The sequence below is a fragment of the Leopardus geoffroyi genome, chromosome B1, assembly GCF_018350155.1.
Source record: "Leopardus geoffroyi isolate Oge1 chromosome B1, O.geoffroyi_Oge1_pat1.0, whole genome shotgun sequence".
Lineage (NCBI taxonomy): Eukaryota > Metazoa > Chordata > Mammalia > Carnivora > Felidae > Leopardus > Leopardus geoffroyi.
In genome coordinates, this window is record NC_059327.1 from 99015953 (window position 1) to 99304310 (window position 288358).

Sequence of the window (288358 nt, forward strand, 5' to 3'; positions counted from 1 at the left end):
GATTCAGAAATGTCCATGAGATAATTTTAACAAGTTAAGTGTGAGCAGAAATGAATTACCCTACCTAATCCACAATATTTCTGCTCCAAATTTAATTACTTTTTGAAATAGCTCATTATGATTTTATTTTATTTATTTTTTGCTAAGAAAAAACATTCTTTTCTTAGGATAAATTGAAATCTCACCTCCTTCTAGCAGAATCTTTCTCCCACACAGGCAGATTCTTATTACCTTTTCTGCCACCTTGGAATCAGTACTTTTTCCTCTGTGCTCCAATCACATTTTAATAGCATTATTTTCTCTTTCCTTGTTGTAAGTAGGAGAATAAATCTCCTCACTCATTATTATTCTAGACCACTTGGGCTGCTGTAACAAAATACCACAGACTGGCTGGCTTATAAACAACTGAAATTTATTTTTCGCAGTTGTGAAAGTTGGAAATCCAAGATCAGTATGGTCAGGTGAGGGCCCCAGCCTGTATCCTCACATTGCAGATGAGGTTAAGAAACTCTTTGGAGTCTTTTTTATAAGAGCACTTATCCCATTCACAAGGGTAAGCCTCCCAAAGTCCCCACCTCCTAAAGCATTGCCTTTAGGGGTTAGGATTTCAACATAAAATTTGGGGGAACACAAGCATTCAGATAATAACAAATGTATTAACATTTTGATATCAAGGAACTAAATTACTAGCACTCAACCCAACGTTAGATGCAAAGAAAATATTTTAAACTTGTTGAATAGAAGATAAATGCACTAATTAGCTACAGTGTTTATTTAAATTCCTTAGAATCTAGTAAGTTAAATTTTAAAAGCCAACTTTCAGATGCTATATTTTATATCTTTTTTTTTCCAAAATAAGTAAAAACCTTTTAAGGAATATCTTGGTAGTTTTTTTTTTTTTTTTCTATAAAATGAGTTTTAAAATAAATGTGTACATTAATGTTTTGGGTAGAAACAAGTGAAAGAGATTTAAAAAAACATACTGAGAAATTTACTTGAAAATAAATTCTTTTCAATTGTCTCCCTCTAAAAAAAAATTCACCAAAGCTGCCAAACATTAAAAATTATACCAAGCAAGTTAATAGATCATTGTATTTGAAGTTATATTATTATTTCAGTTTTGCTGCTATCAGTTTTAGGATTTATTTAATTAAGATTTTAACACTTAACTGTTACCAAAGAGTATTTCCATCTTATTATCACAACTTCTGGCTGAATAAACTTCATTTACTCAGAGCTAGTTAGATCTTTCTTTTTATATACTTGGAGAAGGTTAGTGTAGTTTTAGATTAAAAAAAAAAAAAAGACAGAAAGAAACCTGAAGCTTGAAGTAAATTATTTATTTTATATTTATCACCAAATAATATTCACCCATGGATGTGTAGTAAAGCTTTTATAAAACTTTAAAAAAGCATGTGCACTTAAAGTTTTTATAAGAGCAAACATACACTAATTCAAAATGTTGTTTCTACCTTAAATCCATGCATAAATAGCCACACATAAATGTTTGGAGAAAACTGGGAGTGTTAAGATAATAAGTTCAAATGAGAGACATAATTTGTTTAGTTTCTTTAGTACTTTATGATACTTTACTATTTCACTATCTCTTGGAATGTGGACATAGATTGTCTTTATTTTGCGGGGAAGCAGACTGCTAGAGTCTCAGACCTTTCCATTTGAACAGGAACCCTGTATCATTTCAAGTCAACACTTGGGACCAACTCAAGGAAGGATGTTGTCAGCACTGTGAACTTGAAGTTGGATGAAGGAAAAGTCTCAAAAAACTCTTTTCAATTATTTCTTTCAAAGTTTTAAAACTTTCTTTACATTTCAACATATTTATATTTAGAGAAAACAATGTTACACTCTGACCTGTAAAGGATAAAAAGTCCTCTTTTGACCACCAACAAAGCAATATGTTTTATGTTTGTTTGTTTGTTTGCTTTTTAAACAGATACTATTAAAAGAATTATGTGGCATTCTCAAAGATGAAGTGTATGTGAACATATACCTAATATTTTCTCACTGTGATGTGTAAAATGCTTAGGCTCATGAAGTGATTAAATAGTAATATGCTGAAAAGTAGAGTTGACAATTTTATACTTTGGACACTGTCTCTGTCTCTCTTTCTCTCAAAAATAAACATTAAACTAACAAAAAAAAATCCAAATTAACCTCATATATGCTGAAATTTGAAAACTATTAGATTATGCTTCCCCATCCCCTCTATACTTGAGCAGGATGAGTTGGGCAAATAAGAAGAAAGGAGCTTTAAAAGGAAGCATACTTTATTCTTTGTAAATAAGACTAACAGACAGACATTGAACGATTGCTTGATAAAAAAAAAAAAAAAAAAAAAAAAAAAAAGTTGATGCTTTATTTATATGCTTAAGTTTGTGGAGCAAATCTATGCAGTTCATATCCATTTATTATCAAGCATGTCTTCTCACTGCTCCACAGAGTTGCCATTTAAAGCACTATTTAATCTTGTTTGCAGTGAGAGGTTATATATCTATATATCTATATATCTATATATCTATATGTTTATAGATATATAACTTCTTATGAAAGCCTAGATCAGCACTTTACTTGTGTACAGGGCTGAAGAATGTAAACTCACTTCCCTAAACACACTTCCCATAGAGCATATTTTCCCTTCTTTTCTTTTTCCTCATGAAGTTTTAATATGTTCTTAATGTGTAATTTTACTCTTCATATTTTTATACATTATTTGTACACATATACATTTATTTCTTTGGGAGTAAAGCAGTAACATTTCTCCTATTGGTTGTAAGATACAATATAATATACAATATATAAAATTATATATATACACAATATATAAAAATAAATAAATTATATAAGTAGATAAATATATCTCCAAATGCAATAGATTCAGTCCAATACTTTCCCAAGTGGTTCTACAGTTTACAACCCCACTGGTAATAATGACAAAATTTGGTTACAACAGTCTTCTTTAAGAATTCTTTTTTTTTTTTTTTTTTCAACGTTTATTTATTTTTGGGACAGAGAGAGACAGAGCATGAACGGGGGAGGGGCAGAGAGAGGGAGACACAGAATCGGAAACAGGCTCCAGGCTCTGAGCCATCAGCCCAGAGCCCGACGCGGGGCTCGAACTCACGGACCGCGAGATCGTGACCTGGCTGAAGTCGGACGCTTAACCGACTGCGCCACCCAGGCGCCCCCAGTCTTCTTAATTGTAGCTACTCTTCTAGGTATGTAATAGTATCCCCTTTGATTCTAAGTGGCATTTCCCTAATTATTAATGGAGTCAAACATCTTATTCCTATATTAATTGTTCAGGTGGACAAATGTGGTGAAAGTCTATTCAAATCCCATGCCCATTTTGTAGTGAAATTTTTCACTTTTTTTCTCATTGCTTTGCAGATTATAGGAGATTTTTTTGGTAATATATTGTTATATGTGTTGCAATTTTACATTTGTATTCTCTTAATGCTTTTGATATACAGGATTCTTTTTATCTTTACTGTTGTCCGTTTTTTCAATCTTTTATTTAACAGTGCATTTTGTATATAGTTTAATAAATCTTTCCTTACTCAGAGTTGATAAAAATATTCTCCTTTATTAATTATTAGAGGCAATTGTTATGCCATCTGTATTTATATCTATAGTCTAACACAAATTATTTTGAATACAGTATGAAGGATGTTATCAAATATTATTTTTCTTGTCTATATCCATTATTCTGGGAATTAATGAAAAGACTCTTTCCTATAGGGTTTTCAATACCACTTTTGTGGTATATAAATATGAATCGTTCTATTTCTAGACTCTTTATTCTGACCCATTAGTCTATTAATCTCTCATCATGCCAATGCTTCAATATCATAATTCATGTAGCTTATAAAAAGGTGTGACACTCACTGATGTTTTTTTTTTTGCATTTTGCAGGTCTTAAAAATAGTCTTCTCTAATTTTAACTCTAAATTTTTGCATGCAATTTAGAATTAGTTTGTGAATTCATTCATGAACTTGTAGAGATTTTAAGGAGATTGCATAGATTCCACACAAAAATTTCTGAAATGCTGATAATTTTATAAGAGTAAGTCATCTTGTTCCATGAATATGATATATTTCCCTTTATTTTGTTGTTTTAAAGTACTTTCAATAATGTTTAATTAATTTTTGTGTAGATATCATGTACAAATTTCATTATATTTATTTCTAGTTATTTTGTTTACTATATTCCTATATAGAGTGGCATTTTTAAAATTTCACTTTCAACTACTTATTAGGATATGAAAATACATGTTTTTATATATTTGTCTTCTGTCCAGAAATAGTGTTAAGCACATTTATTTATATTATTTGTAGACTGTTTAGTTTCTAATGTTCCCAATCATATCTATAAGTAATGGCAATTTTATTTCTTCTTTAACTAGACTCTAAACTTTCATTTCTTAGTTGTATATTTTGCACTAACTAGCAATCTGGCATGCTGTTGAATAACAGAGATATAGAGTGTATTCTTGCCTCATTCCCATTCTTCATTCAGACAGATTTCAGTATGTTATCACTAAATATGATTTTTATGTACTTTTTCTTTATAATATTAGGAAAGTTCCTTCTTATTTCTATTTTATCAAAAGCTTTCTTTCTCTATTTAGTTAATAATGAAGGAGTGTTGAATTGGATCAATGCTTTCTCAGCAGCTACTGAAAAAGCCCCATGATTTTTTTCTCTTTTGTTAATGCAGTGATATACCCAAACTTCTGTATGTATTTCACTTAAGTATGTTTGCATGATATGATAGATTTTCTAGTCATATTTGGTGGAAAACTTAGTATGGAAAACTTAGTCTGGTCCATAAGTGTCAGAAGTAGAATTTCTACATTATACAAATATTTAAAATTTTTATATTATTGTTTTGTGCCTATATCTGAAAATGCCCCATCAAGAAATTTACTATAGATGAAAAACACTGACTAAATTTTAATGTTATCCCCCTAACCAATGAAAGAATGAATTAATAGTTGAAAATAATTATAAAAACAAGAATTAAGTGTTCCATAATTTTAAGATAAAATTACATGCTGTTGATCTGTTGATGTCTGGCTTATTTTTAGAACTTAGTAGTCATCTAATTTTTTTTTTTTTTTGATAACAGACTGACTCGTTTTCAGAACCAATGTTTGTTTGTTTCAATTCCCTCCTCTTCAGGGTTACAAATTTCTAAGTAGGTATTTAAATTCATGTTTTTGAGTAATAATTTCACAAATATGCACATTCCCTTTACTGATATGCACTGGTAAGATGGCCATATGGCTGATATGCACCATTTATGTATGTATGGTGGCAAGACAAAAAGTAAAAATGAGTGAAATCTGACACATACTGGGTATTCAGTAGCTTCAGTATAATATATTGTGAGAAACGTGCATTTCCTCATACAATTTTAAATAATGTTAAGAATATTTCCATTCAATTGCAGATAGATAAGAAGAAACAATCCTCAGAGAATGCAAACCTATGCTGGACCTAATAATACCTAATTTCAGGTGAAAATCCTTCAATGAGTATTATTATGACTGTCTTTTCTGACTACATGAGTTTGATTACCATTGCTATTTCACATTCCACTCATGTATTTATGTTAGCAATAATGAAAAAATATTCTAAATTATGCCCTTATAAAGGAAACAGAAGGAGAGTGAAAAAGTACTCTTTCTGGAATTATAATTCAATCTAATTTTCTACAAATATTTAAATACAATTGTTATATATCAGCTCTAAAGGAATTGATAAATTCCCAAGACATTCCAGGATATAAACATTTTTCCTGTCCACATTTACTCCTAACTCACTTTTTTTTCTTGGTTATATTATATTGTGTTGAAACTATATGAGACAAGAAAAAGGTAGTCTTGTCTCATATAGATCAAAAATAGTTATGTCTTGTGTAGTATTTTAATACTAATTGCATTCCATTACAACTCTGTACTCAAATGCTGGGTGTATTTTGGTTATTATCTAGAAATACTATTCCTTATTACTCTTGGTGGTGCCATTTCTTCTGTCTTTCTCTGTTTTCTCAACCCATCAGAGTGTTGCATACAGACTCAATATCTTCTTACTGGAAGGACAGTTTCCTGATCAAACCAGACCTTAAAAGGAAGAATCATTGCTCCTTCAATGATACTCAAGAATTTCTTTTCTGCTGATGAAAATAATGAAGCTTGTGGACAACTACTTGAATAACAATTTAGGAGGCAAGAGGACCATGCAATTAACTCAAGGCTGGAATTATATATCATGTACTTGATCTCAACTGATACAAAAAAAAAAAAAAAGGATATTGCCATGACATTCTATAATTATTTTTTTAATGTGGCTTGAGTAGAAAGATAATACATTCATATGTAGATCACTTCTATCATCTGGTCAGAGCAAAAGAATAATATGCATACAGTTGTTGCTTTGGAAACATCTCAATTTTAACATCTTGCTAGAACTGTATAGAACTGTGGAATAATGCCCAGAACCTCAAGAAAACAAAACAAAACAAAACAAAACAAAACAAAACAAAACAAAAACAACACGGACGCGTGCACACACACACACACATACACACACACACACACAACAAGCAACAAGCAACAAAAAACTAACTTCACTTTGAAGATAATTGTTAAATATTGACATTATAACAGGGTTCAATAGTAGTTTGATCAATGATCTAAATTTTTTTTTTGAAAAAAAATCAAGGTGCTTAAAATTTTTAAATATAAAATGAACACAAGGTATTTATTTGTCTCCTAAGCAAATTGTTAGGGTTTAGTATTTTTAATCATAAGTTGATAAAACTTTACCTAGTTAGAAGCTTCAGTTGAAAAATTGTCAAGTTTTGTTCAACTTTAAAATACACGTGTTCTTTATTGTATACTGAGAGATAATACAGTATGAAACAGTTATTCCCCACAGTATAATGTTGAATCAGCAGGCCTTGATTACTTACTCAGTAGGATGCCTTTGAATTGGTTAAATCAAATAACTGTCATGTTGGACAATTCATAGAGGACTAATGAAGTGGATAGAAATTGGAAAAAAGCCAAAATAGACTTTTGAAAAGGAAAAATGATGACCATGAAAATTATATATCATTCAGTTTAGGTGTAAACATCCATCTGTTTCCATTATGTTATAATAGTTTATTATTCAAATGCAGACTTTAAAGGAAGACTCTCAACTGATAAGCAATTGGTTTAGAATCTAATAAACACCAAAGAAAAGAAGATAAACATTTAGTCTTGCACAAACCATCTGTGTTTGACTAAACTGAAAAATTGGAGTGAAGAGACTTCTAAGAATAAGCTTCTGTTAAAATTTTCCATTTGTAATAAAGAGTCACCAGTATCCCAAACAAAAGAGTATTTTACATTTAATTATTTGATACTAGCAATAAACATTAATTAAATGTAAAATTTAAAAATATTTTGGACATTATAAAACTTTTACATGCACATAATATTGAGGGATGCAAATTTATAGGAAATATTTGTGCTAGTCAAAAAGGAGAATAATTTATTTATGACCAGAAAATCCATTTCTGGATGAAATTAGTGAACTCAATAATTCAATTTAGTTTTAAAATCAAATTAATGGCTTCAATTCAGCTGACTATTCCATTTAATATTAATTATGCTATTTTTATGATTTTATTTTAGTTTTTACTTTTAAAGTTTACATTGAAGTTTAGTGAAATTTTCTGAATGTTCAATGGAGTTTTTGTTGTTAGGCTTTTGATTGTATGCTTTTAATTAAAAAGACATTAATCGTTCTAAGCACTTTTAGTTAAAAAGGACTCAAATTTCAGTAAAGGCGAAAGTTAACGATGCTTAATGTTTTAAGCTCAGTTACTGAAATTTAAGAAATAAAATAACTTAGATCTTGAATTATTGTCAATTCTTCTTTTAAAATAATTTTCAATTTTTCACTTTTAAACATATTCATTATCACTAGCTCGATGTCATTTCACTAAGTACTTGGGCAGTTGCTATAAATTCTTAATAAGCTCTCTATTCCTTCAGTGTCCTTCTTTTCCAATACAAATTATTAAATCCTAGGAGGATAAACCTTTAAAAATTTTTGATAGCTATTACCTAGCAGATCAGGGCCAAAGCTTTTAGTCTCATGTTAAAACTATTTCTCAGCTGAGTCTCCATCTACATTACTAAATTTATTTTGAATTTGTTTTCTGAGAAAACTCTCCATTAGACTTTCTTCAACACCCATATGTAAGTTTCACAGTGTTAAGCTTCTTGTTATCTGTGGCCAATTTTTTCCTGAAGTATTGTAGCAAGTAACATTCCCACCAGCAGTGGAAATGTTTCTGTACATCATTGCCAAAGCTACATAATTTTGTGTGTTTTCAGTAATACCATCTTCTAATTATATATTTGCATTATAGTTGTCCTCAGAAACTGCTTAGTTCGCAAGACTGTTAATAGTAGTAAAATTAAATCATTAAGAATAGATGTAAGATAATATTTGTATAATTTAATGATGCAAGTTCATATTACACAAACGCTATACTAGTTTCTGAATAGTAATACATTGAATATGCTCAACAATTCTGTTTTATTACTCAAATAAGATAACTAAACTTTAAGAATGTAAGTAATATGTCCAAATTCACCAAACTAGAGGGAGATGTAGGTGCACCTCAACCTTATGCTTTACATAGCATATGACATTGTTGAGAATATAAAATGGTATGATGTAAGTACTGAAATAGCCTCATTCATAGTATGCATGAAATGTTCACAAAATAATATCTTATAAATACAAATTCTGAACTGCTTGTGTGCAGAAGCATAACTAATTCATTTTCATACCTGTCACCTCCAAGCAAAAAACTTGGAACATGTAAGTATCCAATAAATATTGGCTTACTTGTTGTAGAACATATACTCTTAAATTTCTCACTTCTCTTTCCCAAACTGAAAGACAGGACATTTATTTTAATAAGAGATATGATTATGTCAACAGTTGTTAAGATCTATTCTATGAAGTTGGACCCATTATCATTAACATGTTATTTAATAAATATTTGTTGAACATCTATTATATTCCAGACATTGTTCTAGATGCTGGAGACAGTAGTTAATAAAACAAACAAAAAAGAAATCTTAGCCTGATGGAGTTTAGATTCTAATAGAAGACAGACAATAAATGACACGAATAAGCAAAATACATACTGAATAAAGTACTGATAGTGATAAATGCTAACAAGAAAAGGAAAATGTGTGTGTGTGTGTATATGTGTATGTAGGTATGGAGGTGTAGGAATATGGAGTTTTAGATTGGGTTGCCAAGGAAGACTTCATGGATATTCTTCTGAGTAAGGATCTGAAGGGTATGAAAGATCCAGTCATGTGGATTTCTTTGGACAGAATATTTCAAGCAAAGGAAAAGAAATATGGAGGACTAAGGTGGTGTTTAGAACATTCAAGAAACTTTACAAAGAGGCCTGAGCAGTGAAAGTGAGGGAAAGAGGAGTCCAGGTACAGGAGATGAGCAGCTCATGTGGACTCTGGAGTCCATCAGCAGGGCTTTGGCTTGCATTTCCAGTGAGGTGGAAGCTGATGTAAGATTTTGAGGAAAGGACTGAAAACATCTGATGTCTCTACACAGGTTCTCCCTCAATTTGCCCATTCTATTGAGAAAATATTTAAGGGGGAAGAATGGTAGATGGGAGACTCATTAATATTTTATTTATAACACTAATGTAGGCAAAAACAGAATGCAGATCAGACTCAGAAAGTAGCAGAAGAATTGCATGGAAGGGAATGTTTTCAAGGTAGATTATGTGAGTCACCAGTGTGATACAAGGTATAGGAGAAAAAGAGCAATTAAGGATGATTTCAAGATATTTGAACTAAACAATTGGAAGAATGGAGTCCTCATTTCCTGAGGTGGGAAAGATCAATAAAGGCATATTTAGGAGGGAGGGGTCAGTGGGAGACATATGAGGAGTTAGGTTTGGGCCTTTAGGTTTATAGCAGAAAATCTATTGGAAAACAGCTACTTCCCATGCCCTTCTCCAGTAATATGTTAGCTCAGGCCAACATCACCTCTCCATGGATTATTGAAATAATTCCTGATTAATGTTTTCTTTTCTTTCTTTTTCTTTTTTTTTTTTTTTTTTCCATTCTTGCCTCCTACAATGAAGTCTCTCAGCTCTCAGTGGCAGTTAGTGTGAAAATTGTATGAAGTGAGTCAGATCATGTCAGTCCTACTGCTCAAGACCCTCCCATGGCCTCTAAACTCATTCACCATGAAAGGTTTTACCCTGGTCTCTTTTGTTTGGCCAACAAAAAACTCTCTGATTTCTCTCCACCCTCTCCACTCATCCCATTCCCCACTCTAAACCCTTCCTGTTCTTCCAACCCTTCAACCACATGTCCGAGGCCTTTGTGTTTGCTATTTCCACTGCTCTCTATGTTCTTCACCAAGCGCCTCAAGGCTCGCTTCCTTAATTTTTTGTCAGGTCTTTGCTCACATGGAACCTTAACAGAGTCAGTTTCCCTGATAGTTTTTTTCTCCATCCTTAATTAACCGAATAGTTAATTACTTTAATCTTGCTTATTTTAAAGCATTTAGTAATTTTTTAAAAATTTTATTTAACATACAATTTTACATGGTTATTTGGCACCAGGCACAGTTCTAAGATTTTTATAAATATTCATTCCTTCAATTTTCATAACCCTTCAGTGAGTAGGTTAGTCTCTCCTTTTATAGAGAAGGTAATAGAAGTATAAAGAGCTTATGTAATTTCTCCAAGATAAGATATCTAGAAAATGGTGGAATCAAGGCTGTCTTTATCTCTGTTTATTTATTTACCATATTCCCACCATGCTATTATAATATCTGTTTACTTATTTGTCATATCTCTACCATACTGTCTATTATATCTGTTTACTTATTTATCATCTCTATTCCCCTATTAAAATGCAAGCTCCTTGAGAGGAGAAATTTTGTTTTTGTCACTGCTATATCAACAAGGCCTAGAAGAGAGATCCATACATGAAAATATTTATGGAATGAGTAGAAACAGAGACACTTTATCACAAGAGAATGTATGAGTAATAATGATGGTACTTAGATACATGAAAATTGTTCAGAGATATTCACTGCTTCCATTGAGGTTTCCAAGCCTCCACGACTTTGAGTTAGGACCCACTAAACTACACAAATATAAACTATTTTATTTGCTATGAATATAGTTAGCATAATGTTCAACAGATCAGACTTTGAAGCATTGAGAACAAGTCTGCCTTTGATCTAACCCCAGCTCTGATACCTACTAGCTTTGTGACCTTGGGCAAGTTACCTAATCTCCCTGTACTATCTACAAATTTTAATTGAAGAAAATTGTAATAACATACCTTACAAGTCACTGAGAGAAACAGTGGGTTTATGCACATAAAGAACTTGGCAAATAATGCCAAGTACCTGGCAAATAAAGAGCATTCAGGAAATGTTGCTGATGAGATTATTTCCATTGTTTGGTTGTTGTTGTTTAAAGAATATAAATTCATTTGCTCAGCAGAGGCTTATCTTACTGAGAAAATAATGGAGATTTCCCTCCTCCTAAATTTGTATATCATAATTAACATTCTTTGACTGAACTATTTCTCGTTGCCCACCTCACACAGGCTATTTGTCATTACATAATGTAAATAAAATGGGTGTGCACAAATATTTTCTTTTTTATATATTTAGTTAGCTACAAATCTAAAAATATCTATTGAAATTGATCTTTTGTTCTGTGTGTTCTTTTGAAAAATTTCTCTTATGTGTGAGGGAAGACCAAATTTTTAGGATTGGTGTAAAATCCCTTAACTTTCTTTGTAGTTACATGCTTACATACATAACTATACACATGTGTGTGCGTTAAATATGCCTGAAGGACCAGTGGTGTAATCTTACTGTATTTATTCAGTTTGGTACCTGGCCTTCAATATCCTTTATAGATGTCCATATTGGTATATGGGGTGCCTGGGTGGCTCAGTCGGTTAAGCGGACAACTTCGGCTCAGATCATGATCTCACAGTTCCTGAGTTTGAGCTCCATGTCGGGTTCTGTGCTGACAGCTTGGAGCCTGGAACCTGTTTCAGATTCTGTGTCTCCCTCTCTCTCTCTGTCCCTCCCCTGCTCACGCTCTGTCTTTCTGTCTCTCAAAAATAACAAATAAACATTAAAATTTTTGTTTAAATTAAAAAAATAAATAAGAAGATGTCAATATTGGTATAAATTGATAGAGTTCTATTTTCTATTGACATTTTATGTTGTAAAAAACTTCAGTCTATTACTGATCTCAAATAGTGTAGAACAATATGAACTCCTATAACTGCATGTTATTGACATAGAATTAAGAAACAGGAATATACATATGCACATATCCAACTTGAAGATATAATTGGAATTTGGAATCATGTGTTGGTAAACTGAGATATGTGTATCAGTGGGGGAAAAGAGAGGGAAAATAAGATCAGAGGTATATGACAGGATTAGTTCACAAAGGTACGTTTCAACTAAAAGTTGAACTCATACTGAAGACCCTTATAGGCAACTTTGATTTCATAAAGTGGGCAACTTGATCTCAGTTTAGTCAATTATTGCATACAAATAACAGAAATGCTGCCATTTAGGAGGAAGATGGCTGGGTTGGTTAAAATACAAAACCCAACTATGTTAAATGTTTTTAATGTCACATATATATAAAATAACATACATATAAAGGCTAAAAATTAAAGAATGGAAAAAGACATACTGTGAAACACTAAAAAAGGCAACATGTGTAGATATATTAATATAGCTCATGTAATAGACTTATAGGTAAAGCTCATTATTAGAAATACGAGAGGTGCTTCATATTGAAAAATGATTCAACAGAAACATAAAACATCCAAATTCGTACACACCTAAAAATGTGACTTCAAGCCATGTAGAGTAAAATCTGACAAAATTAGAAGAAAAACAAATTTTTACACTTGCAGGAAATTTTGCAATACTTTTAGCAGTAACAGAACAAGTAGAAAAATACAAGTATTAACAGCACACAGTATTGATCAACATGATTGCAAATTTGAACTAATGGATATGTAAAGAATTCTAATCTTCTTGCACTATGCACATTTTTCAAGCTTAATACATAAAACATAAACAAAACAATGACCGTATGCCAGGTGTAATTCTTGTTTCAATAAATTTCAAAATTGAAGTTCTACAGAAGACTTAATCTGAGAACAATAAAATAAAGCATGAAATCATTAGCTAAAGGTAATTATAAAATTCCATATTTCCTTAAATAAAACAGTAAATTTCTAAGTAATTTAGAATCAAAGAAGAAATTATAATTAACATTGAAAATTATTCATGAACAAATAATAATAGCACACAAAATGATACGTATCAACACTCCTGCATGTTCAAAGAGAATTGTTGTTTTAAATGCATATATTAGTAGAGAAGAAAACCTAAAAATCAATTCGAAATTTAGAGGGTTGCTTGGGTGGCTCAGTTGGTTAAGGGTCTGACTTGAATTCAGCTCAGGTCACACTGGGTGTGAAGCCTACTTAAAAAAGAAAAAAAAAAAAGAAACAAACAAATAGCTATTTAAATCTTAAAAAGTAGAAGAAAAAAGATAATGAAAGAACAGAAGTTAGTAAAGAGAAAAATAACATATACTAAAATAATCAGCAAAGGCAAAATTGTTTTTTGTGAAAACACTTCAAACTTTTTAACTCTTAAGAAACTATTAAAAGAATAAAAGAGGGGCACCTGGGTGGCTCAGTGGGTTCAGCGTCCCACTTCCGCTCAGGTCATGATTTCCCAGTCCATGAGTTCAAGCCCCATGTCGGGCGCTGTGCTGACAGCTCAGAGCCTGGAGCCTGCTTCGGATTCTGTGTCTCCCTCTCTATCTCTGTCCCTACCCTCCTTGTGCTCTGTCTCTCTCTGTCTCAAAGATAAATAAACATTTAAAATATTAAAAAAAAAAAAAAAAGAAGAAGAAGAAAAGGAAGGGGTGCCCTGGTGGCTCAGTAGGTTAAGCATCAGACTTTTGATCTCAGCTCGAGTCATGATCTCAAGATTCATGAGTTCTAACCCATGCTCTGCTCTGACAGTGGGGAGTCTGCTTGGAATTCTGTCTCTCCCCCTCTCTGCCCAGCCCCCATAAGCACGCACATGGTCTCTCTATCTCTCAAAATAAATAAACTTAAAAGCAGATAAAAAATAAAAAATAAAAGAATAAAAGAGAAAGGCACAAATAACAATATCAGTAATGAATGGGAGGGATGACTTGTAAGTCATCCAGACAATAATATTTTATCATGGTAAGTATTATATTATGTATATATGCATTATATGTAATACGTAATAATAATATTATGGTTAAATTCATGCAAATTAACTTGCAAATTTAAATGAAATTGAATAATTCTAAAGACAAAAGTAACCAATATTGACAAAATGTGAAATGAAAATAGGAGTACTTCTATTGAAATGCAAGTATTTGTAGGCATTATTAAAAAATTTTTTATTAAAAACTTTTCACAAAGGAGACCTGTGCTTAGATTACTTCCCCAGAAATTTCTACTAAAATCTTAAAAAAATAGATAATGCCATTTTTCCACAAATTTTTCCAGAACATAGAAAAGAACACTCACTATTTTTATGAAGCCAGGCTTTGGCACCCAAACTTGAAATATATTTTTTTTTTAAATAACCTTTACACAACAATCTATTCATTAATTAGATGCAAACATTTTAGACTAATATATTAAGTCAAATCTAGTAAATATTTTTAAAGGATACTATTGTTTTACTATCCTGTGTCTATTTTAGAAATGCAAGTTTACTTTAAGATTTGAAAAAAAAATTGATGAAATTCATCACATTTACATACAGAAGAGAAAGAAAATCGTGCAATCAACAGAAGATATGGCAAAAGAATTTGATAAAATCAACAACTGTTCATGATAAATTACAAAACAAATTATGGACCAGAACTTTCTTATTATGATAAAGGATGTCACAGCATTTTACAAACATCAAACTTGATAAGTTAATTTAAAATGGTATGTAGGAAAACACTAAGAATAATGAAGAAGACAATTTTTAGAAAATTGGAAGAACTCACTCTAATTGATTTTTAGACATATAATAAAGTTACGGTAATTATGACATTGCACCATAAAATAAGAATAGACAAATAATTCAACAATATATAAACAGAGAGCCCAGTCACTAATGCACACATACAGGGACAGGATGTAAAATAAATTTGACACTGTACGACAGCTGGGAAAAGGTGGTCTTTGCAATAAATGGTGCTGGGACACTTGGAAATCTGTGTGGAAGAGACATGGCCATTACTTCAAACCATACACAAAAGCAACTTGAGATAAATTATAGATCTAATTGTAATCTTAAAATAAAATATAGTTTTGGGATGCCTGGGTGGCTCAGTCAGTTAAGCATCCAACTTCAGCTCAGGTCATGATCTCGCAGTTGGTGGGTTCGAGCCCACAGCTCTGTGCTGACAGTGTCAGATTCTGTACTTCCCTCTCTCTCTGTCCCCTCCTGTTCACACTCTGTCTCTCTCTCTCAATAAATAAATAAATATTCAAAACAAGAAAAAAATATATAGTTGCCAAATGTACTGTACAAAACTGTCTTCATGTTATTAGAGTAGGTTATTTATTATTTTAGTTTATATTTTCATTTAAAGTGTTTTAAATGCAAGAATATTTAGTTCCCACTGAGAAAAGACATGTTGAGGAGTATCTTCAAAAATGAGGAGGGAGCCAGCAATTGAGAACAAATTTCAATGATGCCCCCAGAGGAAGAATGAGAGTGAAAGTTGATAAAGGAAATAAACCATTGTCGAGAATTTAGGAGGTAGTTTGAAACAAGTTTGATAACTGATTGAAGATGAGAAGGTGAGGCAGAGGTAGGAAGTCATTAAGAATAATTCCTAGGTCCTGAGTGTATGTCTGGACAGTATTAATTGCTAGAAATATTAATAAATAGATTACTGTTATGTGCTGGCCTGAATGCAGAGAACGAGACACACAAATTCAGTAATCCTATGTTATTTGCAAACTGTTGAAAGTGAGCTTCAGGCTGAAATCATGAGAATAGAATTCCTACACCAGAAATACCATATAGACTGGACTCCAGTAAACTAAAGGAATGGTATGGTACCATTATTGTAGAAAGACATTCCAATTCAGCTTGCAACGTGGATCTTATCAATAATCAAGTTTCTTTACAGTATAAATAAAAAGAGAACACAAAAAGAGTAAAAATGATTCTTCTGGGAAGCAGTCGTGTTTAATTAGCTCTTTATAAGTGGTGTAATAATTGGCAGCATTCAAATTGCTGACAGCTTCTCTTTCTCACTTCTTTCTTTTACTCCCTTCTTCTTTTCTCTTGCTCCTTTTAAAGGAAGATCAAAGCCTTTATAGCCTTTATAGCTGAGTGAATGCTAATGGTGCATACATTTATTTGAAAAGCTTTAAGCCCTTGAAAATCTGCACATAACATTTTTTATTCCCAAATGTCTGTCTGTAAGTGTATTCGATACTATTAGAGGAATTATCTCTACTTTTTTTTTCTCCCCTGTCCTTTTAAAAAGAAAACAAGCCTACTTTAACATCTTGGAAATGTTGATTAAAATGAGAGTTACATAACCTTTTTTGACCCTCCACAAAATAGATACTTTGAACTACAGACTTGCCATAGAGTTAATGAGTCTCTTCCTCATGCATATGCACTTCCTTCCACATTGGACGTGGGATGGGGAGGGGCCTGAGCCCACCACACAAGCTTGGGAAAATGATTCAACCTTCTTGTTGGGGTATATATAACTCTGACAGGTGGGAGGTGTTGCTGCTGCAGTTTGTGAAGAAAGAATGGAATATTTTCAGTTAAACAAAAACATTTCCCGGATTCTTACAAGAACAAAATGCGTTTCCGCTTTTCTTGACATAGTAAGAATTATTCATGGCAACTTTGCAAGACTGGCTCAGAGTTCCTTCAGAAAATGGAAGCTGATAAATACTAGTGCTGATAGTATGGTTTTAGAGGAATCAGTTTTCTGAAATATTTATAATGCTTAATTTGGGGTTTATGGATATGGATGTTCCTTATAATGGGATACTCAGTTTTGTTGACTCTTATGCTTAGTCAAATTTCAAGGGACACTATGTGTACTTGTATACTTTGCCTGAGACACACATAGCCTTAAGTTACTAGCTGCTATTGCTGTTATTGTAGTTAATGAAGGAGAAAGGGTGGAGGTGGAGAAAATTGAGAATTTAAAATACCTATAGCACTCTGTGACTTAAGGAAGCTGTACTACCGTTCCTGGTAACATTTCACATTTTTGGTAACCTCACAGAGTGAAGAGTGGCCACATTGCATTAAATGGCACTTTATTAATTACAAAACACACAAGCAAATGTTTAGTATGGCTAACCTAAACCTTCCGCTTGTTCAAAACCTGGAGAAGCCTTAAAATACCTCATCCTTGGGGTGTCTGGGTGGCTCAGTTGGTTAAGCATCTGCCTCTTGATTTCAGCTCAGGTCTTGATCTCAGGGTTCTTGAGTTTGAGTCCCGCATGGGGCTCTGCGCTGACAGTGAGGAGATTGCTTGGGATGTTCTTTTTCCCTCTCTCTCTGCCCCTCCCCCACTCAATGCACGTGCGTGTGTTAGTTCTCCCTCCCTCCCTCTCCCCCCCCCCCAAAAAAAATAAGTAAAACTTAAAACAAAACAAAACAAGCCTGGTCTTTCTCCTATCTAAGAATATACTGCACAGCATACCAGTTTACACAACAGAGTATTAAAAAGGAAAAAGTCTTTCACCTGAGTCCCCACAGTATTGAAAACCAACTTCTCCCAAAATCTAATATGAGACAGATTCAAGAACACCTGTGCAGGGCAAGCAAAGGAAGGGGGCAAACTCCTTTATGGCTCTTGGCTCTTAATGCCTTCACTTTTTAAAACTATAACAGGGGATAAAATAGAAAGGGTGGGACCAATGAGAATTTGGAGGATTTATTTAGAATAAGATTACTGTGCTTCTTAGATTCCCGCCCCCCCCCTCCCTCCCCGGGCCAAACGCACACACCACAAACACATACGCAAAGCTAGCAGAGACCAGGAGATTTTCCTTTGAAAGGAGTGCAGAATTTTGACAGTTTTACAGTACTGAATATGTTACCATAAAAAAAAAGTATGCTATGATTTGAGACCGGTAGGGGGATTAAAGTCACAAAAGGCGTTTTATTATCTGAGAATATCCAGAAAAATCTCTCAATTGTATTCAAAAATAATTAATTCAGAAATTTAAGCAGGAGAGTCTCATCTTCCGTTCTATTCTTGTTGAGCAATGTTTGTTATTTAATATATGAATATTTCTAGGGGTCTCCATGGTAACAAAGAAATGTTTTGGCAGTGATTGGAGTGGTTCAGATGATTGAAAGGGTGATAAGAATTATTATTTTTAAAAATTCCAGGCCCCCTGCCAATATTTTAAAAACCTGTCCCTCTCCAAGCTTAGGATTTTATTTAACCACAAATTTTTAAAAAGGAAGAACTCCCTCGGTGGAGAAGCCTACTTTATAATGAGGACACTTCTGAAGCATTTTGCAATATGTTGGCAAAGAATTAAAGTGTTTATTCTTTGTTAAGTTTAAACTGATAACTGATTAATAAACAGTATAATAATTAATTCTCACTAAGTACTTAAAATGTGTCAAAGCTCAGAACTCAGCTCTTTATATGGGTTGTCTCATAAACTCACAACAACAATGCCCAGTGACTTCCCTTACCGTTATCACCCTCTTCACTTAACTGAGGAAACTCGGGAATAAGAAGTTAGTTAGGTGAATTCCTTAAGGTCATACAGAATTAAAATTTTATTTAATCTAACAGAAGACTCTATGTTTTTTATTATTTTGCTGTCACTCTCTCTCATGTTTCAATGTTCCAAACATAGCCTGGTTGGAGTATCCAGGAATTCTAATAAAATAAATGTGTGCTTGTTCTGTAAATTTGTGCACATGTGGTGTGTATTTGGGTGGAGTGTGTGTATGTGTGTGTGTGTTTCCATAAATCCTACAGTTTTCTACCCATCTGAATTAATCCTTCCTGTCAAGACCCTGTAGGATCACTTTTCTTCTATATGAGTTTATCCAGAGCAAAAGCAGACATCTCAAACACCTATCTCTTAAAGGTGAAATTTATTACTCATATATAAAAGGATAATTATTACAGAGCACCCCATAGAGTAAGATCAAGTCCCAGTCCGTGCTGTCTCAGAAAACTGTTGGTTTTGTTTGTTTGTTCGTTTAGCTCCTTTCTTTTCTTGCCATTGTTGCACGGCTCTTGTCCATTCTCCTGGCCTTTGGAGTCTGCTCGAGTATGCTGCTGAATGGGTCTAATGTCTGTGTGTGGCTGGCCAAGGCCAGGCTGGGTGTGCTATTTGTTTTGAGGCTCCACCTCTCACAGTACATAGGAGGGAGCAGGGACACCTTCTAATGGCAAATCCAATAATCTAATCTAAAACATGAGTCTTCTGCTCCTTCCAGGTCTACCAGCATCCTGTGAAACACCTATTTACCAGTTAGGAAAAGGTCATCCTTCCTCTCGTAAGCAAAGCCCTGCATCCTGGTATAGCCAGAAGTAGGGAACACAGGTCAGATGCCATCATCGGGGGTGTGTACTTGTGTAGTAAAGACCTCACTTGAATATATGCAGCAGCTACATATGCAGACTAAAGCAGCTAAATAAGATGAGAACCTCATGTCTCAGAAGCTTTATATTTCTGGTTACCAACACAATCAACGGTAATACCTCATAGTTAGAGAGCGCTAGGTGGAAAATATGAAACCAGGCTGGTTGATGGAAATATTTGGGGAAAAAAATACAGTATTCTTCCTTCGATTCCTCCTTTCCATTTCTAGAAAGGCCATTCCATTTTTAGATCTTTTATTCTTCCTCTAGCTTACGGGTTCTCAACTCTGGCTGGGTATCAGACTCACCTGGAGAACTTGGAAAATAACTGATCTTCAGGTCCAACTCCAGAGAAGTTAGATCAGAAACTCGAAGGGTGGGACCTAGGCATGTATAGTTTTGTAAGTGCTTCAGGTGATTCCAAAGAGGGAAGTTGAGAATCACTGTTGATATGAATAAATAATTGAGCCGTGAAGTAGTGTAAGGATAAAAGCATGCAATCTGCTCCCTTCCTTCAACCCATACCTCACTGTAATGAGTTTTCATGACTTACATTATTGAAAACATAAAAGGTTCACTTCATTATTTCAAAAATTTTAACTATGGAATTTAACTCAAGTCAATTATTATCTTCCTTCAACAAGATTATCAAAATCGTTAAGTCTAGGATATTGCTAATCAATTGAACAATGTATTTTAGCTAGTACAATTTTTTTTTCTAGAAAATTCTAGCAAAGTAGCAGCAAATGGGCATTATCTAGATAACAAGAGCAGCTTTTCACTACATTAAGTTTCCTGACGAAATTATTAGGCCTAGAACAGCCTCTTTTTTTAAGTTTTAATTATAATAATTACTATAAAGAAAGACAAAGGAAGTTTAGCATCAAATCAATAAATAGTTCCCTTTGAGAAATAACTTTTTAATAATTCATAAGTGATCCATCTGCAGAAGATATAATGGTACAAATAACAATGCCATCACTAGGCCTCAGTAGTATCATAGTATATCAGCAAACCACAGTTAACAGAGCAAATATTTTTGGCTATAGAGAGGTAGGCTCTCCAAACACAAATTAATCTCCTTAATGGATTTTCCTTACCTTCATGAAAAATGCATTATGGGCTCTTAAGTCACACTCAACACATTGTTAGGGTTTTATATGATGTGGGGTTGGCACAAAGATGATTTTTCTTTCACACTGTGGGTAAAAAAAACAATGAGCTGGGTGGTTTGGAGCCAGACTATTTAATCACTAGCAAAGGCTGGTTACTAAGAGAAGCTGTATTATTCTTAAGCTCCCTCTTTCTGCAAAAGCCCCTCAAAGTTTGTTGAGAGGTTAAAAGAAAGTGTATTAATGGGCTTAACATTTGTGAAATTTTAAAAGTATCCCAAAACTTGTCCCAGTTGACCTCTTTATTAATTGTTCTAATTTTTTAAAAAGCTGAATAAAGAAAAGTTATCCCAACACAACTGCTTCTGTTCATGCCCAGCCTCTCTTTGAAACTTTTTGTTATTTCTGGGTGTCATTTCCTATGCATGCCTTTACTGGCAGAGATGTAATACGTAGATTCGCATTTATTCAGGACTGAATGGCCACATTAACCAGGTCACATGCATTAAGTAACTAAGTTTATCCTGCCTCAGATACATAAAGATGGGCAAGGAAACCTCACTGCCATGCTCCTTAGGGTGTTAATTGGATGCACAGCCACGAGAGTTTGGTAAGAACATTGAAAGGGTAGACGTGCGGCACTCAAAAGCCTAGGGCTACATTTGAGTTTTATGGCGCAATCTGCCTTGTCTTTAGTTTTCTGTTTCAGTGTGTAAAACTGTTCCCAAACTACTGACTTTTATTTTCTTTTAAGAAGAGGTCAACAATCAGCCTTCACATGGTTCAGATTAGTCAACATAGATCAGAGCTGAACTCACGCCCTGGAAGTGAACATAACTTTTCCTGGGAGAAATCACCTGGTGGGCAGAACCTTGAGATGAGAGCATTGTTACAGCTGTGCAGAACATTCCTTTTTGAAATGGCGTTCAGGAGCACACTGAGAGTGCAGCTCGAGATCTTTCAATAATCATTGCTACTGCCTGATGGTTATGTTTCTAAGGATCTGGATTTAAAAATCATTGACGGCCATGTCAAGGATTCATAGGATCCATGAATTTTAAGCAGTGTGCTTTCCAAATGTATCATACAAAGAAATGACATTACTCAGTTATTTGGGGTTGTCAACCTGTAATATGACCATTTCATCACAAAACTAAGTGAAGAAGAGTTAAGAGGGTCTTTCAATTTTGTTTAATGTTTATTCATTTTTGAGAGCCAGAAAGAGAACGTGAGTGAGGGAGGGGGAGAGAGAAGGAGACACAGACTTGGAAGAAGGGTTCAGGCTCTGAGCTGTCAGCACAGAGACTGATGTGGGGCTCGAATCCATGAACCGTGAGATCATGACCTGAGCTGAAGTCAGACACTCTACCAACTGAGCTACCCAGGTGCCCCTAGAAGGCCTTTTAAAATTTTATGAGCATCAACTAACAGAATGAGAACAATCATGTTTGGATTATAAAGGGAATTTTAATGATGGTGAACTGCTAGGACCAGGGTTCTGAGAGTCACTGTTTTAGTGTCATCATGCTAGAACTCATTTTTTCAGTTCACCGTGTGCAGCCACCCACACATTTTCTGAGAGTTTATTGCTGAACTCTTGACTCAAGCAAAGTCTAATGTGTGGTAGGGCCTTAATTTCCCAAATTTCACAGTTAATAACTTTTCCATTTCAGAGGCTAAACATCTCTGCTCCTTTTTACAGTGAACTAAGTTTGTAAAATAAAGCATTTTATCTCACAAACACCTGCCTAGTTGTTACTTATTTCATTTTCCAAATGAATATCTGAAAATATAGAAATGAAGTAAGTCTTTATTTTTACTCCTGCTCTGTTCCAATCCGTTGTTCCCCAGAAGAGGTGACATAAATTAGACCATGCAAATTTCTTGTTTGCAAAGAAAGAAAAATTCAAGAACTCCTCACAGTATTAATAATAAACTCAAACTTTATACAGAAGCCTGAACAACCTAGAAGAACTGATCTCTGTCTCACTGTCACCCTCTACTTGTGCCACTGTTCACTCCTCAATCTCAGATCATTGGCTGAATAATGGTCCCCTCAAATGTCATCCACAACCTAATCCCAGGAATTTGGGAGTATGTCAGCTGACATGTAAAAGGAAGTTTGAAAATGTGATAAAATTAAGGATCTTGAGATGGATGGTTATCCTGGATTATCCAGTTGGGCCCAACATAATCACACATATTTCTAGAAGAGGGAGCAAGACAACAGAATTGCAGAGAGATGTAAGGACGAAAGCAGATTTCAGCAAGGAGAGAAGATGATGTGATGCTGGCTTTGAAGGCAGAGGACGAGGCCAAAAGCCAAGGATTACAAGATGCCTCCAAAAGCTGTGAAAGGCAAGGAAATGAGTTTTCCCTTAAACACTCTAGAGGGAATTCAGGCCAGCTGACACTTTTTTTTTTTTTAATTTTTATTTTTTTAACGTTTATTTATTTTTGAGAGAGATACAGAGACAAAGAGTGAGCAGGGGAGGGGCAGAGAGAGAGGGAGACACAGGATCTGAAGCAGGCTCCAGGCTCTGAGCTGTCAGCACAGAGCTTGAGGCAGGGCTCAAACTCAGAGACCGCAAGATCATGACCTAAGCCAAAGTCAGGCGCTTAACTGACTGAGCCACCCAGGTGCCTCAGGTCAGCTGACACCTTGATGCTAGCCCAGAGAAACTGATTTTGGATTTCTGACTTCCAAAAATGTATGCCAATAAGCTGAGGGTGTATTAAGCCCCTACTCGTGTAGTAACTTGTTACAGCAGTAATAGGAAATGAATGCAGCCATGTTGCCTTCTTTCCTTTGAAACAAACACAAAACCTCCCTGACTCAGAGATTTGCAGTTTCTCTAGACTCTAAAACGTATGGAGGAGAGTTTCTATCTCTTTCTTTACCTTTGTCTCCCGAATAAACAAGGCACTGAAGAAATATTTGTTAAATAAATGAGTGATTGGACGAGAATGTCAGAAGGTAAGCGTACGGACTTGGAACTGGTTCTAGTGTGTTTTTTCTTGCTCCACACAGGATTGGTTAGAAAAGTGTAAGCAAGCAACTACCAAGTACCCAGAGTATAGGATTCGCTAGACGCCTTCTAAGCTCCTATTCTCACTTTGTTTCTGTACAGAATATTCCTTACTCAAGACACATTGAGAGGAAAATGGAAACAATGGGATACGAACCATCCATCTCTCTCCAAAAGTGCTAATTTGGTTCCTAATTACTACAAACACAAGCAACCCACCCACACTACTAACCATGATATCACCAACTGCTGAGTTTCCAGAGGATGCGAGTGGTCAGGAATATCTTTGACAATGGAAAATGTTACAAGGAGGGATTACTTCATGTTTCTCAGAAACACTGCGAATAGATCCTGATTAGTTTTATGACCCACTGATCAACTTGTGCCAAGGGTCTTCTCTTATACCTACTCCTACAATTGTATTATATTCGTTAAATAACTTCCTATTGCTCAATTAGTCCCATCAGAAACATATTGGCCTTTCTATTAATTTTTCACACAAAATTCTTTGTACAAAATTTGCTAGCATATACTATCACTATCAGAAGGTGATGAATTTGACCTTGTGTCAGTTTACAAATGATATTTTAACATATCAAGTATGAAAGCCTATATGAAAATGCATATGCTATTCCTTTCTATATATTAGGAAGAGCCAAGCTTTTGGATCTTGAAGATTTCTTTTTTTTTTTTTTAAGTTTATTTATTTTGAGAGCTAGAGAGGGGGTGAGAGGCCATGGGAGGGGCAGAGACAGAGGGGTTCATGCTGTCAGTGCATGGCCTAAAGTGGGGCTGGATCCCATGAACTATGAGATCATAACCTGAGTCAAAATCAAGAGTTGAATGCTCAACTGACTAAGCTACCCAGGCATCCCGTATCTTGAATATTTCTTATTAAATGTCTTGAAATACAACTTTCATTTGCTATTGCTTTTTGAACTACAATGTTAAGATTCATTTATTTTTAAAAAGTGAATTATACTTTATTTGTGCAAAGAAACAATTTTAATATTTAAATATATTTTTGAAAAATGTATGACTGGTGAAGCCACATAATTTTATTTGATGAGTAGTACTTACGCCATATTTAAAAGTGTAGAATTTTTGGGGTGCCTGTGTGGCTCAGTCTGTCGGGCATCCAACTCTTGGTTTTGGCTCAGATCATGATCTCACAGTTTGTGGGATGGAGCCTTGCATCAGACTCTGCACTGACAGTGCAGAGCCTGCTTTGGATTCTCTCACTCTCTCCCCTCTCTGTACTCCTCTTGATCTTTCTCTCTCTCTGTCTCAAAATAAGTAAACTTAAAAAAAATTTTTTAGTGTAGAACTTTTTTCTTTGAACAATTGCATCATATTTTTTTGAAAAGGATGTTTATATCAACTTAAATTTTTATGGAAAAATACTGTTTGTTTTTATCTAGCTTGAAATCCTTTTATATTCATATTTATTAAATATATTTATTTTATATATTTATATTAACTAAAAGTTATACTTTATATTTATTAAAGTTACACTATACTATTTCTTACTAATGAACTAAAAGTTAGGACTCATTTTCGTCAGGATTATTTATGAACACTGTCATAAAATTATTATAAGACTCCAGAACCTCTTTTTGCTTGATCTAGTCTTATGAAAAAAATATCTTTATAGAGATTCCCCATTTAAAAATAAGATGCTATAGGAGTGCCTGGGTGGCTCAGTCGGTTAAACGTCTGACTTTAGCTTAGGTCATGATCTCCCGGTCTGTGAGTTCAAGCCGCACATTGGGCTCTGTGCTGACAGCTCAGAGCCTGGAGCCTGCTTTGGATTCTGTGTCTCCCTCTCTCTCTGCCCCTCCCCCACTCATGCTCTCCCTCTCTCTCTGTCTCTCTCTCTCTCTTTCTCTCTCTCTGTCTCACACACACACACACTCTCTCTCTCTGTGTCTCTCAAAAATAAAATAAAATGTTAAAAAATAAAAAAAATAAAAATAAGATATTGTAATCTTTTTAGATATATTCTATTAAGAGATCGTGGTTATTTCATATTGATTTTTTGGTAAGAGAAAATAATTATAAAACCACAACACAAAAATAAACAAACAACAAAAAACTGAAATCTAGACTTTTCTACCTAAGGAGGGTAATGATAAAGGACAGTGAACTAGTGTTTTCTTCGAGTAGCTTAATGAGAGTCATAGGAGCACAGAGAACTATTTTACTATTAAAGAAAAAGGTACTCATTCCCCCTAAAATTGTAATGGAAAAACTTGCTGAGCCTTCAAGATTAGCAATGGTTATTCCTGGAATACAAAACATTTAATAGATTTTCCTTTCTGTTCTAAATTTTATTTTAAAATTTTTAAATTTTTTAACTTAAAAAAAATTTTAATGTTTATTTTTGAAAGACAGAGAGAGAGAGGGACACAGAGCGCAAGCAGGGGAGGGGAGGTGGGAGAGGAAGGGACACAGAATCCAAAGCAGGCTCCAGGCTCTGAGCTGTCAGCACAGAGCCCCACACTGGGCTTGAACTCAGGGACTGTGAGATCATTAACTGAGCGGAAGTCAGATGCTTGACTGACTGAACCACCCAGGCTCCCCTAGCGACCAACTCTTGATTTGGGCTCAGGTCATGATCCCAGGGTCATGGGCTTGAGCCCTTTGTCAGACTTCATGCCCAGCATGCTTAAGATTGATTCTTTCTCTCCCCTTCTCCTCTCCTTCTCTCATTCTCTCTAAAATAAAATAAAATAAAATTAAATTAAATTAAATTAAAATTAAAGAAAAAATAGATCAGTAAGTTGTGGATATAACAGATTATATTTGCATTCTGTTCTGCAACACGCTTTTTTTCTTTTTTTTTATTGTAGTAAAATACAACATAAAACTTATCATCTTAACCAAAGAGCCTGACGCGGGGCTCAAACTCATGAACTGCGAGATCAACACCTGAGCCATAGTTAGACTAAGTCAGACACTCAACTGACTGAGGGCCCAGTGCCCGCTAAGTTTTTTTCTATGCTACATCAGTGTTGAGAAAAATGTTATGTTTACTTCACCTTTATTTTCTTTTTCCTTAGAAATTATTGGAACTTTGTAAATTGTTCAGAAGAAGATATTACATCTCTCTACAAGAAGTCCAGTTTTGTTGAAGATACTTGAATCCAAACCTGCAAAGAATGTACTAAATGCACAACCATTAAAAAATTATCCAGTTAAACTATACAACCTCAACTGACTCAAATTCTATCCGTGCCTTGGAAATAAAATAGGAGATTCATTTGCCTCTAAATGAAGGGGGAAGAAAGATTAACTGGCACCAGTATTAAATTGTATCTTTTCTTCCAAGTTTTTAAAAAGTAGGCAGAGAGCAGTTAATCAAAATGTTTTGAGGTCACTATTTTTTTTTTTAATATTTATTTATTTTTGACAGAGAAAGAGCACGAGCTGGGTGGGATGGCAGAGCAGAGAGAGAGCAAGACAGAGGATCCGATCCGAAGCAGGCTCTCAGTGCAGAGCTCTGCGCTGAGAGCAGAGACGCAGACATAGGCCTGGAGCTCAGGGTGAGATGGTGACCTGAGCTGAAGTCAGACACCTAACTGACTGAGCCACTCAGGCTCCAGGAAGTCACTCTTTTGGAGAAATTTTGTTTTGAGGCTTTTTTGGTACCTGAATGTCCCTGATCTTTTACATAACAAAATTAATTAGCAAATTTAAATTCTATTTGATTGAAACCACTATTATCTACTATCAGATTTTCTGGAACATTGCTGATTGTTCCACCCTTCAGTGAGAGCCACTGGGGAAATTTATATCTCAGGACAAGAAAATTATGTAATTTTGATTCTGTTATTGATTAGAAAACTGAGCAATATGAGAATTAGGAGAACACAGAACTGTCTACGGGGAATCGTAAGTCACTTGGTTTGTCTGAATTAACTGTTAACTTCAGACAAGCACGTTGTTTTGCTTCAGCCTGAGTTTACTTACTAAATTTAGTAGTTTCAAGCATTATTACTGCATATACAACATAGACAGCTAATTAGCCTCTGTTGAATATTTTAATATGTTCCTCTGTAATACAATTTTTAATGGTAGAGAATAAATTAAACTTGTGTTGCAGGAAGAAGGAGAATCCACAAACTGGTGCTTCTTAATTGTTACCAAAGGAAAAGTAACAACAACGCATGAATTCAGAGGGAGTATTAATAATTCAATCAACAGATGGTTAAGTGTACCTCTGAAAAACACAGACAAATTAATTCTCACTTGCTCTCATCTATTGGGAGATAGAAGCAGAATTATGACTTTCTATCTTAAATTATTTACATTACTCTATGCCAAAATATTTTAGTGAAATAATCTGATATAAGCAATAAGAGAGTATAAACGATTTTATGCAATTTCTGCAACAATTAATATCTTTATTGCCATTTGCTTCCAAGAACATTTGATACTATTAAACTTGAAGTTCAAGGTTACTCAAGTCTTTGTTTCATGAGCTTCTCTGTATTAGTCAGGTTTCAACAGACTCTGCTACGGTAACAAATCACCCCGTATTTCAACGGCTTACAACAATAGAGGTGTATTTTTCACTCACATTACTTAGTGTCTGTTGCAGCACTGCTGCACATGCTCACCGTTCCAATACCCACGTGGAAGCGGCAGCCTCTATCTCCTATGAGCCGCTTTTTTAAAAAATATGAAATGTATTGTCAAATTGGTTTCCATACAACAGCCAGTGATCATCCCAACAGATGCCCTCTCCTATGAGCCACTTTTAAAACATTTGCTCAGAGGGGTTCCTGGTGGCTCAGTCAGTTGAGCGTCTGACTTCAGCTCAGGTCATGATCTCATGGTCTGTGGGTTCCAGTCCCGCTCTGAGCTGTCAGCACAGAGCATGGAGCCTGTTTCGAAATCTGTCTCCCTCTCTCTCTGCGCCTCCCCTGCTCACACTCTGTCTCTCTGTCTCTCAAAAATAAATAAACATAAAAAAAAATTTAAAAAAGCAAAAAAACGCTTGCTCAGAGGGATCACGTATTACACATTCACCTTTAATCGGCAAAAGGAATTTACATGGCAAAGCCTGATGCCAGTGAGATTAAAAAATAAAATCTTCCTACCGGGGTAGCCCCTGCAAGAAGACGCAGCAAGAATTTTGTTGCTAGTCCTATCAATCCCATAATTATTTTTCTAAAATCAACTTATAAAACTGATTTATAAATTTATAAAACAGTCCCAAAACCAAGTTCTTAAGACTTGCTGAAAGACTGTGAGTCCACATGACAGGAAAATGAGAAACTCTTACAACTAATTATAAAATATGCTGCAACATATTTACATATTTTTTAATCTGGCTAAAAGTCAGAACATCCTGACATTATCACTCAAATATCTTCATGAAAGGATACGTATTTTTATTAGACTATTCTTCTGCTTATAGGTCTGATCTAAGACTCACATGGCTGTATCAAAAGATTATAAAGAGAATCAGTTCACATTCTATTCTGAAATTTTAATCAGTAACATGGATAAATGCATTGATAAATACATAAATAAATTTATGTATCATGTATCAATGGGATGGAAAGTCTTGGAAGTAAGGTCAATAATATGGCTGGCCATTATTGTGCAAAAAGAGATAGTGATAAGAAATTTTTACATTAAACCCATATTTTAACCCTGAGAGTGGGCTCCTTTAGAATTACTGGCAATAGTTTCAGAACAGCTCACAGTTTACTAAATACCAAAGCAATGTTAGAGCCTAAAGATAGCACTCCAACTATGAAGTCATCCATAGTGCTTACCTATTCATCACCCAAAGCAATCAAGCCAAAGAGCTGGGGTTGGACTGATTGTTTCTTAAGTCAGAATATGACCCCAGAAGCTAACTCCCAATGCCTGAGAGAAATGTTTTCTGACTCTGTAAACTCACAAGAAGAAGAATAAAATTTATTAGTGTTTTAACTGATATCACATCATATACAGCAAAATCATTTTAACATCCCAGTAAGTCTTGTTTGCCATATTATATCCTATCTCCATCTACTTTGTTTCTTGTCTCAGGATCCTAGACTTCAATCATCTCTATTCTCTAGTCAAAAGCAGAAAGGAAGGAAAATACAGTAACTACACCTCAGAATATCTTCTCCTTTCAGGACCACATGTTATGCAAACTGAAAGGTAGAATTTACTAAGAATTGTATGGTACATTTTTGTATTAGTCTCTATTCTTTAAAAGAAAATGAAAACAAAAAGTGCCATTCATTACTTTAAAACATATTCCAATTAGATTTCTTACATTATTCTCTCTTCCATTAAGAAATTATTTGTCTAGTCTTCAGAGAGATTTAGAAGAAAGAATGCACACATGCAAGGGTGGAGTGCTAGAATAAAAGTACCACTGAGGCAGTCCTGAACATATTTGCATTTTGCTTTATACTCTACATATGTAGTTTCCTATATTGCATTTAATGAAACTTTTCAATCACTGGTGGGGGGGATTAAAGACACTGTCATTCAGAAAACTTGAACGACAGTGGAAATGTAATTTTTTTAAGTTTATTTTTTTGGGAGAGAGGGTGGGGGAGGAGAGAGAGAGGGAAAGAGAGAGAATCGCAAGCAGGCTCCGCACATGAGCGTGGAGTCTGATGCAGGGCTCGAACTCATGGAACCGTGAGGTCATGACTTGAGCCAAAACCACGAGTCAGATGCTTAACCGACTGAGCCACCCAGGCACCCCTGGAAATGTAATTTTTAAAAGAAGATGTGACATGAGAGCCAAGTTCAAGTTGAAGGTTTGCCCCCAAACCCCATCGCTTAAGAAGCTGTGTTGGGTACAGTAGGGATTCAGTAGGTGGGGTCCAAAGAGCACACCTCCAGCCTCCCTACACCTCCTGTACTGTTAGGCTCACCCAAGACAGAGCTTCAGCAGGAGGAGCTCTGGCATTTTTTGTTAACGTGTTTTGAATGTTGTGCTTCAAATATCACTTGAATCAAATGCTTTCCTTCTTCTCCATTGGTGGGCTTCTTAGGTGTCGTTGGAACTGACAGTGAAACACCAATGGACTAAACTGTATGCAGGAGGAAATGAGAACAAAATAAATCAACACAAGTTTACACATAATCAAATAAGGGAGAGAGGAATGAGAACTCTGGCACAACATTTTAATAGCATTATAGAAATTATAGAAGATAAATGCTGCTTTGTATTTAGAACCCAACTTCTACTGATGTTAGTCTACGGTGACTTTTTAAATTAGCAGACATTGGGCATAAGGGCACCCAGGATTTCAGAGCAACCCAGTTCCCTAAATAAGTATGCTCTATAATAAATAAAGTTTTGTTTGTTTGTTTCTAGGCCTCAGTATTTTCACTGGAAAATACTGTTCTTTGAGAGAAAGGAGACTATATAATGTAATTCATGTAACCCCCAGAAACAGGAAGAAAATTTTATAAACAATAGTAGGGAGCTAATGCTATTTTAGTATTTGATCTCAGCAACCTTGTATAATGTGTCTAATGAAGAAGAGTTACTAATGTGGGCTTCATTCTGTAATTTAACATTACTTAAGTGGGAACTAAGTAAAAACAAGTACTTTTAAACAAAGTATGAAAAATGTTTAACTCTTATTAATTTTTTTTGTGACTTGCCTGAAACTGCTCCTTATCTTTCTTCAGCACATTTCTATTCCTTAGAACTTATTTGTAAAATCTGGAATGTTGTAAGAGGAAAATCATGTTAGAAAATGAAAATTAACTTTCTAAGGCATTGTTATTTACCAAATTATTGTAAAGAACTTCAGGAAGACATTTCTGTCTTTCAGCATGCCACTACCTTGTTTTTATATTGTATTCTTACGGCAACATTTATAGAAAATCAGCATTCTTAAGTTTTAAAGGTAAAATTAAAAGCTAAATTTTAAAGTGATGAGCATGTTCACATAAAATACCTCAAGAGAAAGATGAAGCACTATAAATTTATGAGTGATTCATTATTTTATATTTTTTACTGTTTAGAAAAAGCCTTATAAACCATTTGGGACTTCGCATTTCAGAGAAGATTCATTTGTAGGTTTTTGTTTGTTGTACATAGGTATTATATTATTTCTTTTCCACCCCAATTTTTATCAGATATAATGGACATATAAAATTGTATGAGTTTCAGTTGTACAACGTAATGGTTTGATACATGTATATATTGTGAAGTGATTACCACAATAAGTTTAGTTAACATCCACCACTTCACATATTTACAAATTTGTTTCCTTGAGTTGAGAACTTTTAAGATCTACTTTCTTAGCAACTTTCAAATATACACAGTATCTATAACCATAGTCTCCATACTGTAAATTATATCCCCAGGACCTATTTACCTTATAACTGGAAGTTTGTGAATTTTGACCTCCTTCGCTCATTTCTCCCACCCCCTGGCCCCAGCCTCTGGCAAATACCACTCTTCTCTGTGTCTATGAGTTTATTTTTTTTTCAATCCCACATGTAAATAGATCATGCAATATTTGTCTTTCTTTTTCTGAGTTATTTCACTTGATGCTTTAAAAGTATGCTATTATTTCACAATAATAATTGATGAGCAATAATCTTATATATGCACAGTTCCCTTTCACGAGAGCAATGATTCACCCAGAGACCGTATGATGATTTATAACTCCGATATTTGAGAAAGATACTAAATTGGCTGCTCTAGAAATCATTACGTTCACTGAACTAGCGTCTCATTTATGCCTCGACTGCAACTTTCCTGGCTGCAAACTGCAAGGAAAAACCAACTCATTTCATTGTAAAAGAAATTTTTGATTTAGAAAGGTAAAACAATGTACCCACAATGGCTTTCTGATGAGAATATACTTTTGACAAGAAATATTTAAAACTTTGAACTAGGGGCACCTAGATGGCTCAGTCTGTTGAGGTCAGGCTCTTGATTTTGGCTCAGGTCATGATCTCAGGGTCGTGGGATCCACCCCCACTTCGGGCTCCATGCTGAGCATGGAGTCTGCTTAAGATTCTCTCTCTCCCTCCCTCTACCCCTGCCCCCCGCTGGCACGCTCTCTCTCTCTCACTCTAAAATTAAATAAATAAATAAATAAATAAATAAATAAATATGAATTCATTACCTCAAGTCTAATGAAGAGTACTGACAGTGATATACCATAGTTGCCAATTTTGTATTCTAGATTACACACCCCTAAGGTTGTCTACAGAGAATCCTGTCCTTGGAGGCTCATAATGATATTAGAAAGGTGTTTCAAATTTGTTTGCCCCTTCTGTGGAGTAAAGACCTTATACTTTCATACCAAAAATATTAAACGATTAGTTTGGTATTTTTTCTACTCACTTGACTGCAGGCCAGATCAGATTCTACTAGTGTGACAACGAAAACACCAGCTTCAGGATTAAAATCATTATGGCTGCTTACTCAAAGTTTGAAGAAAAATGATCTGCTTCATCCCCTTTATTGATGGACTTCTGATTATGTGTAGACACTTAATGTTCTAAGCACTTTGTGTAAATGAATCCATTTGCTCTTCACACCATAGTAGAAATTACTATCATCCTCATTCACATAGAGGAATAACAAAGAAGAAGTAATAGCAGAAGCACATCGTTTCAGGATCAGCATCACAAGCAAAAAGACACGAGGGAAAAGAGACAGATGTATAAGCCATGTTGTAGGAAAACATGGCAATGACACACCATGTTAAGAACCGTAGGCAAAAGTTAACGTTTACTAACTAGGAGTGAGCTTTGACTAATACGCAATTTATTGGCATATTTAGTAGTAAAGTTGACTTGTAACTCAGAGGAGCCTGGGCTTAAATTCCAGTTTTACTCTCCATCAGTTATATGACTTTGTACAACACCTAGCCCTCAATTTCTGCATGTACAAGTCAGGTAATAAAATTATGGTAGTTGTGAGACAAATGAAATCAACTAATTAAATGAAATAATGTACATTAAGTTGCTTAGCACATTTTAATGAGCTTCTATATACATTACTCTTTATTTTTAGCTTGTTGATGTCATATTTTCTTTATTGCTTTTTTAATATTGATTCCTAATTTCCAGTAACATTAACTACTGCCAGATGCAAATTTCATCATTATTTTTAACATGACAATTCTTGGCTCAATGTTTCTCAGATGACTATAGTTTAATGCCAAAGATGATACTCTGGCATTTCACCCTTTCTGCATCATAATAAACTGGAAGAAAACATTCCAAATGGGGCTAATAAGTCTATTTAGAAAGAAACACTAACTCCACCAGTTATTAACTGTGACTTTGTCTCTTTGTCTCTTTGTCTCCATTTTCCTCTCAGTAAAATGCAACAATCATTCTTAGTCAACCCCACAGGTGTGATATAACATTCAAATTAGCTAACTCATTTGAAGACTCTTTGAAAGCTGGAAAGGCTTATACACATACTAGGGAGTAGGAGGAAAAGAGTGAGCTTTGAAATCCAGTTCAAGTTCAGTTCAAGTCCTAGGACCTTATCTACCTGTGGCAATTAGGGCTCATTTACCCTATTTGATCCTCAGTATTTTTAACTAAATTTGGGAAGAATAATAGCTAATTTCAAAGGACTAAATCTTACTGCCAAATATTTTTTTTGACAGAAGTGTATCTTATCTATAAATCAAATTGTCCCTAGGACTAGGACACTGTTTTGTGACTTCCTCATATGTTCCAGGCTCTGCTACGACCAGCACAAGCCAACACATAGTAAACAAAAAACAGAAACAAACCAAACAAAATAAACATAGGTAGAATTGTGATCACTATTCTCCAACCTTTTTGTCAATATCTACCTTGGGTCTAATAAGTTCCTAATGTTGAAGGAAGGAAGTTCATTGGAGTCTGAAAATCAGAATGAAAAGAAGATTCTTTTGTAGTCCATGACGATTTAATTATGTAGCACAATTATGAAAAATGAAAATGTGTTACCATGGCACAATTTCACTGCATTAAAGTTGTGTAGAGAATGGATGACAGCAAGGCCTAGACAGCTGTCATGAGCCCTGATGAAACGGGTGGACTGCCAGCACGGAGGGCAAGCATCAGATGCCGGCTTGGCCATGGGCTTCCGAGAAACAAAAAGAGCTGACAAGCCAGCCTGGTTTGAAGCAGGAAGACATTAGTTCACCACTTTAAACCAACGGATTCAAAATGATGCTGAATATAAAAGGCAGGGTCACAAATGACGGTAGTAATGACTGTAATATGACAGACTGAAGAGTAATGGCTTACAATTGCATAGTAGAGAAACATCGAAGGGTAAATTGTGTGAGAGTGTTACTTATATAACTATCACATTGGTGCATCTATTGCAATTATCTGGGAAGAGATTCATCTCAACTGTTAAACAAACTAAGTTACAAAGCAAATTGATATTAAATACAATTTCTTAGGTATGCTTTAATTTCATGCCTGTTAGAAATTTTGCAATGGGAATCGAGTGTTGGATAGTAAGTTTTCATTAAGGCTGTGAGGTTTGATAGTGCTGTCACTTATGTGAATAAAGCACTCAATGAATATTCAGTGAGTGTGTGGAAGAAACATGCTTTCAGTGAGGGTTCCCAGTGCTCATTCCTCAAAAAAGATATATGTCAATAGCTGATTCATGAATTGCCTGCTTGTCATGTTTCTTGTAAGCCTAATACCATAAATCTGTGTTATCAAAACCTTCCCTGTATCTTCCAATGTTAAAAAAAAAAAATGTTGCTTTGAGCAACTAAAGTTAAAGCTGGGATTAAATGGTCTGTTTTGCCAACATTTAACATAGCTTAGAGAGGGGGTACCTGGGTGGCTCAGTCAGTTAACTGTCAGACTTCGGCTCAGGTCTCACAGTTTCTGAGTTTGAAGGCTGCATTGGGCTCTGTGCTGACAGCTGGGAACCTGGAGCCTGCTTTGGATTCTGTGTCTCCCTCTATTTCTGCCCCTCCCCCTCTCATTCTCTGTCTCTGTCTCTGTCTGTCTCTCTCTCTCTCTCTCTCTCTCTGTCTCTGTCTCTCTCTCTCCCTCTCTGAAAAATAAGTAATAAAAACATTAAAAATTATAAAATAGCTTAGAGAGGAGACCCGTGAGCATCACCACAAGCCTTTGTGGTATTGAATGTGGCTTCTCTTCTTTCCTTCTTTGGAGCCCCTCTTGGTCCCTTGCCACAATGCACAGACCCTGGCCATTTTCAGCTCCCAGACATGGGACTTGGCTGATGGCGAGGGCTTTGTTCCTATGCCTGCCTCTGTGAGAGGTAAGTCACTGCTTCAATGGTCACTCTAGAGAGGCCTTCTTCAACCAACCCATCAGTAACTTCCTAGTCACATCATAGCCTTTTGGAACTAAAAGGACATTCAGCATGCTAACTGCAAAGTCATTCTCTTTAAATCTGTATTTATTAGAATATTTCCTCAAGTCTCAGTGATATTAAATTGTCAAAAATACTCAAAAAGACTCAATTTTGAAAAAGGTCACAATTTGCTTCATTTAAGTATGTATAAATTTGTGTCTGCATGTGCTATCAAAGAGTTGTAGTCATAAGATATCATATTTAGATTGTTAGGTTTACTACTTTTACTTCCTTTTTAAACTAATCTTGTTCATAATCTTGATTTTTTTTTATTTAAAAAAAAATTTTTTAACGTTTATTTATTTTTGAGACAGAGAGAGACAGAGCATGAACGGGGGAGGGTCAGAGAGGGAGACACAGAATCTGAAACAGGCTCCGGGCTCTGAGCTGTCAGCACAGGGACCCGATGTGGGGCTCGAACTCACGGACCGTGAGATCGTGACCTGAGCCGAAGTCGGTGCTCAACCGACTGAGCCACCCAAGCACCCCCATAATCTTGATTTTTGTAACAATTTTTATATTAGGGGAATTATTAAAGTGGTAATCTTAGGTTAATGAACACTGAGGTTAGTATTTTTGTAATTGTCTTTGAATTTGCCTCAAAATTCTCAATTCTCCCAGAAGTTTTACTAGGAAACATTGTAAGAGACAACATTTTAAACACTTTGACTTTTCTTTTTCAATGTTTGATAAGAGAGGCAAAATGTTTCTTACTTCAGGTTGCTCTGGGACACCCCATTCATTATTCTGTGTGTTGTCTTTGTTACAGGGTATTATTAATAAGACTATTATTATTAATTTTATTAATTGATTATTAATCTTGTTAATTATTAATAAGACTATTATTAAGAATAATAAGACTTTGTCATTGGCCTTTGTTCCTCATTAACAAAATATAGCTAAGATTTCTAGGGCCATAAAACGAAACCAAATTCTCTAATGAATACTTTCAAACTGTAGCAATCAGTTATTACTCTAAAATGTATTTGTGGTAGAATTCAATATTTAAGATTTATTTCATTTGTTTTGTAACATTAATGATGATGGCAATATTTATGCTCTGACAAAATTAAATGCTATTTTTTTGATTATCTCATATGATAATTGAGTCTACAAAAAATTTTGCTAGTTATTAAATGCAGCACCTTTTAGTGGATATGAAATTTGCTTCAATGAAAACCTTGAACTATATCATATGAAATAATGAATGCTCTCGAGAAAATTTACAGAAAAAGCAGGGCACATAGAGTTATTTTATGCATTTTTTTCAGATTACTTAGAAAAAATAATATGGTTTAAAAAACAAAAATGTCAAGACAAACATGAATCATTTGATTACTCTTTTTCCTCACAGTTTTGACTGCCTTCTTTCTACAAACATAGCCATAAATGAATCCTATGACAATTTGAAAGGGGCCAGAAAAATTAAAATGGAAAATTGAAAGGATCGGAATTGGAAAGCAAAGGAACTTTGAGATAGCTTGACAACTTGTCAGAAGTAATTTATTCAGTAATTTTACCCAAATTATACTTCAGTCCTATTTACCACAAACAGAAAAACATGCTGCATGTGGATAGCCTCACATACTTTTTACTGGGGATGACACCAAAGTTTGTGAAAAAGTACAGTTCTAAAAACAAATCAACTAGCTTCAAAACACATAGATGAAAGAACAAAGTTGATATTAGTTCAGGGCAATAGCTTTCAAATACCAAGTATATCAACTAAGTCTAACCTAAATAGGCAATGTACGAATTGCTGAAAAATATTGGTAACTTGCCTAAAATTTTCTTTAAAAGTCACTAACCGTATTATTTTGTTACTTTTGAAGATGCAATAGATTGTCAAAGTTCAAGAAGTTATTGATTATATTGGATATCCAGGAGACTGCATGTGGAACATACATGAGTACAAATAGAAATTTCTTTGAAAATACTGACATTATTCTCTGAAAGCAGAGCTATGCAGATTTTTAAGTATTTTGGAAAAGGGACAGTCTAGTCACCAGATGCAAGTTTCTTGAAGACAAAAATCACCTTGTTTGCTTAGTTCTTCCCAGTGCTGGATGCACAGAGCTGAGCAAATTAAAAACTGCATGCATCACCAAGACTCACAGGCTAATTTCCAGGGAGTAGTTATGCTTTCAATTTGATGTTCCACAAATATCTATTTATAAGTGCATTAAATGCAGAATGGCCAGGGATTGGGCCTTAATTTGTACAGAAAGCTGCCTATAAATTATAGATAATTGATTTTGCCACTTTAAAATCTGTTGAGCATTTCTTGGACTCATTCTGTTCTTGATCTGAAGCTGTATAAATTAAGAAGGTTTCAAATGCAAATGTACTTTTTTCTATGCTATAATACTGACAGCCCGAACCACCCTCTATCAGAGGGCATTATTACGTACTCACTGTCTAAAAACTTAAAAGAATAAAAACTTCTGGTTTTGATTCACCTCCAGATCCAGGTATCCCTGTATGCAGCATCTTCTATCGTAAGCTTTTTGCATGGGTTAGAAGAAATATTTTTAAGACATTAATGGTTTCCTGTTATATAGCACATGACTGACAGCCAAAGTTTCTTGATGGCAGTTTTCCAAAGCAAAAGAGGGCAGGTGAGTTTTTGTTTTGTTTTGTTGTTTTGTTGTTTGTTGTTGTTGTTGTTTTGTTTTCTTTTGTTTTTGTTTTTGTTTTTGTTTTCCATTTTCTATTTATCCAAATTTATTTCCCAAATGTATCAGGTTCCCATGAAGAGTCCATTTCATCATGTGACTTTCCGACTAGAATTACCCCAGTTTCAGTACATGATAACTTTGTTTAGCTGTAGAAGAATTAACCCATTTCTGGAGTAGGTTATGCTGCACTCATTGCCTTATTCATATTGCATTTCTAAAGAGATATTTCCCTAGATGTATCACTTTAGACTTCAAAGTCAGGTATATCGATAAAACTCTGTTTTTGGCAGCGCTCTGACCCAAGACGGTGTGAATAATGGAAGAGAAGGGTGACCTGAGTGAACAGATCGCTTGAGCAAAATGGAATCTTATTTTGAGCAACATCTGCACCATACACAATATGGTTTCAATTTGAAATCTGGAACTCAGCGACATTGCCAGAGAACTTAGTGCATTGTTGGTTATTTTATTTGGGCTAAAATGGCACACAGATTAAGATCCTAACTTTCTGCCAGAATACCAGGATGACTGTACTTTATACTTTGCAACCTGATTTGAGGGTTTGGTACATTGATTCATAAACTAATAAAACCAGAAGTATCCAAAATGGGCCACCTGGAAATTATCTGCCTTTATGCGTGCATTTTTTTTAACTGTGCTTTTAAATATTCTGGGGGTCTTTTTGTTTTAATTACAGTTCTTCAGATATGGAGATTCTCTCACAAATGATTTCAGTGTATCTATCTTGAACATATCACACACTGCATGAGGGTATAAAGAGTCTGTCATTACTCAGCATATTCCATTATTACGGGCAAAGAGTCCTTAGCTTACCTATATGATGTTAGTTACACATTGGTCAGAATCGCCTACATGAATCCTAATGTAATTATGAGTCTGCATATGCACACTGCACAGTACATGAAAAGACTTCATCCAAGAGTTTTTATGGTAAATGGCAAAAGTATGACTTTAAGTCTTAATCCTAGTGCATCACACTTCACCTGAATTTGAAAAAAGTTGTATTAGTGTTGCAAAGATGAAGGCTAACTTCACTTACAACAAAGACTCAGTACGAGACATTTGGACAAGCCTTAGTTAACTTGAATTCAGACAGATTTATCATTGTGTCTTAGAGATATTTTATTTGCCATCACACTCCCCACCAATATAAGTCTTGTTTTATTTGAAAAATTTTTCTTGCAAATGAGCCACTTCACAAAAATAGAAGTCAGTTTTTAAAATTAAATTTTCTGGAATTCTAATCAGTAGATATCTCATACTTTGGATATGTTAAAGTCTCAGCAATAAGGAAGCAGACTGCCTTATTTTCAGACATCTTAACACACTTCCTGTGGATATGTCTATACATTTGGCTTCATCCCTGAGAATAGCATGAATCAATCAATGTTAGCATAGACATTTATCTCAGTTATACATGTCTCTCCTTTTGTCTTCTGGATTTTAGGCACCAGTGCAGAATGAGGTCATACACACTTTCTCAGGATCTACTTTGCATTTAGAGAGGCTCTTATTTTGCAAGATAATGCACATATACGAAGATTTGGTTCAATGGTAACCTCTCTGGGTAAACTTTCTGGGACTGTTCTGAATTATTATTCTTATTTTTGACCATTCATCCTTAAGATTTTTGTGGTGCAGCCTTTGCTGATGTGTAGACAAACATCTGGCCCTTGACTCTCTGGCTGCTCCTCTAACATGGAATGTTCTCCTATTCTGGGCTTCCCCATGCCATTGCCCCTACCTGCAGCAGCAATATCCATGAGAACCCATGACTTGCTCTTCTGCCTCATTCAGCTTTCTGCTCAAACGTCATCTTTCCAGAAAGGTTTTCCTTGATCAACCCGACTAAAATAGCCTACGCATTCCCAAGTCAGTATCTAGCCCTTTGCCTGCTTCAGTTGACCTTCTAGCACTTGTTTTCACTAGATACCACACTCTATAATTATTGCTGTATTTATGTATTGTCTCTCTCCTTTACTAGAATGTAAGTTCCATAGAGGAAGATGCTTTGTCTGTTGTCTTCACTATTTTATCCCATGATTTAGAGGAGTGCCTGGCATGCAAAGGGCACTAATTACTACTTGTGATTAAATAGATTTTCCCAGGACCCTGACCTTTTATATCTCAATTAATTTCTCTGTTGAGGGAGAATATTGTACTTCATGGTCTTTAGGCCAGAATATATTTATTTGCAATGATTATCATAGATACATAGATTATGTTAGGAGAGAATTACTGGTATTTATTCGTACACACCAAAATTTATTGGAACCTAATGCCTTTTCCTTCATTAACAATGAATGAAAATTTTAGGGGTGCCTGGGTGGCTCACTCTGTTAAGCGTCTGCCTCTTTTTTTTTTTTTCTTTTTTAATGTGTAGTTATTTTTTAGAGAGACAGAATGACAGAGGGGGAGGGTCAGAGAGAGAGGAAGATATAGAATCTGAAGCAGACTCCAGTTTCTGAGCTCAGCACAGAACCTGATACAGGGCTCGAACCCACAATGAGATCATGACCTGAGCTGAAGTCGGACACTTAACCGATCGAGCTGCCCAGGAGCCCCAAAGGTGTCTGACTCTTGATTTGGGCTCGGGTCATAAGCTCATGGTTTGTGAGTTTGAGCCCTGCATCAGTCTCTTCACTGACAGCTGCAGAGCCTGCTTAGGAGTCTCTGTCTCTCTCTCTGCCCCTCCATACTCTCTCTCTCTTTCTCAAAATAAATAAACTTAAAAATTGTTAATTAAAAAATAAATGAAAATATTGAACTCATGTATAACACTGGTGTATACCTTTTGGACTGATAAACTGTTAACACTACTGGCTTGGCTCAGTAGTAGTTACCACATATATTATTAATGATGTGACATTTCACACAAAGTATCTTTAAGGAGTATTTACTAAATTAATTTAGACTTTTTATTTCACACTGAAAGCTCTAATAAATATATGCTAAAATATACTTTATCTCTAGTCTTGTTTTTCCTAGGGGAACGTAAATTCAGTCATCTTGAAATGTTAGTCCTTTTAAAATTAAATCTATAACAGGGGCACCTGGGTGGCTCAGTCGGTTAAGCATCTGACTTTGGCTCAGGTCATGATCTTATGGTTCGTGGGTTCCAGCCCCACGTTAGGCTCTGTGCTGACAGCTCAGAGCCTGGAGCCTGCTTCAGATTCTGTGTCTCCCTCTCTCTCTGCCCCTTCCCCAGACAGGTTCTATCTCTCTCCATCTCTCAAAACTAAATAAACATTAAAAAAACATTTTTTAATTAAATCTATAACATAAAATAGGGAAAAGTGGATTGCTGCGTTGCCGATTCAAAATTTTGAAGTCATTTTCACTTATTGAAGATTAATTTTACTATAATGTTGAATTCAAAAAAATAATAAAAGCATTTTAGTGAAAATAGTGCTTTATTCTTAGATGGAATGTTAAAATCACATGATGATATATTTTATTTTCCATTATAAATAAAATATTTAAAAGGGGCATAACTTTCAGTGGTTTAGGCCAGTTATATTTCTCATCAGCCTCGATGTTGGTAAACATTGTGACAATGACATGTAAGACAGAAGTTGTGCTCCAGGCCCTTTTGATCTTTCATTTCCTTAAAATGATTTTAATTGATCTGATAAACTATTGATGATATTAGCCAATTTAGAAATTTCCAGAAACAGCCTTGAAAACAACAGCAACAGCAAGAGCTAAGTGATCAGAGACCTGGGCCGTGTTGCCACTCTAAACCTATGGGTCTTGCGTGGTCACGTGTTTTTCCTGACATGGTGCTCATGGAGGCATTTTCAGTGTGCATTTCAGCACTGAAAGAAAGTGCTGTTCTCCACAACACAGTTGCAGGAAGAGACCCAAAAACAAAGACTGTATTCCAGGCCATTCAATAAACTATTGCAGGGGCTGAATAAAATTCTGAGGTCATGATTTTTACACGTGAATGTGCAGCTCACTCCTCACCGTTAATTTTGGAGGGTGTTTACCTTGTCAGTTTGCCTATAATCCCTCCCCACATTCACCACAGTGCATGTTCTGTCACTTCTGTAGTTCAGTAAAGTAAGTATTAAACTCTATTTCAAGTGAGACTTTCATTCCATTCATTTCTGATTTGTTTTGCTCCAAGTATTGTTCTTGCCTCAGTGGAAAAGATTTTTAAGCGGAACCAAAGACTAGAAGTTTTCCTATAAAAATCCTATCTTATTCCAAAATTGGGATTGATTAATCAAAGGGATAATAATTCTCTATCTCACAAAGAACTCTTAGAGAATTAGAATACAGGATCTTGGCATCATGTTCGGAGGCCTTAACCCTTAGCTATAATGATGGTTATCATTTTTGCTTTTAGCTCTGTTCTCAATTATAGCATTTATATCCTTGAGGACATCTTAAGCTGCTTCAGAGTTTCTTGAGAAAAGAAAAGTATTCTGTTTTGAGTTACTCAAAGCAATCAGCATATTCCCATATTTGGCACATAGTTGGTTCATAATACTAAAATTCATAAAAAAATACTAAAACTTGTTGGCTCATCACAGGTGACAAAAAAAAAGGAAAGAAAATTAGATTAGTGTCTTACACTCAGTCTCTAAACTACACTGTAGGAATGTTATAATTTCGATTAAACCCACATTTTATTTCCTATTCTGAAACAAAAAAAATAATCTCATCATTATTAAATGACAAAATAATTCTGGCATGTATCTCAATCTGTTGGTATTAATTTAAAAATACTGTACTTACTAAATCGTTTACGTATTTCATGCACTAAAAACTTTTACATATTGTTAAAATTTTCAATACAGCACAGCCAACGTTAGAGGATAATATTCTGAACAAATATTCACTATGGTGCAGATATTTAATAGCAAAAAGTTCTGAGATTGTGAGGCAATTTGCAGAAATCCAATTATTTCAGATGCAACTCTTTGTACACAAATGAATCTTGTTCTGGACTAGTCCCTTCTGAATTGTTTCACTCTTGGTGACTATTTAAAAGTAGAGGTTTGTCTTGGCCAGGATAACATGTAAAAATGTGTTTAGAATTTATGCAGCAGAGTGATCAATAAATTAAACACAGGTATGTGTAGCAGAGATATCAGTGTCATTTTTCCGACCCACCATCCGACCTAGAAAATTTGGGGCTGGGTCCTTGGAGAAAATGAGAGCCAGATATTTTTCCATAATTAGCTTTAATTCATTGCTGTTCCTAAAACTCTAAGCCTGGTCTAAAGCTAGCCTTGAGTGAGCATACTCTGCTGGGGATGTCCAAACATTTATTGCCTGAAGGCTTAAACCAGGTTCATAACAAACTTAATCCCCAAAGACCCAACCTCGTCTAGACTCATTAGGCTCTAGGGAATTTCAAGAACTCTGACAGGTAGGAATGTACTAACATGACCTTAAAATATCTGCTCTGGCAATTATCCATACTCAGGTTTTTTAAAAGAAAATGATGCTTCTCGTTTGTAGTTCAACTTGCAATACCCCTGTTGACAAGTAGAGATTATTCGGGTTGGGCGTAAAAGAGTAAAGAAAGATGAAAATGCACTGTAAATGCAAAGTATTTTAAATAAATATTTTAATTCTATTGTTGGCATTTACAAGTAGAAAGCATACAGTATGTTACAAATATCAAAATGTGAAAAATATGAACGTTACATAAGTAACAAATGTAAAAAAAGTATTTTCTTACCTTCCCTGAAAGTAAGAAAACTTTTCAGCATAGGAAAATATCAGTATCAAAAACACAGCTTAGGTGTAAAAAAAAGTTTTTACACTGTATTAAAAAATGATCTACAAAATGACAGAAAGAAAGAAGAGTTGAAATTTGACTTTATATAAATTATAAAAACTGGGTACTTGGGGTAAACTTCAAATGGCTGAAAAGTCCAATCATAGGCTTTCTTTAGGTCGATTCTTTAAAATTTTAAAAGCATAGAACATTTTTCAATAAATAACTTCTAAAAGTGTCTCTGAGAAGCGCTGCTGAGAACATCATTCCACGGTAGGAAGGGAGCAGTGTTCTAAGGATAATAAGCAGTCATTTTGTTCCTATTGGAAGCCTGATGAAAGTCAGATGACCATAATTGTTCACAAAAAGAGAGAGAGAGAGAGCGAGAGAGAGAGAGAGAGATTCGGAAGTTTTAACACAATTTTGTAAGAAACTTCTAAAGTGCTGAACAAAATGACTTAATTTTAGTACCCACTGTCATGTAAAACCTACTCAAATATCAGACATTTCTGAGCAACATCAAATATGGAATCTATAGCTCTGGAAAGTGTTAATACTTAGTCTTTCATTCAAGAAGAGGAAGGCTCTTTCTACACTTTACAAAGATTGGTTAAACCCCAAGGATCTTGCAATGCAAAACATAAGGATGATAACACAATGGAAACAATACACATACCCCACTGTGAAAGCACAAATTCATTTCTGCAATGGCAACAGTATTCATTTCAAAAATCACAAATCAAACATTGGTAAATAAGAAAAAAACTTTCCGGACGCTGCATGCCACATGACTAGTTACAAAATACGATGCATGCAGGAAAAGAAATTCAACCAAGCATATTTAAATTAAAGACTTGTTTGGAGTCTGTTTCAGCAGCATTGTGGTTATTATTTTTTAAAGTTTCCCTCCAACACCAGTCCATACTGGCCTCTTTCGCAAATGGAATACCCCTTCGTCGGCAACCTTACAACGGTTTGAGTGTTCCTTGTTTTTTCTGTTTTTCCAATGCCAGTACATAAAGTTCACACATACTGCTCTGCTTCCCCATCTTTGGGGACGGGCTTAGCTGTCCCATTCTTGCCTTCTTCGTTTGCTGCTGCTTTTTCTGGGAGAGATGCCAAATCTTTAAAAACATCTACATAATGGCCAAAGCCAGGGCCCCAGTTCAAAAGGTTGTCCCAGTTGAAATTCCCTGCTTGCTGCCCAAGTTTCAAGGGCAGTGTGTTGTCAGCAACCCCTGGTGCTGCTGCCTGTGTGCCCCCAGGTCCTCCCTCAGCCCTTCGGCCATGGTATCTTCTAGGCTTCAGTCTGGCTCCATAATTATCTTCGTCATCTGCATCAGATTCATTGACTTGAGATAATTTGGGCATCCTGGAAGTATATACCATTGGCTTTTCCCTGTCATACTCCATCTCTGAGCAAGTGAAAGACTCATGTGAGTCACTATCAGAAGAAGATTCTGGAGCTGGAATGCCATCTGCTGGGTTCCTTGTTCTGGACAATGGCCTTCTGCAATCCTCTTCTGAAGAAGACCTTCCGTGATCTGCACTGCAGATACTTGGGTTTCTAGGGCGAGGGGTGTTTAGCCTCTCCACCTCTTCAATCGAGAGTCCTACCGGAGGGGAAGATTCCAAAGGAATCTGCCCAATTGGCTGCTTTAAGCGACTCCCTGGTCTAGAACCGTGAGAGGTCATGGCCTGAGGACTCTTACTTCTCCTTCCCAGCCTTGTGGCATAGTTGAAAATGCCAGGTTGGCAGGTATCAGCATGCATTTCCAAAGTATTTCCATCTCTTATAGGAAGATGCAATTCCCTGGCGGGACTGTTCCTATAGAAAGTAGAGGACTTTGAGAAAGGGGCTGGGCTGTGTCGAGACAGGGGGTTGGGGGTTGGGCAAGCTGAATGGCTCAGGGAGCTGGTTCTCAAACCCTGACCGTATGAAGGTTGGTAAGTCAAACTGCTTGCTCCTAAGGGCATGGGGGATTGCCTCGCAAAGCCTAGGGGACTATGCCTCTGGATAGAAAATTTGGGTGTGTGGCTGCGGAACTGCTTGTAGTGTTGGATGATGTCTGCGTCTGAAGGGGCAATGCTGCTGGCGTTGTCGATGTCGTAATGCTCTATCTCTTGCTCCGGCGAAGCCAAAGGGGCGCTAGGGATGGTTTCTGAGCTGTGGGGAATATCAGTCTCATCGTAGATGAGGTAGGGGTTTTCCCGCTCAATGATATCTGGCTTAGGGTTCCCCTCGGGCTGCTTCCTCACAGTCATATCGTCCCCGTAGGGAGGGATATTGTCTGGGTCATCAAAAGCAACGTTCTCGCTTCCCTTCTTCTTCTTCTCCTTCGGTTTCTTCTCCTCTTTGGGGTCTTTTGTCTTCTTCCCCCTGCACTGGTTACACAGAATCAGGCTCAGGACCAGGAGGGCCAGGACTGTCGCACAGCTGCCCACGATGGCAGGTACAGCCCACAGAGGCAGGGAGATCTCTTCGGGACCCTGACTCAGAACACAGACATGCCCTCCAGGGCTTCCAGCTTTGCACACTCTCCCCTGAGGACAGAGGACCCCAAGACAAGCCACCACCGTCTCACAGGTCCTCCCTGTGTGGGACTCTGGGCAGCTACATGTGAAGCCAGAGTGCAGGCCCGGCTCGCAGCTGCCCCCATTCTGGCATGGGTGGGAGGCACAGTCTCCAGGGGGAACGCACTTGTAGGCATACCACTGATTAATGCACAGTAAGTCGCCCCAGCAGGGGTTGCTGGCACAGATGTTCGGGCCACGACAGCCAATCTTCACTGAGGGGTCCGTCTTAGAGATGGAGGCCAAGCTATGCTTCCCACTGAAAGGAAGACTTTCTCCACCATACAGCATAGAGGCAATGCAGCCATCAAAACCTGTAGAGGGGAGAAGGAGCAGTAAGGCATTTTAGAGAAAATGCTGATTTAAAACACTGCACCATTGAACTATGGTAAAAAGAAGCCTCCTAATCACATCACAAGAGCTAAGAAACCACAGTCTCAGAGCCATCAGCCAGTCCAAAGTCAATAACTCTGTGTGTCTTACGACATAACTTAGTAAGATATATAAGATTTCCATGACAAAAGTATGAAGAGAATTGCTCAGATACTGCTCTTTCTGAAAATTTATAAATGACTCAGACAGGCTAGATTTTCTTTTACTCCCTCTTTTATTAATTTGATTATCTATTTGTCTTATTTTTATAGTATATATATATATCAAGAATTGCATACATAGAAATAAAATGTATTTAAAAAACTTATAAAGAACAAAAAAATAAGTTAATAGCTTTTTTTCTCAATTTTTTAAAATTAAAAAATATTTTTAAAGGGAAAGAAAGACAGTGCAAGCAGAGGAGGGGCAGAGGCAGAGAGAGAGAGAGAATCCCAAATAGGCTCCATGCCCAATGCAGAGCCTGACATGGAGCTCGATCCCATGACCCTGAGATCATGACCTGAGCCAAAATCAAGAGTCAGTTGTTTAACCCACTGAGCCGCCCAGGTGCCCCTAGGCTAATAGTTGTAATCATTAGATCATGAATTCTCAATGGACGTGATACTGCTCCCAAGGAGTTGAACATAAGTTCTTGAAGAGCAAAGGGAAAATCTTAGGTATTACAAGGGTTTGCAGTCATCTAGAGGGCAGCTATAGAGTATAACTGTGGCATGAACGCTTCATGACGTGGGACAGGCAGAGTTAGAAAAACATATCTTAAATGGCTCTTTAGAGGGTAGTAATTATTATTATTTCTTAAGGTTGAGAAACTCTTTGTTGAACTTGAGTGTGTTAATATTGCTAATGCCCCTGTCCCAGAGCCCAAGAATTGATTTTGACACTAACAACAGAGTATGATCTACTTCGGCTTGTTTCTTAAAACATCCAAATGAATTATCATCCATATTCTAAAATAAGCTAAGTATATAAGAACAACTTGTGACCTGAACTTATACTTTTGTGCCTTAAGTCCATCACCCTCCCCTGCATTTTCCAATTTTCTTCGTATTTGATATATCCTTCCACCTTAGTGACATTTTCATCCCTGATACACTTTTTCCATAAGGTTCTGTAACATCTGCTTTTGTTCCTACTCTACAGATTGTTTTTCTATGACTTAGTCTCTTTCATGTTTCATTTTCCTCTCATCAACCACTGACTCCTAGAGTTGCTCAAGCTAAGGCTCCAGGCTTTCTTTTTAATCTACCCCTTCATGTTAGATTATCACATCCATGACCAGTACATCAGTTACTTGCTTGACTCTGCTAACTCTTAATATGTATTTCCAGCTGGTGTCCATTCCTGATTATAGCCTATCTATCCAAAAGTCTTTCTCAAAGGTGGTGCAAACGCCAGGTGTCCCAAACCACCATTCTGATATTTCCCGTAGACAGGCTTCTCTCTCCACTGCTCTGCAGTTTCCTCTTTCAATGGTGCTGCCCTTTTTCTAGTTGACAGGTCAGAAACCGTCTTGAATTTCACCACGATCATCAACAGTTTGATTTACTCTAATTCCTAAAAAAAATTTCTTCCCCATTTACTTCCCTCTAAACTCCTCTGCCACCACACTAGTCAGAACTCACATAATACCTTGCCTAGATCACTGCAGTATCATCCCAGCTAATTTATGCAAGCCCACTCTTGTCTCCACCAATGCATTCTCCATGTTGTAACCTGGAAGATCTTTAATATTGCTACCTGTCTCATCTTGACACTCCTAACATAAATTTTTTATTGACTTCCCACTGTCCTGAGAGTAAACCCAAAAATGCAACATGGTCTAGGAGGCCCTGCTTCATTCTTCAACTTCCTTCATTACCTGATGACATCAGTCTCCAATGTGCTAATAGGTCAGGTTCTATGATTTTTATCTACTTTTTGTTAAGTTCCTATCAATGTAAATTAATCTTTCATACTCTCCCATCTTCATCTTCACAGTTCATTTTAAGTACCAATAGTCAATTTCCCATGGAAATTTCCCTTTCTCATTTTCTGGAAATCTCTTAGAATTCTATATTCCTTCTTCACATCCTTTTTCATGTTTTAAAATAATATATCTAGTTGTATAATGGTTTGATCAATGTTGCCTTCCTTACTTGGCCATGTTTTGTATGAGGAGAGTAGCTATTTATTTAGCCCACCATTGTACTCCCAATGCCAAGCACAGGGCTCAGTAATATCTGCCATGTGAATGGACACATGGATGAATGGATAAATAAATGTTTGGTGGACAAGGGAAGAACCATGGGATGAATTATGAACTTGGTAGAACAAATGTAAATGACTAAAATAAAGTAAGTGATGACCAATAGTTTATTATAGACTTTTTTTGTTTGTTTTATTTATTTTTGAGAGAAAGAGAGAGAGAAGGAGAGAGTGAGCATGGGAGGGACAGAGAGAGAGGGAGACACAGAATCTGAATACAGGCTCCAGGCTGTGAGCTGTCAGCATAGAGCCTGACATGGGGCTTGAACCCACAAACTGCGAGATCATGACCTGAGCCGAAGTCAGACACTTAACTGTCTGAGCCACCCAGGTGCCCCTATTACAGACTTCTTAAAGATAGTTATGAGAGACTTAGAATAGTCATAATGGATATTATCAGAAGTCCAACTACTTTTATAGGAATAATTTTACCTTTCCTTTGCTCAACGCAAGCATTTTTTACCTGTGTGGGAATCTCGATGAGCTTGATTGGGTGGAATTCCTCCAAGAGATATAGTGAGTACATCGAGGCCACCAAAATCCTGTGTAGGGTGGATGATATCTCTGTTATATATTCTGTCGATGGACAGTACTGTGGCTGTTCCATTTTTTCCGATGAGAAAAGTATGCCAGTGGCCATCTGCAACATAAACTTCAGGAATATTTCTCTCCACTTTCCCAGCAACTCCTGCATCTGATGTAAAATGTACTTTGCCATTTTTAATCTGTAAAATGTATTAAAATAATGTACAATTAAGCTATGATGTGCTTGAGTAAAAATAGAATAGAAATGAAATGAAACTTACAATATTGATCAACTGAAAGCTAACAGGCTAGCTCAAGGGTCTGGCTATATCAGAGTATACTTACCCATACTTGCCCTACAAATTTAGGTAACATATACCTTCATATTTAATAGTTTTAATAGTTTTCAAGTTGTTATTATATTTATACCTAATTTTTTAAGATGCCTAAAATTATTTTCTGGAACACAGCTGAGATAATAATGGAGTGAAAACCCATTTCAAGATAAGTAAAATATACCCTTTTGTAATTACTTATAATTTAATCACAACGGCAAGTATAGAGAATCCATCAGTTTAGTAAATGGTCCACAGTGATCAAAAAATGTTAAAACTACTTGCAAAAAAAGAAGCATCAATGCTTAGGCAAAAATGAAACATAGTTGGAAAAATAGACAAAAAGAAATTCTTTTATATGTTATCTATTACGCACTGGAATTTTAGAAGAAAACATGCCTATTGTTTATATCATTCATTCAGATGAAAATTATGAGTGAATTCTTAATAATGAGGTGTCTGGGAAAGTCTTCACTTTGACTGCCTTTTACAATTTATCTAAGGGATATTTGGTTTCTTTGACTTTGCCCAGTAGAACATTGGGTAACAGGATGCTCCTACTCCAGTTTCCAGCTACCAAGTTTCCAGTATTCTGAGGAGACACTTTAGAAAATGAAATAATTTATGAGGCAACATGAACATTTGGTTCAGAGAGCATAATCCCATCATGCTGCCAGACAGAGCTGGTGCCTGGGCTGGGGGATGAAGTGGCACTGTGTATCAAATGACAGGAATGAATGGATGGATCAGTGATTTTGTCACTCGGATCAGATGCTATTTCTACATGCAACAAACACATCTGGTAGAACTAAAAGTCAGTTCATTTTTACTCTGTGGAAAATATGCCTAACACATTTACATACGTTACTCATACTGTAAGATTTTATTTAAAGAGTCTCTCTAGACGGTAATATAATTCAGTACCAAATTCAGATGGGAAAAGAAAAGAGAGTTGTGGTTAAATGACAATAACATTTCATCAAGTGAGCAATGTCTCATGAAACACACGTTGAAAATAGCAGCCTGTCATTGGTGATACCTAGAGTCCTTTTGGAAAGAAGCCGTGAGACGAGCCTTCTCCCGGCACTGTGTTTCCCTCCTACCTGATCAAACCCTGGCATCCTTCTATGTGACCAAATCTGATGAGAGTCTTCAGAATACACTGTAGAGTAGGGTGAACAAGAACCTGAGTGCTCATTGTAACATTCCTGATGTTCTGCTTCTCCCACTAATACTCTACTCAGCTCTTGCATCCTTCCTAACTTCAAAACATCATGCTCGCTTTTTATGTTCATTTTGGCTTGGTTTTATTTATCCATAGATTTATTTATTTATTTATTTATTTATTTATTTATTTATTTATTTTTGATCTAGACCTCTGAATCCCTCATCCCAACTCTGTACAATACATTTAGCCCCACTTAAAAATAAACACAAACAAACAAACAAACAAAAAAACCTACACATCAAGAAAACAGGATTGATTTGGAACAGAGATAGAGTCCGTAATCTTACATTATTACAGAACTCTAAGTATGGAGATACACAAAATGCCATAAAAGAAGGGAGGTTGGCAGAACACTTTAAATATACCATCAGCACAGTTAGACATGAGTATGCTTCCTTCTGTTTTTCAATCTAATATTCTCTCTACCTAATGCCTTTTTTATCTGAACAGACTCTATCTATTCTACATATTCTCCTCTCTCTTCACATTGCTATTGCTACTCACTCTTGACACTCCCCCCAAACCATTGGAAATCTCATTTACCCAACTCTCTTTTCTATGTTCAAAATGATCATCTTGATTCCTTTGTGTGTGTGTGAGAGAGAGAAGAAAGATGGATGGATGCAGAGAATGAAGAACAAAAGAAAGAAAGGAAGAAATAAAGAAAGGAAGGAAGGAAGAAACTGTCAGAAAGAAACTGTCAGAAAGTGAGCCAAAAGGAAGAAGGAAAAAAACCAGGGGCCTTACTCACCGATAAACTAAATGAAAAGTAACAGTTCCTTCTGACTAGCTTCCTAGCCTGTGCAAGTAGATCGTATTCCTGTCATCCGAATAATTTGCCTGCTTACTTACAATAGCCATTCTCTTTCCGTCTATTTTGTTCTCTTTATTCACTGGTTTTTTAATCTACTTACTTTACCTGCCAACCCCCTTAATCTCTGAAAAGCTGCTTTTCAAAATATTCATAGAAAAGAAACGTGCATTTTGGTCTGCATTAGTCATTATTTTTATTCATTAGCATTTACTTTTCCTTCAGGAAAAAAATCTCTTTCTAAGTGCTTGCTACCAATGTAAGAATATCTGGAGAAGTTGAATGCTGCCGTCCTGTTGGAAACACAAGATTTTATGGTGACAAAAATGGATCCTGACATTCAGCTTCTTCCTTAAGGAAAAAAAAATATTCTCTCTCTGATTTCTTCAACCACATTGTATTTTGTATCTCTTGGCTTAAAGATAATGTACAGAAATATTTCATATGTCATGTAAATGGCACGAGGACTTGGAAGCAGCTTAACAGATAATGCACAGACCTCAATGTCAAAGCCTCTCGACGCATACAAAAAGCGTTTCTTGTAGACTGTGAAGCTTTACTTCTTTCTGTACTTCCGCTTTCTTTGGTTCTGATACACTTTCCAATACAAATTATAAACACCAAATAAAATCATAATATAATGACATAGATGCTTTGTTTTGCAGTAGCTTTATTAATTTTGAACTGGGCTCCTTGGTTGAATATGGAGGTAAACTTATAACGGGAAGATGTTCTTTTGTACTAGATTAGAACGGAGTTGTTCAACTTCGGCACTATTGACATTTTGGACTAGATTCCTTCTTTGTTTTGGGGTGCTGCGTTGTGCAATGTAGGATATTTAGTGACATATCTGATCTCTACTTACATGATGCTGGTAGCACCCCCTCCCCATTGTGACAATAAAAAATGCCTCCAGACATTGTCAAATGTCTCCTGGGGGGAAGAGAGGGTAAAATCATCCACAGTTGGAAATGACTGGACTGTGAGGACTAAGATTTTTAAAAATATTTTTTGTACTACTTCCTAAAGGTATGTGCATGCAGCATAACAACCAGAGTTGACTTGGATGGAGAGAAATTTTAAGAATAAAAAGGCTGAAGTTCAGAGGTGAATGTCTGTTTTATTTTTAAATATTATATGTGAGTTAAACGGAGTAATTCTCTATGCATATTGCTTTTTTTCTTCATGAACTAAGCTTTTAGTAATTTTCAAAATATTAATTTATAGGTGAAGATAATACAGGATGTCTGAGTTTATTTTCTTCAGAATTTACCAAAATTCATGTAAAAATTATGAGTGGAATTATAATATCAAAATGATATTAATCAAAATCAGTCAAAAGAAACTGATGATTTAAAAGGTGAAGTCTTATTTGTGGGAAAGAAAGCAGACTAATATAATAGTCTTAGAATTAAGAAGCTAAAAGCTGAAGGAAAATGCATATCCTGGGAAATTATTCACTGGGTTAGCATCTCATTTATAGTTTAAAATATTATGTAAAAGCCTAATGATAAATCAATACATTGTTCTCATAAAACAGAATGTTTAAAAACAATGTTTTTAGAAATTATTTGGGGTAGTCAGGGGGAATTTAACTTACAATAATTCCAAAGATACTTAATTTCACAGGGTTTACCTAGATAGTTAATTGACTATATGCTCCAGAATAAAGCCAGATAACTTAAAAATGTTTTTTTCTTATTCTTGTCCCACCAATTAATGTAAACATACCAGTGTTTGGAATAATTTCTGGAACTTTTTTTTTTCACTTCAAAAGCACATTATCTTTTTGTTTTACTTTGTTTAAAAGTAGAGAAAGAAAAGCAATATAAATTTTTATTTGACAAAATAGATTGCAACAAATTCTTTCTATGCTGGCCTACCTAGCAGTGGTCTTTACTCTAAACCAAGACAAAAGTGTTTAGAAAGCAAACCATTCAGATCTTTGTTACTCTGGCCAATGCCTGGGCAATAGTTAAGATAGATGATATTGGAATAGTGCCCAGTATTAGTCGGAACTCTAATGGGTTGTAAAGAAAAGGACAGAAATTATGGGCGAAGTGATTTAAATCATGACACAGCAGGCGGTCTAATCAAATGAAGTCACCATTAGCTTTTATCTTACCTTCACAGTAGTGTAATTGCTGCTTTCTTGGATATGGATTAAAATGCCATTCTCGCTTCTTGTTCTGAATTTTATTTCCAGACTGTTCACACCAAAAGGCTCCAACATGGCACCTCGTATGCTCTGTCTTAACAAATATTCCCGCTTCTCATTCTGACTCATGTGGTAATCCAAGCGCCCTTTGCCTTCTAATGATAACGCAGTGTCAGGAGTAATAGCTGAAAGGCAATGAAGAAAGGGAAAAATGAATGCATCCATTTGGCTTCTGAAGAAGTTTTTATAAGTGACAAAAATTATAAAAAAGGACAATAAAATATCAGGTTTTTGGAATCCATATTCCCCAATCCTCCTCTTGGGAAAAAAAAAAAAAAAAATTCCATTTGTGAATTACTGTATAAGGTAATTTCAAATGCTTAAATCAAAATCAGAATCAATCATTTGGGTAATATTCAATAAAATATTTGGTATAGCAGGGGCGCCTGAGTGGCTCAGTTGGTTAAGGGTCCGACTTTGGCTCAGGTCATAATCTCATAGTTCGTGAGTATGGCCCCGCGACTGGCTCTGGGCTGACAGCTCAGAGCCTGGAGCCCACTTCAGATTCTGTGTCTCCCTCTGTCTGCCCCTCTGCTGCTTTCACTCTGTCTCTCTCATTGTCTCAAAAATAAATAAACACTAAAAAAATTAAAAAAAAATATTTGGTATAGCATATAAATCATGAATACTTATAGAGATACCACCTGTTAAAAACATGGAGTTGCAAATGTGTTTATAATAAGTGTTACTTTATTTTCAAAATTTATAAATGTGTTCAGAGTTGAATGATTTGTAATCATAAGTCTCTAGCATGTTAGAAATTTGGACAAAGAAGTGAACAGATATTTAATTTGTATTAATTTTATTATTAGCAATCATCATATAATCATGTTGAATTTAATTTATCATTATGTGTAACTGTAATGTATAATTATAATTTATCATAATTTGGTAAAATGTTCACACTACTGAACTTTAGAAGTTTGTTATCATAACAGTTAATATAGCTAAAGAAAAGACATAAAGCAAATGAGCTCAAAAGGGTTTCAGCACTGAATAGTATACTTTATAGAGCTAAATTTTATAGTATGTGCATTATATCTCAATTAAAAAAAAAGGAACCTCAGGCATCTCTCAAGCCAATGACTCATTTCATGTTCCAGGCATAACTGGATTCCTACTTATAAATACTCATTACTTAATGAAAAAACTATCTGACAACATACTTTTTTGTTGTTTTGATGTTATCCTAACTAATTCAATATGATTATATCTTCTGCTAGTAAGATCTTTTTGACTACAGTGTACCCTTAATGTGATCATGAATTTATACTCATTCTTATAATATAATTAGGACTCCTTGGGAAGTGGTCAAATAACTGCAATGATCTGAGTATTAACCATATACTTGAAAATAAGGCAAGTTTTCTAGAAGAAACTCCATTAGGGTTAGTTAGTGGGATGTACAGCTTGAAATTAGAGAATGCCATGTTCTAATGATGGCTTGAGCGCCTATAACGTCTTACTAAAAAATAGTAGGGGGCGCCTGGGTGGCGCAGTCGGTTAAGCGTCCGACTTCAGCCAGGTCACAATCTCGCGGTCCGTGAGTTCGAGCCCCGCGTCAGGCTCTGGGCTGATGGCTCAGAGCCTGGAGCCTGTTTCCGATTCTGTGTCTCCCTCTCTCTCTGCCCCTCCCCCGTTCGTGCTCTGTCTCTCTCTGTCCCAAAAATAAATAAACGTTGAAAAAAAAAATTTATAAAAAAAAAAAAATAGTAGTAGGGTTTAAAAAACAAATAATTATACAAAGATTTAAAAAGTAAGACTCAAAACCAATTCTAATAATTGTAAATTAAAATGCAAATATCACCCTTAATTGTAATAGATTATACTGCCATTGTATGATGGTTTGAACTCAGTGTTTGGTCATTTATTATTTACATTTTTCTACCACATACAAAATATTTACTGGAGAAATATTCCTTAAAGGCAGATAATATTAGACCCAAACCTGAATATAGTCCTTGGCCTTGTATTTGTATAGCATTCCTATAAATTAGCTTTGCTAAATTCATAAATTCATAAAATGGAAATTAACAACTTAGTAAATAATTCTGAAAGAATATCACTCTTCCTCAGGTTAAAAAAATAAATGTAAAATGTCGCTATAGTTTTTAATTGTTACCCATTTATTATTTTCAACATTTAGAATGAAAAAATTTCTTTGAATATAATTACATATTTAAGTGCATATATTTATACTTTTCATGATTACTATAATTTCCAGTGGAAGAAAAAACAGCTTGCATACATTTTTCACAGTATTTCCCAGTTAGTCCTTCTTTGCAATGACACTGCTGCCATGACCAGTAATCCGTACATGTGCCACCATGTTGGCAGGGGCTGTGAGTACAAGCACCTTCTAGTCTGGGACATCTAAAATGAAATAATAATAAAGACTCATAAGGCACAAAATAAAGTGTGGGGGATTTGTTAAAACCAGATGTAAGCTTTTATTAACTTGCTTAGTTTCATGCACTCACTTCTTGGAAACTCAAGTTACAACTATATTTGGGGCATCTAGTCAAACTAAGAGCTGTAACACAGGGCCTGCCTCATTCAAAAAGGAGAAAGTTAAACCAAATAACATCTTACACAATACAGAAAAAGAGGTGATAATTTCTTTTTTAAATTAATTCTTATTTGAGTAGGACATCTTTGGTTAATGTAATCTAAGGCCCCCACATTTATTTGCTTATACATCTCCTCCAGACAACTCATCAACTGATGTCTATTAAATGTCTACCATATGCCAATTACAAGCATACTATTCTAAGCATGGGGACAAAGTGTTGAAAAATCCACATGTCGTGAGGTATTTATTTTTCCTTGTTTAGGAGGCAGTCAAAAAAACCATAACAAAACAAAAATTAGGTAAATATGTAATATGTTAGAACAAAGAAAGTTCTTTGGAGAATTAAGATAGACAAAGGGTATCGAGAGATTTTTTTTTAGGATGGAGGGTAGATTCATCAGCGAAGGAAGGACATATTTTTGTAAAGACCTAAACAAATTGAGAGAATGAAGAATATTTGGTAGAAGATCACTCCAGACAGAGGAAACAGCAAGTAAGAAAGTTAAATTGTACCTAATATGTTTGAGGAACACCGAGGGGCCCAGTATGGTTGGAGCAGAGTGAACAAGAAAAAGAAGCATATGTAAATACAGTGAGAAAATGGAGAAAGAGGCTAGATCATGAAGGCCTTGTAAGTCAGGGTTAGGACGAACATCTGTTTTTAAATGTCATTCTGGTTGTTGGTAGATTGGATGTGAAGTATGTCAGAAAGAGAAGAATCAAAGGTAAATCTAAAAGTTTTGGCTGAACAGTTTTGGCTGATTGACTCATTATTTAAGACAGAGAGAACTGTGGAGGAAATAGATTTAGAAGGAATCAGGAAAGAAGGCCACGAATTCAGTTTTAAACTTAAGTGTGAGATATTTGTTAGAAAGACACATAGGATATTGGGTAGTCTGTTGGCTAGAAGGGTCTAAAGTGCAGAAGAAAGGCCAAGTTGAAGATAACCATTTAAGAGTCACCAGTTTTAAAGTTAGTACTTAAAACCAAGGGCTATAAAACACGATTTAAAGAATGAATATATATGCAAAAGAGAAGGGGTCAACCAGATGAGAAAAAGAATCAGAGTAGAAAACCAGGATTGTACCATATGCTGATAGAGGTATTTTTAGGGAGAGGAAGTAATGAACATTGGAATTCAAAGAAGATGAGAACTGACCATTGATTTTAGCAACAAAAAGGTTATTGATCACTTTGACAAAGAACAATTTTTCAAAAAGAGAGAGGATGGTAATTAGAGAGTAAAATGGGATTAATAAAGTTTTTACAAAAAATAAAATGGGAGAAATAGCCGCATGGATTTAAATGAGGAAAGACATGCCAAGGAGACAGCTGGACTATTGTTTTTAGAACATTGCAGGGGACTGAGCCTTTTACGTAAAAAGGGGTTGGTCTTTATGGGAATAGAAGCAGTTCGCTCATAGTAATAGGATGCAATGTAGACCATGGGATGCACACGTGCATGGGCAAATGTGGAGGAATAAGCTTTTGGAAGTTTTCTTTTGATTGCTTCCATTTTCTGAGCAAGGTAGGAAGCAAATTCATTAGCTGGGAAAGATGGTACAGGAGTGATATTTGGGGTCTGTGAAAAGGGGAGGCTGGAAAGTAATTGAGAAAAGTGAGCAAATGATTAAACTGGGGAATAGAATACATTGCCACGCAAAATCATGGCCGCATTAGAGATTAGTAATCACGAATTTGAAGACAATGAACTCCTCCAGAGCAAGAATCTGCCTTGTTCATTTATTTGTAACTAACCTCAGTCCAAGTGCCTAGTTCAAGACTTAGCTTTGCTACTCACCAGCTTGTTGACTTTGAGAAAGTTTTTAAAACATTGAGTAGCTCAGAAATTAATATTATCTATCTCATAAAATGGTTGTAAAAGTTAAAATAGACTAAAAATATTAAGAATAGTATTAACCACAGGGCTTTTAATATATTAATAAAATTAGAAACAAGTAAAGTGTATAATCATAGTTAAAATAGGGCACATTCATATAATGGAACAGCAGGCAGTCATGAACCTCACAATGAGGTTAAGAGTGTTTGTCTCTGGGTGGTGCATAGGATACTTTATATTTTTCTGAGTTTTCCAATTTTCATTATGAATAAGATTAATTTTTAAAATAAAGTGTGTTATTTTCACAATTCCAAAATCATTGCAGGGAACCTTAACCAATAAGCACATAGGAAAATAAAATGTTTTACAATTAATCAAATTATTGCTTGTTAAAGGTGTACTAAGGTATATTTTGAAAATATATGTTTGTATGTAAAGCTATTTAATATCAAATGTTTTTTTGTATACATTATTACTAACATTTATACATCATTATGTGGCAGATACTTTTCTATGTGATTCATCTACTTGTCATTATAATCTTCACAACTGTTTTGAAGCGTATATAGGCGTAAAAGCATACGTATATTTTTCTTACACTCCAGAAAATAAGTTAATTTTCTAAGTAAATATCACATTTTATACCAAACAGTAAATATTTAAATTTAATAAGTTAATTAATTCAAATAATTTCTGTGTTACCTGTAAAAGTTAGCTGGTGGTAATTAAATTAAATAAGTAATTAAATGAAATGAAATTCAAAACAATGTAAAACATTTGATACTTTTAGAACTGTGGTCACAATAATTTCAGCTTTGGATGCTCAATTATCATGCATTTTGTTCATTTTTATTTAAAATAATAAGAAATAAAATTGTCATACTGATCTAGGATGCCTTGTGCTGCCAGAGCTTGGCTGGGTTCCAGAGGCCTTCCATTGACTGCAAACTCCATTATGCACCCAACAAAATCATGGCTTTCCACGTGTCCTCTCCTCTGAAGGATTGGATCTAGGGATCTGATACCTCCAACTGTGACTCGATTTGGCTGAACGTCAAGAGTCCTACATGAGAAAGCAAAGATAAGTGTATTAGCTCCAACATGATAGATTTCAGTAGAATGTTTAGCTTTAAAAAGAGTGAATATAACTTTCTGGCATGTGTTATAGCGTGGTAAATTTGAATGGAAAATATTACCTATGGATGCATATTCCCTTACAGATTTCTACAGGATTATTAGGTTTTCAAGGCATGAAAAATAATAAAACTTATGGAAGTGACATTTTCAGTTAGCCAAATGGGATGTATAAAACAATGCTGAATTAGCAAGAAGCAGCATAACATCAGAGAGAAGATAAAGTGCAGCAGAAATAGTGATTATATTAATGTTAGATTAATTAATGTTAGATAATATTAATGTTAGATTATACATTTTTCTTCCCCACAAGATGATAATAATACCGATATGTTAATTCATATCATAGATGATATGTCAATATTTATTTTTCTCTGTTGTTATTTCTGTTAACATCACTTAGATTTTAGATGGCATAATTCTGTGTCTCTTCCTGAGGTGCCATTGAAAAGTGTGGATAATTGTGGTATAAAACTTCCAAAGGAGGTAAAGACTGGGATCTTTAGTCTAGCCTTGCAGGACCCAGGTCATAGGCAACAATTTCATGATCTACTCAAAGAGCACAGGCCATGTTAGTCTTTCCTTCCTCTATTTGTCCTCATCTCTCCCATCTCGTGTCACACCACTTTTACATATTTTTTATACTCATTATTAACTTTTTATTTACAGAGTAAAAATTCCTTTGGAGAGCATAAAATATTGTAAACTCTCATAACACTTAGCATAATAAAATTATTTTTAAATGCAGAATTTCCGGGGCGCCTGGGTGGCGCAGTCGGTTAAGCGTCCGACTTCAGCCAGGTCACGATCTCGCAGTCCGGGAGTTCGAGCCCCGCGTCAGGCTCTGGGCTGATGGCTCAGAGCCTGGAGCCTGTTTCCGATTCTGTGTCTCCCTCTCTCTCTGCCCCTCCCCCGTTCATGCTCTGTCTCTCTCTGTCCCAAAAATAAATAAACATTGAAAAAAAAATTAAAAAAAAAATAAAAATAAATGCAGAATTTCCTTTTTAAGGTCAAGTAATAAGATCAAATGAATAATTTTACTTACCAGTCATCTGAAACTGCCACATTACTGACAGTGCAATACCCTGGTTCTTGGTTCTCAGAACAAGAGTCCACAGTTAAGGAAGCTGCCTATAAAGTAGGAGAAGGAAACATTCATCCTGGGTTCTGCTGTCCCTATTGTCCTTTTCGGCCAACACTGCCCAGTACTTTTTTCTATGTGGACATGATTTTGAAGTTGTGATAACATTTTGGCTTAGTATATTATGACATAATACACCTATAATATCAAATTTTGGGCACATATTTCTTTTACATGTCTAAAACTGTGACATTATAAGAAGTGGGAAGTACTTTGAAAAATCTTCACCAGGCCCCTTGTGTATAAGTGAAAAACCGACAGGTCACCTGGGTGGCTCAGTGAATTGACAGTCCAGTTCTTGATTCTGGTCAGGTCACGATCTTACAGTTTGTGAGTTTGAGCCCCGTATCGGACTCCATGCTGACGGTGCAGACCTGCTTGGGATTCTCTCTCATCTAGTTGATATTTTCAACTAGAGGATATCACATAGATATTTATGAATGACTCAACTAGGAAAAAAAACACTTTAGATAGTGGCATAATATTTTGATAAATCTTAACATAATTTTCTGATTTTCTAAAAGCTTCATGATACAGAACGTCTGAGGGGAAGTTTTATTTGAATAACACCCTATGCAATTTAATCATCAGAGTTAAACGTGTTTTCTCATACTGTTGAATTTTTCTACCAGTACTGCTGTAAATTGACATGTTTGTATCCTGTCTATTCAGTGATTCAAAGCTGAGAAGTTAATGATTTTGCCAGTTTCTAACAAAATCCCTTTGAACTGTAGAAAATGACAGATTCAAAATCCAGTAGGGGACTTCTTTTGGGTATTTTCTAAAATGGGAAGATACTTTTTTCCTCTGACTGAAGTACTAATGACAAAGGTATTTTTTTCCACATTTGGTATTATTTAAAACTTGATAGCCACATACTACAAATGAACTGAAAGAATTTTTTTTCTATCACTTTTGGCATACACATAGTACCTCTTTTTTTTTTTTTTTTTTTTTTTTTTTTTTTTTGCTTTCCCTCTTACTCCCAAGTCCTAAATTTAGATAGAATTAAATGGTCATAAAATTTAAAGGGGCCTTGGAAGTCATCAGATAAAATCACCTATTCTACATAAGTGGCTGTTGACAATATCTTAGCAATATAGTTATCTCCCACCTGCTATGCCCCATTAGGATGCTGTCATTATTAGGAAATCATTGTGGCTAATGTAAGCCCCAATATACAATATCGATACCAGACTCCATATGCTTGTTCTAATTCTGTCTGTTTCAATAACGCCAGAGTAAATGGATAATCAGGAATATTGGACTTTTCTAAATTTGTATTCTCCTAAAGGTCTTCCTCTGAGAATACTAGTTTGGTATTAGGCTGGTTTAAAAAAGCTCAGGCAGGAAGGTGCATACTAACTTATTACTAACCTAAAAAATTATTATTGCCAAGATTTGCTTGTTATACCCCTATTAGAATTCACTGAAGTGATTTTTTAGGCACTACTCATAATTAAAATTTATTGAGATTAAAACATTTTTTCTAACCTCAAAAGGATGTATGGAGCCATGTTTTTGAAAACTCAGGATGACTAACATTCAACAAGCACCTATTTAATATCAAATATTTAAAAATATATAAAATATATACACTTTTATAAAGGAAACTATATGTAAAATATATAACAATATATAAAATTTTAGATATAATTTATATTAATCCTTGCAATAATACCAAAATGTGGAGATATTATTCCCATTTATAGACCACATTTTGATTTTCTGCCCAACCCCTTTTCAAAACACAACCCATCTTGAATTATTATCAAATACAGTCTCCAAATGAGTATTTTTCAAATAGATTTTTTAAAAAAATTATTTTTAGGATATCAATGTTTTAAATTACTGTTACTAGGGGCACCTGGGTGGCTCAGTCGGTTAAGCTTCGGACTTCGGCTCAGGACATTATCTGGTGGTTTGTGGGTTCAAGGCCCAGGCTGGACTCCTCACTGACAACTCAGACCCTGGAGCCTGCTTCAGATTCTCTGCTTCAGATTCTGTGTCTCCCTCTCTCTCTGCCCCTCCCCCCTTATGCTCTCTCTCAAAAATAAATAAACATTAAAAAAAATAAGTTACTGTTACTAAATTTTATTCTCGTTTTGGTCTCATTTTCAGAATATTGGGGGTAATTTTTTAAGTAAACATTTTATAAATTAATATATGTTAGAATAAAGTTATAGTTACAGAATATTAATACCAAGTTCATAAGAAAATGGAAGACAATATATAAAGTAATATATAATTTAAATGATTCATAAATTTTCACTAATACTTTTATTGTTTTCTCACTTATATTTTAATAAACTGCAACTACTAGCCTTGTAAGACCCTGAATGTAACACAATGGATATGGAGATATCACTGGATGAATATCTGAACATCTAACCTTGATGATGTTGATAAAATCATCTGGTCATCTTTATATCCATCATCATTCCTTTTTTTTTTTTGTCCTTTGTGTTTCTGTATTTAAAAAATTGTTTAAAATCTTCTTTTCTAAGTTATATTAGAGTGGAGGAGAGAAAAGCCATTGTATCTGATGCCATTAAACACACACACACACACACACACACACACACACAACAAACAAAACAAAACCCCAAAAAATCCCACATGGATTTAAAGTACTGCTAAAAACAAATGGGGAATTTGATCCTTTGATAAAGATTGTTTGTTACTTATATTTGTCAGAAAAAAAATCAATATAATAAGATTCCTCCTGTCTTATGGCTTTATGAAATTTGTAATTAGGAAGGGCACAAAAGTTTTTCTTTTAAAATTGTGGATCACAGAAAAAATAGCAGAAATATTTTCTATGTTCTTTCTATAAATTGCTTATATGTAGTCCAACAATATAAAGTGGTCCCAAAATTTAGTGCCCAAAAATTTCTATTGTCAGACAAATATATGATTCGTTTGATCAGTTTCAAAACTATATAACTTACTGTATTTTTTATATTTTTCTGGATTGTCACAGAGCTGAGACAATAATCTATAATAATAAACTATAATCATTTAGATCACATTTCTTCATTTAAAAAATGATTTCAGAGCATTTATTTTGTTCTTTTGGCTAATTTTTATTTTAAATATTTATTTATTTTTGAGAGAGAGTGCCTAAGCAGGGAAGGGGCAGAGAGAGAGAGGGAATACAGGATCCAAAGTGGGCTCCCCACTGACAGCAGAGGGGCTCCAATTTATGAACTACGAGATCATGACCTGAGATGAAGTCGGATGCTTAATCTACTGAGTCACCCAGGTGCCCCAAATGTTTATTTTAATACATGACTTCAACCTTTAACTCTATTTCTATGCAGGGTAGAATGTAAATTTTAAACAGCAGTTATCATTTTAGAAGTTTGATGATAAAATCCAAAAATATTTTAAAATAGTTTTTGTTAGCATTTACTTTTTCAAAAACCCTTGATAGTTGTTGAAAATGGGGGTGGGGGAACCATGAAGAGATAGTTGGGAAGTAAGTAAATATATATATGTGTGTGTGTGTGTGTGTGTGTGTGTGCGTGCGTCTTTCCATTCTAGATGTATTGCTCTGTATCAAATGGTTTCAAACACTTACAGGTAAAATACATCATGCATTTTCCTTTTCAAAGATAAAAGTACTTGTTTAATGAACACAAGTACTAAATAAATACATACAGTCTTGCTGTAACATGAGAGCCATATAATTAAGTGGAATATAATATGGAAATCTTGAATATTACTGAGTTTATAATTCTAAAAATACTTTAGCTAGTCAGCAAACAGAACTTCATTTTACTGCAGTCTCATGTGATAGACCTCACAGATGACAGCATATTGAGGAGCTAAGTGCAGTAAGGACTACTCACGACTGTTTTGGAATATGTGTTAGCATCATCTTTTATCAGTAATTTATTTACAGAAAAGTTTTTTTCATTTGTCTTTAAATTGTTTCTTCAGTTAGGACAAGGATACTGACAAAAGTAGCCATTTTAAGTACAGTTCTGACATGGCCTTAAACATATATAGGAAATGTATAAAATGGAATATTTATGCACTAGGATGTTTTATTTATTTTGCTTCCTTTTATTATTTTTGAGACAAGTTGTTTTTTGTGACAGGCATAGCTGTCATGAGCAAAAGAAAGATTATTACCTACTTGTGGCTATAGTTCATACCAAAACTGGTTAAATTTGAACCTTAATTCATGCTTTAACTTGAAGGCCTGATTGACTGGATGTACAACAATAAAACAAGTTTTAATGTAAAATGAAATGTCTTACCATTCCTGCTCTCCGGGCAATCACAGTGTGAAAATGTCCATCTGACACTTTCTTCATAGTGGTGAGTTTATATGTACCACTGCCTAAATTATAAGAGAACCTTAATCTTTCTTCAGCAATTTCAAGGGCCAAAAACTCAGCCCGGTCCCCTGTCTGGTTGTCATAGTTGTAAAGCAGTAAAGCATGACTTTTAATAGTTGCAAATTTGACATAAATATAGTTGTTATTGGGGTCCAAGCTAGGAAATTCCATGTATGACAGCTCCTCAAATCCATAACTGTTCAACTCACAGTGCTTTCCAAAGACACCTGTAGATGAAAAAAATTGACAAATTGACACATCAAATTCCAGTGAAGTTTTAGTAAATGATTTTGGTAAAATATTTTTATGTTGCAATAATGAACCAGGCTTTACCAGCCTTATTTTGTATTATTCTCCAAAGAATATTGTCTAAATTAAATTGAAATAGAACAAATCAATGATCTTTAAGGCATATGAGAGATGATGAACCACTGCACTTGCTTCTCTTTGGCCAACTAAAAACCATACCTAAGTAGGTCCCATTTCTAAAAATTAGAATTAGTGGAATGGAGTATGTCTGAAGTTACTTCTTCCCTGGAAAACTTTCAAAATTAGTTTGTCACCATTTTCAAAGTTCTAATATGCTGTAATTTTCAACTGAGATACTTCCCTTACAATACTTAATTCTTAAAGACAATTTTAATCCAATTGATGGTAAATTTTGTTTTGACCTTCAAAAGGAATTAATCACTATACTCATGGTATTTTCGAGAGCCACTAGATTAGGGAACCACTGCTTTTAGGAAAGGAAATAACTGTCTTAAGTTTTTTTATCTCTGTCTTGCTTTATACCTTCTTTGGGTATGATTTACAACAGGCTACTTTAAAATAGCTTTCTGCTTTTTTTTTTTTTTTTTTTTTTTTTGAAATCCAGTATCCCCACTTGTTTGTGCTGGTTCTTTTTCAAACTTGAAAAATGAGTTTTATTGATGTTACAGTGCTACGCCAAAATTCTTTTCCCACAAATATTAGTAGACTGTAGCAAATGATTGGAAAATTAACCCATGCCAATACATCATGATTCTTATTAACTGGCAAAGGTTCCATTCCTTAATTTTGGCTGTATATCTCTTGTAAATGCGTTAAATTTAGTCAGGGAATTGTTAAGCTAGAAGAAACTAATGCCATCATTTTACAGAATATTTAAAACTTGCCTGAGGTCACAAAACCATGGGAGACAGAGCCAGAATTTGAGGCCAGATCTACTGATTGTCTAGTTGTTTTGACTACATCACATTTTATATCCAAATGTTCTTTAAATTAAAATGGCCTAGAAGTTGCTGTAAAAGCTTGTGTTGTTTATCTTTTCCTTCTCTGTCAAGGCTGAGATAATAATCATAAATACGTAGGAAATATGCGTATGAGTTATTTCTAAACATTAGCTGCATGAAGGAAAAAAGCAAACATATAATAGAAATTATATCTATTGTCAATATTTCATACATTTATTTATATATCATAAATATATGATATATATCATATATTACTATATAATTAATAATGTGTATATATATAACATATATACACAAATTTTTAATTTTGTTTATATTAAATGTTCATTTACTATATTACATATATCTTGCTTATATATACAGAAAGAGTAATGAAAGTTAAAATAACAAGCAGAGATGGAGCATAGAAATGAAATAGACTATTGAGTAAAAAACCGTGCTGTGTGTTCTCTTAGGCCTCTTCTAATTAAAAATATGAACATGTGCTTAAAAATTGATTTATGCAAAAAGAATATACATACTGGACAGATGTCCTACATTTTTATTCAAGTAGGCACTAGATACAAATTGATTCATGAAAATATTTGTTTATGGAATATTTTTCTCAGAGAAAGGTACATTCTTGTTTTTAAAATAAAATAAAATTTAATGAAGATTTTAACACAGCCCTCCAAATGAAATGCTGTGAAATAAATCTACATAAAGATCAGGTGAAATTACTAAAATTACTCTAATAAGGAATATTTTGTGTGTGGATAGTTATACATATATATACATACATAGGAAGTTATAATTATACAGGCTTCCTTTATAAAATCGTAAGCACTTTATGCTTTTCTAAAACAAAATCCAAAAAAATAAAAATCTGAAAAAATTTTAAAAATCCAAACAACACATCCTTCACTGATGAGAAAGTAAACAGTGCAAAATTTTTTCCCAATTTCAAAATTACAGTTAGGATGTTGTTTTATAGGATGCATGTGTAACTACCTCCAGCTATTTGTTTGAGGCATTCCATCTGTCATTTGTATTTGTATGGTTCACCCACATTCAATTTGAAAAGGAAAATACTTTATCCTTTAATTCTTTCTGGTCTCCAGTCATGTATTATTGTTTTAAGGTTTTCTGTTTTCTTTTCTTTTGTACATCTTCTATTGCCAACTGACAATGTCAAAGTTTACATAATGTTTGTTTGTTTGTTTGTTTGCCACTGGAAGAAACAGTGGGAGAAATCTGTTGCCAGCTGTGTGTGATCTGCCTCCAATTTACATTGTTGTGCTAGTCCGCTTTCCCTGGGGAACTCAGGTAGGGTGAAGGCAAGGTCCATTTGGACCCCAAACACTTTTGCCCCATAGGCAACGATTGTTGTATCAGCTACACTGCAGCAATGACTTGTTTCTATTTGGTATCAATTATCTTAAATCTTCATATTTGCAACTGAAATGCAATGCAATCTCTAAAAATGTAAAAACCTTTCTTCAGTCACTTGAAAATTCATGTTTTCCACTTTGCATTCCAATCCCCTTATCTTTCATTCCAAATACAAGTTAAACCATGAAACCTGCTTGTGGTTATCTATAGAAAGCAGCACCCTTTAGGATTATAAGAGATTACTGAAAGAAGTTTTTAGAAGATCTAAAGTTGTGGTTATTTTGACCTTAATCTACTTTTCATTGCTTCAGAGGCATTGTTGGTGAGAACCTCAAAAAAAAAATTTTTTAAAAGCAGGGATCCTGTAAACGTCACTGAACTGAAAATAATATTGTGTTCTAGTTACTATATCATCTTGGGGCAGTTTTGTTTCATTTTTATTTTTTTGACTTTAGAGAAAGTCCTCAATTTCTGGACCTCAGAACCACTGCTAAAGGCATGGCTCACAATTAGATACTTATATTCTGTTTTCCTTTATCATTCTGCTGATGTTGTGCTTTGCGAAGATAAAACTAGATAGAGTCATGGAGTTATTTGAAAATGAATTAACACTACATTTTACTTTTACTAGAAATCTCAGATTCTGTTTTAAATTCTACTCTCCAATGTATGTTGAGATTCACTTTTCAGAGTCCATACAGCACAATGATATGCTCAAAAGACTACAAAATATCTTTCTCTTCTCTTGTTTATGGAGAGAGACTAGGGTCTTTAATTACTGTAGGACATCTGGGGATGAATACTATATTGTGGGGTAAGGTATCCCTTAAATAAATGGAATAATCACAAAGCGCTGAAACAACCCAGGTTAAAATAAAAGCTTGCTCCAAAGCTGTTTTCATAGGCCTTGGTGGTCTCAGTGCTGGATAACATTTGAGTGAGATCTGAAAGAAATCTTTTAGTTCATTCCAGTATGGTCAATAGATACTAATGTGTTAAAAAAAAAAAAATTGTAACAACTTTCTTTTTCAAAAAAGACATTATTAGTCTGAATTTTGATTAGTTATTTGGTAGTATCTACAAAAAGCCTGTCATGAAAATTGCATGTCTAGTTATTAAATCCTTCTATTAGAAGTGGATGAATTAATGTAAAAAAAAAAAAAGCAAAACAAAACAAAAAACAATTCGATTAATTATCCTTAAAGATTTTAAGTAGGGAGTGACGTCATAGAGTGCTTTAAAAGATTTTTTCTTTGATATGTTCCAGGCTAAAAAGAAGTCATCCATAAATATTGAAGGGAAATGTCCTGAGGAGACAACATCAAATTCAATTTTCTTGCATCAATTACTTTTCTAGTAATAATCAAAGCAATATATTCAAGGGCATTCCATAATTAACTTTTTAAAAAAGTATCAAACCTTTGTACCTTCATTTTGTTAAAACCTCCTGTGTAAAACAACTAATATTTTCTTAATCACTCATGGCCACAATAAAATAAAATTGCTAAACTGTATGCCAAAATAGATTGATATTTTATATCAATAAATAAGCTGAACTCACCAAATGGACAATGGCAATAGTATGACTCCACACCACTTTGGCAGGAACCTCCATTAAAACAGGGGTTACATTCACAGTAATTGACTGAAGATTCACACAGTTTCCCTGAAAAGCATCAAATTCATTTTTAAAAATCTTATGCAAACATATTGATACCATTACTGCATAACCATATGTAAAAATCTGTTCTGAGAGATCATATCTTGGAGAAAAGAAATATAAGAACATTTTACTTGCCATGAGAAAATTGGAATACCTCGGAGTTCAAGATCCTATTTACTTGTCTCAGTGTAAAGATGTGCATTAAAATAGTTGGGAAATAATTTATATAATCATCTTGGAAGGAACTACTGTTTTCAGGAAAATCACAAATGTGAACATATTTAAATGTTTTCACTGAACTTATTTTCTCTTGTCAGTGTTGCTTCTTTTTTCAATTTTATAATGAGATTTGAAAGTTCTATAGTATAATTCTCACTGTAGAGATTTCCTTGACTCAGATTTTTTTAAAGGTAAGAATCAATTTCATTTAGCTTATTTGTCGAACTAAAATATTTTCCCTCTCCGAAATATCCCTTCACTTAAAAATTTCTGTTGTAAAACAGAATAAGAAATCCAGAAACACATCATATATTTCAAATACTTAAGATTTACTCTTGACTACAAGTTATGGATACCTTGTCTTTTTTCTAAAACATTCATACACAACCAGCACATCATTCAGTATCCAAGAACTCCTCATAGATTTTAAATCCATTAATATTAATTAACTATTACTGGCCATCTTCTAAGATGGGGATATGGCAGTCAAAAAAAAAAAAAGCAGTTAAGTGTCAGAACATGGCATTTCCATTTTAATGGGGGAGATTAATCCAAACAATAGGAAACTTTTACATTTCACAGATGAAAAAGAAGAGGCTCTTGAAGTCTAATATTTTTGCCTAAGAAATTGCAAAACTATGGCACAAGACCAATGTAGGTCTGCTCCCATATCTAGGTTTTGCAAAGCTGTGGGTGAATACTTAACCACTTGGTAGGCCAAATTTAGAGTTTATGGTCAGTCCTATCTGTTTTTGGTTGTTCTAATGTCACTTTTCTATAATTTTAAAATACTGTAATGACTTATTTGTTAGAATAGCTTCTAGTTTTCCAATTCCCAGAAACAATAAGATGGTATAGAGTTCTTTGTTAATTTCCACTTATTGATATGAGGGTTTAGTTATTTAATTAAATAGAGTTTTTTTCCAGAAAGTTATTTTCTACTTCTTAGTATAAGAACTAGAAATGTTTCTATGAGCATAGATAATCCATTTTATCATGATTACTATGCTTAAAACATAGTCAAAATTTTGTTTAATTTAGTTCTGTTTTTGTGGCTTGATTATGTAGCCACAATTGTTCCAGTTAAAATTATAAGCATGAGTCAGAATGCATGGCATTGCTAACTAAACATGTTTCTCTACATCATAGGGTCATAAACAACATTTTTTCTTTATAAATAAAATTGGGAACCTCCTTAAAAGGTAAAACAGTAACAATTTTAGAATACCTTTCCATTCTAAAGGGAAATAATGAAAATAAACAAGTTACCAATCTAGAGGCACAGAAATTGGGTTTTAAGCATTATAGCAATTAGTTATATTTGAGAAACAGGCAGAAGAACTTTATTATAAGCCTGTACAATATCATAAGAGAGATGCTATGTCATAGAACTCTTTCCTGTGGCGTTTTCCAATTGGAGTTCTGACAGACCATTCTAGAGAAGTGAATTTTTTTCTTTAATCAAATATTAGTATTGCCCAATAAATAAGGCCTATGGGCTGTACTTTTAATTATTTATTTGTTATCAGGAAAGTCATATCCACTACTTGTATTTTTCTCCACTATAAGAACATACATAATTTTCACATGTGTTATGGGACTAAATAAGGTTTCATTTTCTTTTTTTTTTTCCTTTTGAAAATTTCTTTTAGAATTATGTTAAAAGTAGCATGTATTGAGTACAGTTGTTCTTGAACAATACAGGGTTTTTAAGGAAGCCGACCCCCCCCTCAGGTGAAAATCCACATATAACTTTTGACTCCCCCGAGAGTTAATTACTAACAGCCTGCTGTCGATCAGAAGCCTTGCCAATAACATAGTCAATTAACACGTTTTAAATATGTATTAATATAGTGTATTTTTATAATAAAGTAACCTTGAGAAAATAAAATGTTATTAAGAAAATGAAAAGGAAGGAGAAAATACGTTTATAATACTGTACTATATTTATCAAAAAAATATATATATATATATACATGTGAAGTGGACCCTGCACAGTTCAAAAGTGTATTGTTTAAGGGTCATGTGTACATAGATTAACATACTGGACAAATGCAGTCAGTAGAACACTTATATTGTGAAAACAAGTTAGTGGGTTCCAAAATTATAGCTTTACTTTTTGATGACTGGAAACGGGGAGCAAAGAGTAACCAATTTAGGGAGCACGGGCATGAACAATACTCAAATATTTGGACTTAAAGTTCCTCCAAGAAAAATATCTGTGTATAAAAGCCCAAGTCATTGATACTATAAATCTCAAATACATCCTCTTTAGAATCCTGTTGGGAAAGACTACCTTTTAAACTTGTGTAAACAACAACAACAAAAGAAAATCAGGTGTGTTTTTTTTTTTTTGGTAATTTATATAAATTAGTTATCTTATTTACCCCTCACAAAATTAGAATTTAATATAGACATCTGAATTTAATTTAAATATATACTATAGGCTATTTCAGTCCAAAATTAAAAATGGAAAAAAAAAACCCAAATTAGGTAGACTTACTCATGTATTAAAACATATAGCAACTATGGAAATTGCAGAAGAAACTACAAACTAAGAAAATATTAGTTTGAGAATGAATTTCTTTTAAAAGTTAAAATAAATTCTCAATGGAATCTGATTCTTTGAGTATACAACAATTTAAATAGACAGTTATAAGAGAAAAATTCAGTCTTTCATTTTACGTTTTAATTGAAACCAGAGCTTTATTTTCTTACTTTTCCCTAGTAGATAAATATTTTTAAAAATGTGAAAAGTGACTTTGGTAGGGGTTAAATAAATGGATTTATTGTTGAGTTTGAGAAAAATAGTCTTAAATGTTGGTATTACAGTATGTAAATTATTTACCATTCAAAAATTTAGTTTGAGTACTCCATTTAATGAGGTTGTTTTTAATAATTAGTGAATTTCAAAGAAGTTGCCATACTAGATACAAAAACATAGTTTAAAAAACTCAATGTTGAAATTTAAATTATTATTAAAAAGACTTGTGTAATGAAGGAAAGATGTCATAATTTTACGTAGAATCAAAAGAAAGCCTTCAGTTGCAAATTTCTTATGTTTGGAAAGTTCATGCTCTATTATCCAGTTAGAAGTCAGCAGCAAGTTCTGCAAACATCTATCTACTTAAATACTTGTGTTAATGGCATAATGTTTATTAGAGAACGCAGCAGTTTGAATTACTCTAACATAGAAAATAAACTGATGTGTTGGAGAATCCATATAAAGCTAAATCTTGGGTCATTAACTTAATTAAAGCTGCAAGTCTATTAACAATATTTGCCATAGCCTTGAGGCTTTGGAGTACACTGATAGGGCTTGCACAAAGAAAAGGATCTCAAACTCAAGGATCTGGAACTCAAAAGGCCTTGTTCTATGAAGATATGTTAGTTGTGACAGCAGCTGTTTACAAACTTAAACTGGTCTAAGTCCTTTGACATCCATCAATTAATTGTACTGATATAAATTATTTATCATAGATAGAAGGATGTGTGCTTCAAGAAGTATAAGCTCTTAGCACCTGGAGAATGGGAATGCTGAAGATAATGCATAATTGGAGGCCAGTGTATCTACAGACTTTCCAAGATTATAGTTTAAACTTACAAAATAGATTTAGCATGTATCTTCACGTTTGGGGCAGAAGTTATGATGAATTCATAAACTGACCGTTCTGTGATCACCTATGGTCTTTTCAACAAGGACGCATATTCAAGTTTCATTCATCCCAATGGAACATTTCAGTGTTCCATTGCTCCATTATGTGGAGCAGCACACTTATTCTTATCTGCTAATTTATCCAGCTATGAGAATATGATTTCTGATATCTGACAGCCCGTGTAGGCTTCACTTTAATATCTTAGACTGTACGTAATATATTATATCACAACGAATATTATTTTTGCACCTCTTGTATTTGTACATAGGTAGAAAGGAGACTATGTGAAACTATTAAAGTCCATTTTATATCTAAATTGATTATACTATTAATAAATATAATTCTACAGGAATGCAAGCTGGTGCAGCCACTCTGAAAAACAGTATGGAGGTTCCTCAAAAAACTAAAAATAGAACTACCCTATGACCCAGCAATTGCACTACTAGGCATTTATCCAAGGGATACAGGGGTGCTGTTTCGAAGGGACACATGCACCCCTGTGTTTATAACAGCACTATCAACAATAGCCAAAGTATGGAAGAGCCCAAATGTCCATCAATGGATGAATGGATGAAGAAGAGGTGGTATATATATACAATGGAGTATTACTCAGCAATTAAAAAGAATGAAATCTTGCCATTTGCAACTACGTGGATGGAACTGGAGGGTATTATGCTAAGTGAAATTAGTCAGTCAGAGAAAGACAAAAATCATATGACTTCACTGGTATGAAGAGACAAAACAAAAACACTGATATTTAAGAGACAAAACAGATGAACATAAGAGAAGGGAAACAAAAATAATATGAAAACAGGGAGGGGGACAAAACAGAAGAGACTCATAAATATGGAGAACAAACTGAGGGTTGCTGGAGGGGGTGTGGGAGGGGGAATGGGCTAAATGGGTAAGGGGCACTAAGGAATCTACTCCTGAAATCATTGTTGCATTATATGCTAACTAATTTAGATGTAAATTTAAAAAATAAATAAAGTAAATTAAAAATTAAAAAAATAAATAAACCTATTTCTATGATATATATGTTATTTATTCTGAATATTTACGCTTATAAGCTTTTTTACTATTTTTGCAGAAAGTAGCTTTTATTCACACTATTAAATGTTTCCTATTATTGTGAAAAAAACTATGAAGATAGCTCATCTAAATATCCTAATCAAATAGTATTTTGTTTTATTACATCAAGAGAAAGCAAAAATATCATGTTTAAGAGCTGCTAGAAAGAAAGGCAAAGGGGAAAAATATTTTATTTTTGTATTTTAAAACATGTACAAATACAATTTCAATGAGGCTACAGATGATGATGTATAATCACATTCATAATATCCATGACAAGTTTACAAATACATGTTTGTTTTCTGCAGAAATAAGAAGCATTTAAGCTTCTGGAAGCCTCTTATTAATGCTTTTGTAAGTTGCAAATCATATTTTAAAGTAAAGTAATCAAAACAAGAAATGAGCCACTCTTCCATATCTCCCAGAAATTTTCATTTCCTATCTATTCGCTACATTTTGTTTATGTTCTATGGTTTTCTTGTCACATGATCATTGACAACATCCACGTATGACTGTTGTGATTTTGAAAGAATGACTCAGTTACAACTCCCATCTTCATGAAAGCAAATGTTTGCCAAGTTTTTCAGTAAAATTACTATGCACAACCTGTTTATAACTTTATATATGTCTGGAAAAAAATTCCTATTTATACTGTCAAATGTCATAAAAGTGATGAATGGACATATCTCATGCTCTGAAATATCAGGACTTACTTGAGAGCATAGGAAAACTTCTCCATATGGTAATACACCCTGGCACGACTCCAAATACCACACCTAAAATGCATCCAGATGTGTGAAAGTGGATGGGAAAGGTTAAAGGGGCTATGAACTAATTCTGTTAGGAGAGACCCAGATTTGGGAATAAGCTCCATCTACCTGCTGCATTTTATAACACCATCCATTCCTATGTGAATGACTCAATGCAACATTGTGCTACAAACAGTGGAAACCTAGAGCAGGAAGACAAATGATAAGTGGTTACTGACTCCAATTGTGCTTTCTAATTAGTCTTCTATTAAATGCGAGAAATTTTCATTTGTATAGGAAGAGAAATACTGGATTTGTAGTTGCTAATTTCCTCTGGAGGAGGAACTGAGGCATGTTATGAACTTCTGAGGTATGAATATATGAAAGATATTCTCTTTTGATTTACTGAGGTATATATCGACAATGATGTAATTTCTGGTATTGTTAAACCTTGTGAAAATCTAGAAATTAATTTTTCACATGTCCTATACTATACTAAATTGATTCATTCTTTCGAATAACCTGTATTATAGTGAATCAAAGTTCCACTTAGTGATATAAAAATTAAATTATAGAACAGTTTTTTAATAATGAAACATGAAGTGATTGTTACTGAATGTGAAGTCTCACTATCTATTTTTTTCAATTTCCTTTTGATCATTTTTCTAGTAATTAGGAAAAACAGATCAGAAAGACAAGTTATACAAACAAATTCATTCCCTCTAAATCACTCATTCATTTAAAAAAATCCTTATTTCATATGTATTATGTGATGCTATGATAACCAACTGGAAAATAAAATTTAAAATATATATATGGTATATACATATATATCAGGACTATACTGGTGGCAATGTGGTAATCACTACATCCCTTCAAATCTTTTTATTGTGTTTGTTCCATAATTTTCATTTTTATACTTAGACCTCTAGAGGACGTTCACACAAAATCCTTGTTCAGCTAACACTTAATCACCCCCTGTAGGATTCTTAGGATAAAGTCTCTTGGTTTGTGTCAGTGCATAAGCCACTCACTCTTTCAATCTTCAGCACAGTTTCTAACTTCATATGAAATATGCAGTGGTTGTGTGTGTGTGTGTGTGTGAGAGAGAGAGAGAGAGAGAGAGAGAGAGAGAGAGAGAGAGTTGGGGAAATATCTGAGGATTATTTTAAACATAAAGTTTAAGAAAATCTCACAGTTTCAATTTGTAATGCCACAGACTTTAAAAACCCTTTAAGGGGGGGGGTGCCTGGGTGGCTCAGTTGGTTAAGCATCCTACTTTGGCTCAGGTCATGATCTCACGGTTCATGAGTTCAAGCCCCACGTCGGGCTCTGTGCAGACAGCTGGGGGCCTGGAGCCTGCTTCAGATTTTGTGTCTCCCTATCTCTCTGCTCCTCCCCTGCTCACACTCTGTCTCTCTCTCAAAAATAAATAAATACTAAAAAAAAGTTAAAACCATTAAAGAAATACAGATTAAATTACAAAACAGTAAACAGAGTAAAAAATATAGGTGTTTGGAATTCGTTCTCATGATCTGATATTAATATACACAGGCTTTGGAGAAAGCTTTACTAAAGCATTAGTACTTAATTAATATTAACAAAACTAAAGCTGACTGCAATAAATATTTTTAAAAATTCATTCTATGAGGGGGCGCCTGGGTGGCGCAGTCGGTTAAGCGTCCGACTTCAGCCAGGTCACCATCTCGCGGTCTGTGAGTTCGAGCCCCGCGTCGGGCTCTGGGCTGATGGCTCAGAGCCTGGAGCCTGTTTCCGATTCTGTGTCTCCCTCTCTCTCTGCCCCTCCCCTGTTCATGCTCTGTCTCTCTCTGTCCCAAAAATAAATAAACGTTGAAAAAAAATTCATTCTATGAGGTACACATATGCTTAAGTATCAATCTTGTCTTATGGCTGATTAGCTCTTTAAAATGTTTTGATGCATTTACTCCATCTTCCTTAAGTCAGGTTAGCTGGTGAAGACTACCTGGAAGGAATAACTGAAAATGATCTTTCAGGCATTACCTTTACAAAGAATTAAACAGATACAGACATTTGAACAATACATTCTTCATTTAGTGTATGGAATAACAATTTGTCACTATGTTTCCTATAAAACAAAACAAAACTAAAACTATCAGACTTGAATGATCTGCTAGTTTTACTGGATGGACTGTGCATGTAGAATTTAAAACAACGAATTACATGAATTCAAAAAAATAAAAGATCCATATTAATCATTCGACTTTGTTTTTTTACATCATTCTTGATCAGTTGGATTATCTCCAAGTATGCAAATGAAGACTAAAATGAGCTACAAAGAGGGACAGTATGTAAAATTGCATAGTAATTGCAAACTATTTTTGTAACTTCAAATAACTTTCCTAACAGACAGAGGTTATGATCTAATCTTTGGAAGCTTTGGCTCTAGAGTCACCTGAGTGTAGGCTAAGTTTTCTACAACATAAAATAGGAGTAATAATAGTATCTTTCTATGCCAGATATTATCTCTTGACACTCAGCATCATTCCTATCCTTCTGAAGTACAGGGCCTGGGAGTCACAAAACTCTCTTTTCTAGATTCCTGTCCAGCAGGGCTCAGGTTTAGATTCTGCCAGAGGGTGAGTTGAATGATATCTGAAGAGTGAAAGCAAAGCAGGGGCTGTTTTGGGACTCTTTGCAGACTGCAGGTAGACAAGATGATCAGTTGCGGTTTCTTGCAGTATCTGCAACGTTCTTATTGCTGAAGTTAGTGGTGAATTTTCCTGACCTTCATTCTTAGGCAGTTTAACGATATTGTAAGCCATTTCCAAGTACTAAGTACCTTCCTACCTAGAAGTCTGGAAGTAATTTCAGTTCTTGACCAATCTCATTCCAATACACTATCTCATATGCTTTTTGTGAGGATCCAGTAGAAAAACGTAGAAAAAGTTCTCAAAAGATATCATGGACTTGCCATAATACTCTATAGCAAATACGAACAAATGTGTGATGAACAATCACATATAGAAATCACATATAAGAAAAAAATATAAAAATTGTATACATATAAAAAAGTATGTGATGAAGAATCACATACATAAAAAAAAAAAAAAAGAGAAAGGAGTCAAGTTTATAGTCAAGACTCATTTAGACCATCTTCTGTGCCATGCAAGAGGCAAGTTATTTAATCTCTTTTAACCTATCTGAGACCCAATATCCCAATATTTTTTGCCCTTAAAATAAGAATAATAATAGTGATAATACAGTTTCATTGCATTTTGAGAACTAAATGAATAACTAAGTGAATAATAATGTCTATGATGCAAAGACTTTAAGAAGTGCTTTTTTTTTTTTTTTAAGTTTATTTATCTATATTGAGAGAGTAGGAGAGAGCACAAGCTGGGAAGGGACAGAGAGGGAGAGACAGAATCCCAACCAGGCTCTGTGCTATCAGCGGAGAGCCCAATGCAGGGCTTGAACTCATGAACTGAGAGATCATGACCTGAGCCAAGATCAAGAGTGGGATGGTTAATCAACTGAACCACCCAAGCTCCCCTAAAGCAGTGCTTTAAATAGCCACCTAATAAATGATATGCATATTTCATAATGAAAAGAAAGGTATTCCTAAAAGTTACAACTACTACATTTAGAAAAGTAGGCAATGTACGTTTAAATCTAATGTAATGAAGAAAGAAAGAATTAATGTTAAAGAATTAGTTCTATGCCCAATCATGAAGCAACATTTATGCTGCAATCAGCATATGGTGCTTTTGCTCATACCCACGGTACTTTCCCTGTTTCCTATCTACCACCAAATGCCTTCACACATTTTTCATTTTAGGACTAAGTATAAACTCATTTTAAATCTAAATGTGAATGAGCATATTATACTAAAATGGACAAAAATAATCCTTATTGTTGAATTTTCAACAGAGGAAGTAATTTTGGGGGTTAGAGTAGAAAGATTGAGGAAGATTTTCTAGAAATTCTGAACTGATAACTTGGAGCCAAATTACTCACGATGCTAAGAATACAACTGTAGTAGGATTCACAACTTGTGCATTGAGGCTTCTGTCTTTTTAGAAGTTCTGTGCTGCCCCTCTATAACACCACTACTAATACAACTAATTTACATTACTAGTTATTGAATGCTGGACACTCTGGTGGGCGTTTTACAAGCATTATCTTTATTCATTACCACAAGCCTGAAAGATAAGTAAATACAATTAATCTCATTTTGCAGATGGAGAAATTGAAGGTCAGCAAGGTTAAATGACTTTCCAAAAGCTATAGTTAAATCAAATACTATCAAATTCCTGATTCTTTTCATTATACATTATTGTTGCACCTTTTCATCTATACTTCAAGGATATTATTTTGTTAATAGGCAAAGCTTGTATGTTAAACCTTGACTCATTCACACTTGCTTTATGTCACTATCAAGCAATTCAATTCTTCAAATATAAAACCATTCGTATATACATGATGGGCACCTATTTGAAAACACAGTATCTAAATGTATTTTTTTATAAACACTTCTTTTGAAATATTACTCTGCAAGATATTTACCAAATTAAAGAAAAACAAAACTATGTCCTGGTTTTATCTATTTCGCTGGTACTTTAAATTGTGTTTATAAACCCTGCAAAGCAACCCAATGTAATATATATGGACTAACAATGTATAGTGTGCAAACGACAGCAGAGAATTTTTCTCTCCTCAGACTTATTAAAAGCACAATATTTACACACATTGAAGGTGAACCAACCACTGATCAGTTAGTAGATAGATGATAGGTGATAGCTAGCTAGCTAGCTAGTTAATTAGAGACAGAAACTTATAGAGATATATGTATATTTGTACATCATACCCTGTTAAAATGCCAAAGACTAGTGAAACATATTTGCTGCTGTGTGTTTTATTATGCTTCTAAAATGTCAAGGTAAATTGTGGTTCAGTTCTGTTGTGATTTTCCAGAGAAGTCAGGTATTATGCCTTCTACCTGACTAGTAGAAATACATGGCATTTTAATTTCAATCTTAACACATTGCTCTTGCTGCCCTCAAATATGGATCAAATTTCAGTAATAATAATGATTTTAAAAGATCATATAAATGATGAAGATACACCAAAAAAAAAAAAAAAAAGATGACGATAAAATAAAAGAATCAACAACCATTGTTGACATATTTAGGACATCAAATGGTCCAGGCCTTATGCCTTAGACTTGAGAACACTCTTATTTGAAGACATTATACGGTTTTTGCTCTTGTACAAGACATTTAGCAGACTGAGAGCTTAAACTCTGGAAGTAACTGTGTAGGCTTACCACCTGACTCTATGACAAATCTGGGTCATCTTAGAAAACTGACTTACCTTCTCTCTCCTTCAGCTTCGCTATCTGTATAAACTGGAAACTATTTATCCCAACCTCATGGGTCTCTTGTCAAAAGTAAGTAAAATAAATACAGGTAAAGTCCTTAGAACAGTGTAGGCCAATAGTAAGTACTTAAAGCATTTGCTATGATTATGGAAAACCATTTACAAATGACAAAACACACTGCTTTCTACTATACTTGACACGACTAAAGCCTTAGTGAAAAAGCCAAACGTTGTCATACCTGTGTATCCAGTTTTGCAAACACAGTTGAAGCTTCCTGGAACATTTTGGCAGACAGCACCGTTCTTGCAGGGACCAGGCAGGCACTCATTGACATCTCTCTCACAGGCCCTGCCAGTGAAGCCATCTGGGCAGCTGCAGGAAAATCCTCCCACTAAATTGTGACAGGTCCCACCATTGTGGCAAGGGGACGGAAGGCATTCATCTATATCTATTTCACACCAGCTACCAGCATAACCTGGCAGACACTTGCATAAGAAAGGCCGCAGAGGTTCGTTGGCCACAACGATGACTGGGAGACTCTCGTGGCTCTTTAATACAGAGCTCACAGCCAGTCTTCTTATACAGCTCCCTCCATTCTGACATGGGCCGTGAACACATGAGTCATGATCCACAGATTCTACCTTCACTCCACTCTGCCGGAGAAGGATCTCTTTGATGCTTTCAAAGAAGGTGGCTACACCACTGGGATTCACATACTGATTAGTGTTTCGTTTCACAGCTGCTAAAAGAAACGTTCTATTGTTCTCCTCGTATGCACCATAAAGTTGCACAGCAGTCCCTAAGCCTGTCAGTTGGGAACTGGCAATGCGTAGAAAATGAAGGTAGTGGTTAGTCAAGAAGTCCTTTACTGTTGGAATGCTGAGACGCAGTAGGATGCTGTTATCCACAGTAGCATTAGAAAACCCAGCAAAGAAAACTCGGATATTGCTCGTGACTGTGCTGTGAACTCCATCACTGCTAAGGACAGTGAGATCAAATGTGCCGTCTGTTGACCTTGGCTGTGAATTCAGATCACAAGTACCCCTTGGAATACTGAACAGGCTTGTAACTCCTGAAGTAAGGGAGCAGTGGAAGGTGTCTAACACATCCGGATCCTGCGGCTTCACAGAGCCTAATATCCCACCAGGAAATAAATTGCCATAATAATTAACAAATATCTCCACAGTCCGAGACTGTGAAGGATTGTCATTTTGGTCTATAACTGTGATATGCACGGTTCCTGTGGAAGACATTTGAGGAACACCAGAATCCCTAGTAATCACAGACAGGTAGAAGTCTGCAATCTGTTCTCTGTCAATCTCTCTGGTTGTGCTCAGAACTCCAGCAGTGTTCAGACTAAAATAATTGGTGGCAGGACCTGTGCTCAGCAAGTAATAGGTAAAAGGGCCTTGATTCGGAGGGAGATCAGGATCAGTGGACTGAAGGGTCATCACCAGAGTTCCTGGGCGTTTGTTTTCCATAACTTCACCTTCACTGATGGTCAACATAGGTCCATTATCATTTATATCTTCTAGGGTAACTAACAGGGAGGCACTTCCTGTAGCGGAGGGGGTCCCTGAATCAATAGCCAACACCGTGAGATTATAGACAGGTAGGGTTTCTCTGTCTAGTTCTGCTGTGACAGTGATCTGTCCCGTCTGTGGATTAATGGAAAAGGCACCATTTTCGTTCCCTGATCCAATGAAGTAAGAAAACCTGCTCCAGCTGGGGACAGAGTCTGAGTCAAAGGCACTGACAAATGTCACATGGGTTCCAGTTGGGACCCCTTCACTGATCTGAACACTGTAGATGTTTAAACTAAAAATGGGTGGGTCATTGGCATCAAGTACAGTGACATTTACAGTGACCTCGTCTATATCGGCACCTCTAATGCTGCCAGAATTCTTGGCCAGTACCTTCAAAGATACCCTCTCTTCTTTTTCCCTATCGAGAAGGCCAGAAACATAAATCTGCCCAGTCTTCTTATTGATCTGGAAACCCTTCTTCCTACTGTTACCAAAAATCAAATAGTGTACCTCCCCATCGGTGCCCAAATCACGGTCGCTGGCAAACACTTCTCCAACAGTTGTGCCTTTGGGAGCTGCTTCTGAGATTTCAAAATAGTAAAGTTTGGAAACAAAGCGAGGCACGTACTCATTTGTCCCTTTTAATTGTATATTAACAGTGGCAAAACTGCACCTTTCTTCATCAGGGACATTGAAGGCTTTCACAGTAAGATGGTAGCTCTGCTTGGTTTCAAAATCCAAGAAGCCTTGAGTGGTGATGACTCCTGTGTTAGGGTCAATGACAAAGAGGTCACTGTCAGATGACTGGACGGTGTATGCAATCACAGCATTGGTTCCGGAATCAGCGTCTGTAGCATTTAGGTGGATGACTGTTGTTCCACTTGGGGCATTTTCCAAAACAGTAGGGAAATATTCATCAGGGAAGAATACTGGAGAATTGTCATTCACATCGATCACATTTACAGTCACGCTGCAGTAACCAGTTCTTGCAACCCATCCTCCATCTGTTGCAGTAATAGTCATCTCATGTTTCTGGCATAGCTCATAATCAAGAGCTTTGGCTAGTGTTAATATACCTGTGGAGGAATTGATTGCAAAAATGCCTTCTTCATTTCCTGAAGAAATACTGTACCTAATTAAGCCATTCATCGCTGCATCTCTGTCTCTTGCAGAAACGGTTCTGACAATGGCCCCGATACTATGGCTTTCAGGGATGGTTGCACTCATGTGACTTTGAGAGAATTCGGGCGTATGGTAGTTTTCTTCAGTGACAATTATTTGAACAGTTGCTTGGGATGAAAGCGGAGGGTTTCCTTTATCTCTTGCGGTGACAGTAATCACAAAGTTTTGATTTAAGTCAGAGATCAGGGAAGATGCTACTGAAATCCACCCTGTACTGTTGTCCAACTTGAATTTTCCGAAATGATTTTCATTAGAAATCAGATACTCCACTTCAGAATTCAGTCCAAAATCTCTATCATCTACTGCTGTAACTTTGATTAACTTCGTACCGACTTTAACATTTTTGGTGACCGGAGTAAAATATTTACCTTTAAGAAACTGTGGTGCATTGTCATTACTGTCCACTGTGTTGATGGTGACTGTTGTCTCACTGAGTAATGAAGGATTACCTCGATCTGAAGATGTCACTATAAAACTGTGTCTGTTGATGTTCACATTACTGGTGCCACTGACATTTTGGTATTTTAAGACCTGTTTATTGAAAATCTCTCCTGTGGTGGCGTTAATCCTGAAATACTCTGACTGAGATTTTATAAAATAAAAAACTTGCCCATTTGATCCCTCATCAGGATCTGTTGCAGATACCTGAGTCACTTTGGAGCCAATTTCAGTAAGTTCAGGACAATCTAAATAGTAAGAGGGTCTGCTAAATCTTGGAGCATTGTCATTGACATCTGTCACAAATATTGTGACATCTGTACTTACAGTCCACCCAGAATCATGTGCGGAAACTCGGATTCTGTAACGGTCCGTATCTTCTCTATTTAAAGGTCTGCTAATTACAATATCCCCTGTGCTGGGATTAATTGTAAATGGAAGACTTGTGTCCGTTATAGAATATCTACTGATTGCATTTACACCAATGTCTTCATCAGAAGTTGTGACACGTGTAACTGTGTATCCTAAAGGGGAATTTTCAGGAACATAGGCACTAAATATCTGAGAGAACCTTGGGGCATTGTCATTTTCATCTAAAATGTTAATGATGACTTTTACTGAGGTACTCTGAGAAGGGGAGCCTTTGTCCGAGGACTTTATGGTGAGCACATACTGCGATATTTTTTCCCTGTCTAACGACCGAATGCTTCTAATTTCGCCAGTGGCGTGATTAATAGTGAAACTATGTTCTTTGTTGCCATTAACAATTTCATAATCTAACTGTCCATTGGGTCCACTATCCTTATCCATTGCTGAAACAGTAAGAATTTTTCGAGGGGAGAGGTTTTCCAATATTTCAGATACAAATGGATCTTCCTTAAAAACTGGGGAGTTATCATTGACATCTAATACTGTTAAGTCAAGTTTCTCATAAGAGGATAGAGGAGGGAAGCCTCCATCTCTGGCCTCTATCCATATAACATATTTTTGTATCTTTTCAAAATCTAGAGGTTGACTAATGGACACTTGCCCTGTTAACTGATCGATTTGGAATGTACTGCCGAGATTCCCACTTGCAATATAATAGGACAAAGGTTCTCCTCTCAAGGAGGACCCAGTAATGGTGGTGACAAGAGTGCCGACTGGCTGGTTTTCAGGGAACATGAAAGTCTGTTCCTTGGCTCTGACTTTAGGGAAATCTGCCTTGTTCACAAACCTAACAGTCACTGTGGTAGAATCTGTCTTTGGAAATGAGCCACCGTCTTTTACATGTACAGAAAATGTCACTTCTGAAGCCCCATTTAGTGGTCCAGCTGCCATAATAGCTCCCCTCAGTGGGTCAATGTGAAATTTTTCAGAGTTTCTGCCCGAAAGAGAATAATGCAGCTCAGAATTGGGTCCAATATCAGCATCTGTGACTGTAACCGCAAAGACGAACGAACCTATAAAAGATGGAGTGTAGTTATAATCACATGGAACCCAAACAAAACATTTGATAGTGGATTAATGTATACAAAGTATTATATTGCTCCCTAGTATAACTTAATTTTCTCATGATTACTGGGAAGAACAGTAACTCCTATATTATCTCTGAAGTTCCCAAGTCAAATCTACTTAATGGTAGTCTTTAGGGGCTGACCTGCCATTTTCTAACTAAAACCCATATGGTCTACTAGATTTAATACTTTTCAGTATGCCTTTGAGAAAAGTACAGTGAAGAGCAATGGCTAATCATTCAGAATTATAGTTCCTAGGAGAAAAATTGTACATAAGACAACTTTCAACAAACATGATACTATGTGAGTTCTGCTAAGAGCTACGTTTCTGCCCAATGAAAAAAGATAATTGCTCTCTTAGGCCTTAAAGTATCTTTGATTTACCATACATGTAATCAAGTCAACAATATTTTTAATACATTTTTTAAAATTACTGTGATTCCTTAATTCACCATTTTTTGGCAAAATGCTTTTTATCTTTGATCTATTATCACATGGAGACAAAATATATATACATATATGAATACATATATTCATAAATCAATTAGAACAATTATAAAGTAGTATGAAATAAGAACTGAGGAAGAATGGAGTCAATTTGGATTCCAAAAGTTAGTGCTTGGGATGAATGCCAATGAAACAGATTGTAGCAGAAATACGCAGGAAAACTGCCATAAGGACATGTTTTTGATGTGCTCATTCAAAAAACCTTTTCCAAACCTGTATTCATACCCTACAGTAAAGTTTGTGACAAAAGCGAAAAGTCTTTTATTAAGGCCAGTGATTCTTACTAATTATAATAAGTCTAATGAGGAAAAGATGCTTAAGCATTACATACTCCCTTTTTATAGGGGATGCTATATTGCATCACCACACATTGGATGTAATTAGAATCACGCCTGCCGGCATCATTTCAGCTACAGGCCTTCATCAGGGATATATGACTTTGATATTGACATTTCCTTTTGATAAAAGATTGGCACAGAAATCTATGCATTTTATACTTTGAATTGGTATCAATTTGACATTCTCAAGTGAATATGAGATCAAACATCACTGAGAGAAGAGATCCTGGATCCATTTGCTTTTTCTTCTAATTAAAAGTATTTTAAAGCAAAGCAGATCAAATTAATTTGGGCCTATATTTGTATATTTTCCTGTTTGGAAACACATCTCAAAGATTACAAATGGCAGATTATTTGTGCAGTTCTTTAGAGAGCTTGCCATTTTTTACAAACAAGCAAATGAAACCAAAGTAAACTTAAATGAAGGAAGATAAATGCATCTAGTGTCATATGAAAGTGGTCACTAATGTCTTCATAAACTTACTAACAGAAAATCTTCATCCATCAAAACTGGAATAAAATATTAACAATAATAATTCATTAGAATTATTCACTCATTAAATATTTTTGAAAACCTACCTATGAAGGATTAAAATAAAATCTTTATTTTCTACCCACAAATATAGTTGAATGCTTTCTACCTCTCAGATGTTTCAGGAAATAGCATATGGCAAAAAGAAAGGAAGAAAGAAAGAAAGAGAGAAAGAAAGAAAAAGAAACAACGTCTCTCCTCTCAGGGAATTTACAAACAAATTACATACATCTCTGGGCAGAACCCTTCTTGACTATGAAGTGACTATTTTAATCATTTGAAAGTATTCAAATTATATTAAGAAACAGTATCAGGAAAGATGTAGCAACTATAAAATCTTAAACACAATCGGTCTAAAATTAAAAAAAAAATCATTTATGAAGATTCAACATTCCTTCAGTTTCGTTAGTCAAAACAAGTTGAATTTAGAGGATCTATGAAGCTAAGCTGTATCAGAAATATTCATATAAAAGTAACAAAAATATATTTATAGAAAAGGTCCAATGTATAGATTGCATTTATCCATGACACCTCAGAGTTGGCTTGATTACCTGGAGGAGTAGGAGACGGGATGTGTGTGACATATGGGTGATGTTGAAATCTTGGTGGGTTGTCATTGACATCAGTCACAGTGACAAGCACACTGGCAGAACTGGAAAGAGGCTCCGGGGATCCAGCATCACTGGAGACCACAACTAAAGTGTAATTCTCTTTTGTTTCCCTGTCTAGCAATGCACTTGTGATGATTTGTCCTGTGGATGGGTTGATGGTGAACTGAGAGTTTCCACCAATGATTCTATAACTAAAGAGAACAGAGATGGGCATATTTTTTCTGGTGTTCATACTGTAGCATCTATTCACTACAATTTAGAAACTGAGGCAGAAATGTAAAAACAAATCATTAGAAGTACAATCACACAACAATTAAAGAATATGGCTAGAAGATAAATATTTCAAATTTTATGTATCACATTGACAATCTTTACTGTGAGATGTCCAGTGAGCTCAAGCAGGTCCTCACAAGATCTCTGGATTTTTTGGATCATGCAAGTCCCCAAAATATACCCAGAAGACTATTGTGTTATAAATAAGTGAACCTGAAGGCATAAATCAGGGCCTCGCTCTAATATTGCGGTTAGTGGCCAGGATCACAAATGAACATCTGTTAAATGAATCTAAAAATTACTTTTCTGCTGTGTACCATAATAAACCAGAGAAGATCAGTTGAAGATCTTAGTTTTTAAAGACAAAACACTGTATTTGACATCCACCGCCCATCCAGAACAACTAAAGAACTGATTATTTATACAGAGACATTCCTGCTTACTAATTCTCTCATTTGTCATTCCTCATATGGCTATGCTTTTCTTTCTTGTTGTCAGGAGAGGTATGACATTTTCATGGATATTCTGATGCTAACCAGATTGGTTAATAGGCGGGAGTTTCCTCTGAGAACACCTTCTCTCTTCTTTATGAAGAGAAAGCTATCTGTATATTCCTCAGAGATCAACTAGAAAAGAAGTAGCTAAGCTTGAAGGTTCAGAAACTGGCTATGGTCCATTGTTTTTAGAGTTGGGGGGTGGCAAGAAAATGGATGTCTTTAAAAGTCTTCTCCTTTAGACTAACAAAGAAATGGCCTTGTTAGAATTAAATGCATGTTTCTTTTTTTTTTTTTTTAATTTTTTTTTCAACGTTTATTTATTTTTGGGACAGAGAGAGACAGAGCATGAACGGGGGAGGGGCAGAGAGAGAGGGAGACACAGAATGGGAAACAGGCTCCAAGCTCTGAGCCATCAGCCCAGAGCCCGACGCGGGGCTCGAACTCACGGACCGCGAGATCGTGACCTGGCTGAAGTCGGACGCTTAACTGACTGCGCCACCCAGGCGCCCCTAAATGCATGTTTCTATAGTTTGGTTTGTGCCCATGAAAACAAAGCAACAGCACCTATATCTAACAGTAGAAAAAGGCCTACATTGCAGTAAGTGGAATGGGCATTCCTCCTATTGAGCTCACAGTTCAAAACTAACATTCAGCAATTTTATCCTTTTTAGAGAAATAATGAACTACTCGGGAGCTGATATTTTTAAAAAGGAGAAGTCCTATCGAATGATAACAAAATAGAAAAAAAAAGGTACAGGGGGCGTTTGGCTGAGAAATGACTTCAGTATTTACAAAGTACTTGATATCACTCAGACTTTCAATACATTTTGGCATACTCACATGCCAGGATCAGCAGTAAATGAGAATAGCATTTCCTGGACCAGAAGTGACTCTTTATAAAGTATAATTACTGCCTTTGTACAGTAGATATCTATTCCCTTTATCAAAATAAAAATATCACAGGTTTATAAGTGAATTCTTAAAGTTATAAAATCAGGACTTATGAAATAATCAAATTATTTTACCCTTTCAATAAATTCTGTAAGAACCTGAATTATGAGAATTGTGTCATCTTATTCTGAGAAACCTTGTGTCTATCAGTAGATGTAGAAACTATCAAACAGGGAAAAAGAGCAATTCGTAACTCATAGCACCACAAACTTTTTTACAGCTTTATGACAGCAAAGTTCAGGGATTGATTAAATATTACCTCAATTATTCACCAATACAAATAAAGTTAAAATGATGAAAAATGCATGCAAATTTAGATTTGGATATTTGTCTATGACAAGACTGTGATGTATTAGGAAGAGCAACATGTTGAAAGGCAAATGATGTGAGTTCTGAAGTAGGCTCTAGGCTCTGAGCTATTTATTAGCACAGAGCACGACGCGGGACTCGAACTGACAAACCACGATTCCATGACCTAAGCTGAAGTCAAATGCTCAACCGACTGAGCCACCCAGGAGCCTCTCTATTTAAAAGTAATTAATATCTTTACTATTTTTAAACATTAAAAAATAAACTGTCACAATAGTATGTGATTTTTTTTCTAGACTTTACCTAATTCTGAAGTGTATCAAAAGTCTATTTAAATTTTTTAATGTTTATTTATTTTTGAGAGAGAGAGAAAGAGACAGAGATTGGGAGGGGCAGAGAAGAGAGGGGACACAGAATCCAAAGCAGGCTCCAGGCTCTGATCTGTCAGCACAGGGCTTGATGCGTGACCTGTGAGATCATGACCCGAGTTGAAGTTGGATGCTTAACTTACTGAGACACCCAGGAGCCCTCCAAAAAGTCTATTTTACATGTGAAGTATTCTGTAAATGCCTCATAATATCTACAATATCAGTTTTATGATATATACTTGTAAGTTAAAAAACACACACATATAGAAGGGACACAAGTGGCTCTATAAGTGGATAGACGTTTGAGATAATATGCCCAGGTTTGCCTTTCCTCTATCACTTGAATCTTGGTTTAGTTCTCATCCCTTCATGAAGATCTTTCCTCCTTCTCTGGTCCAAAATTTCTTTTATGGATATTAACTTTATCACATTGAGTTTTGTGCTGTCCTTTCACACCTGAACATCTATGCTGGGGTTTAAAGCTCTGCAGCATCTTACTGTGTCCTTATTGTGTATGTACTGAGCACAGGCTACAAGGCACTTTATATATGCTCTTGTTTAGGTTCGAAACAATCCTGATATTTTGGTTTTGTTTTGGATTTTTTATAGGTAATGAATCTGAATCTAAGAGAGACTAATACACTTGCACAACAAAGCACACTATCTACAACAGGTCAATCTAGACTTTGAATTTGAAAATCTAGTCTTTAGGACTCAACACCCACTTGTTCTATCATACTACAGTATAAAGAAGGTAAAACTCAGCTGGAGTGAAGGCAAGAAATGCTGCACCTGCTTGCTAAGACTAAAAGGAACTAGTGCTCAAGGTGTGTGTCAATGTAGAATTGGTTTCCATTGATTTGGCTTGGTGCAAATCAACAAATATTTATTTGCAGATTCAAGAATAAGAAATTACTGTTTCAAATTATGCGCATAGACTGACATCATTATTACCTAAAATCTAAATCACTTTTGCACTTTTAAAGCTAAAATATCACAATTTGATTTTTTAATCTTTTTTTTTTTTTTTGCCTCTTCCTGACATCTACTAGGAGCATAAAGCACTGTGCTGTATGTTGCGAGAATACAATAATTCAGTTTCTGTATTAAATTGTGTGCACTTTGAAACACAATTCACTTGGACATGAATTTTTACCTCACTTCTAACACTTCAATTCATAAAATTCCTTCTTTCTAAGCCTTTTCTCTCCATTTATAAAGTGTTGATCACATATACGTTCCTTTCACTTAGTACTTTGGAGCATTAAATGTAATTTCATATGAAATGCACTTGGTATTGTAATTGGTACATGATGAGAATTAAAAGTCTAGTTTTACACACATAACAGAGCATATACACATATTCAAGTATAATATAATAGTCTATCATATATAATCTATTATAATCCATCTACATATTTAGTCAAATGGATAGGTGGACTAATTGATAGACACTTGGAGAAGTAGGTGAAAATCCTGTCCTCAAGCTTACATCCTGAATGGAAGAAAGAGAGAAATACAAAACAAGGCAGTATATTCAAGTAGAAGTATTGCTCTAGTTATCCGAAAGACAAAGAGACCACTTTTAACTGGAGTGATTAAAGGAAAGCTTTCTGTGAAGAAGGCTGAAGTTAAGCTGAGCTTTAAAGGAGCTATCCATCTTGCAATAGGGTGAAAAGGGAGAAAGGTGGTCTAGGTCAGGAGTCAGCAAATTTTTTTTCCTTAAAAGGCCAGTGCTAGTCAATATGCCTCTGCAGGCCATAAGAGCTCTGTTGCAATACTCAGCTTGCTGTTGCAGGACAAAAGCAGCCGCAGACAATACATACATGAATGGGCATGGCTATATCCCAATACAACTTTACTTACAAATGCAGGTTTAGCCTATAGATTGCCATTTGCAGAACCTGGATCTAGGATACAGAAGAACTCGAACAAAGCCATAAAGCTTGGGAAAGCACAGATCCTTTTCCCAGGGGCAGAAAGTGATCCAGTGAGGCTGAAAGTTTGGCTATATGTTGAGGGTTTGTGCAGAATAAGCTCGGGAAGACGCTGGGGCCATTTATGGAGTGACTGGAATATGGAGCCTGGGCATTATGCCACAGGCAAACTGGAAGTTGAAGAATTTTGAGGAAGGGAGTATCACTGTTAAAGCTGAGCCACTGAACGCCCAAGCTGGTTCATATTACTGCCGTTGCTCTTTCATTCACTGACTCAGGCTTTGCTTCATCCAGACTACTTCCTACAGTACTGAGAGATCAATCATCATAAAACGTAAACTAGTGTGATTGCCCAGCTCGAACACTTCAGTTGTTTCTCCCATTAGACACAGAAAGGTGTGTGACTTTTTTCATATGATATACAAGGCCTATTCCTAATCCACACTGACCATACGGAACAGCTTTGCTTCTCTGATACCGTGTTTCTGCAGAGCCCTTTGCCTTTGTGCCTGTTGTTGTCTTTGCCTACGTCTGTCATCCCTTATTTTGTGATAAGCTACTTCTCAGTCTTTCCAGAAATCATCAAGTACTTGAAGCTTCTACTGATTTCTTCGAACAGCATCGAGTATGCTATTCTTTCCACCCATTCTGTGCTTAAACTATACTTGTTGCAAAGTACTATAATTTCAAGATTACAAAATTATCTCCTATACTGAACTGTTCTCCTTGTGGTGGCTGGAGGTCCTAACTCCTTGGAACTTAAAGTGCCCAGGACATAGTGAGGGCTTCAAATTATACAGTACAGGGTAGTATAGAGATTAGAAACCAGAGTCAGGGAAGAAAGTTAATTTTTATTATAATAGTCCAGGCATGATGTAATTGTGGATTGAACTAGAATCTTGGCAGGAAAAACGCACAGAAGAGAATGGGTGCCAGAGGCCTTAGTAAAGAAGAAACATGAGAACTTGTCCACTGACTGAGTATAGGGGGAGAGGGTGACCCCTGGCTATCCAACATCGATGAAAAAAGCAAGACGACACCATTAAGAGAAAGCAGAATGCCAAGATGAGAAACAGGAAAGTTAGGAGCTTCTGATATCCTGTGCTCCTGCTGCCAGCAGATCCTCCAGGTAGAGATGTCACCTACAGAGTTAGAAATACAGGAAGGGGATCTCTGGGATGGAGTCGGAATCAATACCACAGATTTAGAGCCTTCTGCATAGTTTTCCGGGTGGTTGCAGCTGTGAAAATGAAATATTCTCCCTCTCCTTCTCTCTCTAGCTCACGCTCTCTCACTTTTCTTGCTCTCTCGCACTTTTGCTCTCACACACACACCAAAAAAAGAAAAAAAAAAAAAGGACTGAGAAAAATATTATGGGGAATATCTAAATTACTTTGCAAAGAGAGAAAGAGGAGATTAGAAGGTAAATTAGGAAGTGTGGTCCGAGATGCAGAGTGAGAAATAAGAGATAACATTTCCATAGACACTGACGAGAAAAAAAAAAAGGTTAAAAAGAAAGGATGATCTGTGGTGCAAATATTGCAAAAGGTAAAGGAAAATAAAGACTCAGAAAAAGTCACTGAACTTGGTAAATTTCAGCAGAATCTTTGGATAGATTATTTTTTCATAGATCAATGGAGGAGAAAAACCAGTTGGAAGATTTTTGGGAAAAAATGGCTGGAGAAAACTGTGAGATAATGACCCAGTCTGGGTCAAAAGTGTGATATATAAAAAAAAAGTGAGTGCAAGCAGCAGTTCTAAGAATATTGGAATCATTCATTCAATGCACTTATTTAGGTGTCAGTCACGACAATGGTGCAGATGTTGTGAAAGGAAGACTATATTAGGAATAAAATAGATATAAGAAGATTAACAAGAAAAAAAAACATTAATTTGACAAGTTTTGGGTCCTGATAATTGTATGAGAGACATTTATGCATATTAACTGATTACATATATACTACTTGGCACATAGTAGGTGATCAATATACATTTAACTCTCACAAATTATAAAATAACAATTCTTATCTCCACTTTTACTGATGGATACACTGAGCCTTAGAGACATGAACATGACTTTTCTAAGTCATGGTAGGTAAATAAAAAAACCAGCATTCAATACCAGATATTCTGAGGGTTTCCATAGGGATAAATACATGATTCAAGGAAGAGGGATGATTTGAAGATTCAAGAGAGAAATGCAAAAACTGTTAAATTAAAGATGTGGAGGAAGTTAAATGGGATGGCATTAAGAGCACAGAGTAAGGGACTCGCCTTTGAATGTTGACCCTGTCAATACAATTTTGTAAGTTTCCCCACTGCTATGACATAAAATTAGAAATAAGGTTTAAATGGAGATTTGGTCCAGTTGGGATAAAAAGGGATACATTTCCTTAAAAGCTAACTTTGGAATGAGTGTCTGTCTCGGAAGCAAATATGTAAACCAGACAAAGACTAGGAATTAATGCAGTCTAGTTTACTAGAGGGGAAATACTAAAAGTGAAATAAAAGGTATAACTCACCATCCATACAAATCTATAGTTTTATCAAATGGGTAGAAAGAAAAATATAAATAAGTATTGGTTGGGCGATTGCTGTGTGTAAGATTATGGTGGACTATAAGGGAAAAGTAGCAATATATGACACATAACAGGTTGGGCTATTAGAGAGCCCACAAGTAGTTGGGTAAATGACTTACACTGTAATATTTAAATAAGCAACATAAAATTAATATAAAATAGCTCTGTTAACCAAGAGAATGGGTTTGCCCCAGATTCTATGCATAGCGAGGAGCAATTAACACCTAATATAAAAGTGTATTATATTCCATTAAAAAGATATGAAGCCAGAGTAAATAAGGTTTAGGTTGGCATCATTACTTATTTTACCTATGAAAGTATTTTAAATTTAAGCTTTAATAATTGTCTGTCCCAAGTTAATTTAAAAGTGAATTTAATAATTTTACAAAATAAAAATTGCTTCAATTTTTATATTATCTGACTTATGACAGTCAATGTAGTCATTTAAAGATTTTTGCATATGCATTTTATAGATTTCAGGGCATGTAAAAGTATAAAGTTAATTCTCTCATATTAAAGGAGGAAAAAAATTCAACCAGTCAACCAAACAAACAAAAATCAAAACAATCATTTCAAAGCTACCAATACAACTGTGTAAAACACTCTGGAAATATTGACAGGATTTCCTAGACCAACTTTCCATTGATCACCATTGCCCACAAACGTAAGATCACATGTAGCAGTGAAACTTTGACATACGCTAGAAAATAGCATACCATCATAGCATTTTATTCTAGCACTCATTGATTTTGTAAGCACACAGCTTCACAATTGTTGCAGCATTTGAAACATCTCAGATGGGAATAGTTATGCTACTGATTTGTCATACTCTATATTTTATCTTTAGAGAAGGACTCCTTGGCATGGCAGATAAATATTTATTAGACTATACTACTACAGTGGATAGGACATCTCTTCCAAAATTGTCACAAACTTACTGAGGACTAACAGATGGCAAGAAAAGGGAAAAGTGCTTTGCATATATTGGGACAGTATGGGTTGATGGATATTGAGTAATTTTTGTTCTAACATTATTCTAAGCAGTTCACTTAGAACTGTTAAAGTATTTTATTTGTCCTCACAACAATTCCATAAAGTCACTTTTATTATGTAGTATACCTATTACATTGATAAGAAAAAAACTGATGCCCAGAAATGTTCAATAAACTGCCCCACAATTAATAGGAGAGTCAGGATTCCGTTCTACACAGCTTCATTCTCAAGGCTGTGCTCTTACCACAAAGTTAAAGACTTAGTTCTTAGGGTACAGATTCCATTATTCCTATGCTTTGGTGTAGGACAAATGAAGGAGGTTGTATTTACTGCCTTTTTGAGGTTCATGCCAGGAAGTAGTTAGGTTGTACCTGCCTTTCTCCAAGTGGTACTAAGCACAGTGAGCCAAACATGCATATAACTATGACCTTGGGCAGAAGTTTTCTCCATCCTTAATGATTTGACTGTATAAGCCTCTTAGAATTCAGCTCATTGCCTGGAAGTAGGTCCCAGCTTCTGAAAGAAGTTCACGCATAGCCTTTCCTCTTATAGTGCATGTCAGTGTCCATTCTCTTCTGGATTTCCTTCTGTATATCTCTGGTCAGAACTGCTTAGTTCCCTAGGTGACTCTTCCTTCTAAACGTGCTTTTCAACTGTTGGGAGAATTCCAGAAGACTCATTCCTGCCCCCCTTTTATTTCTCTATTCTCTCTCCTAAAGTGTTCTTATTCAGTGCCTTGGTTTTACATGTGCTGTGAGCACTGATGACTCTCAAATCTGTATCTACAGCCCTGACGCAAACCTAAGCTTCACACTCGTAGTTTTAATGTCCCAACTGATATCCCCATGTGAATGACTAGTAGTCACTTCAAATTGGATTCAAGTAAGAACTCCTGGTTTCCCCCATGCCTGTTTCTCCTCCAATGCTACCCATAATGGTACCACCATCTGCCCAGGTGTTCAAGCCAAAAACTTAGTAGATGGTCATTCTGATTTCTCTCTTTCTTTTAGTTCCACTTACAATCTCAAATGTTTTTCCAAATACATTCATTCAATTTTCATTTTCCACCTTAGTACAAGGACACTCTATCTTTTGTTTGAATCAGTATATTAATTAACACCTGAATGGTCTCACTGGTTTCTCTTCTAATAGCTTCTTTCTACAGTCCTGCCTCTAACCCAATCCAAACAGATCAGTTTATTTTGGCCCCTGTTTGAAATACTCCAATAGTTTATCACATAAATGATTTTAAGAATTTCAATAATTAATTAATTAATTAATTAATATCTCAATTTCTTACCATGACCTAGGAGCCCTTGTATGGGCTACATGATTTGGTCCCTGCCTACCTCTCTGAGCCTGTTCTCACTCTGGTCCACACTCGCAAAACTTCCTAGTTAAATGCACCATGCTTACTTACATTCCACAGCCCAGTTCTTCAGCCTAAAGGTCACTTCCATAAAGAAGTCACCCATATTAACCATACCTAAAAGTCCCTTGTCACTCTCTTGTTATATAAGCCTATTTTATTTTCAAGGCTGCATTCACCATATTAAGTAATCTTCTTTATTTCATATTAAATTGCCTATCTACCTCACAAAGCATGCCGGCTCAAAGAAAGTGGAAACTTTGTCTTGTTACCCATACTAAAAACTCAATGCATGTTTATTAAATGAAAAATAGTTTGAGGTCTTCTATATACCTCAGTCACCTCTGCCAGCAGGAAGAGACTACTTAATAGCAGTTTCCCAAAGTGATTTTATAAATAGGAAATTAGTAACAAACAAAATAAATCACTAACCAAATCATCACAGGATCAACATTCACAGGCCACCTTTTACTGATAACTCCTCAGAACACTCAGATTCTCTTTTCTGACCCATTACACAGCCATCCGACCTACTCTAATTTACCTAATATAAGTCTACAGAGGGTATGGATGTTGTGTGGTTAAGAAATATTTATGTCTTTGAGACTCTTCTCTGGAAAACTTAGAAATCTTCATTTCTTACTGTTGATAATAGGAAGAAGTGAAGAAGGTGACGCACAACTTGATCCACCAAATGTTACAACACAACCATTTTCACATCTTCTCTGAAAAAGGTACCATATTGTTTTCTCCATTTTAAATGGGTTTCAGTAGATTAACAGAAAGTTTTTAAACTTTGAAAACACAAATATTCTTATTGAGGCTAGTGGCTGGGTTAAAAATGGCCAAAATTATTTGATATTCCTCTTCAAGTGGTGAGGTGCATTTCTCCTCCCAGTGAATCTAGGCAGGTCATGGCTGCTTTGACAAAGTATTATGGAAGTGATGCTACACCACTTCTAGGACTTTTCCTTAAGAGCACTGGCAGATTTCGCCTGAGGTTCTTGGACCCCAGAGCTACCATGTAGCCCATTTCAGCTACCTGCCAAAGAACCATATTGTGAAGCCCTGAGACCACAAGATCAGAGACAGGGGGCCAGCAGAGCCCAACCTTCCAATCATACTTGCCGAAGTACCAGACGTTGAGTGAAGACATCTTGAACCTTCAAGACTGCCCAGTTACCAGGTAAATACCATTAAGTGATACCAGTCAATCACATGAAGCAGAAGAATCTCCCTGTGAACCCAGCCCTGTAAATGAACTACATGGACTACAAATTCATGAGATAGATAAAAATATAAATAAAACTAAGTAATTAAAATTTTAGAATGACAAGTAAAATCATTGTTTAAATCCTCATTTTAGCCATAGTTAGTTATTCAACAGTACATGGACATAATAAGGCTATGGGTTAATGTTACAGAATTTCTAGCAAAATTAAGCATTATATTCAGTTAGTCCAAAGACTAATGTTTAATGAAAAAATAATCAAAGTTTACAAAGGAAAATGTACTGACCTGATAACTGCATTTGTTGAGGCATCAGCATCTGAGGCATTTACCAATAAAACATCTGTTCCAGTGGGTGCATCTTCAGGAATTGTTGTGAAATACATTTTACTGGCAAAAGTAGGGACATTGTCATTGACGTCATCTACGATGACATTGATTGTTCCAGTTCCAGTCAGGGCAGGGGATCCTAGAAGGAGAAGAAAATCAAGTTTTTAATGTTTATAAATAACAAAGATAACAGCAAATTTAACATTAATTAGTTACAGATAACACTACCGGAGACAATTTAGAAAACATCTCAAAGTGAAATTTCTAAATGCTACAAGTGATTGAGTGCTTTTTGACTTTGTTACAAGACAAGTATTTTCATTTATAAACTGGTATTTCAAATCTTTTCTGATGATATTGAACAAAAAGAGTATGTCAACCTCTTATTCTATTTGAAAGGTGCTGATTCGGCAATGAAAAACACAACAATATCATTTAAACACCACAAAAGAGGCACTGCTGGTTTCTCTGAAATTGCATTAAAATAGCTCACTCCAAATTTGGAGAATACCCATGGGCATTGAATATCTGGCCAACTGACAAAGCACGAAAACTAAATTCCTAGCTGTGACTATCAATGTTAATATCAAAAATTTGGGTTTCTGGGTCTTGAAATTCCCTATTCTCAACTAATATTTGTTTGTAAAGGAAAAAAAAAATAAAGCTTCAAGTTATATCTCAAAACCTCGATCTTCCACTTTGTGGAAATAACATTATGTGGATGAGCTGACTTGGGATTATTTTTGTTACATTTATTTAATATTTAATATAAATGTGAAACAATTATTTTTTTTATTTCTTGTTCCAGCTCTGTTATCAGCATATAATGAAAAGCCAACATTGAACAAAACCTTGGCATACACTGTCCGTACTACACAAAGTTAACAGACTCTTTGTGGTGAAGGTCAGAAGCCATATTTGGTTAGATTCTGTGGGTTGTCCCAAAACTAAAAGTCAAATCAACTGTCTTTAGATGCATGTTCAAAATCAGTTTTCAAACTTTAATCTCTCTAAATAGAAACAATAGAGATCTGTTTAACTGTGTTTATCTAAAATAAAATAAAGCCCTGAATACTCTCTTTTTCTGTTTAAGATATTGAAACTTTCCAGAAAATTATTCCCCCCTATATGAAATTTAAATTCTACTTATTTCTAGCACTCAACACTTCTTAATAAAAGCCATCCATTCATTCACTCATTCATTTCTCTGTAAAATGTCTACGATGTTCCCTTTTACTCCTCACAGAATGGTGTTGAGATTCACAACTTTCCAGTATTTTTTTTTCTAGTAATCCTGTGATTTGCTGATATTTCCTTTACTACTATTTAAACCTGTTCTATGTTCTTAGATTGTAACTATTGATGGCCTATAACCAATGAGCTTTTATGCTCAAATATATAGGAACCAAAATCAGACTAGAACAAACAGACTAGAAAATTATGGAATGCAGTGGATTTAGTGATGTTATATCTGTGCTCTATACAAGGAAGCTTGAATTCTACATGAGATGAAAATGCGTATGACCAGTTGAGCTAGGCACTGTGATGAAGCATGACTGCTCCCATAAATCTATGCAATTAAATTTAGGCTACATGGTGATAATTATTGCCAAATATATCTTTCTCAGTAAAGTATTTTATATTAAACATTCCATTTCCATTAACATATTTTTAAATTCATGACTCCCAAAGCCTTACCTTTTATTTTTTTTTAATTTTTATTTATTTTTGACAGAGAGACAGAGCATGAGTCGGGGAGGGGCAGAGAGAGAGACACAGAATCCAAAGCAGGCTCCAGGCTCTGAGCTGTCAGCGGAGTCCGACGCAGGGCTCAAACCCACAAATCGCAAGTTCATGACCTGAGCTGAAGTTGGACACTTAACTGACTGAGCCACCCAGGCACCCCAGAGTCTTACCTTTTAGATGTTTGATTTTGTATTAAAGGAAACAAGAATTAGTCTTTACTATTGCTTATATGTATAATTAACTATAAACTTACTAAAAGAGTATAATTGCCTTTTCACTAGTCACTTGATGTTAATAATGGTAAAATGATGTCACAAATATTTCATACACAAAATAGATTTGGAAGTATTACAAACACTGGAGAAGCACATCAAAATAAGACTTTAAAGATCTCACTCAACATATTAATAATGATCATATCCTTAAGTAGGCAAGTACTGGTTTAAGAAGTTTACATAGACTACATTGTGTAATCCTCATCAGTTAGTACCCCTGCTATCCCCAATATATGTTTAAATAAGCTGATAATCGGATTAAATGATTTTTCAAGGCCATAGACATAGTGAGAGAGCTGGAATTTAATCTATGGGACTTGGATGTGAAGCTGTTTGCCACTGGCAAAAAGCTCAAAGGTGTTGCTAGCGGCTGAACGTGTGCCACTCAGCGAGATGTGCTGGGACTCTGGACAAGCTCGGCCCAGAGAACAACATAAGACACAAGTTGGAGAAAAGCCCCAAGTCCATAGGTGATAGACCCTAGTTATTTGCCAGTTGGAAGTTTGTGGGGCATTTGGAGACAGCACTCCTGTCAGAGACTTTCAATTTCTCATAAGGGTCCTGTTAAAGCTAACTAAATACCTTCAAGGGTATCATTGATGATCAATATTTGGACTAAATCTCTTATGTATGTTTAATTATGTACAATTTGGTGAAATGGAAGTTAATTATCTGCATCATGTTGGTATCTCTTCCACTAGTTACATTTAAAAAAAAAAAGGTAACTAGAGGATATCTGTGTTTTCATGTGGGCAAAAGAGGATGCCATGGGAAGGACAGTGTGCACAGTAGGATGTATTGAGAGAGGGAATAACTAAATCAAGTCCCTAGAAGCAAAGGATAGGAGGATATGGAGGGCTCTTTTATATAGTTTACTGACATTGAACTCTACTCACTAAATCTCAGTTTCCTTTTCTGTAAAATGGGAATAATACGCATAGAACGTACCCCAAAGAGATACTGAGGGAAATGTAACATGCTAAGGATAGTGACTGGTATATAGTTAAAATGTATTCCTTGTTCTTGTACTTGCTTTAGACACAAGAAAAATGAAAACTACATTAGGAAGGTCCATTTTCTTAATATTAAAGATTTCAATTTTCTAGTTCTCAGGATTTTTATTCTCCAATGAAACTTTTGACTCAGCTCTATGATAATATTATTCAGGAAAATATTTTGAGTCATCCTTTCTTCTTAATGATTCCCTTGTAGTGTAACAAAACGAGACACTTAGCTCTCAAACGTTTCATAACTTTGTGGAGGACATGTTGATTGGAAATTTAAAGATAAAAAATTTGGTACTTTACAGTGAGAGTTTAAAGAAGACCTAAATATTTCTGGTATGCCCATTGCTCTCTAATCAACAATACTTAAACTTGTTAAGAAGTATCCCAGTAACTGCCAAGCAAAAGTTTTATCCTTGGTATTCTAAAGTGTCTGATGACACATATATGGAAAACCACATAAAATGATGACTAACTCATTTGGTCAGGAACATGTGATTTCTTTCTTTGTCTCTAAACTACATAAATATGGTTGCTGATGTGTTTTCTGAATTAGTAAGCAAAAAGAGAAAAACATTGTTTACCCAGGAAAATATTCAGCAAGTTCAATCTCAGTGTCTTCATACCAGAGAATACCTAATTTTCCAAAAGATTTTAAAAGCACATCAGTGACCACAAGATGGTCCCAGCTTGAGAAGTAGCCCCATAGGTGATCCCATATCCACATGGGAGCTCTTCTCAAGCAAAGGGTCCCCTTTGTTTCTCTTAGTAGCTGCCACAGCCCAGTTTATAAGCACTTAGGGTTCTTTTCCTATTTTCTTCAAGAATTGTCAGAATGAACCACAATTCTCCAGTGGCCTCCCCTTCTTGTTGCCTCAAAGGATGTGCATGCAGGTCTTATCTACTTTTTTCAATTTTATAAGGAAAACTTACAAACACATTGTTCTAAATTTCTAAGTCTTTTACTGAGATTTAATTAACCCTAAATTTGAATTCTGCTTCCAATATGTTTTACTTTTATTCTTGGGAATGGGACCTAACCGCCAAACAACCAGATCCCATCTCATCCTTGTCCACTAATAGCGTGAGCTCTGGAAGTCACTGCCTCTGAACTTTAGTCAGGAAAGTGAAATCAAAGGAGAAAAATGGAACGCCCCTGATTTCGCATAAATCTTATTTCTTCATCACTGGTCTCAGATGAAAGACACAAGTTCCCTAGTTGATGGCCCACATAAATTTTAGCACTTCCTCTTATCTGCTAATTGAATGATGAAGCCATGTTTTCATCGTTGCTTTTCTGTGTTTGGTTGTCTTTAAACTCTCCCTCTTAACTATGTGAAGAAGTGGTCTAGGATCCTTATGTTCCTGTTTCCTAACAGTTTTTGTTATGTCCCTTGTGAAGTGCGGCACAATGCCTACTGTTACTTTATCTTTAGTCCACACCTCTCTGTTGGCTCTAGGCTGACACATGAGACTATCTGTTGTCTCTGCTTGCAAGTTACCAAAAAGCCTCAATATTAGTATGCGAAAAACTGAAATATTAATTATTCTGTGTAAATGTAGCCCATATTTTTATCTATAAATTGAAATATAAATGTATATATACATATATATTTGTATATACATATTGTTGAACACTTGAGATCATGTATATATAAATACTTTTTTATATATGTATTACTCATTTAATATACAGATTCCATAAAATAGGTATTAATTTTTTTTTGATAAAGAATTTGAGACTCAAAGAATTTAAGCAATTTATTTATATTCAGCCATAGTGGAAAGAAAGAGCCAATTTGGACCTCAATGCCATTCTTATTATAGATGTTTTACTCTGTATTATTATTACTATCAATGTACTCTGTCATATCCTCTATTAAGTTATAAGCTAATAGAGAGTAGGAGTAATTTTATTTAATTCATCTTTATGTTAACCCATAATGCATACCATTAGACTTTGTTCTCATTCTGCAGTCTTTTCCTTTGATTCTTTATATGGAAATCTGGTCTAGTGACTGGCTGAAAGTTCAAAGAACAGAATACTTCTAGAAATACACATCTGGGAATACAGGCCTTAGCCTAAGGCTGGGGTCAGAGAAGAAAACTGCAGACAAAGGTCAACGTTTTGGAGGTAGTCTACTACTTAAAAAACAGAGGGTCCCAATTAATACTGAATCCCAGGAGAAGAATCAGAATACTAGGGACCAATGTTTAGTTTGAATAGGTCTGCTAATGATGAATTATATAGGCAATGGCATAATAGAGCAAGATTGTTAAATTTCATCTTGGATTGATTTATGAAAAACAGACACAATCAGAAAGAAGAGGCAGGATGTAGTGACACAGACTCCTGACAGATGACAGTGAGCCAATGAAAAGGGTTGAAGGTACAAATAAAATAAAAGGTCAAGGCCTCAGAAATTTATAATTATAGAGGCCAGGAGGTGCAGTGGACATTTGAATATACTTATAAGTTGGAAGATAAGAAGAACTTCAAATTTCATTTTGTATAATTTTATGTATTGTATACATTCATCTGTATACATGTATATATATACATATATATACATACATATATATATATATATATATATATATATATATATAAGTGTAAAAATAAACATGAGTAAATTGGTAGAAACCTTCTGAAATTTTTAGAGCAAATATCAAACAATGCATATGATTCTGAAAAGCATTTTTAAAAAGGTGTGAAAATAAATCACACACACAGAGACTGTTTACAACTTAATCTTCTGATAATCCATTATACTATGGTAGTTTCATGCTCTGTGTGGGTCATGTTTTATATTTTTGAATTTGGAAAATGATTAAGTAGATATTGGCTTTTAACACTGGTGGCTTAATATGCTCAAATATATCAACATAAAGTTCAAGTTAATTTAAAATGAGATTTAAAAAGAAAAAAAGTTTTAAGCAACTGCTCTATCAGAAAATACATTTTTAGTAAGTGTAATAAATGAGTCTAAATGAGTAATTAAAGTTCAAACTACAGGCAGATTACATTTTTTATGTTAACCCTTATAAATTAAACATACTTTCATGAAACATAAAAAACTATTCTGCAGAAATAAAATTTTTGCTTAACTAAAATCTGTTGCTTTGCAACAAAGCCGATTTCATTCTTGACATCAAACATTTGGTGAATAGGTCCTCTGGATGTGTGTTTGTTGTAGTAAAGTATTAGCTTCTTTTTTTTCTTTCCCAAGAAGTAAACACATTTTTCTCACAGTAAGCCGTCCACTGAAAATCTACTGAAATTTCAGCCGTTCTATATTAACATTAGACCTTGTGTGGTTAGATTTAAATTTGAATTCAGCAAATGAATAAAACAAATAAGTACGGAAACTTTCGAATACGAACAGAAACTGTGTATTTTAAAAATAACATTTATAATGTAATTTATTACTGCTAATTAGTTTTACGAATATATTTATATAAATTAGGTATATATACCCTTAGATAACACTTGATTTTTAAATTATTGTTGTAGGAATCTTTACCAAAAACACCATATTTCCTTGATAAATTCTTATACTAAATAGAAGTCATAAGTAAAAAAGGGAAACTATTTAATAATGTTATGAAAATGACACTGAAAAGTCACACAACCATATGAATGTACTTAATGCTACTGAATTGTGCACTTAAAATAATTAAAATGGTAATTATGTTTTATATATATATATATATAGCCACAATTTAAAATTTTTATAAAGTAATATATAATGTTAACAAAATATTTTATCCCGCACAAAAAGCAGGTCTTGAGGAATTACTTTTTAGAGGACTTTAAAAGAAAATCCTCAATAAATGCTGAAACTCTGAAACATTAAAGGCTACCTCAAATGCTAAACACAACTTGCCTCCTGCCTACTTAGTGAAAATATCTAATTATATATTTATGAAATAATGATCAAAACACACTACAAAATGATTATGCTTTATCAGGATAAAATGGAAAGACTTTTTGAAAAGGTAAAAAAAAATTCTCACAGTGAGGTCAGTTTTTACGACATTTAATGTTTATCTTTTAAGTCATATAAATATTTTCCTTAATATTGCAAATAGTTTGTATCCATTTCAAAGTTGGGTCCTTTGTCCACTCGTATTTATAGCTTACATGAATAAATAAAATCTACACTGAAATTATTTTATTAAATTTTAATTCTATGCAACATAATGACAATTCTAGCTTTTACTTAACAATTTTAGAAGCTAAATCATTTGTTTTTGTATTTGTATCTAGTGAATATACAAATGAAATTCTATGTAGGAAGAATTTTTCCTACTAAAGAGTAGCCGGTTTTTAAAAAATGCATTTAAATAAATAATTTATAATAATATAATGTCACTAACATACATGGTACAAAGTCTTACTAGAAATAAGAGGAAGTAAAACAATTGTTAGTTATCAACTTTGGAAATAAAATTCTCATCCTAGGACAAGTATTTTGTTAAAGTAAGCATATTTGGCCCAAGATGGCCTCATTCATATTAAGCGTCACATCAGCAAACCAGAACTTAACTAAGTGTGCTCAGTTCTCCAGAAACAGAGGCCTAGGTCAACCAACCAGTACTTGCTTCTTCAGCACAAATTACCTTAGCTCACTCCAAGTCTTCCTTATGCCTATAAGGAAAGTAACCTTGCTTTAACCAATCAGCAAATGCCCTGTATAATGTCCTCGCTCTTCCCGTTGAAGTACTAACCAGGCCAGACCCTGCTTAGCTTCTGAGATAAGACAAGATCAGGTGTGTTCAGAGCTGTAGAGGGCTTATCTGGTCTACACAAATCTCTTGCCTTGTACAGCTCTGTGAAGGTTCTTTCTGTCTACTAGCTTGGATGCTGATTCATGAATTGCTGAACAAAAGCCTATGAGATCAGTAACTTGTGGAAAAAATTTCTTTCAGCAACTCTGATGGAAATAACCAAGACTGCCGTAGATGCAAATATACAACAAGTTAAATACAATTAACTTTTTTGTAATTGAAGATAATCCTGGCTCTATCTGACTTACGGAACCACTGGTGCCTTGTGGAAAGCTTTCAAGCAATTTTCATTATTAAGAATGTTCATCATAACACACAAGGCAAGCTCTTCTTCAGCATTTTCCCACAAATAATGCTGACAAAATGCCATCTTTCTGGAACATTTAAAAAACAACCATCTTCCGATGTAAAATGTCATATTCCACATTTCTGACCTCTCTTTTGATTATAGAGCCATTTGTAATGCAATGACTGTCTCAGCTTAAACAATATGACAGATAGCATTCATTCAAATGTCATCATATCTTCACCAAGAAAATAAAGCATAGTTATTAGCCCTTTTAGCTTTTAGAATCAACTTTTGCAAAAGCATCATGTTTCCCCTCCATTAAAAAGTAATTTTCTATCCCTGCATAAGAATGAAGTTTAGGCCTTCTTTCAGTCATATGATACATGTCCTTAATTAGAAATGCTAATAACTGAACTTTTCCCCTCAGACCTATTAGTTATGCTGACACATAGATGCTTCATAACTAAATTTTTTGGTCTAATCTATACACAGAATATCTCTATATCCCTTTGCATATTAGACCAAGAACAGATAAAGAATAACGTATTTAATTTGTGAACTGATTAATTTCCCACCTCCAAATTCAATGCCAACATACACACATAGCACAACTGATTCATTGTATGTGTACATATGTGTGTATCACACATATTGTATATTAGAAAAATATCTAACACTCGTTTTACACTTTCTAAAACCCTTGGACATGCATTTCCTGATTTAAGAAGAATATCAATCCTTTGATTTCAAATTTATGAATATTCTTATTTTGCAAGCTGTTTTAATGGCTAAAAACCACTTGGTTTTTAAGGTTTTTTTTAAATATAAAAATAACATTTAATCCAAAGAAAGGAAATTCTTATAAATGTGGTCTATGCAAAACATATCACAGTAGACAAGCTAATATGTGGAAGCAGTGAGTAATGGTTTAGAAATGTTTTCCCTGACAGGGTTACCAGTTTTAAATCCCATTTTCACTGAAAAACAGCTGCATGCTAAGCCAAGTTGCTTATCTTCTCGAATGCTTAGTTTTATTTTTTTTCTTTTAATTCATAAAATTGGAATAATAGTGTCTAATTTACAGTGCCATTATGAGATTAAATGAGATGATATAGTACAAATTCTGGCACATACAAGCCCTCAGAATTCACGGAATGGAAAGTTTATGACTTTCCACGTTGTATCTACCCCGATGTCTTCTCTAAGAACTAAACTTTCATATATATCTCCCTGACATCTCCACTGGATATCTCATATCTAAAATGTACCATACCCAAAAATTAGTTCTTGATAATTTATCTTAAAATTCTTCTATCTCCCTGTCTCCAAATTTCTAAGGCAAATATTCTAGGACTCCTGTTTGATTCATCTGTTTTCCTAACTTCCCACGCCTCCTATTCGATCATCGAGTCCCACTAGCTCTATCTTCAAAACGGATAAGATATTTAGCTCGTTACGTCCACACCGTCACCTTATGCCAAATACTATTATCTCCTTCAGGGATTGCTGTCATGGTCTTTTAACCACCATCTCTATTTCTGCTCTTGCTCTTTACCACCACTACAAAGCCAGATCTCTTCTCCATGAAACCAGGTCTTTCCAAAATCTCTCGGCACTCTCTGTCCAAAACCCTAACAAGGCTTCACCTCTTTGTTTGAACAATATTAAAATTCTTTACCCTGCCCTAAAACATTTGTGTGATCTAGCTTCTGCTTCCTCCATCCTCCAAGACTGTCTTTTTTTCACCCTTGTCCAGCCATCCAGCACCTCTTGCAGTTCTCTGGGTGTGGTCAACTCCATCCTTGCCTCAGGGCTGTTTCATCTGCCAGCAACACTGTTTCCCTGGATTTCCACATTTCACTTTCTTGACTGTACTATCCTCCAGTTCCTCACTCTGTGCCACTTAACCTGCTTTATTTAACTTCATAACAACACAATATCAAGATGCTTGTTACACACTAATATAGCCTATAGAAGCAGAAGAATCTCATTGACTGTAATCAGAATTCACTTATAAGGTCTATTAAATTAGCTTCATGGGGGCGCTTGGGTGGCTCACTCAGTTAAGCATCCAACCTTGGCTCAGGTCATGATCTCGTGGTTTGTGGGTTTGAGCCTTGTGCCGGGCTCTGTGCTGACAGTTCAGAACCTGGAGACTGCTTCACATTCTGTGTCTCCCTCTCTCTCTGCCCCTTCCCCATTCATACTCTCTCTCTCTCTCTCTCTTTCTCTCTCTCTCTCTCTCTCTCTCTCTCACACACACACACACACACACACACACACACACACACAAACACAAATAAATACCTTAAAAAATTAGCTTCATGGTTTGATTTTAATAAATGCAAAATGACAGCTGGCAGGGATCATTGATAATATTCTCATCTTCTACCTGGAAATTCTAATGAATTTTTTTGTATCTTCTCCTACCTAGCAATTTAACTTGAACAATGGCAAAATTTAAGCCTATTTTCAAAAGATCAATATTGAAATTACTGATTCTAATTAATTTGGCTTCACTTAAAATATTTTGAACTTGATTCAATGTATTTGGAAAAATAAAAATAACAGTTAAATGTCTTATTCATTAGAGTACAATGAACAACATATAAGAAGAAAAGATTTATTAAAATTGCATTTTTGGAAATCTGTGTTATTCAGAGAGTCAGCAGATCCTAATTCATAAATACAGTATACATGAGCAAGAACTCAGTTGACAGTCAGAAATCCTTGATATTGTTCTTGACTCTGTCAGTCTCATTCTTCAAGCTCTGGCAAACTGCCTAATTATTCCAGGCCTCACTTTTCTTATCTCAAATATAAAGAAAATGGTCTGGTTCATCTCCAAGAAGTCCTCTGGCTATAAAATTATTATTTTAAGTCAAATTTTTCTAATTTGAAAGTGTTTCATATATATTCAAAATCCTTCCATATTACACACTGAAATACAACAAACATCCCTCTATTGTCATATCACCTTGTTTTAATGTTTTTTCACACACTAATTTAGTTCCCTGAAAGAGTAGTGGCAGACAGTAATGACTCACAGATTCTAAAATTTCTGGTGAGGGCAGAAAATAATCTTGCATTAAAAGAATGTATGTATATACATATATATATCAAACCTGAAAAAATTACTTGTATAGATGTATATCTATTGGAACGGTTTATCTAAACACCAAAATTCCCATGACAAAAGTCAAAACAAGTGAAAGTTTTCATATTACGTTTATATGAAGAGTCATAGGCCCTTATTATTAAGCCGTGTGAAGCTAAATACCATACGTGTGACATATTTCTATAGCTAAAAAGGTGCTGGGTATTTGAGTGATATGGAAGGCTCACATTTTTTGTTTTGTTTTGTTTTGGGAAGCCCATGTATTAAAGAATTGCTAAATGGTAACACTTCAAATGCACATAATTTCTTCTTATGCAGATTTTGAATTAGTGAATTAAATTAAGAAAAGGTAGGGGGCACAGCACAGAGTAGAACAAGACCTACCTAGAAACATCTAATAGATAACAGAATTGAATGAGATCCAGAAGGTTCAAGGGAAAGTCATGAGAACATAGCTCAAACAGTATTTTAAGTATCTGAAACTGAATTAAAGCCATAAAATGCTTCACTGGGTCCTTACATATGACTGCAATTTATCACATCACACTAAACACTCCAGAGCCTTAAACACTTGTGCTGTTTTTTCAAAGCAGAGGTCAATTTGAATGACCACAACCAATGTAGAAAAACTTCTGGAATTTCAGCCATGAGTCTACAAAGATTGGTGCTTTTCCTTTTGGTAAGACCTTTGAAAAATCTGCAAGTGATAAATATATAACAATAAACTAAAAGCCTGGTAAATAAAATATGAAATAACAGTTGCATATTAAAATAACAAGATGGTGATGATTGATTATCATGACTTTTTACCCATTAAATCATTTTATCATTTAACAAATGTTTAGTAAGCACCTGTTATGCCACAGGTTCTGTTCTGGGTGTTTCTGGCAATTCATTTTTTTTAAGTTTATTCATTTATTTTGAGAAAGACAGAGACAGCACAAGTGGGGGAGGAGCAGAGAGAGAATCCCAAGCAGGCTTCGCGCTGTCGGCCCAGAGCCTGACATGGGGCTCAAACTCACAAAACTATGAGATCATGACCTGAGCCAAAACCAAGAGTCAGATGCTTAACCTACTGAACCACACAGGTGCCCCTCTGCCAATTCATTTTTGCACAAGACTTAGGAAGTTTACATTCTATTGGAAGGATATCTATTGATAGAGTTTGATTACTCCACACACTCATGTATGATATTAGATTTTCAGATAATAATTGGTTTTAATACAAAATCACAACAAGGCAAAGTGATAATAAAACTGGAGAGAGGGGATTACATCAGACTGGTGGTCAGATAAGTCCTTTCTGAGAGGTGCCTGGGTGGCTCAGTCAGTTAGGTGTCTGACTTTGGCTCATGTCACAATCTCACGGTTTGTGAGTTTGAGCCCCACATTCGGCTTTGTGCTGACAGTTCAGAGCCTGGAACCTGCTTCAGATTCCGTGTCTCCCTCTCTCTCTCTACCCCTCTCCTGCATGCACTTTGTCTCTCTCTCTCTCTCTCTTTCTTTCTCTCAAAAATAAGTAAACATTAAAAAAAAAAAGAAAAAAAAGATAAGTCTTTTATGAGAAGTTGATATCTCAGCTAGATATAATGGCAGAATGACTAAAACATGAATGTGTCTGGCCTTAAAAAAAAAAGAAAAGAAAAAAGAAAAAGCCAGCTACAGGGTAGAACACTTCAGACAGAGTGAAGTACCTGAACACGGGGGCAAAGGCAGAAGGTTGGCAATTTTTAAAGGCCAAATTATCTGACATTGGCAATTTGCAATAAAAGTGACGGCAACTGAAGAAGCAAGTCACCTGATTGGTGACATTTACTGGTTTCTGTGTGTCAAATGTTTCCACACTGGCTGATGTCAACCCATCAACATGATGACACTGAATGCAGAGCTGGAGGTGACAGTGGCTGAGCCTGCCCAGTTCGGGAGGGCAGGTGCCTGATAAAGGTGGCAGTGGGTGGGGAAAGACCAAGTCAGAGAGGTGGACAGAGGCCAGGTCACTAAATGCTATGTGTCATGGTGAGAAGTTCAGGCTTTATTCTCAGAAACCACTGGAGGGTTTTTAAGCAAGCGATAGGGCATGATGATCTAATTTATAGTTTCAAAGTTCATGAGATGCTTGAAGAATGTACTTTGGGGAGAAAAGTTAGACAGTTAGGGAGCTATTATATTAGTCCTGGCTTAGACCGAGGTGTTAGTAGTGGAAATGAAGAAAGTGGAAAAATTTAGGATATTTTTCAATATCTTTTTAAGGAAAAAATCTACCTGCCAATGCAGTTGTTGAATGTGGGGATATGGAGAAAAGGGAACAAAGAAGGATAACAGCAATTGGGAAATTGTGGACAAAGAGAAATTTATGGAGGGTAGGGAGTCAAAAAATGTTATCTGGGCTTACTGAGCTTGAGATGTTCAGCAAACAAGCTGACTAATATTAAACCTAAAAGTAAATCATTCTCATATTTATTTCTGCCAGTAAGCTTTTCATGTAGAAATTGGTATATTCATTTTATCAATATGAACATGAGGGTAACTTAACCAAGGTTACGTGGCTAAGAAATGGCAGAGGTGAGATTTGAACTTCAGTTTAACTACAAAGCTATATATTTTCCTCAGGATATACTTCCATTTTGTAACTGAATTCTCTGAATTAATTTTCTAAATTATTGCTTTGGGCTCCCTGATAATTCACTGCAACTTACTACATTAAACTCATATTATTTTATTTATTGCATATATAAGACAATGGTAAGGAAGACTCTTATAAGGAAGGCTACTTGGGAAGAGAAAGCTAAATCATGTGAAGGGCATTAACTGCTTTATAGACAATGCCCCTCTTAAAAGCAACCACATAGTGATGGGTTCTCTGTAGTACCTGCATTACTGTGCCAAGCTGAAGCTTTAGCCTCCTAGGAATCGGTACTTGGTACAAACTATTTCTATTTCTAGAAAAAATAACAGGAATGCAGAATTAAGGGGAATATTTATATTTTTAATTATAAACAAAATATTATTCTGAGTTGAGTTATACTTTCAACCCATTACATTACCATTTAATAATTTAAGCCTATAGGAAAAAAATGAGGTCGAATTATCTTACTCTGTTCTGGTTTTGTTATTTAGCAATGTAACATTCAGCCCCACACACACATGATAGTGTGGTTGTAACTCATTTTAAGCAGTAGACAGGAGTAGTTAGAGAGTTTCCAGATGTGCTACTTTATACTCATGCAGTCAGTAAATAAAAATAAATGAGAGTGCAATGCTAATATTTTCTCTCCCAAAAATATTCAAAGATTTAAAGGTTTTCTGATAAAAACAAAAACAAAAACAGCTGATTCAAGTATTGCCATATTGCCAAAGTTGACCTATCTCTGGGCTGCCACAGGTAAGAATTTTTAAAAAGCAATGGGAAAGTAATTTGTGGGCTAGAATAAAACTGTCAAACTTTTTTCTTGTTTAGAATACTTTGATATTTCCTGGTCCTTAGAACATGGCAAATTTGAGAATAACATGGCATCTGGGATCTAAAGCTGCCATATTTTTCTGAGTTTTCTCATGTCACCTACCAATTTGCCTTTTAAATCAAAGAAGTGAATCTGTATTTTAAATCTTGTGTCAGAAACTTCATCGTTGGAATACAAGATTAAACGGCAGATTCTTAAGCCTGATACCTCAAACTCATGTTCTCTCACAAAAATGGTTTATTTGTGATACCCAAAGTATGCAAATTAATGGCATATAAAATCATTGTCACATATGAGTTTTAATGACTTTAAAATAATTCAGTCCAACTTCCCACACAACTTCTGATTGTTTTCTACATGATCCATATTAAGTGATCTTCAGATACCTAAGTACTTTTTGTCTAGGAGCCTCAGACACATGAGCTCATATCAGGGCAACTCAAAAAAAAAAAAAAAAAAAAAAAAAAAAACCACTCTCATCAAAATCTGTGCTTTCAGACAAAGTTTAAGAAATCCTCAGGGCGCCTGGGTAGCTCAGTTGGTTAGGTGTCCAACTTCAGCTCAGGTCATGATCTCAGTTCTGTGAGCTCAAGTACCGTATCGGGCTCTGTGTTGATAGCTCGGAGCTTGGAGCCTGCCTTGGATTCTGTGTCTCCCTCTCTCTCTGCCCCTTCCCTGCTCACGCTCCGTCTCTCTCATTGTTAAAAATAAATAAACATAAAAAAAATTTTTAAGAAATTCTCTAATTTCTAGGCTGCCAAAATGCTGAATCTCATTTACATCTCCCATCATGCTCCCTAACACCATATTTAAGGCACTAAATGACAAACTTCCAAATACCTTAATGTTACTGATAATTTGAATTTCCATAACTTATTAATAGTCCTATCTCAGTATTTGGCAGAATCAATATATACATGATCTTTCCATTTCTCATGTAGTGCCAATAATCCTTTCTAGAAATTAGAGTTATACTTCTATTATTTGTCCTGATATTAAGAATTTTAGATCCCCAATTTTCCTCAGACTCAAGGCTGATGGCATCAGTTTGACTCGCTGGAACCAGGGCTTGGTTCTTGCATAGTCTGCACATGTAGATCAATGTTTTATTGAATCTCCTCCTCGTGAAAGTTACTCCTAACAGGCTCATTCACCCACGTCTATTAGAAGAAAACACTTTTAGCTCTATCATTTCAAGGTGTTTGGCTTTTTTTTTTGTCTTTGTTTTTGTTTTTGTTTTTTTCCCCAAATGAAATGTCCCTTCCATATTGTCATTTTGATGGAGAAATAGCACTACGAGTGATGGTTAACTTTGCTGGTCAGTCCACAAACTCCTCTTTAACTGTATTTTGGTTGAACTATAGTTTTAAAAATCTGTGGTCTCCTTGAATAGTGAAACATTTACTATAAAATACATTCTTTGGAAGTTGAAAAGAAATATCTGCTACAAACTAAAAATTTCTAAAGTAGTAAAGTATAAAATGAAACTTAATGTGAACTACGATTTTTAAAAAATGTTTATGAAACCAATACATCTATACATCTTTTAATAATAATACTTATGTAGTAAGGGACAGGGCAAAGATTTCTAAGAATTTTACAGTATTTAAAGTGTATGAAGTACAATTCTTATTAAAATCATTATATACACTATGTTATAGGCATATTTAGCAATTTAACATAGGTTGTATCAATTAAACCTTATAATAAACTACTTTCTAGTTATTATTATCCCAATTGTAATGAAGAAGATACTGAAATTGAGAGAGATAGTACACCTTACCTGAATCACAAAGAAAATTATGACAGGACCAGAATTCAAACTGAGATAGATTCAAAGTAAAAGTTTTTATCATTTTATTATACAGATTAATACTAACTTTTGGTTTGCAAATAAAATAATTTTGGCAATCAATATTATTCTTTTCAAATTTGACTTTGCTTACACACTAAAAATTCAGTATACTCTGAACTTGCAAGTAAGCTATGCTAAGCTCTGAATCATACTCTGCCACATAGCTGTGTGATCCTGAGCAAATTATTTAACCACACTGAGTTTGGGTTTACTGTAAGTAAAATCAAAATAACATGCAAGGTTTTGAGATGATAAAGAAAAGTGATGTATAAAAATGGGTTAATGTCTGTAAAACCTGTTATACTGCATGACACAGATGGATATAGATATATAGATATAGATATAGATATAGATATAGATATAGATATGGTATATATATATATATGTATATATATATATGTAAATTTCCTTATTCTTCACAATATCCCCCACCCCTTGACTACATAGACATACAAAAATAATTTAAATTCTCAGAATCCCCTGGTTGAAAACAAGCACTCTTGTCTACATGGTTACATTCTTTCTCTACCATGATTTTTGACTTAGAATATTCCAAAGTACAAATCCTCTGATGGAGAACTTGTGGGCTGTGCCTGCTCATCCCAGATCACCCTGTGCTGCAACCTAACTCTTGCAATCACATCCTGCTTCCCACCCAGGGATGACTTCTCTGTGACACACATTCTGTGCACAGGTTTTATAGTGACTGATGCCTTAGCCAACTAGATTTCTGGTCCTGGTTTCTCCTTCCCCGCTTCACTTTTACAAAGGCTATGTTTTCACGCATGCATAGAACTGACCACACATTTCCGGTACTAACTGGAGAAGGAAGCTAAGACTGGGGTGTTTTAGTAATAAAACCTTGGTTGTAAATATCTGACTACCAGTGTCTACTCAATTTTTTCCTCTTTTCTATCCAAGTGACTGTTGAAATACTGGATTGATATGAGCAATGTAGTAGTGACTGTATTTCTTACATAAGAATACTTACCCTTTGTGCCTACTGACCATGAAGCACATTACTGACTATGCACATAATAAAACATGTTTCAGATAAACTTGGTTTAAACTTTACATGGTTACCACACCATATTCTGTTCATTATTCCTCAGGATTTTATAGTTTGCAAAAATATAACATGGTCATTCACACATATCTTCAAAAAGGCAGAGACTGTGGTTTTCTCTGTAGGCAATAGTCTCAGATAATGACAATCCCAAGAGTAAATGGCAAATAATATATAAGAGCCACCTGAATTAATAATCATTGGCACTATCATCTGAATACCGAATATAAATCGATCATGACTTGTAATCTCAAAATCCCCTGCTCTTTTATTAGAAGTGGTGACCGGAAACAATATATTGTATACTCCAAAATTGGTCATATATAACAAAAACTTAATGCCATGTTCATCAAAAACCTTTCAACAACAGTAAAACGAGCACAGTTGTAAATTCAAAATTGTTCTGTATCAGTATCCACAAATCTACATGAATATATACTATATTCATGAATACAAATTTATATACGTAGATATAGCTATAATTTTAGTCCTTTGAGGTTCCAACAAATCTCTTTGGCTTAAAGCGATTTCAACAAAATTTTAGAAACTTAGTCAACATTATCAAATTCTTTAATCCTTAAATAATAAGTTGCGTGGCTATTTGCATAAATGAATGTCACACAAGGCAATGTTTCATGATTCATTAATGCCTCTGGAATTCAATGATCAATTCATTCATTCAATCATTTATTCAACAAATATTTAAGCAATACATACTTTCTTCAAGGCATAACATTCCTTTGACAAATTTTTAATTATTTCAATTTTGAATTAGAAGTCTCAGTATTTAGAGAGTCAATATATGCAAAACAAAATGGTGGTAAATAGTAATATTATTTTTTAATAGATTGTATTTTGTACCACCTGCTATACAACTTTACATAATTACTGCTTACAGACTTTAAATCCTAGCATATACTGTTTTTCATTATTGCTATGGTAGTCCACTATTCTGCTAACTCAGTGAGGATGCCAGGTTCGCACTGATACTCCTTTTGGAGCTCTGTGGGGCTTCATCAAATGCCTATTATGGCTACTTACAAAACCTAGACGACTAATGAAGAACTCTGGACCCAATTTATTACCCACTATGGCCAGTTAGAACCATTGAATGTTTTAAAGCTGAAAGTGCTTGAAATGCCTCATGGCTCAATTGGTAGAGTATCAAATTACCCTCAAAAGTGATGGCTCAGTGGGCAGGGAAACATTTGGTCTTACAGGAATAGAGCCCTGTTTGTATTGTACTCAAGCCTTTATCACTTAGATATTTATACACAAATTTCACAAAGTGATATATCTGCTATAAATTATATAGATACAATTGGAGTGCCAAGAATTCATAAATTCTCCAATAAATGTTTAATTTCATGGTAGACGAATATACTTTTATTTATTTATATTGTGAAGAAATTCTTCATAACCAGACAAGGCGTACCTGAATCTGTAGCTGTGATCATCAAGACAAAGTGTTCCTTTGTCTCGCGGTCCAAACTCTGTGTTACTCGAAGTTCTCCACTAGCTGAGAGAGTAAAAGCATTGTCTTCATTACCACCAAATAGAACATATGAGAGTTTGCTATTAGGACCTTGATCATCATCTCTTGCCACCACCTGTAGGGGAGAATAATACATGCCAGGAATGTGAATAAATCTAACACAATGTCCACCACAAAATAAAATGTATCATTAAAAATAATGAGGTAGAGGCATCTGGGTAGTCAGTTAAACGTCTGACTCTTGATTTTGGCTCAGGTCATGATCTCACAGTAGTGGGATCGGGCCCTTCATCAGGCTCCCCGCCGACAGCTTGGAGCCTGCTTGGGATTCTCCCATTTCCTCTGTCTCTGCCCCTCCCCTGCTCACACACTTTCTCTCTCAAAATAAATAAATAAATTTAAATACAATGAGATAAAGTCATATGTACCAATATTAAAAGGTTCCTGAGACACATCTTTAAGTTTCGAGTAAAAAGTAAAAATGGTACAGAGTAGTATTATTTGTGTAAAACTATATATAAAATCAACTTATAGTATTTTTGGAAAGCTTCACAAAAATTTTTAACAAAAGTTCCATCTAGGTAAGGAGGCGAGTGAGTAGAATTTTTGTAACCAAGTTTTCAAACATTTACATCATTTTATTTTCTCACTATGTTTAGATATTACTGTTATAGTGAAACAATTCAAAATACACAAATACATAAAAGTGTGCAACATGAGTATCCACAAAAGAACATAATTGTAATGCGATATTTTAATCTATGAGGAGGAAATCAGTAAGTTTTTGGGTATAGTTTTCATAAACCTTTCCTTTTCGAGATTTCCTGTATCTGCAGGTAAGCATTTATGGAGACAATGAGGAAGAGAGTGGGTGAAGCATGAACACTGTAGGAGAGGGTTGACATTTATTTATTTTTGAAAAAGTTTTCATGTTTATTTATTTTTGAGAGAGAGACAGGGCACAAGCAGGGGAGGAGCAGACAGAGAGGGAGACACAGAACCCAAAACAGCTGTGCTGTACAGTACAGAGCCCTATGTGGGGCTCAAACCCATGAACCACGAGATCACAACCTGAGCTCAAGCCAGACACTCACCTGACTGAGCCACCCAGGCGCCCCGAGTGTTGACTTTTAAATTAGATGTCTTATAGTGAACATAGCATTTATTTTATTTAAATACACTGACCTGAAGAATTGTTCTGGGCAGTGTCCCTAAATTCTCAGGGACATTCACAGAATATGGAGATAGCTCAAACATGGGAACAAAATCATTAATATCCAGTAGAACAATGCTGACAGTGCAGGTGTCAGTTCTGGGGTTACTTCCCCGATCTGTTGCCTGAACAGTTAGTGAGTAAGTAGGAGTTTTTTCTCTATCCAAAGGCTTAGCCACAGTGATGGCACCTGTGACAGAGTCGATGCGAAATTCCTGATTGGCATTACCATCAACAATGCCATAGCGAACCTGTCCATTTGTACCTTCATCTCCATCTGCTGCGTATACTTGTATTATATCTGTTCCAGTAAGTGTGTTCTCATTAATCTCCACTTTATACAAGGCCTGCACAAAAACAGGGTTGTTGTCATTGATATCAAGCACCATAACTACAACTTCTGTAGATGAAGAGAGAGCTGGTTGACCTTTGTCTGTAGCCACCACTGTTAGAGTGTAATTAGAAACCTCTTCTCTATCCAGTTCTCCAGTGAGCCTCACTTCACCATCAATGGTCCCAATACTGAACTTGTTTCCCAAAGGGTTCAGCAGGGTGTATTCAATATAGCTGTTTGGGCCACTGTCTGGGTCAGTTGCTTGAGCTTTGAAAACAATAGTATCAATAGGTGTGTTTTCTGGAATGTATGTCAATTTAGGGGAAAGAAATGTTGGTGGGTTATCATTTACATCCAACAAAATAATGGAGACATGGGCAGTGCTTGTGAATCTGGAGGCTGGAAGTTGTGGCAGGTCATGTGCTTGAACAACCAGGTTGTAGAAGGACTGACTTTCCCGATCCAAACTTTTAAGGACTTTCAGTACACCATTCTTGTCCACTGTAAACTGACCGAGGCTATCACCTGAAGCAATGCTATAAGCCAATTGGGAGTTGATGCCTGAAATGGAAGGGAAAACATTAAATTTTCTTGAATGTGTGCTGATTACAGACCAAGTTGTACCAAACATTCTGGCATAAAACTGCATATTTGATATATGATGCCCCAAACACAACTTTGGATGATTTAGCCACAGTTAATTGTTTTGTAAGTAATGCATACACATAATTCCTTGTCTGTCAACTTTTGTTCTGAAAAGATGTTTACAATCTGGTGAACAAATGATCTATATAATGCCTACAATTTACTATGATGTTGAAATGTTAAATTACAAAATTAGAAAGGAGAAAAATATTCCGGAGAGCGAATATTTTTCTATATACTTTCTTATTTCTATCAAATGGTTCCTGAGGGTTCAACATTAACAGTGCCACAGTCTATACTATTAGCCAAACATTTAGAACTTCAGTAATTTATTGAGGTTGACACCAATTTTCAGAGAAGGGTAATAAAATTTTCAGATGTATGGCATTAGTCATGTTTTAAGCCTACTTTTACATTTCTTGTCAGAACCAATAAATACTTTTTAATTCTTATTAAGCATCTGGCTCATGCCCTTTGTGAAAATAATTCTCTCTCGGATTTTATTATGTACACTTAATGTGTTTTAAAAGTATTCTTTGAAGGAAATGTTAGCAGTAAAGTTACACATAAAAGGCTGCAAATATAAATGCTCACACTATATTATTGGGCTATATTTAGATACTATTTTATATATTTTTCTTACAACATGTGTCACTTCTTAATTATAAAAAATAATATATAATTTCCTATTTCAGAAAATGACTGCAGAGAATATTCTCACAAAAATGATGTGGGGAATGGATTGGCCAATTGTTTTTAGTAAATAATTTGAAAGTAAATAACAGAAAAGCAGTGAAAACAAAAAGAAATCAGATTTCTTGCCCCAGATTTATGTTTTCTTCACTTGTGCATAATGCTATGCACATTTTTATATCTCTTCCTAAAGATGTTGGGACACTGTAGGATATTCTAAGTATTGTTAAGAAACATTTCATGTATCTAGATAATTCATTCTCAACAAGGATTTTATACTCTCGGATTTTATGCTAGGGAAAATCTGTTGAGTTATGTTAACTGCTGACAAATAGTTCCTATTTTTCTGAAGTTAATTTAAACTGTTTAGACATCAGGGGTGCTTGGCTGGCTCATTCACTAGAGCATGTGACTCTTAATCTCAGGGTTGGTTCAAGCCCCATGTTGGGTTTAGAGATTACTTTAAAAAAAAACAAAAAACAAAAAACAAACTATTCAGGTGTCAGAAATGATATCTAGTCTGTCCCAAGAGTCTTCTGAAGCAATTTGATCACTCTTTTTCTCTTTTTTTTTTCTTGAAAAATACTCTTTCTTAGAAGCCTATTACTACTTGAGTTAGCGCTTTTTTTTAAACTTTTTTTCGATGTTTATTTATTTTTGAGAGACAGAGACAGAGTCTGAGCAGGGGAGGGGCAGAGAGAAAGAGACACAGAATCTGAAGCAGGATCCAGGCTCTGAGCTGTCAGCACAGAGCCCGATGTGGGACTTGAACTCGCAAACCATGAGATCATGACCTGAGCCAAGGTCAGACCCTTAACCGACTGAGCCACCCAGGCGCCCCTACTTAAGTTAGTGTTTACCGTTTTTTGAAACTTGTCATGTTCCTTGTGAAGGCAAGTTTTAGTTGAGTAATGGTATTTTCTTTTCTACCAGCTAAGGATTGCCTGCTCTTTAAAAAAAAAAAAAATGTTAGAATTACTCTTTCCCTGTGATTTTATGGTCTCTATCTAATGTCCTTTGTCTATATGTTGATATAGAGAAGAAATTTTTATGAAAATAACTTTCAGACACTGATTTATTCATAAAAATCTCCAGGATTGAATAGATCTTTGAAAAGGTAGATTTTCCTCCTCATTGTGAGTTGTGGCTTTTAATATTTATAGCTTAATTTAAAACTATTCAGAAGTGAACAACCAGTGTAAAGTTCAGAATAATTAGGACTCTGAAGATCCGGAAAAATATGAATAAATAAAGCTAATGGGAGTCAAAGGTCAATTTACCAGGAGGAGACAAAGAGAATTTTAAGATCTGGATTGAACAAGGTCAACAGTCTACTTCAACCTTTGACTTAAAATTCAAAGGATGGGGGAAGAAAAAGTTCCATCAACTGGTGCAAAAAATTTTCCATCAATTGGTTCAATATATAGAGATTTTATATATAAAATATTTTATATATTTCTTATTTCAGAAAATATATACACCTATATATCCCTAAAAAGACATTTAATTTAAAAGATGTATATTATATATTTTTAATATACTTGTAAGTCATTTTTTACCAAGGAAACTTTCTGCATTTTTTATGGCTAAACCCATCAGTAAATACTGAATTCCTATTCTTTGAGGCACAAATTCGGACACAATTATTACTGAGAAAAAGTTATGAAAACATCTGGATAAAATAATACCAAAAGCAGAGATATACAATTTAGCTCTGTGAAAGCATATAAAATCTTTCATGCCCAAGATCAAAAGAAATTAGAAAAACTGACAAAATTACACATGGCTACAAAGTGATGGCCTAGCATTTCTACATAAATCAATTGGAATTCAAGCAATTAAATCAAGGATCTGAACACTCTGGTCCACCATGTTTGCCACTTCCTTGAGTAAACAACTACATTTCAGAGGCAAAAAGAGAATGTGATACCAAGACTTTATAGCCTCCTTGTAAACAGCAGAACGGCCTCTTTTTTTTAAGGAAAAAAAGTATGGTGAGGCAGTTGGGTGGGGTAAGTAGTAAGTATTAAACTTTAACAAGAATTACAAAAAAAGAAAAATTTGATTTTATATTCAGGTTCATAATGACAAATATTGATATTAGATAATAACATTAAGAGGAACTCATGATAACAATCATCTTTGAGAAAATAAACATAAAAATACAACAACCTTTGCACAAAATACTGCACCACCATCTGAAAAACAGCTCTCATCTCAGGAACTTCATGAATCCTTTCCGTTGCAATTACAGGCCACAAGAGCCACCCATATATTACCTTACTATAAAGAAAAGGACTTTTCCTTTCTGACAATTCTAAATGACTTTGGGCATGTGCTCTACAGCTAGAAAATGGATGTGGATAGAGAGAAGCTCAAAATTCTCCCTAACGATTTGTAGTTTCCTAAAAAAAATACAGAGCTCATATCATTTGTCTCTCTCTGTCCTTTGCGTCAAATACTCGAATCACGAAACAGTGCATACATTATTTTAAAATTCTGTAATTTACCCATAAGCAATGGGACTTGAGTTTAGTGGGATTTCATAGCCCACCAGGTCTTTAAACTAAAAACTGTTCATATTTCTAGCCATTTGTGTTCAATGTTCTGAAAGTGGTTTAGGCGCATGATTCTTTCTGGCAGTTTTATTGTGCATGTGTGGTTGTATTGAGTCTTTGTTTCTGTTTTTGTTTTTTTCAGTCTCGAGAATTATTTAGTTCCAGGAAATATAGCACGTAACATAGGTATATAGTTCTGTGATGAAATGTGTGTATTTATTCACAATCCCTAAACATGATTTAATTAGGCTACAATGAACTGCCATTTGTCAACTTATCATACAGCTGTAAGGCACAGAACTGTTTCAGATAGCATTCAGCTTTATGAAGCGATTTCAAAAAAGGTCCTCAAGTCAATGGAATATGAAACTTCTTTAATTTGAATGCCTGCAATTGTACCAAGCATATACAGGTGAACTTATTCAGTAATAATTACCATTGCTCTATTCTCAAAACAGTCTATGACTCCCAATATTTTGAAAATCATATGCATTTATTTCTAGAATAACATAATAACTACCAAAGCCAGTTTATTTGCATTAAGTTCGGTTTATAACATTTTGCCTCAATATAATACTTTTTTAAACTGTACACAGGGAAGCCTTGAGATTAATACATATACTATTTGTATTGTAAAAATAGTAAAATATTTGACCTATTTTTACTAAATAATTCTGTAACCTAAAATTTTAGGTTAAACGCTGGAGAATCAGAAAATATTAACTTTATTTTTATATAAAATTTCCTCAAATGACAATACTCTCCCATCAGGAACCTTTTGATCACAGATTTAGATGAATTTGTTTTGTATTTTATTTTATTTTATTTTGTTTTATTTTATTTTAAAGTTTATTTATTTTGGGAAGAGAGAGAGAACAAGTGGAGGAGAGGCAAGGAGAGAGACAGAGGGAGAGAGAGAATCCCAAGAAGGCTCCATGCTCAGCATGGAGCCTCAGGTGGGCTTGAACTCACAATCAGCAAGACCATAACCTGAGCTAAATTCAGATGCTTAACTGAGTCACCCAGGTACCCCGAATTTGTTATTTTTTAAAAAAATGTCTAAATAATACTGCCTGTGAAATACTTTGAGAACTATTTAGTGTGATTGAGTTGGTAATTTTAAACAAAGAAGGTTACCCTGGTTCAGTCTTATCATTATCCTTGAAATTCAGAAAGAATAGGAACCATGTCCTATATTTTAGGCCAAAGTACAGGAAATTACAGTGATAAAAACATTCAAAACTAAAACAATGGAAAAATGTAGCTTGAAACTTTTACTCAACACAATTAAAGGAAAAGAAATGCATGAAGAGTAAGTTGAAGTCAATGGTTAATATATGGCTGTGAATAATATATTGCTTTAGGAATATTCCAACAGGCTTTCACAAAGAAAGTTTCTTATTTGCTCTTGTGCAGTTCTCTGTATTTGAAGGTATGAGGAAAAATAAAATTTAATCCAGAGGAACACACAGTCCTGTGAAGCAACGGTCACTCTCTAGTGCATAATAAATAAATCACAAAGAAACATAGCAAAAAAAATTCTTCACTACAGAAAAGTCAGGACCAGTCATAAGGACAAATAAGATATTGATATGCAGAGAGCAGGTAAACTAATGAAAGTTATAATACAGACATCAACTTCCAAAATTGGGATTAAGCTCAATTGTATATAAATGCCAGTTGGAGCCAATCACAGAGCTAGGCTGGTGTAAATGAAATAGAGTGAGCAATGTTCTTAGGCCAAGACTAGTTACATGCTAAATATGCCACGAATATTGGTTATTATTAGCTATAGTAGTAGTACTAGAATTACAGATACTTCTTTTTTAGATATATACCTGCGACCAATATTAACTGTGCTTGTATATAAAAGGGGAAAACTTCAAAATGCACTTAATGAACTCTAAAGAAAGTATTTCCAATTTTGTGAATTGAAACATATATAAAATAATGCTTTTTGCCTGTCATATCTCTCAGTGACACTTCTAGACAATTCTGAAAGGAAACTAAGTATAGAGGAGAATGTTGAGATACAATGGTATTCCGAAATTACATTAATCATCCAAGTCAGTAAGAACCAGGAAATTCTAAATTAAGGTTGATATGCCTATGTTGTTAGGCATATCCTCAGGCTCGAGACCTATTTCCTCTTGAAAGTTCTGCCCCTTGTTTTCTCAAGAGATAGGACATCTAACTCATCCAATAAAAGGGGAAACAAGGTATTAACTTTCCAAACATATTAGTTAAAGACTGATAATATGTACAATGTTATCTCTAGTGCTATATTATATAATATGTGTATTTACAAAACAGGTTTTAGAATAAAGGCCAGGAGAGTTATGTTTTAAAAGAAAGTTTGCCAAATGATTTTGCAATAAATAAAATCAAACACATGTAAAGTCTAGAGTTAAGGTGAAATCTCAACTTGATTATATAGCATAAGTTAAAGAGATCTGGAATTATCTTTTCAGTCAAAGCATGAAAGCTTGCTAAAATATTATTAGAAGCTTTCTGTTGGAAATATACAACTAATTATGCATTCTTAAGTATTTTTTTAAATGTTGGTTTTCCTTTTGCTTCCAAATTTTATCCTTTATGTTAAAGTTATAAATGTAGACAAATATTTTTACTAATCTGACAGAAGCCTAGTAAAAAACTGTTTTATGACTTCTACATTATTAAACTGCAATACTGTAAAAAAGGAAGATAAAGAGGTTTTTTTCATGTTTATTTATTTTTGAGAGTGAGAGAGAGAGAGACAGAGCATGAGCAAGGGAGGGGCAGAGAGAGAAGGAAACACAGAATCCGAAGCAGGCTCCAAGCTCCGAGCTGTCAGCACAGAGCCCAATGTGGAGTTCAAACTCACAAACTGCCAGATCATGACCTGAGCCTAAGTCGGATGCTTAACCAACCAAGCCACCCAGGTGCCCCAGAAGACAAAGTTTTTGAAATGATAGCAATGCATGCTATGTAACTGTTACAAGAATTTAACTTATAAAGTACTCAGATTTTTAATCCTCTATAATTAAATCATAAATCTATTCCTTTTTGGACCTATATTAAAAAAAAATTATGACAGCTGAACACAGTAAATAAACATAATATAAATCTGAGGTCATATTTAGTGAAATTTTAAGTGTATAAAATAAAGTACATACCATCATCTGCGTCGGTAACATTAAACACAAGAACAGTAGATCCTAGAGGTAGATTCTCCATTAAAGATGTGCTATATGAATTTAAGCTGAAAATAGGTGGGTTATCATTTACATCTAGTACATTAAAATACACCCTAATGGTAGTAAATTGTCCCCCACCATCTTCAGCTCGAACAGTGAGGATATAATATTGCTGTGCTTCATAATCTAATGCTCGAGTCAAATTAAAGACTCCAGTAACTGGATTCAGGAAAAATATGCCATCTTCATCATCTTCATTCACAATATATGTAATTTCTCCATTCACACCAGAGTCATCATCTGTAGCTAAAATAGCTGCTACCAATGAACCTATCAAAAAATAAATTAATGGTCTAAAATTAATGAGGTAAGGTATTACTCAGAGACTATATGCAGACGCCAACAAATTTTATTATTACAGTAAAACATTTTAACCAGAGAATCACTATGAAAATAGAGGGAACTCAACATTCTGCAGATTTCTACATTAATACCGATACCAATCTTCCCAAATATTAATGAAATATATAGCATATTAAATACTCAGGAAATTCTATGTTGCAGTGTAAATGTTCTGGAGAAATAATACTACTTCTGACATTATTTTTCTGCTTGGCACTAACAATTCATGAACATATTGGTGACTGCAATGACTTCTATTGGGGCCCATTGCTAGTATCAGGAAGGTGTGGGTCCCAAGCAATAATTCAGACTTATGCTCAAGGGATATCACTTGATAGCTCATGTGGTCATTGCTGTAATTAAGGCAGAAATAAACGTGATGGTAATTTCATGAAGGATGCGCACAACTCATGTTGGGGAGGGAAGAGAAAACTGCAGTGAGAAGTAGCCTATAAATATTTAATTTCTTTGTCAAATGAGTTTCTGTAACATATGCCTTATTACGCAAAATCATTCCAAATGTAATTCAGAATAAAATTTCAATTTTAGATAAGAATTTCCAATAATTGAAATGAAGCGTACACACACTGAAAATATGGATATTTAGTACTCAAACTCAACAATCACAACATAATATGTTCAAAGAGGCAAGGCGACAATTCAGGATTGAGATTCCACTAACACTTATTGAGTACCTGCGATTTCCCAAGCCCCGTGTTAGCACACTATGATATATTCTCCAAATTAACCTTTACTCTAATTCCAACAGGAATTATTATTTCCATTTTATGGAACTTGAAATTAAGGCTAAGAGATATGAATTAACTTTCCCTGGGTCACACAGGTTTTAAGTGTTAAAGGCAGTATTCACAGGTTTTCATGTGTTTTTCTTTGTGCTTTGTAGACATAGCACCATAAGTATATTAGGCACTTTTACAGTATCCATTTATTTTAATTTTTGTAATCAATTTAAAATATGTTAAAAATAAAGATGCAGTCCTGTCCTGCAAATGCATTTCTAAAGTACATTAATTCAGAATGGATGCAGGGGTAGCAAAGTTACAACATATTAAATGACCAGTTTCTTAGAGGTCAGCATTTAGAAACAATATTAACACATAAAATGTTTAAGTGGGATGTGAAATATCACAGAGTATAAAGTGGAAAAATAGTACCAAAATGGTCATTGACAGAAAATTAACAACTCATCACAAATACTTTCAGAAACAGAAATATTTGTAATTAGTAATTAGATGAATTGCTAACTTCATTTGTTCTCCAAAGTCTAGGAATTCACTTGGGAACTATATCAAAGAAGGTTAATTAAAAGACTAAAATATCTAGCACATCTATTTTTATACCTAGTAGTATACAATAAAAACTAGTTACTTAAGAGCAGTCATTACATATCCCATAATTTTAGTCAAAAGTGACGTTGGCAAAATACACTTAAGGGTGTGCCGCTTACCTGGGGTTGTGTCTTCTGGGATGTCAAAAGAGTACACAGGTCTGGAAAACTTGGGTGTGTGGTCATTCACATCACTGACAGTGATGTTAATTCTCATATCTGAGGACTGAAGGCCATCATCTGCCCGAACCAGCAAGGAATATTTGGAACGGCGTTCCCTGTCCAACCGCTTGGTTGCTATCAGATCTCCAGATTCGGGGTCAATGCGGAAACTGTCATCAGCTCCACTAATGATAGTGTACGTGACCAGAGCATTCGCACCCTAAGAAAAAGACCCATATCTGAACGTGTTAGAAGTAGAAAAGTAAGAGCACCATTCTTTATGTTGAGTATGTGTTTGACAAAGTGAGGCTTTGGGCTTTCATTTATAAGATATTAAAAGATTTCAAAAGATAACCACCCAAAGTAGTATATTACATAGTCTTTCAACACCTATCCATTAAATAACAGAAAATATCAGCCATCAGTATAAGATATATATCTTTTAACTCATAAAATATACACATAGAAAAAAGTCAAGTTGTCGCTACAGAAAATACAAATGACACTACTACTAATCGCATGACCAGAGGATTTGCTATAGGCTTGCTCTGTGCCAGGGACTGTGACAGCATTATGTATGCATTATCTCGCTTCAGTTCACGACTCCATGAGGTGCCATTTCACAAATGAAGACAGTGGGTTCTGAGATGCTAGGTAACTTACAAAGTCACACTGCATCAGTTAGCATAGATTTCAAATCCAACTCTGCCTGACTCTGAGCTCATGATCATTCTGATTCAGTATGAGAAGGTACTTAAATGAGGCAAGTACTAAATGGGGGAGGCTTTAAATAACCACTGTAAGAACCAAGTTGATTTCTTTAAGGAAGATACTAATGGAGAATGTGTATGGACTGAACTGGGGTTTGTAGAATGGCTTCCTTTTTTTTTTTTTTTTTTTTTTTTTTTTTTTTTTTTTTTTTTTTTTTTTTTGTAAAGCAAAGACTAAGGGAATATTTGAGTTTAAGCAAAAGTGCAGAAGAAAGGAAAATGATGTGTTTGGCTTACTCATTGTTAAACAGTTTGTTAGAGGAAAGAGTTTAAATGAAGAATAGAAGAAGGTCAAACCAAACTCTTGGTTTGGTTATGGGTATATTTTGGAGAATCTCAACTGCAACACAAATTGGTTTGAATTTTATGGCCAAGAAAACACTAATCTTGGCTTAATTGGAAGCAATCTTTCAAGGCTGTTGATAATGTAGGAGGGACTAGAGTGGGAAGAGGCCAGAGAAGGGAAAGAGTGAGGAGAGTTTGGGCCCAAAGGACTGGGGCTTCATTTCCTCAAGGTGAAACCTTCTACAATCTATAAGGTTTTGAAGTTCCAAGTCCATGTTCTGTAAAATGAGAGCAGGTGATTTCTTGTGTTCTCTTAGACCTTTGAGCTGTGACCCTCAATACATGAAATCTAAACTAGAAAGTTAGTAGGGGACATGAAAAGGTTGAGAAAAACGGTACATTCATTCAGTGTTCACTAAGTGCTAAACACTGCCCTAAGCGCATCACTTGATGGGCACTCACTGAGTTTAAAGGGCAGGTTTCAAGAAAGATTAGATATTAGCAAAGTCAAAAATGAAGAAGTTTAGAAGAATTAAAATTAAAGAACCCATGTGGACTTGATGATGGGGAATGCCGACCTCCTAGTATTTTAAAATATATTCTACATATATTATTTCAAAACATATTTGGTAATACAGTATTTTCAAACATATATTAAATATAAACTTGACAGTACAATGTTGAAATTATAAGCAGTTTGATTTAGATATTTCTTAATTATATTATAATTAAAATACTACATTGAATATTATATACTGCACTGGATGAGATTTGATGTTTTTGGGGTTGAATCTCTGCTCCACCTTGGTCCTTATACTTAGCCCCAATGAGCCGATGTTTCTTTACTTGGACAATCAGAATAATAACATTACCTGCCACATAGGACTACTGTGAAGATTAAATGAGTTAACACATGTAAAACACCTAGAATGATCCTTCAGAAAGCATATAACAGTGATAGCTGTTATCTTTATTCCTGTTTTTATATAATGGATTAAGTTCATTTGATGACTGAGATTCCTGTAAATGAAAACTTTAAATGAAAATACAACTGAGTTGCTATATATTGCAGGGAAAAAATATGTTTTCTCATTTCCTATAATACATATATGTTAAGTTTTGACACTGACTTATAGTGTCGGAATTGTTGACTTCAAACAATTACTTTTTTACTTAAATATACTTACATAAAATAAATATCTTTTTTACAATTATTAAGCTCTAGAAGTTTATTTATCAAAATATCCGGGATAAGAACTCTCAAGAAGGATATTGGGAAAACCTGAAATTTAGGATTTGTAGACTAGAAGTCTGGCATGCTGGGAGACCACAGCACCCACGGTTTCCATACATCTTTTCCTCCACATATTAGATGTGTTTTATCCTTCATTACCAAACACCTAAGGGTATGATTTCTATAAGCCAAAGACAAAAATACTCTTTCAAAATACATGTTCAGTGGGATTGGCTATATTTTTCTACTGCATTCTTCAAGCCAATCTTAAAATTTAGTAAAGTGAATGCCTCAAAGCACGTTTTAATTTGGTAATGGAATAGCTGAGTTTAACACAAAACCACATGTATCTTGTATATTCAGGTGTACATGGAGTATCTAACGTATTTATTATAATTATATGGTTTAACAAAAACATTCAAATAAGAATTTTAGACTTCTAATCTGACCACATTCTATACTATTTATTCTGTTTCACTAAGAGTTCCATTATTCTAGTAAAGCAATCCAGGTATGAAAACAGCTACATTCAATTCTTACCTATTAAAATGGTAAGTGTTTGGAAATTAGGGGAAAGCAAAGAAAAAAAGACAACTTAAAGCTATTACACAAATGGTTTGAAATTTAGATATGTCCTGTCTATATAGTGACAGTCATAATTAATACTCCTAAAGTTAAGATAATTCTTATGAACAGAAACAAAGGCATCAAAATATGTTGATACAACAATCTTTTTATATTCAAAATCAGCTGATGCAGTGAATTAATAGCTCTAGTGAATGTCTGAAAATGTCTGGCCAAGAGTAATGACTTAATTAGGTCTTTTGAAAAGTCTATTTATTTAATATCTAAAATATGCAGTATCAGCAATACCACAAGAAACAAATATCGTATTTCAGTTGCTGTGCAGTGGAAATAATGCTGGTTGAAAACATGCTACTCTCCTGAGGAACCACAGAGACAAAAGCACGTGGAAGGAATTCTAAAAGTAAATAGCTATAAATTGCAAATGCATTTTACAACCTTAAGTAGTATTTTCAAAAACAAGTATGGTACTCTGAAACAAAGCTTGAGTATCCTGGCCCATTACAAGCATAATAATTCTGTTTATAAAAGGAAACAAGAGACTGACAAAGTCATGTGCTTCTGAAAGATGTGTATCTTGGTCCAACATATGTTTCAAATGATATTTAAATTAAGTTCAACATGTACATGTTGCTTCCTAAAACTGATTCCTTTACCCAGGCATTACTCTCCAGTGCCCGACTAGAGTTTCTCTAACATACTAATACTTAGATGTTTGATTTAGTCATTAAGGAATTGTGTATAAATAATAATTTATTGACACATAGTTTGCTAATAACTTACGTAATATTAGTGTTTTAAATAATTCTATTGATCTTTTAAAACCAATCCACTGGATAATTGTGCAACAATTTAATGCTGACTGCAAAGCTAACTAAAAGAAATCCCTTGCATTCAATATTGAATTCTATTCATACTAGAGGAAGAAAAAAACAGCCATGGTTTGGTGAGAGAAAACACTTCAAATATATACATATATTTTTTTTTTCAAATTCAACTAAGAGGTAAAAATCTGAGGATAGAGTAGAAAATAGAATGAAGGTTTATCTAAAAGCATTAATATTAATTTTTTGCAAGCCACTCAAAAAAGGAAACAACCAGATTCTGAATGCCATAGAAAGCTGAGGTATCCATTCCAGCTGGCATAGGGCCAAAGAAATGTTGATTCCTCATGTCATGAGTTGACAGAGTCAGCAATCATTTAAAGGCTCCTAAAAATTTTTAAGAAAAAACATATTCAAGAAGGAAAGCAACCTCATGAGCTTAATCCTTAAAAACATAATAGTCCAAGAGCAGTTTTACAGAAATATCTTCCTTTCTTTTAAAGTTGTAGGTAAACCTCCTTCCTCCCTCCCATCTTCTCCTGCCTTTCCCTCCCCCCCGCCCCCCATCAAGAGATTTGATTACAAAGTACTTGGTGATTTTTATTCCTTCAGGCATAAAACTCAACCTCCATTTCCCTTTTCTGTACAAGCTTACACTTTCCTGTCCCTTTAACTCCACACCTTGTCTCACCCCAAATGCACTTCTTACTTATCCTAGATACCATCATTTTACATTTCAGTAGCTTTTAATACTAGGATGTCTAAGTGATAACACCTACACAGTTACTTACATTTTTTTTTTACTTAAAAAATAAGCTCAATAGAAATAAAACAAAGTGCATTAAAATAATTTTGATATAAATACCTAAAGACATAAGGACCTTCCCAGCTTTCCTCAGATCTCATTGTAAATATAAACATCTCAAAAGATAAACTTGAAGGCAAGTATGCATGCACGTGCACACACAGCAAAGCTAGATGGAGAAAAATAAACAGGCAGGCAGCACTTTATTTGTAGTAAACCTTATTTGTCATGACTTGAAAAAACAGAGGGGCATATAAAATTATAATACTATGAACATCATAGTATTGTTGTCTCTTTCAAATAATCAGTTCTTAAGAGAATAGCATATCCCATTAGAATATTTTTTATCATAATTAACATGATTATTGCTTCACTCTTTGAATAAACCACTTAAAATATAGGAAGTTTGTTTATCTCATTCCTATTGAAAGAATAACCAATAAGAGTCATTACAGTTACAATTATTTAATGTGAATTGTCTTTAAAAAATTTTATTAATGTTTATTTACTTTTGAGAGAGAGAGACAGAGTGCGAGTGAGGGAGAGAGAGGGAGACATAGAATCTGAAGCAGGCTCCAGGCTCTGAACTGTCAGCACAGAGCAAGACGCAGAGCTCAAACCCACGAACCATGAGATCATGACCTGAGCCGAGGTCTGACATTTAACCTACTGAGACAACAGGCACCCCATGGGTGCTTTTTTTTTTTTTAATTTTTTTCTTTTTCTTTTTTATTTTGTTTGATTCTTCACATATTTTTTTTTCTTTTTTGGTTTTTATTTAAATTCCAGTTAGTTAACATACAGTGTAATATTAGTTTCAGGTGTACAATTCAGTGATTCAACACTTCCACAGAATACCCAGTGCTTATCACAATACGTGCCTCCTAAATTCCCATCACCTGTTTACCCCATCCTCCCACCGACCTCCCCTCTGGTAGCCATCAGTTTGTTCTCTATAGTTAAGAGTCTGTTTCTTGGTTTTCCTTCCTCTTGTTTTTCCCTATGATTATTTTTTGTTTGTTTCTTAATTCCACATATAACTGAAATCATATGGTGTTTGTCTTTTTCTGACTGACTTATTTTGCTTAGTATAATACTCTCTTGCTCTACCTATGTCATTGCAAATGGCAAGGTTTCATTCTTTTTATGGCTGGGGAATATTCCATTGTGTATGTATGTACACACACACACACACACACACACACACACACACACATCTTCTTTGTCCATTCATCAGTTGATAGACATTTGGGATCTTTCCATAATTTGACTATTGTTGATAATGCTGCTATAAACATTGGGGGGGCATGTATCCCTTTGAATTAGTTTTTTTGTATTCTTTGGGTAAATAGCTACTAGTGCAATTGCTGGATCATAGGTTTACTACTTTTCTAAATAAAAGTTCATCAAATTTTATGAATTGAGCTAGCCAAATATATATCATCAATGAAGAGTTGTAAGAAAATGAAGTATTTACTAAATAATAGCTGATATATCATAGCTATAAATAATAATATAGTCACATAACTTTTAAGGTAGCTGGAATTAGGAAAGAAAAATTCTTAATTGTTAAAAAGGATATAGCAGGCCCCAAATTGAGTCCCTTGTGCTAAGCCTTATGTTAACAAACCAAGACTTAATACTTAATCTATTTGTAGTTTCAACTCCTTGAGGAATTTAACTTTTAACCAGTCAACATGGAATTACCTGGTCAGGGCTAGTGAGATAATCCACCCAATAGACCCTTTCTGCTCCCCTCAGGAAGGTGACCTTGCCTAAAACAATACATTTGCTAATAATTTCCTGGCCTTCTCTTGGCCAGTCTGCAGTAACATCTGATTGCTGCTGGCATGTTAGGAGGCACATGTTTGTCTTGTTTTGTGTAGATAAAAGTTATTGTTAACAGGGATCTCAGAGGCCAAAAAGCTGCAAAAATTGGTGGGCATGGGTCAAGACTTAAAAGCTATTGTATATGCTTACCACCTAAATCAAAGACTCGTCTGTTAGAATAAGTTGGTCATGGAATGAGTTAGAAGGACACTAAACCATCTGCTAATCTCAAGCAAATTTCCATGCAATGAGGTACACTGTAAAACACTGCACAGTCACCAACCCAGAGCCACATCCCTTTTAGGTATTAGTTTGGCTCCGAGAGACCCAAAAGCTTAGCTGAAAAAAGTAATTATAATAACGTGGGATGTCTAAAATCTAAAGAGTTTCTGCTACTTTCCGGCACACCTGTTTATTTTATGTCTAAGAACTATGATCCTGGAAGAAATAACCATCTACAAAAATAGCAAAATCTTCTTAAGTTTGTTTTGTGTTCTGAGAACTTGGCTTGGTATCTGTCACCCTGGGAGCCCCAAGATATGGTGGGGCAGATAAGTGGGTCACACCCAATTAGCCAGCTAGATATGGCTGGACAAAAAAATGTGGGTTAAACCCCCTTTGCAGCTAGGGTCCCGCCAAACTGCTGCCAGCCCTCAAAGTAATTATAACCTAGAATTACAGTGGCCATTATGAGGAATGTTCCAATTAGGTAAGATCATTTAAGAAGTGTGTTTAAAAGCCAAGACTCCCAAATCAAAGAAACAGAATGGAGTACCTATTTAATTGGCATACAAAAAACCTTCAAAAGTCTCCAAATTCCAAAATAGCTTCATTAAAAGATTTGTTGCAAAAGGTTAATGAAAAATTCAAGATACAAAAAGTACCTAAAAACAAAACAAAGCAACAACAACAAAAAATAAGGTTGATGTAAGTCTCACTGCTTCCCTCTATTCTCCTTTATTTGAGTACTCATTCTAGTAATCCTGTGTCTGAATTCCCTTAAGCGAAAGCAAAAGTATGCCAAGTTAATGACCCTAAAGACACCACATGTCTACTCTTGAAGAAGGGCTCTTTGCTAATGGGGATCTCCCAAAGTTGATGGAACTCTGAGGGATTTTCTGGTAAACTGCTGTTTTTCTCTTAAACAGCCAAGGGGAAACCTAAATTAAAATAATGAAAAACCTTGCCAAATTCTGGTAAAATGCTACAGATGGATCCTGGAAAAACTGGCGGAAGCCAGCTAAGGGTAAGAATTCTTGCCAGAGTCAGCTCTCCCAGATTTCTGTCTGTAGTGCCCAGTAGAAGGAGGAAAACAAAACATCTTATGCATCCTCTTCAGGGATGCCTCTTCATTCCCAGGGGTTATTCAATACTGCCAGAAATATTTACTGTTTGTTCCAGCTAAAAACTACAAAGTAGTTCTGTGGTCAGAAATTGGCCAAATTGTAGGGCCTGAAAGAACTTTTTTAGGCCTTCTCCCCTACACTAAAATAAAACTAGGAATCCAGAAGGAAAGAAAACCCTTCTAAAGCCCTTGTAAAAGAATTTATGGGTAAATCAACCTATGATGTCATTTAAGTTGCAATCCAATTCTTTGAAGAATTGAGAGCAACTGTCCTTATCTTACAAATCTTTGCAGAACTAAAAATGTAGCTCTAGAGACAGTTGAAGTTTCACTTACTCTTTTTTATCCATCCCAAAGAATCCCCTATTTATCTTAAACTCTCATTTTCACTGTGCCTTTGACATGTAAGTGTTAATGTATAAACTTTGGGGAGGTAATTCTTATCAGAATAAAAAAGGGGGAGAAGGTCATTTAGATTTTGAACTAATGGGAAATTTTAAGTATATAGAAGCTATAATGTGTCTTTTTTCTATGTTTATGTGAGTATATATGTATAATACATATTAAACTTAATAATAATACCATCTGGGAGTAGAGAATTCCACCACCTTTACCTCCAGATAGTATTATTAAAATTAGTTTGTGAACAAAGCTATATTTATTTGACTTAAGCAAATATGTGCTTAAACAAATTTAATATTCATAAAGAATTCAAAAATACAATGAAAACTGACTCAAATGCTTTTCAAATCCATGTGATCTAGGAAACTATTCAGTAATAAAGCTAATTCAAGTTAGTTGGTTAATTAAAATATACATGTCCTTAGACTTTTCAACACTGAATATAATACAGTCATGCAAATTTTATTTTACTTGGATTTATTAATCAAATAAGGTCATGTTATCTGCCTTATAAAATTTATCAGCAATAAAAATAACTTGTCATGATGAAATTTTCATCAGTAATCTAAATGCAATTGTTAAGATATGGTAAATAAAATAGATATAAGTAGTATAAAAACTTTTAGGTAATTTTTTTTAGTTTCCTCAAATCTTTTTGGTAACCTGAAACCTTAAAGTTTTACTTGGTTAAGTTAACTGATGAGTCAAGTTATATTCGTTGAATATCCAGATCATTTCCAAATAAGGAAAAATACTAAGACATTAGTTATTGAACATGAGCTTATCCACTTTCAGCTTCCTTTTACAGAGAAACTAAAGATAATTAGGTCTATTAGTGAACATGTTTATGCTGTGTTGAGAAATTTTCTATGAGGAAGTACATATTTCTAGAAATTATAAAAAGTGTAAATCTGCCAATCCATAGAATGCTAATGTAAAAGACAGTTTATAATTGCTTACTTCTTAGTTTTCATTAGAAATCAAAGGCTTCTAAGCATTATAAATTCTAATATATGTAACTAAAACTACTAAAAACAAGGGAAAGGAATTTCATGTGTGATCAGCACTGGTTAAGATTGGAATGAATTTAATTAAGCAGCTGAGTTCTAATATCAAAAGTAAGCTGGTGCAAAATTAGAATTTTGTTTTCTGGGGGCGCCTGGGTGGCTCAGTTCGTTAAGCATCTAATTCTTGGTTTCAGCTCAGGTCATGATCTCACAGTTTCATGAGTTCGAGCTCTCTGTTGGGCTCACTGACAGTGAGGAGACTGCTTAGGATTCTCTATCTCCCTCTCTCTCTGCCCCATCCCCAACTTGTGCTGTATCTGTCTCTCAAAATAAATAAATAAACTTAAAAAAAAAATAATTTTGTTTCCTGTCTGTTAAAAAGACAAAATTTTCTTGGTCCAGTGGTCTATTCTTGATAAGTGATTATAAAAAGAATTTTCCTTACTGTTCAAAGTAACATGCCTAAAAAAAACAAGAATTCTATGTTCTGTCAAAATAATTTCCCATGTTGTTTTTATCAAGTTTTTGGTTACTGAAACCTAGGACTCTCAATATTAAAAGAATTAAATTTTGTTCAGAACCATGAGGTCTTCTATATTTGCTTATGAAGTCTTCAATTGTCACTGGTTAAATAAATAACTGAATATTATTTCATAGTGACACATAGTCTTAATTGCCCAAGTATCTTAAAACCTTTTTGATATTTTTTGACAAACTTCCCTGAAATAAAATTCTAAACAAAGTCTTTTTGACCTTGAATTACTTTGGGATTTTCAAGAGGGTCCCTGAAATATCTCAAAAGATATTAAAGTAATTAAGTTTAATTAATATGTTAAATTATTATCAAATAAGAAATAATACTAAAGAATTTTTAATGCTATATTTGTATAGATATATGTTATAAGTGTTCCAGAAATAATATAAAATTCCTGGAAATATAATATGTCTTGGCATGTTTTCAGTCATAATGCTAGTTATTATATTAAAATTACATTTGATATTTTACACATAGAAATAAGCATATTTCTTTGTGAATTACATTGTAGTGACCTCTCACCAGATTTTAATCACAGCCATTTTTAAGTCTTTTGTGATTTATAGACAGTTATTTCATTCTGATGCTTTGGCAAAAGTGTTTCATTTTTAAGAAGACTTATGGAAAGTATTCTAAAATACTGATTTCTGATAAATTTAAAATAAAATAAATGGGTAAGAATTTCCAGAGCTAATGAAAAAAAAAACTGGATTCAACTAGAACAAGTATTAATTACATGGAACTAAATGAACTAAGGAGGATGATTATAATTCTTTATGACTTTTGTTTAAAACATTGCCAGTTCTTTAGTGTTTTGTTTTAATAGATATAAGAAAACTTTTTTCTTTTCTTTTGTTTTCTTATTTTGCTTTTCTTTTCTATGGCCTAGAGCAGATTGATAAAGTATACCTTTGTAAATAAAGATGAAACGTCTGATTTTTCTCCCTACCTGATCTCTCCAGAATTCAGAAACTATTTTTCTGGCAATATAATTGTTTCACGCAATAATGTTATTTGTTTGCATAAATTCAATGAGGATCCATTCTTTTTTAACAGGACATAATTGGAAGTAGTCATAATTGGAAATAGTCTAGTCAAGGCTTTGACTAGAATGTCATATTTGAGAGAGATGTGTGTAGATTCAGATACGATCAGTTTTAAGGAGCTACGTTGACTTTATGGAGTCAAGATATACCCTTGGAAAATTGTCTTTGTACCTTGCTTCCAAGGTTTCAGCAAATTAATCTTAAAAAAGATCTTATAGGGGCGCCTGGGTGGCGCAGTCAGTTAAGTGTCCGACTTCAGCCAGGTCACGATCTCGTGGTCCGTGAGTTCGAGCCCCGCGTCGGGCTCTGGGCTGATGGCTCAGAGCCTGGAGCCTGTTGCCAATTCTGTGTCTCCCTCTCTCTCTGCCCCTCCCCCGTTCATGCTCTGTCTCTCTCTGTCCCAAAAATAAATAAACGTTGAAAAAAAAAAAATAAAAATAATAAAAAAAAAAAGATCTTATATGGTCAGAGCACCTGTGTGGCTCAGTTGGTTAAGCATCTGACTCTTGATTTTGGCTTGGGTCATGATCTCATGGTTTGTGAGTTTGAGCCCTGCATTGGGCTCTGCGTTGACCTGCTTGGGATTATTTCTCTCTCTCTCTCTCTCTCTGCCCCTCCCCAACTTGTGTGAACTCTCTCTCTCTCAAAATAAATAAATAAATCTTAAAAAGAAGAGCTTATATGGGCAACTGCTATTTTGGTTGCACTTATGTAAATAATCATAAATAATGCACTTATGTAAATATGCAAACAAATTAGTTTTACTTCAATTATCTTTTAAAAATGGGAGTAACTGTAGAAAGAAAAATATGTTTGCATTTTTGTAGATATTGGATTCTAGATTCTATTGGATTAGATTCTAGACTGTTAATTGTGTTTGAGGTTTTGTTATACACATGTAAATACTAGATCCTGCATTGTAGCTTCCTCAAATATCTGGCTACAATTTACCAAAGTAACATTTCCAATTCTCTCTCATCCTTCTGATTTAGACTTGTTAAGAAATGATACTTCCCTTCAAACTCCTTGGGAAAGACTGTATCAGGTCCTTCTCACTACCCAGATGGCAGCCACACTCCAGGGACTTGGAGATAAATAACCAACATTAAAGAAAACTCCACCTGACAACTGGTCTTGCACAAATGCAGGAGACCTCCAAAGTCAAATTGACTAGGAAGAGAAATAGCCAACATCAAGGTAGATGGCTTCTTCCCAAGATGCCAGATCAAGACTTCACATTCCAACTAAACATAAAACTCTCTCTTTTTTTCTTTCTTTCATTTAATCTGACATTAGCCTAGAAAAATAATGCCATCATCAGTATTTCCCAGGCCATTGCTAAGGAAGGTAGACTTTGCCTCTTTAGGCTGCTGGATTTGTCATTAAAAGCTCCTCTGTATCCATTATTGTCCATTAACAGTGTCACCTTATCAAGAATGGTTTATGCCCCTATAATATCTGTCTTTTCTCTATGGTGGTTATCATTCTCCTTGGACCTATGAATGCCTAAGTACCTGGTGCATAGCCAGGCAATGACTCTTAGGTTATCTAACTGTCTTCCTAACTATCCACAAAGACACTTTACTGGTCGGCTCCCCTAGATTTATACTGTTGAGCTGGAAAGGAATTACCAGAAAGAATTAATGATTCAGGATTCACTTCTCTTTGCAGGGCCATACTTCCCCGGTTGGGAGCAAATATAAATGAGGCTGTGATTAGAAACCTTTCCCTGACTCTTGAAAGTACTATACAGTCTGCAAAGACAATAGCTGCCCAACAAAAGTCCTTAGACTCTCTGAACAAAGTTGGTTCCTTGAATATTTTTTAGCTGAGCAAAGTCTGTGCTGTGGCTAATATCATCTGTTGCACACTTTTGGAGAAATGGAAACTCAGTTACATAAAATCACTGAGCAAGACACTTGCCTCTTAGAAAGGTGACTCCTTCAGCAGGGTCTTTCTTTTACTTATTTAATTTTGATTGGCTTGGTTTTGGGGGCCAAGCTATGAAGTAATTTCTAAACATTAGAAATTATCTTGCATGTAATAATCATAGTAATCTCCCTGGCACATTGTATTCTCTGAAAAGTTTTAAATGCATGTTTGGCACTGCTAGTAACCAAGCAAATGAGCTCTCTAAGTAAGACTGGAACATCAGAAAAGGAATGAAGAGAATGAACAACTTAAAATTATAACCTGAAGTCATGGGCTTCACAGAGATTAAGCAAAAAAAAAAAAAAGTGTCATGACCTATGAATGCCACACAGAGGATTGACAAAAGCTGTAGGAACAACTGAGTGGGATCTGTGAGTGGTGCTGATGCCTTAAATTTTGATCATATTTTGCAGTTAACTGAGAGTCGAATCAAAAGAAAGGAATTGGTAGAAAGGAGACACCTGTCCCAAAATGGAGTTGCTTATGCTAAATCTCATGGCAGTGAACTGAGACTGTAATACTTAATCTAACTTCAGTTTCAACTTCCCTAGAAATGTAATTTTTACCAAGTCCAAATGGAATTACCTGGTCAGCACTGGTGAGGTAATAGGAGCAATAGACCCCTATGTTCCCTTTAGGAAGGTGACCTTGCTCAAAACAACACATCCATTGCTAAGAATTTCATTTTCCCACCCCATTCAGCCTTTAAAAACTTTTTCTTTTCTACAGCTTGTTGGAGTTCCTTTCTCTTGCTAGATGAGACACTGCCTGATTCATGAATCATTGAATGAAGCCAGTTTAATTCTAATTTTACTTGTTGAGTTTTCGTTGTTTAACATTTTATAAAATTGAGTAGAATATACTGAACTTAAAACACCAAATCTTTTTGAATAGAAAACGACAATTATCTAAATATTTATGCTTTTTTTTGCTTACTTTTCCTTAGATTTTGGCAAAATTTATAAAAAAAACTACATCATTACATTTCTGTATTAGCTGTTAAATTAGTCTGTTTTTTATTTATTAGCCTTTTAAAGTTAAAGAAATAAATTTATGGAGATCTTACTCTTAGATCAAAAATCAAGTTTGAAGATACTTCTGAAGTTTAATTGAGGGCAAAAAAAATTGAATCCTCTGGTTTGTGTTGGGGTTAGCTCAAGGTGAAAGGTGATACTGGTGTCTGGGAAGGTTATCTCTCTTTCCACAACACCATCACATTAATCAATTTCTTTACCTAGCAAGAAGGAGAAAGCAAGCAATGGGCTTTTTTCACAGGAAAAAGATAAATTACAAACTTTATAAGTTGTTATGCCATTTGGAGCATGGTAATTAACTAGCTAAACTTGAAATATAAATATAGAAGACAGTAATCTAAATTGTGTTCCCAAATTTTACATTTACTACTAGATAAGAAATTTCTGTTTATTAACAGATTTGAAAAATCGTTAGCTTGCCTAAATAATTTCTTTAAAATGTATAAGGCTATTATTAAATTGTATATTTTGTTTTATAGATATATGCAAATTAAGTGAAACACTATATAATAGTGTTTTTAAAATGTTTTAATTTTAAATAATCAGCTTTTTGCCAAATACAAATAAAAGTTCAATCCTTAGCTGCTAGGATAGCAAATTGGAATGATAAAGGCATAAAAATATAGCTGTTTGATATTTTTACTATTTGTGAAATTAAAATAATTTGGCTAAGAAATCTAAAGTGCAACCAGCAACTAACTGAAAAATGAATTACTGATGAAAGGAAAATTACCTCCTGGTAGACTCTATCTTAGCCTTCTTATATCACATTTCAACAATTAATATTCTTTGAAAAAGAGTACACGATGCTTAACCTTAATTATTAGGTATTAAAAGTGGTCAATAGGGGCGCCTGGGTGACTCAGTCGGTTAAGTATCTGTCTTCGGCTCAGGTCATGATCTCACAGGTCCTGAGTTCGAGCCCCGTGTTGGGCTCTGTGCTGACAGCTCTCTGCCCCTCCTCTGCTCACGCTCTGTCTCTCTCTCTCAAAAATAAATAAACATTAAAAAAAACTTTTTAAAAAAGTGGTCAATATATAGTAGAAACTTGGTAGGTCACTGGGATATTAGATTTCAAAATGAATTCAGACTCTGAGTTACCTCATCAGCATCCATGGCTGTCAGTTGCATAATCTTAGAGCCATCTCCGATGTTCTCCTCCACAGTAAGGTCCAGCATGTCTGTTGGAAATACTGGTGGATTATCATTAATATCTTGAAGCGTTATTTCAACCTACAAGGAGAGAAATAAATAGCGTATGAAAGCCCCACATGTCTGCAAGGTGCTAATTAAAATGTATACTAAGAGCCCACTAGCTAGGTAGGCCTTCCAAAAAGAACAGAATTTTTATATAGAACATCCAAACAACGAAAATACCCTAGAGAAAGCTATGAAATCCTTAGAAAAAAATATAAAATCCAAGTAAAACTCATTTCAAAGGGTTGCCTTGGAGTTTATGCTAGAAAAGGCCCACTGATCAACTGCTGATTTAATCCCAATTTGTGCACCACTGAAGAACTGCCCAGACTTTGGACCGTCTGCCATTCAACCATGAAATGTTGCCTGACACAAATGAGGTGTAGAATTTCTTCCTGAAATGTTTATATATTGGCAATGTCTGGGGGAAACAAAGAAGTTCACATTTTGTTTTAAGAAACCCTCAGCACTTTCCCCTTTAAAATCAACTCCCAACCTGTGGGGAAGAAAAATACACTCATCTTCTTTTCTCTCCCTTTCCACTACTGCCAGCACTTTTTAATGTGACTAAAGCTAAATAATCATTCCTTTCTGATGTCGTGTTTATGTAGATGGCAAATATTAACAGCTTTGTTTGAAAGATCCTAGTCAGAGTTATTTGTTTCCCTCTCTAGGAAAAAAATTGTTTAGAAGCAAAGACTTGTGAAGTCTAAATAATAGCTTCAAACCATGTGTTTTCTCTTTTGAGCTAGGTGCTAAAAGCTGAATATCTGATAAGTAAGGGAAGACAGCTGCTAATAAAACTTCAAGTTTCCCCAGTTGGGTCACAAAATTAAGTCATGGAGAAAAATCCATCCATCCATTTAGCTCGGATATAACCAAGACATTTTTCTCATGGGATGAAATGTCATCTTTTATAGTTCCACAGTAAAAACTCCATCAGATCTAAGAGTGATGGAGACGAATATGAAGAGAGAGAAGAGAGCAAAAGAATTTTGATTTTTTTTTTTTTCTGGGAAGAGGTAGAGATGGGGTAGAGGGAGACTGTCCTTATTCTCCGAAAAGGAATGAATGCGAAATAGAGCAGAGCTAGATGAATAAATGGATAAGCAAATGATAAAAATAACTCCCTCCCCAAGAAACAATATACAAATTAAGTACTAGAGAATTATTATGCCTCTAGTTGCACCTTTTAATAGGAGACTTTTGATCATAACAAATGGCTCAAATTAGTCCAGGGTATTGTTGAAACAGGCAGTCTCAGTGGTTAGAAATGTGGCACTTCTAGTTTGGGCTCACATCATTCTCTATACCACTTCCTTTAAAGAAAAGGTCCACAGTATGTACAACTGCAGCCAAGGTCCAACTGCCTTGCACATTTGTAAATAACCTGGATTTTCAAATTAGAAAAACTGAAATTCAGATTCTGGCTCCCCAACTTATTAGTTAGTTGGATAAACCTGAGTGCTTAATTTATCTGGGTCTCAGTCTCCTCATCTTAAAACTGAGATCATACTATATGTCTTAGAGCATTTTATGATGACTAGACTTCAATGAGGCCAGCAAAATGCTTAGGCCAGAGGGAAGTGGTTAATAAGAAATTAATCTTGGGGCACCTGAGTGTCTCAGTTAGTTAAGCAAACAACTCACGGTTTCAGCTCAGGTCACGATCTCACAGTTCATGAATTTGAGTCCTGCATCCAGCTCCACACCAGCACCGTGGAGCCTGCTTAGGATTCTCTCTCTCCCCCTCTCTGCCCCTCCCCTGATGCAATGTGCTCTCTCTCTCTCTCTCTCTCTCACTCAAAATAAATAAATCAAGCTTAAAAATATTTTTGAAAAAGTTATTCTTGGTTTTCAAGTTGTGACCACAGACCTCAGAGTTCTGTAGAGCTAGGGAGAGACTTTGAGAAAATGACTTAATAAATCAGAATTTCAGGTCCTAAAAGCCAAATTCAAAAAATACAAGTTACTGTTCATCTCTGAAACATATTGAATATGTACAAAGTTTTCATGTAGGAAGAGCTTTGACATACATATGCATATATGTATTTCAAAAGCCTGAAAATGTGAATTTAAGAATAAATGACCCAATGGTCATCCAAAAACATAATCATCAATGTTCTTTAGAAATTAATAATTATCTTCACATCATATGTGTGCACAGTACTCAAAATACTGTAGGAAAATAAATGAAGAATAAGAGGTAACTAACCAAAATACCTCATAACTTAACTCTGACTTTTTAGCTTAATAGAATTTTTTTCAATTCTAAATTGTCTTTCATCTATAATTTTATGACTGAATCTAATTGTAAACCAAGATGCCAACCTTGTGTATGATTGTGTGTGTGTGTGTGTGTGTGTGTGAGAGAGAGAGAGAGAGAGATAGAGAGAGAGAGAGAGAGAGAGAGAGAGGGAGAAAGAGAGAGAGAGAGTTTTCTAAGTGTATTTGTGTGAGAATGTGCATATATGAGTGTATGTTTATGTAAGTGTATATGAGTGTGTGTGTGTGTGTGTGTGTGTGTTTAGGGAAGAACACTAAACTGAGAGTAAGGATAATCCATATTGGCACCAATTAAATATGACATCAAAGATGCATCAGGAAACAGTACCATGCACTAGAAGCATGTTGGGTATTCCAGAAAGGTACCTTACTCATTACACTCATTATAAATGGTGAGTGCATAAATTGAACACCTTTGTATATTTTAATAGTTATTACAAAATAACTAACATATGTGCAAGACATAGTTTTAGATTATACATGTACACACACACACACATTTTTAAAAATCTTTGAAAGAGCCTTTGAGGAAAATACTACTATCTTCTCATTAGAGAAATTAGAGTTAAAGAGGTTAAATAATTACCCAATGACACAGAGCTAGCACATAAGTTTTCTCTACTGTTAGACAAACCTGTCTGTCTCATGTGTAGGTGTGTATGTTCAATAAACACAATGAATCATATTTGGAAAGTATGTCACAGCTATACAAATACATTTTCATAAATGTGCATATTATTTATATCTGGAATCTGAATCACTTACATATGAACTAACTAGCCATATAATCTTGGGTCAGCCAACAAATCTCTCTCTGTCAAATTTTAAGAAGAAATAAGACTGTACTACTACTGATCCCTATATACAGCTCTAGAAGTCTTTGATCATGCATGCTTTATGAAATTTTGTCCAACTCCATCATTTCAGGTAAAGAAAGACCTTTCCCATTTTACTAGAAAGAATAAATTTAGTTCAATATTAATGAGTTCAAGGGGCGCCTGGATGGCGCAGTCGGTTGAGCGTCCGACTTCAGCCAGGTCACGATCTCGCGGTCCGTGAGTTCGAGCCCCGCGTCAGGCTCTGGGCTGATGGCTCAGAGCCTGGAGCCCGTTTCCGATTCTGTGTCTCCCTCTCTCTCTGCCCCTCCCCCGTTCATGCTCTGTCTCTCTCTGTCCCAAAAAAAATAAATAAATGTTGAAAAAAAATATTAATGAGTTCAAAATTAAACATTTCTGAATATATATGTATAATCAGCCAATTATAAAAACAGATCTAGAACATTTCATCATTGTATTCTGATTTTGCAATGGTTATTTTTTGGATATCACATAGCACCCATTTAATAAGTCAGGCTTTCGTTTTTCCTGAAATCAGTGTCAGCTTGCCAACCAAAAAGGTAAGACCTCCATATTTCTTTCTCAGGCTGGGGGGTGGAAATATGGATATTTCTTTTAATTGTCCAGTATCTCTTTGCTATTCCACAATACCTTAGATATTCCTAAAAAGCTTTTGGCATGGTTTTTCTAAGCTCTCTCAATAGCCTGGGGTAATAATTTATGTAGAAAGAGAGGTATGAACTCCTTAGCTAAGTCAGGTCTTTTTCTGCAATCCGTTCACTTTTCCTGATCCCCTGTAGCATGTTTCTACCAACCAAGAATTTCAGGACTATGAACCCTGCTTGCCTGTGAGACTGTCACTGATTCCAGTATTTATCCATTCTATATTTTAAAATCTATCACATAACAGACATATGTTAGTCACTAGAAATACAGAAGAAAACAAGACAGATCACATCTCTTGCAGGGAAGAAGTAGAGTTTGATAATAGAAATATGTACAAATAGAAACATTTACAGTTATCCCTGGGAAAACACACTGTTGGTATCTGGATTCCAAAAGGTTTATCCTCCACACCTAGGATAATTCTTTGAGCTGTCTGCCATCTTGCCCTTGGCAGTTACCATCCTTCTGATGACTCCAAACTCTAACATGTGCTTGGCTCACTCTTGGGTCTGCCACCAACCTAAGAGTCTTGCCTTCTTTGGACTAAGATTCAATAAAATTTGTTTTGAAATGTTATTATACAAAACACAGGAATCAAAAATTAAAAGTTTACAGAAGATATTGGGAAACAAGATTGAAGACTTTATAATTTTTAAAAACTTCTTTCTGTGCAAACCAGATCACTTTAATAGTAGACAGTGACTATTAGTGGTTTATTTTATTTTAAAATTCTGAGATTTTAAAATATTGTTCCTAAGCTAAAAAACATGCTTATATATTTTTCCCCAAAGTTTATTGTTTTGTTTTGAGAGAGGGAACACAGACAGAGAGGGACAGAGAGAGAGAGTGAGAGAGAGAATCCCAAGCAGGCTCTGAGCTGTCACTGCAGAGCTCCAGCCACGGCTTAATCTCATGAACTGTGAGATCGGAACCTGAGCTGAAATCAAGAGCTGGTCACTTGGAGTGCCTGGGTGGCTCAGTCAGTTAAGTGTCCAACTTTGGCTCAGGTCATGATCTTGCTGCTCACGGGTTTGAGCCCCACATCAGGCTTTGTGCTGACAGCTCGGAGCCTGGAGCCTGCTTCGGATTCTGTGTCTCCCTCTCTCTCTGTCCCTCCCCCACTCACTCTCTGTCTCTCTATTTCAAAAACAAATCAACATTAAAAAAAAATTAAAGAAAAAAAAGAGTTGGTCGCTTAACCATCTGAGCCACCCAGGCACCCCAAAAACATGTGTATGTTAAAAAATACATTCCATTCTCTTAAAGACAAACCAAGAACTACTGCACAGAAGCTAGTATTTGCCCCGTTAGTGTTTACATTTATCCTTACATTTGTTTAAACCTGAAACAATCAAAATAATTGCATTAAATATTCATTTTGCAAAAATAAAATGAAGGAAAATAAAATAAAATAAAATAATAAAGTAAAATAAAATAAAATAAAATAAAATAAAATAAAATAAAGACCACTTTTTAACTCAGAAAATTCCCTTCACAAGTAACTATATTTAAAATAAAAACAAAACAAAAACTTATAACAGCTTCAATAATATAAGTCCAGGCGGTATGTTCAAGGTATGTATTCTGAAAGTTTGTGAAAATTTATCCTTAATGATTAAAGAAACATTACACCAGGAAGATAAGGCACTTGCATATTTTATGCCTGCCTATCAAATGCTGACCTTTGTGCTTAGATAGCTGGTGTTTCAGAAACATATGTGGTTTCACCTGCTACAATTACAAGGGCAGTTGTAACTTTGTGGTTGACTTCTTCATAACAAAACATCAGCTGCAGCTAATGGTTGAACCATAAGTATTGTCTTCTGACACCACCTCTGTTCAACCATTTAAAGTCCTTCAGAATAGTGACTTTCTTGATTGAGACACCTGATCCCTAGGAGCGAAACTCTGGTAAATGGATGATTATACTCAGAAACAAAAACATGACTGAGATTAAGGGGGCTAATGATCAATTAATTTAAAAATAGCCTGCCTTTTGGTAGCTTAATAAAGTTAAAAGTTATATAAAAATATGGCTTTAAGTATTGTCAACAAACTTCTTTATGCTAAAGGAAGAGTCCTTGATAATTTAGCTCGCTGAATATATAGGTACTTAAAAACAAACAAAAAAAAACTTACTGTGTAAAGAGCTGCTATGAAATGAGTACAATGTTTTCCTCTGATTTTTCTTCTGTAGTATGCAGGCTATAATTTTATTCTACAGTGCATCGAGAATAATATTATATCTTGGGGATTCATTTTTAAGTTTTTAAGTGAATAAATCAGCATACAACTACATAATCAATGAGCAATCATTAATTAGCAATATCAATTATCAAATCATTACATATGTGGGGATATAACTACAAAACATGGCATTTCACTGATTGAAAATGATATTATGAAGATAATATGTTACGGTCAAGGCTAAGGAATTGATTAAAATAGCAAGGTCCTTTATGAACTGATTCTCCAGTTAAATCAATAATTTCACTGAGGTCACTATATCAACAACAATTAAAATTTTTTTTCTTCAATTCATAACTTCTTGCAAGCTAAATAAAGTGGTTATTAATGAGTCAGGATGAAAACATAAAACATTTTTTTTTTAATTCAAAACCTTCCTTCAACCTACATAAAATGGTTCTTAGTAAATAAGAATGAAAAACAATCTTTTTTTTTTGTCCTTTTGGGAAGTTGTAGAGTTCATAGTTCACTAAAAGTTCAGAAATCCACTTATTTGCAAGTAGATGTATTAAAATTTTAGGAGGAATATTAAATATCATCATGGCTCTCTCCTTTATTTTATAGAGAATCAAAAGTAAGGCATTGAAATAGTAACTCATTTATCTAAGCAAAACAAGGTCAGCCTCCTAATTCTAGCCCAGTGATTCTTCCAGAGACCTGTGGAGAGAGCCAGAACCAGAATGCAGACTGAATATGCCTTAGACCAAAGCTTCTAATCTGTGCATGAAGACAGTGATCTTTCAAACAAAATATGCATTTGACAAATATCAATAAGAAAATGACTTTGAAGAAATTAATACATGATTGTCTACAAATACTATTTAATCCACATTTTTTTTTAATTTTTAAGTTTCTTCATATTTACTAAGGGAAAATATTCTGGGAAGGTTTGTTTTATCAATGCCACTGAAACTATTGATCATTGAGCAGAAAGATGGTGGGTATATATTACAAGTAAAGAAACTAGCTAAATTCTCTATAGATATCAGCAAAAGTTACTGTTGTTAAAATGTCTACAAAGAATTTGTTTCTTTTTCTTAAAAGATGCAATCATGAATATTCATTTCCAGAAATGACTAAAATCTAAATTGTTAGTGAGATGGACACTATAAAGTACACAAAACTATAAAATAGTAAAAGAAGATGTATCAAGGAAAATAGTACTTGATTAATTGTTTTTTAGTGACAAAATATTTACATTATTGTCTTTTAATCTGTGTGGGACTGACACCCCAAAATTAAACTCCTCAAGTAATACTGTTACCTAGATAGCATAAACCCTGACAAAGCATTGCACCAGAAATAATACTTAGAGTTCACATATAAGACTTCCAAATATATTATGATAATACCATAAAGACTGCATTTCAATACACCTTTGAATTAACAGTTCTGCCAAAAAATATTATTTTAATAATCGTACTTTGTTGCTCTGATTTCTTTAATAAATGTGTGTATTAAATAAATCGGTCGTTGAAAAATCTCTTCATGTTACCAAAGATGATTTATATTGCTCAGATTAGTGCCTTTGAAACTGAGCTTTTGGGAGCAAGAATTATCTTGCTCATTTTCCATCCTTACACCTTATCCACGCCTAACAATTATCCAAGTTATTTTTACATTTTTATTAGAGTACTAAGTTCAGCATATTTAATGAAATAGGTATACTACTGGTATATGAAAGTGGATTGATCAAAGTTGTCTTCTATCACAGTGATTTTTGGAACCAATCCAATCCTATTGATTTCCTCGTTCATTAAATTTTTTTAAATGTTTATTCATTTTTGAGAGAAGAGACAGAGTATGAGCAGGGGAGGGGCAGAGAGAGAGGGAGACAAAGGATCCAAAGCAGGCTCGACTCTGAGCTGTCAGCACAGAACCTGACACGGGGCTTGAACACACACACCATGAGATCATGACCTGAGCCTCAAACCAACTGAGCCACCTAAGCATCCCCCAATTGATTTCCTAGTTCTTTTATGACTGTCATGCCATTATGTGTAAATTTTATGATATGAAATCCTATGGCATGATAATTCAATAACTTCACATTCAGGATGATAAAATTAAAAGAGCCTCAGACAGACATCTTATGTATGTTTTGTTCAGAAAATCTCCCAGCTGGGAGGCTGGAATGTAAAATTTAATCAATGTTCATCACTACTTTAGAAATGCTACACTGAACGCCACACAAGTCATAAGTAACCATGAAAGAGTAACTAAAAGCTCATTCAAATGTGCATTACCCTTAATAGGTTATTATAATGTCACTCAAATAACACTTTACTAAATGATGTCCTAGTTTATATTATGTAGGTGCTACCTAAATTCACTGGGGAAAGAAGTCTAATCTTACACTCCAAACAATTTTTATTTCATCAGAGTGAAACAAGATGCTGAGACCTACCACTTAATTTTCTGTAGGCTCAAGTGAGGAGTTGAAGCTGAAAGCAAATTAACCAAGCTGAAATCCACACCACGACCAGTACAGCCATCACGCCTGGCCTGTCACTTCCTTTGACCCTGAAAAGGAAAACTCCACCTTTCCTGCCTGAGATGAGGCTGTGTGTGGAGTAGGAGTTTGCTCTCAGTGCAGTGACAGGCTCGGGTGCTGAGGGACAACTTGCTGTCACCGCATCAGGGTGGTGTGTGGAAAGGAATACTCTGGAACTTGATATCAAACATGGGACTTGAGCACAGCATTCATTAGAGGAAAAACATCAGGATAAAAATATCAAAGCCATGGCTCAAGTCAATAATCAAATATGTATTTTAAATGTTTGGCAATAGTTTCACATGTTCTGTCTTCAGTTGAAACCAAATACTATATGATTCATTTAATTCAATGGGATTGACACATTTTGCATGCTGCATAGGCTTCCAATAACAAAGTTTTATTTAGTAAATTTATGACAAAGTCTATACTGAGATTATATAGCAGAAGTTCTAATTAAATTGCAGAAGAAAGTTTGACATTCTACATTCATTTTCTTGCTGAACTAACCACATAATTTCATTTGGTAGAACATATACCTACGCCTTTTTATTTTTTTAATCTATTTATTTTGTGTGCCCGTGCACATGCACGAGCCAGGGAGGGACAGAGAGAGAATCTTAAGATGACTTTGCACTATCAGCGCAGGGCCCAACCTGGGACCTGCCCTCATGAACCATGAGATCATGACCTGAGCTGAAATTAAGAGTCAGACAGATTAACCAACTGAGCTACCCAGATGCCCCTATCTACGCCTACTTAAAATTTCAAGTTCAGAGCAAAATTCAGTAATCAGGAAAGAGAAAACTCAACATGCACTTGTAACTATCACTCATGGGGTTAAACTCTAAGTACTTTCATTTCTTAACAACAATAAAAAGCTGTGTTGCCATGAAAGGATGGTGCCAGGTTTGTTTAGTTCCTTCAGTTTGATTCTTCATGTCTTTCCCTATTTTGGGGTGACCACTGGGAATTCTGCCGCCATGAGTCTGGGTGAAAATGTCTCACTACATGCAGAACACTTCATCATGTTGCAGAGCCAAACTCTATTATGGTTTGCAACTGACTCATATTTTAGTTATGAGAAGGCCCTAGCAAAGAACAGTTTACATTTAAAAGTCCTAAATGTCCGGAATGTAATGTTTGGACTATGTAGGTATGCAAGGTCTAATCATATTCTGTGAACAATGTTTTTAGGTAGTTATTTATTTATAACACATAATCGACCAAATTCAAAACAGTCTGTGGGAGCTGTAACAATAGCATACTCTCTCATCTTGATGGTATTTCTGAACTTTGGAAACTGAAATCTGCAAGGAAAAGGGAGAAATCAAAGTTTGGAGAAAAGACCTATGATTCCCTGCCATGAAAGACTGGCAGGGGCTAGGTGTGACCTTTTAGAGAAACCTGGCAAAGCCACCCACCCCCCCAGCATGTACAAGTGAACCACAAACTCTTGAGGACACAGGTCTGTTGCAGCCCCAAACTCTACTGAAGTTTCAGAAACCATCAGAAAGTAAATCTATGTATTTATGTATAGTTTCTCTTTAGAATGACAAAAAATTGAAAAAAACTATTGCATTTACTAGAAGATAAAAACCATCATGTTACCTAGTACATAGTAAATACTGTTTTACTGTGTTGTTTTACAGAAAACACTTTGGTAAAACAAACGTGATGTAACGACAATATTTGAGGAAATGACACTTAATGCGGGAATTAAAAGACTCTTCTTTTTGGAATTGTAGGCCAGCAAATATTTTGTCGTTTTAAACTTTACCCCTTAAATTTAAATTATGTGTATATTTAGATACTTGTGTGTATATTTCACACAAATTAGTACTGTTTCTATTCCATGTTTTCTGGAATACGAGGAAAGAAGGAAGCATGCACATTTCAGATTCTTTTTAGTTTACTTTTAAAAGCGAAGTAAAAATAAACATAATGAGTTTTAAAACAAAGCATATTTCTCATATAAGATACATGTATGTATCTGTGACCAATTCTATTTCTCAAACAAAAGTAATTACATTAATCTCTCATCGCTAAAACTCTTCTAGCAGTCAGCAGCATATGTTCCTGGGATTTCAATGCATTTCTAACTAGGAAAGAAATCTGTATGAGTAACAGGCAGGCTTGGAGAGTAGCCAGAAATGACAAGAATGGCTAGAAGTGCGGACAAGACATAGTTAACTCCATTCTTGAAACAAAATGCTTTCCATAACTCTATAAATGTGTGGTGACATAATAGAAAGCTAGTTTTGTTGTGCTTTCAATATTGTTCAAATTAGAACCAAATAAGGATTTCTTTTAAGGCAGAGGCAATCATGTGTAACCACTTCAACTTTTCCTGAAATCAATACCGCATAATTTCAGAATTTTAACAGATTCTTAAGAACGCCCAAAAGTAAATGCAGAATAAAAGATCAAGTTAAAATATGTGCGGTTGCATATGAAACTTATGGAAATTTTTATACTACCCTTCAAAACAAACACCCTGCAAAAGCATCCTGTAGTACACTTTTCAATAGATGTGACTCTGAATGTGGTAGACATACATCAAAAGGGAAATGTCATATAAAACAAATAAAAATATTCCACTGTTTTTTTCTTAACTTTTTTTCCCCAGTAGATAGATATGAGATATTACAAAATATAAACCACATCTGTTCAGACTGCTGAAAAACAGAAAAGTAGTTTGATTTATATTAATGATACAAGCCATGGTAGATTGAATCACTGATCCTGATTCTTCACCCCTCCCTATATGCGACTTCACAGTCCCTTCCATTAAAGGTGGGCTTTCTCTCCCTGCCTCTTGGTTTTGAGATCATCCATGATGATCAATTGTTTTGGTCAATGGGATATTTAAAATTTGAAACATGTTTGCTGTCTTGTACCTCTGTCATGGTCACTAGAAAACAATATGTCCCTGCTAGTCCATGAGTACCAGAAGGAAAACAACATACATTGGGTTGAGAAGTCTCAGCTGAGAGACTGGGAGAGTTTGAAGCAGAGCTTCCCAGCTGAGCCCAGCCTAGATCAGCCCAACTGTAGCCAACCTTCAGGTGCACAAGAATAAATGTGTATTGCTGTAAGCCTTTGAGATTTTGTAGCTTCTTATTATGCAGCATTATTGTGTCAAAAGTTAACAAATGCCTAAGTCAAAACCATGAATTCATTGGAGCGCCTGGATGGCTCAGTTGGTTATGCATCCAACTCTTGATTTGGGCTCAGGTAATGATCTTGTGGTCTGTGAGATCAAGCCCTGAGTCATGTCAGGCTCTGCACTAACAGCACAGAGCCTATTTGATATTCTCTTTCCCTCTCTCTCTCTCTGCCTCTCCCCAACCTGAGCATGTACGTGTTCTATCTCTCTCACTCTCAAAATAAATAAATAAACATGAAAAAGCCCAATGTATTTATTAATTGAATATTTTATTTAATCTTCATGTTATAAATAATGGATTACTGTTTAAAAGGCAAAAAAAGAAAAAACAGATTATATACACTAATAACTGTCTGTGATATACCTTATATTATGAGATAATTTTTATTGGGACAAACCTATTAATAATTTTTCTTATCCTGTAATACTTCTCATTCTCACTTCGCATGCCATACCCTCATCTTTTAGAAGGGCAACTTAGGGGTGCCTGGGTGGCTCAGTCGGTTAAGCATCTGACTTCAGCTCAGGTCATGATCTCACACCTCACAGGTTTGAGCCTCACATCAGGCTCTGTGCTGACAGCTCAGAGCCTGGAGCCTGCATTGGATTCTGTGTCTCCCTCTCTCTCTGCCCCTCCCCTGCTTGTGCTCTTTCTCTCTCTCTCAAAAATAAATAAACATTGAAAAAAATTTTAGAAGGGCAACTCAAAACAAGATGTGACCTTCAAGTCTCCCCCACCTCCCAACCAAACCAAGGATTGGAGAAAAGGTAGGAATACCTGAACCAAGAGGAGAAAATTATGACTGGGTTGAGTCAATCAGATTGCCTTTCTTAAGAGTAGAAAATTATCAGAAAATGGAAATACTATAGAGAACAATAATAGTAGAATTACAATATGAGAATGCAACCCCCATGAATATATACACTCCATCTTTAGTGTCTTTCTAGTACCCACAGGAGACTTGACTACACTTTTTTTTTAATGGAATTACTGCAATGTCAAAATAATCCCTCTGTGCCATTTCGCCTTTGCACATTACTCTTCACCCTGGAAGAAGTTTCTATTACTTGACATAAATGACATAAAGTTTGGACTTACAGCCAATCTATTTTATTTTAGTTGCTTTTGAGTATATTTGTTATACTTCCTTACATATTTTAAACGGCTATTTCAAAGTATAAGATTAAAATCTCATTTTAGAGTTTTGTGTTCTTTTTACTTCAACACAATAACAAGTTTAATTTATTTGAAGCAGCATTAGCTCATCAAAAATAGGGATGAATATAGTTTTTGTTTGATAGGAAATGTGACACATGTTTTCTGAAGATATTGAACTCACTGTCAAAATTTAAAAAAAGTTTACAGTGCACTGTGCTTTAATTATATTTAAAAATCCTATTTCAATAAAGTCAGAAGAAAGACCACTTCTCTTCTAAGTTTCGATGGAGTGTTTAGTTTCCACCACAGTATGTGTCATACAGGAGGCACTTAACATATGTTTATTCAATGACTTAAAAGCCAATATGCTCATTACCCTGACATCAAAACCAGATAAAGACACTGCTAAAAAAGAGAATCACAGGCCAATATCCCTAATGAACATAGATGCAAAACTCCTCAACAAAATCCAACAATACATTAAAAAAATCACCACAATCAAATGAGATTTATTCCTGGCCTGCAAGTGTGGTTCAATATTTTCAAATCCATCAACATGATACATCACATCAATAAGAGAAAGGATAAGAACCATATGATCATTTCAACACATTCAGAAAAAGCATTTGACAAAGTACAATATCAATCCATGATAAAACCCTCAACAAAGTTGATTTGGAGGGAACATGCTTCAACATAATAAAGGCTATATATGAAAACCCCACAGCCAACATCATCTTTAATGGGAAAAAGCTAGGGGGCTTTTCTCCAAAGGTCAGGAATAAGACAAGGATGTGTACTCTCTTCACTTTTATTCAACATAATACTAGAAGTCCTAGCCACTGCACTCAGACAACAAAAATAAGTAAATGGGATCCAAATCAGTAAGGAAAAAGGTAAAACGTTCACTATTTGCAGATGATATGATACTATATATAGAAAACCTGAAAGACTCCACCCAAAAATTGCTAAAAGTGATAAACGAATTCAGCCAAGTTACAGGATACAAAATCAATGTACAAAAATCCATTGCATTTCTATACGCCAATAATGAAGCAGTAGAAAAAGAAATTTTAAAAAAATCCCATTTACAAGTGCACCCAAAATAATAAGATACCTCAGAATATACCTAACCAAAGAGGTAAAAGACCTGTACTTCAAAAACTATAATACACTGATGAAAGAAATTGAGGATAATACAAAGAAATGGAAAAACGGCCCACGTTCATGGATTGGAAGAACAAATATTGTTAAAATGTCTATACTACCCAAAGCAATCTACACATTTAATACATTCCCTATGAAAATACCAACAGCAACTTTTACAGAACTAGAACAAACAATCTTAAAATTGTATGAAACCACAAAAGACCCAAATAGCCAAGCAATCTTGAAAAAGAAAAGCCAAGCTGGAGGCATCACAATTCTGAATGGAATTCAGAACGGAATATATACTCTAGTATATATAAATAATGGAATATTATTTGGTTACAAAAAAGAATGAAATCTTGCCATTTGTGATGCATGGGTGGAGCTGGAGAGTATAATGCTAAATGAAATAAGTCAGTCAGAGAAAGACAAATACCATATGATTTCACTCATATATGGAATTTAAGAAACAAAGCAAATGATCATAGGGGGAAAAGAGAGAGAGAGAGAAATCAAGAAACAGACTCTTAATTATAGAGAACAAATGGATGGTTACCAAAGGGGAGGGGGTAGAGGGATTAAACAGGTGATGAGGATTAAGGAGTGCACTTGTCATGATGAGCACTGGGTAGTGTATATGTGCTGAATCACTACATTATACACCTGACATTAATATAACACTGTGTGTTAACTAATTGCAATTTAAATAAAAACTTGAAAAAAATTTGAAATGTAAAAAAAAAAATAGCCAATATACTCATTGCAGAAGCATATTTTGTTGTTACATACACACAAATGAAGAGAATGGTGCTTTATAAGCAAAAGTAAGAGCAGAGGACATGAGCAGGGATGAACCATCAACTATTACAATAATATCAAGTAATGAAAGTCTAAGAATTATCTCCTTACAATATTATCAAAATAATAACTAATTAGAAGGAAAACTTATTAAATGTCAAGAAAAAAATAAATGACAAATGAAAAAGATGTTTCAGTATGGAAGGCTATTTGTCTTCTATTTTTCATTGTCAAAGCCAAGTTACCAAAGATTTTTAGCAAAATAGCAATATCAGAAGGAGCTTAGTAAGCTTTAAAAAATATTTCACTTTCAAGAAATCTTTAAGTTGCTACAGAAACGTATTCTTCCAATAGAAAGAAAAATCATGCAAAATACAAGAAAATGTCTGTTTGCTTCTGCAAGATATAAGACTCAAGGGTAATGAAAAAGACATGCCAATTACGAATACAAACTGACTACAACTATCTCCATGAAATACGTTTGATTATTTTGTTAGTACACTCTCACTCCTTCTCAATTCATGACAATACAACACTGAATAGGATGGCATTAATAAATGTTTTGAGTTTATTTTTCAAACCCAGGTATATTGTCTTCACTGGAAAGAAAGGAAGGAAGGAAGCAAGGAAGGAAGGAAGGGAGGAAGGAAGAAAAATATTTTGTGTGATCTCCTACCACCAATTAGTTTTCTCTGCACTATTATTTAAAAACCTAATCACTTTGTCAAAGATTAGTCGACCACATAGTTGTGAGTCCAATTCTGGGTTTTCTATTCTGTTCCATTGATCTATGTGTCTGTTTTTGTGCCAGTACCATACTGTCTTGATGATTACAGCTTCAAATTTAAATAAAAACTTGAAACCTTAAAAAAAAAAGACTAATTGCATTTTTTAAATACCTGGTAAGTACTCAAAAATTAAACTATATCTGAGTAGGGGATTCACGGAAACCTGGTGGTACAGAATTGCAAGCATTTCAGAACTGTGAAAATAAGACAAAAGAAACATTGCATTTCTCTTGTTTAGACTAATAGAATTCTCACAATCTACTTATGTTAATAAAAGTTACATGAAATCTAGCCCTTTCCTCTAGTGATTGCATTTATATATTAGAATCTGTTATTATTTGCTCAGTTAATCAGAGACTAGTTTGTTTTTAAGTTTATTTATTTACTTGGAGAGAGAGTGTGTGTGTGAGCAATAATTTTTAATACTCTATGTATTATATGTGAAAAAGCATTGTGCAAATTTTCACATAAAATCCCCCTTAAACTACCAAAAACATCTGTACATTACATGGTATAGGTCTTTCTTTTCAAAAGTATTTTCTTACAAAACCTCAATATAGACTATTGTGACAAAAATGACCTGGATTTTGCAGGTTAATAGTGTTACTTTAAATTGTTTACTCAAATTGTTTAAATTGTTTACTTAAATTATTTAATTTTTTAACTGTTACTTTAAACTGTCTCAGTAGTGTTTCAGCCAAAGTAGATCTCTTCCATTTATATATTTTAATAACCATCTTCATCACCTAACTTCCCTAAGAATAAATTCCATAAAAACATGGGAATTACAAGTTAGAAATTTGGTTATCTAATATATGAAATAAGTTCAAAATTTAAAGAGAAAGATTAAATACATCTAACTTATTTACTAGAAAATATCAACATTTCTTTTAGAGCTCTACAATCTATCACTTTGTTTTCCAAAAGTTAGTTTAGCATATGAATATATTCTATTCTCTCTAACAACATGTTTTTAATCATGCAAATAAAAGAAATATTGTTCCCTATTTTCAAAAAGTGTATTCTTTGTCAAAACTAAGGCACAAGCATTATGCTTCCAAATAACTGCAAATGCAAAAAAATTATAATGAGCTTGTAAACATTTTTTATACTTCATTTAATCCAAGGTTTTTGGTGACGATTTTGGTAGATACATTCCTTATTCATAAGATATTTTTTTTTGGTACAGAATGAGAATAAACTCTCAATACAACCAATGGAGTTCAAATCAAGCCATTTTGATGAGCATCTTATAATAGAGGATATAATTCCATAGCCAATGAAACTATCCCTTAGAAAAACTTAACCTTTTCTGTTCAGTTTGCTTCCTACATTTAAAGGTTTCATAATAGCAATTAAGAAAGTAATTTAAGTTACATTACAATGGTAAATATGGAGCATGGAAATTTTCTTAGTTTTTTGGATAGTGCTTTGAATGTTGTTAAATTTAGAGGACATGCTCATATTTTATAGAAATTCCACTACATATTTTGGCGAGCAGGAATGACAATATATATGTATTTAGTCATACAAGAAAATAAATTTGCAAAACTGAAAATTAGAAAATACGTATAAGATTCCTAGAGGCAAGAATTGATAATATCACAAAATATTATTTTGTTAAAAATAATGGTTCAATTAATGATGGTCCAGTTTGGGACCTAATCTGAAATTGTTTATGAAATTTGAATTAGTATTATGATTCATCTGTGATACAGAAAAATGTTTCTGACCCACTACCCATCTCAGCAGATAATATTAAATGACAGCGTGTTTTTATATTAAAAATGGCTGATGTCAGGTATTGTTACCTTTCTGAGCAACAACTGTAATTATATTTCATTAATTTATCCAATAAAGACTTATTTAGGGCCTACTATGTACCGTTCTAAGTGGTAGATGTACAACAGCAAACAACACCAACCATAATTTCTGACCTCCTATCCCTTTCTTTTATTTATTTTTAAAAATTGTTTTAAATGTTTATTTATTTTGGAGAGAAAGAGGAAGAGAGAAAGAATGAGCGGGGGAGGGGCAGAGAGAGAGGGAGACACAGAATCCGAAGCAGGCTCCAGGCTTTGAGCTAAAGGCACAGGGCCCAACGTGGGGGTCCAAACTCAGGAACTGTGAGATCATAATCTGAGCCGAAGTAGGGTGCTCAACTGACTGAGCCACCCAGGTGCTCCTCCTATCCTTTACGTTCTAATGACATTCTGAAACCTATCCTTTATATTGGGCTCTCAAAATGACATTTTTCTGCGAAGAGTTTAGATTTTGTGAGACTATTCCTAAATCTATTCCTCTATATGTCCAATTCAATAAAATATATGCAACCAGTAATGGTCTATTAGTGTGGGGTAGAGCTGGTATACTTCTTATCTGACAACAGCTTATTCTCATGTTTATGATTTTTTTTAATTGTGTTTGGTGTAGGAGTGTCTTGCTGTGCAGGCATTGATAAGCTCTTCCAACCCAGTGTATGCCTGCAATATTCTTTTAGGTTTCATATAATTTACACTTACTTGCCTAATAGAGTAGTTGTATGAATAAATGAACAAGGTTTTCTCTACTTTAAAACATCTAACTTATTTTTTATTTGCTAAGGTAATATGAAAATCAACTAAAATGTCCTAAGTTTGCTCTGGTTTGTGAAGGCTCGCCAACATTTTTTAGTCTGTTTGTTCATGATTAGAGTAACTTTTTAATTCTTTGAAATCCAGTGCTCTGGAAAAGCAAGTTATCTATAAAAACCCGAAATTTAAAAAGTTTAATTGGGTTAATAACTCGTCTTTTCGAATGTGCATGATTATTCAAAACTATGTAACAGAAGAATAAATTACCACTCAAGTATGTATTCATCACTACTCATAAATAACATATTTAAGAATTTCTAGAGGCCTCTATTTAAGCAAATCTTAGCAAAACCAAAATTAATTTGTTTGGGTCTACTTTCAGAAATAATATTGGTAGTAAGGTAAGAAAACATAAGGGTAGGAAAGAGCAACATAGCCTGGAGTGGAAACAATACATACTTAAATATGTAAAGGTACAAACTTGGTAAAAATAAGAAAACAAAAAAACAAACAAACAAAAACTTTGTAAATGTACAGTTCTTGGACAAATGAGAGGCCAATAAAATCGGCAAATTAAATGCATATCCAATAGAATTCAAATTAATAGCAATAACGGATTATGACAGGTGTTGTTTTGCTGAAAATAAGTTCTTCACGTCACTGTGATATTTGGCACAATCGCCTGTACATTACCTGGGTCCTATCTAGTCTTGACACCATTATCCCAACACTTGTCACCTTTTCTAAGCCTCAGCCTCCTCATATATTTAATGGGGCTCCCAAATGCAAAAAAAATAATAATAATAATAATAAATTTTTACATGATGTCAGGCAAAATATAAGGTAATCATAATAGTTTTGCTCAGATGATTATAAATCTAAATAATTACTTACAAAGTGAAAAGCTTAGACAATTATCACACATTAAAAATTTTTTTAGGGGTGTCTGAGTGACTCAGTCATTTAAGAGTCTGACTTCAGCTCAGGTCATGATCTCACAGTTTGTGGGTTTGAGCCCCACATCGGGCTCTGTGCTACCAGCACAGAGTCTGCTTTGGATTCTCCGTCCCCCTCTCTTTCTCTGCTCCTCCCTGCCTGCACTTCTCTCTGTCTCTCTCAAAAATAAATAAATAAATAAACTTTAAAAAAAAAACAAAAAAACTTTTTTTTATAACATTTTTTGAGCAGTTAAAAGTAGGAATTAAACACTTCCTTAAAATGCTTTTATGGACAGCATCAAAAGTCAAGAAAATCTTTTAAGCCAAGTTATAAAAGACAGCTACTGGATAATGAAAACTACTAAACCCAGAGCAGAAACCTAAAAGATCTTACTTACTTTGAGTGCAGTGGTTTTTAACTAGGTTTATAAATTAGACTCATCAGACAGAGCTTTCAAAATACACATTTCCAGGCCTACACCTCAGGGAACCCCACTCATTAGGGCACCTACGTAGGTTGCCAAGGCCAGAGCAAGTATATAAAGAATGGTCATTCAGTGAAATGAACACATACACAACGCTCATTGGAACTACAGGTGAAAAAGGATACTAAATAAAATCTTCAGTTTTTTTGTCATCTCTGTAGTAATAACTACCTCAACCAAGCTTATGCATGAGCAATAATTAGTTGCTTTCCTAAATGTGTTATACCACTAAATTTTAAGACAAAAGAGATTGCCAGGGAAAACATGTTTGCTATAGTTTCAATTTAGAATCACCAAGAAGGAACCTAAAATAATGATCAAACTTTCTTCTCATCAGTTTTATGAGTTGCTAAATCACTAAGGCCCATGGGAAAATTTCAGACATTGCCACTCAATGTTATGATGCTGTCTTCCTCAAGGAATAATCTACTTAAAAAAAATCCAAAATGTTAATTCATTTTGCTCTGAAGATGCCAAGATGTGTCCATGAATTTAAGTCCTTCATAAAAGTACTCAAGATGTATAATGGACAAATGTCATCCTTGACAACAACTACATTGTTTTTCTAGGTGCTAATATTACAAGTAAACAGGTCCTTTTAATCATTTATTGGCATGCTTCTGGGGATCTATGTCTTAATACATGATCATTCTTTGTGTTTTTACAAGTGATTTCATCCAGGTTTAGCTAGGATTATCTGGCTCTTTCTGCTATACCCCTGTAGTCATTAAGTCGTTTATTCAGCAAATATTGATAGAATGCCAGCACCTCACACTTTCTTGGGATAGGTGCTCTTGACAAGCAAGGGAAAATAAGGAACAATATGGACAGTTCTGTGAATATACTAAAACCCACTCAATTGTACCCTTTAAAAGGGTGATCTTTATGGTATATGAATTATATCTTGCTAGAGCTCTTAAAAATAGGCAAGAGGACTTCTGAAATCAGTAAGTCTAAAGAATAAGGACGTGATGCTTATATCATATAAATTATCTTGAAGCCAAGAAAGATCCTTATAGATAGCACCTACTTTTGTGAGTTTTTCCATAGACTAATTTTGGTAATCTATTATGGAATATTGTCAAGTTACAGATTTACACCGATGTTTCATTGCTTTAAAAACAGGAGATTGTCACCAAACTCCTGGAATGCTACAAGAACCTCAAAGATAACTAAATGTGACTAAAGATTTACATTTTTTTCATTATGCCCAGTTTTACTTTCACAAGTAGGATGCAAGAAAAACATGGGGAGAAAACTGAAGCCATGACTACTCTTTACAACTCACAAACCATCAAGTGATAACATGAAAGGTGACAACAAAATTTTACAATTGGCAAAGAATTTAGAGATCACCTCCTCTGATTCCTGTGAATAAACAATCTGTAGCCTAAGAGTTAAAAAGATATCCCAAATTTCAGGGTTAGTAGAGGTCTGTGAGTAGGATGGAGGTTTTTCCCTAACATTTCACCCTATAACAAATATGCCATTTATTCTAATTTATTATAAGTGGAAATAGTCTAAAACTGAATGTATACAGTCCCCATTATTTTCTAATACATTTGTTATATTTTCATCTAGATGCTGTTCGAAATTAGATGTTAAACAAGGGTTGTTTCCTGCTCTCAACTAATGTCTAGAAGAAGAGATATGTACAATACTCCTATTGGTGGGTTTAAATCCTGGCATTGTCTCGCTCAAGCTCTGTCTCTCAAAAATAAATTAACATTAAAAAAAAGTTTTTAAAGGGGACACCTGGGTGGCTCAGTAGGTTAAGTGACCAACTTCGCCCAAGGTCATGATTTCACAATTCATGAATTTGAGCTCCACATTAAGCTCTGAGCTGACAGCTCGGAGCCTGGAGTCTGCTTCAGATTCTATGTCTCTGTCTCTCTTGGCCCCCCACCTGCTTGCACTCTCTCTCTCTCAATAATAAATAAACATTAAAAATGTTTTAATTAAAAAAATAAATCCTGGCTTTGTCATTTTCACCTGCATGACATTAGAAAATGATTTAACCTGCATGTGTCCCTGTTTCTTCATTAGTAACCTTGATAATAATAAAAATACCTTGTTCACAGCGTTGTTGTGGTGATTAAATGAGATAAAGGGGGTAAAGTACATGGAATACTGTATGGCACAAAGTGCTCCCGAAAAGAGAACTGATATTAATACTAGTATTACTGAATTGTGTATTGCTGAAGTGTTTTTGTAAGCAACAGAACACAAATATTCAACATACACACCTATAGATTCTAGTTAAAGAAATAAAGCCTCATTTATCAGAAGGAACATTTTTTAGGCACAGAATAATAAATGTCAAACTTTTTTTTTTAACTTATGACCCTTATTCTTACCTCTACACCTCTTTTTGAAAAAAACATATTTTTGTTAGAACAATTAAGATAAAATCAAGATAGGGGCTCCTGGGTGGCTCAGTTAGTTAAGCTCCAACTCTTGATTTCGACTGAGGTTGTGATCTCACGGTTCGTGGGATCGAGCCCCACGTTGGGCTGTGCTGACAGTGTGGAGCCTGCTTGGGATTCTGACTCCCTTTCTCTCTGCCACTTCCCTGCTGATGCTTGCTCTTTCTCAAAACTAAATAAATAAACATAAAAAAAAGATAAAATCAAGATAAAAAGGAAAGTAAAGGGAAATATTCTTATGCTGATTTGCTTCATATATGTGAAACTGCATCCATGGCAATTCTGATTCAAACAATTCATTAAATTATCATCATTTCATGGGAATGCAAGCCGGTGCAGCCACTTTGGAAAACAGTATGGAGGTTCCTCAAAAACCTAAAACTACAACTACCCTGTGACCCAGCAATTGCACTACTAGGCATTTATCCAATTGATATAGGTGTGCTGTTTTGAAGGGACACATGCACCCCCATGTTTATAGCAGCACTATCAACAATAGCCAAAGTATGGAAAGAGCCCAAATGTCCATCAACGGATGAATAGATAAAGAAAATGTGGTATGTATATATATATTTATATACAATGGAGTATTACTCATCAATCAAAAAGAATGAAATCTTGCCATTTGCAACTATGTGGATGGAACTGGAGAGTATCATGTTAGGTGAAATTAGTCAGTCAGAGAAAGACAAAAATCATATGACTTCACTCATATGAGGACTTTAAGATGCAAAACAGATGAACATAAAGGAAGGGAAACAAAAATAATATAAAAACAGGGAGGGGGGACAAAACAGAAGAGATTCATAAATATGGAGAACAAACTGAGGGTTGTTGGAGGGGTTGTGGGAGGGGGGATGGGCTAAATGGGTAAGGGGCATTAAAGAATCTACTCCTGAAATCGCTGTTTCACTATATGCTAACTAATTTGGATGTAAATTTTAAAAAATAAAAAATAAAATTAAAAAAATATCATTTTATTATAATAAAACTAAATAATAGATTTAAATCCAATCATTTTCAAGCTTCTACCCAAATTTAATAACACATTTCATACATATTTTTTTAAGAAAAAAGAAGTTCAATTATTCATACCAGATTATTAATGATGATCATTTTTGTTTTTTCTTTTGTGTATTTTCTAAATCTGTTCCAATAAAAAGCTAACATTTTGTAAAAAAGGAAAAACCAACATATATTATTTTTAAAAATAAAGATATTAGGTTTAGAACTTTTTAAGAAATATTTTGACCACATAAAGAAATCCACAAGAACATAACTTCCTATATGAAACGCTTGAGTTTTCCACCTGCTATAGTACATGACATTGATCAAGACAACTTTTTTCAACTTCTCTTTCTGTGCCTATAAACACAAATATGATAATGTTGTCTTTCTCACTGGACCACTGTAAGCATACAAGCATATATCAAAACACTTTGAAGTCAATCTACTTACTATTATGTAAATGAATGTGATTTGCATCTTATAAAATCTCCAAACTCAACCTAACAACACGATTAATCATGAATCATTGTGTCATATATGTAGGATGAGGACTGTTTGAGAAGCCCTGTTTCCCTTTTTAAACGTCAGCTCCTCCTTTCACTAGCTGCATAATCTAAGTATCTCAAACTCATCAACTCGTCCTACTGCCTCAGGTAGTTCTAAAGACGAAATAAAATGATTTCTATTGAATTATTTTTATTTTTTTATTTTATTTTTTTTTAACATTTTATTTATTTTTGAGACAGAGCATGAATGGGGGAGGGGCAGAGAGAGAGGGAGACACAGAATCGGAAACAGGCTCCAGGCTCTGAGCCATCAGCCCAGAGCCTGACGCGGGGCTCGAACTCACGGACCGCGAGATCGTGACCTGGCTGAAGTCGGACGCTTAACCGACTGCGCCACCCAGGCGCCCCTATTGAATTATTTTTAAAAGTGACTTACACTTATAAAGCATCATCACACTGTATTTTGATATCAGCGTCATCACTATATCACTTTTGTTAAGCCATCATTCTTTTTTTTTCCCCCTTAATACAGTATTTATTTGTCTTCCCTCTGTCACATCCTGACCAATCACTCTCCGTAGCCTACCTGGAGAGGTGTGGAAAAGGATATGTGGGGCAGATGAGATATGGGAGGTGGAGGGAGCTCCTTCACATGGTAAAGACCTGTTTCCACTTCACTCTTCTTACATTCAACAGATATTTAGTGAATGCCTATCAAGTGCCAGGCTCTGGGCTAGGCACTGCAGATATACTAGCCAACATGGAGAACATGGTCCTTGCCCTCCTGGAGCAGACAGTTGAATGGTTGTCATTTCAGATGCCTCATTCTCAGAGAGGCATTCCCTAACTGGCCCTATCCAAATGGTATTCTCCATATACCTCCATCATGCCCCATTGCATCACTATGTTTAGTTTTATTCATAACATATTTCACTATCAAAATTTTCCAATTTATATATTTGTCCAATTATCTTCCATCTCTCCCTAGAGATGATCTTCCCAAAAGAAATACATTATTCACCTTATTTAGTCTTACCTTCTCAGCCCCCCTTTTTCAGGATCATATAATATAATGCACACAACAGTAAAAGATGGAAGCAACTCAAGTGCCCATTGGACAAATGAATAGATAAATAAAATGTATATATGCATACAGTGAAGTATTACCCTTAAAAAGAAAGGAAATTCTGACACAGCTTTCATACACATGAACCTTAAAGACATTATGTTAAGTGAAAGAATCCAGTCACTAAAGACAAAAATTGTACGATTCTGTTTATTTTTTTTAATGTTTTTCAATGTTTACTTATTTTTGAGAGACACAGAGCATGAGTGGAGGAGATGAAGAGAGAGAGAGGGAGACACAGAATCTGAAGCAGGTTCCAGGCTCTGAGCTATCAGCACAGAGCCCGAGGCAGGGATCGAACTCCTGAACCACAAGATCATGACCTGAGCCGAAGTCAGATGCTTAACCAACTGAGCCACCTAAGTGCTCCTGTACGATTCTGTTTATGTAAGACACCTAGAGTAATCAAATTCATAGAGACAGAAATCAGAATGGTGGATGTCAGGAGCTAGAGGTTGGGGGAAATGGAGAGTTTGTGTTCCATGGGTACAGAGTTTCAGTGTGGGAAGATGAACACTTCTGGAAGTGAATGGTGGCAAAAGACCTAAGCACTTAAAAATGGTTACATGGTAAATTTTATGTTATGTATAATTTATCAGAATTTTAAAAAACCCAATGCTATGGGCACATCTGTACCATCTATATTAAACAATAGAACAAATTAATTAATACAAAGGACAGTGATAGTAATCTTCCAAATTGTTGCTGGAAAGGCAGTTTTCTTCTTGGCCATTTCTGACTATCGACAGTTGTCCCCTCTCCCTTAAAAGCTATGTTGATAGGATTTAAAACTTTCAGTTCAGATGAGAGTTCTGCTGATTTTACATTATTTACCTGAAATCATATCTGACTTCTGCCTTCCAACCATTGCATCTGCATATCAGGTATCTGGTGTCAATTTATTTTAATGGGAAAGCAAAAGGGTGATACAGATTTGTCTAACATAAGGAGACATACATATCATACATGAGCAATATAACTCAAGCTAAAAAATATAACTCTCTTCTGGCATATTTATTCTCAAAGTCTCTAAGATTGTGTAGTGCCAAACACAATATATTTTTTTTGTCACCTCGCCAAAGTGAAACTTGGCCACTGAAGTCTAAAGGATGTACAACAACAAGGCACAAATTGATGAGACTTTAAATTCACTCAAGTAACATTTGGGGCCATGCAAGCATGGAGAACATGATTACCTTAAAAAGTACACTTTCCAGAAATTCTCATAAGAATTCCTCAGCAGGCATTTGGCTAGAATCCAACTTTCTCTTTTTCTCAAAAAAAAAAAAAGGGGGGGGGTTGGATATTTTCCTATCTTGACATTTTAGAGAGGTCTAAGGCATTGCCAAGTGTCATGTATGCACTGGTATTTTTTTAATCATACTCAAAAAAACCTTAATTTGCATTCAGTTTTGAGTTTCAGAATCAGGAAAGTCTCCAATTCAATGGAAAGAGTTAACATTTTTTATCCAATACCATATATATATATATATATATATATATATATATATATATATCCTAACTAGAGAAATATCACAGACTTCCTGGCTTCCCTCCAAAGACTCTACCAGTCAGGCTTATTGGCTCAATTCCCATTCTACTCTAAAACGTCTTTTTAGTTTGCTTTTCTTTGTCTTTTTCATATTTCAGCTGCATAAATTGTTTACTACAAAATGCTATGGAGCTTCCCTCCAAGCAATTCCTATAAAACACACAACTATTTAATAATCACTAAGTCACACTGGAAAAACCAGCTTTCTCAATCATACACGTTATTTCCACAAACCCACACCACTCTCTACAAATCTGGATTTGCACTTGAATCTGCACAAGCTCATCTGCCACAGTGAAAGGCCATTTCAAGATTCTCTGTATTCTTTGCCAAAGTTTCTGTCTATAAATACTTAACACTTCATACTGGCTTCAGAAAAATAATTTCCAAACTAGTAACAAATACTAAATTGACTATTTAGAAAGTCCCATAAAACCTAAAACAGAATAGAAAAAGAAATGGACTGGCATATTTAGAGAGTTCCACACCATCAGGTAGGAAATTGCCTTTTTCCCTTTTGTTCATAGTATCTACCTACCTGAGACAGGGTGGGATTTACAAACACACACACGCATGCCCACACGCACCCTTTACCCTTATTTTAAAACTATGGTAGATATGCTGGCAAAATCACCGAACCGATTTTTGCATATACTAGTTTACATGCTACTTAAGGAAAGGTGAATGTTGTGTATGTCTGAGTATAAATGATAAGGGTCACTCTTAAATTTCAACCAACTCTCATTGAACTCTCACTTTGAACAACTGGATAACTTCTTTTTTTATTTAAAAAATGTTTATTTATTTATTTTGAGAGAAAGAGTGCATGTGCACATGGAGGAGGGGAGAGAGAGAGAGGGAGAGAGAATCCCAAGAAGGTTCCACACTGTCAGTGAAGAGCCTGGTGCAGAGCTTGAACTCACAAACCAAACCTTGAGATCATGACCTGAGCGCTTATCAAGAAGCAGACGCTTAACTGACCGAGCCACCCAAGTGCCGCATGAACAATTAAATAGCTTCTTCACTTTCTATCATATGTGGCTCAAAACCAATTAGAGTATGTTCTTTTATACCCCAACCTGTTATTTAAGCTGTGAGTATGTATTGATTTGTGTATGTATGGGTTTTTATTTCAGTTTTACTGAGGTATAATAAACATATAAAATTTTAAGATATGTTCAAAGTGTACATTGTGGAATTTGATATATGTGTACGTTGTGAAAGGAGTCTCCCCATCTAGTTAATTAACACGTCTATCACCTCACATATTTATTTTTCTCTTTCTTTCTTTTTTTGGTGAGAACATTTATGTTCTACTCTCTTAGCAAATTTCAGTTGTACAATACCATGTTACCAACTATAGTCACCATGTTTTACATTAGATCCTCAGACCTTATTCATCTTACAGTTGAGAGTTTGTACTATTTCACCAATTTTTTCCTACTTCCCCCATTACCAGTGGTCCCCCGGCACCACTTTTCTGCTTTCTGTTCCTATGAGTTTTTAAATATTACATGTATTTTAATGGATATTTAATGGATATTTTAAATATCATGTGCATTTAAATGTTAAGTCATGCATTTCTCATATACCCCATTGTTCTCCACACATTAATAAGTGCTTAAAATGTATGCAATCCCCTATTTTCCTGGATACAAATATAGTCTCTGGAAACAGAATATCTAGACTCAAATCTGTTTTTGTTGAAAACTTATGATCTAGGGATACATACATCATAACATTTCTGTTCTTCAATTTCCTTATTTGTTAGATGTAATAATATGTGTTCCATAGAATTTTTATAAATATTAAATGATTTAATATATACAAAATATTTGGAAAAAAGTGTCTGTGAAATACTTATTGCAAGTTATATTAAAATTTATTTCAAATCAATTTACCTGAATTATTATTGCTAGATAAGGCTTTATAGATGGGTGGGATAAAATACATTGATATCCTTTGATGCATATTCATTATGTAAAAAATGAAGGGGAAAAATGTTCTAGTATGCACATATGTGGAGGTATTTATAATGTCCTCTCCCCAGCTACTAGTTTTAATTAAATATTCATTTTCCATTCCCTCTTTCCATATCCTATATATCTTAATCCATCCATTTTCCTCTTTCCCCATAGCTAATACCCTTGTTCAAATAACAGTCATAATTTTCCTAGTTTACTGTAATAGTCCGTTAATCTCCTGACAACCAGTCTTGCTACCTTTAAATATGTAATAGTTCTGGTGATAAATAACAAGAACCTAATTAGACCACTAGAAATAGAAATGGCAGTATGAACAAGAAATAAAATAGATAGAGACCCAAACTGGTAAGACTCAACAATGGTTTACACATATGGAACAAGAAAGAGGAACAAGGAGTCAAAGCATAAAGTTGAAGTTTTGAGTTTGCCGTGATGTTGTTTAGTATCAAAAGAGAGCCCACTCTCCTCCAGATGACACATCTGCTCTCATGGTTCCTTTTACAAATACTAACCTCCAGATTTAAATTTTAACCTAGACTGCTCATGTGGAACTCCAGATGCAAATATCCTCCACGTGCCTGATATTGCCACTGGATGTCTCAGAATAACCTCACATTTAACAGATTACGTTCATCACCTTCCTGTTATTGTCTGTCCTCCAGTGCTCCCGAACTCACCATTCATTTAGTTGTGTTCAAGGCAGAAACCTATCATCTTGCCACTTTCATCATCTTCCACATGTACGTCCAATTCATCACTAAGAACCAACCACTCAGCACCACCTCATCAACACATCTCAAATCAATGCCTGTATCTCTAACCTCACTTCCACCTCCTAATCAAGGACCCCATGTTCTCTATGTTCAATCACTAAAGTCTGTCATGGCCCCAACCTCTAACTAGTCTGGCTCTATTCAGCTAGAAGTCTTTTTATCAAACACAAGTATGGTCAAATCAAGAATTTGATGAAAACTCTTCAATGGCTTCTCCATTTGGCATGAGGAATACCAAACTTTTAACCTGATTCTGGACATCTTCACACTCCTACCCAGACTCACTCTTCCTACTCACCTGCCACTTCTTTCCTTTCAGCACTCCATGTGCCAGCTTGGTAGACTCCTCGTTTTCCAGTTTCTCAGAGTTGTATACTTTCCCACCTCAGGGCATTTAGGCATGCTATTCTTTCTTCTTGGAACACTGCCTCCTGACCATTGAACTTTGCCTAATTAATTTCAAGTGATCCTTCAAGCCGCAGTGTAAATATCATTTCTATAGTGATTCCTTTAGTGACCCACCAGCACATTTGTAAAGTGCCCAGTTTTTCTGTCATATACTCATCGTAATGTATTGAAATACTTTCTAACAATTGTTTTTCTCAACATACAGAGTAAACTTGATGAAGGTTGAGGGTTGAATTTCCAGGTAGAAATTTCCAGCAAATAGTCAGAATGTGATGCTCTTGATGTAAAGTGAAAGAGATAAAAAGTGGTCACCATAAATGTGACAGTTGATACTATGGGGATTGCTAAGGAGAAAAGAGAGAGAGAAGACGAGAAGCCCAAGGAAAGATCTTTGAGAGAAAGTCCATTTAATCTCTAGCAAGAGGAAGATTAAGAAAGAAGAGGATAGAGGGAGAAGGAGAAAGAGATTATAAATGAAAACCCTCAGAGAAATAACCAAAGAAGAAGCGAGTTTCAATTTAATTATATAAAGTGATATGATGACCCTAAAACTGAAGTGTAATTTTAGGATCTCACTCCTAGCACATAACTCTAAAACAAGAACAAGCAAGAAATTATAGTCGAATGTGAGTATTACAAAAGTGTTTAGATATGTGCTTCTATTTTATTCTCTTGAACCAGAGAGAGAGGGGAATTTCGTAACAACTTGGTATCAGAAAACTGCAAATGTCCTTCAGTGAGAAAGTCTGATCCCAAAGTTCACCCATGGTTAGTCAGGAATAAGACAGAATGTAAAATTTCAAATAAACTGGGCAACATGCCACCCAGGCAGCTGAAGTTTGATTTGAACCAATAATCCTTTTCTCCCACTGTGTTTCATGGGCAACTAAAGCCCATGGCCATCAGTCTGAGACTTGCACATGAGGAGGAATGAATGGAGCTTCTGACTAATGTAGGACATAGATGGATGGGGCATTGGCAGTAATTACAGGGGAGAAAATGATCACTTTTCTTGCTTCCTATGACATCTCCCCTACTTCATTTCCCTCTTCTATGTCTCAAAACTCAGGTTAGATGTGACGTCCTTGTCACATCCTGTTCTACCAACCGAGTGAGTAGCCTCTTCTCTATGTGGTTCACAATATCTCAAAGTTTGCAAAGGGGAGGGGCGGGGGGGGGAGGAGACACAGAATCCAAAGCAGGCTCCAGGCTCTGACCCATCAGCACAGAGCCCGACGCGGGGCTGGAACCCACGGAGTGTGAGATCATGACCCGAGCTGAAGTCGGACGCTCAACTGACTGAGCCGCCCAGGGGCCCTCTGCAAATATCACAACTTTAAAATAAATTGTTTGGCTGCCTGCCCTCCCTATTCGGGCAAATTTATGTCTTCTTTTATCATCTAACATAGTCCCTGTTCAAGGTAGCAAGTTTCAAATGAACATTTGTGAGCTCACCTGTCAGCATTACTGCCTGCACACCATCCTAGATTTAAAACAAATAGAATGACGCTATTTCCCGAACCTCTCATGGGCATGTGGGTCCCTGCTTCCATCACTATCAGAAATGCATCATCTTTTGTTTACCATGTCAAATGCCATCTCCCTCATGATTCCTTCCAGACTGCCACCACCTGATGGGTCACATTTGCTTTATTCCCACTGCAACTTGTTAGGTTTCTTTCCTTGTACATGTTAGACTGAACCGCTTCATATGTATAACTGCTTTATATGCTTAGCTAATAATTGACCCAAATCCCAAAGAACAGAGACACTTTTTTTTTTTTACATTTGAATTCGTTCCAACATCTATCACAGTACCTCTCTGAGAGAATTAAGATCTAATACATATTCATGGAAGCTAATTAAATTGAACTTTGCCCCACAGGGAAAAAATGCAATATTTAGCCATAAAGTAACTAGCAATTTGACACTGAATTTAACGAAGAGTACTTGAAACAATATGCATTAGTGTACTCATGTCCATAAATATTTATCCCAGAATTAAGTAAAACCATATTTTATATGTTTATGATTTAGTAAATTAAAACTTTAATGAAGTAAAGATGTCTATGCTTCCCATATTATGTCTGTAATCCATCCTCCTCCCTAAAGGTATGTTAAATTTTATAAGAAAATTCAAGGGGACAGCTACAATTAAGTGCATACATATTGAAGTTAAATGGAAATAGTATAGGTACATTACAATTATCCCTGATCTGTTCAGCTTCCCCTACCAGACTGTGAGCTCCTTGAGGACAGTACCTGTTTACTTGGGTCCTGGGACATAATAGGCTTGATTAAATAGTTCCTGAATTATTTAATTATGTAAGAAATATGACTTAACAGTGGGGTTGTACTGTGGGAGCAATAATAATAATAATAATAGCACCCGGCTATAATAATAATAATAATAATAATAATCCAGCACCCGGCTCTCTGCTAAGAACTTTGCATTATTACATAATTTTATCTTCCCTACAAGCCTAAGCGGGGAACGTTGTTATCCATGAAGAAGAAATGGAAGCTTAATGAAATTAACTGACTTGCTAAGTTAACTCACAAAGCCAGTAAACTATAAACACAGGATGTGAATCCAGACATTATGACTCCAGACCTCTTTACCGTTTTTGGAAAGAGGAAGGAGGGAATAATTCCCAGGGTGGCAGGAATGTTAGCGCTACAAATGTGTGAGGAAGCAACACTGTGGAGGAACATGGGTGCTTCAGAATGTCAATGGGTTAACAGAGAATAAAAGATGAGCTGAGTTAGAGTGAAGAAACTGAGGGAAAGGTAATGACCGGAGGGGGAAAAGAGAGGAGTTTAAGATACTTCAACTTGGGTTACTGTTTTCCAAGACCATCTATCTAGGGAATGCAGGTGAGTGGACTCCAGTGGAGAGTCAGTAAGTAGTGTTTCTAGAGTAAGGTTAAGGAGGGTAAACTTTGGAATTATTTCTATCCAGAGATCCAGACTATAGCCTGTAAGTAAAAGAAAGATAAACAGGCAAAAAACTAAACATATAAATAAAATAAAAACTAAAAACAAAACACACACAAAAACAGGCAAAGCATAAGGGCATTCATACTAAATGCCGGTATTGCAGTATTGCTTCAGTGTTAATTTATATGCATGTATGATTTTCCTCTGGTGGTTCCTTTCCACTATTTCAGTTTTCTCTTCGAAGCTTCTATTTTCTTTTGGGCTACTAAACTCATACCAAGAAGATGGTATATGTTTTTGGTTTAAAGGAAAATTAGACAGTAATAGGATTATAAATAATGATCTTCTCAATAATTATGTTTTCAAGAATGATAAATCTTATCCTACTAATCATTAGTCAATTTATTGAATGGCAGTATGCAAGCCACCATGAAATAAATTATTTGCATTTGAATATATAGCAGTGTATTGTCTAACAATATCCCATTTGGCAAAGATGTATGAGCATAGTGTATTTGAGGGATATATTGTCACGTTCAGCATGTACGGCCAGTTTAGCATGCACATATAGTTAACTCACTTACTAGGAAAACAATAAGAGCCCCCAAATCAAAGATATTTAACAAATAACCTAATTCCCTACAGTAGGAAGATTTTTTCATTTGGCCTTAATGACCTTGGGTGAATTACCTCCACCTATCAATGACACTTTTCTCATGGAGAGAGTAGCGGTCCCTACCTCAGAGGAGAGTTAGGGACATTAAATATGCACCTATATTGTGTCAACATGCTAGGGCAAAACCTGGCAAATGCTACGTGGCTGTTTGTGCTGCTGCTTCTCTCATTTGTTGAACACTTAGCTACTAAGCCTGATCATAAATTTAATAAAGGCAAATCAACAATGGTAATTATGACTCATGCACAGTTAACTACTTTCTAAATCAGCCATGGTAAAATACTCAATCATGCTTCATCTAGCAAACAAGATTCTATAATTTACACCTAGAATGTGGGTTCTAAAGAAAGTACAATGTAAATGGCTGTACTTTCCACTTCCAGTTTCATTCTTTCTTCTAACAGATATAATTTTTGGCTTCTAAATATATTGCCCCATACCAAATCCTCACAAAAGACTGAAAGTGTGGACATAAATGGTAATAAAAAATCATTTCATCTCACAACATAACAGGAAATTTGTTCATAATAAGTCCCAATTACTTCAGAAATAGAGACTTAAAATTAAACATGATTCTTTTAAAGAAAAAAATGGCTAATATCCATCACTGAAATTCTATTTAGTTTTTTTTTCTAACTATACAGTCATAATAATAGTGCTCCCCCCACCCCCGCCCCTTGCTGGCTTCCTTAAAGGAACTCCAGTTGGATGTATGTATTTAAAGATTAAATAACTACAAAAGAAACTAATACCAAAGGGCAAAAGGAAATAATCTTCTAGCTCTATGAATTAGTTAGCTATTCCTTTCATAAGTGAAGGGGAAGGGATATATGGCCCAGTTCATTCATCTATAGGATTTGACAACGTTGAGAGGTTCTCAGAGGCTGTTCCCCACAATGCAAAAGAGTGTCTATGGCAAATGACAGCCCCCTAGGAAGAAGGTCTGAGCCCTTGATAAAAGCCCTGGATTCAAACATCCTTAGAGCACATGCCAGCAGTGTTCAACAATTTATGCCCTAGTTGTTACACTTTAAATCTGAGCTGCAGTGAGGAGAGAAAATATTTTGTTTCCCCTTGGTGAAAGGAGTAAAATCCACAAGAATGACCAGTAAAATAAAATCTCCTGTGTCTTTGTGTGAAAATCTAATACTACCAAATATAGACGGAATACTGAATATATTTTGTTCAGTTAATACTAGTGGGCATTGTAGTAAAATAATTTCTATTAAAATTACATTTGACTCATCTCTTTTGTTATTATTATTTAAATGTCTGGGTTAAAATATAAATATATCCTGGATCTTGTTTTATAGGTCTTTTTTGCTCTAAAGATTCTGCATCAATTTAAGTAAGCAAGTAACAATGTTTATTACAGATGAAGAGACCGCATACCGGCCAAAATTCATCATAAAAACTGGAATCAAGAGTCTCTTATCCAGACATGTATCCACTAGAAATAAGTCAAGCATTTTACTCTAAGATCACTTGTGACACCTGAGAAGTTTTAATGTTTCTTTTTATTTACAGATGCTTAGAAACATAGACTTTTACAATTGAACTTGCTGATGATCAATTATTCTATCTACTTGAATGTAGCTTCTTATTGCATTTTATATAACACAAAGGACATATTCACTTTTTATTTTATTCATTCATCATTACTGCCAGGCGCTTTGTATGATAGCGGGCAATGGGACATATTGGGGTAGGGGTGGTGGCGAGATTATAAAAGAGAAGAAATGCAAAGACATACTGACACCCTCAGGGGATTTAATTTCCATAGTTTTAGGTTCATGACTATTCAACATAGAACTACTGGAGGTTTAATGCAATGTCCCATCATCTATCTATTGATGAATGACTTTCATTTCTATGTGCATTGTACAAAACATTCTCTAACTCAACTATTCATCTGGTCTTTTCACTTGTATTATATAGTCATTTTTGAAAATAATTCTCTTATAGGACATTTCCAAATATATAAATATGGCTCGTGAGTTATAAAATGGCAAAAAGTCAGACCTACAATTTTAGGGTAGAATATTATTAGTATAATAATCTCCTGCATGTATAGAAGACTTCTTTTCATATTTCCTTCATCAAATAAAAAAAAACCCTCCAGATTGCAAATATAAACACCAATCTGTTACATATTAGTTCAAGTATCTGTATAAAATAAATATTGATTCAGACATGCAATAAATCCACAAACAGCACTTCTCCACATTTACTTTGAAGACAAATTACCCAGGGAGGTAAAGATGTCATTCCCTTTATCACAGATCCAATTTTAAGACATGTCAAGGAATAAAAATGTATGACTCTTCGGCGACTTTGCTCGAGCTGAGGAATGCAAGCCAGGGTGTACTATTATTGTTAGACTACAAAGATAAGACCACCCTGAGTGGCTCGTGTGAACACTGTCACAGCTGCTTCTTTTCTCTTTGAAATCATTCAAAGTGATGCCTGAAGACGAGGCTGCTTTTATCGCCCTCCCACTCGGGGTCTGTTTAGCCCACTGAGGAAAATACTTGTGATACACTGCTGACAGAAAACAAAACATGATCCAAACAGCAGGGCTGCAACTCACAGGATATTATTATGTCAATCAAGGGATGCAGCTGTGATAGAGAAAATCTTCTAACACAAACATATTAGGGGGAGGGGGAGGAAGAGACTATTTGTGCTTCTGTATGTCAGTGTTGGGCAAATTGGCAATGGCCCTGGAGCAGGATGATCTGTTGAAAAGAAAAAAAAAAAAAAAAAAGAAAAGTAAAAAGAAAAGAAAAGGAAAGAAAAGAAAAGGAAAGAAAAGGAAAGGAAAAGAAAGGAAAGGAAAGGAAAAGAAAAGAAAAGAAAAGAAAAGAAAAGAAAAGAAAAGAAAAGAAAAGAAAAGAAAAAAAAGAAAAGAAAAGAAGAGAAAAGAGAAAAGAAAGAAAAGAAAAGAAAGGAAAGGATCCTAAAAATCACTTTCATCATCATTACCATTATTATCACAAAATTTTCTCTCCCCCACAAAACACCACCCATTTCAATTCACTTGGGTCCATTGATGAATGGAGAACAAAACAAAAAGACTGAACCACCATCTCCACATCACCAGAAACAAATGAGATAAAGATGTAAGATACTTTACCTGTAATAACATACAAGGCATTGTTACATGTGCAATACACAAACTAAATTCTTGAATATTTATAAAACCCTAAACGTAGGTATTTTCCCCATTTCACAGATAAGAAAATCAAACTTCACACAAGTTAAGTAACTTGACAAGAACAGAAAACTGTAAAAAGAGTTGAGATTCAAACCACATCTCTGATCATTTTTCCATCATATCACTACAACACTAGGATCATTTTTTTTTCTTTCCATTTACCTAAATGTATTTGGAATCAGATCAGGACTTTATCCTTTAATGGATAGATTAATAAAATAATTTATTTTTGTTATATTTTGTTATATTAATATATGTAGAGGCTATTGATTTACTAGGAGTACCCTTTCAATATTCTGTTATAGCTAGTCAAGTCTAATAGATATCTTAGAACCTATTTAATTTTACTGTAGAGAATTAAGTATGTTTTAGGTTTAAAGAAAATTAATACATGTATTAATAAATCATTTGCTTGGAAATAAATGTTTTTCTGAAAAGGTCTTTAACTCTCTTGTCAGTACTGATATAGCATATGAAAGCCCTCTAAAACTAAATGGGCTAAAAATATCAATCATTAATAATATGCAAGATTTTTTTTAGAAAAGCAAAGTATCAAAATTATTAGTAAGTAGAGACTATACTAAATTTCTTTATATGCATATCTGAATGCAAAAATATGTGGATCATGGGAAAGGCCACCATGATATAAATTTACAGCGCAAAACTATTATGATTTTTCTCCAACATTCTTGAACCCCCAAAAATTACAAAGTCTCAGAAACAATTCTAAGAATACTTCTTTGAACAGTTCTTTTAGGATACCAAGTTTGATCGAAGATTCTGATCAAGTTAAAAACTAAACTGTGGATTTATTTTCCCTCATATTCAATAGTTCAACTTCTTTCACTGAAGTCTTCATGGCTAGTTCACTACTCGACCATCTACTAATCCTTCTTTAATTTCTATTTTTCTGTTAGATTTGAGGCTTGACATTTATCCCAGTTAGAGCTTATGACCCTCTCAACTGTAGTTTAAATTTCTCTTCCTGAACTGGCTTCTTGGGACTAAGAAGGGTAAACTTCATCACTGTTTAAATTGGCCTGAGACTCTCTGTTCTTACTTAACATACACTATTTACATATGGTGGATAAGAAAAGGGAGGGATCATTTGTTCAACATTCTACCAGCAAAGACATAATCAAAAATTCACTGATAGATGGCCATAATAAAAAGAGTCTATGTGTAGAATTTTGAAAGTTGAGTCTATCTACATGCTACCCGAAAGTATCTTAGTTATTTTTTTTCTCTGCATTTGGATCCGAAACTCTATGGAAAGCAAATAAAATATACATTGAAGTTTACAAATAGAAATGCTCACTAAATTAAAAAAAATCCTTTATGAATAAAAAGTTTCCATTAATTTTAGCAACACCTGATTTGAGACTTTATTTTTTTGCTAGGTAATCTATGAAAAAACTGGGCAAAATCTTTCAAAACCACCTTAGTGGTTTGTGGAATTTTTCTAAAATATTGTAAAATGCAATGTCGTTTCTGACCTTTGTTTTGAAATAGAATAACCTTCTATTTTTTTGATGTAGCATATTTTCAATATTTACTTTGTACTTTATAAATTATGCTCACTTTGGAAATATGTGTTTAATAACAGCATATATATCTATCTTTCCATGATGATTAAAATCTAGTTCAGTCTGAAGAAAGGATGGTTGATTATATAACATCTCGGAGACCTTTAGATCAATTCTATAATGATGACTTTGCAAATTCTCACATACCACAGCATTCAACCAAAGCATATTTTACTTAGTGTTCACTTGGAATTTTTTAGCCATTGAATATTTTACTTTAAGAATAAAAATTTGTACCAAATGTTCATTTAAAAGTAAAGTTGTGTGTAAGTAAGTCATATCACAAACCAGCAGACCTGTTTTATAACACAATACCATTACTGAGACTTTTTGCTTAGAGATATATATAATTTGACCCATGGTCCTTCCAAATCTATGTGATCACAAGCTTTGCTACAGCACTATTTTATTCTAAATATAAATATTAATATATGTTTTTAAAGATAATTTCAAGTCTTAGACAAACTAATAGATTGACATAGAATAGTAAACATATTATGAAAATTGTTTACTTTAAAAAAATATTTATCTCACTTTGGGCCAACTCCAGTGGGTCAAAAGACAATTTTAAAGTAAAAAGAAAACAATGAAAATTTTGATTTACATCATATTCTTAAACAATATAAAAATGGACAAGTCAATAGTGGACAGATGTTGAGATGATGCCCAACAGGCAATGAATAGTTCCTTTGTTTGTGATGAAGTAATGTTTTGGTGAAATTTGTGTCGACTATCATCACTAAATACTGGCTGGTTTTCATTTTCAAATTATTGTAAAACTGCTTGAATAAAGAAGTCTTTCTAACTGAATGCCAAACTTCCTATGGAGCCGAACATTTCTTGAAAAATAAGATCTGGTTTGGGTCATTTAAAATCTTTATTAGTTGTTAAGAATGCACCTTTTGTATCTTCTAAAATTTCAGAAAGATTTGAAAACATCTTCAAGTTAGAGTTATATGTTAACATTACCATACAGAAGAAGAAGAATTATAATTAGAAACATATTCATCAAGAACCTATTACATGCAAAGTGCTCTGCTGGGGACTGAAGAATGTGGAAATGCATCATTTTCTAATATTACCACTGCATCCAATAGAATTTAGTATAGTCTTGTGGCCTATACAGTTGATGCTAGCTTTTTGTCCCTCTAAGGCCAAGATTGTAGTGTGCTGGAGAAGCATAGGAAAGCCACTGTTTCATTTCATCAAAGGACAACTTTTATGTGTTGAACTTGCAAAGGAGAAGACTGGCAGCATTCATTGAGGAAAGTGTCCCTATCATCAGTTACCCAGATGGGGAAGCAGTCTGAAGAACCACACTTTGAAATCAGGAACCTCAAAGTCCCACTATAAAAATACCCTTACTCTAGGGGCACCTGGGTGGCTCAGTCAGTTAAGCATCTGACTACATCTCAGGTCATGATCTCCCAGTTCATGGGTTCGAGCCCTGCATTGGGCTCTGAGCTGACATCTTGGGGCCTGGAGCCTGCTTCAGATTCTGTGTCTCCCTCTCTCTCTGCCCCTTCCTCCACTTGTGGTCTCTCTCTCTGTCTTAAAAATAAATAAATAAGCATTAAAGAAAATATCCATATTCTAGGGGTGCCTGGGTGGCACAGTATTTTAAGCGTCCAACTCTTGATCTCTGCTCAGGTCATAGTCTCACAGTTAATGAGTTCAAGCCCTACATTGGGCTCTGTGATAATGGTGCCGAGCCTGCTTGGGATTCTGTCTCTCCTCTCTCTGACCCTCCCCCAGGTCTCTCAGAATAAATAAACAAACATAAAAATAATAATCCTTACTCTAACATGTACAGTGTACTTGAAAATATTGACAGGCTCAAAAAGTAGCAATTAAAAATAACTAAGAGGAATAGTCAAGCATAGGAGACATTTCCCAAATCTGTTGGCAATCTACATGGCTGGTACGTTTTCAAAAAAAAAATGAAAAAGAAAAAAGAAAAAACTTAGTAATTACCTATTCTACTCAAACTTTTTTTTTTTAGTCTTGAAAAATTAATTGTTATATTAAAAGTAAATGTTAGGTGGAAAAAACACATTTAAAATAGTTAAACTTGGAACTACTCTGCTTGAAATATTGAAAAGGGGGAGAAATACTGGTGACAGTTTCTCCTGGCCCTTGAGGCCTCTTCAACCTTCGTTTGAAAAATCAGTATGTTAGGTGATCAAAAACCTTCCAGAATATTTTAATTGCCCTTCGTATAATCACTTAGAATTATACTGTATTTAATGTCTTCATATTCACTTCAATGTCTTAATATTCACAATATCTATTTTATATGTTGCAAAAATCATAAAAATTAAAATAACAATGATTTGCAACAACCTCAATTACTTTATAAAAATGTGTTTGTTGGGGCGCCTGGGTGGCTCAGTCGGTTAAGCAGCCGACTTCGGCTCAGGTCATGATCTCGCGGTCCGTGAGTTCGAGCCCTGCGTCGGGCTCTGTGCTGACAGCTCAGAGCCTGGAGCTTGTTTCAGATTCTGTGTCTCCCTCTCTCTGACCCTCCCCTGTTCATGCTTTGTCTCCCTGTGTCAAAAATAAATAAAAAAAAAACGTTAAAAAAATTTAAAAAAAATAAAATAAAAATGTGTTTGTTAAAGAAAATAAGAGTTATACTATAATAAAGCTAAAAACTTAATATATCTACTTGTCTGTTGAAATTTCAGTATCAAATGCTTCAGTAGGGGGTATCTCTCTTTCTGAAGTGACTTGAATCACTTCACCAAGTCCTGTGCCTCAAGTAGGGTATCCCTCATAAGCAAGTTCAACCTGAGTTAGGAAGAGTCTAGAATTCTGTAGGAAGTGGGGGAATTCTGAAGAATTCATTTTTCTCAGAATGAAGCTTATCTCATGGTAGGAAGAATTGTGAATACAAAAACTTAGTCACAGGTCATGATCAGGAGGAGACTTGTAGAAATATTTGTAATGTTCATTGACAATTTTGAAAAGTTTTAACAAAATTCTGCTCCCTAGCTCATTATGCATTTATTTCCTAACTTTGTACGTAGTTTAGTTCCATACATCAGGCCAATAAATTTACCATCTGAAACAGCCAAAAAGCTGTGGTATGAACAGGAACTCTTGTGTATACAATGAAATTGAATTTATTCTGATAAAAAAGAGAAATGATATGATTTACAGTATTGCAGACAAGCTGATACAAATAATATGATCATAAAAAATAGTTTCTTATAAGACAGCAGAGGAAAACAAAAGAAAAGGTATCATGTTATTCATGGTTTCTCAAAAATGTGAAACTCTGTTTTGCTCATTCATTTATGACTAATACTGCTGGAATTAAAATTGTAAAACTAAATTAAAAAAAAAAGTGCATTGACCAAAATCAACATGAATATGAAATTTGTCAAATGCTTCAAAGTCATCACTGTATCAGCAAAGGCTCTTGTGTTTTGTCTATATATTTTAATTCCAAATTGGCTGCACCAAGCTTATGTTCATAAATACTTTAGTCCTAAAATTAGAAATTCATATGATTCATTGCCTTTGAATGTAAGTTCATTAAATAAAGATGAAATAAAACAGAACTACAAGAACAAAAAAACAAGCTTTAGTCCAATCTGACCAGTCAAGTGCATCATATGACCATATGCAAGTCCACTAAGTGCTGGCTCTGGTTGAGGGCTGAGTGGTGCAAGGCCAGGAATCAGTAACCTTCTACTGAGAAACCTCAGTCACCATCCCCATACCTCTAATCTGATAGTAAAAATAATAATTTAAAAGACTTTTCATGACCAATTGCCAGAATGGGAAATAGGATGAACCACCCTGCTTTAAAGTGTCAGGCATTCTTCTTCAAATTTAATGGACTGCCTGACTGGGAAAAATGAATAGATACCTCAGAAATCTTTCTGCCTAGTGTCTGTCCCTAGTAACATTAAATGGCTTACTGCAGTGCAGGAGGGGCAAGAACTTTCAAGGAAATCAGCAGGAGTTCTATAAACTAGTTCTGTTTTCCTATGGATGACAGCCAGTACCCATTTCTCCAAACTTGCAAGGATCCAAGCCTTCCTGGAGGCCAGCCCTGGGGACAAAGGTGCTTCTCCAAAGCTGTTACAGATAGGGACATTTGGGCTGAATGCGAAGCACAGTAAACAAAAGCAAAAACTACTAACTTGAAACACTGGCTATACAACTCATACTTCCTTCCTAGTCTTTCACTCCTTACAAAGACCCAACTGGATTCTTTCTGTGGCATTCAAAAAACTAAGTAATTGAAACTGATTTTTTTTTTTTTTAAATAATCAACGTTAAGGAACAGGGCTTTGGAAGATCATCTAAATAAAGTAGGATGAGGTTTGACTTTTGTACTTGGAAAATAGTGATAAAATTACAGCAAATATAGGGAAAGCCCCCAAATGCATGATTTTTCTCAATTTCTTTGAATTTACATGGCCCAAGTAGAGAGAAAGTTTCAAATCTCTCTACTTGTTTGGAATAAAGAAAGAAAACACTGACTGTGACCAAAGATAAACACAATCAAGTTACTTCCACATTCAACTGTCTGTAAAGTGCATGAATTGCTGCAATCAAAATTTACTGTACCTTTGTGTTCCTTCAAGAAGCTGTCCTACCCAAGAGAAATCAATATAAATTATTCAGTCATTATGTGAAAAGTGCATTTTTGTGAAGTACTAAATAACCGAGCTTTACTGGAGAGAAATTTACTGAATCCAAATTTAATTGAAAGTAATGGATCCACACATGAAAACCTGACCATAGTTACAAAATAAATTTAATAGAATCAAAATTGTAAATTCGATATGCATGTCTGAAATTTCTCACTGAGGTTAGGGGCCTATGAAATCACTCTGAATTGTACTAAACCAGATTTTAATCAGTTTTTATTGTCCTTCACCTTTGTAAAAGTTAATCACAGTTATTTTTTTTATTTCAATAAGGCTTTGTGCATCTTTACATAATTTTAAACTAGTTTGTAACATCTGAGTGTCAAGCAAAATGACAATATTATAAATAAATTCATTACTATATTTAAAAATGTACTACTGGTATATTTAAAAGTTTAAAAGTAGGCATTACATTAAATCATGCCATGGTATCTATCACATATAAAAATCTACATGTGTTATTTGCCTGTGTCAAATAACAAATAATAATAATAAGTCAAATAACAAATAATAAGTCCCTGTGAATCTTTCTAGGTATGACCTTTAACCTGAAATGCAAAAATTTCAATGCATTAGATCCAATATTCCCTCTCAGACTATGGAAGCCCAGGGCCATCTGTGGAAGGGTGTGAAAAGCATTCACAAATTAATTTAAATGTCTTGTAAACTTTCAACCCACTTCATCTCTGGTGATATTGGTATAATTCAATCCGTAACACGTGTTAATATAATATGTATAATAGAACACTGGATATTACATTATTTTCCCAAATACATCTCTTTCAAGCTACAAATGTTAGCCATTATCTTTAATATACTGGGAAATTCTGAAAATATGCCAGTTTCAGCAATATTTATATTACTTTATAAGTTTCAACAAAAAATGCCTTCTTCATTTTCTCCCCTATACTTGGGAGCCCTAATTTTTAAAATTTTTATTATGCTTTTCTAAACCTCTCTGGATAATTTATGTCCTCTTTTTACTTTCATTCTCAATTGCAACAACCAAAACTATATACAATATTCCTAGCACATAGATTATTTCTTATTTATTTATTTATTTGTTATTTTTAAGTAGGCTCCACACCCAGCATGGAGCTCACTGCTGGGCTGGAACTCATGACCCAAAGATCAAGACCTGGCCTAAGATCAAGAGTCAGAAGCTCAACCGACTGAGCCACTCAGGTGTCTCTATTTTAGTTTTTAGTCTTCTTTCCAGATGTGGCTGGCATTTTGGAAAATAACTATAGTTTTCCAAGAATTATCTACACAGAATTTCCAGATTCTTCCATATTCCTCAGCATCATAAGATATGTCTACAATTTTCTCTCTGATATGATAATTTTAATATAAGCTATCCTTAATTTTACAATAAACTTAGCACCCTGTCTTAGGGAAAGAAATGTCTTGTTTCAATCATAAGTAAAATATAGCTTTGTCAACATCATTTTTTGCTGAGATTATCCAGGTAGCTAGCACTATATGGTTCCAGGTTTTAATATTTGCTTGGATTACTTATATGTGTTCTCCAGGATTATTACTTTATGTATTCATAGAGTTAAAAAGCCCCTCTAGTGTGCAATGTAGGTTAAGTATAGTTTTCACATTAATTAATTTTCACCCAATCTAATCCTGTGGTGTTTATTCACTTTATCGAGAAATAATTATTGATTAAACTTCAGCTGTCAGACATTTGGTTCAACGCAGGAGATACAATGATGAATAGCACAAATGAGGACAGGACAGGAAGAATACCTCAGCTTTCCAAAGTGTACACCCAGACATAATGTTCTATTCTATTATAGATGTGAGCACTCTGATATTTTGTTGTGATGTTCTTTGGCCTTTGAAGTTCTTTTTATTGGACCATCTTATAATATCAAAGGATATGCTCAAGTTTATGTGATAAACAATTATCTCCTTAAGCATGTTCCTTACAATAAGGAAACTACTATATTAGATGTGCTGCTGTATTAACTAATTAGGATGCACAGTAACGGAATAAGGTAGGTACTGACATAATTATTTTAGGATCCAAAAAAACAGGGCCAGAAATATTTAATAAGTTTCTCAGTATCACAGAGCTAGTTCAGGGGCTAGGTGATGCAAAATTTGAACACTGAGCCCCCTGACTCCAAAATTTATTATCTTTCTAGCTCTTTTTATATTATTGTGTTGTAATTCTTGTCAACTCTAAAACTCCCAAGTAGTAGATGCAAAGGTTTGTATGTATTAGTATGATTATTATGATAAAATTGTTAACTCTTAGCAACTGGTATATCCCATTTAAAAGGGCTAAGTGAATTGGTTATATATCCAAATCCAAAAGTCAATTAATTTTCTGTCATGCATCTCTCAAGTCTAATGAGTATAAAGTCTTAGGGCTTTTCAAAATGTTAAGAAATATATATTAACATTTTAAGTAAGCCATATTAATTTTTAAAAATAAATTTGATTATCGGGACGCTGGGTCGCTCAGTTGGTTAAGTGTCTGACTCTTGATTTAGGCTCCAGTCATGATCTCAAGGTTTGTAAGATCGAGCCCTAAGTGGGGTTTCCTGCTGACAGTGCAGAATCTTCGTGGGATTCTCTCTCTCCCTCTCTGCTCCTCATCCACTTAAAATTTCTCTCAAAATAAATAAATAAGTATATTTTTAAATAAATAAATAAATAAATAAATAAATAAATAAATAAATTTGATTATTATTTTAATGTGGCAAATAGTGGATTCAAACCTCAATGAAAATATAACAAAGTGAGAATTCTTACAAATTCTAATTAGTAGTTATTTATTATCTATTAATGTTATAGATTTTACACATATGTTCAAATTATATATCAAGTGTACATCCAAACCTACACATTAATTTTTCTTTTCCAAAATGAATGTTTTTGGTTACGTGTTAGCAGTCACCTTTTTAAATATCATCAAAATGAAGAGTTCCTGTTAAAAGAGAGTAGTTGTGGAGAACTGACTATTTTTCCACTGGAAGTATAATTAAAATTTGCTTTTATTTCTAAAAATATCTTTAAATGTTTCTCTACTGTATTTATTTACCTTTCTTCTTTTATTTTTGTTGTATCATTTTTAGTTACTACTACTAATGGGCTGGTCTTTCTACCTATGTGTTTTTATCTCTACATATAAAATAAGTCATATAATTGAAATATATGTAGAGAGAGATAATATATATTATGTGTATTATAAATGTTCATGACATAAACTATGTATTACATGCATAATTGGTAATATGTATTTGTGATTCATTTCTGTTAATTAAAGCTATAGGAAATTAAAACATTTTTATTAGTTATTTTCATAAAATATCAATTCAAAGAAAGCCTTTGCCCTTTTATTCATTTTCAGAAGACTGCTTCATTACAAATAAATATTAATTTTCATCATTGCACAATACACTTTATTACTCATTAAAAATGCAAAAAAGCTTTACATTCACTGTTAGCCACTAGTTTCTCCTTTATCTTGTCATAATTTATTGATGTTCTCACTTGTTAAACACAAGCATTTATTAAGTTCCTTGTGAATGAATGAATGTCATTGGTATTAGATTCTGCCCATACACTAACATTTCTGTTGAGTTTCCATAAAATTAATTCATATAAAATATCCATGGATCAAGTAATTAAATATAAAAAAATACCTTGTAAAAGTCACTGTCACTAGTTAAATGATGAGCTATATTTCCTATATTATTGAATACATAACACAACTATTTAAATTTATTAATTTGAGATTTAGAAATACAAAAAAAATTCAATGCTACTAATTCATTTGATTTGGAAAAATGGACCTCTTAGTATTAATATGTTTATATACGTTTTGACTAGCACTGAGCCTACATCTCAGGCTCATGCTTTTTTATGGTATTTGCAAATTAATTGCTCCCACCTTATTTCTTTAAAGAGTGTATGTAAGTGCTTACACTCCTGAGAGACACTGGATTATAACGTAAACATTTTTCTTAGCACAGTCTAGACCTTATTTAGAGAAGGGTAACACTTTCACGAAGCATTACAGAGAAAAGTCAGTCAGCTTCAAGACACAAGGACTACTGTTTCTATTCACAGCTTTGTTTTAAATCTTCCCTTGTTTTTTCTCAACAAACCATGGCACAATGCTACTGCATGTTCCCCTCCCAAACTGTGGCTGTCAATACCAGGTTGTTCGGCCCCTGAATATGCGAGCAGGCTAGAGTCGGTCTTCCCATGAAAATCAAGTCAATGACCTGCCTCCTTGGCTTCTTGTGAACTAAAAGACAACCATAATTTTTCATCCTCTCCATTCTCACGTGTTGTAAATGTTCACTCAAGTCCACAATCCAATACAAAATGCATTAATTCCTCCAAAGTGAGTTCACCATGCATGATTTAATTGTAGCCAATGGATATATTTTTCCTTTACTTTTTTGAAAAAAATCATTCAGGGATCTATCTCTAAGAAAATTTATATTCAATAGCTTTGCATTGCCCTTATCTAATCATGTGGAAGAATATGAGGTCTTGTCTTATTGGTTTATCAAAATATATATAAATATATATATGGATAGCCTTAGAACTTTATCCACAAATTTTTTCTCCTCAAAGACTCAAGTTTAGCCAAGTGACACCTTTTTTATTTCCCACCACTTACTGTACCCCAACTTGAAAAACAAGAAAGAAGGAACACTGCCGCTGTTTTTATTCTAATCCCTCACATTTTGCAGTCAGCACTGGAGTCAGATACACAAAATTACACAGTTTTCCAAGATTTGCATTTAAAAGATTGTACACAAGCTTCAATACAGGTTGCTTTTCCGTGACCATAGAAACATCAGAAAAGTTGGAAAATTCAGTCCACTGAACTTCAAATGACTTTATTAAAGTGTCACTAATCAGAGTTAAAAGACACAAAGTTTTAGTGTTTGGGCTAACAAAGTGAATAACTCTCAAAGTCTAATGACCTACTAAGAGCATTACTTAAAATTAAAAAAAAAAAAGTCTAGTTGAAAGCAAATTAAATAAGAAAACTTTCATTGCCCTCTCCAAAAGATTGATCCTATGCGGATAAGGGCAGCTCAGCCTGTGAAAATAAATATTGTGCTCTGGCTGGCCAGCTGGGAAAATCTGCCTGTTAACATTTAAAGCACTATTTATACTATATTATATTATTATGTATAGATATACTTGAAATAAAAATGTTATATATATATATATAATTTATATACATAACATACATATATATATACATATATATATATATACTACCAACTATAAAATATAAATACAAGATATATATGTAAACTACAACCCTCTGGAACTGAGTGTACTGTAATTTAATTACAAGCCAATAAGAAATTCCAATGTGCAAAGGCAAATCAAAGTTCATTAATAATGCATGCCGGACAATATTTAGGAGAAAGAAAAATCATTAAGTGCTACTAAAAAAATCTATACAATTGCTATAGGTTTGAGAGATAAGACGTTTTCTTTTTTAATTATGCTTCTGCTACTAATAGGAAAGTGAAGGAAAAATAACACATAATTTAAGTATCATTTTTGTGATATTAAAGGCAGTCTCTAAGATTAGCTATATTTAAATCTGTATAATAACAATATGAAAAACAATGCCAGAGAAAAAATTAAAGGAAAATCATTTACTAAAAGGAAATTTTTATTTATTTGTTTGTTTATGAGAGAGCACATATTTATGTGGGAGGGGCAGAGAGAGGCGGGCAGAGGATCCCAAGCAAGCTCTTTGCTGACAAGTTGACATCAGCTAGCCTGACACGGGGCTTGAACTCACGAACCACGAGATCATAACCTCAGCTGAAGTTGGATGCTCAACCAACTGGGCCACCCAGCTGCCCCTAAAATATTATATATTATTAGTACCCCTTTTCCCTTTCTTTTCCAGTGGTTCTTAAGAGATCCTTAGACATTTCTCTTTGCCTTAAGCAGAAGGTTAATAGTAGAAGAAACCTGAAGTTTACTGATATCACTTCAAACTCAGAATCTCCAAGTCAAAAACACAGAAAAGGCAGTTAGCACCTTCACTGCCCAATATTCCTCTTTTACAGTTTCTTTTCACTGCTTACTCCAATGTAAAAAATACACAGTGCGATTAGGCAGGACAATGACCTGCTCCATTCACTGTTTCCTCCAGGAGACATCTGGACACTCACCTTGTTCAACAAGCTCACAAACTTTTCAATCACCCATAATGTGTACAAGAGCGGCAACTCTAGGACATTGATTAGATCATGATGTTTGTTTCTTTTAGCAATTCAAATATGACCTAATCATAAAGGTACCTCCTAAAGGAGGTAAAATCATCTGAAAGCAACAGCTACGATAGCACCAAAGAAGCTAAACCAGGTTATTCATACAATTCATTTCAATGAATTCATTTTTTTTTCAACTTTTGTTGATCATTAATGTGCCAGGCACCACAACAGACACTGAAAATGTGCTGTTCAAAATCCATACTCAATATCTCTTGGATATGCTCTGGTAAAAGTTACAGCACTGGCTCATCATCCACCAGGAATTTTCTTTTACTGAATTATAATTGACATACAGTGTTATATTAGTTTCAGGTGTACAACATATCGATTCAACAATTCCACATATTACCTAATGTTCACCATGAGAAGTGTTGTCACCATCTGTCACCATACATTATTACAATATTACTGCTTATATTCCCAATGCTGTACTTTTCACCTCTGTGACTATCTTATAACTAGAAGTTCATACCTCTTAATCCCTTCACCTATTTCACCCACATCCCCACCCAGGAGCCAGTTTATTCTTTGCATTTAAGAATCCATTTTTGTTCGTTTGTTTAGATTCCACATATATATGAATTCAAATGGAAAGATATACCATGCTAATTTGTTAAAATGTCCATATTACCCAAAACAATCTACAGATTCAACGCAATCCTTATCAAAATACCAACAATATTTTTCAAAGAACTAGAACAAACAATCCTAAAATTTGCATGGAACTACAAAAGACCTCGGATAGCCAAAGCAATTTTGAAAAAGAAGAACAAATCTGGAGGCATAACAATCCCAGATTTCAGTATATACTACAAAGCTATAGTATAATTAAAATACTCTGGTACCGGCATAAAAAAAAAACATAGATCAATGGAACAAGAACAAAAGCCCAGAAATAAACTCACTCATATATAGTCAACTAATCTGTGACAGAGGAACCAAGAATATACAATGGGGAAAAGATAGTCTTTTCAATAAATGGTGTTAGGAAAACTGGATAGTTACATGCAAAAGAATAATCACTTTTTTACATCATGCACAAAAATAAACTCAAAAAGAATCAAGACCTAAATGTGAGACATGAGGAACTTTTTTCATTGTACTAATTGAGTTATGAGAGGTCCCTGCAATTTAAAAATATATGTAATTGCTTAATAGGTCAAGAAAATCTCTCTGTCCTAATGCACATCTCCAGCTCACATCCTGCAGCTCCCATCAAAACCCAAATCTGTATCAGTTCATCTATTAAAACACAACATGGTCTTGTGACCAGCTCACAAACTGTTCTTGATACTCATTTTACACAATCCTGGGTTGAAGTTGCCTTTGGAAGATGCCTGGTGTTTTCTCCCTCCCCCCTATATTTAGCAATTCACATAAGTCCAACATCAAACTTCTCATCAGGAAGCACTTTCAAATTAACATACCTAATAATGTTAACTGATTGACTTTGTCTACTCTCACAAAGCTTTTGCTACGCTCTTCTTTTTTTTTTTTTTCTAGAGTGTGGCTTCTCAAATTTTCTATCAAAGAAGGGCCAATATTTCTTTTTTAATTTAATTCCTAAGCAGTGAAGGTCTTCCTATACTAGGTAGTCGCTATGCAAACTCAGATTTTTTTTAAAATATGTTCAGAAGTCTGAGGTAAATAAAATCATTAAGAACTGCTATTCATACTCTATTAAGAAATAAAATTAAAGTTTCATCATTTTTTAACCAAATGGAATTCTAAATTAGGTAAAAGTTTTTGTTTGATTTAGGGGGTCCGTTAGAACAGCAAGTGCATGGTAACACGTACTGGTGTAAAAGTGGGAGGAGTCTGGTCCTGTGGCTGTGGATTCCAGCCCTGAAGCTGAAAAGCAACCAGCCCCATGAACTGAAGCTGCTTCGTTCATCATTGTTTTTAAACCAATGAAGATATAGTGCAACATTCCTGGAATTAAATACTGACTTGTTTCTGAAATATCTATACTGACTGAAGGACAGTAAACTATCAGTATGCAGAAGAGTAAATGTAGAGAATTTAAATATATACCTTAGCTTTTACAGAAAAATATAGAGCCCTTAATACAAGAACCACAGGTGTTTTTCAAAGGACTCACTGGATTGGATTTAAAACTGCAAAATGAGGGGTACCTGGGTGGCTCAATTGGTCAAGTGTCCGACTTCAGCTCAAGTCATGATCTCAAGGCTCTTGAGTTCCAGTCCCACCTCGTACTCTGTGATGACAGCTCAGAGCCTGGAGCTTGTTTTGGGTTCTGTGTCTCCCTCTCTCTCTGCCCCTCTCTCGCTCATGCTCTGTCACTCTCTCTCAAAAATAAGTAAACATTAAAATTTATTTTTAAACCTGCAAAATAATCGATTCCTTTAAAAGCTTAAATAGCTTCTACAGGAAATTATGTTAAAATGCACCAGCACATTTACTATCTAGGAACTAAAGCACTCCTACAATTAATATTAGCCAATGTAGTTCATTATAACCCAATGAATAACAGTTTTGAAATGATATAGCATTGATTTATTTGCTTTAGTTATTTATTCAAAAGAATTGTACATGGGTGAAACATTCTCTCTTTCAAAACTCTGATTTAATATAATAACTAAGAAATTAAAAAAGCAGTGAAATGAATGAACAAAGTTTTACACAGTGGAATTTTTTATTTCATTTTAATTTTCTTAGCTAGGAGTAATATAACATTTTCTCTCTTCAACCAATTGTTTTTATTATAAAGAATAAAATTATATGCTTACGATGACATTTACAAAATATTTAAGTACTAGCCATAATCACATTAAATTGTGACAAATACACTATTTTAGGAATTTTTAATATTTAAAAGTATATTCATAGTAAATAAGAAAATAAGAGAGAAAAATCTTTAAAAATTATCTCTCTAACTCAGAAGGCTAAATTAAAATAAAATGCAATGGCAAACACATGATTATTTGGTTTATAATATGAACTATGAACATAGAACTCACCAATATTTTTCAGATTAATGGATATATATGTGTATGTATACATATATGTTATGAAACATAACAATATAGCTATTAAACTATATATAAAACAGTTATGAAACAATTTGACTAACAAATCTTGGCCACTGAACTTGTTCTTTGTAGTGGCAGCCTAAATAAATCTCTTAAGAAAAGAAATATTTTGCAAGTGTATTAAGATGATTTATAATACAGATTGAAATGTACTGCCTGGTACAGAGGGTAGAAATCCAAAGAATATGGCCATCATTCAGTAAGGATAATCTAAACAGTGAGACTGAGCAGACTAAGCAGTCAGGAATACAAAAGGAGCCCTAAAAAGTAAAAATATAAATATCTGAATTTTTAAATATAAAAACAAACTAGGAGAAACCTTTTGCACATTAAATAAAAAGTCATATGTTAAAAAAATACTCTTTTAAATACATATAACATATCTCAAGCTCTCAATTTTAGAAATTCTATTTTTAGTTTGTTTTTTAAATATGAAATTCAAAGTACGCTATAAAATTAAGTAAAATATATCATATAATAATTTAATAAATTGCCAAATATTATTTTGATTAGAAGTCTACCCTTAGAATACATTTACATTAGGTAAGAAACAAAATGCTATAAAAGTATATTTTAATTATTTACTTTAAAAATAATTTAGTTATTAATTTTTCTAAGTCAATGTATTCCTCATGCAAACACATAGTGAAAGAGATAACTCAGCGATTCTCACATAACCTTGTTTTAGAATGATAAATCAAGTAACTATAAAATTTCAAATCACTACAATTATACTTATTGGCACTCTTAATGAATCTCTTTCGTAGGATAAATTAGTTATTAATAATTTCAGACACTGTAAGACAGCCTTCTGTACACAAAATTAGACATTTTTATGTGTTTTTTTAATTCAGAAAAATAAATGTCTGTAAGTGAAACAGTTCTGACCAGTCAATAAAGAGCTAATTGATTAAATTTATTCATGTTCCAGTGAGTTTTCAGGTTTTCCCTCATGGTCCTAAAATTTGTTTTCCTATTTTTGTTGGTATAATGCTTTGCCCAACCCTGTATATATGTAAATATACAAAAAACATTTAATTTACTTGATTATGAAGATTTGTGTGTGTCCTGAACAAGAAACAACAAAAATCCATCTCTTTGGTAACCACCCCACACGAACATCTTATATTAAATTGTCCACTGAAGAAGGAAATCGGATTCTTATTTTAACTGTAAATAATAAATATGTAACTTCAGTTACAGGATCTCAATAAAAATTAAAAATAATGTTCAAATTAGAATACCAAAAGCTACCATAACAACAGCAATTTCAATTTCATATTTTATAAAATAAAAGCTATTTGTTTAATACTTGAACTATAAGATTTAGAATTGAGTTTAATAAAAATTTTAGTCTCAAAAACATCTTTTTATACAGTATTTCATATCGGTACCATCTACGTGGTGCTTTATCAACATCAATTACCATGTTGAAAATTTAGAAGTTTATAGATGATAAGTTAGAATGATTTTATAGTACTAATTAATGTGCTTCGTATAAAACACTCATATGTAATATTAAGATAATCATGTCTTTACTCCATTCGTTCATTCAACCACAGTTTAATAATGCCAAGACCATTATTTACTTCAAAAAAATTATACTTTGTTACCATTTGATGAACTTTTTAAACAAAATACTTCGGAATATTTCCTGTCACCTTTGTTCACAGAACCTCAAAGATTTCATTTTGCTTAACTTTATGTATTCATTTTATAAAATGAAAGAATGAAGGGACATTTAGGAAATCATTAATCTTTTATATATGAGGGAAAGCCACACATAGTCTCAATAAATCAATGTCTTTGGAAGACACAAAAGATTTCTGGTTTAATTCAAAATCCTTTATTTAAAATGCCAAATGTCTCTATATTATGCAGAAGTGTTCCAGATGGCTAGGCACGTGTTTCAATTAAGCTAAATTACAATTTTTTCAACTGTTCTCTTACTCTGTTATGTACAGAATGTGACATGTATAGCTACTGATTGTATCTTGGTTGCTGCAGGTAAAAATTCTTATTTGTGAATATAAATGCTTTTTAGATAAGGGTGAATATACATAAATTTAAAAACATTACACAACATATAAGTCGAAACTTTAAAAAGATCTTGACGGAATGATGGATCTTACTTGAGGACATGATGGATCCTATTTTTTTTAATAGTTCTATTAATGATTAATCAATTTTCTCATACCTGGACATTTCTATAGTTCCCATGATTTCACTTCTCAGAAAACTTCAGAAATAGGAAACGCTTTAAGACTCCACACTGATAGCAAATGTGTAACCATTGCACTATAATATGAAAACTAAGAGGTCTTCCTCAGATAAGTCAGTAAAGTCTGTAATACATCATTTACTATTAGATCTAATTAATGTAACTGCTTGTATAAAACCTAACCTAGTAAAGAATAACGGTATCTTATAATGAGGTCTGTGGCCATTTGCATCAGAATCACTTGCGGGACTTGTTAAAATGACAGGTTCCAAGGATCTTTCTTGAATCTTATGAAAAACAATCTACATTTCAAATAATTATCTACATAAGGGGTTCTGATGTGCATTAAGTTTTGAAAAGTAATCAAACTAAAAGATATCACTGTGTGAAAATTAAGTATTTTAAAAAGTTTAAATTTTGCTTCAGTTCCAAGTAGAAAAAATAAAAGCTCTGAAAAACTATGTTGAAGAAAATGCTCTTTTTGTACATTCCCATATTTTGTATGAGTCAGTGACACCAGTGATATTTAAAAAAAAACTATTTTCCAGATTATTTGCTTAAAGTCCTGCATCAACATTTGGACAATTTTTTAGATTTATGACTCATTCCGAAAAAAAAAAAAAAGAAGACTTAAAGTGTTAGCTTAAAAAGCATCTATGCAATTATATACATATGTATGTATGTAATTTACAAATAATATGCCATTACAATGAAAATATTAATGACTTTTTGTAAAGGTTCCCAAACTGATAAATTTGTTAACAACTTCAGCTGAATTGTGCTATTGGCTCGGATGAGTTCTGCAGTTCATGCCTGGGTTCCAGTCCCTGCTCTTTTTCTTTCTAATTGTATGACTCAAAGTGATCAAATTTGTCCTTCCTAAGCCTAAGTTTTCTCATCTGTAAAATGCTAATAGCAGCATCTATTTCATAGAATTATTTTGAGATTCGAATTAAAAAGCATAGGTAGCCATCAGTTCTCAAGAAATAGTTCATATTGTTTAAGGCGCAGTTGCTATTATTGTTTAATAATTATTATTTAATAACCATGGTGTTATTCTTTAATAGCTATTAGCAGAGATGGAAATAATGTTGAAGACAGATGAATGAACATAGTTCCTGAGCAAGATGTACAAATATGTCATCAAATGTCGTCATGTGCCGAGGCATTTAGGGCAAAGATGGATCTTACGGGCAGAGATGGGAGCAGGACACAATGGACCTGTGTCCTGCTGTAAGGAAGGAGCACACATGAGGACTGAGAAGCAGCCTTACATCAGCTACACTACAGTATCACTGGGATGAGGCCAATAGTGGGCATACCTTAAATCAGACTCCGTTCACTTACATAGGGATTTATAGACGTTTTCTCAGAATATGGACCATGAAAATAATTTTACTTCAAGTAGTTCAAACTATGCAGACAGCCTTAGAAAGCCAGTCACTGAATGCTTACGTAGGATAAATAATCTCAATTGTGTAAAAGCAGATGCTACAATTAACTGGTAAAACTTTTTTTCATCATAGCAGCCTTTATGTTTTCGGATAATGGTTTAGGTGATCTTTGTCTTCCTACGATGCTGTTGTCTCTTGAAAGTGTGCATCTGGAAAATGCAAATGTCAATGTCTAGTACTGAACAGTATGCCTGGCATATTGAATACTGGAATGGAAGTTGAGAATGGGAAGGCAATACAAAGGCAAATACATTGTTTAAAATAAAAAATAAGAACAAGGTCATAACCAAAAAAAACAAACTTATGATTGCCAGAGGGGAGGTGGGGGCGGGGAATGGGTGAAACAGGTGACAGGGACTAAGGGGTGCACTTGTTGTGATGAGCACCCAGTGTTGAATGAAAGTGTTGAATCACTATATTGTAAACCTGAAACTAATATTATACTGTATGTTTACTAATTGGAATTTCAATACAAATTTTAAAAAATCATAACAATGTCCTAATTTAGAAGTCCTTGGTTATCGCCTAAGCGGCAATGTGCAGAAACAAGATTTAGCAAGGTGAACATAGACATTTGGGCAAATGGCCAGGAAAAAGACTAATATCTCTTCATCCTATGTCTATCTTTCATCTTAGAAGAAAACTGGAAATCCTAAGTAGGTTGAATTCTCTACTGGGAAAAACTGCAAGAAAGCTCTCAAATTTGTTCTCATTTGAAGGCAGGAAGAAAAAGATGAGGTATCATTTATGCAGTTCTCAATGTTACATCTTTGAGATATCTTTGATATCTTGCCTGATCAAAGACAAAATTACCATCTATGTAAATGAAAAGGTGACCTAATACTTTGGGGGAATATCCTGTGTACATTTATTCATTTTATCTCTCTAAGCAGCTCTGTGAAATAGGTATCAAAGCATCAGTGTCCTTTTTTGTGAATCTGTGTCAGAAAGTTGTTTTGAGATGCTCCAAATATTGAGAAAACGACTTTAATATTTGAAACTCTTATCAGAACACAGTGTATAAATTGGATAATGTTCATCTGGCTCTGTATTATATTAAAACTTTAAGAAGAATCCTGCAATTTACTTAAATCGTAGGCAAACTTGAGATTTTGAAAACTATGTCACTTCCCTGTCATAGTTAATAATCTTTATTTCCTTAGTTATATATTTCAGCTCAGTAATCACTGTTACTTAAAAATTATTTTTCAACCTGATATATTATAATGAAGAAAATTACCACAGAGGTAATTTTTAATGCGCTTCCTTTAATAATTTTCCTAAAACTAGGAAATAGAACGTATAAGTTTGGTTTTGTTTCCTGTCTGCATGGTATCATTAGAAATGTCATCACAATTCTCCTATAAACAGTAGCTATTTACATACCAGTAGCTGTTTACATTTTTTTTTTTTAATCATTGCCTTCTGGACCACACAAGGAGCAACTGAACGCAGCATCAATAAAAGTAAACCAAACAGTCTTAGGAAAGTCTGCACTGCTATGTGTACTGGATATTTTTGTCCCAACCCTTAATAAGTAAAGTGGTTAGAATTCCCTTCCTTTAACAGATGAAGACGCTGTAGCTCAGAGAAGTTTAGCGTCTGCTTCAAGGTCACACAGCACGAAAGGGTAAAGCCAAGACTTGATCAAAATTATTCTGACTCCTAAATTTATGTTTATTTTTGTGTTTAACCATGCATGCACAACTGCACTCAATATTAAGAACAACACGGGACTCCCTCAGAAAGTAAAGTACATGTTAAATTCTTTAATCAAATTAGAAGAAAAATAAATTTAGAAAAACTTAAGTTATGAAAATAAAATTTAAATCATAGTTTTACTTCTTCAAATGTTTGCCTTGTGATTAAAACTTATACTGTTTACTAATATAATACATTTACTTAGGCCGTTTCTTTCAAATACTATGTGAGGTAGAACGTAGAGACAAGCTAAGAAGTAAAATGTACAATGTGATTTATTTAAATTTAGATAATGTGTAACAAACACTTCTCTCCCAGAAGATCTCCTGGAAATACTGTTCAATAGCCATACTGCTCCACTATATAATATTTACCACATCGTTTTTTTAAACAAAAATGGATTCTTTGAATGTATTTTCTCTTAGTTGCTGAGCAACAAAATATTCTTCATCTCAGTATAAACACACTGATACACACACAAAAAAAAGTGCTGAGAAGAAATTACAATCATAGACACCTCTATCAGCTCCAGCCATCTGTGTTCAGTTTGACCCAAATTTTTGGCAAGCTTATGTTGTCCCTCCCATCCCAAACCATCTTGTCCTATAAAGAAAATTTTTACTCCTACTTCCTTCATTTTCCAGCAAGTCAGAGGTCAAGTGGTGTTCTAAATCTGCCAGGCTCAGACTTCAAATACTAAGGATTCATTGTAATTAACTTACTTGTAATTAATTACAACCTCAGTGGATAAACAAATAACTTTCCCTATTTTATTATGCAAAGTAATAAAATACTAAGTTGCCATTACAATACGAGCAGTTGTGCCCTACTTAGTCATACACATGAAATAGTATTTTAATCTTCTTAGTGAAGAATGTAAGGTAGCATCTTAAAAACTAGCCTATGAATTAACTCTTTGCAGCAATTAAAGGACATAGGCTCTTGCTAATGAAAAATGCTACAATATAGCAATACAGTCAATTCAAATAACATTTAGTAACTGAATCTGTTTCTTAGAAATGATCTAAGGCACAGATTGCTAGATATGTGCCAAGTGTTTTAAAGAATTGCCTTAAATTTACCAATTATGCCTTTAAAAATACAAGTCTCCTCATACATTAAGCTAAAACTATACTGAAAACCCCTGTAAGTCAGGTTTTCCCTGTGATGTGCTGCAGATATGTTAATGTGAAAACCCCAACAGGAATGCTCTTTGTTTGACTATAAAATATTAACCTACCACATGAAATAAAGCCAAACATAAGCACTTTACCAATAGGGAATCTCTTCTGACCCAGACATAAATAATTTGTCAAGATCACACTTTTACAATTTGCCATAAACCCACAGTGAAAGACATTGCAATAAAGAGATGTTGAAAATCTGTCATTGTACTAGTGAGAGTACCACTGACAAAGAAAATAAGATCTCTTTTTAAGAATCTGTGAGACAAATCCCCCTTAGGTCCTGAGGTTTAGAAAAATCTATATACATTTTGTTTGTTAGTTTAAATCTATATATTTTTTTGTTAACACTTATGCATGTATGTGTTTGTTTAGTCTTACAACACTATGACTTACATACTTCATCTCATTTCTTTGATTTGGCCTTTAGAAAGCAAACATAAACTCAGTGGGCTACATAAGCCATACATTTCTGTACATTAATCATATACTCCAGGATTCTTTAGCGATCACTTATTTTTACTTCCTAGAGATTCATTAAATTATTTTTCTTTTATTGTAATCCGTTTCATGTCCTCTATAGAATGAAGTGAATGCATATATAAATGTAAACTCTAATTATTTTGACTAAACCTCAAAGAGTTATATGCTATAGAACACTACCCCAAGCAAGAGGGAAGGCCATTGTCTCTGGGTATACGCTTATTTTGAAATTTTCAGTTAAGTAACAGAACAGTTTTCTTTTCAGGGAAATGTTTTAACTATGAATTAGATAACTCTCACTTAAGAAATTGCCAGAATTTTTGTGGTGTAAAAATCAAGGTAATTTTGAAGAAAAGATAATTCTATCTTTGTTTGATGAAGACAATTGGACTTCCATTAAGAGAACTGCATCAAGTAGTTGACAAAAAATATTTTCAAAATAAGTTCATGAATAAACACACAATTTTGTGTTAGTTGATATTTCACTACCATTACTGAAAACTGGAGAGATGAAAATGCCCCATGTAAATCAAAGACAAGGCTTCAAAATGATATGGACAATGTCTCATAAGCATCTAAGCTTCTAAACAAAGTTTCTGGATTAATAAATTGCTCCACTTAAGGGACTATAACTATTATTGAATTATGTCAAAAACAATAAAATGGCGCACAGATAAATAGCATTAATTTAACCACAGATTGGACAATGTGGTTTCATGTCAAGCACATTGACCAAAGGTCAGAAAGACCCAGATGTGGTCTAGATTTGTGACCACACGCAGAATCATAAAATTCTCTGTGCCTTGTCTTTAAAATGAAGAGAACACCTGACTTACCTCCTTACAGACTTGTTAGGGAAGTCAAGGGGAAAGGAAGATAGCGCTCCACAACACTTTAGAAATAGAAAGTATTCTTTAATGTTAGTAGTTCTGTGCATATCTGTATTTTGGGAAAAAAGAGGAGGAATTTACAAATTTTACTGAGTACCTCTTTTTTTCCCCTTGCATTAAGCTATGAAATGGGTATTGTCATTCAAATTTTATACAGGAGGAACATGAGAGTAGCTGTGACAACCTTTGAATTGAGATTTTTCCAAATCAAAAGCATACATTCTGCCCACTATACCTCAGTCACGATGAATTACTAAGCAACATATTCTCTGCTGTATATTATTAATCAGATTTACTAACATTATTGATGTGAAATGTTGATCAAGGACAGTAAATTTGAAAAAAAAAGAATGGCAATACCTAAATTTACTAATGTTGAAAGTACTAATTAAAAAAAAAAAAAACACAGTCTATGTATTCATCTTTCTGCTCAAGAGCTACATAATTTACGGCAAGTTAAGATTTGCTCTCTAAAGCAAAACTAGGTAAGTTCCAAGAAAATGAGAAGACCTGCTCATAGTGTAGCTATGTTGCAATATATATTTTAAAATGTTCCACTTCATCAAAATATCTATAAAATAAGAGTTAGCGATCTCACTGTACTTCAGACACTAATGATTTCTGGACTTTGGGTTACAAGGCTTCTTACTTTTTTTTTTTTTTTTAGCCAGTCTAGTTTTACAGCCTCTGTCATTGTATCCAGGAAAATCAATCCATGCCAATTAGCTAGCTTCACTAATTTCAGAAGAAGCTCCATAGCTTGGCTTGAGATATGAAAAATGACTCCTTTACTCCAGCATGCATCTCTGACTTGAGCTCCTGGCATTTAAGCAGCCTATTAGCCATGTGTTCAACAGTAATTCCTTAGTTTATCAAAGATTTACTGAATGTCTGAATAGGGCCAGCCCCATTGTAGGTGCTGGGAATTCAACAGTAATAAACAGATGAAAATTTTTCCCTGTATGGAACATATATTTTGGAGAGAAGACATATCATAAACAAAATAAAGAAGTAACATATGTGTTATGGTGGGTGATGATAGAGTCTAAGGAGAAACAAAAAGAATAAAATAGAAAAAGGAAGGTTGAGGGAAGGAGAACTTTGTAAGGTGACTTTGAGGAAAGATGTGAGATAAATTCAAGGCAAGCAATCCAAGCAGAGGGCACAGCTAGCACTGAGGCTGGAGCACAGGAGGCTGGGGCCTGGAGCCCTCACTGTGGTTGCTGAGCAAGCTCAGTAAGAACAGCCAGGAGAAAAAAAAGCCAGAAAAGTAAACAACAAGAGCTGGTCACATAGGGCCTTATGAATTACTGTAAGGATTTGACTTTCATTATGAGTGAAATGGAAAGTCATGGGCTTTTGAGCAAATGAGTGAAATAATCTGACCTGCAACTTATTTTTTTTTTTATTTTTTAAAGTTGTTGGTTGGTTTGTTTGTTTATTTATTTATTTATTTATTTATTTAGAAAGCATGGCATGCATGAGTGGGGGAGGGGCAGAAAGAGGGAGATAGAGAGTCCCAAGTGGGACTCTGATCTCATGAACAGTGAGATCATGACTTAAACCAAAATCAGAAGTCAGATGCTCAACTGACTGAGCCACCCAAACACCCCTGATCTACATTTGAAGGATCATTCTAACTGCTACACTCAATTAAAGTGTCAAGGACAGAAGTAGGAAGCTCATTTAATTCATTCATTCATTCACCCATTCATGTATTCATTCATTCATTCTACAAAAACTTATTATGTGCCTACTATGTTCCAAGTAATTTTCTAGTCTCTTGAGGTACATCAGTAAACATAGCAGATAAATATACCTGTCCTTGTGGAACTTCATTCTAGTGGGAAAAAGACATAATCAAAATTATAGATCAGTAACTTATATCACACACACACTTAAGCATGTAGATAGATATATGGATGGACGGATAGATAGATAGATAGATAGATAGATAGATAGATAGACAGATAGATAATTGAAAGTAATGAGATGGATTGACTTCTCATTGGAATAGTATAGATTAGAAAGGGAAACATTTCAAGAACTGATTCCAGGGGCATTCCAACATTTAGCATTTGGGAGATAAGAAGAAGTGGTGAGGGTAAATCCTATAGGAGAAGAATGTGAAAAACTACAGTGGAGAAGGCAGGATGAGGAGGTGGCTACAGTGATGTTAGTAAAGGAAGATTAATTCTCAGTTATAATGTGAGATATAAGCAAATACTGGAAGAGAGGAAATTATCCAAATGAGAGGAAATTATCCAAATAGATATCTAGAGGAAGGAATGTTCTATGTGGAAGGAAGGGCCAGGAGCAAAGGCTCCAAGGCAGATGTGTACCTAGAAAATCCTGGGAATAACAAGACACCAGTGTGGGTAAAGCAGATAAGCAAGGGAAGAGAATAGTAGGAAAGGATTTTGGAAATTAATGAGATAATGTCTTCAATAATCTAATAAAAGGATGATAGGGTCTTAGACCAAGGTAGTAAATGGTAGAAGTGCTGAGAAATGATCCAGTTTCTGGACATATTTTTAAAAGATCCAAGATTAGTTAAACAGATGGTATGTAAGGTGGTGAGGAGTCAAAGATGATTCCAAGATTTTTGACCTGAACAATTAGAAGATTGCAATTGCCATTAATTGAGAAGGAGATGGCTAAGAGTAAAGCAGATTTTTATTGGGGAAGATATCAGGAGGTCAGATTTGGAAATCTTAATTTAAAATATCTAATAAGAAACCAATCAAACATGATGAATAAGTGGTTGGTTATATAAAAAATGGGATTCAGGAGAAATACATAAGGTAGAAACAAAATTTTGGAGTCATCAATGTATATATGTTATTTGAAACCATAAGACTGAGATCCTCAAGGAAATAAGTGTACATTGAAATGAGAAGAGTTTCAAGAACTGACTCCAGGGATATTACAACATTTAGAATTTAAGGACATAGAGAGAAGCTGGTAAAGAAAATTGAGAAGAAATTGGTCAAAGAAATAGGATTAAAAATCCACAGTATGATTATTTAGAAGTATGTATACAATAAGCACTGGGAACTGACTATTGGATGTAGAAATGTGGCTATCATGGTGGCCTTGGTAAGAACAATTTTCATTGGAGTGGCAGCAGGGGAGCCTGATGAGGTGAATTTAGAGATAGTAAGAAGAGAGAAGGCAGGTATAGGCAACTTTTTGAAATTTTGCTGAAAAGGGAAGAAAATAATAAATGAGGCAGTAACTGGAAGAATGGGAAATCAAAATGAAGAACGTACAGATTATAGGTCCATTCGTTCAAGCCTAACTGAAATAAAGATTAATAGGGAGCTAAAGTAATCCTACCACTAGATCATTACTTAAATTTAAATTTACCCTGTATTTCTTCAGCCACTGGTATGAAGAAATATCAAAATATAGAAAGAACTTTTTACACAGTAAATATTGTATGCAGATGAGACTACAGAAAGTATCAACCACTCTTACAATACATAGTGTTCGTCAGTGCTGTGGAGTCAGACTGCTGGGTTCAAATCCTGCTTCCAGTGAAAACCAGATCCATAAACTTAACCTCCACTAGCCTCAGAATTGTCATTTGTCAAGTGATGAGACGTTGTCATATGAGTCTCCAACGGTATTGTGAAGGCAAGACAATGCCCGGTGCTTACCACTGTCTGACATAATGTAAGCACTTTACATATGTTAAAATCTATAAATGACAAAACATTTCAGAAAAATATCAAATAATCTGAAACAAATAATCAGTAATAACCCCATTGGTTCCCAACTGCCAGTTGTTAAACAGGGTTTGTAAATGTTCCTCAATTAGTGTTCTTTAATTGTTCCTTAAAGTCTAATTTTTACTCACTGATAGTTTCTTAAATATGGATATCTGTCTGGAAATTGAAAAAGACTGTGTGCCTATAGTCAATTCTTGATTACCACATATTTATTATCGACCAATTAGATTATATTTCTTCCTTATGACTTTATTGTCCCATTTTGTCTCAGGATCTTAACACAAGGGAAAATCCAACAGTCTTTGCATAATGGTTGCATACATACTCACATATATTATATATGGTAATATATAATATATTACATGTGTGTACTTCATAAGGAATATTTGTCTAATAGAATTTTTTCATTTGTCTCCATTCCTTATACTCTCTCCTTCTTATTTAATCTACTAAAACAGGCCACTGGTGTCACAGACTGCTTAAAGCCTGAAAGCATTAGAAGGTATTTACCATAGTTTATATCGAGGACACTTTAAGGGACTTTTAAGCTCATCTTGGCCCAAATCATTTGCCAGTTATTTTTTTCCTATATCTACTCACAAGCTCCTAATTCTAAATACTACCTACTTTCATGGTTATTATAAAAAGCTGAACTTTAGATTTATTAATTCTTGTATAGGGGACCCACCTTGGGGCCTGTGGAATCCTTTATAGTCACTAATTCAACAGTCCCTCACAGCTAATGAGGCTCCTAGGTAGTTTTTCATTGTAATGATGACAAAGTGCAAGCTGTAGGCAATACAATGAAAAATTGATTCCACAAAACGCTAAGTACATAAATACTTTTCCAAAATATTCTTAGACAAGTCGTCTCAAAATCTATTGGAACAAAAAGGAATTAAAATGATTAGGGTTTTAATAAAGGCACAAAAAAAGACATTATAAATTAATCAGAAGATAAATTATGTCTATGGAAATCTATTACCAAAACAGACCAAATCAAGCTTCCTGAAGCCATGTGTAAATATGGAGCATGAGCTTAATTGGCCATCAGTACTCCTGTTTGTAATACACATTTGCCCGTGTCTTGAAAATTTAATCACAATATCTTGTTTAAAAACATATCAATAAGAAAAAAATAAAATCGGAAAAAAAAAATCACAGGTTGTTTTTTTAAAAGAACACTCTGGAGATCAAAGGCAGAAAAGCAATAAAATGTTTTCTTCCTTTTAATATAAGCCTCACAGTCCCTCCATTCCAACATCATCATATTCTGTGGAGTGTAAGATTTGTCATCTGTTAATCCAAAAACGGATTCTCCACCTTAGTAAATCACAGCAACTACTTCCAAACTGTACAGTACTGTGTATTAGGAGAGGCACTAGCAACACCTGTGCCCTTCATTTGTCTCCAGGTCCCCTCTCCTGTTCTGACCCTTCCTGCCTGCTCCAGAGGCACCTCCACATGTCCCGATTCGGGCTTGCTACCCCACTAACTGACCCATAACGATGTACAGAGTCTGCTGATGGCCAAGACTAAAGCAGGCGAAAACCAGGTTTCCCTTAGTTCAGACAATATATACTACTACTTTTCAAAAACTGTTTAACAATAAATAAGGGCATGAAAACAAGATTACTAAAAACATTATATATATATGTATATATATATACTCAAATATACAGTATATACAGTATATATACAGTATATACAGTATATACAGTATGTGTGTGTATATATATATATACACACACACTCAAATCTACAGAGTAAAGCGCCCTTCTTTTAACTAAACCCACAGATTGCCCTGGCTTTACAGAATAGTAAGTGTGCGTACAAACAATGGACTTAGCAAGTCCGGATGTGATTTTCCTTTCTATCTATCTGAATTAAAGCAAATTATTTAACTTTTCTGAGACTGTTTCCACAACTGTGAAGTGGGAATGATATTACCAGTGTTACAAGGCTCAAATAACACATTTGCGAAGCACTTAGCACAATGACTGAACATAGCAATACTCAATGCATGTTATTATAATTGTTACTATTGTTATTACTTTAATATTATTATTTACCCAGTTCTGTTGCTTACATTTTCCCTGTAAGGGATGATACACAAGATATATAGATATTTAATCTAAGGGTCACTAACTCTGTTTCTAAAGCCTCTAGAAGACAACCATTTCTTTTTTTATTTTTTAAGCTTATTTATTTACTTTGAGAGACAGTGAGAGACAGAGAGATTGTGAACCGAGGCAGTGCTGTCTCTACAGAAGGAGAGAGAGAGAATCCCAAGCAGGGTTCTCACTATCAGCAGGAGCCTGACGTGGGGCTGGATCTCACAAACCGGAAGATCATGACCTGAGCCAAAATCAAGTCAGACACTTAACCAAAGGAGCCACCCCTGTGACCTGAAGACAATCATTTCTAAACTTGGGTCTTCAGCACTAATCTGATATATGTCCCATCATTCCTCTTAGAAATCTCGATGGTGTTCATTGTGAAAATAAATTAATTTATCCAATAATAAATAAACTAAATAAAAAATAAATTAATTAAGTATCCAATTGCTGAAACTCATTTCTAATTGGTAATGTCATAATCCGTTCACCTAATATCCTAAACATGCTCTTTTTTTTTTTTTAATTTTTTTTTCAACGTTTATTTATTTTGGGGACAGAGAGAGACAGAGCATGAACGGGGGAGGGGCAGAGAGAGAGGGAGACACAGAATCGGAAACAGGCTCCAGGTTCTGAGCCATCAGCCCAGAGCCCGACGCGGGACTCGAACTCACAGACCGCGAGATCGTGACCTGGCTGAAGTCGGACGCTTAACCGACTGCACCACCCAGGCGCCCCGTAAACACGCTCTTAATAGACTATTTCTGGTGGCTTTTGTTAAACGGAAATGTAAAAATCTCATTACCTAGGCCAATGGTTCTCCCTTGGTTCAAATGGGGCTTAAGGCATACCAGAAACCCATTAGAGAGTCCTGGGAAGTCAAAACTGTCTTTGTAATAATGCCAAACAGTGCTCGCCTTTTTCTCTGCATTGACATGTATACTAGAGATGCAAAAGCAACGATGGGCAAAACCGCTGGTGCCTTGGGGCAAATTAAAGCAGTAGCTCTAGAGTATTCCAGCAGCGATCCTATTCTTCACTGCCAGGCACTGACAGAAAAAATGCAGTGCCAGTTTCACCTAGAAACCGAAGAACAATTTTTGAAGAAGTATCAAAATTATTAAATGTATTAAATCTAGGCCCTCAAAACTCCATGTTTTCAACATTTTGCATGGCAAATAGTAGAATGTGCACAAAGAACCATGAATCTGTACCTCAGTACTGGAGTTGTCTCAAAGAAAAGCAGGTGTATGATGCACTGCAAGCTAAGCGATCTGCTTTATTTACGGAATACAGTTTTTACTTGAGAACAAATGACAGGGAAACTATACATTTTTAGACCTGGATATGTGTGGCAGACATTTGTTCATTAGCGGATGAACGAAGGGAACCCAACACCTCATGGAAAAAAGAATATAAGTTGCTGATAAAGAAAATTTGAGCTTTCAAGTAAAAATTCAAATTCTGAAAAACTTCTAAGCATTGTCAGGATGTTGAGAGTCCATATATAAAGATCTTCTTGATAAGATTCTTACCGGTTATACCAATATTTTCCAAATGATCAATTCCTGATGTTTCTAAGTCATGCATAGGTAAAAAAAGATCCATTCAAAATCCAAGGTCAGACAAGGTATTTTTATGTAACAAAGTTCACTAAGAGGGTTTCAGATTCCATGCTGTAAGTAAGTTTTAGGAAGCTGCCACTTGTGGACTTCTGGTGTAGTATCAAAAGAAAACTGACAATCATCTGAAAATAACATATGTCTCCCTTATCCAACTTCATAGACCTGAGTGAGATGGGTTCTTTTCATATACTTTAATCAGAACAATGTAATACAATAGAATGAATGAGAAGATTTGAGAATCCAGCTGTGTTCTCTTAAGCCAGATATTAAAGGGATTTCTGAAAATGTAAAACAAAAAAATAACGTCTCTTTTTCCATTATCTTTTAAGTCTGGGGAAACATTTTCAATAAAATAAGACTATGTGTTTAACATGATTTTTAAACAAACTAATAAATATTAAAAAATTTTCTCAGTCGTAATGTTCAAAATGACAAAGATCAGTAGATAAGACACACCTAAACAAAAGCCCTATGAAGTCCTTGACAATTACTAAGAGCATAAAGGGGTCTTGAGACTAACAAATTTGATAACTTTGAGCTGGACACATACACAGTATCTCCTTCCATTTAAACCCTTATTCCATGTGACACCACCCACCTAAGTTTCCCTTTCCTCTTTGACTGTTCTGACAATGCTCAATACCCTAGTAGAACAGAGATGATTGGCACGTCCTTATGTTCTCAGTTCAATTCATTGTCAAGATCGAGTTTACTAACTCCCTCCATTTCCCCAGCTTCTCTCTGTCAAGTTATTCTTGAGGCAAAAGAAAACATATTCTGGTCTTAATTCTTCTATAATCTCATTTAACAACCATGTACTGAGCACCTATTACACCTCAGGTATATACTACACTCTGAGATAATAAAGATCAATGAAACAAAACCTCTGACATGGTTGAGGTCCAACCAAGCCCCTAAATTCTGTGTTTCCATACAATATGTATTTAAAAAGAAATGTTCATTGAAGTACTACATCCCTATTTTTTGTTGAACCTAGAAAAACAATACAACCTTTATATCAGTTGTTCTAACATAATCAAAATTTTCTAAGAATACTAAGACCCAAAAGTATAATAAACCTTGTATCTGCGACTCAGAAGCCAGTCTTTAAAGACTCCTATTTATATCAAAGTTTTAGATGTGCAAAGTAGAGTAAGTGAAGGTTTACACATGGACAGAAATCTGGAATGAACAAGATCAGAGCTAGAGTCCCCTGCCTCTCTCCACAAGTGTCAGAGATTAAAAAAAAGAATGCAGATTAAATCATTTCTCTTTTACCCACTGACCCTCTGCTTGCCAATGGAATGTGATCAGCCATGACTCTAGCCAGAAACCTGAGTAAGCAACCCAGGTTCCTATCAGTGCACATATCTCTTTTTTTTTTTTTTTTTAATGTATTAGAGCAAAGTTTGCACTTGAGAACAACTGAAAAATCATCTCTGACAATCAGAGGTAACTTATAACTTATTTCTGCACAATCATGGTAAATTAATTGAGCAGAAGGGAAAAAGAACTTTATTATATATACTTGAATGATACAACCAACAATAATATGAAACTCTAGCTTCCAACTACTGCTTTCAATATTCTTTGGAGAAACACATTTGCTTTTAATTATAGGAGTGGTTGGAGCTTTGGAAACTCAAACTTGGTTTACAATTTCAGCACTTTAGTTCACAGAAAATACCCTGAAAGGTTTTTTTTTTTCTTCTAAAAAATCACCATAATGAGTTACCTCAGATTTTCAAATAAATAGGGTGCAGTTAATATGAACAACTTTTTATATTGGTGTTATTTGATATTAAAAAAGTAACAGACATACTATTCCCTACTAGCAAAATGACTTATAATTATTACTTTTTAATTCTCATACCTATTGCAGAGACAGTAGTATTTAATAAACTTAAGCTAAGTCATTCTTTGCATATTTAATGAATAAATAACAAGACAAAATAAATCTAATGATACCAGTGAGCATTTAGTCTCATTCTCCATGTTGTTCTAATAAACTGTAATGCATTGAACCAAACAACAACAGCCAGTAACATAATTTGTTTTACAGTTTAATAAATTCATCTAAAGTCTAAAATGACTTAATTGCCCATCTTGAATAAATATTTCAGTTTTCAAACTACTTAAATCTCCTTACCTAGTAAATAATCCCTGAGAAGGAAGGTGGAAATAGAGGGTCAGTTAATGTGAGGGATGACCTGAAATTAATATAAAATTACATGTAAATCATGGGCTAAGTTACATCAAATAGTTCACCATATAAGCCATGTGTTAAGATCTTTAAAAAGCTAATTAGGTAAAAGAGGACATTTGGGTTACAAGTCCCTTCAGGGCTATGTATGTAAGATAAAACTGAATTGCACTTAGAATTATATCTCTAAGAATTATATCTCTATTAAGAATTATATCTCTAATTATATCTCTAATATCCTCTAGGACATGAAGATGCTGCTCTATGTGCAGAATAGATACAGCTAGCTATTACAAAAAAAAAAAAATCACAAGGGATTAAAAAGATAGTAATAACAAAAGAACATTTTAAATGAAGAAAACCCCTCACCTCTTCCCCGCCCCCTGAAGAAAGAAAGCAAGAAAACAAATACGTAAGCCTCAATTTTACTAGTATATTGTGTCTGGGTTACTGCCAAGTATCACAAACCACACTTGATATTTTGTGTTTTTGGCTGAGTGACACTAGAATGTCTTTGAGGGGAGTGGAGAAAAAGAAGAAACTTAGAAAACAGCGAACAAGAGCTTTCCAGAGGATAGCTGTGTGATTTCTAGTTGATTATCAAAACAACTTTGGAAGTAATTTAATTAAAATACAAATCAGTAATACATAGAGGTAGTAGCCTAAAATACACCCCAGGGAAGACCAGGCTTCGAATTCTCTTGGCATATGCCAGAAACCCTAACTTCTTACCCATCAGCAGACGGAACAACATGTGCCTATAGCATAGTGCTGAACACATATTTGTATCAAGAAACACCTTCTAATCTCTGATAATTCACAGCACATGACACGCTTTCATTCAAGAGAGAAGAGAAAGGATTACCCTAAGTCAGAAGATAGTGCCTCCAGTGTAAAAGCAGATGAAATCAGGAATCTCCCCAAACTTGGCTCAGCACATTAAAATTAGTCACTGTCTATAAAGAAGCTGCCAAGACTGCTGAGGATGTGAAAGTTAATACTGTCCTGATGTAAACTGCCAGTCTGTACTGTGTTTGCGTTACACCCCTCCCAAAAAACTATGCTTATAATGCTGATATCTACCAAACTTCTTCAGTTTGGAATAGAAATTTAAGCCTGAAATTGCCCATTCTCTACTAGACTTCCTTACTGAGAGGTGTCTAATTAGTGCACTGATTTAATTTAGATACATGTTTTTTGTTTTGTTTTTTGTTTGTTTCTTTGTTTGTTTTGCACTTATGAAATGGCTAGATTTCTCCTTGGCCTTATACATATGATTGCAATGAGGTGAAGTATAAGATAAAAACTGTTCACTGTTTGGTTTTGACCAGGATTAAAGCTAAATTTTATGTGATTCTTGTTAGTTTTTGTAACGGAACACTTTATATGCTCCTGCCAGTATTATTAACAGTAAACATTGAAGGTAAATAATTGTAGAAAGCAAACAGAAAGAGAACAATCTTTCTAAAAAGCACATCAATAAATAGTTCATAAATGACTACAAAATCATTACCTCTGCTCTCTGTGTTCTGGGAAAAGCAGTTGACTTTTCTATGGCATAAACATCCACCAGGTAAAGACATGCTCCTTGCTCCCGGTCCAGAATGGCTGCAGTCTGAATTATGCCAGTTTGTCGTCCAATAGTAAAGAGACGTCCAACAGTTTTTTCTTCACAACGAACTGAAACAATATAATACTCCACTGGGGCTTCAGATCCTCTAGGGCTAGCTGCTTCTATTGATATTACATTGGTACCAATGGGCTCACCTTCCTTCAAAATAGTTATATATTTGGGTTGAGTAAAAACAGGTCCATCAAGGCCTTGAAGAATGATGGTCAATTCAGTGGTTGATTTCCTCCTTTCAGGGCCAAGGTCTGTTGCTGAAACTATGAGGTTATAGATCAGCTGTGAAGGCACCAGTGCTGAAGCCACTCTCAAGTCTCCACTGTAACGATCCACAATGAAGGTGTCTGTGTCCCCATTGATGATCTCATACTCCACTTCTCCATTAGCCCCTTCATCTGGGTCCGCAGCCATTATTGTTGTCAGGACAGAACCAATCACAGCTGAAGGGTCTGCAGCAAGGGCATTTTGTGATATAAACATTGGAACGTTGTCATTGAGGTCTGTGACCAAAATGGTCACGTTTTTCAAAGCATACCGTCTAGTTTCTATAGGCACAGCTTGATCATTGGCTTTTACAGTTAACTCAAAGAGATTAGCAAATTCCCGATCTATTTCAGCACTAGTATATATAGTGCCTTTGACTTCATCTATGCCAAAGTGGTTGCCCCTGGGCATCTGTTGAATGATCGTATAGGATAGTTGCCCATTAATGTCTGCATCAGGGTCATGTGCAGTCACTGAAATGACAGACGTTCCAATGGGAATGTTCTCAACAATAGACTTGAAAATATCCCCAGGAGGAAAGCTAGGAGGATTGTCATTAAAGTCCCTCACATGTATAACCACTGACATTGTAGATGAACGAGGAGGCCTTCCTTGGTCTTTTGCTGTTATATTTAATTTGTACAAAGACTGTGTTTCAAAGTCCAATTTTTTGGCAAGAAAAATACTGCCAGTGTTTGGGCTTATGCTAAAAGTTCCGTGGTTGTTAGTTCCAGTAATACTATAATGTAAATCAGCATTGTCACCTGAATCTGAGTCAGTTGCAGTAACAGAAGACACGAGTTCACCAATTCTCATGTTTTCCAAAACATCAACAAACAGCGTTGATTTAGGGAAAGAAGGGGTATTGTCATTTTCATCTAAAATATCAATATTTAAGGTACAGGTTGAATTGAGGGAGATTGCACCTGAATCCACTGCTTGAATTACAAGGGAATAGGCAGGTGTTGCTTCATAGTCTAATTTGCCAATTAGCGTCACCTGACCAGAGGTACTGTCTATAGCAAATTGTCTTTCTTCATTTCCTTTCATTACAGAGTAATGAATAAGTCCATTATTACCTTCATCAACGTCTGAGGCAGATACTCTTAAAACTTGTGTCAGGTTGGCTGCTGACTCTGATATTGTAGCTTGGTAAAAGTCTTTTAAAAACTTGGGAGCATTATCATTTATATCCTTCATGTAAACATGTACTGTAGCCTGATCCTTGAGAGGCTGAGGGAGCCCCTGATCTGTTGCAATGACTGTAAAGCTGAACACTGCAGTCCCTCTCTGCCTCATGAGAGACTCCCTGTCAAACTGACGAGTATTAGTAATTTCCCCACTAATAGCATGCAACTCAAAATCTGGCTGCACCATTTCAAAAGAATACCTTACTTCTCCATTTGGCCCAAAGTCTTTATCTATAGCATTTACTTTGCCCACAAATGACCCGGCTCTCTGTTCCTCTTCAAAGTAAAATGTGTAATTCGTACTGTTAAAAAGAGGTCTGTTATCATTTACATCTTCTAAAATTACAGTAACATTCACAGTAGCACTAAGGGGTTCCACTGCTCTGTCAGAAGCAACAACCAGTAAAACATATCTGTCTTGAAGTTCACGGTCCAGTTCACTCTTTATATACAATTGACCATCTGGGAATATGCCAAAAGCATCCCCTGTATTTCCTTCAGCAATGCTGTAGGCAATTTCACCATTCGCTCCTGAATCCTTATCAAAAGCTTGCACTTTAAAGAATCGAGAATTCACAGGTTCTGACTCAGAAAGGGTGACCTCATAAGAGAGTTGGTCAAACACGGGTGGGTTGTCATTTACATCATGAACATAAACCGTTAAGATGAAACTAGAGGAGAGCTGTGGGACACCCATATCAGATGCCACGATCTCTATTTGGTAGGAACCAGCATGAACATCCAGGGGACCTAGCAGACTAATATTACCATTCTTTTCATTGATAGTAAACAGATTCTTGGGGTTCTGCTTCAGGCTATAGAGTACCATGCCATTGACACCTTCATCAGGGTCCACGGCTTTGGCTTGGAAAATGCTGTGACCTGCCTGCCAATTCTCCACCACGTTTACACTCTCTACTGCCTGGAGGAAATGGGGAGAGTTGTCATTCAAATCCTTAACTGTTATATTAACCATAGTGTCTCCAGTCACTGTGCCCCCACTGGCCACTACTTTCAGCTGATAAAAGGATTGCTCTTCTCTGTCAATCACACTTGCCGTGGTAAGCTGCCCAGTGACCTGGTTGATAGCAAACATACCTTTCTGATCCCCAGTAGTAATGAGATAACTGATGTTGGAATTGAGATCCATGGTAGATGCAGACACACTACCCACATGATATCCCAGAGCCACATTCTCAAAGACCACGAAGCTGTAGGCAGCCTGGCTGAATACAGGCGGGTTGTCTTGAGTGTCCAGTACAGTGATGGTTACTATTGCCTGGTTGGGAGACTGCAAATTGCCACCATCAGTAGCCACTATTTGCAACTGGTAAGCTGTTTTTTCTTCTCTGTCTAGGGCCATTCTTGTAGAAATAACCCCATTCTGGGCATTCACTTGAAACCGAGACCTGTCCCCGGCTGATATACTATATTTGACAGTTCCATTGAGACCCAAGTCTGGGTCAGTGGCAGACACTGTAGTGATGTAACTTCCTCCAGGCTCATTCTCCTGGATATGAGCAAAGTACTGGACTGGGTAAAACACAGGGCTGTTGTCATTCATATCCAGGAGACTCACGTTTATGCGAGCCATTGAGGACTGGGGAGGGGAGCCCAGATCCGTGGCCAGGACCAATAGGGAGTAGAAAGCTTGCTCCTCTCTGTCCAAGGAGGCGACAGTGCTCAACCTCCCAGACACAGGATCCAGGCGGAAGGATCTCTGGTCAGTCTCGGCCTCTTGCAGGGAGAAGCGCACTGTCCCGTTGTCACCCAGGTCCCTATCAGTTGCCCTGAGCACCAGTAGCTCTGTCCCTGTTGGGGCATTCTCAACCACAGACACATCATACCCTTCTGGCTGGCTAAATACTGGCTTTTCATCATTCACATCCAGGAGAGTCACTACAAGTTGGGCATAGGAAAACTTGGGGTGAACCCCCTGGTCCCGAGCACTGATATTCAGTACAATCTGGGAAGCGAGTTCACGGTCCAAGCCCCCAGCAACCCCAGTGGTCACCAGGCCACTATGTTCACTGATATGGAACCAACCTAGTCCATTGCCAGAGACGATGCTGTAACGAAGATTAGCATTGAGACCAGAGTCGCCATCAGTGGCAGATACTCCACTCACATAGCTTCCCGGGGGCGCCTCCTCGCTCAGGTTCACTCTGTACACCTGCTGCGCAAAGACAGGAGGGTGGTCATTGATGTCATTTACGAAAATCACCAGGCTTGCCACAGAAGAACGCGCCTGGACCGCTGCGCCAGGGGGCGCCCCGTAGTTATCGGAGACCGAAACTGTCAGGTTGTAAGAAGGAATGCGCTCTCGGTCTAGGGCGCTGGCCACTTTGATGAGGCTCAGGTTCGGCACTTTGCTGCTCTGCACCTCAAAGTGGCGCTGCTCATTGCCCCCTAGAATCTGCACGGAAATGTTCCCGTTGGCCGCGGGCGAGTCTGCGTCCGTCACGGTGAGCAGAGCCACCACAGTGCCCACTTGAGCGTTCTCATCTACCGAGGCGTAGCGCGAGGTGGCGGGGAAGTAGCGGAATTTCACCACCGGGTCATTGTCGTTGACATCCAGCAGCTGAATGAGCGCCTCGGCACGCCCAGTGAGGGAAGGCACGCCTCGGTCCATAGCTTGCACGGTAAGCGAGTACTGGCGCCTGGCCTCGAAGTCCAGGGGCTCCCGCACCGTGATAAGCCCCGTTTCGGGGTCCATTTGGAAGGGAGTTCCCTCGTCCTGCAGCCGATAGCGGATGTCCGCATTGGTGCCCTCGTCCGCGTCCGCCGCCGCCACCTGGAGGACGCTGGAGCCCACGGCCGCGTCCTCAGGCACCCCCGCCTGGTAGTGGGAACTGCCAAAAACTGGGGGGTTGTCATTTATGTCTTGCACAGTCACGTTTACCTGGAGGTAGCCCCGCCGCTTCGGCTCGCCCTTGTCCTCCACTTCCACCAATAGCTGGTACTGCGGTGTGACCTCGCGGTCCAGCCCGCCCTTGGACACGAGATGCAGAAACGCACCCTCGCCGCTCGGGTTCAGGGTGATGTCCAGGCGGAAGCGCCCCGCCTCGTTGCCCTGGATGATGCGGTAAGAGCGATGGTCCACACCGTTGGAGCCGATGTCCGAGTCGGTGGCCGTATCCAAGATGACTTGGCGCCCGCTGCTACTGTCCTCCTTGAAAGTGACCACGATGGAGGGGTCGGGGAAGACGGGGGCGTTGTCGTTGAGGTCCCGCACCAGCACTCGCACTTCGGTGGGGTAGGTGGGAGAGCTGGAAAGGACCACCAGGTTGATCACGTCGCTGGGCAAGCTCTCGCGGTCGATGGTGGCGGTGGTGTAGAGGGCCCCGGTGCTACTGTTTATGGCAAACAGGGCGTGGCTTTCGCTGAGCCGGTAGGTGAAGCCGGGGCGCGTCTGGATGGTGCCCACCAGCGTGCCGGGAGGCTGCTCCTCCAGCACTTGGAACACCTGGCGCTGCTCGGCCCCGCTGACCCGGGCCGGCCCGGGAAGCTGTGAGAGCAGCCAAAAGACCCGGAGGAGCTGAAATACCGACAGAGTGGGCAGCTGGAGCCACGGGCGTCCAGGAGCCCCGTCTGCTGCCAAGTCCATGGTCCTGGCTCCCTGGAACGGTGTGATGAAGAGAAGGAAGAAACGAAGCGAAAAGAATAAGAGCAGGGATTAGGTAGCCCCAGCAAATACTGAGGCCGATAGCTCTGCGAGCTCTATTTCAAAGACCCTCCAGCCCAGCAAAAGCAAATCGCGTCAGAGAAAGGCTCCAGGTAGCCATCTGGACTTGTAGGACGAGAGAGATGCCCTGACGAAAAAGCGTCCAGGCATTCCGCGGGACACTCCAGTGCGCTGATGAATTCCCAGAAAAGTTTCTCAACCCCCCTACATTCTTCCCCGCCTTTCACTTTGTTTTAGAATCCAGACAGTCTGAGCGTTTTCGCCCGGGTATGGACGTGGATCGGGAGAGGTTGCTTGTATTCAAGGTATATGAGGAATCATTGCAAACAATTGTCTTCAGAAACTTTAGAACTTACCCGGGGCGACGAAACCGAAGACGCAAGGAAGAACAAACGTCGGTAGCGGTAGCGACGTGTGGAAAGAACAATTGCGCACGGGGGAGGGGGCGGTGGGGCACCAGGAGATTATCGAATTCCTTTCCCCAAAGCTGGAGACGAGGGGTTTCCTCGAGTCCCCACTCCTCAACAGCAGGGCTGCAAGGCCCCTCCACCAGGGCTGCACAAGTGGCCGCTGCGAGCCCCGGCGCCGGCGTCGGCGCTCCTGCAGCCGGAGATTGCGTTCGGAGCGCTGGCGTTGGAGCTAGGGCTCCGGTACCCGGGAGCGCTCAGCTCCGTCCCTTCGCCTCCAGCCGCCGCCGCCGCCGCCCCTGCTGCGGCTTCGAGCCGGTGGTCGCGCGCAGGCAACATCCACTGCTCCCCACCATTTTTTTTTTTTTTTTTTTTTACCTCTGCCGAGGTGCCTGCCGACTCATTATTTGTACATCCAAATCGAGTGCAGGTTCGTCCCCCTTTCTTCTGGGCCTCGCAGGGGTCGGGCAGGAGCAGCGCGCGGCCCCCGAGTCCCCTCCCCTCACCATGCCAGGGGGATCGGTTCTCCGGCTGCCCGGGTCAGACGCCCACTCTAGCGCGCCTCGACCCTGCCCGCGTTATCTTTGCTTTTATTGTCCCGTGTCAGTTTCACTTTGTAATCCACGAGCCTTTTTGTTTGGGGCGGGGGGGAGGGGGGTGGCTGGTCCCTCTTTCTCCTTCACCGCTGGCGGTGGAGGCGGGGAAGTCGGCGCTGGGCTGTGGCGGCGCCCGTGGCAGCTCCGGACGGCGCCTGTCAGCGCTCTCCTTCTCGCCCGCCCGGGATGAAGGTGGAACCGCTGTGGAGCTGGAGCTCAGCGAGCCGCTCGCCACCTCCGGCTGGTCCCTCACGCTCTCCCCGCCTCTTCCCCGCTGCGCGCACACAACCGCGCGCGCACACACACACACACACACACACACACACACACGCACGCAGCGACCGTCGCTGAAACACAAACAGAGGGGGAGGGCAGACCGCGAGCTGGAGCAGCACTCCGAAACTTTGCTCGCCGCTCATTGATCCCCGCACTTTAGTTCGCCCTGACTCCCCCTAGCTCCGGGTCCTGTCACCTACTGCCCCTCCCTCACCCCAGCCCCATTGGGCCGGAGCTCAGGCAGCCCCGCCTGGCACTCCTACCGCGAGCGCTCGCCGGCTCTTTGGGCCTCCGACTGGCTTCTCAGGATGCTAATCACTCCAGCCTCCCGGAGGACTGTAGGCGGTCGGGGGTGGGAGCCCGGCGAGTCGGAGGCGCTGAGAAGGGGGATGATTTTTTTTTTCCTTTTTTTTTTTTTCTTCCTTTCTTTTTGGTCAAATCTTGGCCGGCGTCAGAGCAATAACAGCAAAAAGCTGCCGCAGGATAGATGGGGGTGGGGTCAGGTTTGCAGATAAATAACTTTAGTGGCGGGGTCTGAGGGAAGACCGTTAGGTTGTTATGCTAGTAATAACTCAGGGGTAAGGGGGTCGAGAGAAATAAAAGAAAGGCGGGGGGTGAGGGTCTGTTAGAGCGGGGAGGAAGGATTAAGCAAAGCCTGTCTGGGAATGCACAGTGCAGATTTGCTTTAACCATTTCCTGCCTCCTCTCTTTCGATGGGAGGGGAGAGAGCTGCTGTGCAACGTGACCCTACAGAAGCCAAACCAAGTCGTCCCCGTTTTTCCTCTGTCTACAGAACGAACTCCCTGAAGTCCAGGGCTAGCCAGACCCTAACCCTGCACCCACTGGCCCCCTCCCCTCCCTTCCAGGTGACGAGGGGCATCAAGGCCTTAGTACCAATGGCACTTTGGACTTCCTATAGGAAAAGCCAAGGGAACTCAGTGTTTGTTTTGTTTCCCTTCCCAAATGGATCCCAGGTGCCAGTAGCTAAACCTTGCAGTTTCAACAATAACAATGATAGCCCTTTGGAAAGATGGAGATCTTTTCCTGTTGCAAAGTTTGGAATTTTGATCTCTGTTGGAGTATTTCCCCCTTGACATTTTGTAACCAAACGAATCCTGATGAAGTTTTGTTTCCTTTCGTGTTTTTTTTTTCTTTTTGTCTGGGGAAAGGATAGATATGACAAAAATAGAAATAAATAGAATGAAATCAAACTTTAAGAATGCCCATGTGCCACGTACTGCACTCCAATTAATTCCTGTGCTATCTACTGTGGCTAATTTTTGTAGTGGCATGAATTGCTTCGTTAAAAAAGAAAAGTGACTGTTCATCAGGTGAGTATTCTTTCCCCTTTAAGGGAAACCATATAAAAAATACGAATTTAAGCCAAGGAATGCAAATATAGGGCATATGTCATACATTTCTGCCACAGTGACCCCACCAAATTTAAAACTTTTCTGAGCCCTGACATGATTCAGCTATGAGTAAATACTGCCCTCTGCTGTTCTCTGTCAGCGTGACATCCTTAGTCTCCTGGTTTCTTGCTGAAAATTAAATGCAGAGGCTAGAGAGATCTGGTTACAAGGCTAATTCCTCCTTCTTGCCTAGGGATAGTGGCAAAGAAAAAAAGACCTTTAGGAATCTCCTAATGCCTTTCCTTATTTAAGGGGAAAAATAAGGTTAAGAGCAATAGAGCAGACAGAAAATTCAGGTCTTCTGATGTAGACAGAAGAAAACTGTAAGACTAATGGAAATCTGAATACTAACAATGCTTTGAGCAATTCCTTTGTTTAGGTTAGAACATTCACTTTTACATATACATATATGTATAATGACATATACAGAGTGTATAACGAGTGAATTGGAAACAAAGTTAAATTTCAACATTTCTGTATTTTTAGGACTTGAAAACTTTTAAAAACTTTTTAAAACATTGGAAGGTTTTATTTTATTTTATTTTACTTTACTTTTTAAGTTTATTTATCTTGAGAGAGAGAGAGAGAGAGAGACCACACGTGTGCAGGCGCTTAAGGGGCAGAGAAAGAGAGGAAGTGAGAGAATTTCAAGAAGGCTTCGTGCTGTCAGCATAAAGCCAGACACTGGGCTCCTTCTCACAAACCATGAAATCATGACCTGAGCTGAAACTAAGAGTCAAGAGTCAGATACTTAACTGACTGAGCAACCCAAGTACCCCGGAAAGCTTTTATTTTGAAAGAGAGACATTTTTAAGTCTTTTCTCAAACTCATACCTCTGCCAACAAGTTACAATCTTAATAACATTATTTTGGTGTAATTTTGCCAACAAACATTTGTAAATTAACTGCAGTGGAACTAAAACTTTTTTATCCTTTTTTTAAGTTTAAGTATAATTAGCATACAGTGTTATATTAGTTTCAGGTATACAATAAAATGCTTCAACAGTTCTGTACATTACTCAGTGTTCATCATGATAAGTATACTTTAATCCCCTTCACCTATTTCATCCGTCCCTCAGTCACCTGCCTTCTGGTAACCATCAGTTTGTTCTCTAACCAAAACATTTGACAAACCATGGCTATGATGTATGATTTTAAATAATATGAGGGGGTTTTATTTGTTGTTGTTTTTGCTCGTGCACAGTTCAGTAACTCAGATAGGCATGAATGGAAACATTTAGATATTTGTTGTAAGAGATCAGGTACTTTTGTTTGTTTCCTTGTTTGTTTAGAAAACCTGGGGAGTAATCTTCATATTCCATCTATGTAGTATTAAATTTGTATCATTTATAAATGGATTTTATTTGGGAGAACAGGTGAAAATCATTCATTTTGTGGGATGAGGTGTTCATTTTGTATAATATATATTGTTTTGAATTTTAAAAAAATGAGATATGGTAAAATTAAGTAATACACAAAATGTGTATATATTCAGTACATAAAATAACTTTTTGAGCAATTTTGAAAGAGGATTATCAAAAATGATTTATACTATGGTAGGGTTATTTGAATAGCTTTCCATGGTAGTTACTTTCAAGTAACACATTCATTTATAGACAAACACTATGCATAAAATTACAATCTATGTATACATAATTTAAGATATGATATAAAGAAAGGTTTTACAAAAAGACAAGGGATGAAACCTTTATTATATTTTATTTTTTCTCTTGGGTTTCAAAATTGTGATAATACAATAAAATGTGATTTTCAAAATTGTGATAAAATGTAAGGATTCCCCCCTAAAAGTTAAGTAAAAGAAAATAAAGACATATAGAGATTATACGCCTAAAAAAACAAAGTTTACTTTATCTCTGCTGTTCCACCAAAAGTTTAATTATTTTAAGAAAAGGATTACTTAATGAAAGCTTTCAAGAAATATGAAAATAGATGCTCCTAAGAGAGAAAATATTTATCAATTTTTTAAAAATGTTTATTTATTTTTGAGAGAGAGAGAGACAGAGAGAGCAGGGAAGGGGCAGAGAGAGGGGAACAGAGGATCTGAAACAGGATCTCTCCACGCTGAGAGCAGAAAATCCTATGCGGGGCTTGAACTCACAAACTGTGAGAACATGACCTGAGCTGAAGTCAGGCACTTAACCAACTGAGTCACTCAGGTATATGTTCATTACTTTTAATAGACTGTAGGGGAAATTGCATGTTTATGTCCAGGCATGAAAAAAACTAGAGAATACAGCTCATTTGAGCTTTGGACTGTACATTAAAACAAATAGCTTAAAGGGCACCTGAGTGGTTCAGTCAATTAAGCATCTGACTTCAGCTCAGGTCATCATCTCACGGTTCATGGTTCGAGCCCCGCATTGGGCTCTGTACTGACAGCTCAGAGCCTGGAGCCTGCTTTGGATTCTGTGTCTTCCTCTCTTTCTGCCCCTCTCTTGCTCTCATTCTGTCTCTCTTTCTCTCTCTAAAAAAAAAAAAAATGAATAAACATTAAAAAAATAGCTTTGTAAAAATTTGTTACTCTGATCTGTACACATTTGCCATCATTACTTCATTAAGTGTCTGAAGTTATTTGTTTTTTCATGTTTTAGACCCCAGTTTAAGAAGCTAAGGTTAATCATACCCTGTCCAGAAAAGGATTCTCCTTCCTACTTCATTTTCTTCCCTTTTCTCCCCTCTCTCCTCACTCTTCTCTCCCTATTTTTCTCTTTCCCTTTCTTTCCCTCTCTTCCTTCTGCTCCTCTCTTTTCTTGTCTTTTCTCTTCCCTTCCAATTCCCTCTCCTCTCTTCCTGTCTCTCCTCTAGGTTTTCTGTTCTCCCCTCCTCTCCCTTCCTATCCCTTTTGCTTCCCTCCCTTTACTCTCCAACTATACTTGGCTCACTTTATTTTACTCTATTCTACCTTACTCTCGTCTCCTTATCATTTTTCACTACCATTACAGGACTCAGAGGCAAGCATTCTCATGAGTGGAATGTGTATCTTTTTGTTTCCATGTTTTTGTGAAATATGTATTATATAGTTTTCCTGTATTTTTAACTGAAATAAATGATTTGGGTTATATTGTGTATGTGTCTCATCCTATTTATTATCTTTTTGTTTTTTTTTTTCTTTACCAAGCACTATGTTTTAAAGACTTATATGTGTTGCTATGTGTACATCTAGAGTATTGTTTCTGACTTTTGCCTTTTACTGTAAGGAATGCATCCATTATTCTTAACCCATATCTACTTACACAGTTGTAGACATCCAGTTTGCTTCCAACTCCCTGACATCACAAATTAGTATGCAATGAATACCCTTGTAATTGTCCCCTTATGGAAATGAATGTCTTTGGGATATATAATGTCAAAGGAAGAGGTCTCGACTCCATACCTGAAATGAACAGCTGATTGCTTGCTAAACAAGAAAGAGCTGTGTTTATAGGACACAATATTTCTGAGCAAGGAAGAGAACTGATCTTAGATTTGGGGAAGCATGGCCATCAGAGATGGCAAACTTTCAGAAATGTGAGGAGTTAGAGACTGGTTAACTTTTAGCTGTGGAATTGAATCTACTAGACTATAATTTTTGCAGATAGGCTGAATTTCAGATATGTGGGTACTGTTGCGAATTTAACATTAATCTGGGATAGGTTTAACACTGGGTCTTATAAACAGGTTCTTGATACATTGAAACAAGTGGATAGAAGTTTTGTCCTTACCTATGTTATTTCTCACTCATTTCTTTGTTTGGCTCTGTTGTCTTCCAGCTTTTTGCGCTAAATATTTAATTCAGTATTTTAGATATTTTTATTTCCTAGTAAAAATAGTTAAAGCTATAAACTTCCTCAAAGTACTAGATTAGCCTTACTCCACACAAAAAAGTTTAATTATAAAATATTATGTGTAGTGATTTCATTATCTTTCACCTTTAAATATTCAGTAATTTATTTTATGGCTTCCTCTGTAGCACAAGATTATTTATTATTTATAATTTATAAATTATATAATTATATATAAATTATATTTATAAATTATTTATAATTTAAAAATATGTGAAAACTAATCAAGAGGTCTCTCCTTCAGCAAACACTGCTGCTTTTCACCATCTTCTGTGGTACACAGAATCTATATTCGTTTGTTATTATGTAGTCACTGTGTTATATTCAAAGAGAATAAACTGTGATAGAAAGAAATCTTTAGTTTCTCTCCTCTCATCTTTTCTTAACCTACTCCAAAGCAATCTACTGAAATGTTTCATATCAGGGTAGAAGTTGAATGGCACCTCTTTCTCCCTTATTAACTTTTCTCATCTGCCTTCCAGAACTCCATTTCTGCCTCATGGACCACTACTTTTCAGACTCAGATATTTTACTAGTTAGCACCCCAGAATTGAAGAAACAAACTGTTCCCTTCTCTTTCTTACGTTCTCAATTCCTTGGTAATTTCATCCTGTCTCAAAACTTCAAATAAGCTGATAACACTCAGAAAAGATTGTGAATTCTATGGTTCTTGGGTGCAGGGTTCTATCCACAACCATTTAGTTTATTAATTATGCTATTCAAATCTTATTTACCATTACTGATTTTCTTTTGGTTTCATGTATTGATACTAAAAAAGGCATATTAAATCTGCTTTATGATTGCTGATTTAAATCTCTTTATGGTTACACAGGCATTCTTATTTTGTATTTCAAGGCATTATATAAATATGCATAACTTATAGATATATATCATATTATATAGCATTTTAGAAACTTTATATAATTTTTATACGTTTTTCATCAATTAAATGTTTTCTAATTAAGATGTGACTCTCTTTATTCCAAATAATGTACTTTCCTTTAAAGTCAAGTTTTGTCTAATATATGCACAGGTAACCAGTATTCTTTGGTATTATCATGGTAAATTATTTTCTATTCTTTCACCTCCTATTCTGTACTCTAATGTTTTAAAAGTGTCTTTTGACACAGCATCATTTTTGAAAATGCGTTCATTGTTTTTTTAAAACAACATTCTACTTACTGTCTCTTAACTGGAGCTTTTTGACTAGTTATACTTAATGCAATTGCTCTCATATTTCTATCTTCTTATTTTGTGTTTTGCTTTTTTTTTTCCTCTAGTTTTACGGTTTTGTTTATTTCTATGTTTCTTACCTGCTTTAATTTGTTAGATATTTCTTTCACTTTCTCCTACTCCTTTAGATGAAATATGCTCTGTTTGGGCCATTTTAGTTTTATCTCTAGAAATTACAAAATGTGTTCTTCTCAAAGTTTATAATAATTTAATACCTTAAGGAAAAAAGAGTCTTCTTCTTGAACAATACATTTTATATACATTCATTTACTTTCCAACTTATATCTTGATTTGGTGTTGTTTTTTAATTCTTTATTTTATTTTAAGCTTGCACATATTTTTGTTTTTAATTTTTGCTTTTAAAAAGTCAATAATGTATTTCACAGCTTTTTTTTTTTTTTTTGCTTTTCAATCTGTCTTCTAACACAAGCATTCTATCCTGAATTACTTGCATTTCTGCTTGAAATATATATTTTTGAATTTCCTTTACAATAACAGCTGCTGGTAGAAATACTTTGTAGTGTCCCTGCTCCTGAAAGATTTTTTCTTTAAAAATAAAATTCAGGGGCGCCTGGGTGGCGCAGTCGGTTAAGCATCCGACTTCAGCCAGGTCACGATCTCACGGTCCGTGAGTTCGAGCCCCGTGTCGGGCTCTGGGCTGGTGGCTCAGAGCCTGGAGCCTGTTTCTGATTCTGTGTCTCCCTCTCTCTCTGCCCCTCCCCGTTCATGCTCTGTCTCTCTCTGTCCCAAAAATAAATAAACGTTGAAAAAAAATTAAAAAAAAATAAAATTCAAAATTCAAAATTATTTTAGAGTCACTTTGACATAGACTTTTTGTCATATGCCATTTTAGTGCAAATATGAATAAAACAAGAAAGAGTATTTCTAATACTTCATATTGATAGTTTATTTCACATGAATCTTTTTTTCTCAAAATCATTATTATTCATATATATCAGCACAGTTTAGTTACACAAAAGTTTGACTTTCATTTCGATGTCAATCTAGTTCTAATTTTCTTTTATGTCTTGCGTCAGAGATACTTTACACAGACTATTGTTAAAATGCCTCTTTATTTTTGATATTTTGCATTTTATTTTGGTATATGTATAGATGTAAAGGTGATTTGTAATTCTGCTTAGAAATTGAAGTCTTCATGATATAAATTATTCTTTCATCATTTCTGGGAACTTGCATTATTTCTGCCATTATATTTGCAGATACTACTCTTTCACCTTGCTTTTCCTCCTTTAACTCTAATTAGATATATATTAGTAATTCTTATATCTTCTATGTCTTGTAATATCACTTCAATATTTTTCTTTCATTTTCTCTATGCTTAATTCTGAAAAATTTTTCTGACTTGTCTTCTAGTTCACTAATTCTCTTTTCAGCTGTATCTAACCTACTTCTAAACTCATCCATTTATTTTTCAGTGTAATTACTGAATTCTCAAACCTTCATATCCTACTGTGTTTTGTAGTCAACTATATCCCACAGATATTTTCCAGCTTATTTTCTATTTATTTAAACAGGTTAAACATAGTTTTGATATTGTTTTGAATGTGTGTCTGACAATTCTAATATCAGAAATATGTAATCATCTGTTTCTGCCTTCCATTGTTATTGGTAGTTTTTGTTCATAGTAAATTGTTTCTTTGTTTAACTAGTTAAGTTTAAAACTTAACTGTTAATTTTAATTAGCAAATTATTTGTGATGTTCTACGAGGCTTAGGATGGGTGTTCTTCTGTGAAGATCTTATTATGCATCAGTTAGGTACATGTAGGTTACATAGTCTGCAACCCCTTGTGTTTTCACTGAAGCTAAAGTACAAAGAATAAAACATTAAAAACAATAGAAAGCAATAGTATTTTATAAATCACTAAGTAATGTTGCCGAGTAAACCACAAAAAATGCTTTCTCATAACTAGATTTTTATTTAAAGACTTCTTTTAAACTAATTTAGATTGTTGTTATGTGTCATTCTTTTGTATGTATAAAAAGGAAGCTATAAGCCAGATAAATTGGACAAAGTACACTTAAGATTTTTTTTCACATTGAAAATCCAGCTCAAAGTGGTATAGTATTTATTGGAAAAGTGCTTCATCACCCTGTATTTTATTTTATTTTTTCCTAACATACTGCATATTTGATTTCATGTACAGTCAATGATAATTAAGTCACAATTGCTGCTGGGCTTTTAGCAAATATAATACATATCCTGACTGCTGCATGTTAAATGAGAACCCGCTCCTCAAAGAAAAAGTGAATCTTGGAACAAAGAAACATGGTTAATTCACAACTTGAGCTTTGTTTTGTTGGTTTGTTGGTTTGTTTGTTTGGTTGGTTGGTTGGTTTTTGTCCTACACTACCTCACTAACATGATTTTGAGAGCTGCCTTGTGGCTTCAACTTCTTAGGGATGGGTTCCCCTTTCTCCATTGCTAGTCTAATCAGTGCCAAGGTAACTTTATTTTCAGTGTTTTGGAGAAGGCAGGATGACTAGGTATACATATGGTTATCTTAACCGAGAACTTGTGATTTGGAGTCTATATCTTTAATAGGAGAGGTTATCAATTAGTCTCCACCCTCTCAGAGAAGTCTGAGCTTTTTCTTAGTTTTCACACCCTGCCATACCTTAAAAGTCAAAATTTGTATTAAAAATTTTTGCAAATGTCCTCATGACAAGAGCTACTTTAATTTTGAAATTAGCTCTGTGGGTTTTCATCTTTTTCTAAACTGTATATGGTAATTCCTGACTATCCTATAATGTCAGTGTTTTGAAATTTGATAATTTTAGTAGTTTTTAGTGGTAAATAATAGCCTCGCATATTACTAGAATTAAAAAAAAAACTCCTTTATTTTTTGAAATATTTTTCTCTTTCCAGTTTTTTTTTTTTTTCCTCCTTTGGGAAATCTTATTTTTTGGTACTTATCTGTAAGCCTGTTATCTTTAGCTTTTCTTGCTGTCTTCTGGGAAATTCCTTAATCTGATGTTCCAACTCACTAATTCACTGTTCAAATATATCCATCTAATCTACCATTGATTAACCTTTTGTTCTCTTTATATCAACTCATACTTTTTCATATCTAATATGTTGACTTCATTTTAAATACATTTTTATTCTTGTCTTATATTGACAATATCTACTATCCATCAATCAACTTTCTATCTTTAACATACTTATTTTAGATTCTTGCTCCATCTGTCAAAATTCTCTCCTTATTATGACCCATTGTCCAGTTTGACTTTCTCTGAGGTACTGCTTTTCTTATAGTTTAGTTATTTCTGCTTAGGAGCTCTTGCTCTGGTGGGTGTTGACTGTGCTGGCAATGTGCAATGTGTGCCGAGGAGGCATCAAAAGCCAGACCTCAGTCTGTGAGTTAAGAGCAGGGGTTGGCAAAAGTTTTCTAAAGGCAAGATAGTTAATATTTCAGGTGTTGAGGGCCAGACAGTTTCTGTCACACCACTTATTAACCTTGCCTTTGTAATGTAAAAGCAGCTGTAGATAATATAGAAAGTATTGGGTATGGCTGTGTTCCAATAAAACTTTATTTACAAAAACAAGAGGCAGGCCCAATTTGCCCTGCAGGCTCTCATTTGCTGACCACTGTTTTAGAGCATGGAACATTAGAATTGCACTGAAAACTCTACTAGATGACAGCTGTTGATTGTTCCCATTTGTAATCTTTTTTTACACATATATGTGTGTGTGTATGTATGTGTATGTATATATATATGTATATATATATAGTCAATATTTTAAATATGATTCAAAATTTCTATGTCTGTTTTATGTCAACTGCACTTTTTTCTTTTTACCTTCTGACCTTTTGTAGTCTTGAATTTTAAGCTGTGAGGTGTAGTATGATTGGCAAGAGACAATCTGCCTAAACTATAATCCACAGCACTGTGGATTTTTAGAGAGAGGAGAGGATATTCAGTGCCTACAGGCAAGTGGTCAATCTGTACTTATTTCATGAGGACCCTGATGCCTAGGCTGTTGCTGCAATTTCTGTAGAGAAATAGGCAGTAATTGTCTCTAGGCAACACAGGGTAAAGACAAAAGTTATTTTTTTCCTAAACATTTATCCTCTTTAGTCTTTTATAAAACTTTTTTGGCCCGTATTATTTGGTACTTAGGTTTCTTTTTCCATTATCTGTATGTCGTTAATTTACACGCACATGTGCGCACACACATTTATATAATATATATGTTTGTTCATCATTTTTTTTTTATTCTGGCCAGTGTTCAATTTCCAAAGATTATGTGGAACCACCGTGTATGTAAATAAATCTGAAACTACATGATGGAAACTAAAATCATATTTTTTAACATCACACTTATGGGAGAAACAAAATGAAGGGTTAGCTTTAAAATCCTTCATAATATAGTACATGTGAGTTTGTGAGCAAACCCGCTGGAATGGAAATTGCTTATACTAAATGTGAGACTAGGTTTCTCAATATTGTGGCGTTTGCCACAAACTAGTAATTACATACCATAATTTGGAGAAACTGCTCAGTCCAACAACTGCTTGTGACAATTTACCCTTCTGTTGAAATATATAATATGTCAAGTGTTGGTCATATTTTACCTTCACAGGTATAAATATCAATTTATCTCAAACTAAAAATATATGAATATGGGTAATAATCAAAACATTGTATCAATACTTAAATGAATCTGGCATTGAATTTCATGCTAGAATATAATGAGAATAAAGAGAATGGATGTCTTTAACTTATATATAATTTATATATTTGTCATGCCAAAGAAATGTTAAGTGGAATGATATGATAATCACTCTAGGTCTCCTAGATTTTTAACGTATGAAATAGTTTGAAAATACTAAACAACACTGAATTAACAGGTGAATGGAGAATTCGGAGAGTCCCTTCAGAGGAGCGGATTCTTTTTTTTTTAATTTTTTAATTGTTTTTATATATTAATTTTGAGAGAGAGGAAGAGACAGAGCATGAGCTGGGGAGGGGCAGAAAGAGAGGGAGACACAGAGTCCAAAGCAGGCTCCGGGCTCTGAGCTGTCAGCACGTTGCCCGACGCAGGGCCCAAACCCACAAACCACAAGATCATGACTTCAGTCGAAGTCCCACGCTCAACCGATTGAGCCACCCAAGCACCCCCGGAAGACCTGATTCTAAGAACACAAGTAACCTTGAACCACAGCTAACATATTAGCATATTTTCTATTTTAAATTGATTTGTGGGGTGCCTGGGTGGCTCAGCCATTAAGCATGGGACTCTTGATACCAACTCAGGTTATGATCTCGTGGTTTGTGTGATTGAGCTCTGGGTAGGGCTCGGTGCTAACAGTGCGGAACCTGCTGGGGATTCTTTCTCTCCCTCTCTCTGCCCCTCTCCCACTTGTGCTCAAGCTCTCTCTCTCTCTCTCAAAATAAATAAATAAATTTAAAAAATTATTTGAGAAAATAAAATGACTACTATAAGACTACTTTATTTTATGTGATTGCTTGATGAGCATTCCCTTGCCATTATAATAATTTTATATACATATTATTTTATTGGATGAATAACATTTTGCCATATGAATAGGCCAGAAATTATTAGTTGTTCCTTTAAAATAGATATTCAGGATTTTTTACGTTATTTTGCTATTAAAATTTATGCTTTGATAATTGTCATTCATTCATCCAGAAAAATTTATTGAAAAATAACTGTATGTCAAATACTTCACGAGCTATAGAGAATGCAGAGGTGAGTAAAATAGATACAACCTCTACCATGTTTAGTCAAATTAAAGAAATTTTAAAGGAATCTAAACTTATTACTTATTGCCAAGTTGCTTTCCAAAAATGATGTACCAGTTTATAATCAAAACCAAAGTATATCAGAATTCTCCTTCCACCAAACAAGAAACAAATACATTTGAATATAACACACCTTAAATCCTGACCCATGTAAGGGGTAAAAAGGGGTGTTTTCCTTTAACATGTATTTTATTACATTTTATTTTTTTATTATTTTTTAAATGTTTTAATGTTTATTTATTTTTGAGAGAGAGACAGAGCGCAAGCAGGAGAGGGGCAGAGACAGAGACACAGAATCTGAAGCAGGCTCCAGGCTCTGAACCGTCAGCATAGAGCCCAACGTGGGACTCAATCCCACGGACCTGAACTGAAGTTGGACGCTTAACCAACTGAGCCACCCAGGCACTATTAAATTTTAAATATTAGCTATTTGTTTCCCTTTTGTTGAAATTATTCATGTTTGTTGCATTAATCAACAAGGGTCTCATATTTTTTTGGTTGTTACTGCTATAGTTGTTTAATCTATTTGTTTTTCTTTATAAACACCTACCTTTCTTTTAAATTTATAATTCTTTCCTTTAAGCAGAGACTAAATAAGTGCTCATAAAACTTTAATTCTAGTTTCTTCTTTCTGCTCTTCCTTCTACATCTGTGTCTTAATTATGTTGTGTCAATTGGAATAATACCAAAGGGCCAGGGAAAATAAATAATTTTGTTTTCTCTGAATCTAGCATGATGCCTAGAATTCATATAGTATCCAACGAATGTCTGTTCTGTTAAATTCCATCCCATGTAGGATGCCTAAAAGTTAAAATAAATAAAATTTCAAAAAGCAATAATAAATTGTTTTAATGTTACAGTCTAAAATGTTGTTTTCTAAAATGTGGTAAAGGGTGGTATTCACAGATAAACCCAGGGGTCTCAGAAAAGGATATTGAACAGTATGACAAATAAGAAAAAACAAAAACTCAAAACTCTATGATGGGTGTTATAACTTGACATTCACCTTCCATTCAAACTGTCCAGCCTACCTTTAGTATGCATTTCCAGAAGCCTTTTTTCAGATACTGTCTTACCCATGGTTCTTCACACAGTGTTCCTCTATTTAAATACATACACATGGAATTTGTTAGGTAAACATATACAACAGCCATCTTCATTTTGCTTTAGCTCTTTCTTTGCCAGCCAGCACAGCCATGGATGCATATCCACACTGGTATGCCAGTGTTTAATTTGTGTGTATTGAGAAGCAACACTCATATCATTTGTAGCTGCCACTAATTCCTAACCCCTGAATCACATGTACTTTGGTGTTCTGGTGAAGTTAATTGTTCCACATGGTCAGCTGTTTTTCCACCTTGCTAATTCATGTGGCAGAAGTCATAATGCCTATGGTGGGACATTTCTGTTTCTATCACCATCACAATAATTCTGAAAGGAACTCATTCTTTAAATGTCTTTCTTGAAACAGCTAGACTGCCTAACAGTTCCTACAACTGGGACTTGACTGATACAATCACAGGCGATGATAACTATTTCACTTTCATTTCTTTTCAAAATAAAAGAAAAATTCTATGGTATCAGAATACTTACCTCCTATTTAACATCACATATCTTCCTTTTGAATGAAGAGTGGTCTACGTGAATAGTTGTAACTAAGGACAAGCATAACTAATTCATCAAGATTTGATTAACATGATATTGTTTAAACACAACAAAGATTCTCTTTAATAAAGAAGATTCAAATCTCATGAGTCAGAAGTAGTGAATACAATACACATTGGAATAGAGAAAAAACTCAGAACTTGGCATAAACTAGAAGACAAAAGAAGCATAATGCAGTAATACTTAAGCATTTTGATATTTTATGGTACTCAAAGCTCTTATTAAAAGAAACAGTGTATTATCTGTACTATTGAGTTGGAATATTCCAGATGTCTCTAGTCTTTATAAACATATAACAACATCTTAATTCTTTGTTTATTTGAACTGCTCCTTAGTCATGTCTCCTTTTCATTCCATTCTTAATCACTGAGTCTGTGATTAAAAATGGCAAACATGTGTTTTGAGAAGAAACTAAGCTATGATTTTGATTGTGGGTAGTAATTTTGGAGTGGAAGAACATATTAACCTCTTCCTTTCCACCCCACCCATGAACTCACAATAAGACACAAGGAAAGAGTAAATACAAAGTAAGCAAAGCATGGAAAGTAAACTACTTCTCAGTTCTAATACTTACATATGGTTATACTAAGGAAAGCTTTCTGAAAAAGCAAACAAAGAAAAAGTAAGAGTTTAATATTTATAAAACAATGTTAAGTCAAAATGATATAAATAATCACAAATAAGATATTGTTGTAGCTAAGACTCTGAACTTTTGCTCTTAGGTAAAGGTGAATTTTAAGAATCTCACAATCTTTGGACCTAATCTTGACTCTGCTTCCTACTGTCTATAGGGTCAAGTGTCAGTCATTTAAATGTTCCACAACTGACTTCTTTATTTTTAAAATAACAGAAATCAGCTCATGTGGTAACTGTAAGTTGATTACCATCTGCCCAGAGTATGAGATATACTTCAATTTAATTAGAAAAGCTTCTAGATAAAAATTAAATACTGTTAAACCTTCCTGTAAAAGGGAAAAGTTGAAAATATAATTCCAATTTTTATAGAATGGGGAACAGTTTCATTCATTTAAAAACACCACCACATATTTTCATAAGTAGAATTTCAAAATTTATAGTAAATGTCCATAAAAATTGGAGCAAAGCAAGAAAAAATAATATAAAATAAATACATTGAAATATTTATAGGTAAATAAATTCAAACACCATAATATGGTTGTGTGAAATGAAATATTAATGACATATCTTTGTAAATAAATTTGAATAAATCCCAATGAGGTAGATTCAGACAGGATAACATATTAATAAAATTTAGTTCAAAGGAAACAATAAACCATGTAAGGTTGAACAGAAGCCTATGTATGTAGTCATAGCAAAGCATAAGCAAATATTCGGAAAAATTAAAAGTTTTATTGTCTCCAAATAAAAAAAATACATTTGAAGAAATTCTAACGTTAACACTTTCAGTAAAAGCAAATAAGTCACTGAATATTACTATATTGCAAGCAACCAAAATACTACTCTACAGTTTTATCACCAGGTTCTTTTGATAATCTATATATTAAATATGGATAATATTTTATGAAAATGTTTTGTTGCCTTTTAGTCTGGAGATAGATAGCAATAAGTTTGTATCAAATATATTAAAGGGATGGTCCAAACTCTGATCCACAGTATGTCTGTGATGTGTTGATTTTTTCTTTCTTTTTTAAAGGATTTTCCAAAAACAACACTATGGTTTGAAATAAGTATCTTTGCTTCAATAACTTGTGCTTCACCTTTTCCTCTTGCTGGATGCATTATTACCTTATTGTAGACTAAGTCATGCAGATGGTAAAATCTGTCTCTTTGTTTTTCATCCCTTTTTGTTGATTACACTTATCATATAATTTCATAACTGAAGATATCAAATTGATGCTATTAAGAAGGCTAAATGAGGGGCACCTGGGTGGCTCAGTTAGTTAAGCATCTGACTTTGGCTCAGGTCTCGATCTCGAGGTTGGTGGTTTTGAACTGTGTTGCGCTCTGTGCTGACAGACCAGAGCCTGGAGCCTTCTTCGGATTCTATGTCTCCGTCTCTCGCTGCCTCTCGCCCATTCACGCTCTGTCTCTCTCCCTCTCAAAAATGAATAAATGTTAAAAAAAATTAATAAAAATAAAAAGAACATAAAACTCAGTGTGTTATTTATCTACTGCTGTTTAATAATAGTGCTGAAAACTTAGTGGCTTAAAATAGCACACATGTATTACCTCACAGTTTCTCTGGATCCGGAGTCTGAGCACAGCTTAGCTTAGGGTCTCACAAAGCTACAGTTGAAGTGTCAGCCAGTGGTGATCTCATCTGAGGCTCGACTGTGAGAGGACCAACTTCTAACTTACAGTATCGTTGGTAGAATTCAGTCCCTTCTAGTTTGCCAGATGGGGGCCAGAGGCCACGTTTAGCTTCTTGCCACATGTCCTCTGCATGGCAGCTCACAATATGGTTGCTTGCTTCAAATGCAGCAAGAGAGAGTCTCCTAGTAAAATGGGTTAGAGTATTTGTAATATATACACCCAGTCTAGTAAGTACGTCATGTCACCTTTGCCATATTTTATTTTATTAATTAAAAACAATTCAAAAGTCCCACCCACACTAGATGGAAATGTATCAGACAAAACACCAGGGATCATGGATAATGGGGGCCACCCTAGAGTCTGCCAACAACATTCCATAAGAACAAAACTTACAAAGCAGTAGCTGTATTTCATTGTTTAAACTCATGAATATCTTTTTTCTCTACTTTTTGCAATGAGGAATATTTTTTTTTTCTAATTAAAACATTTGAGAAAAAAAAAACTCTGTTGTAAGTTTTTTAAGTACTAAAGCATTGGAAGGAGATAATATCCTGGGTTTGCATGGCACTTTAGAGTTAACGGTACAGTAATATTTATGAGTATTATTATTTCAGGCTAGAAAGCAGAGAGTAGAAGTAATATCAATTTCAAATTGTAACACAGTCTTTAGGCTCCAAGTAAAGACTTAATTACAACATCCTGCTGCATATTTGTTGATGAATTCAATACGTCCTTCCCTCAACTTTGTTCATTTTTTAAAATAATTTTGTTAATTAAAAGTAATTCATATCAAATGGGATGGCAGTAGAAAGTGGGTGGAAACCAAGCCTGCCCCGCAGCCAAACAAGCTGTTAGGCCAGGATAGTCCAGTGCCAACATCTCTGTATTAAAGGCATCAAGATGAGGTGTACCATAGGTCAACTGGAAAAACGGATGCTAAGGATGAATGAAATTGGTGACACAGATCATTTAATTTCTTTGTTGGAAATACATGTTTTGAACTATTTTCTGGGGCTTGTCTACAAGTTCTGTGTGCAAATGATCTGGCAGTCAAGAGAATATTGTAACAGAGGACATGAAAACCAGAACTCCACACACAGCTCCAAAAATAGAGCTGCCCTCTATTCTCAAAATTGCTTGCCTTGTAACGAAGACTGCATCTTTGCTCTAGCAGTAAACAAATGTCACACATACTTCTTACAGACACTTCTATCTGGAATACTCTCTTTTTGCAGAGACGTTACCTGGCATCTATGTGTAGCCATTTTGTAGTCTTCTTTAATGTGGTTTGGAATAACATTCATATGGACTTTATCAAAATGGCATATTTCAGTTTACATGTAGAGTGATAATTACCCATCTGGGATAATGTTCATGACGGGGTTTGATATTTCTGTCTTTCACCAACAATTGGTTGATCTCAACTCAGGTCAACTAGGTATGTATAGAACATTTGCAAAATGCAGATGGAACCATAAACATAGTTGTTAAGTATTTATTTATCCATGGAGAGTTGAAACAGCACAGCTCCTAAACCTAGAGACTACAGTACTATATGAAAAGATATTCAGCTTTTTGAAATTAAAATGCTTCACAGTAGTGGGATGTGCACGCTCGTTTGTTTGACAAACTTAAATTAGAAGACCCTATGCAGTTAGCTTTTCTCCATGGAAACCTTCTATATGTGATAAACTCATAGAGAAGATGCTGTCTAGTAAAAAGAAGAGTGGTGAGCACCATAGTAAATGCATTGCTGCTACAGAATTCCAGTGTAAACTCCAATGTATAAAGAGCTTGTAAGTTGTCAGTCCTGTGACTACAAGAAAAGGGAGAACAGACTGAAAATCAATGACTTTTATTGGATGCATCAGAGACTAAGATTACAAGGAGACTTGTCCTGAAATCTGGAGACTGGCAAATCTAGAGCCGCATCCAAATTCTGCTTACCTGGAGCAGAAGCTGCAGAAGCCTTAAACTAATAAGGATGCTTAACTGGTAATTATGAAGAATCGCTTGAGGCTGAGTGAGGACCAGTGCGAGAGTAAGAAGCTCTGGGAGGCTGCGGTCTTAGATGACCTCCATATTTTCACAGGTTTTATTTCCAGGTTCTTGCAGGGAACATATAAGATCTCTGACCTTGTGGCTTTGGCTAGAAGGGGGGAAGAGAAATCACTGTGAAATCTTCCTAGATTATTCTCCATAACAAAGGCCTGCTTTTCAAGAGGAAAAGATTTACCCAAAGCCTTATTCCAGATAGAGGAAGGGAATTTTTCCAACTCCAGCAAACTCTTGCCTTCCTGTCTAAACTAAGGTGATGGGGGGATGCTAAACAACTATAGAAAAACCATTAAGGTTTTATCCCAGAGTTAGAGGCTCACTAAAAGATCAAGATTTAATCATAAGATGATAAGATCATTCTCCTGTCCCACATCTTATCACCACACACCAGATTCCAGTATAATGACAGCAGAAAAAGTTGAAAGAGCTATAAGATGCAGAGGTAACCTAAAGAGGGAGTACTTAGGAAAGCCCAAAGTGAAGAAGGAGGGCAAAAATAATAACATCAGAGGAATTTAAAGCCACTGGCACCTATATCCGCAGCATACATTAATCACTTCGAACTTCTACCCAGATTAGCATACATGCTCACACTAAAGACCTATTTAACTCAGTTTCTATTCCCCAATACAAGATGACTCACATTCAACACAAAACTACAAGGCATGCCAAAAGTCAAGAAAAAAATACAAAGAGATAAAGCAAGCATCAATACCAGACTCAGATATGACACAAATTTTGGAATTATCAGAAAGAGAATATAAGGTAACTATGAACTACACACTAAGTGATCAAATTGAAAAATATGTCCATATTAAAGAAGAGATAATTAAAATAAACAGACAGGTGGAAATTCTAAGAAAGTTCAAAAGTAAATGCCAGAAATAAAAAGCATTGTAACACAAATGAAGAATATCTTTAAAGCTCTCATCAGTATGGACACAATTTCAGGAGAATTCAGTGAGCTTAAAGATAGGTCAATAGAAACCTCCCAAACTTAAATGCAAAGCATAAAAAGAAAAAAAAAAAAGAACAGAAACTCCAAGAACTTGGCACATTCTTAAAATTAATATATATGTATTAAGAATACCAGAAGAAGAGAGACAATATGAAATAGAAGAAATAATTTGAAGTAGTAATGGACAAAACATCTTCAAAATTAATACCAGACACCAGACTACAGATCCAGGAATCTCAGAGAATAACACAGGATAAACACAAAGCAAACAAATCAACAAACTAAAACCATACCTACACATATATTCACACTATAGAAAACCAAAGAAAAGGAAGCAAATCTTTAAAGAAGCCAAAGGGAGGAAGGAGAAATAACTCACCTATTAAGGGGGGGGGAAAAGGAATTACTATGGACTTCACATCAGAAATCACAAAAACAAGAGGAGGAGAGTGAAGTACTAAAATTATTGCAAGAAAATTGCAAAGAAATTATTGCAAGAAAGCAAGAAAGCAAGCAAGAAAGAAAGCAAGAAAGCAAGCAAGCAAGCAAGCAAGCAAGAAAGAAAGAAAGAAACATATAGAGTTCTATACCTAGTGAAATTATTCTTCAGAAGGATATCCTTAAAAAGAGCATAAAGACTTTCCATTTCTCTGTCTCTCTTATGTATATACACCACACACACACACACACACACACACACACACACACACACCCCACAACTGAAGAAATTCACCCCCAGCAGGCCTGCCCTGCAGGAAATATTAAAAGAAGTTCTTTAAGGAGAGAGAAAATAATGTAAGTCAGGAACACAGATCTACATAGAGAAAAATGTTGGAGAAGGAAAGAGTGAATGAAAATAAAACATTTAATTTTTCTTATTTAATAGATCTAAATATAACTGTTTATAGTAATAATACTAACAATTTATTCGGTGATTATAGCGTATAGATAATGAAATGAGTGACAGAAATGTCACAAGAGAAGGAGGGAGAAACTGTGAACACCCATGTTACACATAGAGTGGTATAGTATTACTTGGAAGTACTTAGATTAATTTAAAATATATATTTCAAACTCTAAGGAAATTTAAACATGTTTCAAAGTGGTACAGTCAATATGCTAAGAAAGGAGAGAAAACTCGAATAATTAACATATTCAATAAAATCCAGGGAAAGCAGAAAAAAGAGGGGGGAAATAAACAAAGAACAAATGTAAGGAATATTAAAAAGTTACATACCTGGCAGATATTACTCCAACTATATCAGTAATCACTTTAAGTGATAATGGTCTAAATGTGCCAATTAAGAGACATAGGTCGTCACAGTGAATAAAATGATATGCTGTGTACAGGAAACCCATTCTAAATACAAAAACTCAGAAGGATTAAAGTTAAAGGATGGAGAAAAAGTATATACTATGTTAACACTGATTATAAGAAAACCAGAATACCTATATTATTCCAGAAAGAGCAGACCTCAGAACAAGGAAAATTAGTAGGGATGATGACAAGCACAACCCAAGGAGATATCACAGTCTTAAACATGTGTGTACTTACCAACAAAACATCAAACTCTGTGAAGCAACAACTAATATAACTGAAGGGGACAACAGACGAACAAATACTGTGGTTGGCGTCTTCACCACTCCTCTCTGAGTGATTGGTAGATCCCAGAAGCATAAAAACATGAATGACGTAGTTTACCTGGACAGCATTATCAGTCAATGTCATCAAATTGACATTTACAGAATCCTCCATCCAATGACAGTTGAAAAACCTCAAGCTCACATGGCATTTGTTAAAGTATACCATACTCCTGGTCATAAAGCACCTCTTAACAAATTTAAAAGAATAGAAGTCATATAAAATATGCTATCAGACCACAGTGCAATTAAATGAGAAATCAAAAACCAAAAGGTTGCTAGAAAACCATCAAATAATTGGAATTAAACAACACACTTTGAAATAAAACATTGGTCAAAGAAATGTCTCGAGAAAATTTTAAAATATTTTGATATGAGGTGCCTGGGTGGCTCAATTGGTTAAGCATCTGATGTTGGCTCAGGTCATGATCATATGGTTCATGAACTCCAGCCCCACTTTGGGTGAGCCCACTTCTCTCTCTCTCTCTCTCTCTCTCTCTCTCTCGCTCTCCCTCCCAATCTATCTACCCCTCATGGGATTCTCTCTCTCTTTTTCCCTTTCTCTCTTGCTGCCCCTTGTTCATTTGTGCCCTAAATAAATAAAATATTTTGATATGAATGTAAGTGAAAATATGATATCAAAATATGTGGAACTCAATACAATCAGTGCTTAGAGGAAAATTTATATTGTGTTATATAACAAATAGTTTAACATTAAATTCATGTACTAGAAAAGAATACACAAAGTCAATAACCTAAATTTCCACTTTAAGAAACTAGGGAAAGAATAACAGTTGAAGACTAAAAGAGACAGAAGAAAAATAATAAAATTTGATACAGACATCAGTAAACCTGAAAAGAAAAAGACAGTAGAGAATATCAACATAACCAAAAGCTGTTTCTCTGAAAAAAATTAATGAAATTGATAAATACCAGGCTGAAGCAATTACCAATATAAGAAATGAAATAGGAGTTATCTATCACTACCGGTTTTGTGAAATGCCAAAAAAATAATGAAATACCAAATAACTTTATGTCCGTTAATTTATTAGGTAGCTACAATGGACCAACTCATTGAAAGATACAAATTACCAGAATTCATACAGAGAAATAATCTAAATTGACCTATATCTATTAAAGAAATGGAATCAATAATTAATAACTTTCCATAAAAGAAAACCCCAGAGTCCTATGTTTTCACTGGTGAATTCTGTCAAATATTTAAGGAAGAAATGATACTAATTCTACAAAGTGTCTTCCAAAAATAAAAGCAGATGGAACACTTTCTAGCACATCCTAGGAGGACAGCATTACCTAACAGCTATCCAGTAAAGAGTTAACTCAGCAGGCCAACGTAGCTCAAACCCTGCATATTCCAAAAAAAAGCTTGTCTCCAGGAGGACTGGTTGTTGCCCAGCTACTGGGAGATAACCTCTGAGAGCTTATGATACCCTATCTGATAATAGTGATTGTGTATGCTTGAAGTCTTGGACCACACTGTATCAGTTTGATCAGATAGTTTATGCTAACAATGCGATTTATTGTGAGAGCCTGTTTTTGCATGCCTGAAGTCATGGGTCATGCTCTATCAGGTTGCCCTCCGGGGGACGGCAGACTAACTAAGGTTAGTTATGCAGGTGTTTCATGCCGGCTTGACTTACCTCCTAATAAAATCCTTGGACATCAAGGATCAGGTGAGCTTCCCCAATTGACAATATTTCACACATGTTGTCACACATCATTCCTGGGAGAATTCAATATTGACTTCATCGGGAGGGGATACATGGAAGTTTGTACCTGGTTTCTCCCGGACTTCACTTATGCACATTGTTCCTTTGCTGATTTCAATCTTTATTTTTTTTTTTTTTTATGGAAGTTTGGAACTCTGAGCTAAAGATTCTCCCCTAGTCAGCTCCTAATGACAGCTACCTTCTATGTCTACACATGGCCTATTTTTGGTGTGTGTACACACACACACACACACACACACACACACACACACATAAAGTGCACTCTTACTCTTAAGGCACCAATTCTGTTAGATGAGACTCTATCCTTATGACCCCACTTAACCTTAATTACTTTCTAAAATCCCATTGGGAATTACAGCTTCAACACAGGAATTGGGGGAGGGACAAAATTTAGTTCATAACATTGTCCCTGGCTTTCTAAAATCCATGTCTTTATCACATATAAAGTATATTCATTCCATTTCAGCAGCCCGGAAAGTCTTAACTCATTCCAGCATCAACAACAGAGACTAAACTCCAATGTCTCATGCCATCTAGTCTAAATATCATCTAAATCAGGCATGGCTGAGACTTGAGGTATAATTTATCCTGAATCTATGTTTTCAAAATACAATAGTAGGACAGGCACAGGGTAGACATTCCCACCCAAAAGAGAGAAAAATGGGGCTCCTGGATGACTCAGTCCATTAAGCACCCGACTCTTGGTTTCAGCTCAGGTCATAATCTCATGATACATGGGTTCGAACCTTACATTGGACTCTCCATTGACAGCACAGAACATGTTTGGAATTTTCTCTCTCTCTCCCCCTTTCTTCACCTCCCGTGCACATGCTCTCTCTCTCTCAAAATAAATGAATAAACATTTTTTAAAAGGGGAGAAATATGAATTAAAGGGTGACTGGTACCAAGCAACTTTAACACCTAGCAAGACAAATTTCATTAGATTTTAAGGATTGAAAATAATCCTCTTTGGTTTGATGCTCTGCACTCCAGGCCCACTGGGATGGCAGTTTTATCCTCATGGCTTTAAGAGACAGTTCTGCCCCTGCAGCTCTGCCAGGCCATCCTGACCCCAAGACTCCAGGCAATTCCATCCCCATGTTTCTTCCAGACAGTCGCACCCCCAAGTATCTGTAGAGTGGTCCCATTACCAAGGTTTCAGGTGGAGGCCATCTGGCTTTTTGAAATCAAGGTGGTTTTCCTGATGATCTTTCCTGGTCATCCTGATTCTTTCAGGGTCCTCTTCCTTCTTCTTGAAGAATAGAGAGCACTTTGTCAACCAAATAATCCTATCATACGATCCTTTCAAATCTAAGAAGTTTAACAGGTTTGCTTCATTTTGTCCTGTCTCCATCTTCTTCAGTTCAAACTGGCAGTACTTCTGTGGTATAACACCATTCTTTACAGAGTGATAGTCCAGCCATACTCTTGGTGTTCTCTTCAAAACATGCTTTTCATTTTTTTGCAATGTAAGTAGACTGTGAAGTTTCCAAATCTTCAAGTTCTCATTCCTTTTTGCCTTCCATTTTCTTTTTTAAGTTCCCTCTTTCTTCTTCCATTTTACTATAAATAGTCATGAGGAACCAAGTCACCCCTTCAACACTTAGACTTGCCCTCAGCTAAATATCCAATTTCATTGCTCCCAAATTCTACCTGTTACAAAATGCTAGGACCAGAATATAAATCAGCCAAGTTCTTTGTCACTCAACAAGAATCACCTTTCCTTTCCTCAGTTTCCAATAACATGTTCTTCATTTTTGTCTAACACCTCATAATGACCTTTTATATCCATATCGTCACCAACATTCTATTATAGTTATCATAGAATAAGAATATGTAAGCTTTCTCTCCAGCTCTCCTCTTTTCTTTCTGAGCCCTTACTGGAATCTCTCAGTGTCTATATTTGTAGCATATGCCTCAAAACTCTTCCAGCCTTCATTCATTACCCTGTTCCAGAGCCACCTCCACATATTAGGTATTTGTTACAGCAGCACCCCACTTCTTGGTACTAAAAACTATCTTAATCTGCTCAGGCTACCAAAACAAAATACCATATACTGGGTGGCTTAAGTAACAGAAATTTATTTCTCTTAGTTCGAGAGGCTGAGAAACCCAAGATCGGAGTGCAGGCTGATTTGGTTCCTGGTGAGAATTCTTTTTCTTTTTCTTTTTTAATTTTTTAATTTTATTTTTAAGAGAGACAGAGCACGAGTAGGGGAGTAGCAGAGAGAGAGAGAGGAAGACACAGAATCTGAAGCAGTATCCTGGCTCCAAGCTGTGAGCTGTCAGCACAGAGCCTGAGGTGGAGCTCGAACCCACGAGCTGTGAGATCATGACTTGAGCCAAAGTCTGCTGCTTAACCAGCTAAGCCACCAGCCACCCAGAGGGTTCTTTATCTATCTTGCAAATGGCTGTCTTTTGTTGTCTTCCCATGTCCGTTCCTTGGTGCATGCACATGGAGAGAGAGCTCTCTCTTTCCTCCTCTACTCATAAAACCAACAATCCTATGGAATTAGAACCCATCTTAGTCTGTTAAGAGTGCTACAACAAAAATACCATAGATTGGAAGGCTTCTAAACAGAAATTTATTTCTCACAGTCTGGAGGTTGGAAAGTTCAAGATGTGTGTGTTCACATGGCAGAAGGTGGAAAGGAGCTCCCTGAGGCCTCTTTTATAAGGGCATTAATCTCATTGATGAGGACTCCATCCTCATGCTCTAATCACCTCACAAAAGCCCTACCTCTAAGTCCCCCAAATGGGGATTAGGTTTCCATGTATGAATTTTGGAGGATACAAGTATTCAGCTTATAGTAGGACCTAACCCATAGGACCTCATTTAACCTAATTACCTTCTAAAAGTCTTATCTCCAAATATAATGACATTGGAGATTAGGGCTTCGACATATGAATTTTAGGAAGAACCCCATTAAATCCGTTGCAGATAGTTAGAAAGGGCTGGAGTTGAGTATGTCCTCATTCCTGTTCAGTTAGGCTATGAAAAAAACACAGTGGTTAGGCTCTGGTAAAATAGTTTATCTTGAGGGCAGGCCTTGTTAAGAGGAACCAAATGCTCTGGTGTATTTTAAAAAATGGTTACTTTTCCACTCTCCCGGCCAAAATAGAAAAGAGATTTTTCTCCAGTATTCGCTGTGAGAACCAGGTCAAGCCCTGAAGGTAAAATTCATAAGTGGGTGGGGACCTCCCTATGACGGGGAATCCCTGGAGTTTTTAACTCTCAAACTTGTCCACACTAAGCCTCTGGCAATTCCTCAATTAGTTTAGGTATTTTTATCCTGGCACTGGCTCCCATGGAAATTTCTGCTCCTTAGTGTCTGCCCAGGTAAGGTCTGATTCTCTGTATCTGCAAGACTTTCTGTCTCTCCAATTTTGAGGACACTTATTTGTCCCATGGCCTCAAATCTCTGATGGATCTAAGCGGAGTTGTTGCCTTTTCAGTTTGTTCAGCTTCTTTTTGTTGTTGTTACGATGAAGTGGCAACTTCCAAGCTCCTTACATCCTTAGACTAAACCAGGAGTCTCAAGTTACTGACTATATAGAGACTAGACCACTTGTCTTTTGTGATTTTTCTGATGTGTTTATTGTCATGTTGATGTTGTTAGCCATTTCTCTATGTCTTTATTTTACCTACACTGGAAATAGGTTAAATGCTTCATTAATTTCAGACTGTTTCATCATATCGCATCACGGTAGGAGGCACATAATATCTGATATTTCTCAGTATTAGTCATGCTAAATTTGGTTACTTAGTTAAGGTGTTGACCACCAGATTCCTCCTTATAAAGGTTAGTTATAAAAACAAGTTAATTGTCCTTTTGAATTAGCATGTAATCTTTGAAGTAATATTTTGGAAATATTTCAGCATCCATAGATGATCCTTGCCTAAATTGATTATTTCACTGAGTGCTGGTAGAAGTGATTTTTTTCTAAATCTATTGCTCCTTTCACATTTATTATTGAGAATACTTCTAGAAGAAACACTTTCCTTCACCAACTTGATATGTGCTACATTTTCTCCAAAAGGCAGAATAAGTGTTAGTCCTTAATCCTTAATTAATAATTTTTATATTAAGGTATTGTAATAGCCCCTTTAGGTGGTGGAAAAATAGATTTCTCTTTCCTCCCCTCCCCTCCTCTTCTCTCCTCTTCTTTCCTATCTTCTCCCACTTTCTCCTATGTCTACAAGTATCATTATGAACATATGCACTTAATTAGTAGAATATTTTACTACCAAATACACTTACTATTCTTTTCTATGCTTAAACTGTCCCAAATTTGGTCAGGGGGAGCCCATTAAACTGGTTTCTTTGTCCTTTTGACATTCTTCCTTTAGTGCTTTCTTAGTTTCTGGCACAGAATGTCAGGGCTCACCTTAAACTCTCTCTGCTGATGCCCCAAATCAGCTATTTCCCCATTGACCTCTGGATCCCTTTAATGTGATAGTGTATTTAGAAATTAATGTCTCCATGTACATATGCTCATTGTTTCTGAGTGTTACTGTCCCCAGGCTCTTTCCAAGGTCAGATTCAGGATCTGTATTTTAAAAAATAAAATGAATCAAATTTTTTTTCTTATACACAAAGAACTTTGTTTGTAAGTGAAAGTAGGAAACCGTATATATATTATCAAATTTTAAATAAATTTTTTAGTAAATTTAAGTTAATGTTAAAGAATTCAATTTTGCACATTATCTTCAATCTTACAGAGATTTCAATTCTGCTCTTACTCTCCATAAAATGAGTAAATGCTAGAATTATTCAATTTTAGCTTGCAGAATACATTTTGCATAATTGTTAATTGAAGTTTTAAAGCATACACAAAAATATAGATAATATTACCTGATGCTCAGCTTAAGAAATCATCAAAATTTTGCTAATCTTATTTAAACTATCTCTCTTCAAAAAAATTTTGTTAAGTTTTGTCAAGTAGAAGTGTCAAGTATATCATTTCGCCCATAAGATTCAATACACAAACATCTCTGCTCTTTTTTTTTTTCCAAGTTTATTTATTTATTTTTGAGAGAGACAGAGGGTACTCACTTGTGAGTGGTGGAAGGGCAGAGAGAAAGGGAGAGAAAATCCCAAGCAGGCTCCACCCTGATAGCGTGGCTCAATCTCATGACCCTGGGATCTTGACCTAAGCTGAAATCAAGAGTAGGATGCTTAACCAACTGAGCCACCCCAGGAACCCCAACATCTCTAACTCTTAAAGGCTAATTGAATTTTACATATCCAGGATGTCATCACCACACCCAACAAAATTACAAATCATTCTTTAATATCTTCAAATACCCAATACCCAATAATGACCTAATACTATTTCTGCACTTACTTTGTGCAGGACAGTACATTGATCACTTTACTTACATCATGCCACTTAATCCTTACTTAAGATTTATGGAATACTGACGTTTTCTTCATTTATTGGTGAGAATACCAAGAGAGTAGTCAGAGATTAAGTAGCCTTTATATACTTAATATGGCTCATAGGCTTGTTTGCTTCTAAAATCCATGTTCTTATTAATTCTCCTGTGTTCTTCTTATTATTAATTATTATTATTATTAATCTTATTATTCTTATTAATCTTATTATTAATCTTATTAAGATTAATCTTATTAATCTTATTATTCCATGTTCTTATTAATTCTCCTGTGTTATCTCTAGACTGTGAAGTCCTTAAGGGCAAGAGTCACCTAGCAATATTGAGTAGATATTCTATAAATATTATTTTGATGAATATTCAATGGTATAGACAGAGACAAAGTGTTTCTTCATATTATTGCTAAATGCCTCTGAAAATAAATGTCAGCAATAAAAAGAATAGTAGAGTTTATGTTGTTCAATTCTGTGCTCTCCACAACACTATACATGGACTATCTTTATCAGAATCACTTGGAATTCTTTGTTAAAATACAAATTTCTATACCTGATGGAAACAGGAACTCAGAAGTTAGAAGTCCAAATCTTCACCTTTAACAAGTGCACATAAAAGATTTAACTTTCTAATTCTTTCTGGCTTAATGCTCTTCTCTCAAATTCTTGCATGACTCACTCTTTCTTACATTTAAGCCTCTAACTAGGTACTCCTTACTCAGAAATCCCTATATAATTTCTATAATTAATGTTGCCTTCCAACAGCCACTCACTATTAGTGCTGGCTTAGTATTCTTTAATGCACTTGTCACTACCTGAAGTTATATTATTTTTTTTGATTTGTTGGCCATCTGTCTGCTCCACTAGAATGTAAATTTCATGTGGATCAGAACCTTGACAAAATGAAGTTCTTTCCCTAGTACTTAGAATTATCAATACTAACAGAAAGTCAATATTTAGCAAACATATGTCAAATGAATAAATACAAAGTACATTATTACTAGTTCTACGTTCTCCACCTGAATTGTGGAAAGATTCCCTTACCTGCAATGTAAGCACCTCTCAAGATCGCTTTCCATGATGGTTGTGGACAGTTATAGAAGATTGTAGTATAAATTGAATACTACAACGATGGATCTTTTAATACAACAAAGTGCAACAACAATGGATCTTTTAATATAAAAAAGTGAGGGTAGTTGATGGCTCTAGTGTCAAATCAACTTAAATCCTGAGTATAACAAATATAACAGCATTGTACATTAAGTTTTAGAGCACAGGCTTAAAAATGTGGAAGATCAAATCAGAACATAAAGTCTCAAATTTGGTGATTATTTGTTGTGACTTATAAAAACAAAGTACTCAAATTTCCCAGAAGGAAGAGAAGAAAACAAAGGAAAAGCATTTGAAATAGTACATTATCTTTTCTTTGACTGTTCCTTTACCTAAATTATGCAATAATTGAAATGATTTTAAAATAAAAACAAAGCACATATAATTAGATCTTGTAGAAATAGAATTTTCAATTACGTGATACTATGAAATGTAAGGAACCATTGTGGTTCATGGGTTAGATAATTCTCAGGATAAGAAATAGGCAACGCCATCTTATAAAATTTATTCTGAGGTCCAAAATATAAATCTTAACAATTAGTAGCAATCCTTAATTAAGGTAGATCACTGTAGATTTCTATTATATCAAATTATTGAAATTACATACTGAAAAGAATGTCTTACTTTAGTAGGAAGTTCACAAAACAAGCATAGTATATGTATTTATCGATACCACGCTCATATGGTATATGGGTGTTATGTTATTGGTTTTGTTGTGGTTTTAGCATAATGTGAAAAAAACTTTGATACTAATTCTTTTTTAAAATATTTATTTATTATTTTTTGGAAGAGCACAAATGGGGAGGGGCAGAGAGGAGGACAGACGATCTGAAGCGGGCTCTGTGCCGACAGGCTGACAGCTGCAAGCCTGATGTGGGGCTGCAACTCACACACCGCGAGATCACTACATGAGCCTAAGGCGGAAGCTCAACTACCGAGCCGTCCAGGTGCCCCAATACTAATCCTTAATAAGATGATAATATTTGTCCTCCCACTATTAATACTATACCATTCTAAAAATAGTACTTCTACTAATTTTATGTCAACCTAGTAAGAAAGTAAAGCTTAGATATTTTGGTTATTTGACAAGTATATTTAATATACTAAAAAATGCCTAGAAACTTAAAGACATGGAGAGGAAAAAAGGTTAGGCCCTGATATATCTAGTTCCAGTGTGACACAGAAGTGAGTTAAAGTCCAGTTCTGCCATGCAGTACTCATGTGATGCTACAGATAACAGTTTGTTGACATTAGAAAGCAAGTTGGAATCTAAAGATCCCTGTCTAGGAACTGTCAGTACTTGACGAGGGATGCAGGAAATACGACTGGCAAACCACAGACAAGTCATAGGTATTACCTCAAAAGCTGAATAGCAAGCAATAAATCATGCTTTGCACAGTAATAATGTTATCACAAACAGGTTCTCTACATGTATTAAATTAGGTTAACAATGATGGAAGCTCACAATGTATGTTGCACATTGGAACATGTGCTGTCTTCCCTTCCAAACCTAAATAGGTGAAGAAAAAGAACTTCTAAAAATGTTTTCCAAAGTAGCCACATGGTGGCAGACTTTAACCAGAAAGGGACTGTTTCTAAAAAGCCATTTGCAATACCATCTTTTCCTTTAGATGATTTGTAAAAGTCAGAAGTTTATAAAATTAAACCCAGAACAGGCACTATATCTTTAACCATATTTATAGTTTAGAACCGTGAAAAGTGAATTTCAGGTATTGAGGAGAATTCTGTTTTAGTATCATATGGGGTGGGAAAGGGGGTTCTTTCTCATGTCTCAGAGATGCTGCTCTGTAGGGTAGAAAATGTGCATTTCCTTTCACTTTTTAGTTTTTCTCCTCCAAACCTTTTTTTTTTTTCACCAGGTAGAGATAAATTCTGTCTAGTAGAAAAAAAATTGTATTAGCAGAGTTTAAGAGCATGAATATTAGAATCAAAATCACAAAAGTTAGTAAGTCTTTATTCTGGCTTCACTCGGTACATTTTCCAGTGACCTCCCGCAAGTTTCTTAATGTTCCTTGCCTCAATTTTCTTATCTGTAAAATGGGAGTAATAAAGACAATTGCCTCAAAGGTTTGTTGTGAGAGCTGACTGCATGTGGAGCACTGGGAAGAGGACTTGCACAAAGCAAACGCACCATGCATGCTGTTAATAACATTAATGTTAGTTATCATTTACAAAAGGAAGGAAAGGGATGAGGGGCTATTGAGCTCATCATCCAACTGAAAATTAGAAAAATGTCACAGAGTGAATTTGATTTGCAGAATTGTGGAATAGCTCAATGTCTGGAAACCTTACACCAGGACGTATTCCCTTTTCCTTCCCTAGTATCCTTCTGCTTTTCTATTCCAGGTTCATGCCACCCTCCACCCCCACCCCCGGCAGTGACTCTCCCCAGGGACGCGCAGACACGCATGCGCACACATACCAGCTTAAAGAAGAGTGATGCAAGGTATTGCATCTGGAAACATCGAAGAATGAGAATGCTGTGGTAAGAATTTAAAAACAAAGGCAGTTGTCGCAAAAGTGATACTGAATAAAAGAGGGTTGAAAAAATGTCCTTAGAGCAAATCCTCTTTTCTCAACTTTTACTCAGTGCTCAGCGCGAGGGAGAGACATAGAGGAATATGTAAATATGGAACTAAGAATTTTCTGTTTTTCTTAGAATTCACTCTATCTGGTAAAATAAGATAGTTGTTGGGCGCAGAAGTCATGGGAAGAAAAACCACAAAAAGAATGGCCATTAAGGAACAGAGAGAATGCCAATTGAAATTATAATTTTTTTTCGATATTTCTTATCCTCCTTGAGAAGGACATGAACAAAGTTCCAAGAATTTAAATGAGAATGGCCTTTAGCTTATGGGGAGAGTTAAATACAAAAAATATTGTTCATTTCTTCCTTCCTTCATTCATTTACTCATCCATCTGGTTATACAAAACATTTGCGAGACCCTGTCATGACTTAAAAGGTAGTGGGTGCTCTGAGTGTACTTCTGTGTGCATCGTTTGAGTAAACGTGAACGTGATGGTTTAGCGATGGGAAAGCTACGGGAAAAGATGGGAAAACTGAAATGTGGGATAGGATGAGAGTTAACTAAGCACAATGTATATGTCAATTACAAAATAATAAAACAAAATCTAGAAATTCTTATAATGGAAACAATTTTATAAAATAAGAAAACATTTTCTACCATGGAAAACTTACAAACTGATTATGTGGCACAAGTATTAAGTTGCATTTATAAGGACCATAGCATTCTCTATGGTTCCAGCATTTAATAAGTGATCACAAAAAAAACTAGAAAAAATTCTCCAGAGTATAAAATATTTACCTTCTTTCCCTTCATGCATTTTATTAAAAACTCACTGTTATCTATTTAAAAATATCTTCTTTTTATTAAATTTTTCTTCAAATGCTCAACTCACATGACTCTGTTATCACAATATATTAGTAGTCTACCACTAGTCTAGATTTTACCTTTTTCTGCATCAGAGTAATTTTCCCTACTGTTGATTCTTTCTTTCATATGTATCCTCCTTTTAGAGCACACAAATCAAGTTCTCCCTCTGGCTTAGCCTAAGGTGAAAAGGCATACCACCCTTCTCTCCACAGTGGAGAGGGTTGTGTACTGGGAAAGGCATGACAAATGAGCTTTTCAAAATACAACTTCCAGGGGCGCCAGGGGAGCCTGGGTGGCTCATTTGGTTGAGTGTCTGACTCTTGGTTTTGACTCAGGTGGTAATCCCAGGTTCATGGGATCAAGCCCCATATCAGGCTCCACACTCAGCTTAAGATTCTCTCTCTTTCTCCCTTTGCCCCTCTCCCTTGCTCTCTCTCTCTTAAAAAGAAGAAGAAGAAGAAGAAGAAGAAGAAGAAGAAGAAAAAGAAGAAGAAGAAGAAGAAAATCAACTTCAGATCTTCAAATCTAGTTTTACTCTTCTCTTCTGTAGGCTGAGTATGGGTGATAGGCTGATGCTGACAGAAATAAATTCACAATGTTCTGAGTAGGTGGTCTATTACCTCACTTTAGAATATGAAGGTTTTTGAGAGTTTGTTATATTGACCTCATCATTTGGAACTTTTGCACAACTATAATACAATGGAAATTTCATATTTAAATCTTATGCTATACATATTTGGATTTTATTAAACTGAAAAGGTGTGCAATAAAAATTTTTTAGACAGCATTAGTAGTTAACATAAGAGCTTGATAGTCGGTTTAGGTTTGAATGCAGGGTGAGATTATTATTAGCTGTGTAGACTTGGGCAAGTTTCTTACTTCAGAGTCTCATTCTCTTTATGTTTAAGAGGGAATAATAAAAAAATTGTTATTGTATTGAATTAAATGATATAATGCATAAAAATGCTTAACAGTTTCTATCATATGAAGCTCATTTAATAAATGGTGGGTTTTAAGGGGCGCCTGGGTGGCTCAGTTGGTTAAGCGTCCAACTTCAGCTCAGGTCATGATTTCACAGTTAGTGAGTTCGAGTGCCACATCAGGCTCTGTGCTGACAGCTCAGAGCCTGGAGCCTGCTTTGGATCCTGTGTCTCCTCTCTCTAACCCTTCCCTGTTTGCGCTTTCTCTCTCTCTCTCTCTCTCTCTCTAAAAAATAAAATAAACATTTCAAAAAATTTTTTAATAAATAAATGGTAGCTTTTAAGACATCTCCATTTCATTGTTCTTCTGCAACCATGCTTTCACTCCTCAAATTGCTCCTGTACACTACTATCAAATTGATGTTCTAAATATCCCACATCCATCACATGCCTAATTAACTTACGGATGAACAACGCTTCCTTGGCTGAAATCAAATGTAAATGTATTAACCTGACAGTCAATCCTGTCTGACCTCTTCACCAAACCCTCTGTGGAGTTGTATCTCTATTCCCAATTTTCTCTCTACCTTACTCAGTCTGTTTATAATGTTCCATGTGAATTCTTTACTTTCCTACTTTGTTTATAGTGTTTTCCCTGTCAGAACATTCCCCCTTTTTAAAAATTACCAAATTTTACCCATTCCAAAGCCTACAAGTTTTCCCTGACCTTTCAAGCCTGTTCTATTCTCAAACTTATTTCATAAATTTCCTTTTTTTTCCTCTTAATTGGCATACGATCCAATCTGAGTTGCTCTTCCTTGCAGAGGGGGTTGACATCTAGGGGCTTGGGATACTGGGAACTGAGCAGACTTTCAGGGACCCCATTATGGAAGCCAGAAATGTGAGGTGTTGGCTCCCCGTGGAGTAAACCTTCACTGGTGGGAAATATGTGATAAATTCCATCCCCTTTCTCTCTCCTGTGGACCCCTCTGAGAGTAATCCCCCCTCAGTCATTGTGTAAACATGGCTGCCAGTGACCTGCTATATCTCAGAGATTATCTTAAAGAAGTAGGCAGTACTGTCATATCTCTTATCACACATATAGCATTTCATCTTTCTGAGCCTTGTTCTGTTTTCTTCCCTTATTTTTCTATCATCCTAGTCTGACTTTATATCTCTCAGATAAAGGGTTAATACTTAATCTAAAAATCAGGGTCTGTTCTCTAAAAGACCTAGGCCAAGACAACTGTGAAAAGTCCTTTTCTCAATGCCTAAAATTACGTATCTATGATATACATTGAGCACTTAATAATTTTCTTTTCTGTAATTTCATAGGCATTATTATTTCCCTTTTTTTATGCTAACATCAACCAGCCAGATTATGCCTTCTTTATGAGAAGAGCTCATACTGTTTTATTTTCCTTTAGCACACTGTTCAGTAACTTTATGTCCCCCAAAGAAGCTTGCTATCTATTTTTATAAGAAATATGTTACTAGTAGAAGCTATTTATAGCTACTCAGTTATACCAATTACACCAGTATTTTCTATTAGAAATAGAAATTTTTATAGAAAATTCACTGCACTGAAAAGGATTTATTTCTATGTGTTTATAGAACCAAAATATTTACAGATTTTTAAGGTTAAAATATTTTTAAAGACAAAGGCAAACCATCTTCATTTAAACCACACTTTGTAGTTCTCTAATTCTTACTTAACTTCAGACCCCCAAATGAACCAATATTTTAAAAGCAATATTTAGCAGGTAGTGATAGTAAACCAGGAATAGAGTGCAGAGGATTTGTCTATAATAAAATGGAAAAGTGAGACTCTTCACAAGACAAATAAAGACAAACAGACAAGCCAAGGAAGAAAATTGCTCCATTAAAAAGCATTTTAAAAGTTTCTCTGGCATTGTTTCTACATTGCCTTAGGCCAAATTTGTTAATTCTGGAATGTTACAGAAGACAAAAAAAAATGACTTTTGTAAGAACTTCGGGATAATTAAACCTAGTGAATATGCATCATTATGTTGGGTTGATGGTATTTTGACATAGTTCAAAGATTAGTATCTAGAAATGTCAATTCTCTTGAACTGGAATAGCTGAGCATTAGCATTGAGAAGAACTTTGGAAATAACCTATTCCATTCCAACACATGAAGGACCTCAGAAGGTAAAATGATGCACCTGAACTATACAGCTAGGAAATGGAAGAACCAGTTTTAGAATTCATGCATCCTGAGGGTTGGTACAGTGCCCTGTAAAGTAAATTGTTATTTCTCAGTTCTTTAATTAAAATAAAATAAGTCAAAGAGTTCTATTATGACTATTATATCATTTAGAACTAGAGCTATCTTTAAAAAGCATATAACCGAACCTTGGAGTTGGTGATGTAAAATTTTAGGAATGAGACTTGGAAAACTTAAACAAAAACCTCCTTGGAGGTTGTTTTAAAGAAATAAGAAGATCTAAGTGGTGCCTGGGTGGCTCAGTTGGTTAAACATCAGACTTTGGCTCAGGTCATGATTTCGTAGTTTGTGGGTTCAAGCCCCGCGTCAGGCTCTGTACTGACAACTCAGAGCCTGGAGCCTACTTCAGAGTCTGTCTCCATCTCTCTCTGTGCTTCCCCTTCCCACTCTGTCTGTCTCTCTCTCTCAAAAATAAATAAGCATTAAAAAAAATAAGAGCTTTGGATAACTGCATTGTACTAGTGAAAATTTATTTTTAAATCTAATATTTTAAAATGTAGTTTGTAAGGTAAGGCTATCACAATATAGAATACATGTGGGTATTAACTTATAATTCAGTATCAAGCAATGGAACTAGTGATCACATTGTATATATCAGTGTCTTATAAACTCAATCAATAGTTAATAAATATCGACTGTTTAAATTACTAGGCTATATACAACATCGATTAAAAAAAATTGGAAAAAGTATGGAGAAAATTGATTGATCCTACATATAAGACTCCTATCAATATTCTAAAAGGCTATATCAGAGGCTTAGAATGAATTCTAGTTTCCTGGGATGGGAAATGAAGAAATGAAAATAAAAGAACAAATAGGGAATAATTTTTAGAGCAGAGTCACTATTTGAATCTAAAATAAAGATACTTCTGTTGATGGCTTCCTAGTAGTCTCTCTCTCTCTCTCTCTCTCTCTCTCTCTCTCTCTCAATGAATAAAAAGAGCAGTTTTAGGTTGCCAACAAAATTGAGAGAAAAGTGCAGAGATATACCTTCCACCTCCATACGAGTGCAACCTCCCTCATAATCAACATTCCACACCGCAATGGTATATTTGTTACAATTGATGAACCTACATTGATAAATCATAATCACTCAAAGTCTGTAGTTTGCATTAAGGTTTACTATTGGTTTTATACACTTTATGGGCTTGGGCAAATATATAATGACATTTATCTATCATTGGAGTGGTATACACAATAGTTTGGTCACCTGTGCTCTGCCTATTCATCTCCCCCTCCCTCATAACTAACCCCTGGCAATCATAGGTCTTTTTACTGTCTCCATAATTTTGTCTTTTCCAGAATGCCATGTAGTTAGAATCATACACTATGTAGCCTTTCCGGATTGGCTTCTTTCACTTAGTAATATGTTTTTAAGATACTTCATGTCTTTCCATGGCTTGATAGCTCATTTCTTTTAATGCTGAATAATATTCCATTGTCTGGATGTACTACAGTTTCTTTATCCACTTGCCTACTGAAGGACCTCTTGGTTGCTTCTAAGTTTTGGCAATTATGAATAAAACTGCTATCAACAGCTGTGAAAAGAATTTTAGGTGGACATAAGTTTTCCAATTGTTTAGGTAAATTATACCAAGAAGTGCAAATGCTGAATCACATAGTAAAAATATGTTAAGCTTTGTAAGAAACTGCCAAACTGTCTACCAAAATGCATGTATCATTTCATATTTCCAACAGCAGTGATTGAGAGTTTCCGTTACTCTCTATCTTTGCCAGCATTTAGTATTATCAGTATTTTGGATTTTGTCCATTCTAATAGGTATATAGTGGTATCTTATTGTTGCTTTAATTTGTAATTTCCTAGTGAGATAAGATGATGAACATCTTCTTATATGCTTACTCACTATCTGTATATCTTCTTTGGGAAAATGTCTGTGCAGGTCTTTGGCCCATTTTTAATTGAGTATTCATTTTCTTATTATCAGATTTAAAATATTTCTATATTTAATTACAGTCATTTAGCAAACATGTCTTTTGCAAATATTTTTTCCCAGTCTGTGGTTTGTCTTCTCACTCTTTTGACATTGTCTTTCACAGAACAAAAGCTTTTCATTTTAACAAGGTATAGCTTATCAACTATTTCTTTCATTGACCATAACTTTGGTGTTGTACCTAAAAGGTAACTACCATACTCAAGATCATTTGGGTGTTCTCCTACATTATCTGCAAGAGTTTTATAATTTAGCATTTACTTTTAGGTATATGATCCATTTTGAGTTAGTTTTTGTGAAGAGTATAAGATCTGTGTCTAGATTCATTTTTCCCCCCATATGGATATCTAGTTTTTTCAGCACTATTTTTTGAAAAGACTATCTTTGTTCCATTGTATTGCCTTATTTTGCTGTTAAAAATCAGTTGATTATATTTGGATGGGTGTATTTCTAGATTCTTTATTCTGTTCTATTGACCAATTTGTCTATTTATTTATTGTTATACCACCCTCTCTTGATTACTTTTAGTAAATCATCTTTTAGTAAATCATCTAGTTGGGGAGTGTTAGTCCTTCAACTTGGTTTTTATCCTTCAACAATGAGTTGGATGTTCTGGGTCTTTTTCCTCTCCATATAAACTTTAGAGTAAGTATTACATCTTCCTACTCATACACATGGAATTATCTCTCCATTCATTTGGTTCTTCGTTGATATCTGTCATCAGGGTTTTGTAGTTTTCCTCAAAGTTCTTGTACACATTTTGTTAGTTTTATATCAAAATATTTCATTTTTGTGGGGCTATTGTAAATTGTAATGTGTTTCAAATTCCAGTGTTCATTAATGTTATGTAGGAAGCCATTGGCGTTTATATATTAACCTTGTATCCTACAACCTTGCTATAATCACATTAGTTCTAAGATTTTTGTTGTTGTTGATTCTTTTGGATTTCCTACTTAGATTATTATGTCATCTGTGAGCAAAGGTAATTTTATTTCTTCCTTCCCAATCAGGATGCCATTTGTTTCTTTTTCTTGTTTTATTGCATTGGCTGGAACTTCCATTATGAAATTGAAAAGCAGAGGTGAGAGGGAAAAATTCTTACCTTGTTCCTTGTTTGAAGCAGGAAAGCTTCAAGTTTGTCACCATTAAGTATGATATTAGTTATAAGTATTTTTTTTGTAAATTCTTCTTATCATGTTGAGGAAGTCTTCTATTCTTAGTTCTGAGAGTTGTTATCATGAAAAGGTGTTGGCTTTTATTAAATATTTTTTCTTCATCTATTAATATAATCATTTGATATTTCTTCTTCAGACTATGTAGGATTACATTAATTAGATTCATACAATAACATCTTCATTATTGTTCTTAACTTTCTATATTGTTGAAATGTCTGTCATTTGTTGTATACAATTTTGTACATAGCTTCTTATGTAGCACACATCTGCCACATGGAAGAGTCATTCTTTTATTCAATATTTGTTGAACATCTACTTGGTGTCAATCATCATTCTCATGACTAGGCCTATAGCAATAAAGAAAACAGAATAGGTTTAGGTAGCTATAAATATTGTGTATTGCCACTCCTCCACTAAAATTTATGTATCTATCTAATATTTATTTTATATGTAAGCACATAGTATATAGAGTATATTATATGCTGATAAAGATTGAGGAGAAAAAAAAAGCAGCAAATGTAGGGGTTACAATTAGATCAGTTTTTGGTTAGTCTCTTGGAATATTAAATAGAAGAATCAGGGAGGGCCTTGCTATAAAAGTGGTATTTGAATAAAAACCTGAAGATATTGAGAGAGTTTCTCCTGTAAGCATCTAGTAGACAATCAGATACCGGATCCATGAATACCTGGTGGAGGTGGTCCTGAAGCAATATTATGTCTGGCATATTCAAGGAACGAGAAAGCCAATGTGGCTGTAGTGAAACAAATGAGAAAAAAAGAGAGACAGAGAGCTAACAGGGTGGTAGGGGATGAATCATGTAGGGACTTTGAATTTAATCTTCATTTTAATCTTTTGCATTGATTTTCTTCAAATGAAATGAATTAAATAATATATTACATTTCTTGAGATAAACAGAGCCAGAATGTGTCTGTGTGTGTGTGTATATATATATATATATATATATATATATATGTGTGTGTGTGTGTGTGCGCACATATGTATATAATGTATAATTATATGTATATATTATATGTATATATATTAAAAGGAATTGGCTTAGGCAGTTATGCAGAGGCTGGCAAGTCCAAAGATTTTCTATCGGCAAACTGGAGACCCAGAAGACCAGATCTATCAGTTTAAATGCAAAGGCAGGAAAAGCCAAGTCAGGCTCTAAGACAGTCAGGCAAAAGTAATTCACTTTTACTCAGTCTTTTGTTCTCCATTGGATGAGGTCTACCTAAATTAGGGTGGACATTCTGCTTTATTCAGTCCACTGATTCCTATGTTATCCTCATTCAGAAATACCCTTAAAGACACACCCAGAATAATATTTGACCTAATGACCTAATGTATTGCCCAGTCAAGTCAACACACAAAATTCATCATCACGAGTGTTATTCCTTATGAATATTCCTATAACTAAATTACTATTTAGAAGAAATTAGGTACTGATTTTGCCACCTCATAAGTGACTTCTGGATAAAGGCATTCTATTTTCCATGTATATTATTAACAATAATATGTCAATTATCTTGAAAATTTTACCAGGATTCCAAAATTCATGACTCTTCCTATACCATTTTAAAGATTCAAGCAATTATACCTTTAAGTAGTCCACATGACAGTCAACATTTCTTTTCTTCCCTAACCTTCTCATTCATTGTCTAAATGGAGCCTTTAAATGTTCATTATGGAGAGACTAGGTGACATTCTTCAGAGCTTTATCAGCAATAGCCTAAGAAGTCAGAGGTTTGAAACCTGCTCTTCAAATGATATGGTGTCCATGTGCTCACTGCTTAATACTGTGACTCAATGTGCATTGTGTTACCTCAAAAAAACCCACTTCTTATGGGTGCCTGGGTAACTCGGTTGAGTGTCCAATTTTGACTCAGGCCCTGATCTCATGGATCGTGGGTTCCAGCATTGCATTGGGCTCTCTGATGTCAGCACAGAGCCCACTTCAGATCCTCTGTCTCCCTCTCTCTGTCCCTTCCCTGCTTATGTGTATTCTCTCTCTCTCTCTCTCTCTCTTTCTCTCTCTCAAAAATAAATAAACATTAAAAAATTAAAAAAATAACCCACTTCTTAAAACTACTTACATAGGTAATTATGTTGACTTTTCAAATAGATGCAATTATATTCAATAATTATAGCTACTTATTTGTCTTCAAAAAACTCTGGTCTAAAAATTATATTTGTATATTAAAAATGCAATGAACTTAATTAGAATAATCTTGCTTGTATTTGTTTGCTTTGTTTTACTCATATTTTTATTTCTTCTTTAATGAAAACATCTAAAACATTTTAGTTCAGACATTTGTATTTCTGTTTTAAAATTAACTTTATCATCTTGGGGTTATTGAATTATCCTCCAAAGGGTCACCAGAGCCAGCTCGCACTGAGTTTTAAGAGCAATTATAGGCTCTTTCAGAATATGGCGGTATAGGAGGACGCTGGGCTCACCGTGTCCTGCAGATCACTTAGATTCCACCCACACCTGCCTAGATAACCCAGAAAACCGCCAGAAGACTAGCAGAATGGATTCTCCAGAGCCAAGCGTAGACAAGAGGCCCACAGAAGAGGGTAGGAAGGGCGAAGAGGCAGTGCGCACTACACAGACTGGTGGGAGGGAGCCCGGGGCAGAGGAGCAGCCCACGGGCAAAGCAAAGCAGAGCCCCCAAGTCTGGCTTGCAAAAGCAGAGGGGCCGGAGGGAGTGTGTTCTGACAGCAAGCGGGACTTAACATCTGGAAGGTTATAAGTTAACAGCTCTGCTCGGAGAGCAGGAGGGCTGGAGGACAACGGGAGGGAGAGAATTTGAGCCCCCGACAACAGCGCTCACGTGGCCAGGAACAAAGGCGCTCGCCAGCTCCATCTCCCTCGCCTATTCCCCCAACAAATTCCCAAAGGGAATCAGTTCCTGTCAGGGAACTTGCTTGCACCGCGCAAACACCCAACACTGTGCTTCTCGGATCTATCCCTCCAGCTGCAGGTCTGACTCCCTCCCAGTGCTGCAGGGCCCCTCCTGAAGCAGATCACCAAAGGATAAGTGAGCTGAGACTGCCCCTCCCGCCCCTGTGCACCTTGCCGAACCACCCCAGCTAATACACCAGATCCCCAGCACCACAAGCCTGGCAGTGTGCAAGTAGCCCAGACGGGCCACGCCACCCCACAGTGAATCCTGCCCCTAGGAGAGGGGAAGAGAAGGCACACACCAGTCTGACTGTGGCCCCAGCGGTGGGCTGGGGGCAGACATCAGGTCTGACTGTGGCCCCGCCCACCAACGCAAGTTATTCCAGACAGTACAGTGGAAGTGCCCTGCAGTTTCACACCACTAGAGGGACTATCCAAAATGACGAAATGGAAGAATTCCCCTCAAAAAAACCTCCAGGAAATAACGACAGCTAACAAACTGATCAAAAACGATTTAAACAATATAACAGAAAGTGAATGTAGAATAATAGTCATAAAATTAATCGCTGGGCTTGAAAACAGTATAGAGGACAGCAGAGAATCTCTTGCTACAGAGATCAAGGGACTAAGGAACAGCCAGGAGGAGCTAAAAAATGCTATTAATGAGGTGCAAAGTAAAATGGAGACGACCACAACTCGGATTGAAGAGGCAGAGGACAGAATAGTTGAACTAGAAGATAAAATTATGGAAAAAGAAGAAGCTGAGAAAAAGAGAGATAAAAAAATCCATGAGTATGAGGGGAAAATTAGAACTACGTGATGCACTAAAGAGAAATAATCTACGCATAATTGGTATTCCAGAGGAGGAAGAGAGAGGGAAAGGTGCTGAAGGTGTACCTCAAGAAATCATACCTGAGAACTTCCCTGATCTGGAGAAGGAAAAAGGCATGAAATCCAAGAAGCACAAAGAACTCCCTTCAGACGTAACTTGAATCGATCTTCTGCACAACGTATCATAGTGAAACTGGCAAAATACAAGGATAAGAGAAAATTCTGAAAGCAGCTAGGCATAAACGTGCTGTAACATATAAAGGGTATATATAACCGATAAGACTTGTGACAGATCTCTCTACTGAAACCTGGCGGGCCAGAAAGGAATGGCAGGAAATCTTCAATGTGATTAACAGAAAAAATATGCAGCCGAGAAAACTTTATCCAGCAAATCTGTCATTTAGAATAGAAGGAGAGATAAAGGTCTTTCCAAACAAACAAAAACTGAAGGAATTCGTCACCACTAAACCAGCCCTACAAGAGATCCTAAGGGGGATCCTGTGAGACAAAGTACAAGACATCGCTACAAGCATGAAACCTACAGACATCACAATGACTCTAAACCCATATCTTTCTATAATAACACTGAATGTAAATGGACTAACTGAACCAACCAAAAGACATAGGGTATCAGAATGGATAAAAAAAACAAGACCCATCTATTTGCTGTCTGCAAGAGACTCATTTTAGACCTGAGGACACCTTCAGATTGAAAGTGAGGGGATGGAGAACTATTTATCATGCTACTGGAAGTCAAAAGAAAGCTGGAGTAGCCATACTTATATCAGACAAACTAGACTTTAAATTAAAGGTTGTAACAAGAGATGAATAAGGGCATTATGTAATAATGACAGGGTCTATCCATCAAGAAGAACTAACAATTATAAATGTCTATGCGCCGAATACGGGAGCCCCCAAATTTATAAAACAATTACTCACAAACATAAGCAACCTTACTGACAAGAATGTGGTAATTGCAGGGGACTTTAACACACCACTTACAGAAATGGATAGATCATCTAGACACACGGTCAATAGAGAAACAAGGGCCCTGAATGATACATTGGATCAGATGGACTTGACAGATATATTTAGAACTCTGCATCCCAAAGCAAAAGAATATACTTTCTTGTCAAGTGCACATGGAACATTCTCCAAGATAGATCACATACTGGGTCACAAAACAGCCCTTCATAAGTATACAAGAATTGAGATCATACCATGCATACTTTCTGACCACAATGCTATGAAGCTTGAAATCAACCACAGGAAAAAGTCTGGAAAACCTCCAAAAGCATGGAGGTTAAAGAACACCCTACTAAAGAATGAATGGGTCAACCAGGCAATTAGAGAAGAAATTAAAAAAATATATGGAAACAAACGAAAATGAAAATACAACAATCCAAATGCTTTGGAATGCAGCGAAGGAAGTCCTGAGAGGAAAATACATTGCAATCCAGGCCTATGTCAAGAAACAAGAAAAATCCCAAATACAAAATCTAACAGCACACCTAAAGGAAACAGAAGCAGAGCAGCAAAGACACCCCAAACCGAGCAGAAGAAGAGAAATAATAAAGATCAGAGCAGAAATAAACAATATAGAATCTAAAAAACTGTAGAGCAGATCAATGAAACCAAGAGTTGTTTTTTTGAAAAAATAAACAAAATTGATAAACCTCTAGCCAGGCTTCTCAAAAAGAAAAAGGGAGATGACCCAAATTGATAAAATCATGAATGAAAATGGAATTATTACAACTAATCCTTCAAATACAAGCAGTTATCTGAGAATACTATGAAAAACTATATGCCAACAAACTGGACAACTGGGAAGAAATGGACAAATTCCTAAACACCCACACACTTCCAAAACTCAATCAGGAGGCAATAGAAAGCTTGAAGAGACCCATAACCAGCAAAGAAATTGAATCAGTTATCACAAATCTCCCAACAAATAAGAGTCCAGGACCAGATGGCTTCCCAGGGGAATTCTACCAGACGTTTAAAGCAGAGATAATACCTATCCTTCTTAAGCTATTCCAAAAAATAGAAAGGGAAGGAAAACTTCCAGACTCATTCTATGAAGTCAGTATTACTTTGATTCCTAAACCAGACACAGACCCAGTAAAAAAAGAGAACTACAGGCCAATATCCCTGATGAATATGGATGCAAAAATTCTCAATAAGATACTAGCAAATCGAATTCAACAGCATATAAAAAGAATTACTCACCATGATCAAGTGGGATTCATTCCTGGGATGCAGGGCTGGTTCAACATTCGCAAATCAATCAACGTGATACATCACATTAGCAAAAAAAAAAGAGAAGAACCATATGATCCTGTCAATCGATGCAGAAAAGGCCTTTGACAAAATTCAGCACCCTTTCTTAATAAAAACCCTTGAGAAAGTCGGGATAGAAGGAACATACTTAAACATCATAAAAGCCATTTACAAAAAGCCCACAGCTAACATCATCCTCAATGGGGAAAAACTGAGAGCTTTTTCCCTGAGATCAGGAACACGACGGAGATGCCCACTCTCACCACTGTTGTTTAACGTAGTGTTGGAAGTTCTAGCATCAGCAATCAGACAACAAAAGGAAATCAAAGGCATCAAAATTGGCAAAGATGAAGTCAAGCTTTCACTTTTTGCAGATGACATGATATTATACATGGAAAATCCAACAGACTCCACCAAAAGTCTGCTAGAACTGATACATGAATTCAGCAAAGTTGCAGGATACAAAATCAATGTACAGAAATCAGTTGCATTCTTATACACTAACAATGAAGCAACAGAACGACAAATAAAGAAACTGATCCCATTCACAACTGCACCAAGAAGCATAAAATACCTAGGAATAAATCTAACCAAAGATGTAAAAGATCTGTATGCTGAAAACTATAGAAAGCTTATGAAGGAAATTGAAGAAGATATAAAGAAATAGAAAAACATTCCGTGCTCATGGATTGGAAGAATAAATATTGTTAAATGTCAATACTACCCAAAGCTATCTACACACTCAATGCAATCCCAATCAGAACTGCACCAGCATTTTTCTCGAAGCTAGAACAAGCGATCCTAAAATTCATATGGAACCACAAAAGGCCCCGAATAGCCAAAGTAATTTTGAAGAAGACTAAAGCAGGAGGCATCACAATCCCAGACTTTAGCCTCTACTACAAAGCTGTAATCATCAAGACAGCATAGTATTGGCACAAAAACAGACACATAGACCAGTGGAATAGAATAGAAACCCCAGAACTAGACCCACGAAAGTATGGCCAACTAATCTTTGACAAAGCAGGAAAGAATATCCAATGGAAAAAAGACAGTCTCTTTAACAAATGGTCCTGGGAGAACTGGACAGCAACATGCAGAAGAATGAAACTAGACCACTTTCTTACACCATTCACAAAAATAAACTCAAAATGGATAAAGGATCTGAATGTGAGACAGGAAACCATCAAAACCTTAGAGGAGAAAGCAGAAAAAGACCTCTCTGACCTCAGTTGTAGCAATATCTTACTTGACACATCCCCAAAGGCAAGGGAATTAAAAGCAAAATGAACTTGGGGCCTCATGAAGATAAAAAGCTTCTGCACAGCAAAGAAAACAATCAACAAAACTAAAAGGCAACCAACGGAATGGGAAAAGATATTTGCAAATGACATATCGGACAAACACCTCGTATCCAAAATCTATAAAGAACTCACCAAACTCCACACCTGAAAAACAATCCAGTGAAGAAATGGGCAGAAAACATGAATAGACACTTCTCTAAAGAAGACATCCGGATGCCCAACAGGCACATGAAAAGATGCTCAAATCGCTCCTCATCAGGGAAATAGAAATCAAAACCACACTCAGATATCACCTCACGCCAGTCAGAGTGGCCAAAATGAACAAAACAGGGGACTCTAGATGCTGGAGAGGATGTGGAGAAATGGGAACCCTCTTGCACTGTTGGTGGGAATGCAAACTGGTGCAGCCACTCTGGAAAACAGTGTGGAGGTTCCTCAAAAAATTAAAAATAGACCTACCCTATGACCCAGCAATAGCACTGCTAGGAATTTACGCAAGTGGTACAGGAGTACTGATGCATAGGGGCACTTGTACCCCAATGTTTCTAGCAGCACTCTCAACAATAGCCAAATTATGGAAAGAGCCTAAATGTCCATCAACTGCTGAATGGATAAAGAAATTGTGGTTTATATACACAATGGAGTACTACGTGGCAATGAGAAAGAACGAAATATGGCCCTTTGTAGCAACGTGGATGGAAATGGAGAGTGTTATACTAAGTGAAATAAGCCATACAGAGAAAGACAGATACCATATGTTTTCACTCTTATGTGGATCCTGAGAAACTTATCAGAAACTCATAAGGGAGGGGAAGGAAAAAAAAAAAAAGAGGTTAGAGTGGGAGAGAGCCAAAGAATAAGAGACTCTTAAAAACTGAGAACAAACTGAGGGTTGATGGGGGGTGGGAGGGAGGGGAGGGTTGGTGATGGGTATTGAGGAGGGCACTTTTTGGGATGAGCACTGGGTGTTGTATGGAAACCAATTTGATAATAAATTTCATATATTAAAAAATTTTAAAAAATAATAAATAAATTTAAAAACTGAAAAAAATAAGAGCAATTATATATATATGTATATATATGTATATATATATATATATATGTATATATACACATATGTATATATACATTCATTGCTACCCCACGTTCATGTTGTCATGTTGGAATAGCTTGAAATCAACAATGATGAGAGTATACATACTATATAAATGGACAAAAACAACATATCAGGCTCTCCTTTCTTTCTATCCTCCCATCCCACATCCTACAAGCTGGTTGTTGAACATTACCACTTATTAGTCTTACTGACGGATATTTTTTGAATGAATATACAGATGACAATTTATTACATTTAAAACACTGATTCTCTTTTTAATTAAACCTAAAATAATTAACAAATTTTTTAATGTTATGTAGTCAAAATGGAAATCTTTGCCATTTTTTAGGCGCTAAGTTTTTGGTCACCTTTTAAATATTCAGAGTAGAAAGTGTATTAAATTAAATAAATGTAATAAATGTAAATAATATTACCTATTCCAAATAATTTTATTAAATATTGAGTAATTATGCAAATGCTTATTTCAATATCTGCCATATATTAAGTGCTTAATATATGTTTTTGCTAATATTAGCAGGATTAGAAATAATTACATTTATAGTAAAAGAATATGATGCAACTGTCTCCTCCCCCCATGCACCCCATCCCCATATATTCCAACTGATCAAAGAAAATTTATGGAGTTGCATGTGAAGACATTGATTTGTATGTATAAAACAATATCAGAATTTACACTAGAATAGCATAAACTTCTAGTCATCTCTTACATAAACTTACATGCAAACACGCATCCTATGCACACAAATATAAATGTACTTATTTTTAATGGGATTATGCCATGCTTTTAAATTTTTTATTATGTTTTATTATCGTTTAAATGTTTGCTTTATTTTTGAGAGACAGAGAGAAAGAGAGAAAGATAGAGAACAGGAGCAGGGAGGGGAAGAAAGAGAGAGGGACAGAGGATCCAAAGCAGGCTCTGTGCTGACAGCAGTGAGCCCGGTGTGGGGTTTGAACTTACTAACTGTGAGATCACGACTTGAGCCGAAGTCAGCCACTCTACCGACTGAGCCACCCAGGCACCCCTTAAAATGTTTGGAAAACCTAATATAACATGGAATATTTCCAGCCTAGTGCATTGATGTAACTTACCATATATTTATAAGTCCATACTCCCTTACTGCAAACCCTTGGGTCTAGATGTGTTTTGAAATACAGTTTGATTGTTTTTTTTTTTAATTTTGGAAAGGTAATAGGACATGCATACTGTATGCTATTATAGCACTTCCAGTTATGTCTTGAATGGCACCCCATAATCATACACATTAATATTTCTGTAGGGACCTGAATACATAGTCACACTAAATAGGATAAATAAAGATTAGGAATAACTTCATGTCTAGTCAGGTTAGGTTTTATCTCCAAAAAGGTCATGCTAGGTTTACAGAAGAGTTTATGGATCTTTATAATTCTCTGCCTTTTCAAAAGATTGTTAGTAAGCAATATATCTTTAAAAATGCACTGAGAAATGATGGTCTGGATGAAGCACAGGGGAAGTCAGTTCAAAAGGCCAGAGAGTTCTCTGGAACCCCTGTGTTCTCAGAAGCGGCAGGATGCTCCAGACAAGTAAAAGATCTGCAGAATGATGGTTTCGCCCAATGTCTTTTCTGACCATAAAATACAAACCAGGCACAGAGCCATATTCAGCTTCTTGATCAAATCCTGACACGTTTGCCCCACAGGCATGTGCTCTGTACAGTCTGGGAAGGGGCTGGTGTGCAGAGAGCTTTACTCATGAGCTGAAAGCTTACTGGCTATCTGAAGAAAACCAGCGTGGGGAAATTTTATCTGGCCAAGAAGCAGGAAAGAAGAACTGGTTAATGAATATGCTGCAGTGTGTTCCCACAGGCAGAAACAGGCAGTCATATCTGCTGCTCACACACTTTCAGGAATATTATGAAATAGGGAAATGTTTCATCCTTGGATTGATTTTGACCTCTTTGAATGAATTCAAAGAAGTGATTATGATTAATGTGTATTAGTCATGAAATAAAACAATATTTTTTTGTAATTTCATGCTGCATACAATAAAATATATTCTCATTGAAAAATCAAATCCATCTACTTCTGTCCCCATTATCACTGAATACTACGTGGGCAGACCACTACCCAAGGCATCATGTTCTGCTCTGGAGGGCTCTGCCATTGTTTTTGATTTCCAGTGAAAACGGTTGTAAGTAAAAAAAAAAAAAAAAAATGAGAAAGCATAATCATAGTCATACATTTGTCTATTATCTATTTATACATTATAATGTAATTTTAACTGTTTCACATTCATTGTTCACTCTCAGTTGACTAGTCTATTTAGTGTTCAACATGGTTTTATGTTTTTTACAATACTTTTTAGCCACAGCACAAAAAAATCAAAGCGAATTAAATAAGGGGTCATCAGTTAAAATTGACATGATGAAATAGAGATATTGATTTAAAACCAGAAAACTTGATTTTATTCCTGATTCTGCCACATTTGAGCCTTATTCCCTTGTAAAAGCTGCTTAACTTCTTTGAGATGATACCACCCTTATCAAAGAATTATATTTATTGTTGGATGCTATGTCTTGTACAATGACTGTCAAAATATTTTTATAGAAATTTAAAGCACTATTGCTTTGTATTCATGCATTTACCACATATTTCTTGAGTTTGTTAAAGGCCAGCATTGCTAACTTCTGGAATATATAAGATGTAAAACAGGCATTGTGAGAAGGCAGAGAGTGAAGGAAAGGTGGGGTATGAAGTAGAGTATATAGCACACATATTGTACTTCACAGTCTGTAGCATGAAACAGGGAGAAGATTTTAGTGTAGAGAAATAAATGTGGGATTATTAGCTCCAAACTAGAGTAGGTAAAAATGCTCGCAGAGGTAAAACATGGAGGAAGCAAAAAGGGAACATCAAAAGTGTAAGTGTACTTGGAAGAAGACTGATCTCCAATGAAACTGAAATAAAAAGGAGAGAAGTATGAGGGAAAAGAGAAAAACAGATTAATATGTGTTATTATCAATTTTACAGTAGACTGACAATAGCATCAAAAGAATGGTAATCCAGGAAATAAAAATAAATGAAGTGAGGTAACAATTAGATGTTGGAAATGATTACAAGAAAGTTCTTTGTAACATAATTACAACAAGTCACCTTTTATGCTTTACACCTCCTGAGTCACCTCTTTGAAATTGTCTGCTGGGTATCAGGATTATTTATGAAATTTTGTGAATATAAATCCTAGTATAGCAGATTCACCATGGGAAATATCAGTATAGAAATTGAGGTGGAGATCACTTGGAACACTCAGGAAATTGATCTACAGACTGGCAGAAGGATCTCCATGGTTGGAAGGAGACAGTGTGACAGGAGTGAGACTTATTTTAACAAACAAATCGAAGCACACCTATTTAAAGTTCTAAACACTCCCCACTGCACACAAGGAGGAGCTCTGCAGAGCACTGACCAGTGGGAAAGAGCAGCCAAAATGTAACAAGAGAGTGCACACAGCGTATGCTAGAAATACTTCCTTAAGTGCCAGGTTATGGACAGTGTAGGACCCTTTTTTAATACAGCATTACTCTCAGGTGCAGCAAACATAGCAAGCTTTCAAAATATGCAAAAACAGAAACTTAGACAAAATGGAAAAACAGAAGAATTCTCCCCAAAAGAAGGGTCAAGAAGAAATTACAGCCAGGGACATGCTCAAAATAGATATAAGCAATATATCTGCACAAGAATTTAGAACAACAGTCAAAGAACTACTATCTGGGCTTTGAAAAAAGCATAGAAGACACCAGAGAAACCCTTGCTGCAAAGAGAGAAGATTTAAAAACTATAAAAATATTTTTTAAATTCTCTAACTAGGATGTAAAACCAACTCAATACAGTCACAATGAAGATTGAGGAAACAAAGTAGAGAATAGTTGATATAGAAGATAAAATTATGGAAAACAATGAAGCTGAAAGGAAGAGGGAAAGAAAACTATTAGATCACGAGGGGAGATTTTGGGAACTCAATGATTTCATAAAGCAAAACCATCTGTATCATAGCACACCCAGAAAACGAAGAGCAGGAAAAAGCGGAAGAAGGTTTATTTGAATAAATTTTAGCTGAGAGCTTTCCTAATCTTCCCTAATCTGGCATTCAAGTCCAAGAAGCACAGAGAACTGCCTGAAAACCAACAAAAGCAGGTCAACCCCATGACATTAGCATAGTGAAACTTGCAAATATAAAGATAAAGAAAGAATTTTTACAGTGGCTAGGTACAAAAGGTCCTTAACCTACAAGGGTAGACACATAAGGTTAGCAGCAGACCTGTCTGCAGAAACTTGTCAGGGCAGAAGGGAGTGGCATAAAATATTCAACATGCTGAATAGGAATAATATGCAGCCAAGAATTCTTTACCCAGCAAGGCTGTCATTTGGAGAGATTAAGAGTTTCCCAGACAAACAAAACCTAAAGGAGTTCATGACCACTAAACCAGTCCTGCAAAAAATTTTAAGGGTACTGTTTGAGTGGAGAAAAAACAAAAACAAAAACAAAAACAAAAAAACGAAAAACAAAGCAACAAAGATTAGAAAGAACAAGAGAACATCACCGAAAACACCTACTCTAAAGGTAACACAATGGTACTAATTTCATATCTTTCAATAATCACTCTGAATGTAAGTGGACAAAATGCTTTACTCAAAAGATATAGGGTATCTGAATGAATGAACAAACAAATCCATCTATATGCTGCCTACAAGAGACTCATTTTAGACCTAGAGGCAGATGCAGATTGACAGTGAGGAGATGGAGAACTATCTATCATGCTAATGAACATCAATAGAAAGCCATAGTGGCCATACTTATATCAAACACACTAGGTTGGTTTTTTTTTTTAATTTTTTTTATGTTTATTTATTTTTAAGAGCGAGAGAGACACAGCATGAGCAGGGGAGGGGCAGAGAGAGAGGGAGACACAGAATCCAAAGCGGGCTCCAAGCTCTGAGCTGTCAGCACAGACCCCGATGTGGGGCTCAAACTCACAGAACGTGAGATCATGACCTGAGTCGAAGTCAGAAACCTAACTGACTGAGCCACCCAGGAACCCCCAGACAAACTAGATTTTAAAACAAACACTGTAACAAGATATGAAGTAGGGCATTGTATCATAATTAAAGGGTCTATCCACTAAGAAGATCTAACAATTATAAATACTTATGCCCCCAACTTGAAATAACCAAACATATAAATCAATTAATAACAAACATAAAGAAACTCATTGATAATAATACAATAATAGTGAGGGTTTTAACACCCCACTATTAGCAATGAACAGATCATCTAAGCAGAAAATCAACAAGGAAACGATGGCTTTGAACGACACACTGGACCAGATGGACTTAACAGATATATTCAGAACATTTCATCCTAAAGCAGCAGAATATTCTTCTCAAGTGCACATGGAATGTTTTCCAGAATAGATCACATACTGGGTCACAAATCAAATATCAGTCCTCAACACATACAAAAAGATTGAGATCATGCCATACATATTTTTGGATCACAATGCTACAAAACTTAAAGTTGACCACAAGAAAAAATTTGGAAATCCCTCAAATACATGGAGGTTAATGAACATTCTACTAAAGAATGAATGAGTTAACCAGGAACTTAAAGAAGAAATAAAAAAAAAAATACATGAAAGCAAATGAAAATGAAAACACAATAGTCCAGGTACACCTGGGAGGCTCAGTCAGTTAAGTATCTGACTTTGGCTCAGGTCATGATCTCATGGTCATTCGTTTGAGCCTCACATCTGTGCTGTCAGCAGAGAGCCTGCTTCAGATCCTCTGTACCCCCCCCTTTCCCTCCCTCCCCTGTTCAGGCTCTCTCTCTCTCTCTTTCTCTCTAAAAAATAAATAAACACCAAAAAATTTTCAAAAGGGAAAGGAAAGGAAAGCTAAGGAAAGGAAAGGAAAGGAAAGAAAGGAAAGAAAAAAGAAAAGAAAAGAAGAGAAAAGAAGAGAAAAGAAAAGAAAAGAAAAGAAAAGAAAAGAAAAGAAAAGAAAAGAAAAGATGGTAGTCCAAACCCTTTAGGATGCAGCAAAGACAGTCCCAGGGGGAAAGTATATTGGAATCCAGGCCTATCTCAAGAACCAGGAAAGATCCCAAATATACAATCTAACCTTACACCTAAAAAAGCTAGAAAAGGAACAGCAAATAAAGCCTAAAGCCAGAACAAGAAGAGAAATAATAAAGATAAGAGCAGAAACAAACAAACAAAATCCAACAGAACAGATCAACAAAAGTAATAGCTGGTTCTTTGAAAGACTAAACAAAATTGATAAACCCCTAGCCAGACTGATAAAAAAGAAAAGAGAGAGGAAAACCAAACAGATAGAATCATGAATGAAAGAGCAGAGATAATAACGAACACCACAGAAATACAAACAATTATGAAGAGAATACTATGAAAAATTATATGCCAAGAAACTGGGAAATCTGGAAGAAATGGACAAATTCCTAGAGACTCATAAACTACCAAAACTGAAATAGGAAGAAATAGAAAATGTGAACAGGCCCATAACCAGCAAAGAAATTGAATCAGTGATCAAAAATCTCTCAGATGGCTTCCCAGAGGAATTTTATCAGATGTTTAAAGAAGAGTTAATACCTGTGCTTCTCAAACTTTTCCAAAAAATAAAAATAGAAGGAAAACTTCCGAACTCATTCTACAAGGCTAGCATTACCTTAATTCCAAAACCAGACAAAGACCCCGCTATAAAGGAGAATCACAGGCCACCATTCCTGATGAACATGGATGCAAAAACTCTCAACAAAATACTGGCAAGTCGAATTCAACAGTACGTTAAAGGATTATCCACTATAACCAAGTGAAATTTATTCCTGGGCTGCAGGGCTGGCTCAATATTACCAAATCAATCAACATGATACATCGTTTTAATTAAAAAAAGGGTAAGAATCATATGATCTTGTCAATAGATGCAGAAAAAGTATTTGACAAAACACAGCATCCATTCTTGATCAAAATCCTCCCCAAAGTAGGGATAGATGGAATATACCTCAACATAAGAAATTAAGGTGGTCTATGTAGTTACCAAAGTTGGTCTAAATATTTTTCTGGTGAAACCATGAGAAATAGAAACATATTAACCCATATGTTTTTAAAATTTTGAGTTACATTATTTCTGAAAGCAGTTTAGAACTGAAGAAGTGAATCTTCTGTCATCCAGTAATTTCACTTCTGGAAATCTGGTTTATAAAAACAAAAGTTCCAGTCTTTTTTTGCATAGGTTAGAGGATATTTATTGCAACATTCTTTATACAGAACTACAAACCATTAACTAAAACCCTTGGGGCCAGATGTGTTTAAGAATTCTGATGTTTTGGTATTCTTAAAACAATAATATTAAGCATACCCCATATATTATTAATACCACTAGGCGGTCTGGGGCAGCACCACATAATCAAACACATTCACATATCTGCAGCAAAATGTATGAGTATTCAAATTAAGTACATTAAATAAAGATTATACATAACCTCACACAGCTTCAGGTCAGTATTTCCATTTGAATTAGAAAAAAAATTTAATTTTGAAATTGCAAATAAGATATTACAGACCTATAATTAAATTATTTTTAGAAAAAGAATAATCAGAATGTCCACAGAAAATGTTATACTTCCATTTAAAATATTAGGTTAGCTTTATAAATGTTGACCTGGAAGAATGACTGTGATAAGTTGGGAAATGGGAAAAAATAATACTTCAGATCAGGGTGGATGATGTAATACATTTCTATAAAAAATACACATCTCTGTTTTTATTTGTATTTTCTTATAGGCATGAGGAAAAGTATTGAATTATATTTGCACAGAAAATGACTATGCAGTGTACTTTTTAAACAAAACAATATACTAGAAAAACTAAAACACAAAACAGGACCCACTGAGTGTATCATAAAATGACCTCACATTCTTGGCTTATAGCAATTTGGCTATTTATAGTTTGCAGCGATATGTATAAATAGTGTTGCTTTAAATTGTCTGGTAAGGTAAATAAATAAATAGATTAATTAATTAATTAATTAATTAATAAAATCTGGTGAAGCAAGCAAATCACCAATGTCTGGTTAACATTAAGATGCAAAAATGTACTAACTCAATTAACATCGCAAAGAAAGCAATTAAAATGTACAAGAAATATGCATCTATTTTTCCTGACAAGATCAGTTCTCTTCACTAATTAGGGAAATGATATTTAGATCAAGGAAATTGTAGCCTGTAAAGAATCAATCCTCCTCTAAAATCATTAAAATCACAGTGTATAGTAGTGTATTAAAATTATCAAATATTAATTATATATAATATATAATAGCATAGAGTGGAATAAATTAAACTAAATACATTATTTAGTATAGGACCCCAGTTTTGTTAAGTGACTGATGAATTTTAAAAATTAGCAATTTTGAGGGGTGCCTGGGTGGCTCAGTTAAGCGACCGACTCTTGGTTTCAGCTCAGGTCATGATCTCACAGTTCATGAGTTCAAGCCCTGCCTTGGGGCTCTGTGCTGACATCGTGGAGCCTGCTTGGGATTTTCCTTCTCTCGCTCTCTCTCTGTTCCTCCCCACTCACACTGTTTCTGTCTCTCTCAACATAAATAAATAAGCTTAAAAATATCAGTAATTTTGAGAAGCGCCTGGGTGGCTCAGTCAGTTAAACATTCCACTAGTGATTTCAGTTCATGTCATGATTTCACATTTCCTGAGATTGAGCCCCGCATCGGGCTCTGTGCTGAGGGTGGAGTCTACTTGGGATTCTCTTTCTCCCTCTCCCTCTGCCCCTCCCCTGCTTGCTCTTCTTTTCTTTCTAAACTTAAAAAAAAATTAGTAATTTTGCTAAATGCCTTGCTTTTGAGTTATGAATTTATTTTTTTAGCATTTACGAGCATGTAAACTTCTAGAGATTATAAAATTGTTTTGGAAGCTCAATTTTATGCAATTGACTGAAGTTGACTATACTTTAATAAATATTATAGAATAGGAGCTCCAACCTCTTTTGTTTAGGAGTTCATACATTGTACATATCCCTATTCAGCTTAGTAGGACTGGTGTTCACCTTATTTGTATGGGCAGGCTCTATTAGGTAATTGACTGGTGACTCTTAACAGTTGGTAAGACTCTGACTTACTCATCCTTAAATATTTTGAGTATTCTTTCACCAAGGATTTTGAAAAATAATATGCTTTCCAAGGAGTTGTTATTAGAATTAAATAAAGTGAATTATATAAAGTTTAAATTATTGTAGTAGTTTTCATATTCATCTTTCTGGTTATACCACTGTCCTAAAGTAAGTTTTTCTCAAAGTTATTCTGTTAAAAGAGAAGTCAAACAATGACTTTCTTTGGCTCAAAACCCTCCAATGGTTTACTATAAAAATTAAAGGATTCTCAATAACCCTATATGACCTGGCTCTCATCTAATTCACTAGTCTCATTTCCTCATGTTCCCACTTCTCTAGTCATACTGACTTCCTTGCCGTTTCAGGATCATATATGGCCCACTCTTGACTCAGAATGTTTGCACTAAGTATTTCTTCCAACTGGAACTTCTTTTTCCTATAAAGTTACATGCTCCAATCTTTCACATCTTTCAAGTCTTTACTAAGTTGTTACCTTCTTGGTGAAGATTTCCATGGTATCTGATTTCAAATTTCAAATTGTACCCATAGCACACTTTCTCTCCCACCCTTGTTAACTTTCAACATACTACTGGTAACATTATAAAATACTATATAGTTTGCAATTTTATTTTGTTTATTGTCTGATTTTTTCAACTAGTATGTATGCTCTATGAGACCAGGATTTTTGGTCTACTTTGTTCACTGTTGTAGCTCCAGCACATAGAAGAATATTTAGCACTTTAGAATCCATACAATACACATTTTTTTAAATAAGAAAAATGCAGATAGGAGTCAAAGATGACTTTAAAATTTTGTTGACTGAGCAACACGAAGGAGTGAGTTGATTTTAAATGAAATGGGATAGGCTAAAAAAGGAGTAGATCTTAAAGGTGAGAGGCATCAGCAGATAAATTTTTGATGTTACAAATGAGACACCTAACCAAGTGAAGATACGGACTAAGCAATTGGATACATGAGCCTGGAGTTCAGGGCACCATTACACTTAGAAGATACAGGGTTGGGAGTTGGGAGTTGGGAGCCATTATATTAGAAAAGAGGATGATATTGTGAAGGAGTTGAGTGTAGATAGAAGAGAGAGGAGGCCTAAGATGGAGGCATGAACAATTTCAACACTAACAGGTAAGGGAGAGAAGTTATTCATTGAAGAGAATAAACACAGCCAGAGATGAAAGGAAATTCATAAGGGGGTCATGTCCTGGAAACGAAGAGAGGAAAGTGTTTCAAAGGAGGAGATAGTGACCAACTCTGTTTAATCCTGCTGACAGATCAAGGAAGATAAGGGTGAGAACTGACAGGTGGATTGGCAGTGTGAAGGGTTACTCAAGGCTTTCACGTAAGACAGGTAATGGTAAAAGTCTGGCTCAAGTGTTTCAAGAAGAAGGGGAGGTGAAGAATTGGAAATGATGAACATAGGCAATGGTTTCAAATAATTTTATGAAAAGCAATGAGAGAATTGAAGCGGTATTTGAAGAGGGAAAGGAAGTTAAGGGGATATGTTTTTGTGTTGTTTAGTTTTCTCCTTTTAAAGATAGAAGGAATTATGACATATTATGGAGAAATTCAAGAGAGAAGGAAAATCTCATAATGTAGGAGAAAGTGTGATTTTCAGAATCAATGTCCTTGAATGGTGAGAGTTAATGGAACAGAATTTACATGAGAAGGTTTTGCTATAAACTGGAATATCAGTAGACACTATACAGCAACAAGAGAAATGGCAAGTGTATGTGGCTGGGTGTGGGTAGGTGAAAAGAGTGGATGGTTGTAGTTCTCTTCTGAGGATTCGGATAGTTTCAACAAAACCAAGGTCATTTGGTGAAAACGAGATATGGGGAATAAATATGAAATGCTTGTTTAGGGGAGCAGAAAAGTAAGTTTATTTGGAAAACTTAATTTGATTACCATATTATTAGGAAACAATCTGAGTTAGTGATCATAAATTTGAACTGGGACTGGTCAGCATATTTGTGTGTTTCCTTTATCCCATACACCATAGGTATAGGTATGGAGTAAACTGAGCATGAATTTGGGGTGTATCTCAGATAGTGGTTGTAATGCCTGATCATGAGCCTTAAATTGGGGAAAGGAGTACATAAGAACATGAAAAGGAAGAGAAACAGGGAAAGATGGCCCTGTCAAAGCCCCAGGGAGGCTAAAAATTATTGGAATCAGGAGACCATGGAAAATGAGCTGAAGTTTGGGTTGAAGTTTAGGATACTTGAAATTGTGGCTATGGAGAGGTTCCAGCTACTAAAAATGACACAATCTAGGTCATAACTAAGGGTGTATGTGACTGAGATGGGAGAGCAAGATCATTAGTGGACAAAAGACGGTAACTCAGAGATCAAGCATTGAGGGATTACCCACCTGGATTATGAGTGTGGAATGTAGAAGGAAACAAAACATTAAATCTCTAAGGAGAGAGGGAGAATGGACCAGGAGTTGGTAGATGACTACAGAGAGAAAGGACATTGTATTCATTGTTACACTAATCCTATATCATAAAATTCTCAGGTGATTGTTCTCAGGGGAGAATAAAAGAGAAGGGTCTGGAAGCATCAATGAGAACCAAGAAGGATGCCTTCAACACCATACCAGTGGAAAGGTATGGATGGGATTAAAATAACCCTTACATGCAAAGACTTTAGTGGAAATACATACACAAGGGAGAGCCTAGTTGCAATTAGATCAAGAAGAGGAAAGGCATATTCAGAGAAAGGTTTGAGATGATTTTTCAGGTAACATACATTGGTTAAACCAGAAGGTATTGAGGGAGGGTCGAGAGTTTGGGAGGCTTGGGAAATTAGGCCAGAAATGTGATTTATAGGGCCTTATAGGTAGTAAGACCTATAATTTATTATCAAAACCTAAAAGAGGCCCCAATAATAATTACACCAAGATAAAAAAGCATACACTGGGACTATCCCAGGCAAATTCTGTTAAATGGTCATCCTACCCATCAGACTTGCAAATTATGAGGTTAATTGTAACAATAACAGGAGAAAAGTGAATAAAGATGTTGGTCTTGATGGTTCCGAGATAGACTGCCCGAAAGCAGAGAGTTGTAATTGTAGTGGCAATAGGGATAGGTAAAGGGCCAAATTTTCTCTGCAGGAATATATAGTGTTTTCAACTATTACTTGAATCCATTTTTATAGCACTGTGGCTATTAACACTGGAACTGTATTATTTCCAGCTAATGGTGAATCTAAAACTTTTGTCACACTGTACTCAATGGATGTAGTTCTCTTTTTTTTTCCATTGTTCAACAGTTTCATCGCTGGTATTTGTTATCTTTGCCTGGAGTTTTCTCTCTTCAGCTACGTGGTGGTATGCAAATACTACTGTTTTCCTAGGCAGGCTGAAATATCATGGCCTTCATGAACCTGTTCTTGACTGTTTTATCTGGGCATTAGCTGTCCCTCCTCTCAATTCTCCCAGCATTTTATCAATACTTCTATTGAGTTATTTATTAGTTTTTGCCTTTTACAGTACTAAATTACTTATGTATCTTGCCTTTCCTTTTAATTTTTTTTTTTAATGTTTATTCATTTTTGAAAGAGAGAGAGAGAGAGCGAGCAAGGGAGGGGCAGAAAGAGAGGGAGACACAGAATCTGAAGCAGACTCCAGGCTCTGAGCTGCCAGCACAGAGCCGGATGCGGGGCTGAAGCCCACAAACCTCGAGATCAGGACTCAGCCGAAGTCAGACCCTTAACCAACTGAGCCACCCAGGCACCCAACCTTTCCTTTTCAATGAGTAAGTTCCTTCGGGACAGAGTTTATATATGCAAACCTCCATTATCCTACCACTATGTGTTATAAGATAGCCTTTCAATAAGTGTATAGATAAATAATGGAATACATGAATTTTGAAGAGAATCCACAACAGTATTTATATCTGTTAAATACTGGAAAATAAGAAGAGCTTCTCAGAAATCAAGCTGGCATACAGCAAAGAATAAAATATTAGAAATCAAGAGAGCCACACAAACAGTAAGATACTATATAAATAACAATAGTTACAACTCCACAAACTTGATGTTTGCTGTGAAATATACAAATGCTATTCTGCATTATATTTCCCTGGAGTTTTAAGCAAATATGATTTTAATAACCTTAAAAAATTACTAAGTTTATTTTTTTTAAATCAAGCTATGTATACATATTGATTGGCTATATTCTGTAAAGAAACTAAATGCAACTTGTATGTTCTAAATTGCAGACTTGGAGAAACTGAAGCAAAATATTCCCTCTTGCTTTCTCGTAGTATTGATGTGTAAAATAACAGATTGCTCACTTTTTAATAGGTAAGGATTCATATGCAGATATGATTTTTAAAAATCATTGTTAGTTATTTTTCTTAGGTATTAAAAAATGTGCTTCCTGGAGATTAGAGCAAAAGGTTATAACAATTCTTGAGACAATAGTTTATGGATAATGACTAAACATTTGCTTGTTCAGGTTTTCAGACAAAACATGTCTTAATAAAACACTGAGTCAAATCAGACCATGTTTCGATATTATGAACGTGTGTATGCATATGTATATTTTTGCCTACTCTAAATTCTTTTAGATTAGTTATTAGGTATTTAAAAAGGTTAATACCTGAAGAAACTGTAAAGTGGCTGTAGAATTCTCGAGAGTATCTTTTAGGAAGAAGGTTATTTTGCTATCACACTAGATTTGCTCAGTTAAAAGAAGGAATATATAGGCCTTAACTTTTTTAAGAATATTCTTTTCATAACATTTTTATTCCAGACATACTTCAAATGAATCAGTGGACATTTCCTCCAAAATTTTAAACTAATTTTTATATAAAAATTTTTAAAAATGCAGCAGATCAAGCATCTCAAAATACCCAATAAAGTGAGGATTATTAGATATTAATTAGTAGATATTAACCATGGGTATTTATGTCACACCTTACCCTATTCAATTATTCATTTGTTCAGGTTTATAAACAAGTCATGCCAAAACATTTCATTTTTTTTGTCTTTGGTGTAGTTTGTCCAGAACCATTCCAATAATTGAGAAATTTTAGTTTTGCCTAAGAAATCTGAGATGTTGACTATAAAATATACTCCCTTTATATTTTTATATATAAAAGAAAATCCCTTTAATATCCTCCATATAATTATATATTTTTATTAATAAAAAGAATGTTTATATAAAAATTATGTAGGGAATTTTATGGGTAATTTAAGAATAAAAATGTATGATTGAGAGAAATTAGAAAAGTTGTGATTGATCAAATCAGACACTAAATGTTGGATACAAATGTAAAGGGTGAATGCAAGTTCCCTCTGATATAGAAAATCCCCTGGGCTGTTGTTCAAATTTAGTGCCTGGGCTTGTTTGTCTTTGGGAAGTTGTAGTTTTGAAACTCAGAATTAGATACTATAAGTCAGTGAGAATAATAAGGTAAGGATTCTGCACACAATTCTGATGTGTAGAGAGGGGGTTCCCACACCACCAAGCAATCCTCAAGTCCCCAGCTGGCTATCCTACAATTTAATTCAATTCTGACACTATCTACCTGGATATAGTTTCAGATCCCACAGGTTAAGGGTTCAGTCCCACAAGTCTGCTCCCCATGCCCACCCCCTGACCCCCGCCACACACACTTCAGATACCAATGTCAAGCCCAGTTTTTTATTCTGTACTTCTGGCCATCTGGCTGTAAATCAGAGGTTCCCACAAAACTCTCCTTGGGTTTAATTAATCTGCTAGAGTGGCTCACACAACTCAGGGAAATATTTTACTTACTAGGTCACTGGTTTATTATAAAAGATATATCTAAGAAATAGCCAGATTGAAGAAATGCATAGGGCAAGGTATGGGGAAAGGTTTCCATGCCCTCTCTAAGTGCACTCTTCTCACCAAATTTTCACATGTTCACCAACCTGGAAGCTCTTAAAACCTCATTCTTCTGTGTTCGAATGGATGCTTCATTACAAAAGTATGATTGACTAGATCATTGGCCATTGACCATGGATACAACTCCAGCCCTGCTACCCAATCCCAGGGGTGGAACTAAAAGTTCTAACCCTCTAATCACAGGTTGGTTCTCGGGGCAATCAGTTTCCTCTCCTGAAGGGCAGCCCAAAGTCAGTCATTAACATAACAAAAGACAGCTTTCTGTTCTCATCATAGGAATTTAATGGTTTAGGAGCTCTGTTCCAGGAACGGATTTCTAAGAAATTTACTAAATAACTTTGTCAATCTTGATTCTTTTCTTTGTTATTCCTGGTCGTTAGGTGTCTTTACATTTGCTTGTATATTGCTCCTATCTATTTTGCCTTGATGACTTGTACACATACTACTCATTGTATTGCTCAAACATATGGAAAAATGGTTGACTTAATAATACTGTGTTGACCATTGTATTTGTTTAAAGGAAACAGAATAAATCATTGTTAAGAGACATAAAAGCATCCTCTTTTAAGGTCAAATTTCTATTTAAGTATCTTGTTTAGTCCTTTCTTTTAGCCCCTTTGGGACTGTAAGTCTCAGAAAAAGTTAAGTATTAAGTTTTCTTTGAGAACAAAATTACCCCAGCTTAGTTAAATCTTATGAGGTCAGATTTCTATTTATGTCTATCAGGCATTCTTTCACCTTATTGAAACTACTGCTGTCAGAAAAGTGTAAATGCTACTCTTCTTAAGTAAATAAAATTCCCAGCTTAGTGGAAGGCTTGGTTTGGTCCGGATTAGTAGGCTATTAAAGTTTAGCTAACAAGGCTCCTGCAATAGTAAAATTAGCCTAGTTTTCACCTGGCTTTGTTCACCATTCTTGAAGATTCAGTATTCAGGTACCAGTCCTTTGGGGATTCTTCCCTAACTTCTCCTCCAAATCTGAGTTAGGGTCCAGTTTACAGCATCCTTCCTAAGCCCCAACAGTATAATGCACTTAATCAGTTGTTCTCAAAGTGTTTTCCTAAGAACAGCAAAATCAACATTACACAAGAACCTGCTAGTGATATAAAAAAAGGTCATGGGTCCCCTTCCCTCACTTCTTGAAGCAGAAATTCTGGGGTTGGTGCTCAGCAGTCTGTATGTTCAAGCATTCTAGGTGATTGAAATCCACTGGATTTCATATTCCATTTACTCTTTTATTTACCTATTTAGCTCCTAGCCTAGTAAGGGCCCTTAGAATGTGTCCAATAAATGTCTATTATATTAATTATCAAAATGAAATTCAGGCTATGTAATAAACCTCTTAGGTCTGGCTAGAGGGCAAATTCAGTCAATTTCACTTTGCTGTTTTAAAAGATGAAGAGTGACAAAAAATGGAAGAGTTACTTTTTGAAAAAAACGTGAGTGGAAAAATTTGGAACACATAAAAGGAAAGTGCAAAATATTAACGAGCCTAATTTATTGTTTAGTCTAATTATTTTCTAAGAAATTGTAGATACATGTTCCCTTTGATCTTTTTCTCATAATCTTATTGATAATGATAGCTAATATTTTTGTAGGCTGATTCTTTTATGAACTCTTCTAATCCCCATTATTTCTACCCTCGTTTTACGGATGGAAAATGTGAGGCAAAAGAGGTAAGATAACAAAACTATCACCTGCTAGAGCAATGACTCGAAATCAGACAGTCTGGGTTCAGAGTCCGTCTCCCAGTTAGTACTAATCACTTTGCTTATATTGCCTATTTTTTTAAGCTCTATGATGATTGTTATATCTCCAGAAATCCTTTCTATTCCATAAAAATTTCTCTGACAATTCAAAGATTACAGTATCCTTCAACTTTATCCTTGAATTTCATAGAGTTCCTGTCTAGTAATTCATATTACTGTTTAGGGTAACATTCTGTGATGGTTATTTGTACTTATTCATAGAAAGTTATTTAGCTTTTCATTACTGCATTGGCAGTTTTGATTTCTTTAAGTTAAAAAGTCCAATTTCCTTCTTAGGTAAGAATTGATTTCCCTCTCCAAAAAGTAAATTAGACTTTTTTGTTTTTAATTCTGAAGATTAAACAGATTCCCATCTTGCTTCAAATTTTTTGATAAATTCAGGCCACAAAACAATTGGATTAAATGTTTGAAAGTCAGAATTCACATATCTGATAGCTAAGAATAAGAACTTTGATTTGCTAACTCAATATAGGGATGAGGGAAGAAAATAGAAGGTTTAAAGACAAAAACATTCATAAAAGTTAAAAACATGAAATGACCTATTCATGAGAATTTTAATTAATATTGGATACAACCACAAATAGAAATATATGAAGACAGAAAGTGAAGAATTAACCAACAAAATGGAAGAATTGGTTTTTGAAACAACAATGAATGGAAATTCAATTTAGGAATAGATAATAAAAAAATTTAATTTATAATACTGATTTATTGTTTAATCGAATTATTGTTTTGGTAGTTATTGAGTAGGTATACGTCAAATATTTATTCTCTTCTATAAGGTTTTATTTATTTTTTTTCATTTAGAAACTCTCCAGCTGAAGGACTGGATGTTGACTTCAGCTATTTTATAGGATAATTCTTCAAAAACTTGGAAGTTTTTTTTCTAACTGTCACAAGACAATTTATAGCTATCATGAAATCGTTGTACCCATGTGGGGTTATGTATACATATGATATATGTCAATACTTATACAGTATACAGTATGTAAACATTTGATTCTTATTTGTATACATGCATGATGCATGTATGTATAAATACCTATGATAAAATCATAACAAATTTTTTTGATTCTAAAATCTATTTAAACATTTAATTTAGTTAATGATTGGATCTCCAGGACATCGTTTTTTTTTTTTTTTTTTTTATTTTGAACAAGTATAACAGATTGGAGTTTAGGTGAGTTTCCAAATCCTAGTGTGATACTAATAATTACAAGCAAGTTTTAAATCACTGCTTTTCAAATGTGTTTGAAAAATAAATTAGTATTCCTGTGATTATGTATGATTTGCCTATGAATCTACAATACCTTATAAACAGTAGAAGTGAAGAGGCCAGTTTCTATTTCAGTTAGAAAGTCTGTATGCTGCTTTATCAGCGTGTACAGAGGCGTTTTTGGAGGGAGAGGACTTTCTGTGAACTGTATTAATCCTTCATCAATTAGATGAAACATTTCAGTAAATCATTTAAATTTATTTTCCTTTGAATGGCTTCGATTTCCATCCCGTTATTTTAGTGTCTGTGTCACTAGAGGCCACTGTTGCCTTTTCGATATATTTCATAACTCGAAGCCTTGAAGTAGTATGTCTGAATAATCTCAAAAGCTATCAATTTTAGAAATAGAAGAAAACTTGTATTATCTTTTGTGCAGTCAGCCTACTTGAAATATTAAAAAGAAAAGATTTTCTGTACTTTCAAAGCAAAATGTGAAATTTCATTTAAAAATCGAGTCACTTCATTTACATTTAAGTATACATGTTATTGTAAATATAGATGTTACTTCTCATATGGCATGTATTTGCCCCACATTCTGCGTTCCTCGGTGGTTATAGAAGCATCAGAAACCTACTTTCAGTGAAATATCTTTGTAAAATCATTGACTTTAAAAGACACTAATAGAAATCAAAGGTAAAGTAGAATGGTTAAAGTTATTGAGTGCCAAACATTATCCTAAGAATGTTATGTTCATTACACCAGTTAATTCTTATAACAGTCTTGTGAGTTATCTACCAATGGTATGCTCAAGGTATAGTTGAGGAAACTAGGGGACAGAGAATTTTCAAAAATGGCCCAAGATTGTATGCTATGAACAGTATGTTATAAAGACTACCAAACAGAAAAGTAGATATGGAATATACATTATGTGTGTGTGAATGTATGTGAAGTTATATCTATAAAATTATGCATTATATCTGTATATATACATGCACACGCACGTGCACACACTTACAATTTTGATAGTGATGCCATTGTTTAGAGCCATGCCCTGTCTGAGATTTTTCTCTACTTACTAGAAAATTAGCCTATTACTGTTTTATATATGCTGACAGAAAATACAAAACTCCTAGGTCGGAGACAAAGGACTTGATTACTCACAACTAAAACAGCAGCCAGAGCTTCATATTTATGCCTGTTCACCTATGCCTTCCAGATCTCAAAGATGACTGCACATGTAGTGGATTGCATTACAGCAGAGGGTCACTTGACTTGGGGATTTGCTGATTTTATAGCAAGAAAAAGCTTGCTCCCTGTCCAGAGAGAGATGCTAACTCATCTCTCAGGGTTGCTCACTTCAGTCACAACCTTGAGAAACTGCTCAGGTAAAGAGCTATCAGAGTTTTGAATTCTTAGAATATCCAATAAGAACATGCAAAGACCCATGGCTGATTTCCTCTCCAAACGGCCACCATCATATCTCATCTTATCTAATCTTATCTTGTCTTACTTATCTTATGCTTTCTCTGTGTGTGGCTCACTCCATGATTTTCAAAGGACAGAGGAATGGGTGATATATGTAATGTAGCATTGTACTAGCAAGACAAAGACACATCTATTGTCCTCAATTGCATTTTTGTCCCTTTCTTGTAGTTTGTATTAATTTCTCTGGGCAGTTCCATCTTATTCTCTCCCCCCCATTCTGTCCTGTTACATTCTCATTCATTCATTAAACACTTATTCAATCCTTATTTTGTATAGATAATATTTCTGTATGAAAACATGTTCATATCCTGAAAACACAAATTGTATTTGATATAATTACTTAAGGCTGTGGTAGTCTTTTTAAAAGTCTAATATATGAGAAAGTAATGTTATTTTTTAACATTATATCAAATACTATGTATCAAAGAAAAACTGCATTTACCAACTCTTGATTATGTGGATATCGACAGCTAAAATTTTTATTTTGTAAAATATCTACAATTTTTGTAACTATCCATTTGTTGAAATTGAGTAAAATTTTATTAAAAAAACTTTATTCTCAATACTTTAAAAAGTGTTTTTCAATATAAAATAACTTGAAATCATTATAATAATTTTTAAAAGAAAGAATGTTTTATACATTACCCTTTCTTATATTCTGCTTTAGTATTTATAACATCATTCTTTACTGAAAATCACAGAATAAAAAAACTGACATCACAAATGGATTTCTA

At 35.2% G+C, this 288358-nt stretch overlaps 1 protein-coding gene across 2 annotated transcripts; it reads right to left on the bottom strand.

Moving 5' to 3' along the window:
- Positions 1-44545: 44545 nt before the first annotated feature.
- Positions 44546-220256, bottom strand: FAT4 (FAT atypical cadherin 4). Of its 2 annotated transcripts, XM_045468084.1 has the most exons (18): positions 216920-220256; positions 214254-214816; positions 143238-143369; positions 128461-128722; positions 126570-126920; positions 119154-120076; positions 117909-118083; positions 98827-99007; positions 87973-88223; positions 81641-85990; positions 70244-70348; positions 65999-66306; positions 61635-61720; positions 60339-60518; positions 57292-57416; positions 54951-55168; positions 50390-50651; positions 44546-47603 (listed from the first exon to the last, which is right to left on the bottom strand). In XM_045468084.1, exons 1-18 carry the CDS (start codon positions 219426-219428, stop codon positions 45739-45741), a joined length of 12846 nt encoding a protein of 4281 aa, XP_045324040.1. In that variant the 5' UTR covers positions 219429-220256; the 3' UTR covers positions 44546-45738. The 2 variants fall into 2 exon arrangements, with proteins under 2 accessions (XP_045324040.1, XP_045324032.1); XM_045468076.1 differs by having other exon boundaries at positions 214254-220256.
- Between the last annotated feature and the right edge of the window lie 68102 nt (positions 220257-288358).

Coding starts and splice junctions, on each gene's coding strand:
- FAT4 (XM_045468076.1), bottom strand. CDS start 219,428: ATGGACTTGGCAGCAGACGGGGCTCCTGGACGCCCGTGGCTCCAGCTG. Junction 126,921..128,460: donor CCCAGAAGACACAACCCCAG/GTAAGCGGCACA, acceptor ATTTTTTGATAG/GTTCATTGGTAGCAGCTATT. Junction 118,084..119,153: donor TGCCCAGAACAATTCTTCAG/GTCAGTGTATTT, acceptor TCTCCCCTACAG/GTGGTGGCAAGAGATGATGA.